The sequence below is a fragment of the Colius striatus genome, chromosome 12, assembly GCF_028858725.1.
Source record: "Colius striatus isolate bColStr4 chromosome 12, bColStr4.1.hap1, whole genome shotgun sequence".
Lineage (NCBI taxonomy): Eukaryota > Metazoa > Chordata > Aves > Coliiformes > Coliidae > Colius > Colius striatus.
In genome coordinates, this window is record NC_084770.1 from 9,095,545 (window position 1) to 9,379,192 (window position 283,648).

A 283,648-nucleotide genomic window follows, 5' to 3' on the forward strand; every position below is an offset into this window, starting at 1 on the left:
AGTTGTAGAGTTAGGTCTACAAGCCTGTGAATGTGTTTGGTCTCCTGGCAATGCTCACACGTGCACACAAAGCATCTTGGTCTTGAAAGGATGTTTTAACACTGCTTATTGCCTCCATTGAAGCTGGCAGAAAAGGGAATGAGCACTGTGATGCCATCAGTGGTGCAATAAATCCCTGGTGATAGCAAGGCTCTGGGATGAAATCAGGCACCTAGCACCTCTGCAGCAAGTGTTAACTGCAGAGCTGCTGGTGGCAAAATCCTTCAGATGCTGCTTAATGAGGAGGCAGAACTCAACCTGTTATAAACACATCCTCCTTTCCTGACTGTGGTTGGTTTTATCTCCAGGTTAAGAGGGTGTTGAGATCCCAGATGGAAGAGGAAGCCTTTTGGCTTTCAGAGCTTTGTTTACTTATATAAGGCCTAACAAACATGGTTGTTAAGGCCCCCCCACAGGAGGTCTTTCTTATGAAGCTGGGGGCTATTGGATTAGGCAAATGAGAGCCAGAGATTTGCCTAATAGCTTGACGGGCCCTGAGGGATTAGACCCTTGTGGGACAGAGGTGCTGTGGCGTGGGTCTCTTCTTAGCCATGGCTAAATGCCTTGTCAATGTGAGTTAATCTTGTTTGCCTTGTCTTCCATAATGCTGCGTTTCCAATTTAATCACTCTTGGAATGGAATTGTAGGCTTTTGTTTCACACACACACCTCCTCCATTTTACAGCACTTTCAGTGTTACAGAAGTCAGTGATTAACAGTAATTTTTAACTCACATTCCTCTAAGCTCCTGAAATAGTTGCTCCTTTGGGACCAAAGGTTCAATTGCAGCTGGCTGAAGGCAGGTCTCTCTGGGGAGACCCCACTGCTGCCCATGCACTGTGGATCCATAGCTCCACGCTCCTGCTTCAAACGCTGGTATTAACCATGTCACTCCCTCCCCAGATGGCCCATTTCCCCTTCCCCTGAGCTGGGAATTTGCCCTGTCCTTATTCTGTGCTCAAGGCAGCATGCCAGCACTGGAGTGGCATGCTCTGAAGTCTGAAGGACACCCTCAGAGAGCACTCACCTCTCCACAGCACACTGTGAGACCTTTAATTTGGTTGAAAGTGGGAGTCAGTGGTGACTGTCCTCAAAGTGCCAGGGCTATTAAGGGATTGGGAAGAAAGTGGGCATGGGACCCCTCTGCTCCTGGGTCCCTCTGCCTTGGTCTGATGGGGATAAGGGCTGTGAGTGAGCAGAGTTTATAGAGCATCATGGCTTTTGCAGCACCTCTTACTTCTGTGCCTGGCACCCCAGAGAGGAATATCCACCTCTCCTGGGCTAGCTTTGCTCCCAGGGCACAGGCCATGCTTGTCTCTTTACAGTCCAGCCCATCCAGCTCCAGGTTTATCAAACTTTCTAGATGTTTTCACATTGCCTCACTCCATCTCTTCCTCTTGTCTTCCCCAGAAGCACACCAAGAGCCCAGCAGTGCTGGGTCCCACACAGGAGCTGGGGTGCAAACATCTGCAGCTACTGGGGACACATAGCTCTGAGTCTTGCTTAATGGATGCTGTCAGAGCTGAGGGAGCCAGGAATTCCCTGGGAACGGAGGCAGCCTCCCCCACAGCCAATTAGCATCTGCAAGGCACTGGAGGGAACAGTGTAGGTGGGAGGAATAGCTCAAGCCAGTCCCTTTTGCCCCACAATGGCCGGCATCTTGCTCAGTTGTGCAAATTGCCCTTGCACTCTGGGGGGCCTTAAGCCCAAATTGCTCCTCAGAAAGCCCAGCCCCTCCTGCCCCCACTCAGCATGGGGCTCAGCCCCAGCACAGCCCCTCAGCCCTGTGCCGAGCTGCTGGCAGAGCCGTGGGGGGCCAGGCAGATGGGACAGCCCGTGTCTGAGTACCAGGTGACAGCTTCCCATCCACAGTGGCCAGGCAAAGGCTGCCTTGTGTGCTCAGGCTAATAGCAGCCACCTGCGCTCAAAAACTGCAGAGGTCGTGGTGTAAAAATGTGCCTCAGGTCTTGCCCCTGACACCTTCTCCTGCCCAGCAAAGAAAAGTTGCAGGTGCGAAAAACGTTGTAAATAGAGACCTTATAGGCTGGTCCTTTACTGACACATCCCCAAGAGAGCATCAAGCCATCATTCCTGGATGGAAAGGGTTGCAGAGCAGTCAGGTGTTGTGGAGGTAACAGCAAGTCCCTCGCCAGCTGCATGCAGCGCGGTCGGTTGTGCCACGCACAGGATGCTGGGTCAGGTCAGGCCTTGGGGCTTTCCCAGCTGCCCCACTACATGAAATGCCATCTACCTCCCATCCACTTCTCTGAGGCTTCCTTACCTCACAGGCAGTGGGAAGTTCAAAGCTGCCATGTGAGCACAGAGGGGAGAAGCTGTTAGGAGGGAGTGTATAATGGGGGATTTCCCCTCTGTTCTGCAGAGCTCTGTTGCCTCCCTGGCTCTCTTTGTTCTACACCACAGCACTCAGGCCTGGGCAACGACAGAGCTGGGAACCAAAAGCTGGCCAGCACAGAGCCCAAAACACACCAGGGCATCCATGATATGATCTCAGAAGCGCCTGTGCCAGCTTATAAATTGTCTGTGGAGCAGCAGCCAGCAGAAGGAAGCACAGCTCACTTCCACAGAGGTAGCAAAGGTTTGGGAGTGAAGCAGTGAGAGGTGAGGCAGGGTTCAGCCTTCACAATCATTGCTGCCTGCACTCCTTTGTGCTTCGGCTTAGGGCTGACCCAGGCAAATAGCTTTGAAGAACAGGGATGTACTTGCTGACATCAGCTCTGCTTAGGGCAGAAAGGCTTCATCTGTGTTGGGCCTCCTCTGCTATCAGGCAAATGCTGTTCTCTGGCTATGGATTTTGATCTGAGCTAAGTGAGACTAAAGCTGGCTTTGCACAGCTCCGGAGGCACAGAGGTGGTCTAATGCATTTTATTACTGCTCTTTATTATCAGACTCCACTAATGAATTCTACTAATGCGCAAAACCCTGCATGACAAAGAAGCCCTTGATCTTCTTCCACACCCTTCCCTTCCTTCTGAGCCTGTAACATTTCCTGGTGTAGCTGAGGAGTCCCACCTGGGATGGACAGCACAACTCAGCAGATGGCAAGAGTTGTACACTCCCGAAGCAAGCTAGCTGCTGTTTCCTGCATGGGGAGGCAACATTGCTCTTCACCAGGCCGGGAGCAACTTTAAATCATGTTTCATAGCCCCAGAAGGTTCCTGGGCTGGGGCAAAGAGGGAAACTGCTCTCTTACTGATGGAGCTCATGGTCCTACAGCCATCATTCTTCATTCTGTCACAGTTCCTTCTCTGGACAGGGGAGCCTCATGAAGCAGCACTGTGAGCTTTTGTACAAAACTGACCCTGCAGTGAAGAGAAGGAAGGAGAAAGCTTCTGCTGCCCTGGGCATGATACTGGGCAGCCCAGGGCACCTATCATTAGGGAAGTCAATGTTTTTTCAACCTGAGTGCTAGGCTTTATAGACAGAATAAAACGCCATGCAGAGGACTGCTTATATTTTGCCTGCGACTTCTGAATGTCTTAATTTAGGAGTTTTCAAATTGCATAGTCCTGGGCTAGCCTTTCTGCCTAGCAGCCAGCTACTGAGCTCCCAGAAGGAAGTTCCTTGGGCACCTCCATCTGTGCTGTCCAAATGTCTGTGGAAGAAATACCCTGGGACTAGAACCTGTCACATTGTCCATCACTGGGCTCTTACCTCTTGCTGTGCCTTTAGAGACCACTTTGTTCTCCAATTCCTTTTCTTTAACTGGCTCTGTCCTTACTTGTTGGAGTCCTTGTACTTAGACAAGATGCAAATTTTGCATAATAAAAGGGCTTCCTATTAGCTGGCAGTGCATCCTGCTGCTCTCTGTCTCTCCTTGCTGAAAATTAAACAGATGTAAAATTAGGAGCTGAATGTCTCTCCATCTGGGGGTCCTTGTGCATAGCTGGAGATGAGTTCAAGATGTGCCCTTTTCCCAGGAACAGCAATAGAAAAGTTTGAGAAATTACAATCCCTAGCAAACCTTTCTCCAAATAATTTTGTTTGAATACTTTCAAATCACACAGGATGTGTACATTTTTGCTCATAGCTTTTCTTGCTTCTCTTAACTGATCTGAAGCCCCAGATCCTTCACTGAGAAATGCTTTTGAATGCTCCATCCCCATCTACACTTTTGGACCCCTCATGGGGATAAGCAAACAGAAGGGAAGGTTCCCAACAAGCAGAAAAGAAATCAGCAATTTTCCTTCACCACAGGAGACTTGATGCAATTCAGCCTCTGCAGGCCCTCGTGCTGCGTGGCCTTGAGTAATTCATGTTCCTTGGCACAGTATCCCAGCAGAACCAAGCCCTGGTCCAAAACAATGCACACCAGTATTTTCTTTTCTTGGCATGCCCTGGTCCATTTCTTTACAACAGGCCTCCAATTGCTTGGCTTCATCTTAGGGTGGCAATCACGTAAAGAGGCTGTCGTAAAGGAGTTTTATTGACCTCCTGGCCTAGCAGCAGACCCTCTTGGGTGCACAGTCAGATCTTGTGTTTAAAAGCTCACTGCAGAAAGTAGTATCCATGGCTGATTGAGCTCATGGTGTATCCCGTAAATCTGCACTTCCTCACTGTATTTGAGAATACTGGATCTTGGGAACTCCTGAGAACTGTAAGTGGAGAAGGAGCCCCATTAATTCCTGTCTAGACTGGCTTCTGAGCCCAGGTTCCAGAGATGAAAGGGCACTTTATTAAGACAGGGCATAAATCCACCCTGCCAACAAGTCCTCAGTCCTCTGGATTATTTACACCTCTCTCACTCTCTCTGGTCTTTGCCTGTCCCTATATAATCTACATTAAATTTCTGACAGGATTAAGCCAATGTATCTTAAGGTTGAAGTATCAAGCTCTGCATTCTTCCATTTCCACAGAGTCACAAAAAAACACTTCACATTTTTGAGGGGAGACTGGGGAAAAAAGTAGGTGTCTAAGGAAAGGAGTGGTTGTTATGACTGAGAGATAAAATGTGTGCTTAGAAGCTTTTGTTGCAAATGTGGCCTTTGCCACACCTACAGCTCCCCTCCCTGATGTGCCTGGCCAGACACATGGGCCAGACAGGGGCTGTATGGAGAGCCATCTGAGCTCTGAGCATCCTGGGCTGTGCTACAACCCCTCTCACGTGGGACTGTCCTCCCTTGCAGTGGTGTCCCCAGCTGCTGGCGATGAGGCCTGAGGGGGTGCAGAGGGCATGGACAGTTTCAAATGAAGGCTCTGAGCAGGACAGGCTTTTTTCCTTCAGAGATCTTGCAACTTTTCATTGGTCTCATAGTTTTGCTCCTTTATTTTCTGTCATTGGAAAGTTTCTAGATATTGTCTGTGAGTTCTTTGGTGCTCACTGAAAGAGCTGCAGCATTGTATGAGGGTAGTAGATCCTGTCACAGAATCACAGACTTTTAAGGGTTGGAAGGGACCTTGAAAGATCATCTAGTCCAACCCCTCTGCCAGAGCAGGACCACCTAGAGCAGGTCACACAGGAATAATCTACCTCACATTTGCATGAACTTCCCCACCTTCCCTTGCAGCCAGGCAACGGGGAGCACACAGTGCTTATGGAAAAGACCCTCAAAAGGACTTTGGCACAAATATATAGTCGGGTTGAAAATGTAAAATGTGCATTCACTGTGTGAGTATCTCTGCAGCCCTCTGATTTGTATCAGAAACAATGTGGCCAGCAGGAATAGGGAAGGGACTGTCCCCCTGTACTGGTGATGCCACAACTCAAGTGCTGTCTTCAGCACACACTCACTATAAGAGGGACATTGAGGTGCTGGAGCATGTCCAGAGATAGGCAACAAAGCTGTGAAGGGTCTGGAGCACAAATCTGATGAGGAGTGGCTGAGGGAATGGAGGGTTTCATCAGCTGTACAGGATGATCCTGGTATTTGTGCTCCTGTGTACATGTGTGTCACCAGAATGTGTATGTCACCAGTAGCAGGGCAGATCAATACCTTGGCAAGAGTGACTAACACTTGGGATTCATTTGTTGGGAAAATAAAGATGAGTTCACAGGCACACTCTGATGCAGCACTGCCTTCCTGTTGCAGGCCTGTGCATTTTCACTGTGACTTGATACATCCAACATGATAACGGTAAGTGATGGTAGAGCTGCACAGTGCTCAGAGATGTGTGACCTAAAGGCACACAGCAAGTTTCAGCACTTTGTAGCAACAATAGGCTAGGAAATGACAACGGCTGTTGAAAGGACCCTGAAGTTTTGTGCAGCCAGAGAGAGATCTTCATAGTGTTAAGGTCTGCTCAGGTCCACACTTGAGCTGACTGCAGCACTTGGCAATGCTTTTGTATTCACATTCTGTTGCATTTTTAGCAAATTAACTTACTGGCATGGTCAATTTGAAGTCATTGAGTTTCAAACCTATAAAAAGGATTGTTTTAAGTGTTTCCAAGATTTGCATTCATTTGGTCAAAGAAATCATGGACACCTGACTTAGGTGTCCAATGCGACATAACCAGGCTGCTCTAATTTTGAGTATCATTTGCACTGAACCTAAAAAACTGTTTCCAAATCAAGGCTGTCAGACTACAGCAACATTTCAAATAGATAACAAAAACAAATCAAAAGCTGTTCACATACCTAAAGAAAAAAAAATCATTGAATATATTATTCAGCAGCTTTCTTACTTATGGAACAAACACTTCTTCCAGCAGCATTGAAGGTCAGCAGCATCTCCTCAAACACTCAGCTTGGCCTCCTTGTGGGCTGGCAGTGCAGGTAGAATACCTTTAGTTTTGCCTTTTTGATGTTACTGTCGAGTTTCTCGTTAGATATTTGGGGCCTCAGTAAACAACAGTTATTAAACAGCTACTGTCTTTTCCTTTCTAGCAGTTTCCTCTGAGCTGGAAGAGCACAGTATAATCCCCACATCCATTCTGCTCATACAGCAAAAAATCCCTGTGCCTTGTCATCTTTTTCATTCCCACATTTGTGTCAGGATAAGCAGAGGGTTCCAGAGCTCCAGGACACAATTCAGTACAAGCTTGAATAAGACAAGAGCCTTATTGAGCCTGTCCCAGCCAGGAGCCTGTCCCCCAGTGCCTGCCGGGCACAAGCCATCGTCCTCTGTGTGGGGAGCGCACGTGGCGGCTGCTGGATGCAGGGATGGGCCCTGCTGCGTTTGTGTTAAGGACAGAGCTGGAGCAATAGGCTTTTGTGTAGCAGACATAGCCCACAGAGTCCCAGAATTACTTCCCACTGGCTTTCCTTTGGTTCATCAGTTTCAGTATCTCAGTGGGCAGAGTCAGCAGCGTGTCTTGGAAGCCATCTGTTAGTCTGGCCTGGGAGAGAGGACCAAAATGCTCAAAAACAGGCAGTGCAGGGAGAAAAATCTCTAGAAAGTGGCACTTGTCGTGTGTGTGTGTGTCCCAGTTTTATGGAGCATATTTCACATTTCCAGTACTCAAAACTCACCAGGAATTTTAGCAGGAAATACTCAGTTTCATGTCGGTCTCCTGCTTTTCCAGCTTTTTATACAGAGACCTTTGCAACAAAATGGAAAGACAGTACCTATGTGTAAGGACTAAGTCACCATTTACCTGCCTGATTTTAACCTGATCAACAGTGCCACTAAATCTCTATGCTCTGTGTTGTAGGCAGTGCCGTGATGGCAGCGTGTGTGAATACCCAAATTGGGAACTTTTGTTAGTGGGCATGTCACCATGGCCTAAAATTAGCAGGAGAGATGGGCCAAGAGGACCTTCTTCTGTCCCTGGTGAGATCGTAGCTATGGAGTTTGACAGCATCATATAGTAGTGTAGCTGGTTTCAGTATAGACATGCTTTGTGCAAACATTTATCACTCTGCTCCCAAGCATGAGGGACAGAGGGTTTATTATCTAAATACTCAAATAAATCCTCACATAAGGGCAGCAGGCAGGTGAGTGTGGATCACAGGAATGAAAAGCTTCCTCCCAACCTCCATCCACTGAACGTTCCACTGGTTTTGCTGCATGTTCCTAGAACCACCCTTCCTTTCTGCCACACACAGCCCTCCAGCTCCTTGCAAACCCAGATGAGTGCTTGGGTACCTCGGTTCTGCAACAGCTGGAGGAATGACAGGCATCTCCCATGGGAAGCTGTCAGGTAATTTTTCAAAGTGAAAATTTCAGCAATAATTTGATAAAAATATAATACTCTCCCATGAAACAAATGTTGCTTTATAACCAAAGAACCTGCTAGCTGGCATGTGCCCCATCTTCATTTCCTCCAGGAAGTGGGGAGAGAGAAGGAAATGGCTGGGATTCTCCAGGAACATGCTGACATGGAAAACCCCATCATCTTTGTACTGGGAAGATGCTGTAATCACCTCTTCTAAAACAACATTAAATAGGAGTTTGGGAGAATTACCCACAGGGCACACAATTCTTCTAAACTTTTGCGATCTGGCCAGGTGGGGAGATATTTTTCTCCACTGTTTAACTTGCCTGTTACTTCCTCCTTCTGGCATTTATTAATCTGACTGGTTAACCATTGAGTCCAGCCTGAAAACAGATCTCATCACAAATCCTATTCTCTACGGTAGACTTGGAAAAGTCTCTGGCTGAACAAACTCACTTGTCCTGTCTTCACTCTGAAGGGCAGAACTAAATGCTGTTTACCAAGAAATTCACCTGAAAGGCTTCCTCTTTGGAGCACTCAGTAATGCTACGGACACTAGGACTTCCATCTCTAGACAAGCTCTGTTTTGACAGAGCCCTTCAGGATTCATCAACAGTTGGGTGCTTCTGGCTATTCATTGCATCCATCCCACTCCTGGTAAACAGATTCAGGAGTCTTAATCACAGGGATAGTATATTCAATAAGCATTGCTCTTTAATGGTTTCTGATCTTTATCTCTCTTTCCCTCAAGGGCTTGTTTTCCTGCAGGAGGATCAGTGTTTCTCTTTGAACTGACTTTTCCTTTCAACATTTCATTCAGGACTGCTCGAGTGCTGTTTCAATGCAGAAGCTGTTTCAACCACCCGCCACTGCCTTTCCTTCTTGTCTGCACACAAGACCCCCGCGACACACAACATGCTTCTGGGAGAGCTGGGGTTGACCCCAGACCTCCTGCCTCAAATTGTTTCTGACCCTGGGAGAGGACTTCCAGCATGCTGCAGGACCCCAAAACCGTAAGCATGATCTGTGGGCAGCGTGCTGTGAGTGCCCAGCGAATGGTGAACTGCAGGCAGGTGTGATGTTCAGGCTGGGGGCTGATACTGGCTCCAGCAGGACCATCTGCACCACTAGAAACTGGTCATTCTGCTTGGGAGTTTTGCAAAGAAAACCTCAGAGTACGTGACAGATGAACATGTGTTTGGGAGAGAGGAATAAGTGAAAAATAGTGTGAGGCAGAAAGGGAAAGTAAAGCTACAGACTGCTTCCATCAGCAGGATTGTCATGTCCCATGGCTTATGTGTGGGGTTTTGTAACTTGGGGTAATTACTGGATGGCTCTTCCCATTTGCATCTGATTATTAAAACCAATAATGCATACATGGGCCTGAAAGTGATTTACATGCACAGCTTGTCCTATATGTTGTTATCCAACAGAACTGGTTGTTATACAACAGAACTGCTTATGCCTGAGGAGCTGTGAAACCCCGTATTGCTGCCACTGCGCCTGTCTAGTGCTCTCTGCACCTCCTGGGTTTCAATCTCTGACAGTCCCCACCTGAGGAGGGGGACAGCCTGAGGAGGCTGCTCTAGGAGACCCTTGCTGCACACCTTGGACTCCTAGCCAGGCAGGATGCGGCCAGGACAGCTCAGTCAATACCAACTTTGCTGCAGGCTTTGGTGCTCGGCAATGCCTAACTTGTTCCATAGGTAAGATTTAGCTCCTTAGCACAAGTGCCTTAGAATCACAGACTCTTAAGGGTTGAAGCCATTATATACACAACAGTGACATAATTGAAAAGAGGAGGATGGAGGACGATAACATTCCTTTCAAATGGAGGGATGTTATCAGCCCTGCAGCTCACACAGACCAGACCAGCATCCTGGGGTGTACTGGGCCACAGCTGTAAATGGGTATTATGCAGGATGATCTCTGCCCACCACGCTTGTTTGCCTCACATATAACCATCTGCTTCTCTCCCCTGCATCGTGGGCTCAGCACTTTCCTGATGTGGCTGTGCAGCCCTTCTCTCCCGGCTCTGGCATTAGACTGGATGAAAACTTTCCATCCATTGATGTTTGCTTTATGGGAAGGAGCTTTTTGCACAGCATGAGACTTTCCATCGTGTTCACAATTGGGTTTGGGCAAACTAATTCAAGGTGAAAAAATCCTGTTTGTGAGAGCTGGCTCCACAGCAACTGGCACCCCCGGGCACAGACAGCCCTGCTCCTCACTAGAGCCAGACCCCAGGGGCAGGAGTGCTGCCAGCAAGGGCTGTCACAGCCTGACCTTGCCAATCTGCCGCACAGATGCTGCTCTGGGGAATGGGACTACACTGGCTCGGGTCGTGTCAGCTGGAAATTCAGAGGAGAGTCCAGTGATGGTCTGGCCCACGGTGTGCAAAGCCCTGGCTGCTTTCCCCATGGGGCAGGGAGTGGAAAGCTCCCAGGCAGCAGGATTTCCTCCCTTGTGCCCAAGCCAGCTGCTTTCCTGGCAACAGAGGGAGTTTGTGCTTGGCAGCCTCTGAGTTGCCAGAGGGATGGATGCTTATTTCACACATGAATCCTGATTCTTTGCAGGGCCCTTTGCTCACCCTGTGCTGTGCATCTACCAGTGCTCCCCAAATTTTCTGCATCATCAGTATTTGTAAGGCTGCTTGCTAAAAGGGCTCTGTATTCATCCTCTGCATGCTGAACTGAAAGGTGGGATCTTTCCAGGAAGTCAATAACAACCTTGTTGTTAGTGCAGAAGAAGTGTCCGCATGGTGTAAGCAGAGTGAGCTCCTGCTTGGTGACTGCTTATAGACATGCAGTGCTCCTGGTTCCCTTGGTTTTGGGAAAGCACAAGATATGGAGATCTTGCTGACCTTCGGCTGTGCCTGATGTGAAAGGCTATGTTTAAACCAAGAGGAGGGGCTGGAGAATTGGAAAACAAGGCCCATTGGTGTGTCATGTTAAGTGCAGTTGAGCTGACATGAGCTGGGTGAGTTACACAGCTGTCCTGGCTAGAGCAGCTAACAGTGGAGCAGCCTGGCTTGCTGCCATGGAGATGGGGATGCTCTGAGGCAGGGAGGCTCTTCTGGAGATAGGAGCTTTCTGTCTTTGGCTGTGGTCCAGGAGCTTCTGTGCTAAAGGAGGAGAAGAAAGGGAGGTGAGAAAAGGGTCTTTGAGATCAGACTTGGAGTGACAGAGAAGTGATGGCCTCTAATGGCAGGGTCCAAATAGAAAATGGAACCACAGTGATGCAGGTGGTGTCTGTCCTGGGACTGACTCATGGGTGTCTCTGGAGATACAGAGCCTCTAGCTCACTGCCCTCTTTTAGTGCAAATAATCTTGTGCTCCTAGGGAAAAGGCTCTGAGGAGAAGGATCTGGGGAAGGGGATATGTTTGGATAAAAAGAGGAGGCAGAAAGCTATCAAAAGCTTTCCTGAGATGAACTCCGTTTTGGTGGGCTCACGCAGTTTCTTTGCATATCTGAGCTGTCCTGCAAGGCAGTGGCATGGTAAATGTGACAGTTTCCATGCTGCCCAATGAAAAGTGAATGCTGATAGCTTTATATTGCTTCCCCATGTTATAAAGAAACATTCCATTCATGTCAACAGCTTTCTACCAGACTTAAACAATCTGAATTAGAACAAAACACCAGTGCCTCTGCTATTAGGAGGTCTTTAGCCACCAGGACAGGTTTAATCATTGAGTGGATAAATCTGCAGTTGGATTAAAGCCTAATTACCTTGTGATGAATCATTCAGTCATATTTCATCTAAAGCACTGGGTTTCCAACCAAGCCTAAGTGAGGAGGGCTGTGCTGTCTGTTGTTGCTCTCAGGGTACTGATACTCGGTCCTATTTTAACTTGATTGTGGTGCCTTTAAAGGAAAGTAGGGACAAGAAACAACTGACCAGTTCTGTCAAAGCAGCACAAAGGTATTTCATTCTGTTGGGGTTTTTTTCCTCAACCATTAAATAAGCCACTGTGTTTTACCTTGTTTGCCTGCTACAAGCCAGAGGCTGTTTCAGGACTTTTCAGCATTTAGGATGCTGCCTGAAGGCTTGGCCTGGAGTCTGGTTGGCTGGGCAAAGACTAGAGGAGTGCCAGGCAAGCCAGCCTACGTGGTGACCTTAGCGCTGCAGCTGCTCTTGCCAGAGGCTGTTAATTTCCCCAAATGCCATTCCTCAAGGTATTTTTGAGGGGCTTGTTGCTGGCTGTGAAGTCCTGCCTCCAGCCACCCGATCAGAGGTTTCTCTGCAATGTCCAAGGGTAAAGCCCAGGGCTGTGTCCTTGTTAAAGCTGGGAAAGGGAAAGGTGGCCCTGAACTTACCCTGTTTGCTAGGGGAGGCAGATTATGTTTTGCTGGGTTTTCCCATTAAATCCCTATCTCCTAATAAAATACTACAAGGAAAAAAAAAAAGCAATGTTCCTGCCAAATTTAACAGGAAATTGAGAATAAATATTTTTACTTCAACAAGCTTGCTTTTTAGCAGGCCAAGCCTTTCCTGGGGGTGGGTAGACGCCTACTTGCTCTATCCTTTAAGCCATCCCTGGCAGAGCAGCTCACTGCAGGGGACTGAGCCCTGCTTCAGACCACACTGGTGCCAGGTTTTCTGAAGGGGATGCAACTCTGACTGCTGTCATGCTTTCCCATTCAACTTCTACAGTCTTTTCTTACAGCTGAGCTTAAATACAGGGAGAGGGATACGAGTTTTGCCTCCAAACATGAAATCAGCTTTGTGTAATAGCAGTTTGAGGGGAAAAGGACAAAAACATAAAATAAGGTTTTAGCCCTAGTAGTATTAGAAGAGATATCAAAGGCACTGCTGTGCTGTAGGAAAGGGGCTGAACACACAAGAGGGGGTAAATGAGCTGACAGAGAGCAGCAATCACAGTGTGGCAGCTATTGATGAGCCCTGGCCTGGGAACAGCTCAGAGAGGAGAGTCTGCTGGTCTGCAGAATTGCTCAGGATATGGCAGTACCCCTCATCTGTCCTGTTGTGCAGAGAGAAAGGAACAGCCATTAAAAGTGATAACAGGCTTAAAGGCAAATGGGAAGCCCAGGTAATGGAGTGGGAACAAAATGCAGGTTTTCTGCATCTGCCAGAAAAACAAATCTTTTTAATCCTCAGGGAGAAAAATTACTAATGCAGCCCAAAAGCAAGGGAGAAGGCAAGTGGTGCATAATAAAGTAAATAAACAGTCCTGTAATAGCCTTATTACAGCAGCAAAGGATGTTTTTTACATGTGGATTATTTTTTTGGCACAGGTGGGGAGGAGGCTGATGTGAGAGAGGCGACTGCTACCTGGGAGAGCATAGTAGGCTGCAGCCTGCTGTTCTCTGTGTGACCCACGTCCCTGGCCAGCCCAGCTGCCTGTACAAAAGCTATCCTTCCCACCTCCTGTACATCTTGAAATGAAGTCTCCAAGACTGGCCCCAACATGTGGGCCCATCCAGGTCCTCCACAAAGGTTGCAAATGGCTGTGGAAACAGCCAGGGGACGGGCCAGCTTGCAGCAAAAGTTTGCCAGCCACTCCCCGCGTGTGGGAGACAGCGAGCTGGAGGAGGGGTGATGATCCTCAGCACCATCTGCACCTTTTTTCAAGGCTGAGTCAGAACTGCAAGAAGTTGTGTTTTTTCTAGCTGAAGGGAAATTTCTGCCATGAATTCACTGGCCTCTCAGTGTCTGCCAGCTCTTAAGCTGGATGTTTGAAAGCCCACACAGTATTTTCACCAGACGAGCAACAGTCTTCTGCAAGTGGGTAGTATTTTGTTGCACAGCATCATTTCAGGTCTTTCTGAGAAGACTTCATCCCAGAGGAAATCTCTTTAGTTTGCCTGTTTGTTTTCCTTCTCTTGCCTGATGGAAGCAGACCTACATCTTCCAGAAGGTACCATCCAGCTCCATAGGCTGAAGTTTGAGGAGGCCTCTCATTTCAGCAGGTCTCCCCAGAGGCTAAAACCAGGGCAGCGTTTGATCTGCAACACCATCCCAGGGTCCTCCAGGGCCATGGGACAAACCCCCAGTGATCAAGCCTGTTTCCTCAAGCTTTGCTGCTGCTCAGATAAATGGATGGCTTGTGCCCTCACTCCATCAAGCCCCAAAAGCCCACCTCTGGCCTGTCTGTGCTCCTGGTCCTTTCCACCAAAGCTTCTGGAGGTTACTTCGGCACCGCAGGTCTGTCTTGTGCAGCCATTCTACCTGAGCTATGCTATAGCATCTTCTCAGCAGATTTTGCAGCAGGCCCAAACCTTAGTCCTGTTGAATACCCCAAACCAAACCAGCCACCCTCCATTTTCACTTCTGTACTGCAACATTTGCTCAATTGTAAGAGAAGTGTTTGTGGTGCGAGTGCTTTCAGTGCCAGGGAGCACTAAGCAAGGAGTGCTTACTTCTCTATAATGTTTTTAAAACAACCTATACATTCATCCATGGAGATGGAACTCCCTGCTAAGGCTGTATGGTTTTTTTGAAAACTTGGTAGAAAAGGCTTTGTTTTCTTTTTAGCTGTTTAGACAGTTAAAATTGATCCTGTACAACCTGCAGGTTTCATCCTGCTATGTTCTAGGGGGACCTTTCACAGGCTACAAATTAGACTAGACCAACAGTCTCATATGGACACCAGAGAGGTAATTACAGCTATAAATGAAACAGTATGTCTGCCGTGCTTGAAAGCAGTAAAATGTAAAAGAAAAGCTGAAAACAAAAGAGGAAGAATATCAGAAAGAATGAAAAGTAAGGGATAGGAAGGATTTAGACAAATGCACTAAAGGAAGCGTCTTCCTCTGAGGGATTTGGAAAGCCAGCTAACAGTTTCATCAGGGGGAAAGAGAAATACTCTTGACTATAAAGACCTGGTCTTTTTTGTTCCCTAACTCCACATCAAGGATGATTCAGACACCCTCCTGGAAGAGAGAAAATCCTTTGTTGAATGTTAGTGAAACCCTGGATTTACGACATGCAGCTCTGCAAAACTCTTTCTTCTGGCCAATCCATCCTTGGGGTTGGTCTGTGTGAAAGAGAGTGGGAATGCTGGGGAAAGTTGCTAGTAGGGTTTTTCATGTGGTTTCCATGGCTGGGAAAACATGGCTGGGTTCTCTGCCTTCTTGTAAGTGGTAGAAACAGCTGTTTCATTTAAAGCATGGCTCAGGTATGTTATGGGAAACCAGCATAGCAGGGAGGGAGACAAGACCACATGCAACGTGTAGCTCCGGGAAATCACTTGCTTTGCTTTGCAGTCCTTGCACTGGGCTGGACTGAGAAATCCTGATGCTGGCATCCCTTTGTACACTGAGGTTCCCAGGATGCAAGTAAAAGACTGTATGAATGCCTCACAGGTGATATGCACATATGCTGTATCAGAATCTGAGCTGCTGCTTTTGTTTGCTCTGGTTGGGTTTCATTGTCAAATGGGAACAGGCACTGATTTGCTTCCAAAGGGCAGAGTCATTCCTAGGGCTCCTTATTAAGGCCCTTATATGCAAGCCCCCACTAACATATCTGGAGATCTGCTCAATGTTTTCTTGGTCCTCAGTGAGCAGTGGCCTCTGCTGCCTGCAACAAATGAAATATATGAGCTGGAACAGCACACGTTGCTAGATGGTGGGGAGAGAGGGAAATGCAGGCGTATGTCAAGTCAGGAAACCCCAGTAGTCCTCCAGAAATGAGAGCAGTACCCTCCAGAGCACAGGGACAGCTTTCCCCAAGGTGCCCCAGCTCAACAGTCACACTCAGTGTCCTGCTGCTGGCCTGCCCCACTCTGCCCAGGCTCCCAGGACCAGCATGGAGACCCCCAGGGCCAGCTCCTGGGCATTGCGCTGTATTGCAGCATTGGGCTGCTGTGCCACGGGACAGAGCCTTCCCAGCACCGCTGTGGCTCCCAGATGCTGATCTCCACAGCTGTGCTTTTTTCCCTGGTCTCTCCCCATGTTCATAGTTGCTCATCCCTGTGGGTGAGCAGGATCTCCCTGCCAGCAGTTTCACTGCTGATCAGTCCCACTGCCTGCCTTTGCTCTTGGCCATAACTCCCCTCACTCTGTTTTCCCTCTCACTCCTGCCAGCTGTGTTTGCAGTCTCATCTGTCTCGCCAAGTCCCTTCCATAAAGAAGTGGGAAAGGAAAAGAGGCAGGAAGATACTTTTTACCCAGCTCTCAGACGTGAAGTCATCAGGTTATTTGGCTGCCTGAGTCCAGCTTTCCTGAACTTGCTGGCAGCACGGGACACAGGCTTGACAGACTGAACTGGACTCGCTACTTCTTAGGCAGAGCAGAATGTCCCTTTGTGTGGGGTTCCTGGACCAGCAAGGTTAGGTTTTGTTTGACAAAGCCTCCTTAAATTTCTTTTTCTTTTTTCCTCCATGGAGTTCTGAAGAAAAATATTTCTTTCTTCTTTCACTCCAACCTCAGCCTTGAGTTTGCACAAAATAGGTCTGTGACCCTAGAGCCAAGTTTCAGGTTTGCAAATAAACCTGTAACCCAGGCAGTCTGGGCATTTTGTAACCAAATTTGAGGACAACAAAAATGCTCTGATTTCAAACCTAGAGAAAAAAGATGAGGTTGGGAAATCAGAGAATTACAATTTGCTCCAGCATCTCCTGCAAGCTCTGTGTAGAAAATTACCCCAGTGCTCTGTGTGCGGTTTCCTGGTGTGTCAAGCGGCACGAAGCAGTTGCGAGATGTCTCTCAGGAATGCCGTAAACCTCTCCCCACGTTTCCAGAGTGCCTGAGGTCCTCTCATAAAGAGGATGAGAGAAGTGAGGGGGATGGAGGGAGTTTCCTCTGAAAAGGGGAATCCAGAATGAGAAACACATTCAGCCACTGCAAACAGCAAAAACACACGCGCTTTGATTCCAGGAGCCAGACCATGCGTGCCTCGCATGTGCAGCTGCCCAGATTTATGGCCTGTTATTCTCTGAGGCAATTACTGGGGTTTGTTGTGGGGATCTGCATGAGCGATGTGCAGGTTGCCCACAGAGCCTGGCCTTCTGAGAAATGACACGGTGCTCGCTCCACCAGCGCTCGCCATGTGCTGCGCCCAGGAGCAGCTGTGCTGGAAAACCACCACGGAGGAAATCACAAGTTAGTGAGTCACTGAGACTGCTGCCAGACTGTCAGGAGTCTCCCTATAACTCAGCTTTCATGTGCCTCTGCTTCTGCTCTGAAGTGGGCTCAGGTGCCACCTTGAAGAGCAGAAAGGTGGCTAGCAAGTGAGGAAGGAGTGAGAGCACATGGGCAGATGAACCTCAGTCTGTGGACCCAAAGGGAGGTGAATGCTATGGACGGGAGAAGTCACCCTGGCAGCCCTGAGGACAACGTCCCACACAGCCTGCCGTACACCCCACTGCACCCATTGAAGCTTGGCAGGAATGTTGCCCCTCACCCCAGCCGTGATGGTGCTGCGTGGGATGTGGCCAGGAGCACACTGTTGCCAAGATACTTTTGGCCCAGCTGCAAGCATCAGTACTGAGATCTTCCCAAAGCTGTTTGATGGCTTTGATCCAACTATGAGGTCCAAGTGGTTCAGGCTTTATCTGCGCATTGGAAGACCACTTGCAGCTGCTCTGGCCTGAGAACATACTCCTCCTGTGCCTTGGGCTGGACTGTGTTCACACCACTTGCATCTATGAGAACCAGGCGAAAGCTGTTGATGTAAGTGTATTATACAGGTCTTCAAGAGAAGCCTTGTATCATGAAATGCTTTAAACCAGCCATCAGAGTAAGGGCTTTCCTTTCCACAGTAAGGGCTGTGCTGCCTGGGGTTCTGGAGACCAGAAGAGAATAATCCCCTGGGAGAAGAAGGTAGTGTTGTGCTGTGGAACACAGAGCTGTCAGGGACAGTGCCAATGTCTCCTTGCTGAGCTGGGTTGCCTCCAGATGCTCCTGCCTGTGCCCCAGAGACAGCCTCCCCTCAGCCCACCAGCCCACAGCTTTAAACACCTCTCTTCCTTAAGCCCTAACAAGTGAGGAGTGAGATGCAGAACAAACTAGTTCCAAATGCTTGGCAGACATGGGCTGGGTCTTTCTTCCCTTAAAGCCAGCAGCAAAATCCCCAGGAGACAGAGGTGCTAAGATAGTCCCTGGCTGAGTATGTGAAGCTGTTTCTAGAAGTGAGAGGGGGTCCATGGGGCGCAGTTCTGTCAGTGAGCAAGAGCAGGTATTTTCAACATCAAACTAGATAAGAAAGCAGGAAGCATTTTCTATGGAAACATAGTTGGATAAAGCCTACACTTGGGATTTGTGCACAGAAATGCTGTTACTGCTTTCCTGTACAAAACCTGAGTAATAATTCTTGTTTCAGGGCTAGAAGCGTTTCAAGCAATGAAACTATTCCCTTAAAATCTCAGTTTTAAAGCAGTCCATTCTGCACTGGGTTTTTGGACCGCATTTTGCAGACAGGTCTGTGTAGCACATGTTCTCCACAGCAGCAAGTGGATGGATTGCTGCTCACACTGCCCAAGAGGTGAGGAGGGCTTGCCTAAAGGTGACCTGCCCAGTGCTGCCCCCAGCCTCCCCTACCCTGACCCTCCCCTGTGCTCATAGCACTGGTGTCTGCTCAACTCACGGTCAGGGGAAGATCCCCTCCACGCTCTGGCTCTCGGCTGGTGACTACAGAGAGATCACAGCGCCTGGGAGGGGTGCTGGGGAGGACACTTGACAGCAGTGGGTAAATTCTTAGCTAGTAGTAATGCTGCCTTGCATTTCTGTTCTTTGATCAACCATGCTTTAAATTGACACTTGGACTTAACTTGCTTTAACTTCCATGTGCAAACGATCTTGAAGTAGACAGGTCCCTTGGACTGCTCCAGGATGCCTCCAGATATGCTCTGGTGAGCCTTGATGAGGCAAACTATTTCCTACCTCTCTGTCCCCTCATGGGAAGCACCCATTGGCAGGAGCAAGGCTGCAGCAGCACATCAGTGCTGGCTCAGCCACCCTTGCTCACCCCAGCTCTAGGACATGCTCTTCAGCTGCCCAAAACTCTACCCAAAAGCACAGTTTAGGACTTTCAAGTTTCCAAAGTGCGGTTTGCATTGGGCCTGGCAGTGGGCAAACTCCCCAGACAGTGTCAGAACTGTTGATGCCATATAAGAAGATGGCTGTTCCCAGCAGCAGCAGTAACGCTGGCCCACACTGCAGTGTGATGCAGTGAAAAGGCAGCGTGGCTGAAGCGTGCAGTGGTTGAAGCCATTTATGAACTGGGATCACATTCAGTGGGCAGTTTGTGAAGAAAAAAAAGATGGAGAATAAATGTAAAATCCAAATATAACAACTGTACTTTGAATTGAGAAAAGTCTGAGTATTGTGTGGAGCTGGTGTTCCACTGAGAAATGTCACATTTACTATTTCTGAATTAATGAATTAGCTTAGTATTTTAAAATAAAACACCATAAGTGAAACATGTGGAAAGGAGACAAAACCTTTTCTCTTGGCTTGAGTTAAATGTTCTGTTTGACCAGGTGTGATTAAGGTCTTCTTACTTTAGTTCTGTTCTGTCTGCTGCCTTGTTTTCAGAAAAGGGAAAAAAAAAACAACACACTCTCCTTCATGCTAGATCCACCACAAGGAAAGCTTTCCAAGCTAAAAAAGTACTGTTTCCCATCTGTCCCTACTCTGACCTTCTGGAGGGGCCCTTTAGACCCCTTGCAAGGGGTGTCTGTATTACCCCAGCCAACTCAGGGCTATAAGACCCTCACAACTGCACCTATCTTCTCCAGGGCACGTGGCTGCAACATGCATTCAGGAGAGAGGGAGCTGGCTGCCAGGTGTCATCCTTCTGAAAGCCCCACCACAGCTCACATCAAGCCTGGAAATGTCTCCTAAGTGATACAGATCTGTGAAGCCATAATTATTTTGTACATCTTTTGTATTATCAGCCTGCTTCTAAGTTCTGCTTGTCCCATTGCCTGTCCCAGTAAATGCAGGCTCCTTTTCCACTTGCTAGCTGCTGCTGCTGTTCATCAAATGCCACTGTCTGCTCTAGGGTGGCTGCATGTCAACAGAGGTGACAGTGAAAACATACCCAAGGACAGTCAGGGCTGTTCCCCGCACAGGGGAGATGAAAGCTGGGTGTTCTGGCACCCCAAGGCTGCCTCCTAAACATCCATATTCAGCAGTCCAGGTGATGCTGGTTAAGCACATGACTTCTTGGTGTGAGTTAGTCTTGATCTTCTTACTGAACACTTACACAGACATCCTCTGGGTCTCGTGAACATGTGTCTTCAATTAATTTTCATCAGCAGGACTAAAGTAAAACACTTCTGCAGTTGGAAAATGAGATGCCTGGTATAGTCCAAGCAGCAGATTTTCAGGCCGGGTCTGCTCCCATTCAGTCTCCTCAGGGCAAATGTTCCAACAGGCAGAGAGGCAGCCACGGCCCGTGGGACAGCTAGTGCAGGGCTGTTAGCATCCAACACCTGATGGCAGAATAGCTTAGGTAACATGGATTCTGCTGGAGGATTACTCCTCTGGAAGCTCTGTAAACACAAGATGAGAATAATTTCTCTCTGGGAGTCCAGCCTGGATGCAGACACCTGTAGCTCTGTCTACAGCCAGCACCCTCAGAGGGCTTCCTGTCAGAAACAAGTTCAGTTGGGTGTTGGTGCCCGAGACTTCCCAGTGTTGTCCCCTGGAGCTGCATCTGCAAAAAGAAGAAATCCACTGTTTTCAGATGTGTAAACAACTGCTTAATCCTAAAAGATGCCAAGTGAAGATGTGTCTCAGAGCTTGAGTGAGTCAGTGCCAGTAATTCAGGTGGGATACATGCAGGACAGATTTCTCCACCTCTGCATTTTGTGGGGCTTCTGTCTCGTTCCAAAACATCTGGGCTCAGCTCTTGGAGAGGGACCTGTGGGCCTGACCCACTTTGGAGATGTCTGCAAACAACAGGTAAAACCCATAGCCCAGGAAGGAGCAGGTGTGATAAGTAAGACTGGGCCACTTTCACTACAGACTCCTCTGGTTATAACTGCTTCTCAAACAAAAACAGGTCCAGGGGATAGTTCCCATTCTGTCTCTCTGGCCAGGATCACTGTGTCTCACTAAGCAAAGGGCTGAAGCGCAATGGTGGTGCTTCGAGGTTGGAGGTGTGAGGGGAACTTGCAATCCAAAACACACCACTTGATATTTTTGTCAGAAAGGACAAACTCTGGCAGGATTTGAGTAACACATCCTGCTCCCAGGCCATCTGTAGGATTTTCCTTTGAGCTAGAAAGCAACTCAAACAGCCTTTGGATACTGTGATTTAAATGGCAAGTCCACAAATGCAAAGCACCAGAGGAGACCTGGTGAAAATGTAAACAGCTGAAATGTCAGTCTCTAACATCCCCAGAGACTGTGCTACCAGCGAGTACGTGAGATGTGACCCTTGTCATTCCCAGCTTACTTGTTACCGTTCAAAGCTCCCAAGAGCAGTGTGAGCAGGTTAGCTTTGCATGCCTGCTAACACTCTGTCCTGCTCTTGCTCTGCTTTCTAATGGCTGTTTCCTCAGCTCCAGATTCCCTGCAGCAGGGCAGACAGGAGAGTATACAAATTAGGAATTAAAAGAGGCAGCCAAGGCTGGCAGCCTGTTAATCAGCCTTCTTCAGCTGAAGGAGACCAGTTGTGTCAAAGTCAAAACAGCATCCCCCAATTTGAGGTTCCCTTCACGCTACACACATTGAATCCGTATTTTCCTTGCTTTCTCATAACCAAAGGATGGAAATCTCACTCAGAGAGACTTATTTGCCTTTGAGCAGATGGTGGAAAGTGTTGTCCCTGTGCTCCCACGAAGCAGTCACACAACAGCCCAGCTTTGCTCAGCAGAGCCCCCCCGGCCCAGCGAAGCTGGTGTGGTGCAGAGATCAAAGCCAAGTCTTCTCCTTCATGACTTTCCTGGCAGAATTTTTTTTCTCTCTTCTATTTTTTTGTTCCCCCCATAATCAGAGTCTTCACTTCTTTTTCTTCCATATTCAGGCCAGAGATCAAACAGGGCAGACATCTGCTTTGGTATTTATGTAATCATTTTAATGATTTAATAATTTCTAGAGGAGAGGGAGAAGAGGGAAATGAAAATAATGACAAAGCCAAAAAAATTACACCGTTTCTTTAATTCAGCCACAGTTGGGAGTGCCTGTTCTTCCCTCTTTTTTTTTTTTTAATCTTGAGGAAGTCACCCTGATGATTGTAGCTGATGGACGCTGGCAAAACATTTAAGTAAGCATGTGCCTGAAAGCATGAACCACAGCTATTTTCTTCTTTTAGGAAATGTGTTATACTGATTAAGGCTTTTTCATCTCAAAATGCAAAAAACCTGTTGCAAGCATCTCGTCCTTGTGAGGCAGGTAGAGCTTGTGTGCTGGATGGGCAAAGGGAGGGGGAGAGTTTGGGCAGCTTTCCCACTGGGATGTGTGGAGTAACAAAAATAAAAGAATCAGTCCACTCTTCAAAGGTGGACCGTATTTTCCATTAAAAAAACCATTAATATCTCCTCAGTGGGGATGCACTGTTGCCACCACCCAAGACATTCAGCAGAGGTATGGTCTCACACCAGGCTCACCCCCAGCTCTGACTTTTGGGAAGCTCTGACCCAGCTATTTGAAGTCCTCCCAGCTGTGATGAGTCACAAGGCTGTAGGAGGAGGAGTGTGGTTGGGGTGGCAGTGGCCAGCTCCCACTCTGGGGAGGGAAACCTTGCTGCTGGCTTTGTTCACAGATGGCCTCCATGTTGCAGGGACCCTTGGCTCAGCAGGAGGGCTCATTTTTCACTCAACATGACACCATTCGTGCTCTAATAGTTACAGGCATCTTTGGATTATGTATCAGCATCAGACCAAAAGATTATGTGCAAACTCACCCATGCTGCTTATTTTCAGAGGGAAAGAACCTGGCCTGCCATTCGCCTCTGGGACGAGGTCCTTTTGCAAAGAGCGATGGATGGTGAGAATCTGGGCTGGCATTCAGTTTCCCTTATTTAAATTTAAATACACACAAAATGTTTTCTGATTATGGAGAGGTCATTTGAATGCACACACCACATACCATCACCTTGCTTCTCATTTTTTTAGTGTAAAAGTTAAAAAACTTAAAGCAGAGAAGCGAGTGCAGACACAAGATCCAAACGCTGTGCGTAATCCTGCTCCTATCTGCATGCCATTGCTCAAAACATGTATTAATGTGGTTCATGTTTCACGGTTATGAGTTGCCCTGAGGATAATCAAATCAAAACCAAATGCACCTGCAGAAGATAAGGTCCCTGATACTATTTCCCACCCTTTCCCACTCTGGCTGCTGGTTTCACTGCACTCCCATTTATTACTCTCTCTTAGTTTCAGCGCTGTTTCTTTAAAAATTACTTTTTCATATGGATAGATTAAGTATTGTTTTTTTAATGCTGTATGCTCTGCAGAAACAGGACTTGCTGACAAAGCTGGCAGTTGTAGATGTATCCTGTGAGTGAGAAATAGTGCAGAGAAGTAGATCACATTCTGCCAAAGGGAGGGGAATTCCTCTGAGCATGCAGTCTATTGAAGTGCCCCTGTCTCCACCTCGCCTGCCCCTTAATCAAGCAATCATATCAGCCCCCTCGCTCCTTTCAATGGCGGAAAATTTGCAGACAAATTCCTGCCAGCAGGATGTTGGAGCTCTCCTGGGTGGTGGGATAAAGATACCTGTCAGCTCTGCGCGGCCTCGCCGCTGCTTCATGCTGGGAGCACGGATGGGGAGCCTGGCGATGCCTGCAGGGCTGCTCACAGCCAAATCCCCGACAGAAAGAGAAAAAAGACCCAGCTCCCCAATGGCTCAGCTGACACATTGACCAAGGAAAACAACTGTGTAAGTGGTCCCATATGCTGTAGGTACGTTAGAGGGACATAAATTGTGCTTCATGCTGCTGGCGGTGGCGGCTCGCCCCTGCCACGGAATTGCTCTCGCCTTTTGTTAATTGGAGGGGCAGCTACTCTTCCCAAAATATGTGTGAGTGGCACCACAGCCCCGAAAACAGGATCTTGCCCAGCCAATTAGCCGGGAGAAATACTTGAAGTGACACAGCCACCAGTGTTTTGGGTGATGGGTGCTGCTGTCGCAGGGTACCTGCCAGGCAACAGCTCTCGCCTCCAGCCTTTGTCCCTCTACCGCTCCCCCATCACCGCAAAAAGATTGTATGGGCAAAGCCAAACAAAGAGCTTGTTCATATGAGGGAAGTTTTGGGGGTAGAAAGGCCTGAAAGGCTCAAGATACGGCAAGGCTTAATGCCGTAAATCTGATTAATTTACCTTGTGACAATCGTAACAAAAAAGTGAAGGCTGGGAGCCGGGGCTGTGGGCTGACCTTTCGCTCGCGCTGAAAGGCAGCACAATAGGGGCTGGGGCTGGTCAGGGGAATGACCCTGCCTTTCACTGCTACCTGCTGCTCCTGACAATGCAATCGGACACAGCTCTTGGGGTGATGAAAAACACCTTCCCGCCAAAGACTCCTTTTTTCCCCCAGCCCTGGATGGGGCCAGCCTGAGGGGGTTTGGCTTGGGCAGAGACGGCTGTGCTCCGTGCGTAAATGGGCATCACTCACTAACATTAATATCCACCAGGCAAAACTCCCCTGGGGACGTTGGGGTTGGATCTGTATGGCACAAACGGCTGCTGTGTGTGCAGGAGGTGTGGGGGGACTCTGGGCTGAGCTGCCAAGCAAATGGCAAAAGGTCTTCGAGGGCTCTCGTCTCACTGCTGCAAGTGCAGAGCTGAAACCTCAGCCTGTGCGGAGGGATGGCCCTATGTGCACAAGAGTTTGCTGCACCAGGGAATGCCTGAGTCACATCTGGAAGCAGGAGCTGTGAGAAAGAGTTTTTCTGTACAGCCCTGGAGAGCATCTTCTTTGAGTGCCTCCTCATTGCCTGACAAGCACAGGATTTATTTCTCACTTGTCCCTTGCTAACTGTGCTCTCAAGCACAAGAAGAGGGCATGCACTACCTTCAGCAACATGTTCCAGTGGGAACATCTGGCCCAGAGGCATCCCAGAATAGGAAACAGGCTTAAGTTCTGCTCAGGAGAAATATATTTATCTGAGGAATTAACCTTTGTGTTCAGTACTTGTTCCCTGGACTTGTCTTTGTCTCCAGCACCTGCTTTGCCCTGAGCAGGAGCCATTCCCACCAGGTACGACTTCTTATTTGATTGAAATGGGGCCAGAGAGACCTTCGAGTGGGGAACAGAAGCTATGTGTCAGGAAAGCAAGATGGAGTGGTCTTGTACACATTTTAAGGTCTATTCTTTGCTCCGTTGACGGTGTAGCTTAAGTTCTTTCCTTCAGAGTTACTATCATGAGGAAAGTTTGGGGTATTTCATAGTTTATTTTAGTTTTGTCAGTATAAAAATAATAAAAACTTTAAAAGTGGGTGGAAAATAATTCTAAATCTTAATGGGACTGTACACCAGTCAGGCAAAACCTATTGTTTGCCTTTAGTGCATTGGCTGGTATTTCCTGATATGCAGCAGAAATAAATAGTTAATAAAAAATGTTTTGAAGGGAACATCTGCTATGATTCTTGGTTGTGGGAGCTTAATTGCAGACTAGAGTATCAAACTTTCAGAAGGTTTGAGACAGAGATTGATTGGGGTCACTGGGTTATTCAGAATAAAATCCCAACCCTTATCTCTCAAATGCAGTGTCCAATTGATTTTCTCTGGACCATTACACAACGTGCACTTCTGCAAAGCCCAGGAGGGGAGTGGCAGAACACCATGCTTCTCAAAATCCTTCCCAAGAAAACTCCTACAGCCCTTTGCACACTCTTCTGGAGGCACAGCTCTCCCCTGCAAGGACCGAAGGACCAGTGATGAAATTGCCATAGCAAAGGCTCAGCCATTTTCCAAACTCAGGCTGTATCCAGAGAGGTGTTGCTCCCCTAGACCTGTGTTTGCAAAGCACCCAGCTGTACAGGGTGGGCCTGAGTGATGAAAAATACCACTTGCTGTTAGACAAATTGGGCATTTCCATACATATTGCTGAGTTCCATTTATTCCAGCATTTCAGCCTGCAAAACTGGTGAGGGTTTCAGTCTGTCTGCAGAGCAGGCAGAGACAGGGATGCGTGTGGTGCAATTTGCTTAACAGGAAAATACTTTCAGCTTAAAGAGAGCTCCTCACACCTAAGCTGTGGCTCATTATCTACCAAGTCCCAGGCAGCTTGGATTTGCCAATCAAATACTTTTTAATCAAATTGCCAACACCAGCGCAGGGCCTTGCTGTCCTGGGGAAAGCAGGCTTTGACATTCCAGCTAACCACATCCCCTCACCACTGAAGCTCAGGCTTCCAACAGGGGTTTTCTGGTATCCTCATGTTGTCAGCAAGTCACCTCCTTTTCCTCCAGTCTCTTGATGGGAGTGGCTGGGGTGCAGCCTTCCCATAGACAGGTTTGTGCAGACCTGGGTGAAGCCCAGGCTGGAAAGGGTGGCAGAGAGGATCTCCTTGCTTGGAGCCCTCCTGGCATGTTTTGTTCCACAGGCCCTAATCCATCCTGGTGTGCTTGCCTTTATGGACTTCAACATACTTCAGGTTTAGGGCAAGCAGCTTTCCCTTGAGTCTCCATTGATTTACCAGCTCCAAGGTCTGGCTGTTGCCCTGGGTAATTGGCAGCAGTGACATATTTGGGCTGAATTTTATTGTATGCATTAGGAAAAGTCAGCAAACAGAGTTGAGTGCCATGTCAAGTATTGCCTTTGACTTTCTATTGCAGCATTTGAGGTCTGTTTTGTCCTTGGACTGAGACAGCCTCTGTTCTGGTTGAGCCTTTGTCTCAGATGTTGGAGGTTAGTCTGAGGAGAGCCGTCTGAGAGACCCCACTAATCCCTTTTTAGTTTTTTAACAAGAAAGTCAAGTGTTTTTAATAATAATAATAATTTGAGCTAATAAGTACCATGCTGGCTGGAGCTGCAGCTGCCTGGGGTGGAGTAGATTTGTTTTCTCCTTCTAATTAGAAAGCTTTGGCTAATGACACACATGTCTTCATTTGCAGGTTTTCTTGAGAGGTCCAGACTCTCACGGTTAAATCAGCACGGGCTCAGAGGCTGGGCCCAGAGTTTAGCCCCCTCCCTTCATTTGTTCTTCCCAGCCCCTGCTCTGCCTTCACCACTGAGCATTTTCAGAAGGGCTGGAGGTTCTGGTGTGGCCCTGAGGCAGGACACCCATCCCTGAACCAGCCCAGAGTGCTTTGTGAGGGGAGGTTCCTCTTTCTGCGGGTAGTAATGTTTATTTTGTTGTTCCTTTAATTCCTTCACGCTGCGTTCCTGCCTCATCAAAATGCATTAGCAAATGAAATCTTTTGTCAGTGAGGGAGGTCTCGTTTCCTTTCAGGGATAACAATTCTGTGAGTCTGTGGGAAGATTAAGTGTGCAGTAGTAAGTAAAATATCATACAGTTGGGGAAGGCAGATGCCTGTAACTGTGTTCATTAACAATATTGTATATCATCTAAATGAAAGAAAGTTTAAAAGGCTTAACGATTTCCTTCTCACTGGTACATGCTGCTCGGTGCCAGCTCAGGCAGCAAAGAAAGACTAACCTGCTCTTCTTCTGCCCTGCTTTCCTGGGTGTTTTGCAAACACTTTACAGAAGTGTTCAAACTCCCATGAAATTGATTTTTTCAGTGGAAGTTGAAGGGGAAAAAAAATATTTTCTGTTGAGTGATTTTTACAATAAGATTAACTTCACAAGACCTCAACTTTGGCCTTAGCTGGCCTTGACAATACCTCCCATTTTAAAAGGTGATGCAGCTATCTATAATTAGCCATGGCTAGTTAATAACTCATCTGTTAATGTCCAGGCCCACAAATGGAAGGTTTCAATGTATAAGGAACCAAGGTTAGGCCAACAAGGATAAAATCATGTCTATTTTAGTTTAATGAATTCCATTGCCATTGTGGCTGCATTTTATTTGGACAGTGAGATGGATAGCTGGGCTTTGGGCCTGCTTTCACAGGGGTTACAGTTCCCTGCAGGGCAGCAGCCCCGGCTCCCTCCACAAGCCTCTCTGGCCAGAACCTCACTGCAGAAAAAGGTAAGAGAAATGTTCTGTGTCCCTCTGTTTGACTTGCATATTGTTCAAACCTTTGGTGCTGGCAGTTTGTCTAAAACTCATGCTGTTGCCCTCTAGTCTCCCCTGAAATAACGGGGATGAGTGGAGTGGTGGCCTCAGACATTGAGATGGGATGTTGCTCCTCGCTGCCTGGTGTGGGTCCTCAGCCTGTAATGCAACTCAGAAGAAAGGGCCCCTCAGTCTGCCTTCCCACTGGAGGCAAGCTGTTGAACACAGTCCTTCACATTCCTCCGAAGCGATGCAGTGGCCCTGCTTAGCACTTACTGCCTTTCAGATCAAAGAGAAAAACAAAGCCTGGCATTACTACATCTCGGCCCTTGACTGGGTGATGATATTCAATCTTCTTTATAGACCCCCAGAGCTTTGAGGCATTTGGTACAGGACAGAGGAACTTCATCTGGCTTTGAATAATTGTGATTATTAGGCCCTTATCTTCATTCATGATGAAAACTGGCACATAAGCCAGATGATGCTGTCAAATACGATCCAAACTGGTGCTAGCACTGGTTGTAGCTAGCAGTGAGAACTGGCAAGGAGCCTTGTCTGGGCACCCAAGACAGTGATATTTGTCTGCATGACAATCACTAAGTACCACAACTGAGCATTTTCTCTTTTTAAAAACAAAAAGAAAAACTGTATCTAAAATTGCACCAAAGCAACCCTTTCCCTGAATCTCTGTGCCCTGCTGTTCTGTTGAAATACACCCACCCAGCTTTAGTCATGGGAAGGAATTTTCTCCTGAGTGTTGTTTTGCTCAGAAAAAAATAAATCTTTGTTTGCATGACTAGATCTCAGTCATGAAAAACTGACCCCAAAACATGCTGCTAAGAGTTTCCTCTGGCTGTAGAGACTCAAAATGGGAGATGTTATTCGAGAAGATGTGTGCTTGAGCAGAGTGGAGACTGTGGGGATTTGGGGAAGACGAAACACATTGGAAGCTCCTTGTTTCTTATTGACTGTTTTGTTTAATGCAGAGCACTTAAACCAAGTGAGACGCTGGAGGCCGGGATCATGTCACGTAAGGCAGCGTGTGCAAGCCTGCCCTTGCAACACTGCCCATGGGGAGCTCTGGAAAACAAACCCTTTTCCAGGCCATGCAGCCCTGGCTGGACTGGAGCTGCTCCTTCTTCTGTGCCTCCAGTGGGAGCCAAGGCCATCTCAGGATAGGCAGTTTCAGGTCTCCTGTAAGGACCAAGCGGTTTGTCATCCTACATCCCAACATCCAGCCTGTCTGTGAGTCAGGCATGCACTTACTGAGGTTTTGGATGGTTCCTTGGTGTTCTTCAGACCTCTTGGACTTGTAAAGCCAGACAGTAAATCTTTTAGAAGTAGTTTTTCCTGTCTGAATCCCAGCCAGGCCTGTTTTGAGGACTACCTGGAACTAGCTGGAAGACAGTCTTGGTGGGAAAGCTTCTCACAGTTTGAGCCCTCACTCGGAACTGGAAGCTGGGAAAAGAGTAAATATGGTTTTCTCAAATCTTAGGAAGTCCTGGGGAATGTAAGAGATCAAGGATGTAAACAGCTAACACTCACCTCTGCTTTAGGCTGGGCTGTCCAAGGTACGTGACAGATGAACCCAGCTCCCCCACATTTCTGGGACATGAGAGCTGAACTCCACACATCTCCTCTGGAAATCCCCCCAACATCCCAGGGCAGAAGTGGGACTTTCAAGAGGTGATTCCCATCCTTCTCCCTCTGGAAACCAGATTAATTTCCTCTTGTAATTGTGCTTCTCCTGTCCTGGCTTCAGGCTTTCCAACACTTAGTTCATCTTCCCCTTTGGCTGCATGGTGAATGCTAAGCATGCTCCATTCTGTGGGAAGGATGGAAAAGTCCATCTTTTTGACCAATAAAACCAGACCAGCTTTCAAAGTTGCTCCCAAAGCTTCTGCCTATAGTCTAACAACAAAAGCTAAGTCGTGTTGTAAGCCTAGTCAGCCCTACGGAAGCTGGTAGTTGTTGCTGGCTTTCCCACTGGAAAATATCACTGATGGACAAAAATCTTAGAGGCTTCAGGCATTTGGCTCTGGTAGGGTACCAAGTACACAAAATCAGTTGCTGTGTTATGTCCAACCTAAGCAAACTAAATTGCAGCTTCCATGATTAATATTCGAAGCCACAGATAGGAAGGAAAAAACAACAGTTCAGACCTAAGCAGTAAGGATCTGAACTTTAAAAACACCCACCATTCAGCCTTCGAGAGCACTTTTGAAGCTGCCTGTAGAGAAAATAATTAAAGAGATGAAAGATACAGTGACTGATAGTAATAAATCACAGGTGGCTGTCTTTGCCCTCTCAGCAAACATAAATCACTTTTGCCTTTAAAATATGGCACAAGCATTCTTCCCAGATTGCTTTGAATTTATTAGACAAGGTCATTAGAAATGTATTAGGGCAAAATCTGAATTTATTAACTGAGTTACTTAATAGCTTAATTGTTCGGTTAGTGATGGGTATAGGCTCTGCCAACTTCTTTGGGTGAGAAGGAAGACAGGCAGGAATGCAGGTTAGTGAGCAGGAGGCTGAGGGCTGGGATCAGCCCTTGGTGCAGCTGGCACGGGAGCAAGGCTGCAGCCATCTGCTGAGTTCTGGGCTCTGTGGTGGGGGCACAGGACATCTGAGGCTGTTTCTAATTGGTATCAGGTGGGTAGGGGTGTGTGTCTCCCTGGTAATTGGCTTAAAATTGGCCAGGGTATTGTTTGAGAAGGAACTTGTGACAGGACTGGGCTGGAGCAGAGCTTCTCTTAGGCTTTTTCAGGCTTGTTCTGCAGCACTGGGGTCTCTGCTGGGACCAGCCAGCAGCACACACATCCCTGCACCAAATAGACTTGTCTTCTACAGGCTGACAGGTTTGAATTCAGATGGATTTGAGTATGTGCATGCAGGTGGGTCTTCTAGCCTTGTGCTTTGAGATGGTGGGGCTGAAACTGCTCTGCAAGACACTCTCCTCCTGTGCTGCCTAGGGACCATCTGCCAAGAGAGGTATTTCTGGAAGCAGCCAAACCCAACAGATTCATTTACACGTGTGCTTCTCTTCCTCTGGAACAGGATGAAGGAGGAAGCACACAGCAGGTCTGAGTCACAGGCATCGACAACACGTCTGAGGTTTTGGTTTCACAGACTACCAAAGGGCAGTGGCTACAGCTGCCACGGGAGCTGAGGCCTGCTCATGTGCTGCTGGGCTTTGGATATGAGGCTCCCATCTGGGGCTGTTCAAAGCAGCACAGAGCTCAGCTCCTGGAAAGAGTCTCCAAGTAGCATATTTGACACAGCTTTCAGCTCACTCAGAAGCTGCTACCGTCCAAGCATCTGTAGCCTCCCAGTGATAAAATCTCATCACCTGCATCTTTTGCTCTCTCTTTTAGCTTAGTGAAACACAGCTTTGAACTTGTTCAGCAAGCAAAGAATCTGCTGAACTTGTCAGCTGGGCCAGTATCCTCCTGTAGGTCATGGGATGCACAGGTGATGACTTCCAGCGAGGACTGGTTCCTCCCGGGATGTTCATTGCCATGAAACAATAGCATTTGCTGAGTTTTTATCCATTTGAAGGGAGAATTCAGAGCCTCTTCTTCCTTTCTCCCCATTCCTGTTTTCCCTGTCCAGGAGAAGCCATGTACTCCAGGAGTTAGTTCACATGAGACAGACTGGTAGACAAGTCTTGTTGAAATCAATGGGTATTTTGCTTTGTGGCAGATTTCATGACTAGACCTCCAAATTTTTCATTGTGGCATGTTTTCTCTTTCCCCTGACAAGGGATAGCTCCAGAGTAAGGAAGGAGGTTAGAGGAGAAAACATGAATTGGGTGACTGCAATGACACAGTTTATTACAGCAAATTTTATGGGGGGAAAATGTGTCCCAATCTTCACTGCATAACAATGTCCCGACAGACATGATGTCATGGCGTCTTAAAAGGTGTTTGAGTTGGAAAATCTTTTCAGCAGTGTTTTAAGGGGCTGTTTAAATGATTAATAAGGTTTACACATATGATTTATTATCCCAGAATAAAAATGTACAGTAGGTATAAAATGTATCTGAAAGGGATGACTGTGTTTATTAATGTTACAGGTGTTATACTGCCAGACGTTATCAAAATAAATATGCTTAACTGTAAGAGGAAAATGGCACATCTGGGCAAGTTTATACATCTGTATATGTGTGCCCTGACAATTTGTGTCTGAAGGAAGAAGTATCTGGGCAGGTTATTATTTTGGACTTTGAATCACAAAATAACACAAACATGAGATTTCACCTTTTTCCCTGTTCATGGGAGATACACCTAGAATATATGTGATGGATATTTTGATTAAGGGCACCCATGAAAGCTATTTGATGGTGTTTATTATTGCACATCTGCAAATATTTAGCATATGGACAATATCTAAATTTCCCCCAAATGAGGCTTGATGAAGTTCAACTTTTACCCCCTGCTCTGCAGGCACAGGGAGGGATGGCTGCTGCGAGTGAGAACAGCACACGACTGGTACCAAAATCAACCACAGTTGGCTCTTTTCAGCCTTCCAGTTGTTTCTCTTTGAAACTCACATGCACAGTGTTTACCTGCAGGCAAAGTTAGAGTTCTGACAAAATCTTTCTGAGCCTGAGTCCTTTTTTTTTTTGTCTTAAAAATCCAAAGACAGCTTGAGAGTGCCTTTATTTCCAGTGGAAGTTTTCAGAGGCAAAATGGATTTGCTCAAAGACTTTTTTTGCAGATCTGTGAATGGCAGAAAATTAGTTAGAAATGAGAAGAGTTGGGACCTTCTCACACACCAGCTGTGAGATGACGCAGTGCCCTCTTACCTTACGAATGCTCTGAAGGTTATAAATGCTCCCATGCTCCTTTCAAACACTGGCTGGTCTTTGCCACCAGCCCAAAGGGCTCTGTAGTGCCATGGTCCTCAATTGATGATGGCTAAGGAGTGCCCAGGTTGGACTGTGGCATCCTAAACCACAGGCTGACTTTAAGAAATTTTAGACTTGACTTCTCCAAAACTCTCTTTTGTCCAGTGTGAAAGAGGGATATCTATTTCCTTGATCTGATGGCTCAGGGATTAGGGTGATTTCCTCCACAAGAAATTTCCTCCCCCAGTCTAGGTGAATTCTTCCCTTTTCCTTCCCAGCACTTATTTTCTTGGCACTCTCTCAGAAGACACCAGGATGCCTCCTGCTTTCCTCACATCTCCATCCCGGGTGCCCTGGAAAGGGCTGCCCCCAGCCCTGCTCTCAGCTCAGAGCACATCACTCAGTATCTCCACGGCATCTGCCTCTGTGCAGAGTCATTCCTAAAAATACAAGCTGATAGAGAAGCAGAGTCTCTAAAGCAGGCTGCATTTCTTTATCTGAAGTGTTCACTTCCAAAACTTTCAGCTTCCACCCCTTGGGAGCAATACCAAGCAGAGAGCTGCCCGTGTCCCAGAGGCCTGCAGTCCCCTCCTGCTGCCCCGTAGCTGCTCTGCCCCACGCCGAGGCCCTGCTCATATTGCCAGCAACGCAATTTTGGCACCTCCTGGCATTTCAAACTTTTATTAAAATAAACCCAAATGGAAATTGCACTCTGCCTGCTCCAGGGTTTCCATGGAGCAGATCTAATTATCTTTCTTTAATAGCACTAATTGGCGGCCTGGCAGCCCTGGCCGGTCAGCCCACTGCCCTTTATCCCCGCGCCGCCCGGCCTCTCGGGCGCGGTGGGATTTACGCATGGTCTGATGGTTTGTGAAACCACTTTGACTTCTTGCCCTCAATTCGCTCGTGCTACCTGAGCTCCTCGACCTGTTGACAGAGGAGCTTTCCTTTGTCTTTGCAAATTGACACAGCTGCACACTTCGCAAATAGACTCAGATGTTGAGCTTTGGGCTGAATGGATCCTCCAGATTAGTGCGGTGGGGAGAATTAGCCTTAAAAACGCTAAGCTGGAGCCAGCAGCAGGAGAATGGAGTGAAGCTCTTTATCAGGATTCACTCCCATAGAAAGGGGCTCCCTGCTCTTGCACTGATATTTACTTCCCTTTGGGGAGGACATTCCTGCAGCCGATAGCTCATCATGACCCTGTACCTCTGCCCGGAGTTAATTAGCCTACTGTATAATGGGGAGATTCGCCCGGAGATTACATGTGGTGATCCCTCACCACACACGCTGTTTGCTGAGTGGTTTGGGGCTCTTGGCAAGCACAAAAGCACACATGCAAGCAGCAGCAGATCTGGTAGGGGGTGGGACTGCTTGGCTCTTGGGTCCCAGCGCCCTGCTCTCCCATCCTTGCCACATGCACGGGCATGAGGTGCCTCAGCCTTCACCACGATCTTTTTGCAAATGGCTTGGAAAGTTGGCCTTAGAGATGAGTTTGCCAAAACTGGAGCAACAAGGTAGAAAAGAAAGGTGACAGTCACTTTTGCCTTGCAGCAAAGCCAGGGTGTGAGCAAGGAGAAAGCGGCTGTCCAGTGCCTGCCCTGCCTTGTCCAGAGGCAAAGGGACAAGATCGGCATTGGAGGCCATTAACGCTGAACAACTCGTTAATGATTTTATAGCAGGTTAAGGAAAATGCCTCAAATAAAACTACAGGAGACCTTCTATAACTCTACTTGGCTGTAAATATGTATTAACTTAATTACCATCTGCAATTACAGCTCAGTTTGGGAACAGTTAAAGTGGGTGCACACAAAAAGGGATTATTATCCCTGGAAAATTAGTGTGAAGATAAAAGGGATTTAATTCACATTAGCTAACGAGCAGAGGCAGAAGTGCAGAAAATGTGCTTGTAAAGGAGACAGGGAGCAGCCAGGCTCTGTGTGCCAGGGCAAGCGAGGGCCATGTGTGTGCCTGGCAAGCCGGAGGGGTGGCACTTCCATTGAGGGTGGAAGAGCCTGGCACCAAGTGAGGGGGCATGTGCTCCTAAGCTGAGACCAGGAAGAGCCAGAAAAGCATCTCTCCTTTGACTGAGCATCTGTATCTCCTTTTCCTGACTTGTTGCAATGGTTTCTAACCCTATCCCTTAAAGATAAATGCCTGATTTTTTATTAAATGTGCCCCAATTCCCTTTTCTGGGTTTGAGTCCTTTTCGAACACTCTCTGCTACACTCAGTATTTGTTCTGTTTCTTCTTCCCATCATGGCTTTTAGACATATGACCAAATCTTCATTTTTCAGGGCTGCACAAAATTGGTTGGGCTCTGCAAGTCTCACTGCAGAACACTCATTTCTGCCTTCAAAGAACTCTTGTGACTCTGCTAGTACTCACCAATGTTTCAGCTTACTGTTTGCAGTGTGAGCACCAGAGGCTGCTAAGTACTTTCCTGTGACTGCTCTCTCTTATCTGTCCCAGGACCTCTCTGGTGTTTAGCCATGCTCTGCTGGAGCCAAATCCTTCCAAGGACCATAAAGTCCTCACTCTGAGCCTTCCATCACCTGTTGGTCTCCTCTCCCTACCTCAGCTCCCCATCTCTCGTCTTAAATATTCATTCCTCACTCACTGGCATGCCTGAAAGATGAATTCTCAATTCAATATTAAGCCTTGTTTAAAGGCCAATTGTTGGGCAGAAGCATTGGAATATTTTGCCATCTGCATCTGTTTCTGGCCAGCTGACTCTGACTAACCCAAGTAGGAGTTGCTAGAGGTGGCCAGTGATGTACAGAGCGTTTCCCAAGCGCATCCCCCTCCCCATGTCTGTCTGCTGCCTGTGGCACATGTGGAACTCCTGCTCCACAACCCAGAGCTGAGTTTCAACTCCTCCAGGACTGTGGGATTGCTGGGGTCTCCAGGGTACCCTGGGCTGAGCCTGAAACTGCTCCTGCTCTTTGAAGATGCAAAGTGCCCTTATTGACAATCCCCAGCCTTTGAGACTGGGGAATAGAGCTGGAAACCTGGTGAGATAAAGCTGCTTTGTGATCACCAGTGCTTTTGTCATGCATGGAGGCTGCTGATACAATTGCAATATCCCTCACCAAGTCCTTAGCCCAACCTGCTTGTTTGGGGCCAGAAGGCAGAAATATTGCCTGGGAAAGCAGGGGGAGGTGGGGGATGGGCTAACAGATCCTTCTGTAGCCCTGAAAATGGAAAACCTAAAACCAGGCAGGCTTCAAGAATGGGGAAAGGACAATGGGTATCTGTGCTCCTGGGGGGTTATCCTGACATTCCTAACTCGGGCAGGCACCCTTTCCAGGCTGGCTGACTAAATGTGGGTGCTGCTCCTCCTGTCTGCCTTTTCGCAGGTCCCCAGCTGACACTCACTGTTCCATGGCCACCAAGGCCCAGCTGACCACACAGATATTTCCACCCTGATTGTGTGAACGTAGTAGAGCCTGGGACAGAAACAGTGCAAGCTCAGGTCCTCTGGTGTGAGATGTTGTCTTAAAAAAACAACACATTTATCACTATAGATTATGACTTTTGCACCTATTGCCTCTTTTTGCTTCCTGACCTATATCTTCTACCCCAAGCTCAATTCCGTTGTGTTCAGCACTTTACTCTTCATTATCCCTGCAAATGACAACCAAAGGCTCCTGCCACTGTAAGAAACCTGTCTGAGGAGGAGCTCAGGTCTAGGTTCTGGAATGACATTTGGAGCACTAGCAACGTTTGAATGCAATGGTATTTCCTTCTGAGTGGGAAAAAAAAAAGGACCCTTCAACTTGTTTTCTCTCCCCCACACCCCCCTCCTGGAGGAGATATTTGCCAAGACTCACAGATGGGATCGTTTACAGTTTCCTTTGCAACTGCCTTGGCCCTTTCAGGTTTTGTTTATTCGAGCTGGACTCTCAAACAAGGGGAGGATGGGATGGGGAAGGCCTCCCTTCCATATTCCAATTTGGATTGAGGTTGCTTGAGTTCCCCATCTGACAGAAGATGATTTATGAGAACGATGCTGGCTGTAAACTTGGGAGGGTTTGGAGGCCGGGCAGCTCTGCTCTTTGTGGGGCCTTAAATCCCCGTTGTCAGAGCAATGTGGGTAATGGCATCCCAGAGCCATCACAAACCCACAGCAGTAAAGGCCCCTGGAAATGGCAGGTGCTCCAGCATTGCAGTAGGATGGCCAGAGGGGCAGTTGATGTGTTTTTTGTTGTGAAGACTGGTCCCAAGCTGAGGTCAACTTGTTCTTACAACAAGCAGGATCTAGAGAGGATGGGGAGATATGCAGCAGAAAATCTCCTGGAAAGCTGCTGGGAGAGCTGGGGAGCAGCCCAGAGAGGAGGAACTAATTGCTATATGAAAAATCTTTGCCAATTATCCTGGCAGCAATGGGATAAATACACACTTGTTAAGGGCACAAAACCAGCCGGTGACAGTGCTGGCCCACTCTGATGGCCAGAGCTTTCTGTAGCCTCTTCTCTTGAGCAGCTCTCATTGCACAAGTGCCAGCCTTAGTTTCTCCAAACCAAAGCTTGGGGGGAAAGGCTGACATCCCCGTTTGATTCATGGACCCAGGCAGCAAGGATAGGAGGCACAGGGGCTGCCATTGCACATGGGTCAGGATGGTGGCCCTGCCCAAGGTGCACAATTTGATCAGCAAAGGTCTTCAGGGGACATTTTCAGTGAAGCCAAACTAATCTGGTCTGACAGATATGCTAGGAGTGGCTTTCAGCAAAAAAGATTCAGCAGCATCCTTTGTCATGCCTGATTTGAGCAGGTCAGAGCTCCCAGGGAGCCACAGAGGGGTGGTGGTACTGATCAGGGCCCACGCGGTAGCTGTTATGTTGGATACTGGTTCAACAGTTTGTCCTTTCCAAACTGGAATGGCCTGGCACTGCTCTTTCTTGCTGCTGTTGAACAGACCTGTCATAGTGTTATCCTTAGTGAATTACAGGGTGTGTGACCTGGGCTGGGCCTCCAAGATATTCAAAGCTGTGAGCACCTCAAAGCCTCTAGACTAGAAATTTAGCAAAACCAGGAGAGCTGAGATAGGGGAAAGCAGCCAGGGGTGAAACAAGGCCTTAAACTAGATGCACTTAGAGTAGCTGCTCCAGTTAGACTGGATGACTCCACAAGGCTGGGATGGGAAGGAGGGGATTTCCCCTCCCTCTGCCTGTGCTGCTGGTTTAAATCCATCCACAGCTGAGCAGTAAATAGGAGTTACCTTATTGACCTGTGTGCCGTGAGTCAGTGAGCTCTGGCGACACAGCCCTGCAGACATCAGCAGCAGTGGAAGCCTGGGCTGAAAAGTGTATTTTCTTTGAGAATGTGCTCTCATTTGGGTGAGTCCTGTCTCCTGGGATGCAGGGATGCTGCGTGCCAGCACTGCAGATGTATCCTGGGATGCAGCTCTGCCATCCCACACAACAGCAACTGTCTGTTCATTGCAGCTCAGCAGTCAGGATACACGGGGCCAGCAGCAGAGCAGCATCAGTGGCACCGTGTAACTGGAACAGCTGTGATTAAAGGGGAACTGGTGCCTTGTAATGCTGCTGAGCAATCTGTAATCAGCAAAAGAGGCTCCTGGTGCTGCTGCCGCTCAGGCAGAGCCTGTAGCAGCTTGGGCATATTCATAACTGCCTTGGTGACAATGGGGTTACTCACGTGGGGCACGGTAAATGTTTGAACACAAGGACAGTTCCCCAGTGTCTCACAGACCTAACAAACAGAGGGGGATTTGAGGAGACATTTGAAGAGCAGAGCAGATTTTTTATCAGGAACTTCCTCTCCTGGGCGGATGAGACAAAAGGGGATAAAGCCAAGCAAGAACACACGGCTGCTTATTGACCACTTATATTCAGGAGAGCTGAGCCATACACACCTCCCACTGTTCAGGGGCTGCACAGACACACCAGGAGATCAGGTCTTGCCCCAGAGTTTCCAGTCTGAGATGTGGAATTAAAAAAACCCCACCAAACTCAGAGGAGTAGCAGCTCTGAAATCTCTCTGCAGATCTCCATCTGGTAAAAGAAGTGCAGACAGGGGCATGTTCTCTCCACATCAGCTGCACAGCAAGAGCGGCTTAGATGAACTCTCCTGGCTGGTAATAAAATGATTTTACATATGTAGGAAGCAGGATGTGCAAAGCCCAGGAGTCTGATCTTGTTTCTGAGATCAAACAGAGTCTTATTGTACAGGGGTGTGGAGCTGATGTAACTGTCTAGTGTGCCGGACACAATCGCCGTGGTTACGCAGCTGGACCGGAATAAAGCAAGTCTGTATCTGAACTCATTAATTTTTACAACTAACTGAACAGCTCTGCCTTTTTCTTTTGCCTTTTCGGTGGCAGAGGCTGATCGGGCTGCAGCACAGGGGCTCCCCTCCTGCCACCAGCCCCTTGTTTGTCGACCCAGCCGCCCGCCGCATCCCCGGGGATGCTCAGCCAGCTGCACGGCTCCGTGGCTGAGACAGGCCAGGAGCTGGGGGGGATTAGGGATGAAAACATGGCCTTAAAGTGAGTGGAGCTGTTGCTCTGTCAGCTACAGGTTATGTCAATGTTTCCATTAGAAACCCTCGTTTGCAAGGTTTATAGCTTGGCTGTGAAAGTGCCCTCCAGGCTGGGCTCTGGCAAGCCAGGGAAGCCCGTGGTTTTCTGCTGAGATATTCGATGCAGCTGCTTCCACATTGCTTTCCACCCATGGCATGCAAATGGAGGAGGTTTATGAGGTAAGCTGTGCGGGCAGCAGGGCTGGGCGGGCTGGGAGTCCCAGCCCCAGGGCAGGCAGGCAGTGCAAGCAGGGCAGGGCTGCCCAGGCAGCACTCGCACCGTGGGATCCCGGGCTCCCAGGCAACGCTGCAATGCAAAACACACAGTGAATTTACCAAGAGGCAAAGCAGAGGGGCAGCACCAGAGTCAGGGACCAAAGCTGCTGGTGAGCTATGGCAGGGTGAGGGACTGGGACTCTTGGTTGCTTCTGGCCACCAGCTCAGGACCAGGAAGCCACCTTATGCTCCTCCACCTGAAATGCTCCGCGTGTTCCCACAGTGACCCTCCACAGGAGGCTGGCTGAGAGCTGGGCACCCTGGGCCAGGTGCCTGAGATGTAGCCGTGGCCTGGGGATGGCACGAGCTCAGCATTTGTCAGAAAGTGTTTATACAGCAGCCGAGCCCTGCAGGAGGCTCCCCTGGCCAGCAGTGTGCTGAGCCTGGCTCTGACCCTGCTTGCTCCTAGGAGGGGCTGGACCAAAGGTGATCCAGGCTTCCTCCCTTTATCCCACTCCTTCCCGCTCCTGGGAGGCTGCTCCTGTCACAAACACATTTGCCTGTTTTAAAGAGTTGCCAAGAGCACTCGCAGGCTGGGATTTTGCTGTGAGCAGCACCTCCTAGGGCAGGCAAGACTGCTTCCTTTCATTGCTCTTTCCACCTGGAAGGCTGGAAAAAACGAGAGAGAGAGAGAGATGCCAGCAAGCCCTTGGGCACAACGTGGGGCCCCTGACAGGGCTTCCCTGACAGGGCAGAGGGTTCCCATACATACCCCTGCCCAGCTGTGGGCAGCCCTGACCCCACGCAGAGGTGCTGCAGGTGGGCAGTTTGCCCCACTCCAGGCTGCCTAGCCCTCCCACCTGCCCATGGCATGGCTGATGGTCAGGACAGCACTCAGGCACTACCAAAATAGGCTGTAAAAACTGCCTCACTTTCCTAATGAGGTAATTGGTGCCATCATCCCATTAAGAAGGCAGTCCCTGCAAACTTTAATTACATCTTTTCCCTGAGGCAGGACCCTGACCCAAATCTACCTAAGCTCCAGAGGCCCTCCTTAGTGGCACAGCCACTGCAGCCTCAGCACCCTGTGCTTTCCCACTATCCTCCAGCTGGGGACAGGGGTGGCCTGTGGCTGGGGGGCCAGGACTCATCATGGCCACACCAGCCTGGCCCAGAGCAGCCATCAGCACTGTTGGGAGTGGTGGTCTATTTGCCCAAAGTCACCCGGCTCTTGCAAATAAGGGCTGAGCCTTTGAGTGGTCCCCGAGATCTGGGGAAGCCCAAAGGGGTGTCATGGCCCCAATCTGTGTGTTGGCGGGATGCTGAAGGGATGCTGCTCCCATGGCAGTTGCCCAGGAAGATTATGAGGGGATGTGGATAGGGCAAAGCTGGTGAAACCAGCAGCACCCATCAGCTTTCTCTTTCCTCTGTCATTGGGCTCAGTGCCAGTCTCCTGCCATTCAGCCCCACATCACCCCCATGGTGACCACCCCACAGCTGCTGCATCCATGTGAGAACTGCTCAGGAGCCATGTCCATGCCGTGGAGCTGTTTCACCCTCCCAGTGTTGGGGGTGGCATGCAGACCCCCATCAACAGCCAGCGGGTGAGAGCCAAGGGCAAAGCCTAGAACAGGCAGTGGGAGGGTGGGGAGTGGGCTCTGGGGGCAAAAGCTGCAGCACCAGCCTGGGGGCAGAAATGCAAAATATTAAGGAATCATTTTCAGCATTTTACCCCCATGAAATCAAAGAGCCACCATTTAGATTTACAGTTAACCCTGAAGCGTACCGTGTGTTTTAGCACACGGTCTCAGGGCATTGCCCACCGCCAGCCAGGCAGCAGGAGTGCAGCTGGGGCAGGCAGTGCTGGGGAGAGGGCATGGAGCAGCTTCTGGTCCCAGCCTGGAAACAGCCCATGCTCCAGGTTCCCATCCCCAGCTATCCCACTGGAGCAGGCTGTTTGCCAAGGCTCTGCTCTGCTGCTCTGCCGTGCCCATGCCTCTCCACTTGCCCAACAGCACACGGAGAAAGGGGAAAAAAAAGGGAGAAGAAAAAAAAAATCAACTCCTTGCTGTTTTTCTGCTGCCTTTCCAGTATAGTTGAGTTACCATGGTTAGTTTTCCACTGTTCTCCTTGACCCCTGCAGCTTTCCCTTATGAGTTAGTGTCCTGGAATGTCTCTTTACGAGGTGCCTAGAGAAGGAAAGCTGACCTGATGCCAGTGCCCCCACACTGAGGACTTTATTAGTTTTTTAATTTTCTGTCTGGGTGCTCTCACTTGCCTCAAACTTTCCACAGCTGCTCAGATTTATTAATGAAGGAGGTTCATTTGTGTCCTGCCTCCCCTCTCCCTCCTCAGCTGAATTGGTGGCGTTGCTTTGCCAGTTGCTATTTTTAATAGCTTTTGGCAGAGGGGTCAGGAGATGTGTGGAATATTTTGTGCAGATTCTGCACAAGCAATATCTTCCACGGGATCTCCTGAAACCCCTCAAAAAGCTCAAAAGAAATGTGAGGACCACAAAGAGGAGCAACTGTGATGGGAGCATCCTGATGGAAACCCAGGACATGGCAATTAGAGGCCAACCCAGGAGCCAACACTGGGACAGGGAAAGCTGAAAGCAGCCACATCACTGCTGCTGGGAGCAAATCCCAACAACCAAGGGGATCAAATTATTTTTGTTCCCTTGAAATGCATAAATGCTTAAATACTGAGGTGAGAGGGAGCTTCCTTGTCTCTCACACTGGAGGGACCCCATGTCACTGAGCTGCAGACTGGTGAGGAAGAGGAGGATGCTGAGGAGTGATGAAGGACACACAGAGATGTGCTGCATGGGGAGAACAGAAGGGTGAGGCTGAAGGAGCAGAGAGACCCTGCAGCATAAACACAGCCAAGAGGACGGGGTGGGAGAAGGGACGGATGTCTAAGGCAAGAAGAAAAAAAAAAAGCCAAATATTTATTTGTCCATACAGAAAGTCTCCATGGCAATGAGACTGGATCATTCCCAAACAAGCCCAGCCACGCAGTGCACAGGCAGAGGTGCCAGAGGGGCCATGAGTGCTCTCTGGGAGGGCCTGTCTCACATGAGGGGCTGCCAGCCTTGCACCCGGCCACTGGCAAGGGACAGGGAGGGGATGCCCCTCGGTGGGCACCGGGCAGCCCCTGCCCATGCCCTGGGGTGGCAGCCAGGTTATTTCAGTGCTGGGGGCAGGTGGTGGAGTTTTACAGCTGTGTCTTGTGTTGGGACATCCCAGAGCGGGGCAAGGGTGAGATTAACACGCCCAGAGTGTTAGATGGGTGAGGGGAAACGGTGATGTGCATCAAAACACTGGGAAGAAAAAGGGGCTGCTGCGGCTGGTGGCTGCCCCGAGCAAGCGGCGTGCAGCAGGACAGAGCCCAACGCGCCTGGGATGTGGCTCTGGGGTTACAGGGCACCTTGAATTGATTACCAGGCATTCAGCATCTCCTGGGCAGCTGCCAGCAATGGCAATGTGTCCATGCTTTACAGCTGTGGCAAGCCCTGCCCAGACCACACAAGCAGAGCAGGGGGTTCCCCACACCACTCTGCCCCAGAGGATGGGAGATGGGCCCGATCCTGGGCCCTGGGCTCTGAGGGCAGCCTTCCCCAGCCGCCTCCTACCTCCCACTCCAACGTGTCAACTTGGCTGCTGCCTGACCCCAACATATCTCAGCAGCAGCGTCAAGCACCTCTCCTGGAGCTCGTGCTCAGACAAATGTCACTGCAAATAATTTGGCTCCAACACATAGAGACATAAATTCCATTATTTTGATGTCAGCTGCACAATTTGTTCTTGTAATAAGGTGTTTTAACCCCGCTTCATATTCATTGTTCTGCCTGCTTTGATTTTACTGTAAATGACTGAACTCGCTTTTGATGTGGTGCCAGTGGCCCATAAATCTCAACACTCACTGCAAGGAAAGAGCCCTCCCCGCTGTTTGGTTTGCAGAGGGTGAGGGATGGGGGGGGACTGCGAGGGAGCTGGGGGGGCTGTGCAGGGATCCTGCACCATTTAAAGCAAGGTGCAGCTCTGAGCACCCACCTGATTTTTTTTCCAGGCAGGGAAACAGTCTGTAAGAAGGGAGAAGGTGGTGAGGAGGAGTTGTGTTTCTCTTGCAAGCCACAAGCTGCAAGCCAGCGTCACTCAGAGATTCACGGCTCCTTTGAGGACCCAGCCTGCGCTTCAAGCTTGCAAGAAAACCCCAGACCAAGCGCCATTTGTGTGGTTTGAGGTTTCATCCCAAGCTGCTTTTAAGTGTTTTGCTTCCCAGCACCTCTTCCAGAGTGTGCTGGAGGTGAAAAGGGGCAATAAAACCACCCCCCACAAAACCCACACTTAACTGAACATTTCCAGGCCCAGCAGCGCTTGGGGGATGGATCCTTCTGTTACTGCCATCACCCAAATTCCTCCTAACCCCAGTGGCAGTCAGATCAGACGCCTATTTTCCAGCTAGTAAAGTTCCTTATCTGCATGAGTGTTTCTGCCCCAGTAACACAGCCCAGTGAGTTCTGGAGGACACTCTGTTCCCTGGAACCCGCCTGCCCTGAAGTGCGAGCCCCCAGCCTGCACTCAGCAGGGATCGAGGCGCTGGCCCCAGTGCTCACGCCAGGGTGAGGGGTGACCTCGTGACCAGGAGGAAGCCATGGCCCTGCCGCCACCAAACAATCAGCGGAAAGGGGCCGTGGCCTTGGCCGGCATCCCGGGAATGGAGAGTGCTGCCCGCTGTGCTGCAGGCCAGCGGCCACGCTGCCTCCACAAGGCACAGCCTGGGTTCTGCTCCAGCTGCATCCTGGCCACATGCTCTCCCTGCTGCTGCTGCCCCACACGCTTGCCCTCTTCAAAGGGAATAGCTGTGGCTGCTTCCCCGGGTGCTAGGACTGTGACAGTGCAGGGAATTGGAGTGCTGCCCACTGTGGGGCACATAGTGTACTGTGCATGGTGCCCAGTGGGCACAGCATGGTGCACGGTGCCTGGTGTGCTTGGCATGATGCACAGCACCATGTGTGGTGCCTGGTCTGCATGGCATGGTGCCCAGTGCATGGTGCCCAGTGCCAGGTAAGCATGATGTGCTGCCTGGTATGTGCTGCTCAGTATGCAGGGCAGGTTGTATGGCACAGAGCCTGATGTGTGGTGCCTGGTGCCCAGCGTGCAGGGCAGCCTGCATGGCATGGTGCCTAATGTGTGGTGCCTGGTGCCCAGCGTGCACGGCAGGTTTTATGGCACGGAGCCTGATGTGTGATGCATGATGCCCAGTGTGCAGGGGAGGCTGCACAGCACAGAGCCTGATGTGTGATGCATGATGCCCAGTGTGCAGGGGCGGCTGCACAGCACGGAGCCTGATGTGTGATGCATGATGCCCAGTGTGCAGGGGAGGCTGCACAGCACAGAGCCTGATGTGTGATGCATGATGCCCAGTGTGCAGGGGAGGCTGCATAGCACGGAGCCTGATGTGTGGTGCATGGTGCCCTGCGTGCAGGCCAAGTTGCATGGCACAGTGCCTGATGCGTGGTGCCCAGCGTGCAGGGCAGGTTGCATGGACGCAGCCCGGCGCGGTGCCCGGAACGCGCTGTGCGAGCCGTGTGGCGTTGCAGCACGCTGACCTGCCACCGCCTGCGGGCTCGCGCGGGGCCCAGGAGGGGCGGCGCTGGCGCGGGCGCTGCTGCCAGGGGCGCTGCGGGGCCCGAAGGCCGCGCCGATGCTATCAGCGTGGGAAGGCGGCGGCGGCCCCGCTCCCGCCCGGGCTGCGGCGCGCGGCGGGCGGCCGGAAGGCGCGTGGCTGCGGGCCAGGGCCGCGCGCCGCCGCGCGCCCGGGGCACGATCCGTCACGCGCCGGCCCCGCAGAGGCCCCGGCCCCGGCTCCACCGCCCGCGCACCGCGGCACCGCCCGCACAACGCGCACCGCCCGCACAACGCGCACCGCCCGCACAACGCGCACCGCTCGCACAACGCGCACCGCTCGCACAACGCGCACCGCCCGCACAACGCGCACCGCTCGCACAACGCGCACCGCTCGCACAACGCGCACCGCGGCACCGCCCGCACAACGCGCACCGCTCGCACAACGCGCACCGCTCGCACAACGCGCACCGCCCGCACAACGCGCACCGCACACCGCCCGCGCACCGCGGCACCGCCCGCACAACGCACACCGCACACCGCCCGCACAACGCGCACCGCCCGCACAACGCACACCGCACACCGCCCGCACAACGCGCACCGCCCGCACAACGCGCACCGCCCGCACAACGCACACCGCACACCGCCCGCACAACGCGCACCGCCCGCACAACGCACACCGCACACCGCCCGCACAACGCGCACCGCCCGCACAACGCGCACCGCCTGCACAACGCACACCGCACACCGCCCGCTGCACACCTCCCGCACACCGCCCCGCTCCCAGCACCCGCCGCCACCCCTTGCAGGCGAGTCGAGAGCCCTTGTCCCTCGCCCGGGGCTTCTCCTGTGTTGAGTTCGAGCATTGATGGGGTTGATGTTTTTTTCCTTCTCTTTTCCTTTTTTTCTCTCTTTCCGATGGGTTTGGGGGTTGTTTGAAAAGGTTTACATTCTTCTGAAAAACAGGAAAACGGGATCTGAGGCGTTGTTTCCACACTGGCTCCACAGAATGACAAAGACAGAAGTTAGCCCTTTTGCACTCTCTGTGGGCTTGCTGTGGGTGAAAGGCATCGCTGCCCAGGCTGGCAGCTGCCCTGCAGCTTTCCATCCATGGGACACCCATCTTTCCTGCAGCCCAATCTCCCCCTCAGCAGCCTCCTCCCCTTGCAAGCAAGGGCTGGGGGAGATGCATTTGCTTGTGTTTCATTTTGCACCGTGACATGGGGCATAAGCCATACCTTACCCCAGCATTTGCAGAAAGCAGCTGGCTGCAGTTGGGTACCAAGTTTTTGCCTCTTTGTGTGCCTTTCCTTGCTGCAGCAGGATGAGCTGCCTGGGACCAGTGCAGGAGCATTTTGGCTACCGCTGGTTCATGCCTCACTCGCACTGCCACTTGTACAGGAGGCCACCCAGCTGGTGCTGACAAGTTCTGCTGTTCAACTGGCAGGATTTAATACAGCAATGGCTCAGACCACAGCGTTGTGAGTTAAAGGTATATGCATTGCACACTACACCATGTACACTAGAGTTTCGGCCAAGCGTAGCCAGGCCAGTGCACTGCAGCCAAGATGCGCTGACTCTCACCCATGTTTGCCCAGGCACCTCTGCAGGGCTGCATGGAAACCTCTTCTGTCTGAGTGTGTCTGACCAGCAGCATCTCCTGGAGCCCCTCCACAGCTCCAGGGCCACAGTGGAGGTGGCAGCAGGCAGCGGCAGGGGGGATATCTTTCCCTGCCCACATCCTTGTCACAGCAGGCCACAGCATGCTCTCCCCATCCTTCAGCTTCCCCCCTCTGCTTTTGATCCCCTTTCCCTAGTTTGCCACAATTCTTTTTCTGTCTGTGGCATGCAAATTCCATAAATACATTCTCTGTTTCTCCACGCTGGCTGTTACTGGGAGTGCTTAATAGCAGCTTTCCAGCCCCACAGTGAGCCATTGAGAGCAATGCCATCCCATGGCACCCTGCCTGGCCCCGCTCCCACTGCCCCACGGGCAGAGCAGCCAGAGCACCCGGCCCACAGCCACTGCTGCCTGTTATACCCTGCTACTGAGGGAAAGTAAATTGGCCTGACATGTCTCATTCTTGACACAGCGTGTCAGATATTGCTCATCTCCATGCAAGCTTCCAGATGCTTACCAAACTGCCTTGTGTTATTCACACCAGCATCAATCTGGGCTGGGAAGCACAATAGCTGGGCCGTAGTCCCTCACTCCTCTTTTGTCCCTCAGAAAGATGGATACTGTCATTGCTGGTCTTGGGGTACGAAGAGAACATTTTCCCAGTGCTCTCACAAGTAACCTCTGAGATGCCAGCAGGCAGTTTGATCCTATTTGAGCCTATGATGGACCAGGCACAGCCATTCTGAAAACATGTCATATTTTATAGTAAGAAATACTGAGGTGCTGTTTTTTCTGCTTCCAGACTATTGCCCTGATAAAGAGGCATATTGTGGAGAGGCTGAATCCTCCAACAAATGAAAACTACTTTATTTTCCAGGCTCACCAGGAGAAAAGTTTGCAAAGACAAATACACTGACTTTCTGCAACTGTTTCCACTCTTGGAAGAACATCCCCTTCTGTCAACAGGAACGCTGCTGGATGTTCCAGTTACGCTCCGTATAATCTTTCAGGCGAGGATCTTTAGATGCTCTCTGCGCCTTCTTGTGAAATGTCTTGGCTCCAGGTCTTGGCTCTGTTGAAAGCAAAGGAGTCTGAGGGCTCCTGGGGGCTTGGAGGGTTGGGCCCATGGGACAGCAGTGGAAAACATCCAGAAGATTGTATTTATACTACTCCTTAGGAGGGACATTCAAAAGCTGCTGGTTTCTCATCCAGGAGTTCTCCTGGGGAGCTGGGCAGCACGAGGTGCTGGTTCCTCTCGCAGTTATGGTATGTGCTGAGGTTATGTCCCCCAGCACAAGCCAGCTCCACGTTCTCAACTAGGATCCCAAGGGACTTGGGCTCCTTCTGGAGGTTTCCAGTCACAAGCCAAGCCAAGGCCCTTCTCCAATGTCCTGTCTGTCTGAGAGCCTCCAGGGCCGTTCCAACAGGATGTGATGTCGGCCACACAACCAAGGAGTGTCCTTGAACATCCCTGCCTGGGATTTTGTTCTTTAAGGTGCTGGCAGTGAGAAAACCCTCTCTATGCCCTTCCCCCATCTCAAGCATCCTTTATAAAAATAAAGTGCCCAAAATAGCCCTAGACAGTGCTTGACATTTGCCAGACAGCTGCTCTCAAGAGAGCTACAAAGGTTATGGATTGCTCTCTGCTTCCCTCCTCCTCCTGCCCCACCACTACCCACGTGAACCTTGGAGTAGGGCCAGGATGCAAGGGAGTCTCGTGGTTTGAAAAAGACAGATTTGAGAGGGAACTGTGATGCAGGGAGGTGTTTGTGGGTCGCTGCCTCCCGTCCTGGCTGGGCAGCTCAGAGCAGAGCCGAGGTGACCTTCGCAAGGGGAGCTGCAAAACCTTGCGTTAGCTCAGGCCGTGCTTGAGCTGGCAGGATGCTGCCACAGAAACCCAGCATCCCCAGGGCAGGGCTGTCCCCACCTGACTGACACTGGGCACCTTTGCCTGGTCCTTCAGGTGTCTGCCTCATGGTGTGCCCCTCACCTCAGGCAGCCAGGAATGGGCTCACATAAGGCTGCAGTGCCCCAACCAGATCTAACAGGTCCCCAACAAGTGCAGGTCAGCCCAGGAGGCCAGAGTTGCCTGGGGAAGTCATGACTCAAAGGAAGACTTGGGAGTCATACTGGATCAAAGACCCAGCTCAGGCATAAGGAGTCCTACAGCCTGGGGAAGGAGCAAGCAGGGCGGGAGAGCTGCAAGGATGCAATGATCCATGCTGGAATCAGCACCTGGAGAAGGATGTGGGGACATGGTAAGAGGCCAAAGGAAGAGCCTGGCCAGGCAAGCCCTGCAATGAGACACAAAAGTGACACACCGTAGTGTAGAGAAAGTTGAAAGGCAATTTAAATACCTACAAGAGTCTGGGGACCTTCCTTCTGAGGTGGCACTGGTCCTGTGTAGCCTGGGATTTTGTCATTTTTTTGGGAGGACCCAAGAAGAGGTGCAGCTGGGGACAGGGAACAGTCTTCCTTCCCATGGAGCTTGGCTGATGCGTCTCACACTCAGACAAGGTCTCATCATGATCATGGAGTGGGAGGAGTCCCACCTTCTATGGGGACAGTGTCCATACAGTGACTAGAAAGTCACAATCTGAAAAGTGAAAGATAAAGGCACGAACTTTTACATGAAATACATAGACAAATACTTGAAATCTATGATCTTAATCAAAATGTCAGCAGCAGCAAGGCATGACACAGGATTTGTATCTAGTAACCAAATAAATATATACATGTATTTATTTTAAACAAAAGAGCCAGCAGTCTTTAAACAAGAAAAAAGCATGCACACAGGTAGGACATACATCACTTAGGACAGAACAGCATCTTTGAAATGTTAAATGCAGTAAAAATGTGGTTTGTGTTATACAGGTTAGGAACAGAGGCCTGAAAGAGCATCTATGTCTCAACAACCTACAGGCTCATGCTGTGTTGAACTGGCAGTAAAGAGGCAACCAGCTGGCCGAGACAAGGGCAGGATCACAGTCAGCTCCATCCATGACCTTACCGAGTTTGAGAGATACCAAATAGCGAGAGGCCTTTGACTCTGGGTTGATTTTCCCATATCACAACTGTGAGGCTCACTCCTGCACGGGGCAGGGTTGTCCCTGCTCTGCTGTAGCTGAGAGATGAGGATGAGGAGATGCCAGAGAAGCTGTCCAAGGGTGCTGGTGGTCTGGCAGAGCTGCATAGCCCAGAGGAGCCTCACAGGCAACCCGACTTGCTTAGCTTTTTTTTATCTTTTTCTGCTTTTTTCCTCCCACTTTTATGTTTAGGCAAGCAAACATTTCTAAGCAAGTGCCGGTACCGGCTGAGGCCGTGCTGCCAGTTTTCTGCAGGATCTGTCTCTTTTCCAGGGACATTAGACTATTTAAAAGACTCTTCAGATATACAAGAAAAGTCACTTTTAAGATGTTTTTCTGTGCCTGTTTCTCCAGCCTGCACCCTGATTTGTCTCTGCAGCTTTACCACTCAACAACTTTGATGTCTACCATGCTCACCTCTGAAGCATTTCCCATCACATGTCTGACTGTTTATCCCTTTGAGGCACACAGCCACCCTTTTCTGCTTAAGGACTGTCTTGACCACATCAGTAGAGTGAGAATTTCTAAAAATAGATGAACTGGCAAACTTCACAATCTGGAAAATGACATGCTTTTGAAATCTCTGCAAAAGAATGGATTCCTTAAAGTATAGTTTACAAATACTGATTTCGTTATTTATGGTAGCTGTAAAGCACAGTGCATTCGGAAAGCATCATCCCATTGAAGAAGTGTGTTACTCATTACCAAGGCTTTAGTGTTCCAGCATGTTCCTCAACAGAAATGTAGCCAAGAGAACAAGCTGGGGGCATACACAGAGGCAGCCTGAGGGGAAGCTGCTTCTCATTTTGTATTGGAAAGGGGTGATGAATAGAAGGGGAGACTTAGGAGGCCCACAGGAGACTCTTGTGGCACCAGATAACATGGGCAATGCAAAGAAACTAAAAAGTAGCAAATTCACAGCTGCAAAGAGAAGGAAATAGATTTTCATGAAGAGACCATTCAGCCCAAGACAGCTGGTACACCCAAAGTTTCACAAATTTTTTGCTGTTCTTCCTTCAAGATTTTGTTCAAGTGCAGCAACATCTGACATTCTTTCCCTTCCATGTTCTAGGCAGAGACTACCTCTCATCCAAGTCTTTTGAAAGTACCTGGTTTGCCCAGGAATCTTTCTCAGGATCCCAGGATATCAATTTCTCTGGGATCAGTATTTTCCCCCTTCCACTATGTTCTCCCTCACCCACTCCACTTTTTTTATTCCTAAAGTCACTGGTAGCCAAGGGAACACACTTCTTTTGATACCAGCTGTCCTGGTCTTATTGTTTCTTTTAAAAGAAGACATACTGCATCATTGCTCTCTGCTCCTCTCACTATTTCCACTAGTGTATTTGTAGAAGCGGGCAAGTATTGCAAGACTGCCTGCACCTGTTCCTCTGAGTCCTCCTTCTCCTCTGCATCTTGCCCTTCTGTGGAACCCTCCTGCAGGAATTCCTCAGCCAGGCTTCTGTTTCACCCTCGAGCCATACCTTTGGAGCTCTGGGACCGTGCTCTGAAGTCTTGGCGCTGCAGAAGCGAGAGGTTCCTCAGGAATGTTCTCTAAGGATATGGGGTCTGCTTCAACTGTTACAGCCATGTATAGATGTATGAGTATACGGATATATATATACTGGGGAAATTTCTGACATCCCACCATCAATGGCAAGTGACTGAAGAGTCACTTCTCAGCACTGAGGGCTATGTTGCCAGCCCCTCTGCAGGAAGCCAGCCCCTGAGCACCCGCATGGCCCCTGGCTTTGGGGACGCTGCCCATGGGTCTTTGTCCAGACAGCTATGCCAGTGCTGCTTGAACAGTGGTGGTTGGAATGCAGATCTTCAGGACTTTTCCTGTTCCTCATGAACACTCTCATCCATTGTACTTCACTGTGCAGCTGAGAGGATGCTGTTTCTCCCACGTGTTGAGAAAACCCCTGGCATTGCTCCCCCTAAAACCTTGTGGGCTGTGTCCTCAGCTGCTGCCTCCCATGGCCAGCACAGCTGGGCACGTCTCTGCCCTTGGCTCTTACCTAGCTAATCACACCACGGGGCACAGACTGTCCTTCAGCGCAGCGCCAGGCTCAGATAACCAGGCCAGGAGATGCAGCCATGCACTGGGCAGGGCTGAGACCCGCTGCGAGCACACAACCCAACTCTATCACTGCAGGTCAGCACTTCCCAGTGAAGAGAGTTTGCACACGTTTGGGTCCTGTCCCCAGGGTGCTGGAGGCTCGTCTCCCCGGCACTCAGGGCTGCTCAGGGAGGTAAGCAGTCCTACTGAAGCAAGACATTCATGCCTCGCTGTAATTATTTGCTGTCTAATGTATTTCTAACTTTTACATCTATCTGACTTCTTATGGCCAGGCAGCACTGCAAAGGACAACTGCTTTCCATTACTCACTGCCATTAGCTCTCTTTCACGGCTTTTTTGCCTCCCTGTGACATCATGTCTGCATGGCACCGGGGGACTGGTGGTGGATCCTGCTGGCACAGCCCAGGATGCCCCAGAAGCTGAGTAAACAGATTGCCACAGGGCAGAGCTGGACCTCACCTCCAGCCAGCCCCCAAGTAAAAGACTGTTGCTTTTCCAGGATAGATTTTCTCAGTAAGCCCCTCTTTAAGATGTTGATCCCATCCCAGAGCGACCCACTGCTGCAATGGTCCCACTTGAGGTTGCATAGAAAGGGAAAAGAAAAATGACTGATGGGAGGGCAAAAGCACCTTCCTTGGCCCATTTTTTAAAAGAAACAACAACGTTTAAAATTTCCCAGGGAAAGGGAATGTGGCAACCCCTGCCTGCACCCCGCTGCCTTCCTGGCCCTCACACGTGGCCCCACGGCTGCCCTGGATTTGGTGTCAGACCCTGAGTTGGCATCCATGTCTCCATGCCTCAGCTGACACGGGAACAGCGAAGACTTTGCACCATCTGGGCATGGAGAAAGCGTGACTGAAGGACAAATGTCACCCGTGTGCTGATGGCATCAGACCCAGAGCACGCAGACGGCTCCTTCGGCAGCCCTGGCGCAGCTGCAGAGGGGAGGTAAGAGGACACCGATCCACTGCTGACAGCCCCTGGCACCAGCCTCCCCTCCTTTCTCCTCCTGACTGAAGTTTTCCAGCCTGCAGATCTGGCTGCAGTCAGGGCCAGGGCAGAGTCTCACTGCAGCTGCAGCCTGCAGAGTGCTGGAGCAGGAGCGTTTCCACTCTGCTTCCAGGCAGCATCACCCCAAAGGCAGACCTGTCAGCCTCCCTCCCGCATGCAGCCTCGCCCCTGCATGCTCCAAGCCTCCCCAAGGTTTTACAGGGGCAGCTGAACACTGTGTGAAGGTGTCCCTGGGGACTGGTGACTTCTCAGGCTGAGAAGTCAGACTGCAGCCACTCTCGCTCAGGCTCCTGTGGACAGATGGGACGTCTGTCCTTTGCCTTTTGCCCGAGCATCCCTGTCCTCCCTCTCCCCTGGTTTCCCCATCTCTGTTGCTTCTCACACATCACCCTCATTCCCAGATGCCTCGCAGATGACATTCCCCGTGCCTGGATTTTATCTGTGCTGATGTTTGAGCTGATTCCCAGCATTTCCCTCCAGTCTGCCACCCTGGGGACACACAGGGACTGTCTGTGACACAGGCAGAGAGGCATCCTTGACCATGACCCTGCCTTTTGGGGCCACCCTGGGGTCTGATATGCCCATATGCATTACAAGAGGATGCATATGCACATATGCATCTGCTCCCTTTGCTCTGAGAAATCTCTTTGCATTAGTCACTCCTCAAGGCTGCAAAGCTGCTCCTGCTCCCATGCCCCACCACCCAGGGCTGCAGGCCTGAGGCACAGCTAACCTGTGAAAGACAGCTTATAAAATGAAAGGGGCTTCCCAGAGCTTGCTTTGCAGAGCCCACTGCCCACCCCCAGCTGCAGACAAGTCTGTGTAGAGGAGGGAGCTGGGGCCAGGGAGGTTGAAGCCGGAGACTGGGATTAGAGAGCACAGGTCAAGGGGGCCCATGGGCCATGGTTTGGGGGGAGAGCTAAACCCACCACCAAACCTGCTCCAGTGTCAGTGATGGGAAGACGCGAGGTGAAGCAGAGGGGATCCATTGGCAAGCCCAGGATGCCCCCTCCTTCTAGCTCAAGGATGGGGCCCAGCAAGTCCCAGGGAGTCTGTCCTTGGCCACTCAGCATGGGTTGCGAGGGGGAGGTGGCTGGTGGGGCTGGGATGGTTTGCCACAGGGCCATCTCCTGTGCCCCCCTGTGAGCCCCCCAGCCTTTGACTGGGTGGAAGTTTATCTTTGCAGCTTTTGGGAGCAGGGCCTGGGGCCAACAGGGAAAAAGAGGGAGCAATAACTTTTCTCTTTGATGGAGAGTTGCTGATGGGTGATTAATGGCCGTGGCAGAACCACTGTGCTTCTGCCATCTGATAAGAGGCCTCCTGACAAAACAGACCTGTTGCTGGGGAATTCATCATGCCTCACTCAGCAGCCATCAGATAAGAGGGGAGCTGGATACTTCCCATTCATCCTCTTCATTCCCACTTCTCCACCCTCTCCTTTCACCCTGTTTGCCAGAGCGTTTCACTCTCAGAAGTGAACTCCAAAGGCACAGGAAAGCTATGCTGTGTGAGGGCAGAAAGAGCCAAAGCTGACTCCTTTTTAGGGTTTAGGGGCAGGGGTTTCCAATCTTGTGCTTTTAATTAGTCCCCTTGTAGGATCTCATCCCTTTTTTTTCTCCCCTTCCATGAAGATCATCCAGCTTTAAACCAGGGGGTAGGGCTCATAAACAAGAGGGCATCTCTTGGGCTCTGAGCCAAAAATCAAGCTTGCCACACTTCAGTTAGGACGACTTTTTCAGCTCCTACGGGAGCAGGGAGGCTTTTGAGACTCTGGGGTGCTGCAGACCCCACTAGCACATTCCTCACTGGCACAAGGTCACTGTGGCAGGGCCCATGTGTGCATGTGTGTCTGTACAAGGCATGCAGGGGATGGATGTGATCCCAGATCAACTGCACTGGAAACCTCCTTCTACCCGGTGGGTCCTGGGAGGGATCCCCAGGGACCATAAATGTCTCTGGGAGGCTTTTAGGATACCCATGGGAAGCAAGGATGGGGCCAGATGGGCTGCTGAGCAGCAGGCTCTGCTGTGGATGCAGCAGGCTTCACTGTGGATGCAGCAGGCTTCACGGTCCTCTCAGCCTCTTCCAGCCCAGAGCAGGCTCAAGCATCCTGCCTGGCTGCACCGGGGCAGGGCAGGCTCCCCAGTCCCACACCCAGCCACCACTGCCCAGGCTGCCAAACACACCCAGACTTCCAGCAAACCTAGCCCTATAGGCATAGCCCCCATATATGCACATATGCATGTCCAGCTGGGGACATGGTGGGCAGGCACCACTCCCCCAGCCTCCCTCCACAGCACTGCAGGGGCTTGTGGATTGGCAGGCGGTGGTGGCCCACTGTGCTGGTCTGGGGCACAATGAGCCCCTTCCCCTGGTGCTGAGCTCACATGGATAGTCCTGTGTGTGCTGGGCAGGATGGGTGGATTGGGCTGTCCCTGAAGGCTGGCAGAGGTGTGGGCATGCAGCAAGGACACGTTTGCATGCTCACTCCTTACACACTCCTCTCCACAATGAGTTAATTCCCTTGGGACTGGATCTGAACCACTCTGAGGCTGTTCTGGTGGGATTTATCCTGCTCCAAGGGCATTTAATGCAATCAGGGATCTCCAGCAGCCCTGAGGTCACGTTTTCCTCCCCTGCAGAATGGGTCCCAGCCAGGGCAGGCACGGCAGGGATGTGCCCCTTGGACCATGCACCAGCCCCACGCTGGGACACTTCCCACTGCTCTTCTTCAAAAAGCCTTTTGTAAGCAGTGCCCCAGAGTGGATTGAATTAGAGCCTAATCAAGCAGTGGTAATTTGCAAACTGGAAATGCTCCAGAGTGCCCAGGACTAATTCATTAAAGTCTTCCTTCTCCCCTCCCTTCCCCTGGAGGTATCTGGTTGAAGGTAGCAGAGCTTTAGCCTTGCTGTCCTGCCTCTCCTTCCACGCCCCAGCTCCTGCTCTCTGTCGCTCTCTCAATTCCAGATTTCTCTCATCTTGGAAGGAGCCATTTGCAAACGATTTGTTGAAACTCTTTTGGATTAAAGATAGGACCAAAGATTGACCAAAATAAGAATTTAGCATCAGAGAACTATTTTTGGTTGAGATTTATTTTTGGTATTAAAAAAGTCGTTACAGAAAGCATCTGGGTGTAGGGCAAAGCTTTCAAGCACCAGTCCCTCCTTTTCCACAGAGGTGAGAGTTCCCAGGGCTTGGCAGGGCTGGGTCCTTGTCACAACATCCTGCCCCTCCCTCGTCACGGTGGGAGAGTGATGGCGACCCCCAGACCTCTCCCAGGGTCAGGGGTGACAGGCGGCTCAAGGTGCTGACACCAGGGAAACCTGGGGCATGGCAGGGGGGGACAGTTCCTTCCTCCCTGGTAGAGGGACAAGACCTGCCCCTTGGGGACAGCAACGTGGTGTGGGGGCTGCAGAGGGAGGTGGCACCTCTGCCCCTGGGTGCAGGACCCATGCTCCCACCCAGGCACTCACGGGTGTCTCACCAGGCAGCTGGTTTTTGCCATTTTGGGGTACCCAAGGGTCTGTGGGACCTTCTGTCCTGCTTACCACCGCTTGCACTCCCCGTACTGCATGTGACAACCCAGGAACCGCTTGCAGGGGAGTTGAGCCCACTGCCAGGGGTGCAAACCACAACAGCCCCTTGGCCAGGTTTCCCGAGCTGCCTTATCACAGCAGGTGCCTTGAATTTGAGCCGTGGGCTGCGCCAGGCGTCGAGAGCTCGTGGTGGCTCTGCCATCCCAGCAATGTACCCGCTAAGCAGGGATCAGCAGCGAGGAGAAACGTTACCCCAGCAGGCCCTGCAAGCGCTCCGCAGCAAAGGTCAGAGCAGAGGGGAAGCTGCTGGAGCCCTCGGCCCGCCGGCAATCCCCTGTCGGCATTTTTGCTGCCCTGCCTGCCAAGACTGCCGCCTCCCAGCTGGGAGGGAGGGGGAGAGGGAGCTATGGGGATGGCCCAGGCCAGCGAGGGGGGAGCCCCGGCCCCACACATGGAGGAGGTGGCCGGGAGCACCCCAGTGTGCACCCCGGCAGTGGGAGATGGAGGAGCCACAGCTGGCAGCCGGCCACAGGAGTCCTTGCCAGCTGCAGGGCACTGCGCAAAGCCAAGCAGGGGACACTGTGGGGATTGGGGCAGGCTGCAGGATTCTGGGGAGATTTAGGGTAAAAAAGGGGCTCACACACACACAGCCAGCAGCTCCATCGTGTATCTGTGCTGTGGCCCAGCCCTTGCATACACACTGCACCCTTTCTTAGTTGGCTGGTAGCAGATGGGTATTTACTTACCGCTAAGAAAACACTTTGATGTCCCCTGGTAAGGAATTTTGAAAAGCAGTTAATTCATCTGTAGAGCTCCTAACAACCCCTAACACCCCAAACCCAGCTCCCTTCTCCTTGCTTCTATTTTCTGAGCCTTCAGTGGCACTGCAGGCTGCACTCTGCAGACACAAGGACATGGCCATTGCCTTTCTTATGGGAGGGCTCTGCACAGTTCAGCTGGGCAGAACGGGTGGCTGGTGGTGTATTGATGACCCTGGGTGCTACCGGGCTCCTCCATGAATGCAGGGGAGGTTTAAGCAAACTAATTCACTCTTCTCAGCTTTGCACCCCATGAAAGTCAAATACACATAAACACAGTCATGATGACTTACATACATATATGCATACATGCTCCAGTGAATCACTGAGGAGGGGCAGAGCAGACAGAGAAGGGGAGCCTGACCTGCCTTTCAAAGGGAGCTGGTCCAGCACTAAAGAGCTGCCATAGCAGAAGGTTGCTTAAACCTCGTGCTCTACGTTTCTTCCTCTTTCCACTGCAATCAAACCTCTGCAGAGTGTCAATAAGGCCAGCACTCATTTGAAACCCTGCTTGCAAGCCTTGGAAAGATTTGGGTGATCCTTTGTGAATATTTGACTGGCATTTTTGGAAAGTGCAACAAAACCCAAATCAGAGAAGGGCTGCAGGAGCTGTTTGCTTTTCTTGCTCAGTTCTGGCTAGGAGACACTGCTGACCGCAAGCTGCCAAGTTCAGTTCCTCCTGTTGCGAGCTGCCCCACTTCAAGGGCTTTCAGGTGAGGACTTCAGGCCTACGCCTAATGCCAACAGCAAACATTTTTTCCACTTGAGAGGCCGTGTGGGGATACTTGCAAGCAAGCAGCAGTGGCAGGCATGACTTGTAAACAGGGTCTGCCTCTGCTTCTAAGAGGGGACAGCTTGCAGGTAGAAAGCCTATGAGCCATCACAGGTCTGGCCAAGCAGTAAAAAAGGTGCCAGTGGGGTGCTAGAGCCCCAGATCTACTCACTGTGCTGGAGCTTGTCCTCAGCCAAAGGCCAGAGAGGCCACACTGCCGTCCTTGGTTTGCAGAGATAAGCCCGAGCTACCCTGTTCTGTCAGTGCCCGGGTCGGAATTTTCCCAGAGCCTGGGAGCATTCATATCCAACATTTATCTTGGCCCATGGTCTCTAACACCCCATGGCCTCTTGTACCTCCTAATATCATCTGTTTGCAGCAGACTCCCAATTTGCACGAATGTGACCCAGGAGTGACTCTCAACTAATTTTATTAGAGCTTTGGTTTGTTTGGCTTTGATCAACAGGTTTAGAAGGGGCTGAAAGCCCAGGCTCTGCTTCTGCCTGACCTTTGGAATTTGTGTAGCTCTGACCAGCTAGTCAGCATCACTCTGCAAAGGTTTCTGAAATAGCAAAGGGTGTACCTCAGACTGACTGGAGTTGTGAAGAAGTCAATGGCAGGGCAGTATCAGAGATACTCCAGCTCTCCACTGACTGACAGGCATCCTGAGATTTTTAGCAGAAAAGGAGTGACTTAGCCTCTTTTCTTACCCTTTAAAGTTCTCGCTGGCAAAAGCTGAGGGTGTCCTGGGCAGCACAGGGTGTGGGGAGCAGGCTCTGTCCCCTGAGCACCGCTCTTACTTCAGGGGAACCATAGGGAAGATGTCATCTGGGGTCTGCAGGGCCAAGCTCAGTGCAAGGAGCACCGTGGCCAGTTGGGCTAGCAGGGGCTGAGAGCGTGTTGGTGTCTGTTGGATGGTGTGTAACATTTGGGAAGGCACCTGGTCACTGGTGCTAACGTTAGCTGGGAGCTACAGCAAAGATGGACCTGGGGCTGGCAGCTGACCTCCAGGACATGCTGCAGGTCGGGGACTGTCACCCTTGTTCTGCCTGGTCTGGGTTGCGGATGGGAGTAGGAGCAGGGCAACATCACAGCAAAGCAGAGGGCAGAGAAGCTAAGAGGCTTTATTTTAATTGATCCAAGTTCACGGAGCCTGCCAAGTTAATCAGTCCCCAGCAAGCAGCTTTAACGAGAGCCTGTGGCAGGCTTAGGAGACTGAGATGAAAATGAGGGCAGAAATAGATGCCTGTCTGCAGAGCCTGATGGGCTGGGGCCAGCACAGCAAGGAGCAGCCGGGGAGGTCTAGCGGCAGGCGTGGGGGGCACCAGCCGGCCGCCAAATGTGCCGCTTCAGCACTTTGCCTTCCTGCCCTCCTGCCAGGCCCCAGCTCCTTTCTCCTGCTCTCCAGGTGGGCAACGAATCCCCTGGCAGGGGGCTGGGGGGTAAAAAGAGGACAGACTGTTCACCAGCCTCTATTCTGCTTGGTCGTGTGTAGCTCCGAGCCGCCGGCGTGGGGCTCGCACAGGCAGGCAGCCAACCCCTCCGCACTGAGCCGAGGGCCACGCTGGGGCTGCAGCACCCAGCCCCTCTGGAGATGCTGTGCTGACAGCTGCTGAGAGGCCCAAAAGGGTCACGGTAGTAAGGAGGATGCTGGAGAGGATGAGGAAGCTGGCTGCTCCCCCAGGAGCTGGGGTGTGGGCTGCAGGAGCATCCCCCCGCAGCACCCAGCGTCTTCAACCTTCCCTCGCAGCAGGGCGGGCATGCCTCCCGGCTGGGGCTGAGGCTGAGCCCCATGCTGGGTGCACTGACCACGGCCAGGGCTGGCCCTGGCCAGCTCCAGGCACCGAAGGCCTGAAAGGGGCCATTGTCTGCCCAGGGCTTTGAAGACAAGAGTCTTGTACAAGTGCCAGGTGGTGCGAGCTCCAGCGCAGGGCAGCTCCCAGCTCCCTGGGCTGCTGCTTCTGCTGTCAACACCACCCACACCCTCCATTGAGGGGAAAAAACCCAAAAACAAACAAAAAAAATAGCTGGGGGAAAGAACTGTTTTCTAAAGGAAAAAAAGTGCATCAGTCCTTCCTTCCCCATCCGTGGTGGCCGTGGCAGGAGCTGGGGGCTCAGATGTTCTTTGTCACCCGCAGGGCTGGGGGTTGGCAGCGGATCCGCACGGAGCCGCAGGAGCAAACCGCCCTTCCAAGGCCGGTGGGCCTCGGCTCCTGTTTCTCCCGCGGTGCGGCCGGGCTGGGGCAGGGCAGCTGCTGTGAGTTCACTGGAGCAGCACTTTCCCACAGTCTGGAGAAGTGACACATGGCTCTCACACATTCCTGCGCCGGCAGGCTCGGCCGCGCTTGGCCGGGAGTCAAGGCAGACGGAGGGCTGCCGCTGCTGGGAGCTGCTGATTAGCAGGTTCCGACTTTGGCACCAGCAGGGCCCTTGGAGGGCGAAGGAGATGGAGGGGGCAGAGCAGATCTGGGCTCCAGGGTGGTTTGTGCAAGTTGCTTAACCCTTTGGAGGCAAGCACTGAATAGAGATTTCCTCCACGGATTTTTCTCCCCTGAGTGATTTTTCTGCCCACAGTGCCTGCCCTGCCTCTGCCCAGCCCTCGGCACGGTGCCACCTGCCTCGCTCCCTGCCTGTACTGTGGGCATCTCCCCATTCTCTCTCACCTCCCACGATGTTCCCCCCCATGCAGACGTTGCTGCTCAGAGGAGGCATGAGCCTGGAGAGCAACAGGGCTGATTCTGCTGGACTCCTGCCTGGCTTCCCACATGGGCTGGCCAGCTTGCTTGCAGAGCCTGGCAGGGGTGAGCAGGGCTGGCAGTATCTCCATGCACCAGTGGGTGCTGGGGCAGCCTGGCAGAGCACTGGGAGAAGTGTCAAAAGAGCTCCTGGTTCAGGAAGGAAAGGGTGTCCACACATCCTCCCTGGGATGACAGCGCAGCAGCAACTGCTCCAGGTCAGAGTCCTCTTTACAGACAACGGTTGCCCTCTCATGAGCTGCCATTCATGTGTGAGGTGTTTTTCCTGGACTTATGCTGAGTTTAGAGCCTCGTCCCATGCATGGGGCAAGGCTTGGGGTCTGAGCTCTCAAGGCTTGCAGGTTCCCAGGAGGGCCAGGTGAGGATCCTCCAGGGCTTTGGCACTGCTCTGAGACCTGCCTGCAGCCAGGAGAACGGGGGGCTTGGGGACAGTCCCCACACAGCCCTCACCTTTGCAGGGGAAAGGTCCCCACATTGCAGGGTGAGACATACCTGGGCGTAGCCGTACCTGCCCGGCTCTTGCTGCTGCGGGGAAGGATCCAGCCAAACTCCGGGGCTGGTGATTCATGGTGTGGTGTGACCGGCATCAGCCCTGTCTGCCAGAGCGGTCCAGGCGGTTCCCAGCCCACAGAGCTGGTGGAGGGCCTGGGGCAGCGGCTAGGAGCTGGCTGGTGGGGGCTGCTCCTCACCTTCTGCTGAGGTGAACACTCCCTTGTGATAACATCAGTTTCCCAACCACATGGAGACTGCAATGCTCATCCTTATGCAGTAACTGTGGCCTCAGCCCCTTTCCTTCAGGAGCCCAAAGCAAGGACACACATTGCCTTGCTCCCTGCCACATCATACCGGGGCCCTGCTGGCTGTGAGGAAAGCAGAGGAGTCTTTGTCACCCACTTCCTATGTCTTGGAGGAAGCTCCCAGGCTCAGGTTTAAGGAGCATTGCATCGTTTCAGACTCAAGTGATTTGGTGGGGCTGCTCACACTGTGCTACCCCACTGTCATGTCTCAAAGCCCAGCCAGGGTCTCACAGAGGTGGCACACTGAAGTCCCAAATGCTCCTCAGGCTGCTCCAGCTCTTGCCCAGGTGTTTATGCAGCTGAGCCCTGACCCAGCTGCCTGGGTGTACAGAGAATGACAGCTCCAGCTCTGCTCCACTCTGCCTGTGGGAAAGTCATTTCTTGGCCATTTCCACTCCTGTTTTGTGTATTCAGGCCATGAGTTCTTCCCTCTAGAGCCTGGAGCAGCTCCAGCCTTAGGTGGGGTCTCCTGGTACTGTCATGCAAAAGCTGTGGCAATCACAGTGCTACACCACCAGCAATTGCATTTACAAGTTCCCCAGTCCTCCCAAAAGTCAAAGGAGCTGGTTTCCTCCCTGCCTGCTCACCTTGTGTTCTAGTCTTGTTTGATTCCAGACTAACCATGACCTCCTCAAAAGGCTGGAAAGAGCTTTTTGCCAAACAGCTGGAGGCAAACCTGGGATGGCTGGGAGGTTCCAGACGATGGATGCAAATGTTCTCTTTTATCTTGCCTGTGTATTTTTACTCCTTGCAATTAGCTGCCTGTTCTGTCTGTTCCCCATTTCCCTGCAGTTCTTCCCAGCAGCCCTGTCCCAGAAAGATTTAGATGTGGAAGCACATTCCCATGCCCTTTAGCTCTTCCGACAGCTCTCGGATGGTTGTGGGCACCGGTCCTGCCTTCACACCCACCGCAGGCACCCCGAGGCTCAGCAGCACCAGCACCGGCGCTGCGGCTCGCGGCAGCCCAAGCTCTTGGCTATCCCTCAGCATCCTTCCCTGCAGGAGCTTCTTCCCCTGCCCTCATTCCAAGTGATGGTCAGGATCCAAACACCCAGGGTGTCTAGATGTTGCTTAGTCATTCCCCAGAGATGAACCAGCTCCCCAGCAGGTTGTCCACAACCGTTTTCTTCCAGAGATTTGTCTCATCTTTCTGCTCATCTTTATGAAGCCTCCAAGAAAAGCTGAGTGGGGGGAAAAAGTGGAGTGAGTTTGTGTGTCGTTGTTGGCTGTAGGTACATCTAGTCTCCAGGACTAAGCTTTGGGGCTGGCAGGCTCCTCCAAGACTTGAGGGACACAGCTTGACTTTCTGCCTTCCTGCTTCAGGAGGAGGCAAGAGCATCCACTTCTTTTATTTTTTCAAAAAGATACATTAAATTAAAGAAAGTAATAAAAACTAAGGCTTCCAGTGGCACTGCTATTGGACTCTCAGAGAGGATTCATTTGCTTGCTACGTGTGATCCCCAGGCCAGGGAAACCGTGGCAAAGGGGACCACAATTTTCAGTCCTCAAAGCAGCGAAGGAAGCAGAACAGCCCAAAACCCTTCAAATCATTTGCTTTTACAAGAAACCAGATAGCTGGACGGCTGCTACACGAGTGCTGCTGATACGTCCTCTCCCTGCACTTGGCTGTTACCTGGCCATTTCAAATATTTTTTTTTGAAAACCACTTCCATAAATCAACAAACACAGCCCAGCAGCAGCAGAACAGCCCCCACGGCTGCAGAGCTGATGGCTGCTGCCACTCACTGAAGTAGAACAAACTCGCAAGTACGCAAAGAAATGTGATTAATGAAAGACAGACCACAAAGCCTATAAAAACACATTTCTTGCTTTTATTAGACCAAAGCCACTGTATAAAAAGAGCACACGAGTCTGAGATGCCCGGACAGAGGAGGGCGAGAGGATTGCCACCGCTTGCCCCTGCTGCTGCCTGTCACCCATGGGCAAGGGGCAGAGGGAACTGCACTGTGCTGTGCCCAGTTGGCAGGGGCAGCATCCCTGCTGGAGCTGGCTGGGGCAGGCAGGAGGGATGGAGGGGAGAGGCACAGAGGGAGGAATGTGGGGTGATCACAGTGGCCATGGGTGCTGCTGGGTGTCTGGCACTGCGGCGATGGCGCTGCGCAGCTGAGGGAAAGATGCAGCAGCATTTCATCCCATGTCTCTCCTTCACTGGGGCCTCCAACCTGCAGAAATGTTATTTTTGCCTCCTCAGGCACTTCTTTTCAAGTTAAAAATAAGATCCCTCAGCAGAGGAAGGGAAATGTTTGTTGTCACCCCCTGCCATTCAGCTTGGTGAGGCAGTAACAACGGTGGGAGATGAAGCAGGGGATCAGCACAGCACCCTCGCTTCCCGGGGAAAATAAAAGCTGCTCCACTTCCCTGCCACCAGCACGGCCTGGGCACAGATAGTAAAAAAAAAAAAAAAGGAAAGAAAAAAAAGAAGAAGGGGGGGGAAAGAAGAAAAAGAAAGCTCCTTTTTCTGCTCTTCGAAGCAAGATCTCCTCAGCAGGCACTGGCAAAGAAAGGCATCTTGTTCAGGGGCTCTGAAAGGCAAGATGAAAGGGGAAACCTACATTTTTCAGCCCAGCCTGTTTCTGACATGGGAAAATAGCGCAGACAAGAATAGATAGCTTGTTGGCTCATTTTTTCCTTGACAGATTATCTGTGTGAATGCACCGTATTAAGCCGGGAGTAAGACGCCAGGAACCCCCTGCCCTCTGCCTCCCCCTTCCCCAGCTACCTTGAGAGCAGCCAGCAGTGAGGAGCTATGATTTGCGAGCGTGCGGGGCACTGGGGGTGCCTGGGGCAACTATCCATCACCGGCCACCTCTTCTTGTCACCTCTCGTGTGCTCAGCAGCCCTCTGCCCCCGCACTCAGGCTCCTGCATGCCTTAAAAATGCAACCATAACCATGCCGAAAGCTAAGCTCAGGTTAGGAGAAGCTGCGCAGAGATTAACTTAGTGATGCTCCCCACAAGACATGTCCCAGCAGCGTGCATGGGTGGTGGTGTCAGAGCAGGACATGCTGTCACGATGGGATGGGAAATGGTGACAGTGGCCATCAGCAGCCCATGGGACCTCGGGATGGTGCCAGTGCTGTTCTTGGGTGGCACCTGGCTCCCCGAGGGAGCCTGTTATGGCTCCAAGTGCTGCTGCTGTCACAACTCCCTCCCATGGTGGCTTTTGCTGTGCTCTTGGTAGCTCAGCAGCCCTCATTTCTAGCCCGGTGCTGCTGGGAGTGTGGGTCATTAGCTGCGGGCAGCTGTGTGACCCACCAGTGCTCTCGCCCGTGACGGCTGCTCTCTGCTGCTGCTGCGGGTCGCCGGGCACCGGCTCGTTAACACAAACGTAGGTGCCACACTTAGGGCTTGAGGGAGCCTCAGACCAAACTCCTGCCCACCTGCACTCCGGCTGCACTCCAATCCAGCTGAATCAGGTTTTCACACTGCAAAGAAGGCAAAAAGGGCTCTGCGGCTCCCTGGGGAGAGGCTGGTGCTGCTCCCGTGGGCAGCAGGGACATGGCACCATCGGTCCCACTGCTCCCATCAGCAGGGTCACACTCTTTGCGTCTGCTTAGAAATCAATCCCTGTCAGAGGGCAGAACTTGTGGCTGCATTGCCTAGGCACATGTGCCAAAAAGCCTCACTTAGGCCAAAAGCAACACACTAGCTTTTAAAAAGTTCAATTAAAAGTCCTGTGGATTTTGGATTGCCTTTGTCCCCTTCTGAGCCATTTGGGTCCTGTTGCCAGGTTTTACTCCACAGTAGGAAGAAAAAACTATCAAAGTGCTTAAGTTATGAGGGTCTGCAAATCACCACCTCCCACCAGCAACAGGAACCTGGGCACCAGCAGCGCAGAAACGCAGTCACTGACTGAGGACAATTAGGGAACGTGCCTGGCCGGACTATGGGTCACTGGGAAGATCTCTCCTCCTCCTTCAGCACCTGGGATACTCACTAGGCTGAGAAAAACCCGTCCTGCATCCCCCTGAACCCTGCCAGCCCCACAGCCCCCAGCACTGGCCCTGCAGCCGTGTGCGGGACCGTCTGCCCGGGCATGCGCGAGGTGCTGCACCCTGCACAGGGAGCTTGTGTGTGCGTGTGTGTGTGTGTGTGTGTGAGAGTTACCAGGAGGCCTGTTTGCATATGAAAGTGGCCGTGTGCTCCGGAGGGCTGTATCATTTATTGTATGATCTTATCTGGCGCGTGCCTCAGCCGCCCTTTCCCACACTCTGCATGCTCTGCTGCCAAGGCCCCGGGCTTAGCCTGTCAGCATTACCCGGGCTCAGCAGGCAGGCAGTAATTCCCTGAATAAAGAAAACATTTTAAGGTTTGACAAGTCCAGCATTTGCATGTCTGTTTTCAGAGAAATAACCATCTCAGGGGATTAAGCCCTTTTTTTTTCCCATCCAGTCCAAAGTATGAAAACATTCTTGACATAGTTGCCTGAAAAAAAAGGATTTCTATAGAGTAAAATACCTTGTGTCCTGTGTGAGTCCAGTGATTTGCTTTGGAGGAAGACAAAAAAAAACCCCAGAAAGGAAAAAGAGAAAGAAAAGAGACGCTCCAGTCCAATAGTTTGTTGGTTTAAAAGTGGGTGAAAGGCGCCAGGAAGCACCACAGATCCCAGACGAGGGCCCAGCACACCAGGAAGGATTTGCATCCCCAGGGGACTGCCCACCTCTTTGTGCCATCTGCATCCCTGGGACAGTGCCCACCTCTTTGTGCCATCTGCATCCCCAGGGCACTGCCCACCCCTCTGTGCTGCCGGCAGAGCCTGTTGGTGGGGCTCCCTGTGGGGCGCAGGCTCACAGCATCGTGTGGGAGCTGAATGCTTCCCGTCCAGCTCAGCAGCCCCGGAGAGGCAGGCAGCTGCCTGGGGAGGAGAAATGGGGGCTCCCAGGGGCTCCAGGACTCAGCTCACTTGAGATGTGCCCCAACACGGGGCCCAGGCATGGCCCAGGGGAGCGCTGGCTCCCTGCAAGCCGGGGGATGTGTGGGTGCAGAAAAGCACCGGTCCTGGGAGGGCCATTTAGTCACACTGTGCACTCATTTACCAGCTTCAATGGGAACAGGTCGTGGTGGTGATAAACACTGATTTTACTTGGAATAATTCAGATTTACAAAGAGCCAGTCACCCCTCTAACTGCAAGGAGGCTGCTTTGCCAAATTCAGGCTCCTGAGGGTTTGGCCTTCTGGTACACTACTTGGGGGGCACTGGGAGAGAGAAGCCAGCCTTTGCCCTGGTGCCGTCTGGCAGCTCCTGCTCTGGCAGCTGCCTTTGGAGCCTTCAAGCAAGAAGGCGCATGTAGGAATTCCCCCCACACGCCGGCCTGGCCCTGGGCTGGTGAGGAGCATCCTTCGCTGCCCCGGGCGCTCTGCTCGGCACACCCGGGATGCTCCCAGTTCCCATCCCACCGGGGCTGACAGCAGTGCCTGCTGTGGCTGTTTGCAATTTGTCAGAGTGCTTTGGCTTCCTTCCCCCCGCCTCCCCCCGTGAGTACACTGGTTTTCTTCACAGCTAAATGAGGCTTTAAACTGGGGGATAATACAGCTTTAACGCGAAGAGGCTTAAAAAGCAAAAGTGAATCATTTCTCAGTTCTCCTTCCCGTAATCTCTCCCGGTAACATTAATTATGAGTTTGCGCAGAGTGCCCCAAGGCAAGCGCTGCTTTCCCAGGACAATTAAAGTTACTTAATTATTAAAAACCGTGTGTGCTGTTCCTGTGCGCTCCCCAAAGCACCGTGAGGCAGGCGGGCCGCCTCGGCTCACACACTTTCTCAGAGCCGCGATTGAAGCGTCTGTGGGAAAGTCTGCTCCTTTGTAATTCCTCCGGCATAATCTCCGCAAATCCCAGCCCTGGCCCGCACCCCGGAGGGCCAGCGATGCCGGCGGCCGGGCCGGGGCGGCGGCGGGGTGCCGGGGCGGGCGCTGGCCAGGCTCCATGCTGCGAGCCTGGGGGCTGCCTGCGGCCGGGCCTGGGGGGTCGGATGCTGCCGGGGAGCTGTGGAGGATGCCCAGCTCTCCTGACAGCAGGCTGGCCAGCCTTATGGGGAGCAAACGGCTTTGCACCACAGGAAAACCAGCTCACCAAAAGCCACACATCCAGCAGCTGAGCTGGTGCCCTGCTGTCCCACAGCCCCGCTCCACTCGCCGCTGCACCAGCCTGTGCACCCAGCACCCGCAGCCCGGGACAGCCCTGGTGCCACACACAACCCTGTGCACCTTCTTTTCCTTCCTGACTCAAGATATTTTTCAATCTGACAGAAAATCTTGGTCAGCCCTTGCTTATAAAAGCCAGGGAGGGGTGAAGACACTGTGGAGCAGAGGCAGCAGTGGCAGGCAGGGGAGGATTTCTGCCTCTGAGCCAGAGCCAGAGCACATGGGATGCAAAGCACTGGGGCACAGCTCCCTGTCTGGCAGCACACCAGGTGCCAAAATGCTCCTGCTCCTGTGGGAGCAGTGCCAGCCCCTAGCCCCCTGCCTGCGGCATTGGCAGGGGGGCCTGGAGGGGAACAAGGCCACAGGGCAGGCATGAGGGAGCTCCATCCCTTCTCAGCAGCTCACAGTTGGTGTTGGCTGACTCAGAGCATCACTGGGTGCAGCTTTCCCCACCTTGTGCACTTCTGGCTGCCACAACCGCCTGTGACAGAGGGATGTGCAGCCAAGCAGTGCCTAGTGAAGGCAAGGCTTTGGCTTTGGACTTGTTTTTGCCATAATTTCACTGTTCCCAGTTTGATGCCAGCTCTCCCACCACCTGCCATTCTGGCTTCTAGGACCTTTATCAACTTCCTTCAGCTTTTCCAAGTTTATATGGCCTGGACACTGATCTTTCTACCATGCCTCCCAACTCTACTCCCAAGCATCCTTAAGGCCTTTCTTCAGAGTGCTTTATTTCACAGAATGACAGAATGGAAGGGGTTGGAAGGAACCTTTCCATTGCATCCTTTTTGAGAAAAAAAAAAAGAGCCAGAAATAATACTCAGGAGGAGGTTCTGTTTAGTGGTTCTCTCTTCCTTTCCTAATCACGTATGACTTGCTGTCCTGGCCCTCTCCCAGCAGAGCTGAGGAGGAGGCCAGCACTTTGCACGGCTGGTCAGGGCTGCTCTTCTGAGGCTCACTGCTTTACCTTCATCACTACTGAATGTCATCAGCCAGTTTACCAGCCTGAAGTTTAATACTGTGTGCTCTTGCTCAGCAGTCAGCTTCACGTTTGGTGACCCCAAGTCTTTTAGCCAGTTGTTCTCTCCCTGCAAGGGGACTGTCCCTCCAGTTCATTGGGCGTTCAGGAGCTTTTGGAGAGGTGCCAAGGGAAAGCTGTTGTGGAAGTGCTGCTGCCCTGTCAGCAGTACATCGCTCTGTTGCTCGTACTGGGTGACCTGGCTGATTTGTGAGGCATAGCTTCCTCCTGCAAGGTGCTGCTGAGTCTTCCCCAAGTGCTGTGTTGACCCAGACTGTTATATAGAGTACTTCTCCCAGATTGCCTGTGACATCCCAAACCCCTCTGGCTCACATCACCTTCCCTACCCTCTGTGCCAGGCTGGCAGGAGCAGCTGGGTACCAATCCCAGCTGGGCTGGCATCACCTCGTCCCAGACACTTGCCGCTTTGCAGCTCCTCACTTTGCTGGAGGACATTTCCAGCAGGTTCCTGCCATGGGACAGCCCACCCCAGCACATTTCTGCTGCAGGGGCACTGCCTGAGCAGCCTGCCCCATCTTCAAAGCACCTCTCAGCTTGTCTGATGAGGCTTTGCCTTCCATGGGTGCCCTGTCTGTGCCTCCATCATCCACAATCAGCACCAGCTCATTGACTGGTTTCCTGCCTGTGGAACATATGCAAAAGTGACTATTTTCAGCTTTTAATACCTTTAGCAAGTTCTTCTCAAAACTTTTAAATCACTTTGTGACTTTTCTTTTAATTTGGCAGGGTTTTCTTTTTTTCTGTTTCTCACTTCAGCACCACAGCACCACAGCACCACAGCACCACATCCACTTTTGAAGGCATTCTCTGCCATTAACTGTCTCATTACCTTCTGCCTACAACCTCTGTATGGCTTTTAGGCCCCTCTGGAGTTACCAAGAGGGCTGGGGGCTGCACAAGCCCCAGCTGCTGCTCAGAGTCACACCAGCAGAACAAGGCAGCTGGCCGGGGGGAGCTCTCCTCCAACCAAACACCCCCTGACTTTTGCCCCATGTGCAGTAGAAGCTCTTTCACCCTCCACTGCACGTCCAGACACTTCTGTTCCTGCCATGACAAAGCCGAACCTGAAACAAAGATTTTCTCCAGCGCTGCTGGCAGCTGGTTTGACTCCTTGAAGTAATCGTTGTAATTGACCCTTGCAGGCGCTGGGTGCCCAGGGAACAGGCTGTTCATCAGGCTGATGGGGTGTGAAAAGCACCAGCTCCCTGGCTGGGCTGGCTCCAGGCTGTGCTGCTTCTGGCAACCCCACAGCTGTCCTCATCCCACAGCTCTGCTCCTGGTTCGGTGGGGTGGGGAGGCTGGATGGGTCACCGTGCTGCAGGTGGGGAGGAGGTGAGTGATGCCCTCGTCCTCACCAGGCACCTTTATCCTTCATGGATAGCCTGCTTTCACCCTAAACCTGCCATACTTAGGTCAGCAGCCATCTGGACCTCCAGGACATGGGGATGGTCCCAGCTCAGTGGCTCTGTGCTATGCAGCTCTGTGGCATGGGGTGGCATCACCATGCACCGTCGCTTCCTTGCAACCCACATCCCAACCCAGGCTCACTGCCGTTCACTATGCAGGGTATGGAGCTTGTATGCAAGGGACATCTTCAAGGCACAGAGCTGATGTCAGAGGTGACAAATTCAACACGTAGTTGGTGCCAAACCCTGCGGGGCTGGCTGCTCCTCACCTCTGGCTTCAGCACCTCGGCTGCAGGCTCACAGCGAGGAGTGAGCTTGTGCTGCTGCTCGAGCTGTGCTGAAGGAGGCTGTGGAGACATGGTGCACAGGCTGCCCAGCTCTCACCAGCCCACACCACCTTGTCCCTCTCACGTGCGGTCAGGCTCCAGCAATCAGTGAGGTTATTCTCTGGCTGCTGCTGTTCCTGCCGGGAGCTGTTCCAGGCCCTCCCAGCCCCAGTGATCTGATTTCAGCCCCATTTGTCTTCCGAGCAGTTTTTCTGTTCCCTTCTGCAGTGTTCTTCCTCTGATTTGGCTGCCCATGTGCAGTGAGAATATTGTTTGCCCTCTCACCCTCGAAGGCAGCCCTGGGGGGCTGGGAAGTGGGTCCTGGCCCCATACTGGCCTCCACATCTCACTCTCCTGACTGGAGAAACACATTTTGCAAGCAAATGCTGCCTTTTTGTGTCCAAGTCACTGGTGAAAGAAGACCAGACCCATCAGTGTCCCCTCCCAGCCCTCCAAGCACAACTGGCCATTGTCCCTCATTCCCGTCCCTCCCCATGCTGCAGCTCCTGGGCTGAATTCTGACTCCTCCTTTTCAAACAGCATCTTCCCACGCTGTGGCCAGAGCTGCCAGGCATTGCAGGGGGCAGCAACCAACTAGCATTGCCAGGTCTGAAAATGGTATCTTAAAAAAGCAGATCTCAGATTAGCATAGAACTCTCCAGCCCCCTCTGCCCTTCAGTCTTGTGTTCCATTTACATCTCATCCTTTAATTACCTCTCTTTCAAAAGGCATTGAACATGTGGCACATGAGTGAGAGTAATTTAAAGGACCAGCACACCCTGGGGTGGGATTTAATGGGATTATGACCTTCTCCATGCCTTGTATCTCCCAGAGACACAACGTTTGGGATCCCTGGCTGCCATGTGACCACGGAAAGGCTGTGGGAGGAAGGCTCCAGGTGTGACCTGCCTTTGCTGACTGTGAGTGTGCCTCCTCCCAGGACAGCACCACCAAACCCAGTTAGTAGGGCCAGCCCAGGGACTTTGGTGCCTGCTTCCCGCTGCTGCAAGTAGCCTCTGCTTGTGGCTGTTATCCTTCTGCAGATGTCCAAGGTGGAGGGCACAGACCTCTGCAAACCTCAGTGTGTCCCAGATTCCCATGTAGGCAGCAGCCAGCTGTGCTGCCAGGTTTGGTACCCAGCATCCAAAAGCAGAAGTGTGTGTCCTTTCTCTATCTGCCAGACACTGAGGAGAGGCTGTCGTGCAGCGAGGGTGCCAGGCCAGTCCTCTGCTGTGACCCTGGGACAGATCTGCTCTCCCTGTCCTCCAGAGACCATTTGCTTTACGATCTGTGAACATCAGGAAGAAATGAAATAGCAGTGGAGAATTCCCTTCAGCAAAGCTTTGATGGTGAAGAATGTGCTGTTGGGTTGTCTGTTCCACAGAATTCAGGGGGGAAAAAAAAAGGGCAAGGAAAAGAAGGAGGACGGAAAGAGAGAAACCATCTGCTTTTTTCAGAAGTTCCTCACCCACACACTCCATCACCACTGCTGGGAAAGGCCTTTTCTCCTCTCCCTGCTGCTGCTGGGCAATCAGATAGACCCCAAACTGCTGCTGGGTTAATTGAAACCAGAAGCCGCTGTCACTTCCAAGTGTTATGAGTGCAGGGACCACGAGGAGCTCAGGTGTTTTGGAAGGGAGGATGTCAGGAGGGTCTGTGATGAAAGGCTTGCTGACAGCCTGCAAGGCAATGCCACAGGGGTGGCTGCAGGTGGGGGCTCAGCCCCTCCATCAGCCCCTGTCACCAGAGCCATCCCACACCAAGGCTGGACACGAGCTTAGGGACTTTGTCCCATCTGCTCCACATGCTCACCCTCACGCTGTTGTTTTTAGGGGGGAAAAAGTAGATCTTTGTAAAGATAAAAAAAATCCCAGAATGAAAAGAGGCTCTGGAGGCAGGGGACAGCTGGTGACGGTGTGTGCCTGGCCTCCCTTCAAAGTGTGAGTGGCTAATCTTGGCTCAATAAAACCAGCGTTGTGTCAGTGCAATCAGCGGATGTCAACACTTTAATGGCCCTGGCAGAGCCCCAGCGAGGTCCAGGGGTTATCCTGACTGCATCATATTCCCACGGGAAAGGTAGATAGCAAGCTCCCTCCTTCAGGTACACATCCAAGGGCTGTCAGGTGCTGCAGTGCACACGCAGCACTGCTGGCACCTCTGCCTGGTATATTAATGGCCTCTGTCTTGCCTGCAGCCATCCCTCTGGGCATCCCACCTGCCCACACCAGGAGGGGATGGGATGGGATGGGATGGGATGGGATGGGATGGGATGGGATGGGATGGGGATGCTTCACTCACCAGTGGACAATGTAAATCTCAGCTTCCCAGGCAGGGCAGCTCTGTAAACCACAGCAGCTTCAGCACTGATTTTATACACTTAACATTTACAACAGGCAAATTGACAGATGAGGCTGTGTACACAGATTGTGTAAACGGCCGTCGGGTGCTGCCCCGTGCCCCTGGCTGGGCGCCAGCGGGTTCCTGAGCCTCTCTGTGGGGACAGGAGGGAGATGGGGGGACCAGCCCGTGACACAGCCCTGCACACTCCCACATGCCCATCCCCTCAGCCTCAAGGGCAGGCCTGAAGGAGAGTGAAGGCGGGGAGCACATTGATTTAAGATGTGAGAAGGTCAAAAGTTTTCTCAAGCAGAGTTGCTATCATGAGGCCGAACACTTCATCCCCCTTTTTATCTGCCCCAGTATTTATTGTCCATGAGCAAATACTTGTGTTTTTATAAATTCCTTTAGAGTGAATCACCCTCCTCCTGTTTAAACCAGCGAAGACCACATCAAACAGTATCACTCCATCTAGAATTAATCATTAATTTGAAGTATTTGACAATATTTTGCCAGCATTATTTTTTCCTCTCCCCAATTAATAAAGGTTAAGCCTTGATGCTAGCACTTTTGCAGGACACTTGACGCACAGTGGTGTCCCTGGGAGCTCACAGTGTCCCCAGAGCTGCCCCAGGAAGCACAGGCACAGAGGTGCAGGTCCAGAGATGGCTATCAGGCAGGTGGAAGTGGCCTTGCTGCTGCCTGCCTATGGTGTGGAGTGGACAGCTGAGCTGCTGCGCTGCCCGCTGCAGCCCCAGGACTCTCCATCCTGCAGCTGGGAAGCTAAAGCCCATGGGGGCTGGTGCCAGAAGCATTTGTGTTCTCAGGGAAAGGCTCGTCTGGCCCAGAGGATCGTAAAAAGATATGGGGCCTTGCCCCGCCTGCTCTTGCTGCAGCCTCCTTGAGAAGTTTTAAACCAGGCCAAAATCTGATCTCAGATACATGCATGTGGCTTCTATTCACTCGAGACAGAACCCAGCCTTTCAATGCCACATTTTGTGCTTTGGATTTGTTTTATGTCTGGGGCATGTGTTTTGCTAGGACACTGCTTTTCATTCCTAAATTGTTCTTGACAAGGCCTTATGGTTCATGGATTTCCACACACCAGACCCTGCAGCACACACCCCAGATCTGCTGGCCTCTTCAGAGGCACCAAATCAGGGTGGGCTTGCTTCCCACTCACAGACAAGCCATGAAATGACCTTTATTTTTCCAATGTCTTTGTGGCAAGGCATTTTCCTGACACTTTTCTGCCACTCTATTGCAGCCTTTGGGTGGCTTGCAATCTAGCTTGCTTGGATGGTTTTCAGACATGTGGCACTGCCTCTTGCTTTCAGACAGATGGACAAAATGTATAAACACACAAGGGCACACAATGAAGGCAGAATATAGCTGCTGTTCACAAATAACTCAAGGGAGAAGGAAAGATCAGGCACGGTAAGCTGGCTGTGCCAACACCACCCAAGCAGGCTGAAGGAGCTCTGGGCAGGCAATTCATGAGTACATTTGGCTAGTAATCTGATACTTAAGGGAGCTAAATAGGTGCAGTGGGGGACCTTTTGGCACAGTTTCCACACTGCAGAACTCCACAAGGTTCCCTCCAGCTTCCCATACTGAAAAAAAAGCTGTTCTCTGGGTGCCTACAGCAGACACCCTCCAAATCCACAGGTGCCTTTGGCTCCAAGGAGAAAGCAGGGACAAGCTCCTAGGCATGCAGCACAAGCAACCTCTTGTAGCTCTTTCCTCATCCTTTCCTGCCTGTGACATCCAGGGTGCTTCTGTCACAGGGGACTGGGAAGCCGCCACCGCGTGACTTTCTTGCCTCTCTCCGGCAGCAGGATAGCAAAGTCTGGCTCACCAATGGTAAAGCCAGTGGCAAGGGTTGCTGCTCACCTGGCAGATCATCACCTGCCCAGCTCTCCCCAGATTTACCCCAGAAGAACCCTGTTTTATTGCGAGGTAGCAGGAGAGAGAGAAGGACAAGGCAGACAACAGACTGGGCCGCTGTAAAATCACTGCAGCAAGCATCCCTGCCCACCACGCTGCTGGCATTTCTCCACAGCCTTTATCACTGACCAGCCCTGTGAAAACACCTTTTTTTACAGCATAAGCCTTTGAGTGGGCTCTCTGAAGACAACGATGAGTCTTTGAAGGTTTGGCTGATCCTGTTTCCTGTATGCTCCTGAGCCTCGTATGCATTTAAATTTGACTTGTTAACTTTATAAGGATACTTCAGACTTGTATTGTACTGAAATTGGCTGGGATCTCTGTATCTCCCTTATTCCCACGTACTTTTTTCCTACAAATGCTTTGTAGTCATGTTATTGCTGTTGGGAGGTTTGGCTTTAACAGCCTCCAATAAAGATATGAGCCTGCGAAAAGGCACCAGTAGCCCAAGATTATTCAATAGCAGCAACCAAAGTGCAGGTGCCTGCTGTTTGCAGGGCCTTTTATTCGGGGCTCTGGCAGCAGGCAGGGCCATCAGCTAATGCTGATGTGAAGCCTCCCAGGCCATCAGAGACATCCCAGATTTTTGCCTCTATATTTTCTCTTCTTGTAGCACTAAAAAAAACCTGTATCTGTGTGAAGCTGGGTTTGCTGCTCTGCTCTGTGTCACTCCTGGAGGATTCTGGCCTTCCCCTGTGCTCTCAGGCGGCCTGAACGCATCTCTAAGGCAGCTGATGGCAACATTGCCCTTCATTGCAGGGGAGGAAGGACACAGCCCTTGAAATCTCATTTCATCATTTGGATTACATGTGAAAACAAGTGTCGGTTCATACGACTTTCCAGATTACTTATCAAACAGCAATCTGCCTCCCAATGCCCAGACTGATGGAATCTCTGCAAATTAAATGTTCTACTTGCCAATGTATTTATTCATTATGTTTAGCAATTAACTCATGATTCCAGTAATTGAGCTGTAAATTATCCCCTTGTTTATAAAATAATAGCATCCTCTGAGGGGTAACACTTTCTATTACAGCAATTAGTAACACATCAATTCTTGACTAGCATGTAAAAGATCTCCATCTTTTCTCCTCTGGTATTAGCTTCTATGAGAAAACGATTCTGTGGGGTGATCTCCAGCACCAGGGCATGCACACAACTCTGGACAAGCACACCTGGGGCTATGTGTAACCAAAGCAAACAGGGAATGCACAGGAGTTTCCCCCAAATCTCACTTGCAGGTCAGTGGCCAAGGGGCTAATGGAGGGGCTTGGCTGCAAATCCGTGACAAAGGGAAGGAAAACAAGGGAGAAAAATCACTCCATCCTAGCACACACCCTGCTCTGCTGTCAAAATGTGTTAATTGAGGATCTAAGATCACGACCTCCCACATCAGGTCTGACTGCCCTGGGCAGGAAAATAAACCACAATGCCCCATCCCTGGGTGGGCCTGGCACACTGCCCCGGATCGCCTCGCCTGCCCCATGGCTTCACTCTGGCCTAGGTCAGGTGTCTGCCCAGGACTGCCATGGGCAGGAGGCAGGGCAGGCTCTGGCTTTGGAGAGGCAGCAAGGGGGATGCTGAGGGTGCACTGCCACACAGCTCAGCACCGTGGCCCCTGCTCTACCCATGCATGTGGAGCCATGTGTCTTCGCCAGGTCACTAATCCTAGTAACATATGATCATCCTGATAGTCTCGATGGAGTTAAAGGACTAATTTTAGCTCTTCTATCACCTTGAATAATGAATATTGATTTTAGGAGTGCAGCATTCAAATTACACATACATTAAAATATTAGTGAGATAGGCTAATTCTTTCCATAACGCTGCCAAGCTAAAACAAATCTGAAGACACTGGGGGGATCAGGTGCCAAATGATTCATCATTCCATGGATTTATCAGTTCATCTACTTACTACTTCAGGAAAGACACTGGCTGTGCAAAGGTTCTATTCTGCAGTAGCAAAGCACTCTGAAGTATCCCATGTTTCTTTGAATAAATGGATACAGGAATCGTGGAAATGAAAGGGATTGCAATGACAAGGACAGCAATGAGATGGATGGCCATCTGTCAAAGCGAAATGCCTGATGTCCCAAGGGCTCTAGGACCAGGTTGGAGCAGGGGTGCTGAGCCCTCTATCCCTGACCTCAGTGGGGCACACAGCCCTGCACCAGCCATTCTGCTCACACTGCCCTCAGCCGAGCTGCCCAGCCTGAGGCAGGGCTGCCTGTCAAAGGACCCAAATATCTTCTGGTGACATCACCATGGTTGCCAGGGTTCTGAGGATAATGTGTAGTTTACACATTGCTCTCCCCACGGCCAATTCATGGCCCCAGGAATAAGAGATGATGATCAGCTGATGAATTTAACAGAAAGCTCTGAGGCAGTGATCAGTCCAGGCTGCTTGCTTGAACCGACGAATGCTGAGGAGAAGGAATCACACTGGAAAATGTGACTGATGACTCTGCAGAGGAGCACAGATGCTGTGGCCAAGGGCTGGCCCCATGGGATTTATGAGCTTGCAGCCGGTGAAGGTTGAGTCGCCAGTGAGCTGCATGCCATGACCCTCACCTGCCCTCAGCAGCAGGTGCCAGCGGGGCACGGGAAGAGTGCAGAGGGGGCACAGGCAGGAGCTCGTGTGGCAGGACTGTGAGGGCACGCCGACGCTCCCCAGCACGGTTTCCCTACACTGGGGATGGCTGGCACAGCTCCCGCTCCGCCACGCTTCCGCCCCCGGCTGCGCCGATCCAGCTGTGCGCAGCTGGGCTGCAAACCGCACTGCTGCTCTGAGCCGACTTAAAAGCCGAGTTCTGCAAAAGCCTGTGGGGTTTCCTCCAGCCACGGCATGCCAGGGATCACACACGGCTCAGCACGAGTGCTGCAGCAACACAGCTGTGGGCTGGGCTCGGTGGACATGGAACTGATGCACATCCACCGTCTTTCGCCTGGAGGCTCTCAAAAGGGTGCCTTCTGCTTGCTGTTTGAGACAGGGGCATTTTCTGCACCATTGAGCCCTGCATGCCTCCTCCAGCCCCACCACTGCCAAACTCATGGCATTTTCATATGTGTACCTGAGCTCCATGGCTTGCTGGGCCCCCCTGTGACATGCAAGCACACAAGCACTACAGCTCCAGAACAGAGACAGCAGCCTCAGGCAGCAATACAAGTGGGATCTTAATAAATAAGTAACTCAGCTCTTGCTGCCAACACCTCCCACCACACAGTGAGAGGATGACAGCCCAGAGACGCTCCTTCGCCTCTCCGGAGCACAGCAGTGACTGCACATTTATTTCTGGTTCTCAGCGGGATGCAGGCTCAGCTGTACGTCCCTCTGCCCGGAGCTGCTGTACCTTGCCAAAGACGCTGGCTGTTGTGCTGGAGCTGGACTGCCCTGCCACAGCCAGCAGGCTGGAAATTTGTGGTCCAGTGAACTCTGGCCATGTCACACAGAGAGAACATCTGTAAGAGAATGGTATAAGGCAGCTCCCAGATGCTGGCTGCCAATGACAGTGGCAGATTCAGGTCCAAGACCTGCAATTTGGGGATGATCCCAGTACTTGTTCCCAGCTGTGGTGCCTGCCAGCACGCAGCCCTTGCTGCCTGGGAGGACCAGGCTGGGGCAGAGTCTGTGGGGATGCAAAGGGGAAAGCTGGGGCTGCACCACCTTCTGCCCATCAGCACATGTGGCTGCTTCAGCCCAGACAACAGTCTCTGAAGTGAAGCCATGGGTATCTGGGCAGGAAGGGAATTCCCATCCACATGGGTGGCATTTCACAGCTGCCAAAATGCCCTCTCCACCAGCTCCCCGGCAGCATTTCCTTGGTTCAGCAGGATAGGAGCCTGCCAAGAGGAATCAGCAAGAGATCCAGGTACCCTGGCTCTTGTCCCAGAGCCCTCCTCGGTGCAGAGCTGTGCTCCAGCCTGTGCTGGGGCTGGGTGGGGAGATGACAACAGTTCTTCAATGCCTGTCCTTAGTGGAGCCAGAGTCTCTCAGAGTGGTACTTTGCTACTCCAGCAAAGCCTTGGCTGCTTCATTCAACAGCTTCTTGCACCATTCCTGGGGACACCTGCCTGGCCATGTGGGCAACAAAAGGATGAGTCCCTAGAGCCCTCAGATGTCTCCCTCACAACAGAGGAGGTGTCACTGCAGAATGGCCAGAGCTCTCCTACACCCAGACTGACTCACACAGTGAGGAATAAAACAAACACTTCAGCCTCTCCTCCGCAGCAGTAGTCAGGGAAGCACGGCTCCTGCATGGCACGTGTTCACCAGGGAAGCAGCCTCCATGTGAGCCCCCTGAGGCTTGTCTGCTGGCACTGGGATCTGTGGTCTCAGCAGGCCCTTAGGAAATGGGTCCCCAGTGGAAGGGAGAGAGCAGAGCCTGCCATAAAACAGGGCTGCTGTCCTGCCCGAGGAGCTGCTCCTGCCAGACAGGGACACTGCTCCACCAAAATGCACTCTCTACCACAGAGACCTGGAATGCAGGTGAACAACGTCCCTGAAAGCTTTGCTTCATCTAGGGAGCTTTGTCAGGAAGCCAGTCTGAAAGTGACCTTGTCCCAAAGATCTGGCAAATGTTTATGGAGGGGAAATAAACTCTGAAACCTGCGCCCAAAGCTTCTGAGATCACACCTCCCAGGGGAGCCGGCTGGGTATGGATTGCACAACAGCTTCTAGGATGGGAACCACAAGTGGAAGTATGTGTGCAGGGCTGCCCAGGAGAGACATCTGAGCCAGGGACATGTCCCTGAGATACTGCACTTGTTTTCCAGCCTTCAGGGTGGTGACGACTTTGAGCTGTGGCCAGGCTAGGTTTTCAGTCCGTGACCCAGAGAGTAAAGGCTTAGTGTGCAATTCCTGGGCTCCAGCCTGTGCCCCAGCTCTTACAAACAACTTGGTTTCTATTTTCTGTGTTTCAAAAGATCCTGCCAGCTTTGGATATTAAGGGTCTGGGATCTCTAGAAGCACAATTTTGCTCATCTTGGCTGCTTCCTAAAGGACAGGAGATCAGGCACAGGCACCTCCTCACCTCTTGCCTGCTACACCAGCAGCAGCATCCTATTTTATTCCACCTTCCCACCCCTGGGCCCGTGCCCAGGACTAGTCTAAATTTTCTTGCCAGCACATTTTTCCTCCAAGATGTTCTGCCAGTCAGTAATGCCCTAATGCACTGTCTAAAGGTTCTTCCCAAAACTGTTTTGGACAATTCCCAATTTGTAACCGAAAACGACTGCTCCAGCAAAGGAAAAACAAACCATTGCCAGGGGACTGCAGGACAAGGAGCATCCCAGTCCCTGGGGCAGTCCCTTATCTCCAGGGTTTCATCACCCCCTTGACACCTCTTTCACAAGCAAAGGCAGGGCTGGAGAAGCCCGGGGGATCCAGTCCAAGTCCCCTCAACTGATACAAACCTCTTCACCACCTCCTTCCAGCTGAAACTTCACCTTGGCCACTTCATTCCCAGCGACATCCTTCCATGCAATCCTCCCCTTCCTCTCCTGATCCCCGGGGAATTCACACGTACACATGCTTGGCCTCACCACCCTCACATGTACAGCCTGTCATGGCAGCGGCAGGAGATGTGTGGCAGGGATACCAGTGCCATGGCCTCCCTGCTGCCCCACACAGCGCTCAGCCCACTGATGCAGGCAGCTTCCGTGGAGGCAGATGCTTCTGGAGGCCCAGTGCCCCACAGCTTGGCTCCCCACACACCCTAAAACTAAAACCTCCCCCCGTGGGCTGTGCAGCCCCCGGCCGTGGGCGAGCACTGGCAGCCCCCAATGACATCCCGCTCTAGCTGCCTGCCTTGCTCCCACCCTCCTGAGACACCGACCTGCTGCTGGCAATTAGAGGCAGTTGGCAGCTCCTTGGCCACCATAAACATGGACACAATTGCATCCTGTTCCCACTCCCAACCGGGAGGGACCTGGCTGCCCAGCTCTGCATTTCCTGAGCCCTTTGCAAATCCCAGCAGGAGGGAGAACACCAGCTCAGCAATTGCAACTTTCCTTTTTGTTTTCCCCCAAATATCAGCAATAGAAAAAATACCAGTTCACCAGAGAACTTTTTAGGCTCTCCAGAAATGTATTGACATTTTCTTGCTAATCATTTGCCTCTGATTTCCCCATAAAAATAACTGCAAAAACTCTTTTCAGTAGCAACTTCCCCAGTGCAGTCTTGCCCGAGTCTGTCCAAATGTCCAGCTCATTGAAGCTTACGTCAAGTGTTGCTCATCCGAAGTTAAATCTTAGATGCTGAAGGCTGCTCTTTGTTTTTAAATCAAAAGGCTTGTGGCTCCAAGGAACTGAAAGAAAGCCTGGATTTGTACTTTTCTGCAGTTTTAAACACGACACTCTCCCTTTTATTTATTTTCCTTTATTTTTAAACTCTGAAGGCTGAGCAGACAAGCCTCTGCAGAGACAAGGGCTTTGCACCGGTGAGATCTGCAAACATGTCTCTTCTTTCTTGAACTTTATTTTTCTCACGGTCTCTGAAAAGCCAAGATCAGGTGATACGTGTGGGATTGGCCCTGTACAGGTGCAGATCAGGTACTGGAGGAGGTGGAAAAACATTGCTGTGTATACTCAAAAAAAATAAAAGGGGGAAAGAAAAGAAAGAGAGACAAGAGAGAAAGAAAGAGCGAGTGAGCACATTTGTGAATAGGCCAGGTCTAGTTCTTGGCAGGATGACTCAGGCTTAGCTGGCAGGCTCTGGGAATAGGAGTGTGAGAAAGTCAGTCAAGCAGAGGGAGGAAAAAAAAAAGATTCAAGTCCTCAGGGCAAAACACTTCTGTTTTTTTTTGAAGGAACCCACAAACTGTCCGACCCAGCTGGAGGTGGCAGAAGCACAGCCAAGCCAGGGCCGAGAGACGGGCACCACACTGCGGTTTCGCCTTCACCCACCAATGAGCACACGCAGCACCGCATCTGCCGCCAGCGCCGCCTGCAAGTGCCAGGACACAGAACCCACACACGGCTGCCCTCGAGCCATGTGTGCCACCATGTACCCCTGTCCTTGGGCTCACATGTGCCTTTGTGTACCCCTGCCCTCTGCCCTGCATGTGCCACCATGTACCCCTGGGCTCTGCCCCACATGTGCTATCGTGTAACCCTGCCCTCAGCCTCACAAGTGCCACCATGTACCCCTGCCGTCGGCCACCCACTCCTCTGCAGCCCGGCAGGCAGTGGCCGTGCCTGGCCTTGGTGACACCTGCCATCGTGGCGAGGCCCAGGCCGCCGTGGCCATGCTGCAGGCAGGGTGGGAGGGCGCCGGGCGCCGTAGCGAGAGCTGTGCCGGCGGCCGGCCCCGCACACACGGTAGCTGCACTCGGCCCCGGCCATCACCTCGGCGGGCCGCGGCCCCCCCCGCAGCTCAGCTCACGCACAGCTCAAGCGCAGCACAGCCCGCCCCGGGGCCAGCGGCCGGCGCCCCCCGAGGGGCACGGGCGGAGCCGCGGCTGCCACGGGCGCCAATTAACCCGGTAATTAGCGCGGCGCTCCCCGGGGGACGTGTCCGCCTCCCCCTCCCCGCGCGGGGGCGGCGCCCAAGGGGTTAACCGCGGCCGCCCGGCCGCCCGCCCCGCGCCATTGGCCGCCGGCCGCCGCGCGGCGCCCAGCCAATGGGCGGGCGCCGTCCACGAGCGGGGCCGCGTGCGGGCGGCGCCCATTGGCTGGGCGCGAGTGTGGGAACGGCGGCGGGGGACGTTTCACACGAGCCGCGCGCGTGCGGCGCGCGCTATAAGTAGGGGCGGCCAAGGGCGCGCGGCACCCGCGCCCCGCCGCCCGCCGGCCCGCAGCGCGCGCCCGCCCCCCCCCGGGCCGCCCCCGCCCCCGGTGCTGCCGCGGCGCCTCTCCCGCCGCGGCGGGCGCTGCCGGCGCGCGCAGGATGCCGGCCGACCTGATGGAGAAGAGCAGCGCCTCGCCCGTGGCCGCCACCCCCGCCAGCGTTAACGCGACGCCCGACAAGCCCAAGACGGCGGCGGAGCACCGGAAGGTAAGGGCGGCCGGGCCGGGCGGCGCCGGGCCGTATCGGAGCAGCGCCGGGCGCTGACCGCCGCCGCGTCTCTTGCAGTCCTCCAAGCCTATAATGGAGAAGCGGCGGCGGGCGCGCATCAACGAGAGCCTGGGGCAGCTGAAGACGCTCATCCTGGACGCGCTGAAGAAGGATGTAAGTGGGGGGGGGCCGGGGCGGGGGGGACCGGCGCCGCCGCCGCCGTCGGGCCGGTCTGAGCCCCGCCTGTGCCCGCAGAGCTCGCGGCACTCCAAGCTGGAGAAGGCTGACATCCTGGAGATGACCGTCAAGCACCTGCGGAGCCTCCAGCGAGCGCAGATGACCGGTGAGTACCAGGGGGAACCGCGGCGGGATGGGTGCTGGTGGCGGCCCTGGCTTTATCCCCAGGGCGCTGAGGGCATCGCGTTCGGCGCCTGTATCCGCTGCGCTGAGATTAATGGGGGCACTCGTCTCTGTACCTGCATCCCCGGTATTGAGGATAGTTGTATCCCCAGTACGGGCGGTCAGTGGCCTCCCCACCTGCATCCTGGCTGCTGCGGGGAGTTGGGGGCACCATCTGTAGCCTTGGTACGGGGTGTGATGGGGAGTACTGTGCTCTGTACCTATATACCCCGGTGCAGGGGGACCATGAGGAGCACTGTACTCTCCATCCACTCCTTAGTACTGGAGCGATGCTGTCCCGGTTTGAGTCCCCTCTACCAGCAGAGCCGTGTTCCCCATCTTTCGGAGGGGGGTGCAGTAAAGGGACTGTGCTCCCAACCCGGATCTTCAATACTTTGGGACATAGGAGGGTGCTTGGGGGATTATCTGTTCCTCACCTGGGACCCTGATGCCGGTGGACTTGGTAGCATAGGGGCTGTGCTCTCATCTGGATCCTCAGTACCCCGGAGCCCAGGACACACTGATAAATGGGCTGTACTCCCCTCCTGGACTGGCTCAGAGGGGCTGCAGGATACAGTGGCCGGTTGTGTCCATCTCCTGTGGAGCCTCCTGACTCTGTACCTCTCCCCTCCCTGCAGCTGCACTGAGCACAGACCCCACGGTCCTGGGCAAGTACCGTGCTGGCTTCAGCGAGTGCATGAATGAGGTGACACGGTTCCTCTCCACCTGCGAGGGAGTCAACACTGAGGTGCGCACCCGGCTCCTGGGCCACCTGGCCAGCTGCATGACCCAGATCAACGCCATGAACTACCCCGTGCCCCCACCACCGCCCCCGCTACCCCCAGCCGCAGCCTTTGGGCCACCGCTAGTGCCGCCGGGCAGTGGCGCAGGGCCGCTCCCGGGCATGCCCTGTAAGCCGGGTGCTGACGCGGCCAAAGTGTACGGTGGCTTCCAGCTGCTGCCGGCCTCCGATGGGCAATTTGCCTTCCTCATCCCCAGCACCGCCTTTGCTCCCGGTGGTGCTGTGCTGCCACTGTACGGTGGCCCTCCCACAGCCGCCACCGCCGCCTCACCGCCTGGCCCGCCACCCGGCACAGCCGACTCTGTCTGGAGACCCTGGTGAGGGTGGCGGGCACCGGACTGGACTGAGCACCGCACCCCCGTGCTGCTGGCACGGCTGTACATAGGTTATATGTTCATATTGGATTGTGCCTTTGTACCATAGCACTCCCTTGACAGTGTTTCGTGTTTTACACGAGATCTTTTTTTCTCCCATCCCTCCCCTTCCTTATGTGACACCAAAGATTGGGGGGTTTTTTGGAATGCTCATAAAATAAAAAGTGTCCCTTCCATTTTGGAAGGCCTTTGGAGATAAGTTGGGAGTGTGGGTTTGTGTGCATAGGAGGGAGCCCTGCTCCTGTCTTGCTCCTGTGGATCCTGCTGCTCCGGGGCTGCCTTGTCTTGCTCTCCAGGCTGGAGCTGTGGCTCAGATCCTCTGTCCCCTCTCCCTGCCCCAGGGCAGATGCTTCCTTGGGAGCAGCTCAACTGATCAGACTTGTTAAAAAGAGCTTATGTTTGCAGAGCTGGTGAATGTGCTGAGAGAGGCACCTCTGCTGTGTTCCTGGCTCAGACTGATGGGAGTGGAGTAGCCCAGGTAATGCAAGACAGGTTTCAGCAGAGAGCCTATGAGCCCGGCTCCAGCCGAGGCTGCCCGGGTGAGCCTCCTGCCCTGGACTCGGAGGGGCCCGCTCCCTGCTGTGGTGTAAATCGCCAGTGACTTCAGTCGGTTGATTTAGAGAGCAGTGCCTGACAGCTTCTTGTGTTACAAAAGCAGAGACTCTCTGCGGGACAAGCCTGACACGAGTGCTCCTGTCTCCAGGCTGACAGGCTGCAGCAGGCGCTGGGCACCACCTCCACCTGGACTTAAAAGAACAGAGCTGTTTTCTGGCCCTGAGCACCAGCCAGGCTTGGCTTGATTAATCCTCTGCATGTGTTTTTGATAGAGTTGGGCATTTCCTCTGCTGTTATATGAAAACCATGTGTCTGGGCGAGTGATGTGGAGTTGTGTGGACTATCTCCTTAGAACTGAGTGGCAGCTGACCCTTTTGACTTGGGGATGCCCCATTTCCAGGCAAGGGGCAAGCCCTAGGTAGGAGTGAGCAGTTGCCTCAGAGAGTGTCAGGTTATAGCTTGCATTGCCCTTCTTAACAAGTCCTAACTCGGAGCAGACCACTTTAAAACATGCCAGGATCCACTGGGGATTCCTTCCAAATCCTGCTGCAAAAGCTTGTTGGATTTTGCCTGGATCAGCCAGGTGTTTGACTGTAGCCAGGTGGTGGTGAAATGAAAGCTGGGGAGAGTGAGACCAGACAGCTCAAACCTGCTGGGGTTTGAATCCCTCCCCAGCTTTCCCCTCTTGCCTTCTCCCAGTGTGCAAACACATTCCCCTGGCCTGAAAACTCTTGGGGTGGATTTTTTGGGGGAGTGGGGTGGGGCAGGGGAGGGACAATGACACCAGGATCTCTCTACAGGGTGTACTGATGAGACTGGGGCTTCCAACCCCTTGCTGACTTGGCTGCATTGCCACTCTCATGGTGGTAAGGTGTGTGTTTTGTGTGCCAGGCTTGGGAATATCGGATTTGCTGTTCACAGGGAGGTGTGTAGCCATATGGGATAAGTCTGCCTTCGCTTCCACCAGCCATAGTGTCACCTTTCTGCCCTGGAGGTACTGAGGGCAGGACCAAGCCCACCTCATGTTCGGAGAAGCGCTGGCAGGACCTGTCTGTCTGGGAATCACATCAGACCAACTCCCACTGCTGGAGGGCCTGTGTAGAGCTGTAACCCATCACCTGTAGGAGCTGAGGCTGTTCCAGCTTAGCAGAGTCTTCCTTTTCTGCTGAAGCACTTGGTTTGGAAAGTGCATTAGAAAAGAGAGGGGAAAAAAAAACAGCCTAGCTTTGCTGTAGGTTAATGGAGAACACATAGCAGATCCAGGAGTGAAAGACAAGATGAACCTATTTGCTAATGGAGTTTAAATAGCCTAGTATAAAGCAGATAGGCCATGCTTGGACCAGTTTCTCCAAAGCTTTCTGTGTTTACTCTATCCCACAGCCTGTTGACATGAGAGATCTGCTGGAGTTTGAGAGCTTTGGGGGATCAGAGCAATTCCCAGGAGCTGTGCTCTTGATACCAATTCACTGAGCCCATGACAAATTGGGATGACAAATGCAGGCTGTGGGTCTGTGGATCATTATGTGCTGGAGCTGCCCTTCAGCTGCATCAAGTGCCTTCAAACTGGTGCCAGTGGGATGTGCAGGCAAGGTTAAGGGAGGTATGGGGAGAACAGGGCTGAGCTGCTGGATGGTGGCCTCTCCTTTGGCTGTGACCCTGCACAGGGTGCTGCAGGACAGACAGGAAAAGGGACACCCTGGTGAACCCTGCCTGCCAGCAGAAAGAGCCTGCTGGAGGATCTGGAGTCAGGTCCATCCCTCTCAGAATAATCCCTTTTGAGCTTTTAAGCAGTTTGCCACAACCTGCTGTGTGCGTTTGCAACCTGGAGAGCACTGAGCTGGAGGGGAGCAGCATTCCATGGCTGCCTGCAGCACACGTGCACTGGGGGTCCGTGGGCAGGGGACTTGCCTCCCACAGCACCCTGCCGTGCTTCCCCCTACCTCCGGGCTTGCAGCCCCAGCTGCACCTCACATCCCCGCAGCTCCCTTCCATCGGCCGCTGCCGCTGCTGTCCCGGGAAACCTGTCATTAAAGTCAAATAACTTTTCCCACACTCCTCGGGAGCGGTGCAAAAACCCCTCCTCGCTTCCTCCTTGGCTCTTAAGTGCTACCATATGGCACGGGCCCCCGCGCCCCCCCTACGCCCGCCCTGCCTTTGATTCCAGCCAGACAGCCGGAGCTTTATGATTTAAGCCGGGAGAGCCCTCGTACCAAGCCCTGGGCCGCTCTGCGGCCAAGGTGGTTTTTTTAGCAGGCAAGGCTGTTTTCTGGCAGGAAATGAATAGCTCCCAGATGAGCTCAGGAACCTGAGAGGTCGTGAGAAAGGAGCGAACCCCTGGCGCGGTGGCGGGCTGCCAGGCGGCGTGGGGAGCGCCGGAGGGAGCGCGGGAGGGAGGGCAGGAGCGGCGGCCGGCACACGAGCGGCTCCGGCCCCCGCTGGCAGGCGGCGCGGCCCGCCGCCGGCAGCCCGCGGCCCCACGCAGCCGCACGCCCCGGCCCGGGCCCGGCCCCGCCGCCCGTCCCAAACCGGCCGCCTCGCTCGTGCCAAGGGCCCGCGCCCGCCGGCCGACCTTGGGCTGGGAGCCAGGCATCGGGCCCGCGGGGAGCATGGGAACGGGGAACGGGCGGCCCGGCGGCTGCGCTGGGGGTCGGGGGGGGCGAGGCAAGATCCGCGAACGGGGCCGCGGCGGGGCTGAGCAAGCCGGGGGTGGCCGCTTGCCGCCGGGACCGGACTGCCCCAGCCCCATGGCTGCTGGCCAGGGCACGCAGCCCGACGGCGGGGGCAGATCCTGCCACAACCTGGGCAGCCCGTGACTAAGGCTTGCACCGACGGCTTGGGGCCAGCACCCGCCCGTGCTGCGCCGCTGCCCCTGGGGCAGGGCAGGGGACCTGTGATTTACAGGAGTGCCATGTGCTTTACTTGAAACAAGTCAAACAAAAGCCCGGCTTGTTTTGTGGAGTGCAGACTTCCTGGGGGGCGTCAGCCCAGACAAACGAGACCACTCCCGTTCATTAAACGCCACCGTGCTGGGGCTGGCGTTCCCAGATGAGCTGCGACAAACTCTTCTCCCCAGCCTCTGCAGCAGGAGTGTCCGATGTCCTCTGCCCTGGCAGAGCTGTGCCCCACACACAGCCATGCCAGACCCGTGTCCTCCCCTAGGGCACGCTCCTCATTACGGTGCCTTGCAAGATTCCGAGGACAGAGATTTGACCCATGCAGGCTGTGGTCTGCTCTTCTCATGCACAGCTGCGGCTGAGCCGTGGGCCAGCACCTACAGTGAGCACTGGGAGCAGGCTGCGGGCACACATCTGTGCCCGCACAGCAGCAAGGTGTCACAGGGCTGCATGGCACTGGAGGGGAGGGGGCTGCGGGGGTGACAGGGCAGAGGTGCTGTTGCTGAAGGACATGGAGGTAGGGCTACTTGCAATCTGCAATGATTAGGAAGCTGTTTCCAGCCGGGGTTTATTGCCAATAAAGCCAGCTCAGCACAACTGCTGGGACATTAACTCTTATCTACCCGGCAGGGTAAGAACCCTGTGCTTTGCCTTTGGGCCTGAGGAGAGCAAACACCCGCAGCAAGGCATGGCACAGCCTGCTCTGTGCCCTGTCATCCTGTGGGCATCCCACTCAGGTGGGACGTGCCACCCTGGCACATGCTCCCAAAGCCCCCAGCCCCCTTCGCTGGCCAGCAGCCACAGAGGGGAGGGCAGCAGGAGTCCAGCTGCAAGGCTGAGGTCTCTGAACCCAAACTCCTGAGGGTTTCAGCTGTGCAAAAGCAGCATCCCGCTTAATTAAAAGCAGAGCCTCTGTCATGAGCCTGCCAGCACACCAGTGTGGCTGTGCTGGAGAAGAGGCTGGGACTCAGCCTCACCATGGGACTGAGACATGCGGAGGCCACAAGACTGGGAGCACAGCTGGGTCACCCCGTGACTCCCTGCAAAGCCACATCTCCCTTTGTGTCCTCCCAGCCTCCAGAAGCAGCATGTCCTGTCCCCAATCCAGCCCACCACTGCTTAGTCTCTCTCCAAAAATCATCCCTAAAACCACAGGGCTCAGGGTCTCCGCTGGATCCTTCCTCTCGAGAAGGGTCCCATGGCATCCCCGTGCTGTTGGCTCTGTCACAGTGGCACTGGGACCACCACCCAGAGTGCCTGCCCTGCGAGGCAGCTGTCTGCCCAGGCAGCACCTGGAGGAGGCTGCACTCTGCCTTGGTGATCAGGTACGGGAACGGCACACACCACCCTGGATGTGGGTGCACCGGGGTGCCTCGTGTGAGCCTTTCCAACGGTCTCCTGCATTTTCCTTGCTTTTTTTTTGCCAGCCAAGGAGGTCAGAGAACTGTTAGGAGTGACTAGAAGCTGCCACAGCTCTTCCTGCTGCAGATGATGGGCTGCAGCTCTATTCTCTGGAAAACATTATGAGTTCTTGAAACCGTAAAACTATCTGGCTGGCGACTCTCCCTCTGACGTTGGAAATCTGGACGGCGTTTGTACCAAGAGAGGGAGCAGGATGTAGGGACACACGCTGAACCTCGGCAGTTGCGTCTCTTGCCTGGCGCTCACTCCCACAGCCCTGCTGCAGCCCAGGCACATCTGTTAGGCAGTGCTGACACACAGAGGGCATCTGCCAAACAAGGGAGACAGTCCTGGGCCCGAGCCCACGAGAGCCCAGCAGCATCCTCACTGAGGCTAACAACTAATATAAAGCAGGACCAATATAGTCTGATCCTGCCGAGCTCAGGAGACATTTGGCTTTGTTTGCAGCTCCAGCATCAGGCTGAGCCCCATCCCTGCTTCCATCAGCAACAGGCTCAGCTCCAGATCTGGAAGACAACCTGCCTTTGTCCCAGCAGTGAAATGAATCCAGTTTATGGCAGGGGAGAGTGGACGGCCCATTGCACACAGGCATTCAACTGCAACATGTAAATGCAGATCCATAGTGGAGCCCTTGCTGGCTACAGAGGAGCACCTTTAAGGCCTGCACCATGGTGGGTGCTGGAGAAGGTGATGAACCTGGAAGGGGATGGAGGAATGTTGGGATGACAGTGCATTGGGACAAACTTCTTCCACTAGGCACTGTTACCTGTTGAACCAGTCCCATATACTGGATAGAAACCACCATAAATAGGGACTTGTATGAATGGCTAAACGAGGCCCTAACTGTCTCCTACAGACAATCAGTGAAATTGATCTCCCTGTGCAAGAGCAGGAATAATAGCATAAGACGAGAAGACCCTGTGGAACTTAAAAATCATTAGCCACCCCAAACATCTCAATCTCCCCACCGGGACTACAGATTAACCTAAACTTGGCTAACATTTTTTGGTTGGGGCGACCTTGGAGAAAAACCAATCCTCCAAAAACAAGACCTTACCTCTTGATCAAGAGCAACCACTCAACATACCAACAGTAACCACCAGCCCACTGCCCTTGCCAAAAGTCATCCCTAAAACCACCTCCAGAGTGGGGCCTCTGCTGGGTCCTTCCTTCCAAGTGGGGTCCCACGGCACCTCCAGGCTATCAGCTTCCATCGCACCAGCCAGCCATACTGGCACCGAGACCACCACCAAACCTGCCACTACATGCTGGTGGGACTGGTGAATGGGACTGGTAAATTGGAGCCCTCATCTCCAGCTCTGCATCTGGGAAGGCTCCAGATGGTCAGCAGCCACATGAGGGTTCAATGGCAAAGACCTCGGTGGGCCCAATGGACACTTCCTCTCTTCCTGCAGCCAAGCCCCGACTCCTCGCCGTGGAGTGGGCACTGGCTTGTCCCACAGCACAGAGCTCCACACTCCCTTTCCCCCGGGGCAGCTTGCTTTCAGCAGTCCTTCGGCATTCATTGTGCTGTGAAACGGGGGCTGGCAGCTGGACAGCCTGGGCTGGTGTTTCTGAGCAAGCTCCAAGCAGCTGTTTGTGCTCACAGCCGGCACTGGCGCTCACTGCCTTTCCTGCTGGGCTCAGCTGCGTGCAGGCAGGCAGCAGGCAGCAGCCGTGGGCACTGCCTCTTTGGGTCAGTCAGCCCTGGAGATCTGAGAGCGTGTTTGGGCACTGGGCACTGAGTGAGTGGGGTCATATCTCCCCAAAGGGGTGAGGAGATGGACTGCCACGGCCACCCACTGCTGGACAGACAGACAAGGGCAGTGGGATGGGAGCAGGCAAATGGACAGAGGAGAGAGGGGCAAGGCCATGTGCTGCTTTGTAGTGGCTCAGCCAGTGTCACAGTGAGCACAGGGATCACGAGGTGCCTCTCAGGGAGCTCCTCCCATGCCAGGACAGCCCATGTGTCCCCCCTCCCACCCATGCCCCCACAGCAGACCTTTCAGGAGGCAAGGGCTCCCTTATCGCCCAGTGTTTGCCTGTCTGGGGGAGCACGCTGCAGACAGGCCTGGTTAACCATCACCTATGGGAAACAGGACAGGAAAAGGGCAGATGGGATGAGCTGCCCATGCTCCCTGTCCTTCATGGAGGAGGCTCTGACACTGGACAACTCCCGCAACTGCTGGCTGTGGGCTGCTCCAGTGATGGCTCCAATGTCAGCCACATTTCACAACTCAGAGCTGTCTTTCCTATGTTAAAGCCCACTGGGACCCCTCCCTCCCAAAGTAAATAGGAGCCACTTTATTGCTCACTGGAGCTGTTTCCCATGGAGGTCAGGAGGGCTCCCCTTGGGGTTTGTGACAGCCTGCTAAGCTCTGCTGAGCCAAAGTGTTACTTTGCTGGGAAGAACAGCATTTAACACTCAGGATGACTGCAGCCTGCCCTAAACCTTGGGACAAAGTCCTATTTGTCTTCCCTTGCTCTTCAGGGTGCTGTGCTCCAGGCTCCCTTGCCCACTTGTTTATGGCACTGATGCAGAAAATTGCACTGTCTGTAATTGCCATCAGTTTGCTGATTGCGCGCCCGCCCGGTGTGCAGGGCTACAGACAAAAGCCCTACATCCCCTTCCAAGGTTTGAAGCCATGTTGGGGTCCTGGTGGGCAAGAAGGGGAAGGGGTTTATTCATACATTTGCTTAAAGAGTGCCTGGACACACCTCAAAGCAGGAGCAACACAGCATCCCTGTGTGGGGGATGGCGGATGGACAACCCCACACCCACTCCTGGCTTTGTGTGTGGGAGACCAACCCCCACAGAGGCTGCCAGTTCTTCTCCTGGCACCCATCCCTCTACAGCTTGGGCAAATTGGCAGAAAGCTTTCCCCAGGGGCCAAAGCACCACAGACACAGGCTCTGTGTGCCTGAGACAGCCCAGCATGCCTGGGGCACTGCTCCCGCCAGGGTCCCTGCCTCCAGCCAGATGCTGCCAGGAGGGTCTGCAGGTTTTTAACAGGACAGGGAGTGGGGAGGGAGCCTCATCCTGCCCGTGAGACCGCAGCAGGAGCTCGGCAGCAGCTGCAGCGGGACTGAGCAGAGCGATGCAAGCTGTTTGGAGCCAGGCAGGAGCTGGGCAGCTACCAGGAGGAGCATGGGGGAGAGGAGCGGCTGCCGCGGGGCTCGGCCTGCGCGTGGCCGGGACCACACAGGCGCTGAGCCGCCCGGCCCTCTGCAGCCTCAGCACCTGGAAAAGGCAGCGCACATTTTCCATCCGCCCACGGCCTGGGTCCCCCCTTCCAGAGCTGCTTCATCTGCCCCAAAAACATGGGGGAGGGTGGTGCAGCCCCTGTCAGGGTGCTGGAGAAGCAGTGCTCGTGCTGCTGGGTGTTGGGGGTGGGTCAGGAATCGGTCTGGGGCCTGAAAGGGGTCACTATGGAGAGGGCTTTGTACGGGCCCTGGGGAGGAGGGGCTGAGGATTTGGCTGGGCAGAGCCCCAGAGGTCATCCTGGGGAGAAGGGCAGCAGGGCTGAAGCTGGTGTCAGCACAGCAAAGTGACAGGCATCGGGACACCCCAACATGTCGTGCAGCCACAGCCTTGGGCTGTGCGAGCCAGGAAGCACCAGCAGCTTGGCTACAGCCTTGCCAAGCCCACAGGGAAGGACCCTGTGCGCAGCCACGTCAGAGCACATGTGCACAGAGAGAGTAAAACTTCAGACTGCCGGGTGTTTTTTCAACCCCGGAGCCTCCTCAATAGTGAGCTGCCCTCCAGAGACCTCCCCTCCGGCCGCAGAATGGAAGTAGCAGCCTCAGCACTTTGGCAAGAGCAGTGAGCTTTCTGCCTCCCAGCCCTGCTGAATAGCAGCAGAATTCATTATAGCCCCAGTTCACTTCTCCCTCCAATTATCCCCTGGGACAATGGGCCGGGGCTGTGGCGGAAGGTGCCTTTCAGGAGGTGCCGGTGGCATGATGTGCTGCTGGGGCTGGCTGAGAACCCCTTTGCTGGAGGGCAGTGACCTGAGTCCAGCAAATGGCACTTTTGGGCGCGGGCAGTGAGCATGGCCGGGTGACAGTGCCAGCTCGGCACCAGGGATGCTCCCTGCACCATGGGAAGCACTCATTGACAAGATCTAGCCTGCACTATAGGGGTATTTTGGTCAAAAGTAAGATATCAGTGATTAATTAAGTACTGGTGTGTTCTTTTATCTTTACAATCAGGGTGGTGATTGTGCATTTCTCTCTGCCTGGCGACTGTGGAGCCAGCAAAGACCAGAGGCACTGCTCACACTATGGCTCTGACTCAAGGGTTGAGCTCCCACAGGTGATACCTTGGACTAAGGACCCAGGTGTCTTCCTTGCTGCATTGTGGCCACCCAGATCACGCTCTCCAGCCAGCCACATGTAGGCCATTAGCTGTTAAGGGAGATAAAGTGCCAAAGACTACCAGGGCTCTCTGAGGTCCTGGAGCGGGGATTTGAAGGTCAGAAGATGGACCTGACAGCAAGGTAAGGGCTGGTCTTCACCTGTCCCTCCCTGGCTGCTTGGAGAGTCCCCTCTCTTAAAGAGATACTCTGCCCCATCCCCACTCATCACTGCACAGCTCCTCAGAGCCTTGTTCTTGCCCAGAGGGAGATCTGAGAGTGGCTGGTGCTCAGAGCAAACTTTGGTGGGAGACACAGAGAGGGAGCAGGCACCCAAAGCCTGTGGACTTTGCAGGAAGATTTGAAGCCATGCAGGCAGGGAGAGCCTGGAGGTTTGTGCAGCCACCACATGCCTTCCACTGCTGGCTTTGCAAGTTGTAAGGGCTGTGTTGGAGGAGCTGTCACAGAGAAGTGACTTTGTACCAGCAAGTCCAACCCTGGCACACTTGAGGCTGTGCCCCAAGCTGGAGATCCTGCAGAGAAACCCCAGGAGAGCAGGACAAGGGCCAGGATGCTTCCGATGGAGGCAGACAGGACACTCAGCCTACTTAGTTTATCAGGAAGATCAAGAGGCTGCTTGATTACAGTCACAAGGACCTTGGCCATAAGTACCTTGGCAGAAATAACAAGCCAGGTACTTAAGAGCTCTTTAGTCTACCAGGGAAAAGCAAAACAAGGGCCAATTGCTCCACATTTCTAGCAGTCCCGGTGATTAACTGCAGAAGGAGAGGCAGGAACCCAGGCTGCCTTCCCCTGGGTTGCTGCAGGGCTGGTTGGGGGCTCGCAATCCATCACCTGAAGCAGCATACTTTACCTTAACAAAAGGTACAAAAAACTTTCCGGTATGGCACAGGGCCCGTGGGGCTGGGACATCCAGGAGTGACTCTTTAAATGCTGCTGAGGCTGCGGAGGGCACAACTCCTTGGCAGGGGAGGTGGCCACCACCGGCCCTTCAGACAAGGCAGTGTACAGGTGGCATGGGGCACGTGGCTCTGGCCAAGGAAACTGCCAAATGGCATTTATGATGAGATTGCAGATGAAAGTTCTTTGTGCCAGCAGGATCTCCAGCTACTGAGGTTGCTCTCCCAAGCAGAGTTGATTCACCCTCAAGCTCATGAACCCGAGCAAAACTCCTGAGGCCACAGAGAAGCTGGATCACCCAACAACACAGAGCTGATCCTGGTAACCTGCCCCTGGTAACCCTCCTGACATTCATATTTCCATCCAAGTCCTGATTTCCCCCTTGTTTTTACAGTTTGTTGTTTGTTTGGGTTTTTTTTTTTGTTAAAACTCGTCAGCCTGGCCGAGGGCTCGTTGCAAAGCACAGGGAAGAGCCCTGGGCGGGGGGTGGCGCGGAGTGCCCCTGCAGCCGTGCTGCCCAGCGTGCTGCCAGCGGGGCTAACAAAAGGGCAGCAGCGGGGCCGGCCCGTGCTGGGAGCGCCGCGGTGCTGCTGCTCAATAGCCCTTCCCGCACAGGGGAAGGCATGAAGAGGCGTAATCAAATAAGGGTATCAGCATGGTGCTCCTTGAACGGAGCTCGCAGCGTGAGCGGCGGCGGGGCCGCGCGGAGGTGACAGGTATCTTTATCCCGCCGCGCAGGAGAGCTCCAGCGTCCCGCTGGCAGGAATTTGTCTGCAAATTTCTCCCCATTGAAAGGAGCGAGGGGGCTTGCGAGGCGCAGGCTGAGATGATCGCTTGATTAAGGCCAGGGCAGGCGAGGTGGAGAGATGGGGCAGCTCCCGGGGAGCCGTGCTCCCAGCCCTTAACCTCTCCTCGGGAGACCGCAAATTATATCTGTTAATGTATCAGCCCCCTGGTATCCTACAAGTAAGTCGTCTGGCTAAGTGCGTGTCAGGCGTTCGCAGGAGGAGTTGTTACCTTTTCATCACTTCATCATTTTCATCATCATTATTTAATTTATCTCGCAACAAGCTTTAACCCGGTGAGTCCCGGGGAAGGCAGGTAGCGAGGCTTGCCAGCCCAGCTGGACTCTACACACGAGCAGGAGGCACCGCCTGCAGAAGGACTTTGAAGAGCAGGGGGAAACAGTTTTCCCTGCTCCCCGATGGAAATGGGAGGACAGGAAATAGGAGTATTCCCAGTGCCACTTCCCATCCCACTCCCTCACCAGCCTGGGACGAGGGGGTGTGCAGAGCTGGGGTCCCCCTCCACCGAGGACCGGGAGCAGACAGAGGGGAGGATGCTCCGGGGCCGGGGAGGGGGAGTCACGTCACGCACTCCTCCTGAGTGCCAGAAGTGATTTACACAGTGCACCCGAGAGCAGAGTCAATTAAGGTCACATTTCTGTGTTGCTAAACAACAGGCGGCTCTGGGTTCAGGCCCGCTGAAAAGAAAACAAAAGCCACCCCTTGAAACGGGGGCTTTGAGAGGGTTCAAAGGAGCAGGAAACAAAAGGCGGGCTTTGTGGGCTGCCCTCGCCCGCGCCTTCCCGGGCCCTTCCGCCACCAGAGACACCGTTAATGTGGCAAGGGGGAGTTTTTAATTGTCCGGCACAAACAATGCTGGCATATTTAGGCCGGCCTCATTACAGAGCCATCCGAAATGCTTGAGAAGCATTCCCACCGCTTAGCATAAATAGCAGAAACGCTCTTTCACCAGGAGAGCAGGTCCCATCTGCTCCCAGCCCGTCCTCACCTTGACTCGCAATGGCAAGTGGGGTTGCCTGCTCCACCCCGCTGCTCCCAAAACCCAGCGCGGGAAGCTGCCTCCCTGCCCTCAGCTCGCCCTGCCGCATGGGAGCAGAGGGCAGGAGCTGTGGGCATTTACAGCAAGGGCTAATCAACCAAATTGGCTAGTGGACAGCTCTGGCTGGGGTTTGCTCTGCTCATCTGGCTCCACTGGCTCAGGCCTCAGTGATGGGGGTCTCAAGGGGCACCACTGGTCAGGAAAGGCAACTCACACACAGCCTGGCTATGTCCTGGCTGATGTCCCCTGGCTTCTGTGAAATGAGATAGAGAAGGTCACAGAGACCTTCTTCACACAGACTGAGCCTGAATCAGGAATAACACTGACATTTCCCAGAGGGAACCAAACCCAACTGGGAACTGGGGCTGGGATCTTGACAACTGTGGCTGTTTCAGGTTTACAGCCTAGTGCACTTGTTGGAGCTCCCTAACAGCATCCCAACTGGTGCACAGGTGCCCTTGATCCCAGCAGCCTGTCCCACCATCTCCTCATGCAGAGCCAGCAGGCCATGTCTCAGGCTGGGCAGAGGAGCACATGGCTGGGAGAGGGCTGGGAAATTGCATGGCCACGGACACTGCTGGGTCAGCTGCATCTGCCAAGCCCTGCCATGCCCCTGGCATTTCCCAGGCAAGCCGTGCTGACAGGTTGCAGCCCAGCAGCCAAGGCAAAGGCAGAGCGAGGGTGGGAGGATTCCAGCACGGGGAGCAGGAGAGCGCAGGGACGAGCCAGCCCCAACACCTGGGCATGGGGGCCCTGAAGGGGCTGAGCTCCTCTCTACACTTGGGTGGCTGGGGGCAGTGAAAGCACTGTGGCTGCTCACTCTGTATGTCTCACACATTCGAGGAGCACAGGGAGCCCTTTGCAGCCCACTATGTGCACCCCACCCTACCTGGCTCCCTGCTTTCCCCTGGGAAGTGCAGCTCCAGGCCCTGGAGCGAGCTGCCCCAGCCATGGGCAGCCCGGGGCAAGGCAGCCAGGGCGGGCAGCCCGTGTTCACGGTGTGGGTCCTGGCAAAGAGCCTCGTCATCCCACAGGGATCAAAGTGAGCAGCGTTTCCCGACCGATACCTGATCTGGGAGCTGGAAGGGAGCCGGGAGGCTGCCGAGTGCCTCCTGCACCGCTCCCAGCACCACGCAGCGCCGAGCGTGCCGAGGGCCCCGTGCTGCCGGGCTGTGTTTTATGGTGCTGTGGTTTCTGCCAGTTCCCTCTTCCCCAGCTTTGCCTCCTCTTTCTTGGAGGCAACCAGCTCCCTACACCCCACAGTTTATTAAAAATCCCGGGTACCTTGGAAGAGACAACACAATAGTGTACTTGTTACAGCTGCCTTGTATTAATGGGCTGCCCCTTTTGATTTTAGAGTGGAACTTTTGGCAGAAAACCAGAATCCAAAAGGGAAAATAGCTGTAAAACTTGGCAAAAAGGTGGGGGGAGGTGCAGGGAAAGCCCCCAGCTTTGATCAGAAAAGCTTGAAGATGAATGGTAGTGATGCCCAGGCAGATTTGCTAGAGGTGAAGCTCAGTTGCAAAGACGGGAGCCAGGGCTGGTGTGGAGAGGGCTGGCCAGGGCAGCAATAGGGCTGGGGTGGAAAGGAGCCGTGGCAGCCAGAGGTTCAAAGGCCTCTGCAACAAGGAGCAGAATTGGAGGATTATTCACTTTCTATATTTTCACTCCTGCAACACACATGGGAATCTAATTGGCCAGGATGAGAAATACAGCCAGACAGCTTACAAGTGGGCTTGAGAAGACAGAAAAATATTTGCAGCTGCAAGCCGTTAAAGGCAAACCTAGCCTCACTCTTACAGTTTAATTACCCTGCTTTACACTCCCCTCCATGTACCAGAGCTAACGTCAGTTCAAAAAGCCTTTCTGATCTTAAAAGGCCAAGCTCAACGGCTGGCTGCACCGGGGCAACAGTGCTGCAGCACAGCCAGGGCTGCACACCTCCCAGGGCCTCCAGGCATCCCCAGCACCCCACCGCAGACCCAGCACTGCTCCTGCAAGGCTGACAGCAGCCCTGAGCCCCCAAAAGGGGTTAGTTTGGCTTTTTATGGTGGGAGAGAGTCCAGACTCATTGGGCCGGGGCTTCCTGCGCAGCCCGTGCTCTGTAGGATCTGGCCAAGCTCATCCCAGCATCTACCTGCAGTGGTGGCGTGTGGCAAAGCCCTTTGCAGGCTGATGTGCATGGGTACATCCTCCCACAGCCTCCCCAGCCATCGCTGCTGCTGCATTTCAGCTGAGTCACTTATTCCCCAGGATCCAAAAGCACTTGCCCAGGAGATTTCCTGCTTCTTGGCACCTGGACCCACCTCCATGGCTGGAGACAAAGGTGATGGAGGGACCACATCTCCCCATCTCCACCACAGTGGCCACAGATCCTGGTCACTCTTCCCAGTGCTGTGAGCCCTGCAGACTGCTGCGGGGGCCACACTGCCCACAGCCACAGCACAGCCCCCCAGGGTACCCTCAGCACAGCACTACTGCCCATGGAGGGGTCTGCATTTTGCCAGGGATGACAGGGCAGCAGTGGCAGCCCAGCCCACCCAGCCACCACAGTGCTGCTCCCCGCTCCTTGACTGCTCATTTCCTTTTCCACTCCTGCAGTGACACCAAAGATGTTATTGCAGGTGCTGGCCCTGGCCTGGCTCACTCCCCCACATGGCTCACCCTGCTTCTGAAACCTGAGGAGAACTGAACTCATTTTATGCCATTTTATTTCAATGCTCTGAGGGTTAACCTTGTGCCAGGCATTTTTCACGGAGAGGAGAGGGACTGCAACTTTGCTTAACAGGGCAATTTTTAATTGTGTTTTTTGAAGCCTTGATGCAATCTCCTTCCAAACACATCAGGGGGGGAAAGAGGAGGTTTGGGTCTGGGCTCATTTTAAAGTGAGCTTAAAGTTGCATGGTTGCACCCAAAGAGCATTGCAGGACATAGGCAAAGACCCCAAATGATGGGGAAAGACCCTCAGGTGGAAGTTCTGAAATGAAGTTTGCACTAGTTTGAGACATTAAACCCAGGAACACATGTAGGACAAGAGGAAGACCCACCTGGAGGTGCTGGAGGTGAGACTGTGCCCCAGGGTATAGGCAGGAAGCTCTCTGGTTCTGCATCCCCACGGTGCTGGCCCTGGGTGTGCTGAGCCACCCTGCCTCTGGGGGAAATGCCTCAAGTCCAGCAAGGAAACACAGGGAGAGGTGAGTTCAGGAGCCCTGGGAACATCTCTGCAGGAACCAGCGTGCTGGGAGGTGTCACAGCACTGCCTGGGGCCAAGTGACACAGCTCAGCAGAGCCTCACAGGCAGGAAGGGGCAGGGGCAGCATGGTGCCCCACAGCCCCACTGGCAGCCTGGCAGGGCCTCTGTGCATGGAGCACAGTGAGCAGGGCCCAGCTTCTCCTGCCCTAAACGTTACCAGCCCAGAAGGAGCTGGCAAGGAGTGCAGAGGAGGTGCCGTGGCCCAGGAGCCCACCTGTGCCCGAGGATGGGGAGGAGGTGGCTGCAGCCCCAGGCGGCATCTGGGGAGGGTGAAGAGAAGCCTAAATAAGGATATTGGGCCCACCTGGCTACCACTGCCAACCCCACAAATCACCCAGTGGCAGGTGCAAATCAAACCACGATGCAGAGATGATGCCCAGGGCTGGGCTAAGTGCCAAAGGAGTGATATTAGCCCCACCACGGGGCATGGGCCAGAGGGGAACTTTCTGGGCATTGTGTCCCCAGCAGGAATTTGTGTCTCAACCCTTGGCAGGGGGTGGAGGTTCCCTGTGCCCTTCAGGAGAGGACTGTCCAGGGGACATGTGTCAGGGTCAGGGAGCAGGGTGGCTGCCGTGTGCCCAGGCCAGCACCGAGGCTGCTCTTGGCCCCTGCAGAGCCCCAGCGGGCAGCACGGGGGGGAGCAGGGACTCCAGATTGGAACCACATGGAAGCACATTTGCAACGAATTAGGCCGGGAGCCAGCAGCTCTTGCTTGGCTGGGTGTGCAGCCAATCTTTGGGGATTGTCAGCTCCTCCCAGGTTTCCACAGCGGATGTTCCCCGGCCAGAGCGCAGCTGGGCTCTGTGCGAAGCCACAGCCAAGGCAACACAGAAGGAGATGAGCACACGCATGGGCCCGGACCCCCACCCACATGCATGGCCCCAATGTGTCCAGCAGGCCCCCCGTGCGCTCCCCACCTCAGCCAAGGATGCTTCTGGGGGTGAGGATGCCCCAGTGCAGAGGAGGCAGAGGAGGTGGTACATGGGAGTGGTTATTTGGCCAGGAGGGAGCAGCTGTGGTGGGCATCATGTCTCCCTGCGTGCCCCCATCACCAACCTCTCAAGCTGAACTGAAAACTCGACATCTGGGAAGCCTTGGTTCAGGTGCTGGTGTAAAATCACATCTTGGGGATACCTGAGAAAAGAGATGACCCAAGAGGAGGGGATGAAAAGCTCTGCCTGGCAGCCCTCACAGGCGGTGAGAGGGTTAAATGAGTGGTACAGAAAGGCTTTGAGTGTGTATGTCAAAGAATGACACTAACAACTCATGTGACAACCTGCCAGGAAAAGTTTTCAGATCATAATTCGCATAGCGTTTGTATCATGTTCCCTTCCTGTTTAAAAAGGCAGTATGGAAACCGTGCGAGGGGTTATGTGCTGGTCAGGCCGCTTTGCTGCTTACACTCCCTGTCACGCGCGTCCCGTTAGGAAGTGATGCCACAGACATCGTTTCTAAAAATAACACCATCCCATGCATTACTCTCCAGTGCCATTTGTTCTAATAATTCAGTCACAGTTAAAGAATAAAGGCTAATGATTAGCTGTGGGTGCATACAAAGCGAGAAATTGAGCTCCCTCCCCACAAGCCACCTGAGCATCTTCTTGTGTGCTGTGTCCTACCGGCAGCGGAGGACAGAGACAGGCCGCTGCCTTCCTCTGCCCAGCTGGGCTGCTTCAGCCCCCGCAAACCCCTCAAGAGTATTGCTCTAATCCCACCTTACCTCTAAAGGAAAACCCTGGGCACTCAGAGCCCCCATGCAGCTGCAGAGTCGTGGCACAGGTGCTCGTCTGGATGCTTGGAGGCCCCGGCGGCACCGCAGCTCCCCGATAAGGCCGTGTCTGCTGTAAAACAACCTCTGGTGTTGCGAGAAAGGGTATTTCTGAAATGACAGGCTGTGGTGTTAATCTCTAGTTGGCAAGCGAGCATGCCAGTAGTGCAGCAGCTGGGCACAGCCTGCCAAAGCCTTTTGCCCCAGTCTGGGCAAGGAGGTGCTTAAGGAGGTCCTGGAGCGCAGCCTGTGGGTTTCAACTCTGTCACTTTGCCTGGCCCCTGCTCCCTGACGCCCCCACTGCCAGTGCAGAGGGACTGGGGCAGGAGCTGCCAAGCGTGGGCAGCCCCAGCTGGGATGACTGACCCATGAGCCCTCCCCGTTCTCCTGCTAACAGCTCTGCAGCAACAGCGGCCCAAACATGACTCCCCCTTGGATTTGTTTTATCGCCCGCATCGCACTGGCTCAGGAAGGGAGGCCACCGCCGGGGAACATCTGGGCTCCATTGCTCATTGTCTGGCAATTAATGTCAGCGCTGAAGACAGAAGGGACGTCAGATATTAAATAAACACGACCGCACTCTGCAGACCCAAACAGCCCCCCTGGGGAAGGGCGCACATGGCCCCGCACCCCCGGCACGGCCCGGCTGGGGCGCGGGACACAGCGGCTCACGTGTGAGCACAGCCACATGCACTCCCAGGCTCCCACACGGCTTGGGTTTCACCTCAGCTGAAGCAGAGCAGGGCAAAAAATAGAGGTCTTTTTTGTTTTGGCTTGTTTTCCAGCAGGCAGAGTACATCTGCAAGTGCAGAAACCGCTGAAAACTCTACCCTGTGAAACAGGGTGATGCAGGCAAGGCAGTCTGAGCTCCCCAAGGATCTGGGCTGGCCAGTACCCTCATAGCCAAGGCTGCTGCTGGGGGCCTTGCCCCTGGGCAAGAAGCAGCCCACATGCCCATACCGGGGTTGCACACATCCCAGAGGCAAGGCCATGGGGACTGTGCCCTGACTCTACTCACACACCTGGCCCTTCCTGCAGCCCCCATGTCCCAGCACAGCCCTACACGCTGTGGGCGCCGAAGGCAAATTGGCACAAGGCCCTGCCCCATGCAATACTGTGCATCCTGCCAGACAAACAGCAGGGATGGTCAGTCCCACCTTCCCTTCCACAGGGATGATTAAGAGCTGTATTTCTCCTCTCCAAACTCGGTGGACACCAAGAGCCTTTCCCTGCCTGTGCTCAGGGGCAGAACAAGCATAAGAGCAGCCAGACCCCAGAGAGCAGGGCAGCTTCCCAGGCACAGATGTGTGCCCCGGTGCTGCTCCTGTGGACTGCCAGTCCCTGGCCTGAGCCACCTGGACCACAATCGAGTTCATCAGCCGAGAGCCATTTCCCACAGGCTGCAGCTCTGGTGTGGCATGGACTGACATTTGCCATATGTGAGATGTTCCTCACCCCTGCCTGCTGCTGCACTGCTGGAGCAGTTTCCTGCATCCTGACATCTTCCATCAAGCAGGAGGCATTTAAGTGAGGCACATTCACCCTGCACAAGTGCAGGGGAAAAAGCAAATCACAAGCAGGCTGGTAGGTGCCCAGGCTCAGCCTGGGTGGTCTCCCATCCCTTCTGGCCTTAAACTTGTGGGTCCTGTCAAGGGCGGCAAGGAAAGGGACAGGCAGTGAGACATGAACAGGAGAGCTGCACCAGCCAAGGGCAGCACACGGGGTTTTCTGCTCCTGTGTGCAGCAGGGACTCATTAGCTCAGGGCTGGCTGTGCCTACTTTATTCTCGAGAAGCTTTTGTTCCCTGCAGAAATGTAGTCTCTTTCTCCCTCACCCTCAGCCCCTTTTAATATTAAGGTCAATAGGTTGACGATTAAGCAGGAAAAGGGCATGAAGAATCAACCAAATTAAATCTTGTGTGCAAACAGGTGGGTATGAAATTTCAATCAATGGCTGGTGTTAGCAGAGACCCCCGGGATCCCGATTTCCCAAGGGAAGACTAGGCAGCCCCAGGGAGATTTGGGTACAAAAACTCCAGACATGGGAGAATAGAAAAAAGTCTTCTCAAAAACCAATATTGACAAGGTCCCTGTGTTTGCACCTCGGCTTTCCTCGGCAGCACAAAGGGAGATGATTATCCCGGGTCCGGTGGGGAGGAGATGACGGGAGCTCAAAGGTGAGCCGGGCCCCCCCTGGCTCCCCTGGCCCCAGCCCCTCCGCTTAATCCCCCTTTCGCCCGAGCTTTGAAGTCGCCAGAGGTCGAATATGGGATGTAAATCACGTTAGCGGCAGCGTGTGATAGCAACGCGGCTGCGAGACAATGTCGTGCTTCCCCCGGCGCGCCGGGCATCCCGCCGAGCCGCGGCCGGCAGCGGGCTGCGAACAGCCCCGAGCTGGGCACGACGGGCACGGGCCGGGCTGCGAACAGCCCCGAGCTGGGCACGACGGGCACGGGCCGGGCTGCGAACAGCCCCGAGCTTGGCACGACGGGCACGGGCCGGGCTGCGAACAGCCCCGAGCTGGGCACGACGGGCACGGGCCGGGCTGCGAACAGCCCCGAGCTGGGCACGACGGGCACGGGGCGGGCTGCGAACAGCCCCGAGCTTGGCACGACGGGCACGGGCCGGGCTGCGAACAGCCCCGAGCTGGGCACGACGGGCACGGGGCGGGCTGCGCCGGGGGTACGCATCGCAGCCGGGAGCGAGCCTCCGGAGCTGCCGACAGCAGGAGGCTCATCCCTGCGAGCAATTAGCGCAGGCTGTGGCCGCAGAGCAATGTAAAACACGAGCCATTTGCTGGGGCATCGGTTAGCGGGGCTGGCCCGCAGCGTTGCACATCTTGTAAGCATTAGCATCACGTAAGAGGAGCCTGCACAGAAGGACATGGGGTTTATTGGGTTGTAAACTGCGTTGTTCCCGTTACAGTAACGACATTGCTGGTGAGGAAATGTGCCTTTCGCACACGAGGCTGGGGAACCAGGTGTGCCGGGAGGAGGAAACACGGGGCTTGGAGGCTTTGCTGTCACCCTTGGGATAACAGAGAGAGAAAAAAAGCAGGCCTGGGAGAAGGCAGGAGGAGGCACCAAAGAGGTGCCGCTACCCCCAGGGTTGCTGTGCCTTTCAGCCCGTTGCACTCACCTTTCCCTGAGCCGATTCCCCTCCGATTTCTCCCCAGAGCTGTCACCTGCCTCAGTGACCCTGGCAGATCTTCCTGAGCAGGTGCCTGGTGGGAAACATAGGACTTATCATCTTCCCTGCCCTGTGCTGAACGAGAGAGGAGCTGAGTGATGCCAGAGATCTTGAGCCACATGGCATCAATGATTGCACCTATCCACTGACAGGAGCCAGGTGTGGGTACCAGCTGCCCTTCATTCCTCTGTGGCTGGAGGGGCTGCTCCATCCCTGCCTGTTGCTGCAGTGCCTGAGCACAGGCCTCTGGCAGGCAGAAAATATCTGCTTTCAAAGCTTTTTTTTCTTGCTTCTTAATTGTGAGACCAGATGATTTTTTTAAAAAGAAAATCTGTTGTTATTGTGGAAAATCTCTGCACTCTACAGCAAATGCTTTGCGTTCGCTGTGCACATTGTGGGCCACACCAGAAAGCATCTGATGTGCTTCCAAAACCACCGGGGCATTTCTTTCCTATTAGAGTGGAAATTTTCTTCAGGAAACAAGTTTTACCTAGGTTGCACTGACTGCCACAGCAGGAAGCAAGCAGCCCTGTCCCCATGCCACCCCTATGTCTCGTAGGGCCCCCCCTGGCAGGACAAGACACCCAAACCTGCAGCATAGACCCTGGCTTCCACCCAAGCTTTGGCTTGAGTTCCATGGTTCACCAAGCACCAACTGCTGGCACCTACCCCAAATGGCCCAGGAGAAACCACAGCTTCTTGGAGCAAGATAATATCTCTCTAAAAAACCAAGAGGAAAAGACATCATTTAAGTCCTACCACTAGCTCCCCTGCACCATGTGAGAGCCAAGGCTCCCAAGGTCATGCTGGCCCAGGGAACTTATGGAGATACCCTCCTCTGCCCCACTAAGTGAGCTGCCCGGTACTGTGGCACTGCTCTTTGTCTCAGGTCAGAAGAAAGGTCTGAAATTCACTGTGGAATAACAATGTTTGACTAATCGATCTGGAAAAGCGACCTGATTTTATCACTGTATCTTCTGCCTGTAATGCTGGTGTTTCACAGAGTGAAGTACCAAGACTTCCCAAGACAAACATCTAATATATTTAACATTAGCCAGTACAGCTGCACAGCATCAACGCTAATTGAGAGTTTAGAAGGCGACGTCAAAACCAAGCAGTGCCATTTCAATTTCACATTTTCCATGATTATTCTATAGAAACAAAAGAAAAAAAATAGAGAAAAAAAGAGCAATGAAAAAACCTGCAACATTTCACTCTTGTCTCTAAAATTCATCTGTGATCAGCACAGATGTCAGGAGGACCATTACACCAGCAATACCCATCAGTTTTCCTGTTTCCATGGCACAAGGTAGGAAGCACTCAGGGAGGACTGTTCTGGTCCGTCCCTGAATCTGACAACCTGGGAATTACACTCTGCTTGGCTCTGGAGGAGCTGCTGGAGCTGCCTCTTTCCAGCTGGGGACTGCTCCTTAACACCGTTTCCCCCAGCAAAGCCCCCGGGGACAGTAAACAAAATCACCTGTACCTTCCCACCTGAAACAGGCCTTGTTTGCTAACTTTTTTCTAGGTTCAAACCCACAGTTTCTGGCCCTGCCCTGGGCCAGGGCTGCCTTGGCTGCCCACGGGGCTGGGGGAGATGCCACGGTGCCTGCCATGCGGCACAGCCGGATGGGACACAGCCAGAGCCTGAAGTTCCTTCTGTTTTGGTTTGGGGCTTTTTTTTTTCCATGCAGACTTCTGAGAAAACATCTGCTGTGCCCCAAGCCTGCACTGGAGCTGAAGATCAAAATAAAGGACTTTTGTCTTTTTATTAAGCATTTTAGCAAACGTGACTATTACATTCATATTATATTTCCCTGTTTTGTACAAACACGTTTAAGTCAGCACTAAGAGGATTACGTTTATGGCGCTCCAGTCTCTGCTCAAATGGGCTGACTAAAGAAACTCTTGTTAAACAGTATTTTCTCTAATGCCTGTTGCTTTTCTTCCTTGCTTTAGTGCTCAGACATCTATCCAGGCTGCCTAAATCCACCCTCCTCATAAGCTTTCAGATCAAGACTCTTCCCCCCTCTGCCCCCCTCTGTACCCTTTAATACAGCTGAAGATGAACATTAGCGCTTGGTTCAACTGCACTGGAAAGGGAAAGGGCAGATTCATCAAAATCTTTATACCTCCATAGAAAAATGTAGCCTTTTGCCTTTCCTTCAGTGAATGCCTTTTCTAGAGGGTATTCATTAGGGGTTTGGTCTGTTTTTGCAGACAGCTCCACAGATGTTGACATTTTTTTTCTTCGCTGGGTTAAGACGCCTTCTATAGGCTTTCAGTCTTCATTTGTTACTTCTTTATTATCCAAGAGGGGGGTTCTTTCTCTTTTTTTTTTCCCTTCTTTTTTTTTCTCCTTTCCTCTTTCTTCCCAAGGAGTTGACTTGGTTCTCTGAAGAGAGCAGTGGTAGTCAGGCTCATTATTATCTCGGGCCCTTTTTCATCGCGCCGGCAGGCCGGCCGGGGCCGGGGCCATTGTGGCGGAGCAGCAGGTAGCCGTGAGGCTGCGGGGTCAGCGCTGCGGCTGGCGCGGCGCCGGGCCTTTGTGCGCCCGCCTCGTGCTGCCAGCTCCGTTGGTGCGGCGGTGGGAAAGGTCAGGAGCACGCCGCCGCTCCGTACCTGAGCCTTTGTCTCCGGCTGCTGCCAAGAGCTCGTGGAAATAATTTGTTGGAAAGTAATCACCAGACTTGGTGCAGGGGGAGAAGAAGAGAGAAGGGACGGAGGTGTGCCGGCGGTACTGGAGCTGCGTCTTGGCCGGAGCCACTGTGTGCTGCTCGGCAGGGCACGGGCTTGCCATGGGCTGCAGGGCTCGATATCACCACCTTCACACATCAGGACATCTGGTTTCCCATGGTGAGCTTTCCAAAGACAGCAATTTGTCTTAGTGTGGAGGCTTAAAGCATGATGCAGGCAGCACACCGCACTCGTGTCCCCACCCCTGAAACCAAACCCACTACACTTTGCCAAGGACCTTTGCCTGCAGACTTCCACCAGTCAAATACTCCATTCCAGTGCCTGCAGGTATCCAAATACCTCTATCCCAGCTCCCATAGAAAATTTACTAGAGATTTTTCCCCCAAAAAAGATTGCTGAGACAGACACGGGGCAAATGCATCACAATTCAAGCACTGTTTCAGGACATGCTGTAACAGAACCCAGAGGTAAGGGCTCCAGCCCATTCACAGCTGAGCTGTCATGTCACCCCACACTGCGAGCCACACGTTGTATCAGGGAAAAGGCAAGTCCCCGGCTCCTGCTGAGAGCCCTCCCACCCCTTCCCACACTGCCCAGAGCCACCAGCCCCACAGCCAGCACCAGGATCCCAGTGTGAGCTGGTGGCCAAGCCACCCAGAGCTGACAGGTATCTTTATCCCACTACCCAGGAGAGCTCCAACATCCCGCTGGCAGGAATTTGTCTGCAAATCTTCCCCCATTGAATGGAGTAAGGAGACCAAGATGATTGTTTGATTGCAGCCAGAAAGATGGGGCAGCTCCCAGACAGCTGTGCTCCCAGCCCTTAACCTCTCCCGCTCAACTTGATGATTTAATGTCTTGGTGGGGCACATCAGCTCCAGCCATGGGGCAGCAGGTGTGCATTAAGGGTGACATGATGATCCCAACTAGCTCTTGCTGTCTAAATAGTGCTGGTGGTGGTTGAGAGGAAGGTGCCTGGCCAGCAGGTCCAGCACCTCCTGCCTTCCCATCACCACCAGTCCATGTGGGTGCCTGAGATGGGTGCCCATGGGGTGCCTAGCCAAGTAATGGGGACACTGGAAACCATCACGTTCAGCCCCAACCAGTATGCTAAAAGCTCCTGCTATTTTCCCTCTTTATCACAACTTTAGCTTTACACATCATCCTTGGGGAACTAGCTCTGAGATCAGGCAGGCAGATTCTCTTTTCATCACTTAAGCCGGAGAAGCCTTCCACTTCTACAAGCCAGAGGAGAATGAGCCAGCTCTTGCAGCCTGACAGTGACCCACCCAGAGGGTCATGGCTGGATTTCACACACTCTGCTCCACGCTGGTGTCTGGGGCACTGCCTGGCCCTAGCAGGAGGGCAGGATGTGGCTTGGAACAGCCCTGACTCATCAGCACTGTCCTTGAGGCCGGGCTCCCCATTCCCCCCTGCAGAGGCATCGATCCTCCTCCCAGCACAGCATTCCACCTCAGCAAACCCCTGGCATGACCATGGGCCAAAAGCAGCTTTTGTGTGAAAGCAGAGCGTGGTATCCCTCACTGTGCCGCCCTTTCTCGCCCGGTGTGTGGTGGCCGTGTTTCCCCCTGAGCTGCTGGTGCAAGCTGGCTGCTGCACCCCCCGGCATCAGGGATGGGAAGGAGCCCTGGGCAGGGATCACGGGAGCCTTCACACAAACATTGCGAGCGCTGAGGTTTATAACCCAGAAAATCTGGGCTCTGAGGGGCTCTATGTGGCGGGGCAGGAGGCGTGCCGTCCTGCCCAGAGCCACTTTTATGCCATTGTGCCTTTTCAGCATTGCATTAAGGCAGCCAAAGAAGGGGGATTTTTAATGGTTCCAAGGGAACAAAGCGGGAACATTGGGCCCAACTTCATTACAGAATCATCTGAAACGCTTGAGGAACGTTTCCCACTAATTATCATAAATAGCAGAAAAAAATCTTTCCCTCCCAAAGCAGGTTCCAGCTGCCTCTCTGTGTTTTCTCACCTCCACTTCCAACACTTCCAATAGCCTGACCCTGCCCCCGCACAAAGGGGAGACCCCATCTCCTCTCCCCCGCCTTGCACTCGGGGGCTTTAAAGAAATACAAACAGGCAGCAGATTAACAACACTTGTTTGCACCTTAAACAAACAGGCGACTTCCGCCCCGCGGGCGCTCCCACTGCCCGAGGGAGGATGTGCCTGCGGGTTCCCCTTGCCTTTGCTCTCCTGCCCTGCCCAAATCCCGGATAAAAGCGTGGGCAGCACAAGGCGTGAAGCGGTCACACCAAGGATGGGAACGCCGGAGGGTGCTGCCCTGCACCCTCTTGAGCCGTCCCCCATGCCTGGGTATCCTCTGGCTGCCCCAGCTGCCCTGGGGGAGAGAGGTCAGGCTCCCACAGACCTTTTGTGGGAAAGCCGGGAGATGCCAAAGGCTAAAGCAGACAAATGAACATCCAGGTTTAGCTCCTGCCCTGTGTGTCTCACTTGGCTTCTCAGCAAGGAGCCATTGATGCAGTGGGATGGGGTGCCGTGGGGGAGGGATGCTGCAGGTGAAGGATGGGGAAGAAGAGACCGACCATCTAGAAGACACACAGAGAAGCAGTGCTGGTGTTCAGAGTCACAAGCATTGAGAGGGCACAGGGCAACATGGAGAAACAACTGCTAGCCCATGGCCATCTCTGCTGGATGCACTGGGGGATAGATGTGTGCCAGCCATGCCTGCCCAGCTGGTCCTTAGACTGATCCCAACAGCTGCCTCTGCCAGGGTCCTCACCCTGAAAGTCCCATGTTGCCAGTCCCACCTCTCCAGACAGCACTGCCAAGCACCTCCTTGCTCCTATGGGACCCAGTGCCAAGCCAACGCCGCCTCTTCCTGCCCACAGAGGGGACTGGAGGCAGGTGGCAGGGACAGGCCAGTACACCCACAGTGTATGGGGCTCTCGGGGGACTGACAGGCAGAGAGGTTATGGGTTGGTACTGCAGCATGAGTGACAAGGCTGTGAGAACCACATCTCAGCTGCACAGGACAGGAAGAGAGCCAGCAGTGGCTGGGAAGTTCCCAGGCCATGCTGGAGACCCCTAGTCCCAATGTCACTGGAGGACATGCACATACAGTGTCCTGTCTCTGCTTCTAGCTGGTTGTCACCTGAGGGCCTCAGGCAGTCACAGCAACTGGGAAGAAATGGTTTACAGTGTCACAAGCAGCCTGGAGATGCCACATAGAGATGCTCAACATTTTTCTTTCTAAGCCAATGCAAGAACCAGGGGCATGCTATGCAAGGGGCAGCAAGCAGGTGGACAGCAAAGCAGGTTGCTGCCTCGTTCTCTGCATGGGCAATCAGGGACATTCCTTGCCACAGAGTCCTGCAGATCCTAAAATCTTACCTGCATTCAGAGAAACCAGAGAAATTCACAGATGAAAAAATCACCAAGCACTACCCAGTGCAATGGTTGTCCTGCACAGGGCTGCCCGCAGCAGAGCAGGCAGGTGTGCTGGGGCTGGGCTCTCCCTGAGTGCCTGCCCTGGCCTCACACCTCCCCCTGGCAGGATGGCCTCTGCTGGGCATGGCAGCAAGTGCAGCTCCAAAGCAGCATCCCTATCCACTGGTGTCCCCATTGCAGAGCTCCCATTCTCTGCCCCATCCCCTCATGCTCTCTTTCTGCTCTTGCTCAGCAATCAGGAGACACAAGCATGTCTTCCCTCAAGGCTACCCAGGCACATCACCCCCAGGATAGCCTGCATTCCCCTGCCTCTCAGCCCCTTCACTCCTGGGGGACATCAGTGAGCAGGGGCAAATGGGACTGCTAATTCCTCCCAGCTAAGCTGTAAGCCTCCAGGGATGGGTCCCACAGCAGCAGAGGGAGCTGACTGCTGCCTGTGACCCAGCTGCACCAGCCTGGCCCTGGGAACATGGGTGGCTCTATTTTCACTGCCAATTAGAAATCAATCATACCAGGAAATTCCTGTGCTGAGAACACCATGGCTATTATTATTTTACAGCACTTTGAGGTGTTCTGGGCACTTAGAAAGATGTTGCCCTTTCTAGGTATTATGGGGCAAATTAGTTTTAAGGGCAGCTGTAGGAATGTTGGCCATTTGGTTTCCGGAGCAGACCGGGTACAGGTGGAGGCTATGGGGCCTTGTGCTGCTTTCAGGTACATCACCCCCCTGCAAAGAGGGAATCAGCACACTCCAGAGCCAGCACTTCTAACCTGACCTCAGCTTTATTAATAACAGTTAATTAATATGAGAGCGGACGTGCCTTGTGTCTCTGAAGACCTTTTAAGATGTGATTATGTTGTGCTAATCTCACCCCGAAGTACTTCCCTGTTTAGACTGCGCTGGACCATTAAATATCTGAAAAGCCAGTGGAGACCCCCCCTCGCTGCCCCGGGAAGTGCACGGGGTCTGTTCCCTGGCAGCCAGGCCCCACTTTCAAACCCTCTAAATCAAGTATTAAGTCGAGTCCATCTGGACAGCCAGGAAAAACACTCCCTCCCCCACATCTGCATCCCATTGCTGGCCGTGCCAGCCCCGGCCCTGAGCCGCTCGCTCCATCGCACCCAGATGTGCTGCCCCGCGCTCCCCTCACGTATTTCACGGCCGTCAGCAGGACTTCAAGGAGCAGCTGAAAGGCCTCTAACACTGCACAGACTCTTAGCAAAGACGTATATCCAAGTATCTAAAGCATAGCCACAGACACACATGCTAACTGGAAGCCCCTTTCATCCTCTCTTGGCCTTGCTTTAGGCAGAGGAGTTGGGGCTCTGGGGGCTCCCTGAAGAGGAGGTTTCCGAGCTGTTTCCCCATGGCTCTTTGCTCATCACACCTCCAGAGGTTCCCCCCTCTGCGACTCCCCCAAAGCCAGGCAGCCCCTACACCCCACAGGTGGGGAAAGGCACCCAGAGGCAGGGCAGGACAGAGCAGGTGGCAGGAGTGAGGACTTGAAGATGGACACTTGCAACCCTGTGGCAACCGGAGTGATTACATTTGGGAGCAGTTTGCCTAGCACAGGACAAAGTCAATTCTGAGCCTAGAGCAAAATAAGGTACCCAGGGACCCAAAACAAGCAATAGCACCTGTGTTCATCAGCTCAAAAATCTCCTGGGTTAAAGGTTTCCAGTGAAGGTTTCAGCAGTTTCTGTGATGGCAGAAAACCTACAGAATCAGCCTTTTGGGTTTAAGTTTGGCACTTTTCTGGCCCTGGTGACAGCCCAGGACTGCAGAAGTGAAGGTGCAATCCACTCTCCAGTTAGGAGGAGAGTTAGCGCCTTCCTCAGAGTTCACACCAAGCCTGCAGCTGGGACTCAGCATCAGGTCAAGTTATGGTATGAGAACCATGTGGCTGGTCATGCTCAAACATTACTCTTCCAGAGAGGACTGGGCAGGCAGCATCACAAAAGAGGGTTTGGGGGCATGAGACTGAAGAGGGGGAAGAAAAGCATTTGTATTGTCTCACAGTGCCGCTGCCTGCAGGAGGGCGTGCAACCCTGCTCCCAGGCTGCTCTGTGATGGTCAGCACCGACTGCAACCCCACGCTCCAGCAAGTACCAGGAATCCCCCACAGCAGGCCAGGGATGCAAACACTCCTCCTGCCAGTGCTTTAGTGCATGGCAGAGATGCAGGAGAGGCTTTACTACCAATGAGGAAGAAAGGGAGACAGAGAGGGGCAGAGGTCAGCGTTGTGATGGACAGACGGGCACCGGTACAGCCCGGAGGGAGAAGCAGGAGTGCAGGGCAGGAAGCCTCGGGCTGCTCCTGCCCAAGGACTGCTTGCACTCTGCCAGGGATGGGGAGGAGATGCTGGCGGAAGCCCCGACCAACCCCTGCAAGCCAGAACAGGCAGAGCCCGAAGTGCAGCGAAGGCTCCAGCTGGCCGGGTGCGAGGTCTCCGGCACTTCGGTGCCGTGCCCGCAGGGCCACTCGCTGCTCGGCCTCTCCGCCGCCGGCGGCCCCGGGCGAGCAGCCGTAGCCTCTGCCTGTGTCGGGATGCCATCTAGTGTCGCTCGGCAGAATGGCAGCGGCAGGGCGCGCAGGCTGCCAGCAAGGGCAGGGCGGGAGGCGCGGCAGCAGCCACAGCTCCCGGCCGCACGGGAGGCCGACGGGCACTGCCGGGCCGGCCAAGCTCAAAGCGGTGCCCGGGGCAGCTCGGGGGTCCCCGGGGCAGCCAGGGCTTGGAGACTCAGCAGCCTGACCGGAGGCCCAGGGTGGCCCCGGTGGCCCGTAGCTTGGCGAAGGAGATGCGCGAGCAGGGCCCAGAGCAGCGTGCAGCCGGCCTGCAGGGCCAGCGCGGGCAGCGCCAGCAACAGCGCCAGCCGGCAGTGCCGCGGGCCGGGCCGCGGGGACAGCCGCCGGGAGCCGCGGCCGCCGGGGGGCGCGCCTGCAGAGCTGGCCCGGGGGCTCGTATGGGCCGGCGGCGAGGAGCCGGGAGCGGCCGGGGGCACGACGGTGCCCGCGGGGGTGGGAGCCTGGTGGGAAGCGGGCTGGGTGCCAGGCTCGGGCGAGCCGCCGGCGCCGGCACGGTCCGGCTCCCCGCCACGGTGCGACGGGCAGCGCGAGCACAGCGGGACCCTGCCCGGCGCAGCAGTCCTGGGCAACGGCCGGAGTGCCGTGGTGGGCACTGAGACACGAGAGCTGCTGCGTGTCTCATGTGGCATGGTGTCTGGCCTCTTTGTGGGCACTAGAAGAGAAGGAAGCACTTGTCTGGTGCTGGCTTCCAGGTGGCCAGTTGCCACCAATGTGGTGGCAGAAGCTAGAGCGGACAGGGCAGGCTTTGGGCTGGTGGCCCCAGGAGGCTGTCGGCTTATGCTGGCTGGAGTCGGATGCAGGCTGAAGGCCTCACATGGCACAGCTGGTGATGAAGTGGTGATGGAAGTCTTGGGCAGCATGGCTGATGATGGGGCGGAGATGGAAGTCTTGGGCAGCACAGCTGATGATGATGTGGTAACGGAGGTCTTGGGCAGCATGGTTGGTGGTGGTGTGGTGATGGAGGTCTTGGGCAGCATGGCTGATGATGGGGTGGAGATGAAGGTCTTAAGCAGCATGGTTGGTGGTGGTGTGGTGATGGAGGTCTTGGGCAGCATGGCTGATGATGGGGTGGAGATGAAGGTCTTAAGCAGCATGGTTGGTGGTGGTGTGGTGATGGAGGTCTTGGGCAGCATGGCTGATGATGGGGTGGAGATGGAAGCCTTGGGCAGCACAGCTGCTGCTGATGTGGTAGCGGAGGTCTTGGGAAGCATGGTTGATGGTGTGGTGACGGAGATCTCAGGCACACTGGTTGATGATGGGGTGGAGAAGGAAGTCTTGGGCAGCATGTCTGATGATGGTGTGATAACAGAGGTTTTGGACAGCATGGTTGAGGATAAGGTAGTGATGGAGACCCTCAGCAACACAGCTGATGATGGTGTGGTGATGGAAGTCTTGGGCGGCACAGCTGGTGAAGGGGTGGTGACAAAAGCCTTAGATGGCATGGTTGTTGATGGAGTGGTGAAGAAGGCCTCTGTTGGCAAGGCTGGCGACATGATAGAGGTGGCCACTGGGGACAACATGGTTGGTGGTGCCATAATGGGAAGGGCTGTCAATGATGGTGTGGTTGGTGCTGCAGTGGGCAAAGCTCCAGGTGACAGCAAGGTTGACATGCCTTGTGATGATATGGAGTAGAACTGCAGAGATGGGGTAAAAGAGGCTGAAACAGGCAGAGTAGCTGCGCAAATTAGGTGGTCATCTCTCAGTGATGTCACTGCTTGTCCTGCCAGGTGGGGTGGACTCTTGCATGATACTTGGTTGGACAATTTGACCTTCTCACTGTTGTCCAGCATCCAGCTGTGCAGGTAGCAGAGCTTGCAGTCACATCTCCATGGGTTCCCACTCAGATACACTGAGTTGAGCTTCTTCAAGGGGTCAAGGAGCCCTTGGGGGAGACTCTCCAATTGGTTCTTTCGCAGGTTGAGGGTTTTCAGATTTGGGAGAGAAGCAAAGACCTCATCATCCAGAGCAGAGAGGTGATTTGTGTCCAGCTGGAGGTCCAAGAGCTTGCTCAGCCCAGTGAAGGCTCCTCTTGGCAGTGCTGCTAGGTGATTGTGGGACAAAGTGAGTTTACCAAGAGACGTAAGGTTGACGAAGAGGCCATCTGGAAGTGTGTCCAAATTGTTCCTGCTCAGGTCCAGCTCCCGCAGGTGTGGCATGGTGTCAAAAAGGCAGCAGGGGAGCTCCCTCATGAGGTTTGAATCCAGAGTCAGCAGCTTCAATTTGTTTAAACCAAAAAAGCCCTGAGGTGGGAGAACCCTGATGAGGTTGTTGTCCAAGAGGAGTTTCTCCAGGTGAGTCAGGCTCCTCAGGAGCATGGGTGGCAGCGCCCTGAGCCTGTTGCTCTGGAGGCTGAGCTCCAGCAGCCCCGGCTGTCTGTCCAGCAGCCCCTCTGGGAGGTCCTGCAACTCATTCTCGTACAGCCGGAGGACCTGCAGCTGGGCAAGGTTCCTAAAAGCATCCCCAGGAAGAGCTGTGATCTTGTTTCTAGCCAGGTCCAAAAAAGTCAGATTGATGAGAGAATCAAAAATGCCTTCTGGAAGAGAAGAGATTGCATTGCTGTGCAGGGAGAGCTCTCCCAAATTTTCCAGCCCATCAAACAGGCCTTTGGGGATGTACCTGAGCTGGCTATCTCTCAGCTCCAGCCTCTGCAAGCTTGGGAGGCTTTGGAAAGTGCCCACAGATAGTTCTTCTAACGAGGCACCAGAGATGTCCAAGTCCCTCAGCTTGTCCAAATTATCAAAGGCTCCGGGTTCAACTGTCTTGATCTTGTTGCCAATAAACAAAATCTTGATCAGGTTGGGCATGTAACTGAAGGCACCTTTCCTTATAGCAGTGATGCTGGTTTGCACAAAAATCATCTCAGAAATGAAGGGCTTTGCAATCTTGGGGATTTCTTTGACATCATTTCTTGTCCCTCTGTAGACCTCCTGGTAGTCTTTGGGCATTTCATATGGATCTTCACCCAGGATTTGATCTTGGCATTGATGGGGATGGAAGGAAAGGAAGAACAGGAAAAGGAAGTACTGGTACATTGTCCTGAAAAAAAGGGTTTGAAAATCATGAAGAACAACAAAAAAATCCCTGTCCACAGCTCATGAGCTGTGGTACTCTGCTCCTGTTCAGCTCTCAGGACTCCTCTATTCACATATCATAACTCATTTATGAGAGAGACTGTACAAGTCAACACAAGTCAATACAAGAGTTCACTGCTGGTGGTACTGAGAGATGGAGAGGGAGAACGAGCCAGCACATGGCGTGGCACTGGGAGATGCTCCAGGAGGGACAAGGCGTGGATAGTCTGTCCTCTGGCCCTCCTCCCACACTTGGGCTGTAGGCTGGATGTCTGTCTGGGAAGGAGGCAAAGTGCTGCTGCCCACGAGCACTGCTCCAGCAGCTCTGGGTACTCATCAGGGCCCAGCCCATTCATGCAACAATGGAAGCAGTCAGCCCTGTGCTTGCTAACGAGGGATCAGCAAGGGGGCAGGAGCCAGCCAAGACCTGTTTACTCAGAATTTTCACACTGTGCTGGATGGACTGGCTGTTTCACTGATGTTTCTTTCAGCTCAGGAGAGCCATTTAAAACACTGCGAATCCTTTTCAGGATTCTCGCTAATTGCGTCGTATTTTGGCCTCAATTTTGCAGCTCTATCAGACAGAAATGGTTAACTTGTGAGCAGCAAGCAAGCTGCAAGGCTCATTAAAAGGCTATGGAAAGTCTACAGATGAACTCTTTAACACCTACCATTTAGGGCTCTGACATGCAGTTAGGAAATGAAGTCACCCACACACACCCACCAGCAGCCACCTAAAGCCCACCACCTCCATCAAGTCATTTGGCAACAGCCAACACATTACCTGGGGTGTAACAGCCCTGAGCAGTGTACTGGGACCATAGTTCCCAGCTTGTGATTCACAGCCCTGTGTGGGAGCAGGAGAAATGGCTGTGGGTTGCTTCTTGGGTGTCCATCACAGCCCTGGGTGGGAGCAGGAGAAAGGGCTGTGGGTTGCTTCTTGGGTGTCCATCACAGCCCTGGGTGGGAGCAGGAGAAAGGGCTGTGAGTTGCTTCTTGGGTGTCCATCAAAGCTGACCATGCAAAAGTAAAAAATCTGGGAGGGTAAATTTGCTATGAGAAGTTTCAGGGTTTTTAAAAAACATATTGCAAATGCAGGAAGCTGAAAGGCATCAGGTTTTAAGGGAAACTGATGGGAGGTGAGGCACATGCTGGTGCCCCGTGGGGCTCCCCAGACCAGGGGCTGCTGCTACTCCCTGCCTGTCCTCTCCCCTGAGAGATTCAGGGGCAGGGGACAGGGCTGTGGGTGCACAAGTGCCTTCTTCCTGCCCTGGGTTAAATGCACAGGTGGGACCAGCTGGACTGAGTGATGGGAATGAAAATTACCAGTTTTCAACCACAAAGCTCCTTTAAAACCCTCCCTCACCCTGCATGGCTGCAGTGGATCTCAGTGTGGTCCCTTGCTTGTCCCAGCCCACCAGAGCCACCCCTCCTGGGGCCCAAAGCACCATTTTGTGTCACTTACTTGGCTAAGTGTTCACGAAGGAGTAAAGTCACCGGAGCGAGCCGAGCCGTGCCGTGCCATGTGAGGAGAGGCCCCCGGAGCAGGGTCCCCTCACCTGGCTGGCTCCTTATCCAGGGCCCAGGCGCCGGGCTCAGCCTGGTGTGAGGTCAGGGCACAGCTCTGCGTGCGGAGATAAGGGCCAGGAGCCCCTGGGGTGGGAGGCCACTGCAGAAACCCTTTGGAAAGGACACAGACACGTGCTCCCCAGGCATTATCTGCTCATGCCACTTGACTTGTCACATCCAGAGAAACCTGAAGATCTGCAGGACAGCCTGTTTTGTAGCAAATGGTCTCTGCAGTCCCGTATCTTCACCGGCATACCCTGCCAGCTTCACAGGCACCACCCCCACTGACACAACAGAAAGCAGTTAGTTCCTGTTTAAAGCTTTTCCTATTAAAAATATCCAGCTGTTTCCTTCCTCAGGAACTGGCTTGTGTAGCTGAAGGTGCTGTTCTGAAGCCATTTGTTTAAGCTTGTAAGAGGGTAAGGTCTGTGGCCAGACAGATACACTGACACATGGGCTCTGTGCTCAGCCCCACAGCTCTACGCTTGGCCATTGTTGCCCCCCTTCCACCCTTGCACAAGCCAAGGAATCTCCCACAGTGACACCCAGGGCTCCCAACTGTTACAGGGCATCTTGTGGAAAGAAACACCTTGTTTGATGCAAAGGCTTAAAATGACGAGGCACACCTTGCTTCCCAATGGATAACTGCACTAACTGCACTTAAACATTTCTTCTTTTTTTCACTTGCTCTCATTAAGGCTCAGGTTGAGCTTGCTGGGCTTCATTTTACCTTCCCTGGCCAATTCAAAACCACTCAGATGATTGTGGATTTTCATCAGCCTTACCTCTTTCCATTGCCAATGCCATCTGTGTTCAGGTACCTGCTCAGTGCCAGGCTGCTCCAGAGGCTGCAGAGTGGCCAGAGCCAGGCTGCATGAAGGAACAGAGCTCACAGGAGTGTCACCAGCCTCCCCAGGCTGTGGTGTGACAGCTGTGCCATGATTTGGGGGGCCACAGCATCCCAGGTCCAGGCTTGGAGGCAGCCAGCATCACCTGGGAGATAGCTGCAGCACGGTGGCAGCCTCCTGTGTGGGAAAGATGGATGAGTGGCTGTGCAGGACCCTGTCTGGGGGTGCAGCATTGCCCACCTGCCTCCTGGGAGCATGGGGCCAGCAGTCCAGAGCGTGGCTGGGATCACGGCCCACTGCCAGGGCAGGCTGGGATAATGTGACACGAAGCCTTCACTCTCAGCCTTTTGGGGGCAGGCAGAGACCCACAGCACAGCCCCAGGCAAGGACTGCAGCTCCCCTCTAGCTGAGGGCAGGGCTGGGAAGGCTGGCTCTGAGGAGAGCCTGTACCTGCCACCACAAGATGGTGCAGCAGCACTGCACCCTAACCCACACCCCAACCCACACCAGGACTCCTACCACAACTTGCACCACAAACCACACCTCAACCCACATCGCAGCCTGCACCCCAATCCACACCCCAAGGGAAGAAAGGTTCAGCAGACCCGCAGCTCACTGCATCCTGCTGGGTACATGCCTTGCACACGTGCACACACATGTGGAGTCACACACATGCACACACTCATACATGTGCAGGTGCTCACACATGCATATGCACTCATGCACACCCATGCTCTCACACATCCATGCTCTCACACACCTATGCACTCTTGTGCACACACTCCCACACGTGTGCAGGCACTCACATGTGCTCTCACTGAGATGCACCCCCTTTTCTGCCTCCCCCGAGTGGGCAAAGCTGCTGGCACTTTGTGCCAGTGCCCGTGGGTCCCCACATTTCTAGGGCAGTGTAGGGTTGAAGCCAGGCTCGGCAGAGCACTGGGCTGGAGCTCACCTGCAGCCAGGCAGCCGGTGCCCCATGCTGGGCACTCCGCAGCACTCTCCCATGCCTCCTGTGGACACCCCGCAGCAGCCCCATGTCCCGGCAGCTAGTGTCAGGCTGTGGCTGGGTCTCAGCGCTGCCAATGGAAGTGGGGCAGGAGGTGGAGCTGGAGAGCTGCAGAGAGGAGGCTGCAGAGTGGCACCTGCACCCATGCCACACCACACACAGCCCCAGCCTTCCCCGCTTCCCCCGGTAAATGGCCAGAGGCAGGGAACAGTGCTCCCTCTCTTCACCTTGAGAACTGCTTGCACAGAAATTACATAGACATTTTAATTAGATTTGAAATATAGAGGGAATACGGAGCTGGGAGAATAAATACCACAGGGCAGCTCCTGCGGAGAGCTCGGTGACAGCTGGTGATCTTGGTGGGGGTAGTGGAGAGGAAGAGGTGCTGCTTCTCAGGCTGGCTCAGAGGTTAGCAGTGCAAGAGCAGAGCAGAAGCTGGCACCTGCCCGAGCTCTAGGGCTCAGTGAGGGAAGCTGGCATCGTGGTCACAACCTCACTCTGCGCGGTGATGGAGACACTGACCTGCAGTGTGCCGCAGCGGGAGCGCAGCACCCAGCTGCCCTGGTACGCCGGCCCCGGCCCGGCCACCTGCCCGGGAGGAGGAGGAGAAGGGGGAGGAGGGAGGCGAAGGCTGAGCTGCTGGCAGCTTGTGGCATCACAGGCCACGCTTACCGTGCCCTCGGGGTTGCTGTAGGTGCATCCCCCCGGAGCATCCTCCCGCCGCTGGCCGTCCCAGCCCTCGGCCGCTGCCGGGCACTCCAGCTGCCCCTGCGGCACCTCCAGCAGCGGCCGGCCCTCCAGAGCGGCCGGGCTGGCGCAGGAGGCTCGCGCGTGGGTCAGGGGCTCGGCGAAGCTCTGCAGCCAGCCCAGGAGATAGGCCAGGTGGCAGTCACAGGCCCAGGGGTTGTCAGCCAGCTCCACACGCACCAGCTCCTCGTTGGCATCGAAGAGCCCGGGGGGCAGACGGGCCAGGAGGTTGTTGTCCAGCAGCAGGGCGGTGAGGAGGGGCAGCTCAGCCAGCAGCTCGGCTCCCAGCCTGGAGAGGTTGTTGTGGCTCAGCTGCAGCACAGTCAGCCCCGCCAGCCCCTGGAAGACCCCAGCGGGGAGGTGGCCCATGGCGTTGTGCGACAGCTCCAGCGTCTGCAGCGCTGACAAGTTGGCAAAGAGCCCCTGGGGCAGCGTCTCCAGGAGGTTGCGAGCCAGCGAGAGGTGGAGGAGGCGAGGGGTGCCCGAGAAGAGGGCGGCAGGCAGGGCCGCCAGGCGGTTGCCCTCCAGGCTGAGGATGGTGAGGTTGGGGAGACCGGCAAAGACGTCTGGGGCCAGGCTGGCCAGGGCATTGTGCTGCAGCTGCAGCTGCCGCAGCCCCCCCAGCCCGGCCAAGGCGCCGGCCGGCAGCTCCTCCAGCCGGTTGCCATCCAGGTGCAGCTCAGCCAGCCGGCCCAGCGCCCCGAAAGCGCCGGGGGGCACCCGCGCCAGCATGTTGTCACTGAGCTTGAGCAGGCGGAGGGCGGCCAGGGGAGCCAGCAGCCCGGGCGGCAGCTCGGACAGTAAGTTCTGCGAGAGGTCCAGGCTGTGGAGCCGCCGCAGCGGGCGGAAGATGCCGTGGGGCAGCGCGTCGATCCTGTTCCCCGGCAGGCGCAGGTCCTGCAGGCGGCAGGCGCTGCCGAAGAGCCCCGGCTGCAGGGCGCGGATGGCGTTGGCACGCAGCGAGAGCTTGCTGAGGCCGGGCAGCCCCTGCAGTACCCCGGGGCTGACTGCTGCCAAGGGGCTGCCCGACACCTCCAGCTCGGCCAGGCTGGGCAGCCCCTGAAAGGCGCCGGCCTCCAGCAACTGGATGTCGTTGTTGAGGAAGACCAGCTTGGTGAGGGCGGCGCTGGAGCCCAGGGCCCCGCTGCGGACGCTGCTCAGGGCTGTCTCCACGAAGAAGAGCTGAGTGGCGTTCCCTGGCAGCCCCGCTGGGATCTCCCGCATCCTCTCATCCGAGCAGAAGATTTTGGACGTGTCGTAGCACTGGCAGGTGGGGGGACAGGGTGGGGACAGCCCCCCCACCAACAGGGACCCTAACCCCAGCAGCACGTAGATCACCAGCCTGCACTGGAGAAGAAGCCAAGCCTCATTCTCTGCCTCAATGAGGCAGAAATCTGCACCCACAGGTGGGGAAGCGGCTTCTGCAGCCTGAAATGCAGCAGGAGGAATGTCTGGGGCACTGCCAGCACAGGCAGCTGCCCCGGCCAGGGGGCATCCCTCCAGCCCCAGCTGCCCACACCACCCCAATGTTCTGCTTGCGGGAACAGTGAGAACCTCCCTCCTAAACCTCTCCCTACCTGCCCTGTGAGGTGGGTTGGGGATCTTCCCCTGCACTGCAGCCCCACTCCAGCCCACCCTGTGACAACCAGAGTGGTGTCACCCTCACCGAAGGTCCCCATGTCCTGCAGAGCAGTGGCTGAGGTGGAACCTGCGGGAACCCATGGCCTTGTGAGATGTCTCCACAGGCACAAAGCTGAGCTGTGGGGTAGGGGAGCACGCGATGCATGGGGATGGGGATGTGCTGCACAGGCTGGGTGATGGGAACAATGTTGCAGGGCTGCTCTGTGCTCAGTGACAAAAGCAGTGGACTCCACAGGCTGTGTTTGTGATTGCCCATCCAGTACGTCTTTCTCTGCAAGCAACCAGAGCAGCACCAGACCTGCCCAAGGGATATGTGCCAGCGCTGCTGCGTGACAGGGACAGTGCCCACCCCACCGCAGTGCCCACCTGCAGGCACCCCGCACAGCTGGGGCCACCCTGGACTTAGGCTGCTGCTCGAGCATAGTGCTGGGCTTGGCTTTTCTTTTCCACCACCTCGCTTGTTTTCACCAGAGCAGCTCCTGCCCTTCCCAGCCCCCCCAGACTACCGGCCAGTGTGGCCACCACTTACCGAGTGTGGCATGGCGGGACTGCCGGCGAGCCCGCGGCAGCTTTGCACGAACGCTGCTCACCGAGCCGGGATGGTGCTTTCTGGGGCGGAGGGGAAGCGGCTGAGGAGCCGTTCCTGCGGGGGCGGAGCTGCCCCTCGCTGCTTATCGGTAACAACAACCCGTGTCCTTGCAACGCTTCGACAAATAGCCCGTCCCCAGAGGGACGCAGAGGCGGCTGCCAGCGAGCATCCTGGCAGGGAGGCGCGGCCCCGCACGTCCGCTGCCCCGGGGCTGGCACCAGTCCCACGCCGAGGGCATCGCACTTGCCTCCAGCAGCCCCCCGAGACACCCCTGGAGTTTCTTCAACCTCACTAGGAACTGGTGCAAGCAAACACCGTGAGACAGGGGATCAGGCCCAGCAATGCCATGAGAAGGGGATCACCATGGGACTGTCACGTTGAGAGGCACCAGGTGTTGTGCAGCCCCTGACACGCACCCAGCCGGTGGTGGGATGGCCAGAGGGACCCGTGGGCCAGCTGCAGTCCCCGAGAGCTCGTGACCTGCTCGGGGCAGGAGCACACACCACCTTAAGGGCTGCTTCGCTGGAGCCTGTGTTGGAAGGAGCTGGGGTGGCAGTGGCTGCAGAGGCACTCACAGAGGCAGGCGGAGGGACGCAGGTGCAGCTGGTGCTGGAGCAGATGGTGAGGCATGGACAAACACAGTTGGCACACAGCAGCAGCAGCTGCCTCTGAAGGGAGCCAAGCGAGCTCCCCACTGCCCTGGGATGGGGTTGGGTGAACCCTCAGTGCCCTCCCCAGCGTGTGGACAGCACAGGAGGCAGTCAGTGTCTCCACTGAGAAGCTCAGCAACTTCTCGGGTCACTCCCCAAGAGCTGTCCCACTTCTATTGGGTGGCAGAGCCCTCCTTGGTCCCTCACCCCAGGTTACAGCTCAGTTATCACAGCCCACTAATCCTGTTCCAGCCCGAATGGGCTTTACCTCAGCATGAAAGAGATCTCTTAGGAGTGGAATCCAAGCACAGCCCCTGTCCCTGCTGGGTCATTCCCTGGCTGTGCACTGCAAAGGAGAGAATAATCAGCCTGTGGCACTAGGGGTGGACAACTGCACTTTAATGGAGGTCACAGAGCAGCACCCACCAGCCCCACAGCACAGTCCCGTGTCTCCTGCCTCTGTGCAGGTCCCAGCCCCAAGCAGCATCCCATCATATGCAGGGGCTGGGACCCTGGGCACTGTGAGCAGGCAGCACTCCGGGGTGCACCCCGAGTGTGACCCTCATCCCATGGCTGTGATCCCCAGGCAGCCTGGCACTGCTGCTCTGCACAGGGGTGGGATGGACCCCTCTGTGGCCGTGCCACAGCTGGAGGAGGGAGGCTGGCAGTAGGATGCAGGTGCTGTGGGGGGGATGGCACAGCACCCACCACTGCAGAGGTGCCAGCGCTTGCTGACCCCCTCATCGCGTGCTGCCAGCATCTCCTCTGAGCACCAATGGGAGGGCACTCAAGAGAGGAGGAGGAAGAAGCTTTGCCCAGCAGAGCAGGACTGGGCTGCTCAGCACCTGGTATTGAGGCAGAGAGGAGCAGGGATGGGGTGCAGGAGGAGCAGCCCCAGCATGCTTCAGCAGCCCTGGGGCACAAGCACAGGAGCCTCACCCATCCTCTGGCAGACGATTCACACCCATCCTCCCACTGCTGTAATTCCCCCATAGTGGGGGCTGGTGCAAGCCCCCAGCTGGGCTGGGGCAGAAGCAGGGCCAGGGGAGAGTTGGCAGCAGTCCACAGCTGGGGCTGGGGGGCTGATACTGCTCCCCATCACCCGCCTTCCACCCCATGGCTCTCCTGGCAGGAACTGAGCAGTGAGGAGAGGAGCAGAGGGGTGGTGGCTGTGCTGGGGCCTGCCCTGCCTGAGGGCAGGGAGGGCAGCTCCGAGGGCCCCCCCCCCCCCCCCCCCCCCCCGTCATGAAAGATGTGCCAGCTGAGCCAGCCCAGCCCCGCAGGATCCCCGGCCCACAGAGCAGCACCAGGACTCGCAGGAAGGTGCTCGCTCGTCTATGGCCCTGCCAAGGACTCACACCCAGGCAGCAGCAGAGGCTGAAGGCATGGCAGGGCTGGAGGTGGGGAAGGGGGCTGGGGGGCCAGCAGACAGCACAGGACGGGATGATGCAAGGTGAAGGATAGGGAAGGGTTGTTGTTTCAGGTAAGCACCATCATGGCCAAGCTGGGGGTCCCTGCCCAGGGGTCCCCTCTCAGCACCCCACACCCCAGGTACTGGTGCCGGGCAAGGGCACAGAGGCTGCACTGGAGGCAGGAGGGGGCTGGGGACAGAGGGCAGACATGAGAAGGCAGCTGGGGGACAGATGGAGGGCAGAGCAGGACAGGGGCATGCTGCCCGCAGGGTGACACTGGCCCATCCCCATCAGCTGGGGCAGCTGCTGAGCCCTGTCACATCCTTTGGCCCCATGGGGAGGGGACATCCTGCCAGCACCGCTCCCCCTCTGGCTCTGCCAGCCACTCAGGCTTCATTGGGCGCCTTCATCCTCATGAGCACCACGTGGCTCTTCTTCCTACAGCCGTAGACCACCAGGGCCACCAGAGCGGCGAGCAGGGCCACGCACACCAGCACAATGACGGCCACCACCACCCCGCTCTGCACGCGTGTCAGCCCCCAGCGCCCCCGCTCCTCTTCCTCCACTTCCTCAACCTCCTCCACCTCCTGCTGTGGGGAAACCGGCAGTCCCGTGGAGGGCTCCGTCCAGGCACCCTCCGGCCGCGGCACCTCAGAGGGGCGATGGGGGAGCGGGGTGCTGGGATGAGGGGAGGCCGCGGAGGGGAGGAGCTGATCCCGTGGCAGCCCAGCGATGGGGAGGCCCTGCAGGGCAGGGGGCTGGGAGCAGAGCGGGGGTGTGTCGCCCACCTTGTGCGGGTTGTCCTGCAGCCACCCCCGCAGGGGCAGGATGCCCTGGTCACAGCGCCAGGAGTTGTTGTGCAGCTTCACCTCTCGCAGAGCGGCCAGCGGGGAGAAGATGCCAGCGGGCAGGTATTCCAGGGCGTTGGAGTGCAGCTGCAGGTGCTGCAGCCCTGGGGTGGCTCCAAAGAGGCCCCGTGGCAGTACCTGCAGCTGGTTGTGGTGCAGGGAGATGTTCTGCAGCTTGGGCAGGCCCTCCAGGGCCTGGGCATCCAGGCGACGCAGGGCATTGGAGTGCAGCGACAGCTCCAGCAGCTCCCCCAAGCCCCAGAAAGCCCCTGGTGCCAGTGAGCGCAGCCGGTTCTTGCTGAGCACCAGGAGTTGCAGCTGGGTGAGGTTGGCAAAGACGGCAGCGGGCAGGCTGGAAAGCTCATTCTCATAGAGCCACAGCTCCCGCAGGTTGGGCATGGGCCCAAAGGCGCCGGGGGAGATGTCCCGCAGGCGGTTGACATGCAGGGTGATCTTGGTGAGGGCCCGCAGAGGCAGGAAGATGCCACTCGGCAGGGTAGCGAGGAGGTTGTTGGACAGGTAGAGCTTCTGCAGGTTCCCGTTGTGTATGAAGAGCTCTGGGGACAGAGTCTCCAGCTGGTTCTGGTGCAGCCCCAGCTCCTGCAGCTCCGGCAGCCCATCGAAGGCACCCGCTGGGATGTGCTGGAGCCGGTTCTCATAGAGTCGCAGCACCTGCAGCCGCGCCAGCCGCTCAAAGGCCCGGGGCGGCAGGTGGTCGATGTTGTTCCTGGCCAGGTTGAGCTTGGTGAGGCTGGTAAGCTGGTCAAACACCCCCTCCTTCACTTCCTGCAGGTTGTTCCCGTGCAGCTGCAGCTCCTTGAGGTTGCTCAGGTGAGTGAAGTGTGCAGGCTCGACCTGGAGGATCTGGTTGCTGGAGAGGAGCAGAGACTCTAGCTTGCCCAGAGGCTCAAAGACCTGCACGGGGAGCTCGCGCAGCTTGTTGCTGGCCAGGCTGAGGTAGCGCAGGTCGGGCAGGTGCTGGAAGGCACCGGGGCTGATGTGTGACAGGTTGTTCTTCTCGATGCGCAGCCCGATCAGCAGGGAGGCGTTGCCAAAGGACGCGTCGCCCAGCGCAGCGATGCGTGTGTTGATGATCTGGAGGGTCATGGCGTTGGCAGGGATGGGGCTGGGGACTGCGGTGATACCGGGGCCAGAGCACTCCACCTGGGCTGTGCGGACGCACTGGCACTGCTCCGGGCACTGGCCACCAGCCAGCTGGATGCCCAGCAGCAGCAGCAGCCACCGCTGCCAGCCTCTCTGCTCCATCAGGCCTGCAGCAAAAACAAAGGAGAGAGGCTCAGCCCCTGTGATTTCCCAGCTCCCAGGGCCACTGCCAGGGATGGGTGCTGCTTTCTCCCTGGAAAAGGCCAGCAAGGCTGAGCCATCCTGCATGAGGGCAGAGGGCAGGTGAGGAAGGCTGGGGGCAGGCAGGGCTGTGCACAGCGGAGCACAGACAGAGCCAGGGGCAGTGGTGCCTGGCTGCCATACCACAGCTATTAGTGGCATCCCTGGCGTCCCCCTCTCCGGGCTTCTCAGCGGCCAAGAGCGCGGTTTCCTGTTTTGCAGTCAGTGTGGGCGAGCTGCAACCAGCAACACTGGCCCCCCAGCACCACCACATGGCCAAGGCCCTCACCAGAGCTGGCTCAGGGCACCCGCAACCCAGGGGGTCCCAGGGATGCTGGGGAGGGGGGAGGACAGCAGGAACAGTGCTCCCCCCGGCAAAGTCCAGGCTCTGCTTGGCAGTGAGCAGCTCCGAGCTCCTGTCGTGGAACAAAAGCAGCATCAACAGCTACTGCCCAAGTGTGCTTTGGCTGTAATCCTGCAGGAGTCTGGGTCAGTGGGACCCTTTGCCAGCTGCCCAGCCCAGGCTGGATACGGGGTGGCCCTGTCCACATCCCATCCCCAGCAAAAAGTCTCAGCCCTGGCTGATTTTGGCAGTGAGAGCAGAGTATCTGGTGTGGGCACCTGTATGCAGGCTGGTCGCAGGGGAGCGCTGGAGCTAGGGGGAACAAGGGCTTTAGAGAAAGGTCCTCCCTTGTCCCACAAGCATGGACACCATGGACACCTTCTCCCCCATCCTCTGGCTTGGGAACTTCCGCCTCCCCTAGACTAACGCAGCAGCCTCATGCCAGGCTGGCATGGAGAAGCTCCCTGCTGACAGCTTCAAGTGGCACAAGAGAAGGAAGAAACCCCCAGCTCCTCCATCCCTGAGTACAGCTCAGTCAGAGGAGCAGGTCTGTCAGCTGGGGGAGGTGAGCACAATGCTGTGGGGCTGGGGGGCACAGCCCTGCACCCTGGCTGCCCAGGGATCACGCTCGTTCTCGGCGGGGAGGGAGGAACCCTCCACAAGCCAGCACAGTTTATGTTTCCCATATGGAAACAATCTGCATCTAAGAACAGCTTTGTTTATAGTGAGCCATTTATAAACTTCCCCAAACACTCTGCACATCAAAAGCCCCACTCCTGTCACTCCCTGTAAAGCAGCTGGGAGAGCATCCACGCTGGAGCACCCTTCAGCAAAGGCAGCTGAAAACGATTTATCTTCTTTTTTCTTCTAGGGACAAAGAGCTCACAGACCAAAGCTGAACATTCCTTACTGCTCAGCCTCTCAGCATCTCATTGCTCCTAACCTCAGCCCCTCTAAATGTTACTTTGCCCCCCCTAATTTTCTCTCCTGGTCATTATTTAAGGTATGTTGCCTATGTAATTATTTCAGCTCCCACAGTGTCTGAGTGGTCTCGCTTTTCTGGAGAACCCTTGTGAGACAAACGTCTCTATCAAATCAAAAGACGCTGAACATGCAGATCCCACCACCCCACCATCCCCCTGAGAGCTGCCCTGGCAGTGCCGGGCCTGGGGCTGCTCACCAGGGCAGCACTGGAGAGGAGACTTACCCGAGGGTCCTGCTCACGGAGGGTCCTGCTCACGGAGTGTCCTGCAGCCGCGAGCGCCGAGCAAGCACAGCTCCGTGCTGGCAAGAGAGCAGAATGTGGTTCATGCTTCCCCTCCCAGTATATAACCCGTCCAAATCAATGAATCAGCACAGGGGCAGTGGCGGGGTTAGGGAGAGCGCTGGAGCAGAGCTGCCTCCAACTTCTGTTTCCTCTGCAAACAGCAAGCAGCTCGAGGAGAGAGGTTTGGGTTTCCCTCTCTTGAACTTCAGTGCTCTTGTTTAAAGACTGGCAGAGGGTCCTGTGGACATGCTGCTCACATCAGTCAGTGCCCAGGCAGCAGCTCGGCCCTGGGAGACCCCCAGGTCCCCAGTGGGACACAGCTGGGTGCCCTGGCCCGTGGGAGCAGGTGACGCAAAGCCCAGCCTCTGCACACGGTGCTGCCCGTCACTGGCACACGTTCACCCCAGGGCTGCTCTGCAGCATCACCTCGGCACATGCACGGCCCCTGCCTCCCCCGCCACAGCTGCTGCACGTGGCATGGTCCCCTGGCACACTGACCCTGCCCAGGGTCATGGCCCTTGGTTACTCCCTCCAACCACAGAGGCAAAGGGACCAGGAACCCACAGGCAGCTGCTCCAGGGCTCTGCCCTGCCCCCAGCCCAGAGAGCAGCCAGGGAGCAGGGCTCAGTGGCACTGCTGCTGCCAGCCACAGGCCAGGCTAGTTTAGTGAGCTCTTGGCAAGCCCGAGTGTCCCTCACCAGCATTGAGAAGCCCCCTGGGTGCCAATCTCAGGCAGCCTTGCAACTCCGAAGTGGCATCTCAGAGGGGCTGCAGCAGCCGCACTGCAGCCTGTACACAATCGACAGCCCTGCATGGGGGTGATGGAGTCCAGCACCCAGGGGCTTGGGGAAGCAGGGCACAAGCTTGTCACATCCACTTGTTCAGGAGTGCCTGCTGTCAGCCCTCCTCTACCTTCTCTAGCCTACCTTGGTCTCCTTGGTACCCACCACCCAGCCCAGCTCCCCCCCTCGCCCACCTCTCCTGGGCAGCCCCAGTCCAGCAGCCACTGGGAACGGATACTCAGGAGGAGGCAGCTAAGGAAAGGCAGCACACGTGTCCCCGTTGGGCTTCCTGGAGGCAGAGCAGCCCCGTGCTAACCACGGGGAGCTGGAATTTCCCTGACCATGTCTAATCCCGTCTCAGCCCACCCATGTTTCCGCCAGCGTCTGCTCAGGTCCCTGCCAGCACTAATGAGCTGCTCGAGCTGGGAACAGCAATGGGGCTGCTGCCAGAGAGGGGGAGGAAGGCTATCTCCATCCATCTCCCTGGTGCAGTGAGGGGTGGGAGGGCGTGTGGAAGGGCAGGGGACAGGGACTCTGTTCAGAGGGAGGACGAGACCAGGATAAACAAACTGCAGGGATGGAGAAGGGAGCTTCCATCCAGTTGTGGAGGAAGGTGATAGGGTTGGTGGGAAGAGGGTTGGGAATGGGGCCTCAGCCGGAGGCCACTGCTGCTGCTATGTCAGATTGCAGGGGGGACCCGGCTGCTGTGGGATGTGCTGGATGGCCACGGAGCCCTCCCCAGCCAGGGAGAAAGCACTGAGGCTGGGGCTAGACCCCAGCAACATCCCCTGTCTGTTTCTGGGGCAAAGCCCAGGCATTTGGGCATGCAGGGAGACACCCACAAGTGCTTCAGCTCACACTCTATTGACACAGCAGAATTTCCCAACACCGTGGTTCCCAAAATAACATCCCCACGTCCTGACAGTAGTGCAGCTGGAGGTCAGGCAGTGGGCTTGGGAGCTGCCCGCTCTCTGCAGCCCTGGCACAAGACCAGGGCTCTCACGGCCTTATCACAGCCTTATCGCCGGCTCTGTCTGCCTGCCGCCAGCGTGCTGGGCTCCTGCCTGCTCTGACTCATCCCAGAAGCACATAGCTTTTCAGTAAGGCAACACAGAAATGAAACCCCAGCACTTCCGAAAAACCACCAGCCCAAGCCCAGTCCAACAGAGGAATGTCAGACTCAGCTTCTCCCAAGCAGCACTGCCCCAGGGGGGACGGGGACACAGCGATGGGGACCCTCAAACCCCCTGCCCCAGGAGAAGGGGGAATCAGGTGATTGTCCCTACAGCCACACAGGACACTCAAAGTTTCAGAGGAGCCCAGGTTACAGGCCTGCCAAAAACCCCGTTGCCTCTACCCGGGCCTTGGGAACTTGAGGCTCCTGGCTAGGAAGCAGAAATCTGTTTTCAAGACATTCCTAAAAATAAAGTAAGGCTGAGCAATGGCAGAAGCCCGTGCACTGCCCCTGCAGCAGAGAGAGAGCTGCTCCAGCCCAGGCTCAGAGGGTGTAACAGCACCAGTACACTCCACACAGCTGGAGGGGAGAGGCACCTCCCGAGACAACACGGATGCAACTGAGGGTGAGATAAGCATTTTGCAGAGGGAGGCTGCTCCACAGAGCTGTGAGCTCACACGGCGCTGGAGGGAGGAAGCCCCACGCTGCAGGGAAGCGCCAGTGTCCAGCAGTGCTCAGGGGATCCTCCCCACCTCTAGCTGCATGAGGCAGAGAATGGCTGAACCCCCAGACCCAGCTCAGGATGGCAGGAAAACTCAGCAACCATGAAATTATTGTTCTCTCTTCATAGAGATGTTAGGAGGAAAGCAGAGCAGTCAAATGACACTTTGGACTTTTGAAGGGCAGATTTCAATCTCTTTAGGAGGTTACTTAATAGAATCCCTTGGGAGTCAGTTTTGAAGGGTACAGGAGTCCAGGAAGGCTGGATACTTTTTAAGAAGGAAAACTTAAAGGCCATCCCCATGTGCAATGAGCCGGAGGCAAAGACCAGCCTGGCTGAATAGGGAGCTCTGGATTAAAATCAGGGAGCAAAAGTGAGTTTACGGCCTGTAGAAGAAGGGGTAGGTTGCTTTACAACGAGTACAAGAATGTTTTTAGGTTATATAGGGAGATAATTAGAAGGTCAAAAGTCCAGCTAGAAGTAAAATTGGTTTTAGAGGTGAAGAGTAATAAGAAAAGTTTCTATAAATACATTAACAATAAAAGAAAGCCCAGGGAGAGCCTCCATCCCCTATTAGATGCAGAAGGAAATTTGGTATTAAAAGATGAGGATTAGGCTGAGGTGCTTAATGCCTTCTTTGCCTCAGTCTTTAGTAACAGCAGCATTTCCACTGAGGAAAGTCAGCCCCCCAAGCCAAGAAACAGGGGCAAGGAGCAAAATGTCCCCCTCCAATTGAGGAGCTAGGAAAGGATTTGGAGCACATGTATGAGGAACGGCTGAGGGATCTGGGGCTGTTCAGCCTGGAGAAAAGAAGGCCCAGGGGAGACCTTCTCACTCTCCACAACCACCTACAAGGAAGCTGCAGTGAGGTGAGGGTCAGTCTGTTCTCCCTAGTGACAGGCAATAGAACAAGAGGAAATGGCCTCAGGTTGTGCCAGGGGAGGTTGAGGCTGGATATGAGGAGGAATTTCTTTCCTGACAGGGTTGTCAGGCATTGAACAGGCTGCACAGGGAGGCGCTGGACTAACCATCCCTGGAGGTGTTTAAGAGACAGGTGGATGTTGCACTTAGGGAAATGGTCTAGTGATAGGGCTGGGACAAAGGCTGGGCTCAATGATCTTAAAGGTCTCTTCCAGCTGGAATGATTCTAAGAGCACAGGGAGCTGGCCCACAGCCACAGCCCAGCGTGGCAGGGCCCTGACACCCAGGGCCCCCAGAACTGCCCGCAGGCACTTCCCCACATGCTGCTGAGCCCACAGGAGGGCTAGAGGCCCTGTGGCAAGTGATCCCAGCTAGTCCTGACCCTGGAGCTTTGACTCTTGACCCTGGGGCACCCTGAGGGTGGCAGGGCCAGGAGCAGGCACCCCTTAGCCATGGTCTCTGAGCATTTAATGCAGTCTGGGCTCCCAGCCCTGTCAGGGCTCCCCCCTGTCCTGTGACAGCTCTTGTGCTCCCCCCTGCTGAGCTCAGCTCTGAAATGTCACTAGCAATGAAGGTTGCAAGAGCCTCAAAAGAGCTCCCTTAGCTTTGGGAGGTCTGCCTCACCCGCAGCCAGCAGGACAGCCCCGGGTCTGTGGGTGCCCGCCACACCTCCAGCGAGCCCCAGGGCCACAGGAGTGGGCGCAGCAAATCCCACGGCCCTCAGTCACCAAGGGACTTGAGACTGCTTGGAAAAACTCACGTCATGGCTAAAATTAGCAGCTTGTGGGCTTGGCCGCGGAGTGTGTGGCTCATCTGCCAAACAGCTGAGCAGGCTCAGCCCCGCCACGCTGCTGCACAGCCCCTCATCCCTGCTCTGCTCCAGCCTCTAGCTCCATCGCTGTCTGCAGGAGGAATGGGATGTCCCCAGGCCCTGCTGCTCCCCTCGGTGCAAGGCTGGGACACTCTCCTCAAGTTATTGTGCACTGCTGCAAAGTACCCACCATGCTGTAAGAAACCCCACGCTGGCCTCTGGTGCTCGCAGGGAGAGGCTGGTCCCGGGGCTTGAGGCCAAACCCTGTGCTGCTGAAGCAGAGGAGGAGGTCAGAGAGCTGGGTTAGGGGCCAGAGCAGGGGTTCGCTCTAGGCTGGGGGACAGCTCCAGGTCAGAGCTCTGCAGCAAGACATACAGGCTCCAGCCACAGCTGAGTCAGGGAGAAGGCACATTACTCTCAGGGCCCAATGCTGGAGCCCCACCATCCATCAGACACACACCAGCAGCCTCTTCCCTATCACACACCCACCCTTTGAGGAGCCCAAGCCAGAGAGCTCCTCCAGTGGTACCCAGCCCTTATGGTGTTTTCAGCTCCCCACTTGAGGAATGCAGGGCCAGGGCTGCCTCGCTGCTCACAGCTACAGGATGCCCCATCTGCATCTGCCCCAAGGGCTGGGGACATGTCCAGCCTTCCCCAGAGAAGTGCATGTGCAGGGTGGAAGCTTTAGGAAGGAGCAGCAACCCTGGTCCCTCCAGCATGGGCAGCAGGCCTGGCCCTGGGACTAACTGCCATTGAAGCAGCAGCACATAACCCACCACAACCCTCCCAGAGCTCAAGGGAAAACAGCATTTAAGATTTCAAGCCCCTCTGGAGCTCAGCTGGTCAGCAGAACCCTCTCCTCCAGGCTCAGCCCTGGCCTGAGAGAGCAGCAGCACACAGGGCTTGGCCCGGGCCCAAGGGCAGTGCTAGGCTGGAAGGAACGCGGGGCTGGTGGCCAAGTCCGCCTGGAGAGATAATCCGAAGCGGAAGAGTTTGTCAGATGGGCGCTGCAAGAGGGGGATGGATGGGCTGGAGCAGGAGCTGATGGCAGGGGCTGTCCCTGCTGCTCATGCACTGCCAGGTGTTTGCTGGACTAGGTTGAACCTGTTCTCCATCTCCATAAAGCCATCCCTGCCACCAGAGAGGGACGTAGAGGCTGTGAAAGAGCACCCCAAGGGGGAAGGGGCCCCATCTCTCCCTAAGCCATGAGTGCACAGCGGGCTGCAGAGCTGCTGCCAGCCAACCCTGGCTCCCTGCCCTGGGCTTTTTTCATCTAGAGATTCACAAAGGCACAGCTGGAAGCCTGGCAAGCTGCAGAGAACCACAGTCCTGCAGCAGCAATTGCAAAAGAGGGCTTGAGCCCGGTGAGATGTCTCTGTGTACCATTAGGGCAGCAGCCCCTTACCCCTCTAATGAAGGGGGACTCACCCAGCATGGCCAAAGCAAGAGGCCTGCCCAGTGCTTACCCACCCATGAACACCCAGGAGGGATGGGGATGGAGCCCAGACTGTGGCAAGCTAGCTTGCCCATCTCTGCAGGGAGCAGGGGGCAAAGCAGGAGCTTCACTCTGAGAGGCTGTAAACACTCCCAACTCCCAGCAGTATCCTGTGGGTATGTGCCTTTGGCTGCATCCCCTCCAGTTCTGTCATCCCTGGGAAACACCGTGCTCTGCTACCACAGCTGCTGAGTCAGCAGTCCCAGGCAAGATGTGCTGGTCCAAGGCCTGGAGGAGACCTGGCCAAAGAGGCTCCCAGAGCTCCTGCCTCACAGCCAGCAGCTACACACACCCCTGAGCCATGGAGCACTGCCAGTTGTCTTCCCTGAGCACATCAGCCATCATCCAGCTTCTCTTTGGCACTGGGTGAGGGAAGATGTGAGGAGCAGGCTGTGCTGCTGCATGCTGGAGGAAGGCGCTGCAGCAGTTACTGGCCTCATATGACAGACACACCAGTGACCACAGGACATGCATGCTGGTGGCTTGCAAGGGTCCTGCAGCAGCTGGGAAACGGGCAGAGAGCTGCAGGCACTTAAGGCAGCGATTAATACCCGCGTCACCACTCTGAGGATCTTCTGCAGTCCACTGTCTCCCCCAAGCCCAGCTTGGTGGTAAAGACTGGGCAGCAGACCATGGAGGTGTGGACTGCAGGGACTGGGAAAAACCTTGCCAATACATTAGTGATGGCATGTCATTGGTGGCTTGAGATGGCAGCGAGGCAATGCTCCCCAGAGAGAGGAGCTGAGGGGCAGCTGCACTTCCCCTGGGGAGCCCTCCCCACTGCCTCCTGGCTGCCACAGCCACCAGCACACTGATCTGGAAGACCATTCCTTTTCCAGGCAAAACCAAGATGGGATATAAACAGGCATATCCCTGGATTTCCCAGGCCAGGGAGTTTTGCAGGAAGGGCTGAGCTCTGCTGGGCAACAAGCGATGAATCACAGGCTGCTCAGAAGAGGACACCTCAGAGGAAGAGTCAGTGAAACACCCCAGGCACTCATTGCTCCAGCCTTTTGTTGTCTGCTGACTTCACTTCCCCGTCTGGCTGAAGCCTGGGGAAAGCCCGATGACAGCATGTAGAGATGGATCATCCTCCTCTTAGCACTCGTCTGTCCGCAGCCACGTGCCAAAGCCCCGATGTGCCAGAGATCAGCAACTGCAAAGTGGGAGCCCAAGGAGCAGCAGGAGACCCAGCCAGCCCCGCTGCCAGGCTGAAGAGCACAAAGGAGGGCTGGGAGCGCTGGCAGCTGCTGCTGAGAGAGCTCAGAGCTCACAGAGCTCAGGCATTAGGCTGTCCTGCGCCCAGTCGGCAGCTGAAGGGATCAGCCATCGACAGCCATGAGCGCTCTGGTGCCTGACTGAGGCAGAGCACCATCAGCACCGTCTGTACAACAGTTTATCCCTTAGTGCAGATGAATCTCCTGCCTGCTGCAGGCAGATGCTGGCGTGGCAACAGTACTGCAGCTCTGGAGCACACCACCAAGCAGTCATTACAGCTGACAACCAACAACCCAGATCTGTAACAACTGCCTCCTTTTAAGCACTAGCAGGGAACCACCCACAACCACCACCAGGAAAGCTTCAGGTTGCCTTTGTGCTTCTTTCAAATATATTGCAACAAATGTTCTGGAGCTTCTGTTTATCAATCCAGTCCCACTTTGCTTTGCACTAGCTGCAGTGACTTGTACTCCTCCTTCGTTAGAGATGGCTCTTCCTACCATTTAGCCAGCCTTGCTAAAGTTTATGAAACCTCACCAGCAAGACAATGGTTATTTACCACCACAGAAGCACATCACTTCTTTTCACAGCCTAGAAGAGGAATGCAAGTCCAGAAGCAGAGGACCCTGAAACAAAGCGGTCTGTAGTTTATTCTCATTGCCCAGAGTAACACGCAGCAGGGAATAAGCCAGAAACCTGCAGCAAATGCAAGCTCTCTTTACCTCAGGCGTGTAACATGCCATTTCAAGGGCATCCAGAAAGACCTCAATGGTTAGAAAGTCAGTAAGGCTACAAAAAAAACCAAACTCCTACTACAGTACAGTGTCTCCTGCCCAAAGAGAAAGGGAAATGCATCCAGAGGCTTTTAAGCACAACATCAGAGCTTTTAAAAACAAGCTAAGTCACATAATTAAGACAAAAGCTAATAGTTAAATCCAGGAGCTGCCAAAGCACATGCAGTCTGGCAGCTACCAGTCTACTTAAATGAAAAGATTCCTAGTTCAAGCTATGAATAAACATTTCAGTAGGAAGACCAAAACCCACGCTACTGCCTCACCATTGCCTTTGCACGTCAACACTTGAAAGGGCTGGAAGTCAGGGAGTAACGCTGTGTAATAAGACAAGGTAAAAAGCACTGAGACAATATGCCACTGCACGCTGCAATTTGGTGGGGCTGCAGATGTTCCCCAGCCAACTTCAAAAAAGGAGGCAATACTTGAGGGCCTCAGTTCCAGCAGGCTCTCTGCCACTTCGTTGCAGGCCTATGTTTTGCTAGCCAAGCCCTTCCTCTCCCAGCTCAGTCAAGAGCTCTGAAGCCAACTCCACTGCTGTGGGACCAAGGCTCGGTCCTGGGCATCGCCCCATCCTCTGCTTTGCAGACTCCCCACATCACGCAGCGAGTACCACCTTGTTTTTCAGACCACCGACCAAAGTTTAAGGATTAAAGCATTTACTTAAAAGTCAGAGTTGTAGCAACATTACAAAGTTTCAAAAAAACCAACCAAACAACAAAATACACTAAGATTATACTTCCTAGCACAGCACCTTCCCCTGGTTGAGCTAGGGGAAAGCACTGCTGGCTTCAAACGGTGCCCCTTCCTCCTGCCATGTCCTGGAAAGGGGCTGAGGATAGAATGTAATGACACTCGTTCCATACCATCCTGGTGCTCTTTACAAGGTCTTCTTCAGCATCTCCTCCCAAAAATACTGTTTACTTTCTCAATAAGGAGACAAAACACCGCAGGCAGTGGAAGGCACAACAGCATTTGCAGTCCTACATGCAACCTTTAAAGGGCAGTTAAAGCTGTGTTCCTACGCCGCTGCCCTACGTTGATGCCCCGATGTTCTGAGCAGCACGAGCACAGCAGCAGGCAGTGGGGCAGGACAGGGCTGCAGCCCATGCAGGGAACCAGCAGTACATGTGCAGCAGTGACCAGAGATTTTCTTTCAGCTCTCCCTCTGGGTTCATGTACCAAGTGCTGCAGCAATACACAATGACTACAAACGCTTCTGGCAAACTCTGCAAGGTGTTTTCATTATGCTGTAAGACAAGGCCTCTATGGCTCTTGCTATGAAGATTTGTAATCCATAGCTGAATCAAGTGTCAACTGCCCAAATGCTCAAAGTCCATCCAAAATCAATGCTTCCAATCCTCTCCTTGGCTAGTATTCTTTAGCTTCTTAAAAATCTTACCAGAACTACAGGCTGAGCAAGAGTATTTCTGGAATGCAAGAGTTGCCTGGTTGTACCCATCACATACAAACTGAGCACAATGATTCCAGTCTGGAGTACTACAATCAAACTGTGAAGGCACAAGAATAGCTGACAATAAGCAAGTTGGGTATTAAAATAGGGTTTAGGACTCCTGAGGGCTGGCAGCTCATCCCACCAGGCAAGAGCACTTAAATCTGTTCCTCTGACACTGTTGGTTTGTACTACGATGCTGGGAGAAGTTTGGCTTGGAATGTCTGAGAAACAAAACCTAGGCTGTGCGACATCTGCAATGCCTGAGTTGGCAAAAGCTGGAGCTGCAGGAGGAACTGACATGGGTGTGCTGGTATCCACATCAGGCACTGCTGTTACAGTACTCTCCCAAGTAGTTAAGGGCTCCATAACAAGAGAAGTAGGGGTCTGGGGATAAATTGAGCTGAGCATCTTGTATGTAGTGGCAGTGGTTAGGAGGCACTTAAGCTGATCCACTCTTAGAGCCATAAGAGAAACATTCTGCAGTGCCAGTGGGCTGTGACAGGTTAGAGAGGGCACATCTTTAACTATTCCCATGCTCTTCTGAAGCCACTCTCGGAAGCCAAGAATCTGGCAATCACATTTCCAAGGGTTGTTGTCAAGGACAACTTCTTGCAGCTCAGGTAAAGCAGCAAAGATGTCTCCAGGGAGAGACTGCAGCTTAGTACTATTCAAGTAAACTCTCTGAAGGTGCTTGAGGTTGTGAAAAAGGTTCCTAGGAAGAACCTCAAGCCTCTTATCAAACAGGGAAACATTCTGCAGTTTCTGAAGGCTCAGGAAGATGCCCTCTGGCAAACTGGAAATATTGTTTGTATGCAGAGAAAGGCTCCGCAGTTCATCCAGCCCACTGAACACGTTCTTAGGAAGCACACTAAGCTCTGGGTTAAAACTCAGCACAAGAAGCTCTAAATTTGTCAAGTTACTGAACACAAAATCTGGTATTGTTGAGAGCTTTGTGTGATACAGCCACAGGCTACCAAGATTCCTCATTTCTCCAAACAATACTTCTGGAAGAGCCTTGAGAGGGTTGCTGTACAAGGTCAATTTAGACAGGTCATGCAAGTGCAGAAACAGTCCAGAAGGTAAAACTTGAAGCTTGTTTCTGGAGAGAGTGAGACTTCTTAGTTTATGAAGACAATGAAAAGCATCAGGGGCGACGGACTGGATGTTATTGGAATGCAGGAAGAGTTCCAGCAGCTCCTTCAGGCTATCAAAGGTACCAGACTCTATTGAAGGCAGTCTGTTAAAATACAGCATCAGCTTCTCAAGCTTGGTTAACGCACTAAATATATTTCTAGGCAGCGCTGCCAAATAATTTCTTGACAAGTTCAGTACTCTGAGTTTGGCAAGTTTCTTCAGCATGCCACTGGGAAGCGCTGTGAGGTGGTTTTTGTTCAAGAAAAGCTCCTCCAAACTAACCAATTTGTTAAACAGATTTTCTTCGATGGCTTTCAACCTGTTATTTTCAATGATCAATTGCTGAAGCTGTACCATGTCACCAAACACTTCTGGAGGTAGTTCAACCAGCTTATTTTCTACCAGTTTGAGGGCTTTTAGCCTTCTCAAGCCTTTAAAAGCCACTGGGGCAATCAGAGAGATGTTGTTTGAAGACAAGATGAGATGTTGCAGTCCCACCATCCCAGCAAAAACATCCTGCAAGTAGGTGACCTTTGTGTCCGTTATGTGTATTTCTGTCACGTTGCAAGGCAGATTTAAGGATTCCAGGTCTTTAATGTGGGGACCAGAACAATGAACTGCATTTTCTGAAGAGCAGTGGCACTTCTCAGGACAAGCAGATGCATCCAACTGGAAGAAAAGCTTGATCATCACAGACAAACAAAACACCAACATCCTTGTTGAAGTGCCAGAAACATTAGCTGTTACAAAAGATAAGAGAGAGTCAGAATTTGATCACAGGTGCTTAATAACTTAGTAGCTGACAAAGTTGTGTGAATATACCTTAAACCTGCAAATGTGTGTGGAATTTGTCTTTGCTGAAAGCAAACTTCAAAATCTCTGCTGCCAATACTTCTAGGGTGCTGCCAGCTTACACTGAGAAGTATAGAGACAGCTCTTTGGTAAATCAAATATTCCTTGTTTAGATTTGTACTAGTCAAGTATATAAAAGCATATGAAAACCAGGATGAAGCCCTAAGTAGTCATAAGGCATGTATTTGTTTGAGTAGAACAGCATTACACCAATTCGCACACACAAAGCCTTAAAATTATCAAAAAGTCCTGCAACCACAACATTTTTTTATTGTGGGTTGCCTGAGGTTTAAAAATAAAGTTTAGCCTGCAAAAACAGACAATGGCGGTAAAAAGGGTGTCTTCTATTTTAAATGGCCAAAAGCAAACCAGCACACAGTTCTGTTAAATCGTCTCTCAGCATTTGCAAGCGATCGCTTCTTGGAACAGCCCAAGAACACACAAGAAGCAACAGGCTATTTTTGACATAGCCTGAAATAAACACACAAAAGCTCATGTAAGCACAGGACAGTAGAGAGTCTCTGATAATCAACCACTCGTTTCAACAGCTTAACACAATGCTTAGATATCAGCTGTACTAAAAATATGAAGAAACGAGAGGAAAGAAGTGTCACAAAGTGGAAAGAAGCCCCAAGAAAGCTGTAGTAATAAAGGTGGGTCTGCATGAAACACACCACAGAGCTGGAAAGTCATATAGATTCCAAAACTAAAAAAAAGGGATCAGGAAAGTAATCCCCATAGCTATAATGATAATATTTAAAAGAGCAAGTCAAACAAATGCACAGTTTAGAAATACTTCCTCAGTGAAATCAGCAAGTCCAAGTGTCAGAAACCTGACGTCAAGCACCTGGCTCATCAGCAGGAGAAGCAGCAGCTGGGACTGCTACAACAGCTGCCCAGATGTAACTGGAATGGCCAACACCATGTCCATCTTCAGCATCGAGACTCCTGGGCAGAGGAGGGCTCTGTCCAACATGGGGCTTGCCAGGGGCAAGGGCAAAGCTCTCCTAGACCATTCCCACACACAGACCAGAGTACACACCCCAGCACTTTAAAAAGGAGTCGGGTGGGACAGCAGAGCTTCTCACGTGCCTGAACTGCTACCAAGAACATACCTCTGTGGATCAAAACCAGCTGCTGCATTACAAAAAATGCAAGAGGGAGTACTTAATTTTCTTTTCTTCTAGTTCTTGTTTAGGTTTGGCGTGCTGAGGATTGCTAACATCTGCACTCCCCCCTTGGGAAGGACATGGCAATCAGCTACCAGCAACGTGGTGCTGCAAAACAAGCTCTCACTGGCCTCTCTACAACTCTGAGACTGCAAGTAATCAAAAAAAAACCAAAAGCTGTGAGATTTCACACTTCCAAAGGGCTCTTCTGTGTCAAACAAGAATCCTTCAGAGAATCTCACCCTCCTAATAACCTTTCCCCACCACAAAGCCGATCATCTCTCATAAACCAGTGATGCCTTCACCTCAGACTCATACGCCCAGTCTGTTCCTGCCCCTGAGCACACACCCAGGACATGAAGCTCAGCCCTCAGCACGCAGAGCAGGCAGTCAGGTGCTTGCTGCTTCTGGGGGCTGAAAGAGCACAGCCCTCCACACAGCACAGAAACACACCAGGAAATCTGTTTCAAGCCCTGACTGGCATCTCAACCTGCATCAACTCAAGATCACAGCAAAAGTGTGGGACTCTGAGATATGAGAAACAAGAGTCTACTGAACAAAATGAGGACCTCACACTCTCCCCACACTGCTGGGCTACAGACTGCAGGCCAGCCTCTGTAAAAGAAGAAACAGGCTAATGCTACACTGTAGACTGGGAGTGTCCCCTGATCTCACAAAGCAAGTTAAGAGAGCATTCAAATAAGAGAAGATTAAACACTCAGAAGTGCAAAAAGACACACCTTTTCACAAACAATGGAAGTCACAAATGAGTTTGAACTTCTTTTCGCAGAATACCAAGTATACATACCATGGTGCTTCACTCTTTCTTGCAAGTTTCTCAGCTCAGGTAAGCATGAAAAGGGATTTTGAACCATACCTTTGAAACTTATCATCTGCTTTTTAGAGGAGCTTAGTGGGAGCATAGCAGGCAATCAGGCTTCACCATGATTCTGCACTTTCAGTGGGAAGTACAGCAGCAAAACGCATCCTCTAGATAATACTTTCACCCATATTTGTGTAACTACTGTGAAAGGCCAAAGAGTATTTTAAGCTTCAGAGCAGATTTTGCCTACATTTAGTTGCATAAGTAACCAGCTTCCATAGGTTTTATGCAACTCCAAAAGCAGAACTTGAAGCCACTCACAGAACAGGAGAAAGTCTGAAATCCCACATGGTGTCTATGCAGAGCAGACTCCTCTACTTTAAACAACCAAGTGATTGATTTGTACCTTCACGAAGCTGCTCTGACTTTTCCTTTCTTGCAGGACTGAAGTAAAAGCAATTTGAGTATGGAATGAACAGTTTTTTACTTAACATTCTGGCTAAGCACTCCAGGGTTGACTCATTCAGCTTCTGTTTTTCCTGCAAGTCTTCTGGAGTCACAGGCCAACAAAAGCCTGAAAGATTCTGCAGACAGAAAAGCTTTAAGTTATCAAAATATTACCTTGATTTTGGTTTTTTAGTAATAAGTAACCAGGTATTTCAAGCGTCTTCAAGTTTAAAACGTGTTCTGCCAATGAAGGTTTAAGCAGGTGGTGAGCTACAGGATGGTGAAGATGTCTTCATTTCTGTGTGCTTTTTCTGAAGACGACTGCGACAACAGTGACAGCTCACAGCCAGGAACATTTGCCCAAGACTTTTTTCAAGATAATGCTCCCCACCCATCAAAAACAGAAGGAATATCCGGATAACAGAAGGTGGAAACAAGTTGCTATCGCATTTACAAGGTCTGGCTTTAGAATGGCTCGTGAGCCACCAGGTAAAAGCCCAGTCAACTGTGCTGCCATATGCACTGCTGCACACACACACACACCCCATCTCCAAAAACACACTGAACAAGATACTCACGGCATCAGTGGGAGTAAGCCTGCATTCTTCAACTAGCTTTGGATATAATTACATAAAGAATAATTAAAAACAATTTCATGAAACTAATGAAGAGAGTTAAAATATCTGTTCATTTTAATTTTATTTTCAAAGAGCTTCAGTCACAAAATTGATTTACAAGTCTATTTACAGTTCTATTGTACAGTTATTTATGTATGCCTCTTGACAACAGGGTACCATTCTAGAGCAGCAATACATATTTTAAATACAAAGATGTAGTATCATTTCAGATCTAAAAATAAAAAGGAAGCTGAGCTTCTAGAGAGCGCTGTAATGATGAACCTTTTCATCTGTGTTAGGCTTGAGGAACTCATGACAAACTGAGTAGTTTCTGGTTCACATAATTATCAAACAGGCTGCAGTTTGTTGAAAATAGCTTTAAAAACCTGAAGCTTTACTGTATAAAATCAACATTTTCAAGACTCTAAAAATTGTCAAAAACCCACAGCTTTCCCTTAGACATACAAAAACCTAAGTTTACAATTCAGAATTTCATGGGAGAAATCCTACAGAACTCGAGCTCTCTCATTTGGTGATGACCAACACAAGCATCAAAAATGTGCAGCATAAAAAGGACTCCACATCTGCTGAGTATTATACTGTATATACATATACAGTACAGGGTTATGTACCCAGTTTGGGATGACTGTTCAGCACAACCTTCATGAAGAAACAAAAAAGAAAAATAAATAGAATTCAAAATCCAACAACTTTTCAAAAGTGCAGCAGCAAGTTTCCAATTTAAAGTTATGGTGACTATGGACAGTCAGTTCTGTGGGTGTTTCAGCCGCTTCTACTCAAGCATTACTCGCAGCATTTTCTTTTTACAGTAGATATAGTTCTATAGTACATGAAACTAGAGTTACTGCTAAGCCCATCTGAAGGGAAGAGGAAAAAAAAAAACATCTTTAAAAAGAACCCTGAGGGATATACAATTTCATGAGCTTGCAATTTATTTCTAAAAAGTAACATTTATTATTTAGCAATTGCTTTTCTGGATAAACCAGTCTAAGTGTGTGCATAAATAATATTTAAAAATCAGTAATATTTACAAATCCTAATACATCAAAGTAACATACGTACAGATTAAAGTCTGCAGACACAAATAATTTAATAATAAATCAAACTCCTCAATGTAAGGCCAAAATATACAGCAGGAAGAAAGTGTCTACCAAGTATCTAGTGGAGCTCACTGAATTGGTCTGTTCACCTGACTTTAGACTTCCAAGGTGAACATTAGAAGAGGTTCTTTTCACTACAAACTGAATTTCATCTTTACTTCAAAGCAGAATCACTAGTGTAGATCTAGTTTGCTGCATTTCTGAAAATCAGAAAAACTAAACTGCTCAAAATGAGAAAAATCATAGGTGGCCAAACTTGGCTCTTGGGCAGGAAGGCATCAATCCCAGTAACTGCAGAAGATGCAAAAGCTTAATTTGTGGCTGAACTTACAATAAGAAAGATTCTCAGAAAAGCTGTTTTGTTATTCTTGACTAAGGGTCAGAAGAAACTAAGTCAGAGCTCAAGCATGCAACCTCAAGAACATTTGCTAACTCCAAACACATACCTTTAGGAAACTAGCTCCCATCTGCAAAATATTCCAGTTTAATAGGCTCATGACCCATTAGTCACCCAGTCAAGTGGAGACACTTGGCCATTTCAGGTTTGGTAAGAGTTCCCTAAAACTTTCTCCAAAGGCAAGCCCGCCTTAATAAGCTGTCTCCTCCTCACTTTCTAAATAAGTCTAATAAACTAAAATAAGACGGCAAGACTAGCTCCAGAAACTCAACAATCCCAGAGAAATTACCAGTTTAGAGAAGGTATTAAGCAAAAGCATATAAAAGGGAAAGACAAATGCTCCCTTTCACTTCTGATGGAACAACCAAGCTAAAACAGTCAATGTAATGAGAAGCGAACACTGACACGCTTAAGGGTAAGTCACAGCTCCCAGGTCCAAGATGCATAGCTTCACAACAGTTTTCAGCTCAAATATTACTTTTCTTTAAATGTGAATACTACTTACACAGCTAAGAATTATTCTTCATCAATGATTCCATGCTACAAAGGTTTTGTAAAATCAACACTGACAAATTTGCCAGCTGACTCAAGCTCATGACTAATAAATGTATCCCAGTCCACAATCGGATTAAGCAGAGCTCTGAAAGCTACTAATGCTGTTCTACAGTGATGACCTTAAGAAGCCTGGATAGTAAGACTTTTAAATTGCTCTGTTGAATGAATGCTAACAAAACCACTTCCCCCTTCCTCGTGCTCCATCTCTCAAAACCAAAAAACAACGGCAACAAAAAAAATCAGGAAGAGGGTTGACAGCTGTACCGGAGGATAGTACACTAAACACATACTATTTATGAGGAGCAAGTGCTAACAACTGCATCCTCAAATTCTAGGAAAAGGTCTTCCAAACCATTTAACACCACTTTGAATTTCCCCATTGGCACAGTATGTTCAACACTGCAGAAACCATCACGAGAGCAGTGGGGGACGGTGTCCACAGTGCCTTACAGAACAGAACTGCACAAGAGAACTAGGCCCGACCTGAAAAATTCCTCTTACCAAAACGCTGCTGGAATGGAATTGTCTCCACAGGAATTTAAAACAAAAATAAAATAATTGAACCACCAAAACCTCAGATTCCATCATCAGAATACACACACTTCAAAATGATCCCAGCCAGCCAGGAGTTTGTGGTCTTTCTTCCACAACTACTCTAAAGGACTTGGTTTCCTTCTCTAAAGGATCTCCACAGATCGGACTTCTCCAGATTCCAGATCCCCTCCCAAAGCTCAGAGGTGTCTGAACCAGTCAGATCAAAACAGACAAAACAGACTGATCCAGAGTCGATATTTTGTCATCTTCACAAAGACACCACAGAAGACTTTTCTGAAAGCTTAGCAAGTTGAAGATGGTTTGGAGATAAGTCATTTGTGGCTTAAGAAAATAAAAAGGCAGTTTTAAACTTTGCAGGTGAAGTCAATGCCTGCCTCTACATCTTTGCAGATCTATTTTTCTAGTGGTCTTGTGTTTTGCCACCGCCTAATGGCAAAATGATGTATCGCTACCCCAAGTGCTCAAGCACCAATATTGGCAATGCAAGCTTCTCTTTTTTCTTAAAATAAAATCCACATAAACTTCATAGTTCTGCAGCATGAGAGATTTTTAGCTCATCTACTTTCTCTTGTTTTATACAGCTACATATAGTGCTTAAGAAACTGGCAGACTCTGTGAAATGCATATGTTCTTAACATGCACAAATCCCAAGCGTGGGCACGTGAAAATATCCCTCCCTCCCACTCCCATTTTCCTTGGGGTAGTAACTCTGGCCTTACTACTTCAAGGTATATAGGAAAATGATCTTAAGATTTACAAACAAAACATGGTCCACAAAGGGATAATCCAACCCTTCTGCTGGAAAAAGCAAGGTCTGTGGAGAAATGCATAGCTAACTGTAATAAAACGTGAATGAATGAGACAGAAGAAAGGGTTAAGATTCTCCAGCCTTCCTTCAGTGTAGCCAAATGTCTCCATCTCTGGAGGCCACTTAAGCCCTTCCTTGGGGTTAGGTAGAACAGAAGCTTAGAACCCACCTGAAAGCAATATGCTTTCTTAAGGACAGAGCACATTGCTTCCATAGCATTCCAAATTCCTGCAGTGGCAGACTGAAGAATTCAATTTAAACCCCAAATATTACACCTGGAAACACTCTGTAATAGTAGAGACAAACCTAGAGGTACACACACTGAAACTTGAGAACCATTCTGAGGCACAAAGCTTTTCAACAGTGAATATCAGAAGAATAAAAGGCATAACAAGGTTGTGTGCCTCCAGCACTCCCATGAAACCATTCCATCACTGGGTGCACACCAACACGTGCCCGGGGAAGCAGGTTACATCTGTTTAGATACTCCAGGCAAATAAAGGGAACCTGTTTTAATTGCCCTACTGTTTAAACCTTCAAATACATTTAGGAACACAGAAATGTGAAAGAAGGTGGAAGGAAACAATCATTTCTGTTCTGCCTAAGATAACCCACATTTTTAAAATGTATAGCCATGAGATGTCTGGCTCTGAACTTTGTATTCAGAGAGACAAAACAGTTGGAAGTAACTGTATTAGACTTTGACATTTAGTATACTGCAATTTCAAATAAAGCCTTAAAATTATATTCTTCTGAATACTACTAAAGACACATGCCAGCAAGGTCCAGTGTTACGTTACAGTGATGATTTGATATGAACCATTTTCTTGGGATGGTACTTTCGCTTCTGTCGTTGTTCTGGGTTTTGGTGGCCATTCTGGATCGACCAGCAGTTCCTGAGCTAGGTGCATATACTTGGCTTTCGGTGCCTTCTTTCTACAACCAAACAAGGAAGAAAGGAAACAGACTCCACAGCGATCCACAGCCTCCTGCAGAAGTGAACAGATTTGAAAATGGGATTACTGTAAGAAAAGATTCACGTGACTGACAAGACAGTAAATGACTAGAAGAAAAATGACTATATTTGTTTCTAATCTACTGCCTCATTGTCACATTGGACTTAGAAAACGTACTACAGAAACACTTCAGTCATGTCACCTATATTATGGTAGCAATGACATTTAGAAAACATTAAAAACCCTCAAGTATTCTGTGTTATCATAACATCTGAGGTCACCAACAGTTTTGGTGGATATTTTAGAGCAGTTTCCATGTACACAGGCATATCAGGCACCATTAAATGATGTTACTACTGAAGAATAAAATCCCAGTTTAAAAAAGCAGTCAAACTCCCAGAGTCCCAAAATACTTAAGCAATGAATTGCTTAACTTAAGGCAGCCAGTCAGTCGAAAGTGGCAGAATTTAACTTGCTGACATTGTGAAACCCAAGTCCTACAGGTATGAATAGTTATTAAAACAGACACAGATTACTGAACTTGAGTCTTCCTTCTCATTTTTCCTCTCTGAGTCCTAAATGCATGCAACTTAACTAGCTGGAGAAGAGAAATACCCTTCCTCATTCTCAAGACTGGATCCCTTTCACATCTCAGAGAGCACCTGAGACATGGTCTGCACGGATGACACTGTAATGGCAATATGTTCTATGGCTTCCTTCACGCTCTGAATTTCTACCAACTTGTGAATAGTACTAAACATAAGCCTTAAGCATTCCATTCTTCAGTGAAAAGAGACATTTGAAGTGAGTACATTTAATAGAAATTAGTGCTGAGAAATAAAGCATTTTAACTGTAGCAAGAACAAATGCACAACCAGCTAACAGTAATAGGCCAAGAGGCTTAAAGACAAAGCGAGTTTACAGGATACACAGATTTTTTTCATGTATTAATGACAAAGAGGCAAATCAGGCCAAGATTCATGGTGACTTGATAAGCAGAGGCTCAATCCTCCAGTCTCCTAAGTCACTTTAAGTACATTCATTTGCCATTTTGCTTCAGTTCATTTGTACATGCTATAAATTAGTGCTCTAATGATCTAAAATTCTAAAGCAAATTCATTTAGTAAAGAACTGGATTAGATCCAGTGACAGCAATTCTGCTTCCAAGCAAATCAAGATGTTCCCAGCTAATATGACAACACAATAAAATTTGCTAACGTGCAAACTGAAGACAAAGCCAGAAAAGACTCAAATCCTCTGGGTTTGCCTCACAGTTCTTATACACAGAGCTAAATCCTTTAGGTATCAACAAGGAGAAAAACAGAAAATAGAAGCCTTTGTTACAGAAACCTAATTTAAGCAGTCTTAAGATAAGGCAACAGACACTTATAGATCCTAAAACAACAAAATAGAGTTAATCTGCATGCACTGAAATGATGACAGCAAAATACTAGTCTCCAACCTGAGGCGGCTGGGGTATGGTGAGGCGATATTCTCCTTGTTTGTCTCGATTGAACACAACCTTCCAAAGGATCATATCAAGGAGGACATTCTGTGAGATATTGCAGTGAGCAGGAAGAATTAGAGAAACTAATGATCATTTGTTGTTAGTGTGCACATTACAAACAAAATCCGAAATAGTGTGTTAGACATAACTAACCCAATGCCAGGCAAAACAGAGAGTTTACGCCACCTGTCAGTACTTTAAGTGATAAACATTTTCATTCTTAAAGCACTCACATGAGATTTAAGAATATGAACACATACATAAATCAACAGCAACAATGACCAAGATTGCAACCACCGATACAGGTTAAATTCATAAATGCACATTCTTAATGTGTTTCTTTGCTCTAAAAAACCCTGTGAAGCACCACAGACATGAGCACTTAATGCAGCTGCCTCTCAAATCATCTTTGACATCACAGTGTACTTCATGCTGGAGCTATGCTTTGTTCATAATTTGGTTTAAACCAGTGACATTCCCAGAAAAGCGTCAGTGGGGTGGCAAAGCTGAGCTACCAGCAGGAAGTCTGAAGGAATTCTGTAGGAACCATTCCAGATTTTGGGAAAGAGGGCAGAAGTTGAACAGTATATTCAGTACATCTGGTTATCATCATACAGCTGTGTGGGTGGACTCAAGAGCCTCAAAAATGCAGAATCACAGGTGTCAACCTGGATCTTCCATGGCCTTGAGCCTACAATTCTGATATTTGGATTCTAGCATCTCACTAGTGTCTGCCACTGAGAAAGGGAGATGATTAGCCAGACTTTTATAATAGATTTTATAATGGTTATGATTTTGTAATATAGCAAAACTTTATAGTGCTCTTATAAAGTATTTGCCAACAAATCTTCAGCTTGTTAGATGTTCATTTTTGAAGCCTATACCAGGCATGAAGGGCAAGGAGGAACATCTGCTGGGATCTGCCTTTGTTGTGCAATATTTTCTATCATCTGGTAGAAAGATTATGCATGCTTTATGAACTCAGTCTGGCACCCACATGGAAGGAGCAAAAGCTTTACACAACCTTCCAGAAAACATCTTTGGGACAAACACAGTCGGAAACCATTCCCGTTGCAGAAGCAATGAATATGATTGCAGCGTTACACAAAAGTCTCAAATTGGTATGTGTGACAAAAGAAGACAGATCCAAGCCTTTATGCATCTCATCATAAAGAAATACTTATAGGTAATCACTGAGGGATTAGTCTCAGCAGAACAAACTCTAGGTGATATACACTTTTCCTAGAATAGGACCTACAATGCCCAGCTTTTCACTTTTAACTGTAGTGAAAAGTATACTGAGCAGAAAATCCAGCCAGGCATGCAAGGACAGAAAGGCAAGGAGCTATACTAGAAGTGAAGGAATAAAATAGCCTGTGATTTCTACACAGCACACTGCACCCAATGAGCTGGCACCACATAAAGAAGCTTTGGGGATCCTTGAGTAACACTGGCGAAACTGGACAAATACAGTTCCAAAGGTGGAAAAAAAGCAGGTTGAAATTACAGAAGGTGAAGCGTGTACCATAAAATAAGGTTTAGGGTTTGAGGATCACTAGACAATGCTTCTGTGGGGACACTTGCTGTACAGTAAGACAACTTATTGTTCTGTGCAAACAAAGCATTCAGTCAACACTGGAAGCAGAAGAAATAGGTTTTAAGTCAAAGCAGAATGCCCCAAATAACTAACATCAAGAAGATTAAGTTCTATAGGTACTTCTATTCCACTACTGAAGTCTGTGCAACAAGACAAATAGGAAAGTCTGTTTAAAGGGAATGTGACAAACCACTCTACCAGTTTTGGTAATGACAATTAACTGAAGTGTTGAAACATGAGGCTGCAAAGAGAACTCTACAACTATCTGAAAGGAGGTTGTAGCGAGGTGGGGGTCAATCCCTTCTCTCCAGTAATGAATGACAGGACACGAGGAAATGGGCTCCAGCTGTGCCAGGGGAAGTTTAGATTGGACATCAGGAAGAACTTTTTCACTGAGAGAGTTATTAAGCATTGGAACAGGCTGCCCAGGGAGGTGAGGGAGTCACCATCCCTGGGGATATTCAAGAGATGCAGAGATGAGGCGCTGAGGGACATGGTTCAGTGATGGGCCTGGCAGTGTGAGGTTAGCAGTTGGACACAATGATCTTAAAAGGTCTTTTCCAACTGTAATGATTCCAGGATACTGTGCTAACTCAAACCTGAATAGGTAAAAAGTGGAGTGGAGTTTGAAATACTGTGTGAAAGCAAATGATCTACAGTAACCACACTGCTTAGATTATGCTTCGTAGAAATTCAGAGGTTTACAACTGATGTGTCAACCAACAAGGCTCGGGAATGGAGCCTTATGAAGATTTAAGCCAGAGGAGAACCATTTTTGTCCTTGAGAGGCACATGCTGATACAGGGATTGACACACCTTACAGACTTCCTATGGCAGTCTTTACAGTCCCGGAACAGAAACATCAGGAGATTGCATTAGAGTTTAGAAAGATTGACTGCAAAACAAGTAAATTTTTCAGCAGCGGGTTAAGTTTCCTCTCAGTGACATTTATCACTGAACTGAAAGTTGTCAGCACCACCTATTTATATTCAGTGTATCAACACAAAGCTCAGTTCCCAGGAGGCAACCTTAGTGCTTCGAAGAAGCTGATTTCCCAGAGATGGTACTAAAAGCATCAACAATGAGTAGTAAAAGTAAACAGGAACAAAAAAAAAAAAATCTAAGAGGTTTGTTTTGAATATATCAGAACACAAAAAGCCATGGCAGTTTCAGAATGGCTACTTTAAGAAGCAAAGACAGCCATATATATAAAATTTAACTTTTAACAAATAAAAAGGAGGCAAAAAAGAAAACTATGAAGAACTTAGAAGTACCAGAACTGAAAGAATTAAAAGGCAAAGAAAAACATCCCAAGCAGGATTAGAGTAAATATAGGACAATGTAAGAAAGGTACAGGATCTTTAGGAGAGGATAAACCTGTTAACAACAAGGCAAAGGCCAAGAAAATTAGTAGCCATTGCCATGTTTTGGAAAAGACAAGTTACAACCAACCTATCATGTGAAAACACTGAAAACCACATTCCAACAGCCAGCAACATAATAGCATATATTGCAAATTCTATTTAGAACAACATTTTGAACACAAAGCCTTGATAAATTTGAATAAAGTATCCAAAAAACTTCAGATGATTGTGTTTTTACTGAGTCACAAATAAAAGGGAAAAAAAATAGTCAACTAGAAAGAACATTCATGCTGTAGTAATCTTCAAAGGCCAAAACAATGCAGGCAAACATTATGCTGGCTACCTGGACAGCAATCCCTCACATACTAATGGAACCATATACTAATAGAATCTGCAGAAAATGTTATACAGTGAAAACAGATAATTGTAGTGTGCAAGGACTAGATAATGTTGAAAGGCTTTTGCATCTTGCAGGGAAAAAAATAAGTTACTAATGGCTGCAACCAAAACACAAGCATGTTCAAGTTGGAAATAAGGCATCAATTTAACAGGGAGAACAACTAACCACAGGAATAAATGACTGACTTTGAATCCAGACTCCTTCTGTAAGATATATCTGTCATACCTCAATCCTTGGAAACAACCTAGGGGTACCTGGATGAAAGGCAAGGCATGTTTCTTGCATTGCAGCAGAGGTCAATATGCAGAGTGACTGACTTTGGACAAGCTCAGAGCTGGAAAGAGCAGATCTGCACAAACATCCCTTCTTCTGGACTTGGATCAGATTAGACTAACAAGTTATATGAACCTGCATTCTTCTGAACAATAAGTTAAGCATATGAGCCAACTGAATGAATGCAGAGTCCCCCGAGGATTTTATATGGTTGTTTACTAGGTTATGTTATTCTGAACTGAACTAACACAGCAAATCAATACAGAAAGTACTGTCTTAAGAAATAGCTGAAATAATTTATAAGTCTTTCAACTTGTCCCCTATCTTTTTATTAATAAAAAAGGTTTAAAAATTACGCTTTAAACAGAAAAATCTCAATGTCTAGAATCAAGCCTACCAGGACATTTTTAGTAACACAAACTTAACAAGAAAATAGTGGCCATTTACAATGGCATGTTGTGAAGACAGACTTTATAAACAAAAGACAAACATGTACCCTGAAAAAAATCTTGACAGACAATAATTTTTTCCATTGGAATTTCTTACCTCCGTCAGCACGGACACAATTGCATTAACAACAACAATGATGAGAATTCTTAGGCGCCACTCATATGGCACACACACGAGCTGAGAGAAAAAGTTGCCAGAGGTTAGGAACATGCATATGAAGCAAATGCACAGTCAAAACAGACTCAAGAGTTATAAATTCTCCCTTCCACCCACAGAGATGCGAAGTTAAAGCACTAAAGGAGTCAACTTTGTCCAAAAGGCAGCCAATCAGTTATCCTAGGACGTACAGACTCCCACACATTTGCTGAACCTTACCTCGAGAAATGTGTCAATAGATTCAACAGGATGCAACATGATGAAAAATATGAAGACATAAAGAACTATGACAGATAGAACAAACAGAACTGTAAAAGAAGAAAAAATATTTTAATTGGACCATCTGGCAATCAGAGTTTCAGACAGTTTTTCCATGTATCACGGGTTCATTCCTCTCTTTAAACCCCTTCCAGGTGGATTTTGGCAATACAAGTTGTGTTGATAGCCATAGAGACACAAAGCCAGGCTCAATTTCTCACTGGCTCATTTGTGGAGCCAAAATGTATGTACACATATACTTCTACAAACAAAGCAACTAGCAACACAAATTCCTCCATACAGTTTCATATTTCCCTACTTCTGTGTCTGATTACCTGAGGGTAACTGTACTATGTTCTCCCAGCAACACTACTACTGCCAAAGTGGCACAACACAATTGTAAGCAAGCCACAGATAAACAAGTGCACAGACTTACAGTTTTTGTAGCATGGTTGTCTAAAGGGCTTTCCTTTAGAGAAGACAATAGCCACTATGAGGTACTGAAAGCTGGATATAAAAAACAAAGTTGTGTTTTCATAATTTTTAATGTTATGTTCGTCGTGAAGAGTCTCATTCGCCTCGTGTGCAGAGCTGGCGTTGGCATCCAATACATTACATGCACTAGAACATAAATATTTAACACTGAGTTAAGGAGAAGACGTAAACAAGGCCTACATGTTAACGAAAGTAATGACAGAACAAATTGCTACGGTACAAATAAGAGCTTATCCTTGAAAACCTAGTACAAGTAGTAAGTAGTAAAACTGTGGCAAGGAGGTAGCAACTTTTGTGAATTCAGAGCTTTGAGTTCTTTTATCCTTCCAGCTTGTAAGGTGAACTGTTTAGAAGACAGTCACTGTCGATGCACTTTGAAGACAGGCAAGAAAACACTGTAATCTATTAAAACATCTCTTCATTTTCAGAAATAGAATTTTATTTACTTGGACTCCAACAGGAGAAAAAACAACTTTATACTATACAAGAGTTAAAAGAGCTCTGAATCTATTTCAAAATTTGGTCTCAGCTGTCCCAAGGATGAGTAGTCTCCAGACCCTTCCGTCTGGCTCTGACCTGCTTTCGCATTTCAGCCACTGGGTAACTCCTACACATTAGTACCTTTTTGACGAAAAACTCAGAGGAAGCTGCCACACAGAAGTTTGGTAATAAAGAAATGAGTAATTATTGCCTATAGCTTTTCAATCATTACTGCACGGAGCCTCCGAAACACTTACTCAGAATCCGTTGTCCAAGGCTCATACCAGGACTGCTGTTTGACCCAAAAAAACCCAAGTGTTTGGAAAGCAAGGGAGATGATGATCTGAGACAAAACAGAACACAGAAGTGGACCCGAGATAAGACCTGATGGAGGCCTTCGTGCAACAAGCTCTTTCCAAGCAGGGTTCAGACTCACTGCAAAGAGAAATAAAAATACATTACACGTTACATCATTATGGTTTTCAAGAGTTATTCTGTCCACATTCTGTGGAATTGGAATGGCTTGCTCATGACATCACTCTAAAAATTAGTCCAGAACTGAAATTGTGAAACTACCCTGAAAATATTATAGTGCACTAGAATAAGGCCACAGTGCCTTCTACAGGCTGGTTACCCTCAACAGCACGGGACAGACAGGGACAATAATAGAAGCCATGAGACTTAAGGAATTAGTAGTGTCTGGCCAAATTCCCTTTGTCTAGCACAAGGACTTAAAATTTGCCCCTTCAGTTTTGGTCTGCAAAAGCAGCTTAAAATTGTTTACTGGTAACAACAGAATTCCAAGTGCTAGGTTCACATGTGGAATCAAACTCTTCACTAGATAATAGGATTTGAGTATAACATTTTGTGGACAGAAGTTTAACTAAAAAGGCAAGAAATCAAAACATTTCAGACAGATTACATTGGAACAACTCCTGGTTTGATTCCAAAAACAGTTTCCTTATGTCAGTAGAGATTTATGACTTCCTGTCTTGTGAAAAAATAATTTTCTAAAATCATGCCCACAACCTATTTTTGTATGAGAATATTTCACAAACTTCAGATTAATCAAAAGTACAGAGTGGTTTGGGACTTTTTAATGTATATACTGGAGTAATTCTAACATCTTAACTGTATGTCACAGTACTTATTTGAAATAACATGTAATTCGATTTCAAGAAAACCTGACCAAGCAAAAACAGCTTTGTAGAAGCCAGCAGCACTAATTCAGCACAATACTTACTAGTGAAGACAACTACCAAAATGATTGCCAAATCAATGAAGAGAAACTGGAAGTCTCCCAGATTGCTCAGGATCTAGACAGAAGTCACAATTGAAACATTTCTAATTTCTTCACATCAAAGGACATATTACAGTGACACTCCTACAGCATTAATTCTTTAAACTTCACTCTATAAATAAGACAGTCTCTTATCAAATGGCTTTCCTTTATCTGCAGGGGTCTTGCGTACTATAGAATTCACAGATCAATTCCTGAAGTTTCAAGGTATGAAGCAATTTCAGTTTCCAGATCCATAAGCTATTTGTAACTGAAATTTTCTGTAATCAGACTTACATTAGTGAATCTTACAAACCAATGAAAGTATAGATTAGGTCCACAGTTCTACACATTATAACCTTACTATGCTGTAGTTGTCAAAAGGTCCTTGGACTTTGCCTGTTTAACGAACTCAGAATACATATGCAGGGTTTCTACCATGTGCCATACTGTGAATCTAATCATATTATCAGGAGATACTCCACTTTGCTTTCTCCCTGCATGTAACTCAATCATTGCAAGCTGCTCTCCTCCTGTCCTTACACAAAAGGAAGGCATTGCCCTTTATTTAAAGTTAGGTTATTTTTAAATGCTGACAGTTTTTAAACAATTAAAAACTGCACAATTTTTTGTTCCATTTATATGTTTATTTGGACTTCCCACATGTAGAGACTTTCTATTCACAGGTATCAGTTACTTACTTTTCAATAAATACTACCATGTTTTTCATATAGTTAATTTTAAAACTGCAAAAAATACTAACAGTGCTTGTAGTTCAGAGGCAGTTTTTAGAACACAGATGTCATGTACTTAAAGAGACTTGTAACAATTTACATTAGATATCTATCAATTTCAAATCCCAGATTACATCCACACAGTTCAAGCACTTAAAAATACTTACAGAATATAGCAGGGTAACACTGATGTACTGGATAATACTGTATAATGCCATGAACTTAAATACACAGAAGGAAGTTATTAAAGCGGCACGGCCTTCCCTGTCAAAACAAATGCAATCACATCATCAGAAAGCCTTCTGTTTAGGCAATTAAATTATGCCTAGCAAATGCTAGATGCAATTAAACACTTCAGCAAATCCTTTGAGGGACATCAGGCTGAAGACTTACAAAGAAAAAGGGGTCAGAATGGTACACTTTCAAGTACAAAGTTGCGAGCATGTCTCCTGAACTGAGTCACCACCTTAATTTGGTGTTCTTTGGATTTTATGTGGTTTTCCAACAGAGGTTTTAAAATGAAATGTCTGCTTGCAAAAGCATCTACGAAGCATCAGTTTACAGAACAGACTGAATAAATATGCAGTCAGCTGACTTCAGAGTTGCTGACTTCAGAATGTTTCTCATCACAACATTACTTCATTAGTTCCACACAGATTTAACTAGATTCTTCTCTGTCTGACCTTTACCCAAAACCTATTCCCTCACTTCCAACTTGAGAATCAAAAATTGGTCAAATTTAGAAGACTGTTTTTTACTTTGTATGGGGCTGAGCAAGTTATCTGAAGAACTTTACTGCCTGCAATTACATACAGTCTTTATGGAAAACAGCACAGTCACTAAGACAACAAACTAAACACCAACGTATAGAAGCTTGCTTACTCTAAAAAAATTAACTTTACGTGGACAAAAGGGTTTATAACAAAATCCTAAATCATGTTATGGCAAGCCTTTGCTCAGAGAGCCTTCAGTAAACAAACAGAACTACTAAAAATGTATGGTTTGTTCTTTAATTCAAACTGGCCTCCTATAGCATCAAACATATACAGGGTATACAAAACAAGTTACACAGACACATTTAAGTTCAGAGGAAGTGGCGTTACCTGATCAGCTTTGGCACGCAGGAAATACTGGGTGTCCTGGAAGTGAATGGTGATGCCACAGAAGCCTCAAGTTCTGACAAAGATATACCACCATGTGCCCTCTTTAGTGCCTGTTAGTTACCATTGAAATAGAGAACACTTTAAAACTTGCTTTCAGATGTAAAATTTAATGAAACAGTTCTTTATGAAAACAAAAATGTACTTACGCCACAGTCATTGGCTCCGTCTCCACACATGCCCACATAGTAACTATAGAAACCAAACAGATGTCAGCATTCTAGACCATTCCCTAATCATAGTCTATTTAGATTATTTCATTAAATACTTCTGATTATTGAGTTACTCAGGTTTTGCATAATAATGAGTGATTGTTAATGCTGAAAGCAATTACTGTTGCCATTATACATACAAGGAAGTAGACAGAAAACTAACATGGCTTAGCTGGATCAATTAAAGCAAGAATGGTTATCAGCCCTCTATCGTTCCAAGGTGGTCTAAAGCATCTTTGCTTTAAGCAAAGAGATTTTTGTCATATTTTGTATAGCTGCAAGGCCTGACACCAGCAGAGTGTAGTATATTGACCATATGTGAACAGAAGTCATCCCATTATTACTTCTTTAATACACAGAAGCCATTTGATAGATTTATTAAGCCAAGTAACAAGATTTTGAAATTTGATTGTTGTTGTTATTATTATTATCATTAATTTGTAACTTCATGAAAAGCCTGAAACTTTCACAACTAGCCAGCAGATGGTACTACTCTCCTTCCTGCTCAGCTAACCAGCTGACTTACCAACTCCCAAGTCGTGTTAGTCCAGCCTTTTTCATTTGGCCAAACACCTAACAGCATATATTCTTTTTTAACCCCCATCACAGCAAACACTGGGGACCCTCCCACTTTCTGTGTTTAAGCAAATACTTACTCTACATTTTGCAAAGCTTCCACCAGCTGTGTTTTCTGATCAGGCGCCATGCGAGCAAACACAGTGCCATGTAACACAAGCTGCAAGACAGAAGACTTCTTAATGCTCACGGGGCAAAGTCTGATCACCATCAGAAGGGCTCATACTCGAGTAAAACACTCACCTTGGGTACCAGGTCCTGAAAATGCTCCAAAATCACTGCAAATGACTTCCCATTCATTGCAAAATGGTATTTGGTCATCTGGAGATCCTCAAGGCTTTCATGGACCAATTTAACGGGAATATCCTATCAAAAGTAGTTTAATCCACTAGCTATAGTGTATTTACACAGATATGTTGTAATTTCAAGGTAATACTCAGTGGGGTATTCCTAGAGATTCCACACTAGAGGAGGTTTCTAAGAATGTTACTTGAAAGAAAGCCTCCTGGAATGAAAACACTTATTTAGTAATAAGAAAATGTCATCTAACGTCTCAACTACAAGCAGCTAGAGCAGTCTTAACAGATTGAAATAAGACAAAAAACCCCATTTCCTGCACTACAAAGATGTCAAATGTCATATCACAGTTGAAAAACTAGCTCCCTCAGCTGTTTTACTGCTCTTTGGTATTTTAAATCTGAATGTTAACTAGTACATTAATTTTGATTTGACACTTATCAGCAGACATGCTATTTAACAGAATAAGATAAAAAGAAAGAAACACAACAGTAAAACTAACTGCTTAGACTCTAAGGGCATAATAATGCTCATATTACCTCTGAGTTTATGGCTGGTGATGAACTAGTGCATTTAGCGAGGGTATCTGCATAATGCCAGTTGATCCTGGCAGCCTGCCCATCCTTTGGAGGTAGTGCTTCAGCAATAATGACCTTATCCTGAGGTAGAATCATTCCACAGTCTCTGGCCACAGAGATAGCAGTTAACATATTATCCCCTGTTAAACAATTGCATTTAAAAAAAATACAGTCAGAAAAAGATCAACAACATATACTGATATTCCACATAAGTGAAAAGCTGACAAAATCAGTTTTAAACTAGGAGAAGCTGCATAATCTAACAGTGACAACTTTAGGGCAAGCCAAGCCTACAGACAAAATTTGAAGCCTAGCTTGTTAAACTCCTCCCCTGCACTAATGTCACCAGAAACCCTGTGCTTCTTTCAGCCATAAAGATCTCTTATAGACCAAATATTAGCACATATTGAAAATGAGGCAGAAAACATGTGGCCATTTAAAATGCTGCTTTGTAAACACAGTCAAAGCATGTGCAAAAGCTGAAAACACTGAGCACAGACATCTAAGCCCACTATGGGGGGACAAGTCATTCTTACAAAAAAAATCCTCCACACAAGGTGGCTTATAATGTGCTCCAAAATGGTAGGGACCATCAGGAGGCCATCTAGTCTAACTTCCTGCTCAAAGTAGGGTCACCCATAAGATTAGACCAAGACTTTCACCAGCCTCATCTGGAAGACCTATAAGGTTTTTCAACCTTAAATTCAGTATAAAGTAATTTGTTCATGGAGCTAGGGACAGGAAGCCATGAGGCAGAATTAAATCCCCATACAGGTTGCTGATGTCCAACTTACCAAAGCAGCTTTCACTCAAAAAGAAACAAATGGTGGTGTTTCAGGAATTTCTGAACTGCCCTCTTGCTATAAATACAGAGTAATCCCAGACTACAGACACCAAATTTTGACTTCAGACACTATAATTCAAGACCAGAGAGAGATGGATTTTTCTCTTTTGGGTGTGCTAACCTGTAACCATGACGGTGCGAATGTTGGCTTTATGCAAATCTTCAAGTACAGCAGGGGTTTCTTGCTTTAGCTTGTTTTGCATTATAATCAACCCCATAAAATCCATGTTGCTTTCAATTGCATCTCTGTAGAAAAGGAAGCAAGGAAGAGAACAACAGAACTATTACTATTAGATGTATCTTAAAGAGCTTGATTTTCTGGTTATCAAAATAAAGGGTTGTGTTTAGTTTTAAGTATGAAAGTGAAGAATTTGCTTTATAAAAAGTGACCTGAGAGATACCATCATTCACAATCATTTATATATTTCCCTTGTTTTAGTTGAGAAGCAGGATTTTTAGTTTCTTCCATGAGAACTCTTTCTAAAATAAATTACATTCTCAAAAAGGTCACTGCTAGAAAAATGTTCTAATGCTAGCTGCAATCCCAGCCAAGTGTTCTGATTTGTTTAGAATGTACATCTCTTTCCAAACAAGCCAAACCTTAACATACAATCTACAAAATTATGTTACAAAAGCTAGTAATGATTAATAGACATTAACTAAAATTAAGTGCAATTGCATGAAAGTCAGTGTATTTACAGGTCTTGGGTATTTTACCACTACTGTAGATTTTCACACCTGCTTTGTACTGCTTTGCAAAAAGTTTAACTTGTACAAAGAGCTGATACAAAAGAACAGAGTCAAAGCTGCCATTTCCACAGCAATTCTACACTGGCAAACACTATGGAAAACATAGCATTATACACAAAATTAGGAACAGATGAAAGAGTTTACAGGAAGTTCTACTCTTTGAGAAGAAAGAAACACTTTTACCTTCCAAACCTTAATGGCAAGCTTTGCAATGAGAAAATGGACATGTTGCCTATAGCAGATGAAGAAATTAAATAAAACATGTCCAAGAGGATTTCCACTACATGCCATTATCTTCAGTATACTCAGATGATATAAGTATGCTCAAGTAGCAAAGATGAGGTTTTCTGCTATGCTAGTATAAATTGAACACCACAGGCAAAATAAAATTACAGTTAATTGCAAGCTTAAAGATGTTCCTCAGAATTCAAGTTATTGCAGAAAAATGTCATCTTAATTTCTATGTCTTGTCCAGGGTACAAATAAAGAATGCACAGAACTAACTACAATGAGACACAAGAAAGCTAAAGAAGAGCAGTAATTGTTTTAAACATGTATGTAGCCTCTAAAGTCTGTTACTTGTTTAAAAAGTGAAGTCATTCTTACCTATTAATAGTCTGGACTTTGTGCCATGTGAGCTTAGACTCCAATTTTCTGTGAGCAAGAGCAATAACTCGGAAGCCCTGCTTAGTGTATTCCTCCAGGACACGTTCGAAGTCAACAGGAACTTTGAAAAGGTGAAGTTCAGAGTTATTAAAATTACTTGTCTTACAGTTGAGCTACACATGAGATATAAATAGCTTGTTTCTTTACCTGTTTCCTGCTTACACAAGCTGGCAATCACTTCAGGGGCACCCTTCATGTAAGCATCCATTCTCTTCTCCCCCAGAACTCTCGCAATTACACACATACGCTGCAAAACTGAGGAAAATGGAAACTGGCGCACAATTCCAATCTCATAACTGGTCTGTGTCATACAGGAAGGAAGGAAGAAAAAGGTTACAGCCACATACATTCTAAGAAGAGACACATGCTTTAATTGAAAAAGCATACTTACCGAAAGCTCAAACAATTCCTAAAAAAAGAAAAAAGAACTTTACTGTAAATATTATTTGTCAGTTACAAACTATTCCAACGTAAACCAGAAAATCAACCTACACAGCAATCTCAATATAAAGTCACATAGTATTTGCAGCTGATCTCATAAAAGCTGAGTATGAATATACTGCATCTGTTTAGCATCCTTTAAGTGAGACTCAGCAGAATTTTAACGTTTGATTTCTTGATTAGAATTTGGAAGGGCTTTCACAGGACAACTTGTGTCTGTTTAGCCTGTGTAACTGATTAAAGTATTGTGGTATTTCAGAATGAGGCCATGGTTATTAAATATATTCCAAAAAAGTAAGGTTTTTAAGTGTTCACATGTCAACAACTGCACAGTAATTACTGCTGTGCATGTACACTGAGTTTTGTACACAGAAGAAAAAAGACACTTCTTATCTACTATAGAGTAAGACTGATACAGAGGAACCAACTTGCTATATCCTCCCACTACCCTGCTCTGTGATAATCTGGATACACAGACATATGCTTAAATTTCCCCTCATGAAGTATTAAAGATACTCCTCAAAATGCAGATAAAAGCTAGTTTTAAATCTGCCAAGTTGTAGTTGTAACTTAGCACTTAAAGAAAAATGGTACAATGGTACAACATGGGGAAGAATTCTGTGCCACGCAGTGACAAGAACAATTCTTTTAAGTGAAACGGCAAGGCGAGCACACATGAGCACTTCATTAGCACAAGAATTTGCTAATGACACTAATATTACACTGTGTAAGCTCAAAAAGCATTACAGCATTTTATAACCAGTTTGTAAGGGCAACAATGCTGACAATCACACTGCTCACCTTCAAAGTGCCATACACTGAACTGCTACTTTCAACTACAGTTTAAAACACGTCTTCTCTATCTTTGCCATCAAAACCCAAATAGATTTCATCCTATTTGAATTCTATCAGTCAGAACCACAACATACAGGAAAATATATTTAACATGAACTATTACTTTAACTCAAAGAATGACTTTAAATTTTTATACCATTTCTTGATTTGTTTCTTGCTTGGATTCTGGGAAGAGTTGTTTTGAAGGTCGAACCACTGTTGGCATGATTCGATTATGAAGAGCTGTTTCCTCTTCAGTTGCTTCTTCTAAAATCTGTATTAAAAATAATCAACTAATTTATACATTCATTAACTTTTATTTTCTCATAATGTAATTTTCTGTGGGGGAAAAGACCTGAACTACAGGCTTGGAAGTTGGCCTAAGGTGCAATGATCTTTCCAAACAAGACTTCCTGTGAGAATCAAGTGTCTTAATTTAGCAGTTAACTTAAGATCCACTTAACTACTTCACATGTTCATTATATGCATTGAAACCTTGCCAGACACACAACATCAGAAAGCAGTAAATCAGCCCTTTAGATTCTTTCAGTTCTATGAATTGCTGCACAGAACACATTTTGGGAAGATTTTCATATTAAGACTTCCTTTGACACAGAGGCTTTGTCAAAAGCCTGCCATTTTACAGTTACAGCTTGAAACAGCACATAAAGGCTTACCTTCGATGCAACCGTGGAGGAAATTTTAGATTAGTGATCTTAAAAACATCGCTTCTTTTGAAACAAGCAAACACTTACCCATCCTATGGCTTCAAACATCTTCAAATCAAGCGGATCCCCAGAAAGCACCCCTTCAATTTTTGTAAGGGAATGACAAGTTGCCATGCAAGCAACAAACTCAGACTTCAGCAAGCTCTCACTGCAAGCCCTCTCTTCCGGCAAAAGGAAACTAAAACAATGAAGTAATAACATACTTAGCACTATAATTATTTATTATGAGCCAATTCAAAAAGTTTGTTTAGATTAACAGAAGAAAATTGACTGTAGAAGTCTCTTCGCTTGTCTTTTCACACATCACAGAAAATAGCTTAAGACTCTGGGCTGGAATCTTCAGAAACAGTCACAACTTAATACAAGAGTTTTTAAGTTTGATTCTTCCTAGAAAGGCCTTACCAAGCGTTTTCCACCCGTTGAATTCCCCAGAGATCCAAGCCATCCTCAGTGAGTGTGCCAGTCTGCAATATAAACCAAGGGTCATGAAGAGACTTCAGAAACAAGTTATCTTCACGTAAAGCAAAAATTAACAACTTATTAACCAAATTAGATCTGAACAATATATTTTATTTCATTTTCACTTCAAGACAGGAAATACGGCATGTCTCTTGATTTTTGCTAGCAACTAATTTAACTTAGTTAAATTAACTCTGTTAAATAATCTAGAAAAACATTCAAAGCAATCATGTCTCTACCTGGAAACAGGACAAACAAAACAAACCTCTAAAATCCAAATATGATAGCTCAACGTCACTATATTCAGGGGTTGGGGGCAACAGAAAATATGTACTAAACTGTTAGTAATTACAAGGGAAACCCTTAGTGTATTTACAAGAGAAATAATAAATTTTGCATTTATTAGATCTTAGATAAAAATCTAAGGAGGAAAATTAATTTTATTTATTTTATTAACAGACTCCAATTCTCACAATTCTAGTGCCAGTAGAAAGTTAGGACTTGGGAGTCTTGAGATAAGAAAGCAGCTCTGTATTATAACAGCTTCCTAGAGTAGAATAAATTGAGTTAACAGGTGGTAAACTTGGTCTTTTGGGAATATGAATTACCATCTTGGAACAGGTGGTAATACTTAGAAGCTTACAGGACAAAAATAATGACAAGAACAAAAATGTAACAAAAATCTAACTGTACAAAAGGAATTATTTTTCCTGTAGTTGCTAGTCTATGTATCCCATTTACAATACAATGTCTCTCCAGTTGGCAACACAAAGTTTGAAAATTCACCTAACCTTATCAAAACACACAAGATTCAGCTGGCCACAAATATTTATCCTTTGTGGGCTGATGCAGAAGATGCCAATTTTTTTCAGCCTTCTTTGTGCATAAACGATGCCAGCAGTCATGGCAGCAGGGAGTGCTGGAGGCACCGTGATAGTGATAATGTCAAGAGACTCGATGATGATGGTATGAGCTGGAACCTGCAATAAGGGTCAGAGTTAATGATCAAGAATTCAAGATTCACTATCCCACTGAAGTGTTAATCACTATTACCAAAAGCAAAACCCACACATTGCTTTTCCCAGTACAGCGTGTTCTAGATTGCCCAGAAACCTCACACAATCTTCATCCACCATTAGCAACCATGATACTCCAGCCCTGATTAAATACAACTCTCAACTTCAAGTTTTCACTTTTCCCCCTGCAAATATTTAACTTTAAAGCAGTAATGGAATAATGCTAAATTTTTGGAGAGAAAGAAGAATTAGTTATCAGGTTATCAGTCATCAGTTCCTTGGTAAGGATTTTTTTGCCTACAGCATGCTTTAGATGTGCTGTATCCCATTTCAGATGGTAATCTTACATACAATAGAGATAAAAGTCTAGTAATTGTGTCAGCAGAAATTGAGGTAAACTCACACTTCACTGTAATACATTCAAATTCTTCTTTGCTGAATTTTGTTTTCCAGCAAGTCAAGCCTTTCTCATCCCATTGACACAAAATAAAGCAAAGAAAACTTCACTTAAAATCCAATTGTTTCCCATCATCTGAAGGGTGTTGGAAATTATTACCAATTCTTTTCTAAAACAAGACTGTTCTGGACCAGAAATGAAAACACACCTCATTTAAGATGCTATTGACAACAGTGTAAAGAAACCCAATGCCGGCCACCACTACCAGAGACAGGAGAAACAAATAGGCATCTCTGTAGAGTTTAAAGTCAGTTGGCTTTGGATATAGTATGGAACGAACAAGTTGTCCTTTAGCAGTACTGAAGCCTAGAAATAAAAAGGAGTGAGTTATTAAGAAGTACAAACAAGAGTAAAACTACCCAAATACATTAAAAACCACAATGAAACCCTTAAGGTACTAATTTCCTCCAGACTGTTTCTCAATATATACTAACAGATGTTTTGCAACACTATAATTAAGGTGGTTCGAAAAATGTACGTGCACATCATACTAAGTGTTTCTGTCCTATGGCAAGGACATGCAGCTGATGCAAACAAATCTCCTCTTCTACAGCAGCACTAAACCCTCACACTGGAAGAGTTGTTGTACTGCATCTTGTCCCTCAGTGCAGAGGTAGACAGTGTATTTATTAGCTGTCTAACTAAGGCAGTTATTGCAAAAAAAATAAAGTCAAGTTATTCAGAGAGATCAACCTTCAGTACTTAAATGGCAAATCTCTGTAAGCTCCCTTGACAGTCATAAAGATTCAGAAAACAACCTGCAGTGCACAGAGTCATCTTTCAGAGAAGCTCACCTTTTGATCACATTTTGACATTGAAACTAAGAGACTAGACTAAGGGTCTAGGAGTTTGAGAACCAGTAGAAACCCTGGGATCCTCCCTGAACTTTTGCCTGAACACCTGAAGAGGCTGACACTAGTGCCCAATTTTGTATGCCAGAAACACTTTGGATCTGCTTAGACTGCACAGCCTGTTACTACCTCAATATCACTGTCAGGTTTGCTGGCATTAGCAACAGCTCCTTGACAGCTTCTCAGTCTGCAAGCCACCACAGCAAAGCCTAAGCCCTCCATGCTGATACTTGACATACGAGATTCTATCCGAACCAAGCAGTTATTGCATCAGTCCTAAAGAAAATGAGTTCATCAGAAGAGGAACAAGGTGTGAAGCCTCCAGGCTTTGAATTTGCTACTGCAGAATACAAAGCATGGGCCTGTTCAGAGTAGTTCAGCATGTCAGTATGTACCTGAGTACTTAGTCATGAATGCTTTGTAGTTCAACACAGCAGTCAAAATCACGTTGTGAATTCTTTACAATTACAATAGGAGCCACAAGGACATTCCCAGTAACATATCCACAAACTGAATTGCAGAAGTTAAAAAAAGGAATACGTTTAGTACATTGGTATTTTATGTATATTTCAGTTGGAACATCAAACATTTCAGGTCAAAGGCTTAACTCTGAAGAGTACTGCAAATACAGTCCCAGAAGATCAATCTTATATCCTGACAAATTAAGACTACACACCTTTGTGCACAACCATATGGGGTTCTGTTCTCCTAGAATTCTTTTAAGGACTACAAATTCTCTATTATCTTCAGTTTTGTGGCAGCCCTCTCCCTCAGCTAAAGGAACTTTCACTTGTATCTCACCATGTAAGAGTTACATCAGTTCTTACTATCAGATATCTTGGGAGTGAGAAGCTCCAAGAACTGTGACATAAATTCCAGTTCTGCGGAGCAAGAAATCCCCTACGTGCCTAAAAGCTGTCCCTGTAAACCAAACAGCAGAACAAAGAGGATTTTATATCCCCTTGCTCCTCTCTCTATATTTAGTCATAGCAGGAAGAGTGTACTTGTCCATACATAAATCTCAACAAGGTCCACAGAGGTAAGTTCGTGTTGTTTACAACATAGGAGCTAACTCTGTTCTGTCATGGGCAAAGAACAGATTAAAAAAACTACTTCAGATGTCAGGGCAGTAAGACTCAGTGTGTTGAAAGCAATTACAGTTCTCTCACAATTTTAAGAATTTCAGACCATGGTTTCAGAGTTTAAAAAAAAAGCACTACCCTTCCCACAAAGCAAAAGAAAGAAGTCTTCAGCAGTTCCTTTCTGTTGCTAATTTGGACCACCTAACCATATATACACATCAAGCTGTGTACATAACAGTTATTTAAGAAACAAAATAAGTTGAGATGGATATTATTAAAGAGGAGATGTGTTCAAGGGAAGAGAAATATTTTTATCTGAAAAAAGACATTAAAGCTTCTAGAAGTACTGTCATGAACTTAATTAAAAAATGAGAACATTTACTGCTGAAACAGACTAACAGAAGGTAAAGACACTAGAGAAACTTGTTGGAAAACTTGCTTTAAAGTAGTATTCCAGTCAATGTAGACAAATTTATTCTATCCAATTCTATTGTAGCTTGGATTACAGTTTATGTTCATCTATGGTGATTTTCTTATGATACCTTTGTAAAGCAGAATCCCACATCTAATTAGTCTGAGCAACTGTTTTTGATAGAACACCTGTATTATCTAAACCAAACCTTTAACATACCAGTATGAATAAGCAATTTTGGAGAAAGGGCTAGATGGAACACTTCTTATACAAATATCATATGCTTTGACAAAACTATGGACAAAGACAGACATTTGACACTGCCAATGACTTCACTACAATAAGCCACTCCCCAGGACCTTCCCAATCCAATGTTACGCCAAACTTCCTCAAAGAGGTTTGTGTAGTTCAATCAACACACCATAAAAGACATCTAAACAATCTGAAAATGCATTCAGGTAAGTTTTAAATGGATGCTAAAAACTGATTCATTTTCTTGCTTGCTAACTGATACTCTCCAGGCCATTATCAAGTTCTATTGCTGCAAATTATTTAGAGCACATTCATTTATCCAACTTTAGCAACAAGTCAGACAATATCGCAAAATGCATCAGTTGACATACATCTACAGAAGTGAGTAGCAAGGTAACAAGTGATAAATTTAACAATCAATACCTGTTCTCACTACTAGAGCTTTGACCAATTCTCCAGTATAAAACCGTGTTTGAATGACATTGGTTCCACAGAACAAAGTGTGCCGTTTGTGCACTTCCAGGCTGTACGTTTCATCTCCCATTGCTTTTGGATATTCGGAAGGATTTGGTAGATTGATCTTTGTGACAGGAACACTTTCACCTTAAATGGAAAGAGAACCTCTAAGAAAGCAGAGACTTTTTTCCTTCACAACTCCAAGTAGAAAAAGATAATCATAAACATGGGATGAAGCTGGAACACAAAAAGTTCCACTTAAACATAAGAAAAAACTATTTCACTGTGAGGGTGAGGGAGCCCTGGCACAGGCTGCCCAGAGGGGTTGTGGAGTCTCCTTCCTTGAGGTCTAGGTGAATCTGCCTCTGCAGGGAGGTTGCATTAGATGATCTCTAAAGGTCCCTTCAACCCTACCATTCTTTGATTCTATGATAATCTCACTTTGTCAAGCACAGAAGCAAACTCATGGAAGAAGTCATCTTTCAGCACATTGTTAGGTGGTCGCTAACCTATTAGCCCCGCCTCAATAGATTCTTTTAAGTCCTACTTATCTATTTGTTATTCACCAATACAGCTTTTGTGCCTCTTCAAAACTTGCTGCAGGACTTGATCAGCACTGAGGGCACCAAGTCAAGTGGCAGAAAGAGAAACTATCAAGAAGAAAGTATTTCAAGAAAAAAAAACCATTCTGGAGTTGCCAAGCAGTACTGGGCAGCTGTTGCAGACAAGCAGAACACAAGTACATACAAGTACTTACAAGTATATATAGTTGGAAGAATATACACATTTCAAACAAAATAAACATAGCACTTCTGCTAGAACATCCTGCAAGTTAAGCCATGCACACATGCATTAACTAACACATTTAGTCATGCAAAACTGTATCAAGTTTACTTTACCTGTTAACATACTTTCATTTACAATGCAAGTTCCACTCAGAAGTACTGCATCACAGGGCATAATTGTCCCACTAGATGGAATCAACATGATATCTCCAGGCACGAGATCGGTGGAAAGGATTTCTTCTATCTCTGAGTGTTAAAACACAAACAAGTTTACCTGGAAATAGCCATCATCTACAAAAGCTGATAAAGATCCTCATGACTGAGATCCATGTGGTGACAATTAAGATTGTACTCCATTTTATTACAAGGCATTATGAAAAAATTCTGAAAAATTTAGGAAAAGTCATTGATAAATCATCACAGACTGAACTCTAGAGCACATGGACACAAGTCCAACACAAATGCATGTATTAATAGCAGTATCACACAGCACAATCTAACCATCTTCAACTACTCTGGTATCCAAATAAGCAAGAGTCCAGAAATCCATCTGCAGCCCCTGACAGGTAATAAATTGTAATGAACACCCAACATGTGCACATCTAAGTCAAGAAAGAAACTGCAATGGCAGTTATGTACATGCAGTAGTAGATAAGGCATCACGGTAAATGAATAGGACAAGCACCTAATCCAGAACAAACCTGATACTCTCCAAGAGGATCTATCTCAAGGATAATCCTGAACAAACAATTATACTATCTAAATTGCACTTTGCAACTATTTCTTTTCCCCTGTGATTTTGCTAAGAAATGTGAGCATTTCAAGTTATCAAAGGAAGAGCAGTGCATATCAACTTTACACTCACACTTGATGAACAACTGAAACTCAACCTTCCAAGTTACCCATGACATTTACCTTGGTTTCTTCTGCAGACAGAAACCCTGACAATGCTGTGAGCTGCTACCATGTCATGTAACATAACATATTGCTGCAAGGGAGAGAAAACAGTCTGTTATTTAAAAGCACAGCTTGTCTTCTTCTAGATGCACTTTCTATCTCTACAAGTAATGAGATTTTTTACTAACATTCTTCCACAACAAAATGTTACTCACAATATTCTCTTGAACATAATCTAAGAAATTTAAGAGGAAATAAAGCTTGAGTGCATCAGCCTGTAGAGATTCCTACTTTTAACAGCATTCTGGAAGCAAATATACACTGCCACACAAAACACTATAAAAATGTTTGGTCATCAGTATAGATCAGTGAAACTGCAGTGGTTGTATGAACTTGGATCAAAGTAAGAGGGAGTTTTTTTGTCTCTAGTCTGAATTCAGAGTCTGCAATTTAAGTATAACTACTACTTTGATTTCTGTCAACTACAACTAAGTCTACAGAGAAAAATGCATGACCAATTTAACAATCCACACCACTTGGCTGGTGCTCAGTTTCATTGGGCTTTTTCAAACAGAAGGAAACAATGCAGAATAGATTCACTACTGTCAATACAACTTGGTACACAAACCTGTGTCCAGGTTTTATTTAAGTGAGGTAGTGTTTCTGTTATCTGAGGTCAACCTACTGATTCAACAGAACAGAATATCAGCAGAGAAAGGTCTCAAAGAGAACTGTCAATCCAAATTATCTCAGCTCAAATAGAAGAAACCCATAACAATATTTTACCTGTATACCTCTGCAAAATTCTAGGAGATTTACAGACAACTTCACATAAAAATAAACCTGTCGGTAAAAAGCTTAAAAGATGTACCTGTTTTCCTTGAACTTACCTTTCTAATGGTGTAAAGTGAGCTAACAATGGATATTACAGACATGATCACAATTGCTAATGCATAGTAGTGATACTCATCAGTGATCCACAATATCACACTGAACAACTGAAAAATGTAAAAAGGGTTGAGAACCTAGAAAAGTAACAGAACATTAAAGTTATACCAAAAGGTCACATGCATTGTCTGTCAGAAGACAGTCAGAATCATCCTCCTCCTCCATGAAGGAGATAAACTTATCAGTCCTTTATACATGATTTCTTTGTTTTGCCCAATTGACTACTCTTTTTCAGTACTTCCTCAACCCCTCAAAAGTACAGCTCTCACTAAAATAATACATGAATACATACTTTTAAGACTACATGCATTTTCTCCTACACCTCAAAGAACAATGATAGGAACACCTGATGCACCTTAAGTTACAATTCTTAAATTCATTTGGGTCTTATCACCTCTTTCATATTGATAAATGAACTGAAACCTCAAGTTCTTACTCTGTTAGGTCAGCTTGGAGAGTTTCTTTGGTTAAAAGTTTATCATGCATTATTATAGCACATGGATGACAAGTCAACTCAGATCCATCCGATACAAGAAAAATAGAAGAAATCCAAAAAAAAAGTATATGCAAGAATACATTTGATTTGATGTGTGTATTGCCATGTACAATCCCTGGGCTGATCATATAGAACACAATCAGTTGTTTTGTTTGAAATTAACAACAAAAAATAAGATGCATACTCTTTCAAAGAATTCTGACATTTTTAACATCCTTGCAAAGGCACCAGGTTGTGAACTCTGGAGAGCTTATTATAGCTAAGGCCTTGTGAATTTGGAGAGCTCAAAAATAAAGGTCCATATATAATTTCTGCACCAGTGCTGAGCTCCAGAGAAATGTTTCTGTCTTACGTTATTATTTCAAGGCTAGTTCAATAGTCATTGTACTTAAAGTAACTTATAATTATGTACTTTCACTTTTAATTATATACTTTTGGTTTTTTAAAATTTATTAAAGATCTTACCTCCTTAATCAGAAGCTTAAAAATGGAAGGCACTTTCACAGCAATTTCATTTACTCCATAGAATGCTTTTCTGCATTAAAAAAAATGCATCAGAAGACAGTTAAAGTATGTATTAGAAATATTATTCACTTCCTAAGTAATTTAACATATTGTTTCAAAAGGTGTTTATTAGAAGACATTTACCCAGTGAGAATTTCCAATATAAATATAATTACTTTATACTTAAATTTAAGCTCTAACTTAATTTTTAGGTTCTTTCATAACAAGATTCCCCTGTAAACTGTGTATAGGTCCAATATTATTAGATATGTCATTCTGAAAGTCAATATGAGGTTGGCAACTAATATTCATTATGAGCCCCCTCTCTCACAATAACCACTAGCCAAGGATGGGAAAGAAAGTAAGCAGCAGAGTTATTTCCCTCAGCATTGTCTTCAAGCCTTTGACAATTGGCAGCTTGAGACAAATGAGCATCTTTCCACCTAAATAAATAACTGAATGGACCAGTGGCAATAAGCCTATTTGCCTCTGAACCCATACATGCCCTTCAACAATGACAGTGTACTATGTTAACATTTATGTCACTTAAAGGGAAGGTATACAGAAAAAAATAACTACTTTGCTTTACATCAGCTTCCAAATTTCACTGTATTCATGCCAAAGTGGTTGAAAACTTAATTGCTTGCTGTTCTTTTTGTACACTCATTTTATTTCAAAATGTTAACAGCTTCAGAAATACATTCTGAATTACTCTAAGCAATAGTTTCAATTCCCACAGTCAGTATAGTTTGAGAAAAGTAAGTCAACACAGTATCAAGAGTGTAATTCCTACTCAGTATATAGGTAGGAAAACCAGGAACTTCACACATCCAAAAGCCTTATTTAGAGGAAGGGTAAAAGTCTGTCCATAAGCACTAATCACTCATTTGTCTCGTAGTTTTGTTAACACTTTCATCAAGGTAATGGAACAAAAATTATTTCCTCCAATATTGTAATATTACCTGAAATCATGCATTCCCTTTGTCAGTCCTATGCTGTGTTCATTATGAATTGAAGAACAGGATGCAGATTCATCTAGACCTCTAAAGGAAAAAGTCAATGAGTTATTTAAGAAACAAAGTATTTAACATGAAGTTTTCACTAACTCAAACAAAAGGTACGTCTTTGCCAAGAGTTACACTGTATTATAAAAAAGGTCTAAAGATTAACGTTTTTCCATCTATATTTGTCACAACTGCAGACACCAATGAGATGTTAAAAGCAGCCCTCTTGTCTACACATCTTACTCTCTAGTACAGTCATACATATTCCGATTGAAACTGAGATAAAATGAAGTAAAATACAAGCATAACTACTGTTCAGAGGCCTCTAAAAAGAAAAAATGAGCAAGCTTTAGAAAACATTTTACAAAATAAATTTCAATTAATAGTTCTTAAAATTATTTTTGTCTAAGTAACAGTGGAAGCTTTTTAGAAAGTTATTAATCAATTCATCAAATAAATCTATACTGCAGTTATTTCGGAGAATCTTGCTGTTAAAATTTTATCCATGACTAGGTAAAGTACAGTCTACATTTTAAATACATCCTTATCCCTGGAGGACTCATCATCACAGGAGTTTTCTATATACTGTGAAAGAAAACACTATAATTAAGAAGACTTGCAGATAAGCAAGCACATCTGGCATACCATTACATTTACAGCTACAGAATCATTTCAACTCCCCAACTCAGATATATCATGGCCAACAAACAGGCATTTTGTAGCACATACTTTGGATGCACAGGAAGACATCATTACGTCCTACAAGGCTGTCACAGGTGACATGGCAAAACAAGCACTATTCAATATGTATTTTTTCTATTGGGTATCTATTATCTACTAAAAAGTACTCAGAGTTGTCCCAGTGAAGAAGACACTCTTTATACATAGTAAGCATTCACAGTAATAATTATTTCCATTCTCTAGAACATAGGGAAAGCTTTCAACATCCCGGCTATTGCAAAGGCTAGATCAAGTTTCCACTGGCTCCTCAGAAAAAAAACAGGTGAAAATATCAATACGTTAATCTGGTCATATGTTTACAAGGTTTCACTAAAATTTCCCCAAGTTCAAGGATTTTTAAACTGCTATATTTAGATTAACAAAGACACAATTCTCTGTTAATAACTGTGCCTTTCCTCCCATGCTGTTCCAAAAGATTCCGTTTTACTTTGCCTGCACAAAAAGGAATGTAATATTTGGTTTAAGAAGGGTCCTTAATATCAAGCACTTTGTATGCAAATATGCATACCTGAGCATGTTATATTCACAAAAGCTTCTAGGAGGACGTTATCAGCCTTTTACAGTATTGTTACAGTACTGAATTCCCAGGGCATTTAAAAAAAAGTCCCTGTGTCCACAGTGTTTATTACACAAAGCGCTCATCAGCTCACTCAGAGATTCAATTGACACTAGCTAAAACAAAACAGACAAGTCAAGGTCAAAGTTGCATCCTCTTTGGCTATGTATCCAAGTCTAATTTAGTTTAAGAACAATTACACTTGTATTTCCTGTGTTTAAACAGTGATCCTAATATTACATTATTATAAAAAGAAAAATTATATTAAAGTCAAGCTCTCAGAACCAAACTGATTGCCCCACAAATCTTAATTTGCCTCCTTTCTGTATTGCCTAAAGTTTTTAATTATGTGATCAAGCTGTTCTGTCTCTGGATACTTGCACAATTAACTGCACAGAGGGAATCTATCCTCATGAAGTAGTACTGTGCTTAAATTACAACTGCAACTGTGCTGCTTGCCTTACGGGTTTTACTATGAAGCCCTCAGTCTCATCTATCTTCTCTTTACACATATTAACTTGATTCTCAACCATGTTATTGGGTAAAACCAATTTCTGCTTTTTACATTAACAAAGAGCAGACTAAAAAAATATCCAGATGAAGGACATGTTTTTAAGAATTCTTTTCAGATTTTTTATTATTAATAAGTTCAACTATTATTTTGCAGGTGGTATCTAGTACCTTACTACATGATCACACCTCACTTCATAGAAAACTTACAGCAAACTCCCATTCTTATTTGACCTTGTGCAAAACTGGCTCAGTACTCCACCAGTACTGGGGATGTCTCAGATCCAACCGTTTCTCCTCGTTATTGTCCAGTTGCTAAATAACAATGTCCAGCTCAGCTACAGTACCTGACTAAACAAGTGGTTGGGCTCAGTCCTTGCTAATACATAAAACAAATGAAAGTTTGGCATATCAGCAAGAATGTGATTGAATAAATGCTCCCGTAACTTCACAGGCATATCTGAGATTTTTCCAGGGCTTATAAATGAGCGGCTGAGTTACCACAAGAACATCACACAGCACAGTCAGCCAACAAATGCCAAGTTTCAAGTCACTGCTTTAATGCCAAGGAACACATTTTTTTCTAAACCTATGGAATCGTATGATTTTTTTCCCCATATGTGTTCTTAGCCTAAAAGTATAGTTTCAAGGGGGGTTTAATATCCTCTGTGGGAAATATTCCCTTGGAACAATTTAAACTAGCAACACTATAGGCATGAAAACGAGACCTCATAATGCAAAATGACAAGCATCACTACCTGCACCATTGTAATTCATGGGAGGCTTAACATAAAAATGCATACAAAGCTTTTAATTATTTACACACCGAGTCATTTTCACTCTCCCAGAGAAGTGCTCAGTTTTGTAACTGCTTGTATCACGATCATGTCACAAATTTGTTCTATATGTAATGCATGGACTTTTCCACATGATGGTTCAATGCAGTGAATGTTGGTTTATGTTAAAAAGAGGTCACATTTCTGATATGAACTTATTTAACAAGTAGTTGTCAAAACCAGAGAAGCCTGCGTTCATTTCACTTGATAGCATTATGAGAAGAACTTATTAGTAGCAAAGAACTTTCTTCTTTAACTCTAAGATCATGCAACAGTGCTGCTGGATAAATATCACATTCGGTGAGCGCAGCTAGCACTGCCCACTAAAAGATGCTTTCTATCAATGGGAGAGACACTTTTTTGTTATTAAAGAGTAGAAATGAGGGATTAAATTCAGTTCAACTGGACTAAAATGGAGCAGATCTACACAAAGGTGAATTCCTCTCTTCCTAGGTACTTGTCTGGGTCTAGTTCTGCAGCAATGCAAAAAATGTAAGTTATTCCATCAGAAGGAAAGTTTAAAAGTTTGTAGATGGAAAATTACTGTCTACAAACAGGTGCTCTGATTCTCAAATAACACTTCAAGAACGGGCAAAAAGCCTGCAGAAGCATGCAGTCTGTCACTCTATATGAATCATGCTTGATAAAGGTAAACAAATACCTTCCTTCCAAAGTCACGTCGAGTTAAAACGTCCCTGCTCTCACTATGGTTCAAACACTGACTCAATGAGCTAGAACAGCTGGTCAGAATATGATACAAATTTTCAGCACATTCTTAGGCATGCTATTGTATTTTTTTTTAAATGCAGTTTGAAGCTCAACATAAAAGAAAAAAGTATTCTTACCGTACAACATCAAAACTTTGAACTAAATCATTCCAGAAATACTTCACGCTGTGATGTGTAAAATAACGCATCTGCAAGGGCAACAGACACGGATATTAAAGTAGCAGCACTCAATACCTTTCTTCTGACTGACTTTACTCTGAACACTGACTGAAAATGAATTTGGAAAAACTTCATTGAAAAGTGATTTCTTTTCCAAATAAGCTTTCAAGCATTCCATAATTTCCAGTAACAGGTTACTGAGGAAAAGATTTGTGCTCCACCCAAAAAATGAGTTAGCCTTTTAGACAGAAGCTCATGTGTACTGTATTGGGTGTGTTTACTCTAGACATTACTTGAGAAAAAAAAAATCAGCAAATGTAGTATTGCAGGTTTACTTACTGGCAAGTACTTTTTCAAATCATTTTTATTGTCTTCCACAGCAGATTCACAGAAACGAACAGCATGGCCATTTGAAACCTTGTGTACAATAGGGTTAGGATTCTGTAAAGGATGGGCTCCCACAGAAGGTAAAATGCGAACCTTTGCACAAAACCATATCTTGAACTCATCCTTAAAGAGAAAGGAAAAAATAAGTTGGTTGAAATAGCATTTAAGTAGCATTTTACTACAATAGCTGTAGCAAAATGTATCAACAGCAGATGACAGATTTGCAGAGCACATACATAAGTGCAGAAGATTTCCCCAAGTTTGTTTCAGTTATCTTAAGAATACACTTTCTTTCCACAATTGTAAAAGAGGTTTGGTTGGTTGGGTTTGTTGGTTTTTTTTTTTTTTTTTAAGCAGTGAGTCTTGCTACTTGAATTTTGACATCTTTAGCCCTTCACAATTTAATACAGTTGTTCGCTAGGAGGAGGAACAATGGGATTCCTATGCATTCACTTGCACTCACTTTGCAACTTCAAGTAACTGAGGACTCAATATAAGATCATAGCCAGAGACTGTAGACAGCTATTGCAGAGGAAGAAAATCACATGAAATCAAACCACACTACACTTTCATTTGACAAATGTATTTTTGCTGAACAAGGGAGGGGAAAACCCAGGTTATAAGAACATAGTATCTGTTCTGTAACTTTTGCTGAAAACAATATTCATATATTTAATTGTTAAAATCCACAAGCAAAGCCTTTCTTTTTGCTGTGTCCTCTGCAAACAGCTGTCAAGTCTTCCAATATAGACAGCAGGGCTATATATAGTACCAAGGAGCACGGTTCTGCAGTGCTGTTAAACAAAATCATGTGTATATTTCAGGCAAGGGGTTGAGCATATTTTAGCAAGCAGCAAGGGGGATGTGAAACAACTGCCAAGTGGGAGAAGTACACTCTGCTACAGACTTACAGTTGTTCTCAGCAGAACCACTTCACAGTCTTTAAGCGCAGTCCTTTTGCACGTTGCTTTCACACGCCACTGAGGCATCCAGTAGAGGAGGAGGAGGAGAAAGCCACCAGAACAGATCACTCCTACAGCAACTAGCACCAGCTTCCAACGACACAGATCATAGCCATAGATCTCCTGCATGGAAACAGAGAAACAAATAACAAACAATGACCTCCTTAATTACTCTGGCTCAGGAAGTCAACATTAATTTTTCATCAAGTGCATTACTACAAGCAAATCAAATTTCAAACCATTTTTCTCCTCTTTCTTTTCTGGGGGAAGGAAAGACTTAAAAAACTTAACACATGATGGAGTGGCAACAAGAAGAAAGATTGTTTTGCTTGGTCAGAAATATAAACATCAGTAAAAGTCTGAAAAAGGTAGAACATACACATTAAAACTTTTCACTCTAAGACCTGTTCCCTCTCTGTACTGCTTCCTAAGGACTGAGGTTGCAACATAACCTGCCTTAACTCTCAGTGAATAACCAAATTTCTGATCATGACATGGGGCAAGTCAGGAAAGTATTTTGAGAGCCAAAGCATATGTGTTTTTGTCAAATGCTGATTTTATCACAATAGCATTTGATCAACTAACATAAATTACTGGAGCCCGCTGATTTCATACTTTTTACATAGCCCTGTAAATACATTTATCAAACACTACTTTTTAATAGTGTTTTGGCTTGTTCTGCCCACCATTTAACAAGAAATGATACTGTGAAACATTAGAAAATTCAGGTCATGCTGTCAAAGGTTCTGTGACTTGCAGCAGCTGGAAAGACCCTCTCTTCTACTTAAGAAAAAAACAAAACACCACAAAGTATTAAGTGCGCCTTGGTCAAAGGGAAGTACCAACTTAACCTGATGACAGTCAGGAACAGAAAATAATTCAGTGACTTACTAGATGCGGTTTTACATTCCCGAGTTTCACATTACATCATTAGATGATATTTCCTGCTGTAAAAGGGCAATGAAGTTTCCCATTGAGTCCCACCCACATTGTTCCTACTGACACCAACTTATTGCAAATTTTTTTTGTACTTTCATTAAACATTATTAGAAAATGTTTAAACTCCTTTCCTAAGAAAAGGCTTTTCAACAAGTTTGTTTTGCAGCCTTTTCAGCCTACAAAAAACAGAGATAAGACTCACTCTCTGTTCCCTCAAAACACTGCAGCCAGTATTCACTCCCTACCAATAATAAGTGGGTGAAAGATAGTGGGAGAGGTTAATGCATATCTTGAGGAAAAACAAAACAATTTCCACTGAAAAGCAATCAGCCTATAAGCATTCCAGTTTAATTTTCCATTGTAAGGTGTATTTTGCCTACTTCCCAGATTAGGGCTGGTCTAGTGAAGAGCACCTTTTCCTAGCAGCTTGCACAGTGATGGAACAAGAACTTCAATTCATAGGAATCTAACATTTTTTTAAAACAAAAATCCCCATCTACCCTTAACAGTTTTTGCTGTCTCTAGAATGGGCCAGAAACTTAAAGATCAGCTGCCACCCATATTTTCCTGTCAAAGCTAACTCATCTTCCAGGACAAACGATTAGAGGTATCATTGCTACAGTAGGAAGCAAAGTTTGTGCTACCGAACATCCATAAAACTGTTTGCTGTGCTTTAGGAAGTGGGTCTTATCTGCATAAATATGAATATGCGGGAGTATATAGCGTACAGTCAGATTATGGAGCACTAATTTGATTTAAGTGGCAAGAAAAAAGCTCCAGGATTTGAAGAAAAAAAAACACAAAAAAACCCACCAAACCAACTTAACCTTTGTTTTTAAAAGGAAAATGGAAGTCAAGTACCTAAATCTGTTACCTGTCGGATTACTGACCTCAATGTTGACAACCTAGCACTTCTGCAAAGGCTCTCAACAAAAACATTCCTTATGTCAGCACTAGATTTCTTAATACAAAACAATATGTTATATGTATATAGGATACATATTACAATGTTATAACATTGCTAAACTGATTTAAACTGAGACAGTACACCTCCTGCTGTAAATCATGAAAATATGTTTCTTTCACTGTATAAAAATATACAAACAGATTTCATTACCATCTCATCTTCCTCTGCTTTATTGACAAATTTCTTTTCTTCTTTCTCCATGTTTAGTATGATATGGAACTTCTCAACTTGAGATATGGAAGACCTTTAAAAACAAAAGAATTATAAACTGAAGTAAAATTACTGATTTTATATATAAGTATTAGGTTGTTTTGAGTCCTTTTGTGTAAGTGCACACAAATAAAACATATAACATATTAATACAGAACATAAATTTGGACCATTACTAGTTTCCAGTAGTAATGTCCCAAGGAGTTCTAGTAAAGCTTTAAGATTGAACAGCAGATGAATGAAAGTGAAATATTACAGAAACAGCAGGCTTTGAAGGAGGGAAAAGAGATTATACCAATTTAACTTGGTTACACTCTACATGCAGCAAGCAGTTTTTGGCAAATTCTTCAAGCCTCACAATGGAAATGTAAATTAAATCTGTAAAAAAAAAGCTTAAAAAGTCAAGATTACACATTGCTATCATTCTATATCTAACAGAACCAATGACATGCTTTCAGAAACAAGGCTGCCCTTCAAGAGGAAAGGCATTGTACCTCCAAGATGAGTATTTCTCATCTGAGTAGAAAAATAATTAGAGTGCTTAAAAAAATATTATAGCCCCCTAGTTTAATATTTCTAAACCAAGACATGCTTGGTCAATCTCTTCCTTTCTTTACAATTCTTTTACCACTCAATTTTTGTGAATGGATTCATTCTTATTGTAAATCTCTTAGTTCTAAATCTTGAGAAGTGCTTTGAGGATAGATTATGATCACGGTTTCAGGGAAAGACATGAAAAAATACGAAGCTGTCTATGAGATGAACATAGTACACACATATCCCTGTTCCAACAGGGAAGAACTACAAACAAAAGGCTATAACATATTATGTTATACCTCACTACAAAACCTTGCCACACAAACCCAATACCAAGGCTCATCGCGTAAATAAAATTAAAGATAAGTAAAAAAGCTAAATTTTCTTAATTAAGCTACATCTAACCTTCATTTGGACAGCCCTGTACATACTAATGTATATATTTTATAATTAACCCACCCATATCACATTTCCATAGCACCAGTTACCACAGCTAAAACGACTGAAGAGCCATTGCTCATCTGCCAAGACACAGGTTAACTATCATTCTCTGCGCTGACATTCAGCAGCCTTCAATTTTATTTATGCACATATATATAAACCTCAGAAGACAGCACTTACTATCACAGCATATAAGCAATCTTCAAGCATTAAGGATTCACTGTCACAGCAAAGGTTTATTTCAATTGGCATTTTCCAAACGGAAGGCTGTTACCAAACAAAATGAAATTGAGGTGAAAACCATCCACTTAACTTCATCTCAGTTGTCCACTGAAGACTAAGATGCCACTATTCATAATCCTTTCTATCAAGTAGTATTACAATAAAAGCAGAACCATTACCAAGTTCTTTGCTGTCATTGTCTCTCCAACGTTTTCACAAATCAAATGCTCAGGCTACAAGTCAGATCCTCTCAAAGCCAGCCCCTGGACTCATGCACTTACATTCATGAGCAATGCCAACTTCAAAAGCTCCTTCCTCCTAATTCCTGCAGTTTATTAACATCATCACATCCTCACGTGTTTCCTGCAAGCTAACACCTCCTTCCCAATTAAGCCAACAAATGAAGGAGGAACCCAACAAAAAAGGTTTCTTTTCCTGTCCAGATCTGGGTCTCCTCAGAAATTTATTCCCACTGCTGAGTAAGGGCCTAGTGAAAGAAATACTCCAAGCAAAGAACTGCATCACAACACAAGGTTCAGTCACAGGTGAAAAACAACTTGACAACTGATAAACTGAGTTTGATGCAGTTTGTATTTTCTTCTGTAGAGAAGGAAGCTAATTTGGTAACAATTGTCTCCTTTGATAGAAACACCAGCTCACACACTCCGTGCTTTAAGGTGAATATCTTCAATCCAACACTGAGGTATGAATACTCTTCTTATTGCAGATTAAATTGCAAAGTAAGCCAAAAGATGTACACCTCTGATACTTCCTTATCTGTTATGCAAGTCCTAAAATACATTTTTGTTTAAATTGCCACTTTTCTTCCCTAAACAGCTTTTTATCCTGGGAAAGAGATACAGATATGTGAAAGCAGAAAATCTTCCCTGAACCTACACAGAATTGCTAAGACAGCTCCCAAGAACAATCTTGAAATTAATAACACCAAACAACTTTATGCACATGGTACAAACCACATTTTCAATCAAGAAGCCATGCAGACACAAAGTTTTGCATATTTACAGAAAAATACTTCTAATAGAATTCACAGGTCAATGAACGACATATCGTACAGTCTTTTCTTAAACAATACACGTTTCCCCGTTACAGTGTACTACAACACCATGATGAACATATCTAGTAACAACTGTGCTAGATGTAGGAAAGCACCAGGAAGCAAAATAAATGCAAACAGCTTCAAAATTAATAAATCTCAACTGAGATTTCCATATGGCCAACATGTCAAAACAGGCTCCTTATGGGACATCGCAGCACTGGGAGACAGAAGTGCAGTTGATTTAATTTAGGGCTGTTCCACAGCCAGGTAGGAGTCTGCAGTTGTCAGTCTCAAGCAACCTAAAGGGAAATCTCGGCACTGAGAGCAACAGCAGTGATTCAATGAGCTCTTTGAACAACTGGGTAGAATCACACAGGGAATACACAAGGAGCATTAGGAAGCTATTTCTGACTCACATCATTACCTCCATCTGCATTATTTTATACAAACTCATTTACTGAGTAACCTTCAACTAACACATATATTCTCAGTATTTCACAAACTCAAAATCAAATCTCTAAACTTAAAGATCTTTTCTTAGCTGATGGGTCACAAAAACCATTACTATTCAGTAATGAAGAACAGTACTCTTTCTCCAGTCTTATCTCTGGTCACATTATTAGCCCAACCTCATCAAGAGTTCAAGTATGTAACTCTTAGGGTTTGTTTCTCACTGCCGCACTGAAACCTCGGGTTGAACCCCACCACCACAGGCTCCACATGGTTACTTTCTTTCAAGGTTACTTCTTTAGGCTTCCAGATCAGACTGAAGAGAAAAGTAGCAGCACCTCACCCATTCAGAAGAGACCTTAGCAATCTGCCTTTGGTCTTCTTTCTATTAAATGGTGGGAAATTAATTTTTTTCAGGCTACAAAGGACTATGACATTTTACTAGCACTCAAAGTGAGGTTGAAATCCACTCAAAAGCAGTAACTTGTACTCAGTAATGTTCAAATATAAAGTGTCTCTGATGCAAAGGCTGCCACTCAGCCTCTCTGGCATATGTTCCCTGGAGTGAATAGCTAGGTAAGTCCTTTCCCCCTTTAATAAACTCTAAGTAGTATTTAAGATGTATAATTAATTATATATTAATACTCTTTATTCTCTTTAAACAGAGGCCGAAAATAATGGAAATGGTGAAAGTTACTGTGACTCTACTTACACAATTTTTACTTGTTAAGCTACTGTTGCATAGCTAAGCATACACTAGAAACAGAAGGGTAAGAAATATCAAAAAGGTATGTAAAAGAAATCCTGTTTGCCCCTGAGACTAAGAGAATGAAATCACTTGCAATATTTTAGAACAACGTAGGTATAAATTTAACAAAGAGTAGAGCCATGAGCTGAACAGTGTGTGAACTCCAAGTACTTCTAAAAGCATATATTTGAATCACAAGCTTAAATAGTAAAGCTGCAACTTTGTAAAAAAACAGATGAAAACAAAGTTAAATTGCATTTGCCTGTCTTGAAGAGTATGTAGCTATGGGTAGGACAGCCCCGGTAGTTTCAGATTTAAGATGGTATTATTTTCGACCTAAAATAGATCACAGATTGGATCATTGGAGAAATTACAGCAGTGTACAGACCTGAAAACTGCGTGCATCCCCCTCTCACCCTCAGTGAAAAAAATGTTGCACTTTCTCTAAATTACTACATCAATATCTATTTTTTGATCTATCCTGACTAAACAACCAGAATGCTAAGCAGTTCTACTAAAATATTTATAGGCAATAAACATTGTAGCAACAGTATGAAAGGTGCAACTGAACTCATGGCATACTTTTTAAGGAAAATGTTGTTAAAGAACTAAGTCTCAATCAGTATGCCTGAGTTCAGTAAGTCACATTTTCCAAGGACTACTAGGTTATCTGAAGCCAGTTTTCTAATACTTGGCATAATTAATTACTTCTGTGAAGTTTGGGAAGCAAAAGGATCTTATCTCCTTCACATTTGTCCCAAGTCTACACTCCTTAAAACCTAATTCTGCTTTAGCATATACACATTGCTGCCATCAGTTTATTCTGGCAGTTTAACTGGAAGCTTCACAATTTCAAGAGAAAAAAATCCAAGATCTGGAAAGACTAGAGCTACAAAAGAAGAAACTGCTGAGATCTCCTGCAGTCACTTGGTAATTCAAATACCAAGTTTCTCATCTGAAAATGGAATTTTGAGAGCTCAATTCTTTAGTATAATCCCTGTATGAATATTCATTAAAAATGTATCAAGTTGTTATATATACTTATGGTCTGCTGTCATTTGTCAGCTTATAATACGCAAGTAAACTTACAAACTTGTGTCTTAAATCTTCCCTATTTTATTCTTTTCAGATACTCATAAAAATCCTGAAATAACTAAAAGAGTTTCTCTTACCAACAGGCAGTCCAGCAGCTGTCCTCTGCACTTGCTTTTGTTATCATGAGTTAGTGAGGCAGTTCTTAATAACTGAGACCCTATCTACAAGGGAAGTCCTGACAAATGAACTATTTTGTCTAAAATCTAAAAAAAGTCTCCAAGGGCTTTTCAAACTGTTATCAAAAGATTAACATATCAAAGAAAATTTGGCACTGCTTAGAATGCCTTTTTTTTTCCCTCTTCCCTCCAGTGTGGCTGAACAATTGCAGGACTGTGGCCGGGCTGGCGCGGAGGCTGCATGGCCAGGCATCAGCCGCCCGGTCCAGCTCCTGCTATTCAAACCACAAATGCCTCACCAGGAGCCTGCAGGCAGTTTCAGGTCTGTGCACGAGTCCTGATATTATCTGCCCAGCTAAAAGCATATATGCTTCTGACCAAACCCTTCCTTGTATTTACAGCTGTGATGAGCAAAGACAACATTCATTTGGAAGAGCTGATCGATGTTAAAGGCAGCAGTTAAAAATTACATTTCTCACTCTCAGCATTTTTCAGTTTATCACAGACCATAATGAAGCAATCATATACACCAAATTAGACTCCCTTTGAGATCAAGTGCTATAAAGCTGAAACAGGTAACTGGGTCACAACTCGACTGTTGCAGAAATTTCTTTTCTGTACAAGGACCAGCACTGCTTTGCTAAGAACACAAAGGGATAACGAAAAGATCTAGCAAAGCAGACAGGAAGAGCAAGACACACACATGAAAAAGGCCAAATCACCATTAATACAAGTCAATTTTCCTCAGCTTTCTACATAATGACTGTCATTAAATAAACCAAGCACCATAAATTTCTACAGGAAGAAAATTAAGACTGAAAAAAAGCAGACTTGTCCAGAAAAAAATCATTATGTAGTTCAAACATGAATCATACTCCTGAAATCCTATCTAGGGTCTCTCCTGGGTCCAAAAGGATTCATTACAGTATCTTTAAGAGCTACTGAAAGACTAAAAATCCTTTTCCAGAACTTCTTTACAAGTATATCCGCTATTAAGAGACACTTCACAGCTCTGGAGTTGAACATTAAGCTTCTAAACAGCCTGACGTCACGATCAGTCTTTCAAATTTCTGAATTAAAAAATCTCAAGTGTGTTCTTAACTGTAGATGGTTCTTGTTGCACAGCAGACACCTTATTCGACTCTATCCTGACTAGCTGCCAAAACAGAGAAACCCTGTTTTCTTCCAAAAATATAAAGTCAAATATTATTTCAACCACTTAAATGTTTCTGCACCTTAGAACTATACTGCCGATCCTTTATCATGAGAAGGAATCAACCTAGCAAGGTAACAGACCCTACAAAGGCAATGTTTACCACCAGGATTTATTCCTGTTCCAGGAACATGCCATTCCCACATACTGAGAGCAGTTACCAAACTGAGTCCATTCTTTCCACACATTGTGGTAAAGGTTTTCAGTGTTCATGCAACTGATTTACATTTACAGAACACCAACCAATGCTCTACCTCTGCCATACTGGCAGTTATGAAATTAAAAATTGAAGTAGTACTTATATCAGAAAAGTAGTAACAGGCCAGGAAGAGGTATAAACATATCTTCTGAGAACACGTTCTGCTTCAAATACACCACATTTCCTAGGAAATACAAAAACAGTCTGGGCTATAGTTGATCATTAGAAGAAGAGAAGAGCAGTAAACTTTACAAAGTGATTGCCAAAGTGTATTGCCCCTCCATAGAAGCTGGCTTTGCACATCACCCTACAAGGGCTGTGGATTGCGTGCTGCACGGGAGCACTTGGCACACTGTTGGTAAACAGTGCTTTGGAAGACAGTCCTGTACTCTTACCTCAGGCCAAATGCTTAATGCTGCTCTGAATATGAAGTTATTACAAAATTTGAATGTTATAACATGTCCATATTCACATAAAACCAAGTACTTATCTAGGTACTAGCAGTAAAAAATAATGAAAAATGCTTCTTCAAAATTATTCCATAAAGGTGAGACATGCTTTTCCCCTGCAGCACAGAAAGATTTCTCAGCAGGGAAAAACAACGTTTCAAAAATCTGTTCGTAGCCTAAGACCTTCTTTGCCATCCTGCTAATGAAATCCTGTGCTCTAAACACTTGGCAGCACCAACGATGCAAATTTGCGTTCAATCCATGGCTTTCAATGCCCATGTAATATTTAATCTGATGTCAGAACTGCCAGTAGATAAGGAAATAAGTTCCAGGTATAGCTTAACGGACGGCACTCTAGAAAAAGCACACTTTTAAATGGAGCTATAAAAATAGAAGGAAAAGTCTTATCAGCTATTACTACTTAATACACCTCCTGCTCATGCCAACTGCCAATGAGTTCCACACACAATACCTGAAAAGTTGAATCTGACATGCTGACTTCATTTAAAATGTGCTTTACCAAGAATAAATGGGCTAGGATACACAGCTAAGAAAACGTAAGGATCAGAAAAAAAGATTAAAAAATATTTAGGAGCACATTCTTCCAAAACATAGCACATAACATGATCACAATTTAAACATCAATCACTAAAGAAAAATCAAACTTGAAGGGAACATTTCAGGCTCTCAAGAGCTGAAACCAAAGCTACTGCCCACAGTGTCTTGGACCTAAGTCTCACATTTACTTTCCAGTTGTTCTCTTTCACAGAAGAGGTCCTATTTCACACAATGTACTACCATACTATTTCCAAAAATTTTTCCTGTGGCTGCTTTTGAGAAGATTGGCAGAACCTGCAGCCACTGAGAGTAAGAAATGCTAGCAGTTGATTTTAAATTAAGAGTGTAAGAATGCCTTGACAAAATACACATTATGACGCTGTCTCCAAAGTCTTTTTATCAGGATGCATCCATCCCCCACCCATTCCTCCAAGTAATCGCCCCAAAAGGAAAGTTTCCAACATTTCTTTTTATGGATTCTTAAAGCCCTCAAAGAACTCTGAGACACAGGTGTGCCTGTACTAGGCACTTTTGCACCTCATGTGCACAACTGTGGTCCCATCAACAGCGAGAACTTCCACCTAGTATCAAGGACCACAGCCATGCCCTTGGGGCAGATGTGATTACAGTACATCCTGGACTAGAGTGATCCATACACAGCACTAGAGACTTCTTGCACCACATTGCAATCCTGACACCATGGGACAGCCTGTCTTTGCCTGCCCTCACGTCACCCAAAGACCACTTTAAAACTGAAATAGATCATTTCATAAGCAATACACAGCTTGGCCAAAAGTCTGTGGATATCACAATTTTGTGACCATAAAAAACAAAGGTTATCACATTTCACTTCAATGGATATTATGACAAGTTTACTCATGCAATTCAATTGATTTGTAAAGCTTTCAGTATTAACATATCAATATTTTTACAAGTTTGTAGTCAACATTACAAATGCAAAAGACACCCTCCTTGAGAAAGACTCTCTGAGAGATGCACCTTACATGGATGGAAGTCAAATTAATGTACAGTTCTGTAGTAGCTTGTGGCTGAACCCTTAAATACCACGTCATCCACATAATGTACAATAAATGTTTGGGTAAGACATACAAGCTAAGAGAACTATGGAAGATATAAAATCCTCCAGATATATTTTGAAAGGAGTTCAGGTTATAATTTGTACTAAAAACAAAGCTTAACACTTTAGTCAACTAACCAAGCTCTAACAATAAGAATGACATAATAGTTTAATGAATACATGGAAATTTTACAAGTACACGAGCTAAATTTTAACAAAGCCCTCCACTCAATACCTATTTTATCACTTCCCATCTTGGGCCTTCTGTTAGAATACAAGCTTTTGTTTCTGTGTTTAGGCTTAAGGAAGGCCATTGTATCCAACAATCACCAAACCAAAATTGTATTTACATTTGTAGAGTGTATTCTTTGTAAAGTATACTTTTTGCAGGCTGCAATAGCAATTGCAATGTTTATAGTAGAATACATGTTACATTAATGAAAGATAATTCTACATCTAACAATAAACTCAGTCCCACAATTCTTCACGATAACAAAATACTACAGTCAATGCTATACCCAAAACTCACTTTCTAACTAGTCTTCAGATTGCTATTTTCAGACCACTTAAAAAATTATTAATGTAACAGCACATGCACAAGTTGAAGACATGTTAAAAGAGAATTTAGGAAAAGCACTCAGTCATATCAAGAACAATTTGTCAAGAACTCCACTACCTAACCTTCCCAACATCTCATTTATCTTACTTCAAGCTACAGCTTATTTACATCACTGAAAACTTTCAACTGATAAATCAAGCACAAAAAGTCAAAATTGCCCAAAGCTTGTTCTCATTCTCAGGCACACAGAAATACAGCCTTCCCTTGTTTCCTTTTTAGATTTCTGGATCTCTTGCCTCGCTGCCATGAGGGAAAGACGACTTGTTAGAGAATCCAAAGTATACATTTATTTTAGATGCACACTGTTTCTTTCCTCTCTTGGAAGAGTATCCCAGACACTTGGGTTAGAATTCACAGACTTTGACAACTGGGACAATGAAATGTTTTATTTATTCTTGGAGAGAAGTTAAATAGTTTCAAATACCTTGGGTAAGGCATGGAGCCATCACACCCAGCATGAGTTTTCAATAGCTAAGCACTGAAGCTGTTTCCAAAAAGATGTTCCTTTCTTGCATGGGGCGTGAACTTTACTCAGTCCTTCTATTTGATTAAATAACTAAGACTATTATGGTTAGATAATGGAGATGGCAAAGATGCCCCATTCCAGCACCAGGAGAACCACAAGTATTCTAGGGGAGAACTGGGAGTCTGAAGACCCAGATCCAGCAACAATGGGTCCTTTCAAGGAAGCATTTCCCCTCAGGGGCTGTGCCAAGAGCCCAACCTTTCCTGTGTGGCTGCCGCCTTATTGTGCAATGTAGAGTATCTGCTTCCTGGGATATATTTGCTTTTGTAGTATGGATGCTCAGTAAAAGGAGGCAATGACTTTTTTTCCTCTTCCTCTAAATTCTTGGAAAATATTTTTGAGGTTAACGTAAGAACATTTGAATCAAATTTCTGTTTGCCTATGTCATGGTTTAGCCAGGAGTCGCTTTTGCTTGGTAACAGGGACGGGACTGCAGTGCAGGCCCAGTGAAGAGTTCTCGGACTTTCCCTTGGCTCTGAGGTTCAGACCAATCTGGCACCTCTGCCCTCACTATTTAAGGACAGGAATTTTACATGTGTAGGAGGAGGTGGAGGAGTGGTACAAGATGGAGGCGACCATGCAGACCCCTCGGTCAGAGAAGGAGGAGCACCGGACCAGAGACCCCTCTGCAACCCATAGCGAGAACATAGGTTGTACCCCTGTAACCCATGGAGGGCAATGGTAGGACTGAGAGCCACCAGCAGCTCCAGGTGAGTGCATCTGGACAAGCAGGAGACTGTGTGAGGAGGCAGCCATGGCGCAGGCCATGCTGGAGCCTGCAGGCCACAGAGTAGACCCATACGAGAGGCAGAGAGGAGCTGCAGCCTTTGGGATGAACGGACTTTGAAGTAGTCCATGCAGGGCTGCCAGGTATGTGAGGTACCCCATGGTGGAGCAAGGAAAACCTGCGAGGAGCCCGTCTGCCCTGAGGAGAGATAAACAAGTGAAACCCCATTCCCTGCCCTCCCTGAGCTGTTCACTGGGGTAAGAGGCAAAGAAAGCAGGATCACAGCTCTGACCCCCCCGGGAAGAGGAGAGGGGAGGGGTGGGGAGAAGATGGTCTTAAAGGGCTGGTTGTGCTCTTCATCATTGTACCACTCTGTGTTGTTTTGTGTTTGCTATGTTTTGGGGTTTTATTGTTATGTTTTGGTTGGTGGTGGATTAAATTATTTTCTGTTATCTTCCCCAAGCTGAGTAGCCTGGTCTGTTTTGTCCAGGATCATCAGTGGCAACTAAGTTCCCTGTCCTTTGGAGTTCTAGGGTCTGTCGTACTTAAGTCTAATTGTGGTCTTTTTGTCTCTGGATGGGCCTAAACAACAACAGCCTACAAAAAGATCATCAAACACAACCCAACTATCACAACATATGAACTTTCCTCTAATGTTTAGACATTTACCATCTACTTCCTCTAAAGTGTATATAGTTGGCATATAGCTTTGACTGTATCATAGTTGGAGAACCAGTAACACTCGTCAGCCAGCAATCTTTGTCTTTCTTTCCAGTCCTAGCGTGACTTCGTACCTTTTGTTGCTTTCAGGCCAAGCATTCTGAGACAAAGCAGCAGTATTTCTTCACTTTCCTGAAGTCATGACATAAAAAATATTCTTAAAGTTTAACTATGTGATTGCTAAATACACACAGAGTACCTTCAAGATTGACAGAAATCACACCAAATTGTAATTTGTTTCTAAAATTTTATCCTGTAAGATCTATTCATGCTAACAGATTCAATTTCTGCACTTAAATCTGTTGTGTATAAATGGTTACTGAAGGTATATTTTTTTTAAAAACAGTCATAATTAATTGACACAAAGCCTGAAGTATGTGGCATTTCACTTAGATCAGAACCACTTCAAGGAAAAAGCTTGTGTGCAACCAGCTCAAGGATCAACAGAAATATTATGTATGACAAATTGCTAAAACTCTAAATACCATACAATACTAAAAATTAAAACTGGAAAGTCACATCAAAGACTTTAACACCATTTAAGATGTCAAGTAGTACAATTTATTTGCCTTGATCAAATTCTAATAAATTACACAAGTAACAGAGAAGTCTGCACTAAGTTCCATTAGATCAGACTGCTATAGAAGATGATTTTCTTATGCACAGGAATTTATACAACCTGACAGCTTAGCTCCTGAAAATTATTCATTTACTCTCAGAACTACCATATGAGGTAAGATGATAAAACCAAGGGGGAAAAGTTCCACTATCTATGGCCATGAAGAGAAGTTTGACAAAGACAAGAACATAACAGATATACAAGACTGTAACATTTAACTCTGCCTCTATGCCTGTAATGTAAACTTTGGCCCACATCCACCTAGCTACAATGTCCCAGTCATTCAGAACAGTCCTGCAAACCCAGAAGAGCTTTGGTAATTTAGTAAACAGTTAATCCCTCAGAAAAGGACCCTACAATCTACAAAATCAAATGAACTTACAGCAGCCTACTACAATACGTTTCATCATTGCCTAAATAGTTCCATCTAAATGATACTTTGCAGGGCTTGTGTACCTCCTGGGAATGATTTCTACAGCATGAGCAGTGGGAGACATCTTTGTATAATGGAAGCACTCTGCAAAAATCTGACATGTGATCTCCCTTTAACTGCTGTAATCTTCTCAGCACTGGTGACGGTCAGTGAAGGTCTTCAGACTTGCTTTTCCCAGTAAGCAATAGCTTTTGGTTATTACTCCATTTATAGGTAACTTTTTCTCCTTTAATGTATTATGTCTAGAACAATATTTACATCCACCTCCGAGCTACCTTTTTTAGAATTTTCTTTCACAGCCTGTAAACATTTTTGTAACAGTACTAAGAGATGTAACTGTAACCATCCTCTCTGCTGTATGGAGGAAAGATAGCTGTCTTAAAACTAAGACTGAAATGTTGTAAATACATTAAATGTATCAAAGAGCATTCTTTCCTCAAGCAGTGACCTCACTAACTGAAATACCACAACTGTCTAGTCAAATATTCAGAAGCAGCCTCTTCTCAGATTCTTCTGGTCAGATTTTCTCCATCAGTCTTGTTTTTTCATAAATGTTAGGTGAAAAGAGAGGTCGGCTTCCTAAAGCACAGTTAAGAACCGCCACAATTCTTCACCTACATTAAATATACAAATAGCTTTTATTCTACACTTTCAAATTATCCTTGGAATCTAAGTAACTGGAGAATAGAAAGCCTGGATGAAGGCCAAGAGAGTAACAAAATAACAGTCCCAAAAAAGCGGGATCAAATATGCACTTAGTCCAGCATCTTGAACAGCAGTCAAGGAGACACCACAGGCAGAGTCAAATAATGATACTGCCTTTTAGACTCTCCAATCCCAGTGACTTGTAGTTCAAGAGCTTCCATCAGTCAAAGCATTGAATAAGATGATATGATATGATATGAGTGGATTTTTCTTTTTTCTGATTATTCTGGGGCACATTTTCAGCTTGCCAGCACCCTGCAAAGAACTCCTGAGCTCATGAGGAAAGTCTGAAGTTTTTTCCTTATTTTGATCCTCCATCTACTAGTTTCAGAAGCCTCCCACTTCTGTACTTGAAGCAGCCATACACCTCATTCACTCTCCCTGACACTTGTGATTCTTTTATAAATTGTTTTCTCCCTCACTTTTCAGTTCCCATCTCTCCATGCAGAAATGGCAAACAGCTTCCATTACAGAGGTCCTTCCATATTCCTGATTACCCTAAAGCTCTTCTGGGTTTCTAGGACTGTTCTGAGTGACTGAAGCATAGTAGCTAGACATCTGTGGGCCAAAGCATACATGACAGGCATGGAGGCATTGAGTTAAATGTCAGTCCTGCATATGTTCTATTCTTGTCTTTCTCCTTTCACAGTTCTACTTTTTATCTTTCTTACAAGGTCTCATCATCCATAAGAATTTGCATGTGGCAAATAACACACTCATGCTACAAATAAATTAGAAAATAGTATGCCCTACAAATAGCTAATTAAGATCAGTTTAAAACCATTGCTCAAGAGCAGAAGTGTCTGTTTGCCCATACATACTCAGTCTTTGCAGGTAAGCAGAAGTCACACATTCCTGGAAGCACCTGATGGTTACATTAATTGCTGATGTTACAAAACAATCTGTGAAACAGAAGCATTGAATATCATTACACACAGTACAAAAAAAGGTATATTCCATGTGGACATGGTTCTGGGCAACTGGCTCTAGGTGGCTCTGCTAGACAGGGGGTTGGACAAGACGTTCAGAGAGCCCTTCCAACTTCAACTATTCTGCAAGTCTGTAATTCCACTTATCATACCCAGTACATTTTCATAAAAGAACATTCAAACAATGGTGGCTCACAAGATTAGAGATTCAAAACAAACATTTCAATGACTTTTCGTAAGTCACCAAAGAATTAAACTGGCAATTATGTAAGTACTAAATTCCTCCTCATCAAGTCCCAGATCCCTGAAATATTTCTACAACATGAGAAGCTCTGATCAGGACTATCTCTGCATGCCATTTCTGATAAGCACAAGTCATTCTGGACTCCAAGTTTACAGGATGAAGTTAACGCTTCTATTCCAGATGATGCCACAGCATCCAAACCCCAATCCTCATTTTACACAAAGGGATCAAGCATAGAGCACAGACTAAAAAGACTTCCAACACCAAGTAAGCAATGTTTTGTTCGCCTGACTTTGTACATGTCACGGTTTAAGCCCAGTTGGCAACAAATCAACAAAGAACCATGCAGCTACTCGCTCACTCCTCCTCCCCAAGGTGAGACAGGGAAGACAACCAGAAGAAAAAGGTAAAACCTCATGGGTTGAGACAAGGACATTTTAATACAAAACAAGGGGAGAAAAAACAGCTGTAACAAGAGCAAAAGAATACACAAAGAGAAGGATGCTCACTGCCTGATGCTCAGTCCTGACTGAGCAGTCCCTCATACACCAAGTGTGACGTCACCACGGCATCCCACCATGGCGTCCCACCGCCTAGCCATGCTACTCCCATGCTCCAGCTTCTGATGAAAAACATCCCTATCCAAGCCAAACTCAGGACACTACACAAAGGAAGAGGGGGTGGACATTCATGGTTTACATCAAAGTGACCACAGGGCAGCTCTGTCATTGTTGACACTTCATTCAAAGTTTCAACTGAATGGTAAGGCCTAAGCATCACTAAACATCTTGCAGAGGCTCTGCAGACCCTCAAATTAATATGCTCCTTACACAAATTACAGCAGAGTAGCCCATTTCCCAGTGCAGTAGGCTTTATCCAACATATTCAGCAAAGCAGTGCAATTAATAGTTAGAAATCCACATGTGCAACTTTGATAGACATTAACTCCCATCTTACCTGCAAACGTACCAACCACCTCTCAGTTTTAAAAAAATGCCCTCATTTCTCAAGGTAGAAAAGAACTTAGGAAAGACTCAACTTCAACACCACCACAACTCTCTGTGTGAATATCCAACTTTGGTTTCTCCTTGACCACAGCATTCAGCAAGGGAAATTCACAAGCAACTACTTTATCTGAATGAAATCAAAACAATCACGAAGGTTTTGAAAAAGACTAAAGCTCTGAATGTTACCTTATTTCCAAGGAACATTAAGCAGGGAAGCAGTCATGGGTCACGGTATTTTTACTGTCTTTCAAGTTGATGTTATTAACCCATTTTTATAGTTGTGTTTTCAAAATTAAGAAATACTAACTTAGCTAAAATCAAAATTACCATCCAAAGAATGAAGATGATCCCTTATAGAGGAAAGCACAGATGTAAAACACACAATTCAGAAATCTAGCAAAGATGCAATGGGAAGTGAAAAACACCGAGCAGGTGATTCACCAAGAAATATTGGGCCATAAACTTGGCAAACTCAGCTGCCTAGCTCAATGTCCACAACATAAAAAATTAGCCTCCAAGGAAAATGAGCTTTACAAAAGTGAACTACTTCAATTTAGCAATAAGTTATCAGAACGCACCTTGTCAAGGTGCACACCAAAATATTCTCAGCATGATACAGATTCTGTCGACAGTAGCTAATCAACTAGCAGCTACTGTCTGACTACAGTCTGTGTAAGTTCTCCTGCCGCCTCCCTCAATGTTACAAATAACAAGTGTTATGCGACTTCAGCTGGACAGACAACTACAGCACTTCAGGTACCACCGCTTCCCAGACAATGCCATTTGAGTATAACAGCAAGCAGAGGAAATTGAGGCACTCCATGTTTATTCCACATGCAAGATACAGACTAGGCAAATTCAAAATACTGGGAAATCTGAACAAATATTCAGATGATACATGCTACCAATGGGACTTATGTGGACCAGAAATTTCCAGCACAGAGACAGCGACAGTTAAACACACCAGATTATCACTACCGAAATGACCACAGGCTGAGAACTGGTGCTAAAAAGGCTACTGGCATACCAATGCCAGCCTGAGGCATAGAAGTCCCTTGCAATGCATGCTCCAAATGCAGTGATGCCAACAGCTCCTGACAGAAGCTGTCTCTCTGGCAAAGGGAAGTTGTTGGATAAAGAAAAGGGTGGCAGAGGGAAGAGCACTAATACAGAGTAATGGCTCTGTCAAGCTGACAAGACCTTAATTTACTACTCATTGTGCTCTCTCCCTACATATGATACACAACTTGTATGGGGAAACATTATGTGTGTTCCTATATTTTTGCCTATTTATTAGTATAATTAAGCTATTTCTGCTGAAACAGATACGGTAACAAGAAAATGAAATTTATATTGCCAATGAAAAATAAAACTTGCAGAAGGACTAAATCAGTAGCCAGAGTACACTCCCATGATCCATTCTACCCATGGAGTTATGTACGTAGACCAGCAGAGACAATACAGACTGCAGTGTTTCTATTCACTCAGACACCTTACATCTGCCTCTGCTCCAGACATATGCCTTTCACCATGGGTGAAACTCGAGCCCTAGGTAACTGTCGCAGCTGTACAATTGTAGATAACAACACATGGGGACAAGCTGTGTTTCATCCACATGCTGCTGGTGTTTAAAGCCTGACTGTCTGAACTGGAGTCAAAAGCCTTACTTACTCCTTTTCACACCACCGGTCTTCAGTTTTGCCAATATAAAAGCCCAATATGTTGCCCCTAGCAATAATGCATGGCTATAATGCAGGAAAGTAATGTCAAGACCCTCTCTTGCAACACCACTTTTTTGTGGTCCTTGCCAAAAGGTCCAGCTGAAGATAGGGTTAACCCAAAGAATGCACTCTGCAAGACTGCACATTTGACAGTCCTTTTATGTTTCTGTTTGAATTATCAGTTGGTCTGAAAAGAACTTTTTGCTGGCTTGTCAGATCTGACTACTGCTCTAGTGACAGAAGCACCAGTTTTAGACAGCAGCACCCTCAGCCAAAGACTCCTCAAGCCAATGGAACAACCTTTTGAATGCACTGGGCTTTGGATCAAGCTTTCACAACTTAGTGACAATGACAGAGATGTTCAGATTCCTCCACTCCTCTATGATAAAGACAATTCCTCTGTTTGAGAAACAGAGGTTAAGAAAAACTATCCCTCTGCTCAGAGAAAAAATTCTCTAGCAATTCAACAGTAACAGGACCTTCTAGGAAATTCATCTGTACCCAAAAGTGACGACAGTTTGGTAACCATTACAGGGTGAAGGCAAAGTCAGGCAGGTCATCCAACGTAACTGCCAACACACCAAGCAATCTCCACGTTGGAGGCCAATCTTTATCTACATCACAGAACTCTCAGCTCCTGCCATCTACTGCATTAAACGCAGACTGCAGAAGATAAGGTTATGCTATTGTTGACATCAAATATTGTGGCAGATCTAAAGGCCACAGTTCACAAGGGTAACTGTACTTTTTGTCATCAATTTGGAGATATGGTATGATGGCAGAATGCATAGGATTAATTTAAATGTTTCCACACCTTCCAGTTGCCTTACAAATCAATCACTGAAATAAAAGGAATAGTTGGATCCTTTGTTTTGTCATGCAGTCTATTGCAGACAATCAAGCAATTTTAAGAAAGAATGAAAATAATTACATAAAAAATAGCATAGCTAAACTCACAGTGGGACTTTCCACTTTGAAATCTGTCTGGCCTCACTTAGGCTCCCTGAACTGGTGAATATACCAAAGTATGTGTCCTTCAGAAAGATGTTCAAAGCCAAAAGTGGACCTTTCTAAGTACAGATCAGAAGCATTAGGATTACCATCTGAGTCTAAACAAAGTAACCCGATGCAACTAAAATGACTAAAATGATGTAAAATTCCTCAGTGCTCTGCTATGCTGAAGTTACACACACACACACTGACATCCTGCACGACTTCCACCATGGATGTTCAGAAGGTCCTGACAATACAAGAAAACTTGTCCCATTTGCAAGAGGTAGCATCTAAGAGAAGGGAGTAACATCCACAACACTGTATGTTTCCAAAACCAAAAAAATCACAGTCATTCAAACTTGTACATGGTCAAAACTCTCAAAGTATGACCACACAATGGACAAAAATAATCCTGAGTATTTTTCTCTTCTTGGCACAAACTTGACACGAACTGAAACTAGAATCCCATCAAATAAGATGAAAATGACATCAACAGGAAGTTTAGTCTAAATTAAACCAACTACACCAGTCTTTCTCAACATATGCACTTATCATAGAATCATACTTGTTCTTAATGACTACCAATAAAAGATTTCTTAAAGTATAATTTTTACTTTGAGAAAGTTAAAAGATTAATCAGTGTTTTTCTTGACAAACTTAATGCCATTCCAACCTGCCCATAATGGTCACTGCAAATCCCATTTCCTTCTCAAATATCTTTTAAACATTGGAAATCTCTCACATTCTTTTTTACCTCCTCATCTCCTGCCAAAATACTTAGGCTTTTTTCTTTATGAAGCTGTTTCCCCAAACTCTGATCACTTGCATTTCTCTCCTCTGAACTCTTTCCAAGTGGTCCAAATTCTTCTTCAGTGTTGGCACCCAATAAAGATGCTGTCTGCACATTGAAAGTATACCAACAGCAAGTAACATCAATAGATTTAAACTTCACAGCTCACAGACAATGCTCCTGTTTAAACATCCCAGAAAGATATTTGCCTTTTCTGCAAACAGCATGACACTGACTCATGTTCAACTTGTGATCCAGTACACCCCCAGGTCCTTTTTCTACTACTTAAGCAGTTATTCCTCACCCTGCATTTGCACAGCTAATAATTCTTGTCTAAGTGCAGCATTCTGCATTTGTCTCTACTGAACATCATCCTGTTTTTCAGGTCATTTTGAACTCATCATGTCCTCCAACACAGTCCCTGAGAATTTAATAAGCACATTTAATCAGTCAGTTGACTGATGCTTTCATTAAAGGTACCCAAGACAGAACCCTTCAACATAACCTCTCATTTCAACACGGAATCATTAATTACTGTTCTCTGAATAGGATCAACTACCCAATTTTGCACGTTTCCTAGACTACTTTCCCCAGATCATGTCTCCATTTACTTATGAGGCCATTAAAATGTGGAAGGCCTTATTAAACAAATAAATCAGTCAACCAGGAGACAAAACCTCCACTGCTTCTGCCATAGCCACAAAGCCTTCTGCTCTGGAGTAAAAAGGCATTAGACTTTGGACACAGTTGGCTTTCCCACAAATTAGTTCCTGCTGATATCCCTCTTGCAGCTATTTTCCAGGCACTTGAAAATAGAACGTTTACTTATTAATCTCAACTGATTGGGGGGGAAAAAACCAAAGAGATAAAGTAAACACTTTCCTCATCAATCTTCCATTATAACTCTAAAGATTCATCCTTTGCTTATCTTCCAGTACTTCTGAATATTTCTAGATAGTATTTTTGCATTTTTGAGCTGTTGTGAGAATCATCCAGTGAGGCTTATAAGGGCCAGCTGACACAGAAACATATAGCTGAAATGCAGTCCAGTGTAAAATACTACCTCATGACAAGTACTAGTAAGATTAAGCACCTGCATGACACTATGTTAGGAGAAGACGAGCAAAACAGGCACTGAGCACTTTAAATGCTGTGCGCCTTCTCTAGATACACATGTTCTCTACTGAATCAAGAGACATTTCCCAGCCTTCCTCCTGCTATTAACATACTTCTTCGGGAACTTTGTTAGCTTTTATGTCTCTTGTTAGTTTCAATTCCATTTGCACTTTGGCCTTTCCAGTATCTACCTCTACTACTCTTTTCTACATGTTTGTCATATGACTTACTTTCACGGTCTACTTTACATTTTTTGCTTGCGTCCATAGTCAGTAAAATGTAAGCTGGCCTTACTAGTTTCTATATTTCTCAAAAGCCTTCCTGTTTTGCTGCTCTGCCTCCTACCTTTTATAAGGATCAAGAGCTCTGATTTCATAGCCATTGCCATTTACCACCTTTCATTTTTATATCCTTCAGCTAGAACAAAATCTAAAGGAGTTGTCATTTTTTGTTACTGTATGTACCCTCTAAACTGCAAATGTCACCATCACATAACTTTGATAAAGGTCAAAAAAGAGTTAGGTACTTTGATTTTGAAAGATGGTCTTTTGCTCTTAAATACCACATAAAATTTCAATCCACCTAAGAAGTAATGGACTTGCTACCACTTCCAGTACCTGCTCCTCTTCCAAAGAGCTGCTTTAAGATGGACAGTGCAATGCCACAACTCTAATAAACCAGAGCCACAAAAAAAAAAAATCAAACTAAATTCTTTCAAGTGAAAATACAGAACTGTAAAATGCAGCTGATTCTGGTAGGACTGAGAGGATTACAAAGATGATTGACACTGTGCCACTTCAGAGCAAGCAGCTAGACCCCATCGCCACAGAGATCTCTTCCCAATCCCAGCCTGTGCACAGTGCCTCATGCAGATGGTGCTGAAGTTACACATTTTATAAAAGGAGTAGCAGATTTTGGATCTGACCTACTTCAGATTTTTGCGTAGATCACACTCATAACACCTGAACTGTAACTGTGAGTCACTCCTCCTTTTTTAAGTCTGCCTTTCAGCTACCAAAGATTATAGTCTTAATTCAATCAGGAATAAAAGTGTCAGACTTGAGGCTATAATACAACTACAGTTTACTACAAACTGAACTTTTGTTCTCTGCTAAGCAGATTATTTAACAAAGGAAGCAGCATTTTTATGAATGAAAACTATTTTTAGCTCATTGTGTAACAGTGAAAGGGAAACACTTGAGCATTACTGTTATTTGAAGTATTTTTTTTAAAGTCTAATTGGGAAATTAGGATTTTTGAACTAGAATTTGTTTTGCACGAGTTCTCCCATGCTAAACAGAACAAGATCCAAGCACTAGTGCAAGTGTTGGGTTTTTTTCGCCACTGAAAGAACACCGTGCCTATAGACCCAAAATACGCTTGGCCATAATAAATGCCATTCTGTGAAGACCAGTAATCCCTGTCCAGAAAAAAATACACTTAAATATACACTCAGTTCTGCACTGAAAGTCTTAAAGCCTTTCAAAAGGTGAGTCTACACTGCAGATGCATGATTTTATACTATGCTGATAGCCATTGGGCATTAATACAATAAAAATCTAAGGAGGTCCTTTTTTTCAATTTCCAAAACTCAGACTTTTAGAAGAATTAACTGAAGTAGTTTGTTTCACAAAATATTAAAGGAATGAAACTTCTTCCCCTCCATGTCAGCTGCCACCAGATTCATACCAGACAGATGTTTCGCAAGGAAAGTTGTTAGAACAGCTCTCCCTGGCCTGCTGTTAAAAGATGCTTAAGCAAACCACTCAACTCAGGCATTTTTCACATAAGTAACAACTCCTTCAACAGATCTTGGACAAGCTAAATTAAAGCAGCCCATTGTTGCTACTTCACAGAAATAAAGCAAACTGTACCTGAAGGTTTTCAGAAAAAGGAACAAGGGTGCAGTGGTCAGGATGAAAACCTGACTTCTCCCTGTCAGTTTCCAGTTCCTGTATGACCTGGGCAGCACATCTAGACCTGCCTTTAACAATAAAAAAGTATTTTATTCTTTCACAATGAATGAGATTTGTCTCCATACCACTGAAAATCTGTGTCCCGTTGACGGGTTTATATTCCACACAGAAGTCAGTGAGGATATTACTTCAAGGCAAATAAAAACTTCCCTGAGGGCTCCATGTCAGTATAGGTTTTTGTTATTTCTTTTTCTAAATAGTTTACTTGGACGATGGCAAAACATCTTGTCTGAGATGCACCATGCCTGTCACATGGCACACTGGCAGAAGAGGACTGAATCACAAAGTTTCTCAATCATACTCAGTCACCATGATGCAACTTCCCTCCCTGCTGGGCAGCCCCCACACTCCCTTGACAGGCATTGCATGCTCCCTGACCAGGCAGCTAGAACCTTTTACCCCCTCTCTCTTCAGGTTAGGGATGAATTAGAGCCAGAGTTCTCAGGCCCTCCCTAGAGGGAAAAAGAAATACAGGAATAGACATGACTCTAGAACACAACTAACAAAGAACAAAAATCAGAGGTGAGAGTATAACGAGCTCCAAGTCTGCACAGCACTACTGGAAGGCACCAAGCAGAGCACCCTCAATGGCACCACTGCTCCCAGGAGGTGTCCAGGACATCAGCAGCTGCTGGAGACAGCATCTGCAGAACTGCTCAGATCCCTTCTGCTGCTTTCTCCTCCTTGTGGCACAGAGTTAACAAGAAGATCTCTCTAACCCATTTTCTGAAGACCTTTAAAAGCTGAGCACTTTGGAGCACATCAGTCTTTCCTGGAACATTCCAGACGCCAGTGTTCCTTCTCACAGGTGACTACACCAACAATATGCACATTTTTATGTTGTCAAGCCATGGTAACGATACTCAGAAGAGTTAAGCCAGTACCAATAAACTTCCAAGTCAGTTATACAATTCAAAGTTTATCTAGCAAATCTTCTTCAAACTGTGTGAAGTTGTATTAGTAATTAGCCAACAAGAAAGAGCAGTTTACAAAACCAGCAGTACATGGCCCTCACTGTCATGCTGCGTACCAAGACAAACATTTCCCCAGTGTAAATGCAGTCAAGACATATTGCTGTTACTCATGACACTGTTACATAGACACCAAGCTCACGAGGGCCTGACTTATATCATTGAGCAAACTTAAACAATGCAAGAAACTCCACAGGTTCAAGAAAGTCAGCATTGTACAGGACATACCAGTGCCGTGCAAACGTCGGTTTCACTTTAGTACAAGACAGAAGTAGCAACTCCTTCAGATGTAATGGAACTGACGGCAGAAAAATATAGCTAACCTGTCTGAAGAGCCAGTGTGTGGACAAATCTCATGCATACAATGGCTGAGTCACCTACAATTAAAAAAAAAAATACAGTCAGAGGAAGGAACAGGCTGAATTCAACTTAAATTGCCCTAGTTAAGCAAATACTGCACAGCTCTAAGGAGTGTATACAGCAAAGAAAACCCATAAACTAATTTGAAAACTGTAACCAAACCCTGAGCAAGCTCAGATGAAGAGGAAGCAGTCAGTCTGTGCTCCCAGCTACCAGCACTCATGTTAGAACAGTTTGGCTAACCACCTTCCATTGCTGGAGACTACACTATCTTAGTTGCATCTTCTCCAAGGGCTCCAAAAGCTTCCTCCAATCACAGCAGGGATCAGAGGTACACAGACCCCATTGAAACACCAGAGCACTACTGGCAGCAGCCAGTACTGCAGATACTCAAGTTCTTCCTCATCTGTACTTCATCAATTCTGTTTTGAGTCTCGGCACCTAATTCATCCATTAGTTGTTTAATCCTGAAAAAAAAAAACAAACGGCCCCACTCCTTGGGTGAGACAGCATGTAAGCGGTGCTTAACAGTGCAAGACAATATCTCCACAGCACGGCTAATAGAAAAGTACTCTGTAACCTTTGTCACAGCAGGATAATGCACTGACTCATCTGCTGAAAAACGGATGAGACGCATGGATTCTTCCTCCCATACTTTGCCGGGAAAGTTACTCTTTGGTACCTGATCCCTGATATTTCCCACCGGCCCCACCACTACAACACCCGAGGACACGTGCCCAGATACCGACGTGCTTTGTGCACCGCAGCTGGGGAGCGAGCAGAACTGGAGCCCGGGCAGAGCGGACAGAAGAAACGCGACTGGACTTCTGCCCGACCTGCCGAAGGTGCCACTGAGAGCCCGGGGCTGCCGTCCCCGAGCGGACCGGCGCAGCGGGCGCGAAGCCGCGTGGCGGGAGGGACAGGGGAAGCACCGAGCCGCGCGCCGCACGTGTCCGGGCACCGGCGGCCAGGAGACCCCGGGCAGCTATGCACGCGTTCCCGGCCGCGCGCCCGCCCCTTTCCCGGGCGGCGGGTCTCGCTCCGAGCGGCGCGGGGGTCGCCGCTGACGGCAGCGGCCCCACCACCACCTCCGCGCCCGAGCCGGGCCGCCTCACGGGGAGCTGCGACGGGCACAAGAGAGGCCGGCGCGGCTGAAGGGTGGCTGCAGGCGGGCAGCCGCGCCGGGCCACGGACGGCGGGCGTGAGGGGCCGCCGCTGGAGGCCCGGCCCGGCCCGGCCCAGCGCGGGCCCGCGGACCCTCCCTCACCTGCCGGGCCGGGCCCGCCGCCCCGCGGCCCCACTCACCGGCGGCGGCCTCAGCTGAGCCCCATGCCGGCGGGGCGGGCGCGGGACCGGGACCGGAGCCGGAGCGGGACCGGCTCTCTCCCGCCCCCCCCGCCCGCCCGGCGGCGCGCCCGCGGCTGCCTCGCGAGGCGCGACCCGAGCCGCCGCCAACCGGCTCCACGCGCCGGCCGCGCTGGGCGGGGCAGGGAGGGGCGCGGAAGTGACGTCGGCGCGACACGCCCCTCTCCCCTCCGCCCCGCGCGTCACGCGCCGGAAGACCGGGATGCCGCGCGGCGGGGGGCGGGGCCTGGGCAGGGGGCGGGGCCGCGCGGCGGACACGTGGCCGCGGGGTGCGGGCGCGGGGCGGCCGCGGCCTCGTGGGAGCTGCGGGCCTGGGGCTCCCGGGTGTGGGCCGCAGGGCCTCACTCCGGGTCCCTCAGGCAGCCGGGGGTCCCTCAGGCCTCGAGCGCTGGCTGCGGTGTCCCGCGGGCGCGGGGGGCTGGCCGTTGCCCCTGAAAAACGCAGGGCAGACATCGCCGCCGGGCCAGGGGTCAGGGCCTCGAGTCGCTCTCCTGAGGTATCCCTGGGGCTCAGCACCACAGGGGACACTGGGCTGAGACTGGTTAAGGCTCAGTTGGAGGAGTAAAGGCCCATCCAGGGCAGGCCTTCGTGCCGTGGCACACCAGACAGGCAACCACAGTGCCCAGGAGAGCAGGCTGATGTATAAATGTATATGGTCACTATATATGTTACATGGTGAGAGAGGGTAAGAGCCTGTGAGACCTCCCCTCAGGGAGCCTCCACATGCCCTAGGACACCCCAGCAGAGACACCACGCAATGCTGTCCCCTCAGGCTAGAAAAGCAAGTAGATCGCTCAGCTCCTCTTCCCCTGAGCCTGGCAGGAGCACTAAGGGGTCTTTCTACACCCCTTGCCCCAATATATGCCTGCTTTTAGTAACCCATCTCTGCCTCTGTCAACTGCCTTTGCCATTCATGTGCTACCGATAAGCTTATCTGGAAGTGCAATGGTGTCTGAGGAACATGCCTAGCGTGCAGCTGCGCGATATTTGCCTCAGCCACAGCCCTCTCCCGTGTCACTGCTCTCCATGGCATGCTTGGCTGGGACGTGTCAGCTCTGCTCTGGGTGCCTAGAAGCTAGTGTTTCATATTATAAAACTTGCCTTGCTCAGAAATGCCCAGCCAAGAAATCCAGCCAGGGCAGCGTGTCTGACTGCCCACTCCATCACTGCCCCACCATCTTCGGCATCTCTCCAGCCACTGTGTCAGAAACTACTCTTACTACTTCCAGGCAGCATACAAAGGTAATCAGCATTGTACAGGCAAGAAGGGACACCTGAGTGACTTCATTAAACATACCCTCAGATGGCTGATGGGTTAAGTTTTCAGATGCATCAAGTAAAGGTTTTGAAGAGCACTGCAAAACATCTAGAGCTCTATACCACAACAGGGGCTGTATTTTCACGTAGCACTTTTTTTTCCCGCCACTGCTTCTCCATTGCAGACTAAAGGAGCTGTTGACCATTACATCTCATCACACATGACCCCAGCAGTGACTGAACAGGGGCTACATCCATCTGCCAGAGCATCCCATCACCCCAGCAGTGCTCTCAGCTTCCCACAGCACCTCCAGTGACCCCAGCACCCCGAGGTCCGTCAGCCCAGCGTGGGGATCCAGCAGGAAACTCTGCCAATAATAAATAATTTTAAAAACTCAAAAGGCATGATTTTCAGTTGGCCAGTGAGCTGAACCGATTCACCAGGCAGGCATGTGACTACTATTTAAGGGAATAAGAAAAGGAGAAACAAAAGTGTCCTTTTTGGCAGCCGCCCACACATCCGGCATAATATCTGAGCTGCTCGGACTCCAATCAGAATGGTCACTGCCTTCTACTCAGAAAAAAAACCCATGAAAACCATCTATTTTTTATTAATGTGTTAACTCTAGTCCTGTCACAGTTCAATTCTGTGTAGACTGCATGCTTCAGTGACCCTCTTACCACTCCAACCAAAGGCTGGTGTCAGGTTAGACAAGTTTTGGTTCCTGCTCTCCTAGGACACATCAGTTACTGGGGTTTATATAGTGACTCAGTCATTACTTCCCTGATTTTCTGGAAATTCAGTGATGCAGTATTTGCTGAGAAATCAGCACTAAGGGACTGGTGCACCTCTCAGGCAATTTCAAAATTACCTTTGCTTTCAGATTTTAAAGATGAGTGATAACCAGTGGTTTTCATTCACTTTGGTTATCTGTGAAAGACAAAAATCCCTCCAATCAAGTATTGGGACATCACATAAAATTTTACTAAGTAATATCAGCCTTTTTTCACTGGATGGTTACCATCTTTGTCTAACACAAATTCACTGCTAGGATTTCCTTTGTACCTCAAGCAAATGTCACTGGGTGGTCATCAGTGGCTTTGGCCATATGTATTTTCACTGAATTTCCCTAATTCATTACCCCTGTTTGCAAAGTGACACCTCTCCTTTTGAGCAGGGTGCTGTGTTTCATTTAAAACCAGAAAAGCTTCCGTTGGTGACGTTGCAACTGTGAGCATTTGAGCCACCTAATAACACATCGGTGAAGAACTCTGTCAATTTCCAGTCGGATCGCTCTGAAGTATTTCCTCGGGCACACTTTTGCTCATAGTTTGCCTTTAGCCATGCAAACCCAGCAGCATTGTCCCCAGGAGAGTCAGACAAAGACAGAGAGATTGAGATGGGATATTGATGGAAAGACAGAGGCAAAACACATAAGCAGAAGTAGCAAACACCCATACAGACCTAGCAACGTGACTGCAATGAGGAAAAGCCAAGGAGGAGGGACTAGGTATTGACTGATCCAAAGAACCTACCATATGACTCAAAGGAAAGCTATTATTAAGTTATTAGTGCTATTAAACATAAGCTCTTACTCTGTCATTCCCTGTTAATAATAAGGGTAAAAATATTTCCTTTGATACATACATTTCTATGTTCTTCATTAAATTTCCTTTAGTCATTTCCAATTAAAGATTAATTTCTCATCCCGTTTTTCAGCCCATCGCGTGCTCCAATGCATTATCTTTATCCCCATTAGAAGCTTTCCCTTAACACCTAATTGCTTTTCTTCTTCAGGCGTTGGCAAATTCGAACTCGTTTGTTACTTCACAAACCTCAAGCCATGCAAGCTTTTATTAATTCAGAGATTAATTTTGTGGTTGGCACGTTCCTTCCACCCATCCCCTCAAGCTGTTTCTCTGCTGCTTTCCAGCTCTCTGGGCGTCGCTCTGGTTCCTGTTGCTGGACATGCCTGACACTCTCTGCTCTCCTGCAGCATTGTGGGCTGCAGCTTCTCTAGGGAAGAGACAAGTCACGGGACATCACAAACTGTTTCTAGGTAGACACCTAGATATCATGGCATTTGGTGCTTTTAAAGCATCAGGTGTTCAACCTGGTGCAAACAAGTTCTTTTAAAAAATGAAGAGAAGCAACAGTTTTTCTCTGTTCATTTCACCTTAGTGAGCCTGGTTAACAGGAGGAAAGAAGCCAGAGCACACAGTCCAGCACTGTCACTGCTTCTGGAAGTGTTACAGCCATTCACTAGTTCCTTCAGACTTTGCTCAGGAATGTGGGAGTAGGCAAGCAGCTTAGGGCTTGAGGACAGAAGGAGCAGGAAGTACTGTAGCCTTTCTTAATGGACTTCCCATAACTACATTGATTTCATAGTTCCATATATTCCACCTGAACTGGGTCCAGGTCCCGCAATAAAACTTATCAGCTCCTTGACAGCTCTCTGTGACTAGAACATTGTTCACATGTGACCTTTCTCAATGGCACCTTCCCACCACCTTTCCCTAGTGTCAAGGGCATATGCTGTTTTCAGTGCCCAGCCTTGCCCTTCTAAACCCTGCACTCTCCCAGGGGAGACACAGATGTGCTGAACTGCACTCATTAGGTGTATGACCTTCAGTGAGTCTCAGGCTGACTAATCACATTTTAGGTGCTTTCCCAGTCTGACAGTACCCACTGTTATCTCTCATCATAATCTGTAAATCCTTCAGGGCAAAGACTGGTTTTGTTACCTGTTTTATATTACCTAGCTGACTGGGAGAGGGGGGAAGCCAAGGTTCTTTAAGGAAATGTACAAAGTTTTTTTCCTTCGCACGTGATTTCTAAATCAGCCAGGACAAGAACCTATCTGGAGGAAATCTATCTTGTGCCAAAACTAAGATATCCAAGTAGCAGAGAAAATAAATCAAAACCTGCTGTTTATTTATCCAGGCTCTTTAATGTGTCTATATGAGCATGTTCCACCCTGCCTTTTCTGGTAGGGCTGCACAAATCCGTGCCTTAGCTCAGCAGAGGTTATGGGATCCAACTCCACAGTGCACAGGTACCCAGCTGGCCACATCTGGTCCCAGATGTTGCATGCATACCTCTGCTAGCCCTGGACCACCAAGCCCTCCCTGGGGACAGCCTCTTGTGGGAGGCCTCAGGCCCTGTTTTTTTTACTTTCCTAGAAAGGGTGTTTTATGCTTAGGAGATAAAATCTCCCAGCCCACTTTCTAATCCCTATACATCCTTCAGCAAATAAAAAGAGCCTCATAAGAAAGGAGCTGAGTGGATAAGGCTCCATGCCTTCCCCAAGTCACAGAAGGGAAGCAATTGGCTGTGGGTGGACATGACATTCTTCCTCCTCCCTTTATTAGTTTTCACTGACCTCAGTTGCTTGCAGGCTCCACCAGCTGAGATTTCCACATTCAATATTGCCATTGGCACCACCACGGTTCTGGGTGTGCAGGGATCTGCACATGGGACCTGCACAGGAACATCTGACTCCTGAACTAAGGGCCAGAGCTCCTGAGCACACAGACAGGTATATGGCAGCCCATGAAATGCTGGTGAGAAATCTGCAATTACTGTTTCACTCTTCAAGAGATGATTCACACGCAGTTGAAAGCCACAAGTCTTCAAAAGTCTCCTTTGAAAGCTCCTTAAAACTACTCTGGCAAGTCTGAGTTGTTAAACAATTTATTATCACTTCTCTGCCAGAAGAGCTTGTGAAACAGTTTAAAGAGCAAATTGTACAAAGTGCCCAAGACTGGCACAGATGAAACATCTCTTTTCTCTTGTGCCACCCAATCTTTTTTCCCTCTTTCCCCAGACATCCAGTTCTTGGTTTAAAATAGCCTGGCTAGTTATTTCCATTACAACAGCAGCATATCTAGTAAGTCAAATGCCTTCAGCAGCAGTCAGAGTGAAAGGGGAATTCATTGCTCCATTTACTCGAACAAGATCTTAAATAGCCACTTTTTTCAGTAGATGGAATGAGTAACACTGTGCTTTCCTGTTCCTCTCACTAGCCCCCAACTGCCATGGGAAGCAGTAAAGGAGGTCATGCCTGTCTCCAGGTTACTTTCCAGGTCTATTGAAGCCTATTCCTTGCCCAGAAGCTACCATCTCCTCTCCTGTCTCCCTGCTGCCACAAAGCCATAACCAAATCACTGTGCAGCTATTTGGCGTGTCCTTTTTTGTTGGTACTTGTCCCTTTCCCCCCTCCTATCTTTAGTTTAAATAATGCAGAAGTCTGTCAGTCAATAGGACTGTCAGACTTTGCCTAGTCATACCATACCTAAAGACAAGTGGGATCTGAGAGTCTTTACCTGCTTTCACACATCTCCACCATATTATTTCCTAATGCTGCCATGCAGATCACCGTCAGATGGTCTCCACCGAGGACATTGGTCTCTTGATGGCTTGCACAGGGCTCAGCACATCCAGTTGCTGGGCCAGTCTGAAATCCTTGGGCACTACATCAGCACTAGCGATGGTAATGGGAGCAAAGGCTGTCACACTAAGAAGGAGAATTAACTTTGGTAGCAGTTGTCTCAGCCAGAGGGAAAAATTGCCAAGGGGACCCAGCAGGTACCTGCAAAGCTACTGACTTCACTGGAAAGTATTCCAGTGAGTGGTGGGAGCTCCATCCACACCAATGGGTGCCATAAATGCAATACTAGGTAACCTGTTTACTACCCCAGGACAGCTATAGAAAAATAAAGCAACCATCTAAACATATCTTTAAAAATATGCAAACCTCAAACTCCAGACTCTTGAGAAAGCATCACTTCTACCCAGCAGAGCAGAGTTGGCAAAGGGCAAGTGCTTGTGCATTTATTATTTGGCTGCAAGTAAGAAGACTGTGAAATGAATGTGCCTCTCCCTGCCCACCCAGCCCAGCAGAGAGAGTGAGGCTCTGTGGCAGCTCTCCTGGCTGGGTGAGGAGCTCCTCTCCAGCTGAAGGATGCACATACACTCCTAAGGGACCTGGCCATCAAACAGCACGTGTTTTGATTTCATATGAGAATTGCTTGAAAATAGGGCCTTTAATACCTCTATTGTTGTACATGTCTCCCTCAAAGCATGTTTAAAGGACTTAATCAGACTCATTTCCTTATTTTCAAGCATATCTCTGAAAGTGTATTATCCCAGGCTGATGGCATCAAAGAGTGAATTAGGAATAAAGCCAAGTGAATAAAAACAAAGATATTTCCTTTCAGTTACTGTGCAGCCTTCACAGGCTGCAGAGCATTAGAGCTGCTGAAATACCACTGGCACATTCTTCAAGATCTGCAAATTAGTGCCTTGCTTTTCTCCAGTCGGAAGGCGGCGAGGCGGCCGGCCCCGACACACTCACCCGACACGGCTGCGCTGCCCTGGGTGCCTTTACATTTGCAGCACTGGAAAAATGGCTTTGAACTCTTGCTCTTTGGGTTCCTGGTTTCTGAGATGGATTTATGCTACAAAGTTTCCCTGTTGAATCACAAAAAAACCACTCTGATTTGACTTTTAAAGCATATGCAATGCTTTGCTTTCACCTTCTGTCCTTCAATAACCGTTGCAGAGAATTAGCAGCTCTGGCAGCAGTCCTGGGCCAGGATGAAGGTCCATGGACACCACCATCCTGGCCACCTCTGATGGGAGCAGGCCCAGAGCAAGCAAGCATGCAGGAAGGAGCTGAAGTGCACTGAACCCCAGGGTGAGGAGGCAGCCCACATACCCTCCTTCAGGGAACTGATCCCAGTCGCCCTTTTATGGCCTCACCACTGGGGACCACGATGCAGGCAGGACATGGGGCATTTGGCATCCTCAGCTTCTGCAGGGGCTCTTCACAGGTCCCAAATGAAGACGTCTCTGTCCTGCCAGGTTAAGCAACAACTCCTAACCCCTGCTGTGCCTGGAGACAGGACACATTTTCAACAGGGCAGAGCAAGTAGAGTTACTGCTGAAGTGACTTACGCAACCTTGTTCTCACAGCAGCTCCTGGGAAAGCTCTCTGCAGACTGGATGTCGCTGCTGTTACAACAAAGTGGAGAGATGGGAAACTTTTCTTCTGCTTTGTGCTCTCCAGAGTAAGGCTGGGCTGTGCTTGCCCTCAGACAGCACGGGGGCCAGAGCCTGTGTACGTCTCCTCTCCTTGGCACAGCGCCTTGGAGGAGGCTGAGCAGGTTACGCTGTCTGGTCATTTGGCCCACTGTCAGTCATTCTCATTAATAACTTTTTCATCTCTGTTATTTCAACTGAACAGGCAAAGTCCACAAGTTTATTATGATCTGAGAAGCTATGCCACTGCAATGCTTCTGCCCCCCTGGAACAGAGCGGGAGCTAAATGTGCTGATGGGCAAAAACATCTTGTGCCTGGGCCAGAGAAGATCGGCTCACCCATGGGACACTGAAATGCAGCTCCTAGGATGGGCAGAAAGCCTTAGGAACACAAACATGTAATGTTTGTGCAGTCAGGTAACTACAGAGAGACAAGAGACATGCAGTTCTGCACAAGAGATGCCTGCTGTTGGCCTTGGTGAGATGTCCCTGCGCACTGGCTGTTGGGCACACCAGCATCCAAAGGCTCCTGCTTGTGAGAGGCTTGGAGTGACCCCAGGCTACCTGGCACACAGCCCAGGCCTAGGAGTCCTGCTTCCAGCTCTCATCCCTTCCTGATCTCCCTGAGCAAGGCAGGAAAACATCCCCAGTGTGGGAGCCCAGTTCCCTCACACTGGGGAGACCGTTTGCTGATGGGGAGCAGCTGGGCAGGGTGGGCAGCAGGCAGAGCTGCATCACCAGGGAGCCCCCAGGCTACAGCCAACCACACACACATGTGCATGACCAGCTTTACAGTACACAAGGTGAGATCACATTTGAGACTCATTTTGCTTTTCTTAAACCACAGACTTCAGAAGTTACCTTCTTTTCCTTTGCCCCCTGCTTTCCCAGCACACCGCTCAGGCTTTCTCCATCTTCCCAGCCTTTCCTCAGCAACAGCCAAGCCTGGAGACAGTGCTGGGAAGAAGCTGGGGAGGATGGTCACTTACTGACAAGAGCCATGATTTTCCATGCCTGGCCATGCTACAGCCCTGGCAGAGCTCAGCAGTGCTGCATCCTGATAGAAATGGGCAGCTCTGGGCTTTCTGCTTCCCCCAGACCACACCAGCTGGTTTCCCCATGCACAGCAGGGTGGCAGCTCCAAAGCTACCACTTCTAAACAGCAGCTGAAGGAGAAACTGCTAGATTCTGTCCACCTTTCCCTGGCCTCTGGGGTCCTTTATTTTGCATCTGTAAGGGGTTAGCATAAGAAATGAGCAATTCCTTTTGCAGCTCCACCCTAAGGAAGCAAGCCCCTCTGCCTCCCCAGGACAGGTCATGCCCTGACAACCACCTGGCTGCTTGTTTGCTCCAGACACCTCCAGGCTCTGCAGACAGTGCAGGCTCCAGGGCATGAGGAGACAAGTGATTGCTGAGCAGCTGTGGGGTGAAACAGCTTTCAACCCCCTGCTGCAGGCTGAGCGAGTAGCAGCACGTTCTGGATTGCTTCGAAACCCGAAGGGAAGGCTGTGCGAGGAGAGGGGTGCTGCTGTGAGGGCTGTGTGAGGAAAGGGGTGCTGGTGTGCCAGCACAGCCCACCTGCCCACACAAGTCTGCGCAGGGATGCAGTGTGCTGAGAGGCTCCCTGCCAGGCAGCACGAGGCCATGTCTGTGGAAAGGGTGCTCTGGAGGCCCTCAAGGGCTTTGGCCAAGACATGTGGCTATGCTGCTCCAGCAGCTGTGCCTGACCCCAGGGGCTTGGCTGGGCCCTCCTCACCTCCTGTCCATGGCTACAAAACAGCAGAGATGAATGTCGTCCTTCAAGGCCAAAGTGGGTGAGCTCAAGTCACTCCATGGAGCAGAGGACACTCAGCAAACACTGAAACCACAAGTTCTGCCCAATACTGCCCTGGTGCCTGCCAGGCTGCCGGCCTGGGCTGAGCATGGCATCCCCCACACACCCCCCGGGGAGGGGGAGCCGAGCAGATGGAGCTACAGCCCCTCAGGAAAAGGCTCCTCCAAAGCTGCACCCGCTCAGAGCATTCCCACCCTGGCCATTGTTTTGGGAATGGCTGGAAAATGTCAGCAGGGCGCTGGGTGCGGGTGGGGGGTCAGGAAAAAGGAAAAACAGACGATTAGATTTTTTTTAAAATCAGCCAATAAATTATATTAACTTTTCCATTGACCTTTTGTCGGGTCCCATTATCAGACTGGAGCTTGTGGTCCATGAAGATAGTATTATCCTCAGATTTCATACCGTGCAGAAAGTGCATCCCAAGCAATATGCCAAACTGGAAACGGCGGCTGTGCCAGAGGGGTGTGCTGCTCATTGCCCTCCCGAGGAAGGCCACATCCAGCACCTACAAATGTTATATATAGTATGGAAAGTTCTGCTTCCCAGGGAGGCTGGGGACTTCATGAGGCCTGGCTTTGTCAGTGGTACCATTGACTCCTATCTTCTTGATAGCGTGGCGCTGCCTGTGAGGGACAGGCTTGCAGCGGGCGGCTAAGATGTCCTTCCTGCCCATGCCTGGCCAGAGAGCCACAGTGCATGGCTGGCCACCGGCACTGCTCCTCAGCCAGGGCACCAACACCAGTCTTGCACCACAGTGAGGATGGGGTAATGTTCAAAGCACGGGTGGGACGAGGGTGTGAAGGTGCAGCTACATGCGCTGCCTGCAAGGGTAAGGGGGAGCACTGCTGACCCCCGCTGCCTCAGCTTCAGGCTGGGCTTACCAGGTAAGCTGCTAGCACTGCTGCAGCATTCTGCCACATTGTATTGGCTTTGTGTCATGAAACCAGCAGCAACAGCTCCTTCTGCAGCCCTGGCACCTCCTCAGAGTGCTGGTGGACAACAGGGAGTGTGCCAGCCCATGGAAGACAGCGTGCCCCCGCTGCTCCTGGGCTGTCCTGGTCCTCTGAGTGGGCTCAGAGACACACTCTACCCCTTGGACTGCAGCCCCGACACAGGCAGAGGCCACCTCTCACCCCCTGCCAGCCCAGCAAGGCCAAAATTAGCCTCTCCCGCGTGTGTGCCGGGTAGAAGAGCCACAATTGTATCTCAGGAAAGCATTATTGTGCTCCGGGAGCCCTATCTTATCAGGGAAAGGAAAATGGGACTTTGACAAATTGCCTCTGTCACAGCCCGGGTGAGCACATGACTTTGGGTAATCGCCCACCCCGAGTGCAGAGCTGCCATGGCCGTTATTGTTCCCAGCCTGGTGCTGTGCCATGGAGGTCTGGTGGCTGCTGCCTCCTGAAGGTGGAGAGCACGTAGGCCCAGCCACGCTCAGTCAGGCTGAGCCCCCACATTGTGTTTACACACAATGTGGAGATGCAGTTGAAGGTAGGTTGATGACTTTATCAGAAGCCTTCAGGTGACATCACCCAGGAGCAGGGACTTGAACTCTTCAGCGAGGGCAAATGGTTATCAGCAGGCTCTGGCAGGAGCAGCCCAGCAGCTGGAAGCAGCCACCTTCTGAGCCTCTGACACAATAGACAGGGCTTGTTTTCCTTTGCACAATGACTGCTCTGATCCTGCCCAACAGCAGTGCAGAGTGGTTACAGCGCACTTTGAAGGCATTCAGCTTCACACTGCCTTGGCATGAGGGTCCAGCGTGGCCAAGGGCCATCCTGCCCCTGGGATCCTCAGCCTGACCCCAGGGTCAGCTCAGTTCCTGAAATACCAGTTGCAACAGGAGACATGTTGTTCCCAGTTCCCGGGCAAAGAGGATCATTGCCTGAGAACTGGTGCCATCTCACCAGGAAGCCCAAGAGCAGCCCACAAATCTATCTCTGCCTGCAGAACACTGCCACAGGGAGGAGAGCAGGTGGTTCCTACCATCTCTCCCCTTCTCACTGCTGCAAGGCCACCCAAGGGCTCTCCCCAGCAGGGCCAGGAGGGACAAAAGAACCTCTTTAGTAGGTGCAGATATCCCACAAGTCATGTTCCCTGGTGCAGCAGGGGCAGTGGGTGCTTGGCTCACCCCTGCTGCAAGTCACAGGGCAGGAGAAGATCCGAGAAGCAACTGTGACAGCCACTGGGACAGGCCCCACAAGCCCACAGCAGTGTCCCCCAGGGGACAGATATCTGCCTGGCTCACTTGGTTCAGTTGCCTGGGAGGAGGAACAGCACAGGGGATGCAATGGGCACATGCAGCCACACACACGGTGCCACAGCTGTGCCACACGTGGCTGCAGCAGGTCCAGCCTGGCAGCAGCGTGGGCAACGCTCCTGTACATCCTGCACTGGGAAGGGCTTTTCACCCCCCAGGTGTGATTGTGGTTGCTGGTGGGGTGATCTCCATCAGAGGGGCTGGTGCCAGGTGTGGATCCCCAAATCCTCCAGCAGAAGCAGTCACTGAGGGATACAGGGAGTGGACAGAGAGGTTAGAGCAAACTGTTAGAGCATGATGTGCAACATCTGCCCAGCATGATGGTGCTTTGTGCCCTTTCTGCTGCTGGGTCCTGCTTCCCAAGGCAGGCCAAAGGGACAGACTGCCTGGTGCTGCAAGCATCACAACCAGAGCTGCTGCTTTCCTGGCTACTGCACATCTCCCTATGCCTACAGCTCATCCCTCTGCCATCCACAGCTGAGCAGAGGAAAAAAACCCAGATGGACTGAACACAAGATCTGAAACGGCTAAGGCCGTTGATCTGCCCTTGCTGCATCCCAGGGCAGGCAGCAAGTGCAGACACTACAGAGCTGCAAACCAGAGTAATGTGTGATATGTGCCTGAGCCCCAGGACCCTCCCATGCAGCTCCTCCTTTCTCCTGGGTTCCTGCAGCCTGCAACATCCCTTCCCACAGCCTCAACAAACACCATTGCACCCTTCACAGCTCCCACCCCGAGACACCTCATAAGAAGGGAGCAAGTGCTGCCATGCCAGGCACAGCACCCATCTCTCTGCTGTCTGAAGCTCAGCTGGTAATGATGAAGCTCCAACGCAGCCCCTGGGGCAGCCTGAGGCAGCACCTCTGAGGCCACAGCAGAGCCGGGCAGCACAGGGTGACCTGCAGCCACCCTGCCACTCCCAGCAGCTACAGCCCTGGGCTTCCTGGGCCAGAGGGGCAGCCCTGCCTGGCTCCCTGCACTCTACTCATCATTCAGCCCCGTCTCACTGCCCAAAATAGCCCACAACGATTTCCACAGTTAATTTGGGCCTGCTCTGAGCCTGCAGACTGTAATCTAAACTTGTCTCTAGTCAGCTTTATTTCAGATCTCCTTGTGCTCTGAGACACAGAAGAGGCATGTCCTTTCCTGTGCTACCCCACTCCATCACATACCCTCTCTGGAGCAGGACACCTCTTCAGAGGCTCACCTCCATCCTTAATCAGATGCCATCCATGACCCTTGCTCAACTTCTTGCGGCCTATGTAGCTCCAGGTGCTTTGGGAGATGCCAGCGCTGTGCACGCACCAGTGTGGCAGATTCACTTGCAGCTCCCGCATGGCACCAAGCTCCCACGACCTCCACAGCAGCAGCTAGTCCTGCTCTCAGCTCTGCCTGTGTGGACACCGCTGTCTGTCCCAGTCCCCATCACTCTCACATGCACTAGAACCTGTCACTGTCCCCCAGGCACCCAGCAGTACAAGACGCTTTCAACATATCCTGCCACCGGCTTTGGGATGTTCATACACCCAGTAATTATGTGTCACTATCAAATGTTGTGGTCTCACTTTCCTTAGCTCTCCCAGCAGATTTAGAGTAAGATTTCTCTTGCCAGGACAGGGATGGTTCCGTGGGATGGAGCAGGAGCAGCCCAGCTTACCTGTTGCTTCATGACTCATCACAGAGCACAGCAGCAGCCAGGAACACAGGGAGATCCCGGCTCACACAGACATCCTCCTGAGCTTCACAAAGCAGCCGAGGTGCCCACCCCCCTGTCTGCAGCGGAGGCTTGTTTCACTTTAGGTTATCTTATCGCCATAGGAAAGGCAATACAGCAGAAGAATTTCCTTTCCTTTCTGTTTCCAGCTTTCCCATTGTCTGGCGTCTGGATTTCTGAGCCTTGCCACTCAGCATTTCACTCTGGCCTTTGGAAACACAAATGCAGGCACTTCTTATCAGCAGGAGCTCTGCAAAGGCTCCTGGTGCCGCTGTGGGCAAACCTGTCCCAAACCCCAGCCCACCCTGCTCCTGAGCTGAGGCAGGTGCCAGGCAACAAGGCTTGAAACACCATGGCCTCCTGTTTATTTCTTCCTTTCAGTCCATTTAACCAGAGCAGGAACCAGAAGCCAGGGCAGGCTGTGTGCCATGGGGAAGGAGGGACAGCTGCAAGACCCTAGCATCTCAGAAAAAAACACACAGGGTCACCATCAGCCCAGAGCAAAGGCTCTTTCCCCAATGTACTCATTGTAGGAGCCACAACCATTCATCCTAGAGCAAAGAGCTAAGCTCTGGCTGCAGGGAGCAAAGTGGTGCTCTGTAAAAAGAGCAGCCAGGAAGGCCCCCAAGCTCTCATATCCTGGACCTTCTTGCTTGAGTGCCCAGGCCATGCAGGGCTTCTCCTGCAGCATCCCAGGGCTGGGGGAGCAGGGTCCAGCCCATGGATTTGAAAGATACAGGTAAAAGTTTGAGACAAATCAACACTATGTGTAACAAATCCTGGGGATCCCTATGCTGTAGCTGCAGCCTCACCAGTGCACACGGCGCCCAAGGCACAGGCCCAGCATTGTGAATGCAAACTGGCTGCTTCCTCCTGATCTTTGTGTGTGCTGCTCCATTTCTGCAGCTTCTTCTAGTCTGCACCACACATATTTTGAGGCACAAAATCATCCCAGGGAAAGAAATTAGCCTTCCTAGCACAGGAACTGGCAGCTTTCTCCTTCAGGGCAGTGGGCACCTACCAGGCAGACCATGAGTGATGGGTCAGTCCCCCACACATAGACATATACAAGTGAGAGGTGGAATGTGTCACAAGAGGGATGCTCCCTTTTTTGTGGGACCCCCACAATCCTCCTGAGCTGCCAAGAAGAGACAACTCTTGCTAAAAACATTGTGAAGCCCCAGATGAAGCTCAGGCTGGTTTACCAACACAAAGGGGCTCTGCTCCAGCTTCCCTTTGCTCTGTGCAGCCAGCAAAACACCGTCTGGACTCTGGAAACTTCCCCTCAGGGACACAACGATGTTTCTTTGCCTCAAGTGTCATGACTCCCACGTGACAAGGGGTTGGAGATCAGAGGGGGACATCTCTAGGAGGGCAAACTAAAGACTGGTCCACCCAGCAAGCACAGCCCTCCCGCCCTGACACCACCCACGGGACAGACCCTTTTCCCACAGCAAGAAAAAACACTGAGGCAGGGCTCCTCTGACTCAGGAATGATTTCTTTTCCTCTTGTCCTCATCATGACCTCTCTCTATGTCCCAAGATGTCTTGGGTACCTTGGGTATTTAGCCCTGAGGGGTTAAGTTTACAGAGGTATTTATACTCTGAATGGCCCAGGGGAGCTGCCCCCTGCCTCTCTCCCAGCAGCCCAGAGATATTTCCCCCCCCATATTTCTGCTGCAAAGGGGGAAAAGAAGAAAAAAAGGTAAAAATTAAAAAACTTCAGGGAAAAAAGCTGGAGAGGATGTGTGACAGAGCACAGCATTGCTGCTCTCACATGCAGGCACTGTGGAACTGCTGCAGCCAGGCTCTGACTTACAGCTCTGAGGAGCAGGGAAAACCTTTGAGCAGAGGATAAAACAAAAAGGCTGCTGCTTTGTACTTGAAGGTAACTGGGTTTCAGAACAAGCAAGAAAGAACTGCTTAGTTTCAGATGCAGCCTGGAAGGCCCTGGAAGCAGTTGCCCACTGTGGTCCTCTTGACCAGCTTCTTGCCCAGGCTAACCGGGAACGGTTCCTGAGTCTGTCTGGAGGGGGTGTGGGTGCATGCCCTGGGGACCTGCACCTCTGCCGGGTCCCTGCTTGAACGGGGCCCAGCACTGCTGTGCTGAAGCCAGGGCCACGGCCACTCTCCTCTGCCTTGGAAAGGCCGGCCCCTAATGGCCGCAGAGGAGGATTTCAGCCTCCTCCAGCGACCCAGCAAAGTATTTTTGGACCAAGCAGTGACTGCAGAAAGCTGGCGAGATGCACACAGGGCAGCCCCTTGCTGTAGGACTCCCTGAGGCAAGAGTCATCATCCCACAGATCACTGAGCTGAGCTGTCAGAAGAAAGATCAGAGCCACCCGTCCCTGACAGCCATCCAGCCTGCCCTATGGTCGGGCGACAGGCAAAGGATGTGTTTGGGTGGTGCTGGCGCTGCAGTGAGGCTGCACATGCCCAGGGCTGCAGCATTAGGAGAGCCACAGCACTGCACAGCAGAGTGGCCAGACCTGCATGGGCCATGGGCTCACTTCCAGGGCATCATCCCTCAGGGGCTGTGCGGAGTCACCTGTCCTGGGGGCCACCCAGCTCATCCAGGATGCCACATCACTACCCTCCAGGGCACTGCTGTCCCCAAGGTGCCTGCAGCTGGCTGCCCAGGCAGGGGCATGAGGTGCTCCTCAGAGCCCTCGGCAGCGTTTCTGCTGCAGGTGTCAGTGCAGCAGGTAATGACATCATCCAGGAAAATGAACTGCTTGCATGATAAACAAAATCTTTTAAAATGAGGGAGATCACTGGGGTGCTGAAAGTGCTGCAGATCCCAAAGAACGGCCTGGAGCTAGTTGCAGCCCACACATTCCCTCTAAACACACAGGGCGTATCAAGAAGACAGCACTCGAAAATGGAGACTTGGCTTCTGCAGAAAGCAAGAGGAGCAGCCAAGAGGTTCCTTCAGCAGGTGGCTGGGGAGAAGCACAACATCTCCTTTGTGCAGGCTCCTGACAACAGAGCAGTCCCCACACAGCCTCACTCATGACTGCCAGCTGCTCCTCTGCACTGCAGAGCTGCCAGCACGGCTGGCTGGTATTCCCCACAGGATCCAGGGCAGCCACAGACCAAACCACCACAGCAAAGCACTCATTTACCCACCCTCACTGCCTATTCCCTAGCTTGCCCCTTGCCTATTCCCTAGCTTGTTCACTGCTCAATAGCAGCATAAAATATTAACACGCCCTTGGGTCCACAACTCATGTTTATGGTCCTTCTTCTATGGAGGCAAGAGTCCTTTAGCACAGCAAGCACCAGTTTGCACTTACCAAGCCCGAGTGAGCATTATTTGCTCAGTCATATTTACATTATCCTCCCTTCACTCACACAAACACTGCAGGTGATTTGACAGGTTTTGTGGACAAAGGTTCCTGTGAACAACAACCAGTTGTCCCAAGCCTCAGGGTTGCTGATATTCACTAGATTTGGAAAAGTTCTATACCAGGACACAGCCTGTCCAGCAAGGAGGCTCATGGAGACTCAGTTGGTAGGAAAGGGCAGAGGATGCAAAAGAAGGAAACTCAGGTACATGCAATATAAGCTAAGCATTCCAAATGCTTTGAAAGGAGAGAAACAGAATAGAAAAAGTCCTATAAAAATTCAATAGAGGATATCCCAGCTTGAATTTGACAGGTAACTTGACAAATAACAGCTTCACACAAAGCAGGACAAAATGAAATGGGTATTTCTCAGCAATCAGGTCCCTGAAGTACTAGCAGAGACAAAGGTAGAAACCATCTCTCCAAGGAGGGCAGGGAAGTGTGATCAGAAACTAATTTGGCTAGGGCACAACCTCCTCAGGAAACAGAGGCAAAAGTTGCCTTCGCCAGGGGAATCAGATTAAAAAGTCTCTCTCCTGAGAAACCACTTTCTGCTACAGAACACTGACTTAAAATACCATTGACCATATTCATGCAGTATAATTATGCTTTAGAGGTGGCAGGGAAATTACATCACCAGAGGGGAGGCATTAAGAACCCAAGAGCTCCTGCTTCCCCTGGAGGGAATCCCTGCTGAGGCAAGAGCTCTGCTGTGGAGGGCTCTGTGGTGAGGCCAGACAGGCACACCAAGGGTCACAAAGTCAAAGCCAGCTTGGTTGCATGCCCACATCTGCTGTGGCTTTGTTAAGCAGCTGCTTTCATCTCTCCATCCATTCTCAAGGTCTGGAAAGTACAAAATTACAAGACAATCCCTTTTTTAGCATCAGAGACCCGCATCATCTGTCAACTCTGTTTTACCATCTACAAAAGCAAAGCTCAACCTGTCTTTGTGATCCTTCACAGTCCTATCATTACTCCCTCTGCTGGACTAGGAATAAAGAGCATTGACCAAGTGCACAAATATTTTCTCAGCAGGGCAACCAAGGAGTAAATCTCACTTAAGTTTGACTCCCACTAAGTACAGTCTTTTTACCATCAAGTACAAACATGCTCATTAAAACCTGCTAATGCCTGACAGGCCAGTGAGGCAGAACATGACACCATGTCGGAAGTAAAATCTCAAATATATTTAAGGACAAATTAGCACCAGATTTTTGGCCAGTCACACAGAGCTAATGTTTTAAAATGCCAACAGGAGGTCACAGAAACAACTGGTACCAGCTCAGGGTGAAGGACATAAAAGCAGCACTTTCATTGCACTGTGTGCCGTGCTCTGCTCTGCCTTCAGCTAGGAAACAGGGAGTGGTTTCAGTATCAGATTCTCTAGAATAGGGCTGGTATAGCAGAGGAGGAAGAGGGCAATAAAGATCCTTTTACCTCATTTTTCAACACACCGAAGAGTTGTCAAACCAACAAACAAGCTTAAAAAACAGAGCAAATGTCTTAAAATGTAAACAAACATTACTCATTGAAACTCAACTGTTAAAGATTTTAGTCAGTTTTACAGGGCTTGCTTTGATCCCAACAGCCATAAAATACATCCTTTATGGAAGGAAAACACATTCCTGCACGGCTCTATCTGCTCCCATTGAATGGATATTTCAGCAGTAGTCAAATATCTGGGCTGGCTTCCAGATAACACAAACAGCCAGGTCTCTTGTTCTCAGAAGGGATGAGCTTCAACTATCAGAGCCCACTCTTCTCCCCTGCCCAGGCCAATCCATAGCACGGAGCTCCCAAGTGAGCTACTGATGGCCATGTATCCCTTTTTTCCCCCCTCAGTTCAGGCCTGCAGGACAGTGCAGATGCTGCCCTGGAATGGCCACATTGTCACCTCTAAGCCTCCAAGTGCTTGGTGATCCTGCGAATTTTCTCCTTCTTGTTCCTGTTTCCATGTTTTTTCCAGGGTTTTCCTACCACAGTGCCAGGAGTAGGTGCAGGCACAGGCAGAAGGCCACTGCTGGGCCGATATCCCATTGCAGCCCGGACCCCCTTCATCAGGGCACGGACATTCTCCTGGAAAGGGACATAACCACCAGTGACTGACAAGAATATTTTTAACTATAAGGAACTGTTGTCATGTTAATAAAACCAGACACGGTCAGCTCAAACCAGTCAAGACTTGCTCAGGGCCCAGCTCCAGAGCTACAGGAAAGGTCAGCGTCACACAGCTGGGTCAAAGCCTGCCAGCACACTCTGGTTCTGCCTGGAGCCCTGCAACAGGTCCTCAGCATCTGCCCCTGCATGCAGAGGGAGAGCATTGCCGAGACACTGAGCTCTGACAGACATTAGCTACAGTGCCAGGACTGATTCTCACAGTCTCTGCTTTGCACACAACAACTTGGCTTTGCAAATAAATCTGTGTCTGTGAAGGCCAGAGACTAAAATAACTTGCTCAAGTCTGGAGCGTGGGTAACACTGCTGGGGCTCACAGCTTGTGCCAGCACTTTGGGCAGACAGAGGAAGAGTCTGGTAATCCCAAACCTTTTTAGGTTGCAGTTTTCCAAAACAGCTCACTGTTTTCTGAAAAGAGCCTGAGTTCCTCTTCTCCTGATGCAGGACTATCTTTAGCTGTGCTGAAACAAATCCTGCTCGTAGCCAGTGAGCCAAACAGAATGGATCATGTTATCCATGACCCATCCTCCTCACTGCTAAACTCCCTGTTTAATCTTTTTAGGTATGCAGACCCAATCAGTTATGGATTTGACATATAGTCATTAATAAATCTCTTTGGTAGTGTAGGGACAAACCAGATCCCTGTGGCACCTAACGAGAAGCACATAAATTAATAAAAATACCTATTTTCCATTTCATTTTGACATTTCTCAATCAGATTTTATAAGTTTGGGTTCTTTTCTTCTGATTTCAGGTACTGAGTCAAAGCAATTGTGTAGTACTACATCAGTTGTTCAAAGCAGATTAGCATGTTGTCAAAATAAGTCACCCCAAGGTAGCAGTTAGTTTGAAGGATCTGTTAGTCCAAAACCATATGGTTGGTGGGTTGCTGTGTCAGGCCACTCCCCTTTCTTGTCCGTCTTCCCAGTTATTCTCCCAGTTGCTCAAGGCTGATGTTAGGCCCCCACTGCCAAGGGGCACCTTGTTGGCCTTTTACATATAAACTATGTGCAGCTCATTAGCTATCTTTCAGTCAACCAGAGCATTCCCAGTGATTTAGGGGACAATAAAAGGAACATAGAGCTCTTGGGTAGAAATTACATGCAGATCCCACAGTATCTAACACCATTAACTCAACCTAGCATCCCTCCATCCTCAAAGCTGTTTTTTCCAGTAACTATGACATATCAGTGCTGCAATAAAACCTATAATCAACTTCCTCCAGAACTTACCTGGTGGAAAAATGTTTTGTCCACCACATTTTCAATTTGTTTTGCTTTGGTATTCTTCTCAGGCTTCACCTGTCCACTGGCTTGCACAGCTCTTCTCTCTGGGCATCTCTTATGCTGGTGCTGAAAACCAGTTGGGTCAATGCCAGGAGGCGGATGGCAATATAACAGTTTCCCCTGTGAAAGCAATGGGATACAGTTTACTACCAAAAAAATCTCAGAGACTCAGAGAGGAAAGAAAACAACTCTCAAACAATGAAGGGCCCTGGAAATCCAGGGGCTCACACTGGCAGGCTATCAGTACACATTATTTATTCTCCTGGGCAACATCTGGCTCAACTCCTAACTTAAACTACCATTCCACCTCTACTTAAAAGCACCATTTCCAGCTGCAGTTTCCAGCTGTAAACTATACAGGGCAAAACTCACAAGTACTGGAGAATCCTATTAAGAAATACTCAACAATATGTTGCCAAGAGGTGCTGTGGAAGCATGCAGAGGTACCTGCAGCCCTTAGCACCAAACACTGGTCCAACTATACAATACACATCCATTTCCTGAAAATCTGCTGCCTAATTTAGAGATCTGATCATTTGTTTCGCACCAGATTTTTCAGCAAATTGTATTTTTAAGATTAAGCAGCTTGAGAAATTCCATTTCTTCTTCTCAAACAACAACAAAAAAGCACCTGACTTAAGACTATTTTGATATATGTCACTTTTATCCACAGAAATACAATTCACTTTATTGTGCTACTTCATTCTCCAGTGAAACCTCCAATTCACCTCCCAGCAGGAAAGAGAGCCCAAATGTAGGAAACACTTACACTGACATAGTCTTTTAACACATATCGAGCTGACCTTGGCTGGTCTGGCTGTCCATGAGATGTCATAAACCCTCTCATATCTGGAAGACAAATCCAAAGCACATTCTGTGTCAGTAGAACAAGAGAATGAACCCACCCTCCTCTGCTGTCTAACTGCACATTTGTATCCTTTCTCAAAAAAAATCTCCCTTAGAAAAAGACTTAGGTAGGGGAAAGCAGGGAAAAGAGTAAACATTGTTGACTATAGTGGCACTGCAGAGGCAACACAACCTGAAAAGAATGAGAGCTGATACCTCCTTACCACCAAAAAAACTGATGGTTTTTAATATATTTTTTTCCAAGGCTACAGAAGGTTAATTGCATCAGAGAATCAGACAAGGGAGATAAACCTTCACTGCATTCTTCAAAGTCTAATCTAAGACATGGTAGTTGGAGATATCTAAAAGGATGAGAGCATCACAGACAGACTGGCAAGGCATTTCACCAACATCCTCAACACAATCACTGCATTTGTTGGACCAAAATGGCAAAGCACTCCTGCAACACACACAAGGCTGGCTGTTAACACAGATCCTTCCTGAGAGGAGTGCAAGTTCTAAGGAGGAAGTTTGATGCATGACAAGCCTGAGTTTGGCCCCAACTTTAAACAAAGTTTTCCTAAGGCCGTGTTCAGGACCACACACACAGCACAGACTATAGGCTTTAATGAGATTGCCACTCACATCCGTATGCTGTTAGCAGCTCTTCAGCTGTTGGCTTTCGATCTGGATCCTCATCTTCCCTTGGCCTTATGATATTTATTCCATAGGTTGCTTCCAAAATGTTTCGTGGAATATGCTGGCAAACGTGAGCTAGTGAAGGAAAGCACCCATTGATCTTCAGCTACATAAGCAGTCTCACCCTAGTCACTCCCAAGAATACACATTAAGAATGACTCTTGCATTTTGTTGCCTACCAGACAAATGCTGCAAGTCTGACACCAAGACAAATTTGAGATGAGAAGGGAGAAAACCATCCCAGCAGGGCTGTTTTATCCATGTATGCCCCTCCCCTGCCCCCAGCACGTGTGCCCCAGCAGGGCTGGAACATGTTGCATTGCAGACTCCCTATCCAATGCCTGCAGGCAATCTCATAGACCCCATGCAAAGGATATTAGAGAAATGGGTGGGACATGGTCCCTCATCTGGTCTATAGGCAGAATTCCAGAACAAATCATTTCTGCTTTGGTAGAGATGAAAGATGGCATCACCAGACCAGGGCAATCACACAGGCACAGGCCAGGCTCCACATACAAGGTCTATGCAACAAACAGCCGATGAGATCACCAAGGCAAGTCAGTCCATAAGAGGAAAAAAATGAAATCAAATGCACAGATGGAACAAGGATGCAAATGAGAATAAGCAGAAATTCTACTAACACAGACATCTGCTCTGCTGGCTCCAGCCACAGCATTAAGTGGAAGACAGCAGCACTTCCAAGGTTCATAAATAAGGTGCCCAGATGAGGGCAGCAGGATCTTCAGCTCTCAAGCCTGGTCGGAGTGGAGAAAACATCCCAGAAACCTTTAACTAAGTTGGACTTCTTGAAATAGGTAGGAGATGGCAAAAAGACAAATCCCACAATGATCATTATACCATTGAAGTTCCTACCACAAAATTAGGAGCTCAATCAGTATGAAAACAGCAGCATAATTAGACTTATTCACAGCAACAACTGCATACAAGACGGATGGTTTGAAAGCTTGACCTTAAGCTATTTAGAGGAGCATTCACTTGTCAGATTCTCTCCTCATGACCAGTACTGAAAAAAGAAGGTCCAAGCTACTCAAATAAAATCAGGAGAGAGAAAACATCTCCTGCTGCACAGCAGCACTCACAAGTGACTCAAACTGTAGCAAGGGTTTGGAAGCAAGAACTATAGTTCCAAAGTTATTTATATCAAGCCCACTCCTCTGCAACCTCAAGTCTGCAGGGCAGAGTTCAGATTGGCAGAGTTCTCAGTCAGTCCACTTCTTTACAACTACTTTATAGTGAAGCACTCTTCCACTGGGCAGAGTGAAACCAAACACATCAGTGCTTTTTGTTGGCAATACCTGGAAGTGTTTCGTATGGCCTGGTGTAGCAGACACCGACACCTTCTTATTTCCAAGGATTGTGTTGATGGTTGAACTTTTGCCAACATTAGGGTAACCCACCTAGGGGACAAAGAAGGGGATTGGTATCAGTGGTATCAGCCAGAAGACTGGTAATGCTCTGATACAAAAACACTTCAATAAAATGTATTAAAACAAATGAAGGCAAGCGATGGGGATCACTCAGCTCCAGGAACTTCAGAATTAATCTTTGCACAAAACCCCCAGTTACCTGTGCTTGTTAGGTTTTTTTCACCCTTACAAGAAGCCATGTTGCAGGGAATTATTAGATTAAGCAAGTTCCACTGAAGCACAAAGTCTAACTCACCAGCCCAACATTTACTTCCCCATCCTTCACCCTTGGTCCATTGTGCATGGTTTTGAATATCTCCAGCAGCTCACTTCTCTGTACTAGATGGCTGAAGTTCCTGATGTTCCTGTTCTGCTCCTGCACTGCAGCATCACTAGTCCTGCTTTCCATCCTCTCTGGGGCAATAGCATTTACTGTGTCTCCACCTTCATCTTCAGAACAGGTTTGCCAGTCCTCCTCTTCATCATCCTCACAGTCTTCATATTCATCACTACTGTCATCATCACTAACCAAAACTGGATTGACAGTTTGCAAGGCATTGCCTGTGGATGTGCTTTCTGCACTATCTTGTGCTGTAACGTCATCTTCTTGACTGGAGCTTTCATCCTCAGAATCACTTGGATCCTCTGCTCCACCTTCAGTGCCTAGTTCCTGTGTGAACAGGATTTCAGAGGTGAAACACAAAACCAACACTAAGTCTTGCTGTTGACCACAGTCACCACAGCACAGTCAACTGTGTTGTCATCAGCCAGATCGCAAGAACTGACAATTCACTGCTTAGAACACATAGGATTTTTCAGGGCTCTTAAGTAGGATACACAAACAACTAGCCCATTTTGAACAACTAGCCTGTTTTAGAAGAATGACAAAAGCATTCCAAGAGGGACTGTTAGCTTTATTGTGAAGCTGCTTGAGGTTTTGCTCCAGAAGCACAACTCTGAATGCATCCTTCCACACAGCATCAGCACAGCCCAGCAAATACTTTTTAAAAAGAAGAAAAAAAATGTTCCCAGTAACAAGCATGAATGTAGAAAGAAAGAAAAGTTCTGAGGTACTAAAAGTTGTCTAAGAAGCACCTCCTCTCCCTGGGAGAGAAAAGTCTTCTGTACAGATAACCACGTCCCTCACAGAATCCCTCTTGGAAAGGACTCCAATTCTGTCAACAAGTTAAGAGTCTGCAAACAGACCTACAAGGGCTCTTTCTGTAGCCACTCATCAGTAGTCTTAAGGACCAAATTTACATTCTACTTCAGTATTATTTCTTATGTCATTAACCTTGAAATAGAAATTACAAGCGCTATAAATAGTGACTGAACAACGGATTGCTTTGTTCAGCATTTTACTCTCCTCATTTTTGCCTCTGAATCAACCATTAAAATGCTGGTTTACAGCCATATAGGTCCTTAAAATAATCCTCCTTTGAGACAAGGACTTTGCCTTTCTAGAAAGGTACTCAGGTGTATCACAAGATTAATTACAAAGCAAGCTGTCAGAGGCAGTCAGCCATACCCAGCTGTAAATGGTAATCCACAGTACCTTCGCTTCTCCAGACAGCCGTTTGCACTCTGCCAAAGCCGACCAGAACACCACCTTAACACCCTCTTTCTCAAAGAACTGTGCCCAAGCAACTCGCTGCTCCTCACTCAGCAGATCTGCTTTGTTTATCAGGATCATGTTCTCCTTGTCATTGCTGACTTCCTTAACATAACTTTCCTGAAGAAAACAAGAGAAGGATCAGTTCACACTCTGATTTGGACAACTCCTCCCCTCAGGGTGATGCAAGAGCAGTGAGCCAAGTTCCTCCATCAGCTGTGCACCAACTAGGCTTACCATCCCCTGGGCTAGAGGGAGGCCGTGTTTAGCACAAAGCTACAAGAACAAACCAGAGCATGCAACTACTGCAGCACAGGTGGCTTCTGGCCTTGTGTGCAAACACCTTGTCTGGTTAAAGCTATGGCAAGGTATTAACCAGCAACTAACAGCAGGAACTCTGAATATCAACTACTTGAGCAATTTCTTGTCTCCCTGATGCATTGTTCTATAGCTTATCATTACAAATCTGTCACTTCGGTAATTCTTAGTCCTTTACTTCCATCACAGTAATGCTCAACCATTTTTATTCCACTATGCTTTTAAACAAAGCAATTCCTCTAAGTGCAGACACTTCTCATGGATAATGAGGACAATATAACATCTGCAACATAATGCCTGTAGAACTGCCTCTAAATCCACAATACTGTGTGAAATATCAAAAACCATTGAGGAAAAATAATTTGATGCCAGAATACTTGCATAAATAAGATATCCAGTTAGGCATAACAGCAGAACAGCTTCAAGGTGGCTGAACATGTTAAATAGAAAAGAAATCTAAGAAACAGAATAAAGACAAAATTGAATAAAGTGGTTTACTTACCAGATCTTGGCATCTAAACAGAAGGGGATTTCTAGCATCTACTATCTGGACTACGATATCACTGCAAAAATAAAAGAAAGCCCCATAAGGTACCTTCTCATCTTGCCTCAAAGAAAGCAGCAGGACACAGCATGTTACTTGCTTTTAGGTTCTGCTTGCAATTTTAATGGTTTTAACTATACTCTCCTACTAAATGCCTTTACTGAATTAACATCCCACACGCCCCAAGAGAGCCACACTTGTGCTACAAGCCAGTACTGCTGTACAGTATTTCTACTCCACGTGGCTAATTCTCCTGTACAACCAGCAAGGGGAATGGAGGTATGTGAGTTTTGCCAATCCAGTTGCCCGTCAGAAACGCTCAACAGGCAAGAAGCAGAGTGGTGGAACTGTGTCTGTTCTGTCTATTCTCACCTGCAAACTGTGGTGGAGTGGCCACAGAGAGGAAAAAGAGGTCATTTTCCTACATAGCAAGGTGTTCTGGAAGATTGCTGTCCTCTCTGCATGAAGCAAGTCTCCCAGAAATGACCTGCAGATCTAAGCATTTGCTAACATGCCCTTTCAGAACTTTCTTTATGTTCTTCTCATCACAACAAGCACAGAACAGTGAAAGAACAGTTTTAGACTCCAATAAAGCATATTGCTCCCCCATGCAAACAAGGCCTTGCAAGTGTGGTTTTAGGAAATGTCTTCCAAATCCAGACACCAGGTTGCCACCACATGTATGAGCCAGACTCATCAGCTCTACACTAAATTAATCACACTGGCTTCAGATACTAGATGCAATCTTTTCGGAAGGAGAGGGAAAACTGAATTACAGGCTCTTCCACTAGAGCTTCTCCAGGCAGGCAATTTAAAATACCAGTTGCTACATGCTGGCAATATTTGTTTGACAGGGATTTCTGTTAACTTGGGACAGCTGCAGAACAGCACGGGCTGAATGGAAGTTTCAAGCCTCACTAGGCAGTTGGTTACATATAAAACAAATAAAATAAATCAATAAACCCCCCAAGGGAGTAATTTAATAAGGCATGTGGGTACAGAGAGATGCTGAACAGTTAGAGATATTCAAAGATCAATACGGGAGAAAGCTGACACCATGGTCCTGACATGGGTTATAGAGAAGCTACTGAATCACACTGCTGGGAGCTAGTTTGAAGCAAGCACATGAAAAGGTCGACAACAGATCAAGTTATCTGTAAAGGTAAGGGACTGGACAACTTTTCTGTTCGACTCTGAGACAGTATCCACACTCTACACAAAACAACAAGAGCAGAATGCCATTATCGACACATTCTACACTCAAGTTGAGCATCATGATACCCTACAGTGGATGCTCCCAGCCCAGCTCTCTCCCAGCCAAAGGCCCAGCAGCACCCAGCACAAAGCCACTTCTGTGAAAGGACCAGCTCACCATGACCTCACTGGTGAAGTATTTTTCAATTTTAGGAAAATCAGATGAGATGATCTCAAACTTAATTATTAGTGAAATTAAATGCCACAGTCAGATTAACATAGGAGATAGCCCTCCTATTGTATTACAGCTCAGCAGAGCAAACAAAGCCATTTCTGTGATATGACAGGCTGCTGTCCTTTGGGCACTCCTGCAATTTCTCTGCATGGCATGGGAACAAGGACCAAAAGGCTCTTTCTTTCCCAAGATTATCGAGTTGGTCTTTGCCTGCTGCGCTCTGAATCTCAGGCCACAGCTGCATGGTTGAGAAAGAAGGGAAAAGGTTAACCTTGGCAAAAGACCTGAAAGACACATTCTTAAAAAGAAGCCTCTCAGAGTTACTGGAGAAGGCCAAAAACAGCAGCATCTGAAGAATCATCCAGCAGAACTGAAGTGCTGTGAGCTTGTGTGCACCACTAAGCAGTTGCCCTTCATGTCACATTTTGATCACTTCAAAACAAAACCACTTCAGTGACGACAATAAAACATTACTGTCATTGTTTTTCTTGTGTTCAGATTCTTGAGGCTTCACTTGAAAGCCTCAACTCAGGAAAACACTTTAAATGTTGCTTTTTAAAAGCAGGCAGTGACACACTTTACCTTCTTTCGATGACTCTCCAAAGCTGACGCCAAAACTCCAAGTTGCGTTCAAATGGGGTTAGAATTAACTTTTTTTCTTCCTCAAGGCTAAGGAAAAACAGGAAAAAAAAGACATCATATGTGGCACATGCCAGGCAATAATCAATCATCAGTTCTTTAGATCCAGGAAGCTTTGGTTTCAGAAAGAGCTATTATCAGACACATACAGTAGGTACTATTTCTGCTAGCATTGCAAACAGATCAAGCGTCTGGGTAAACCGTTGTCAGTGACACTGTTCAGCAGTAACATGACTCCTGATCATGCCAATGGAGAAGTGGTAAAGTACAGAAGGAGCAAAAGCTCATTCAAAGTGTATCCTTGAAATTTCAGGACCACAGTAACAAACCAGAGGACTTATTCCAAATGCCAGCATTTATTACTCAATTGAGCATCACCTGGAAAAGGTAACAAATGTGGGAATGGTACCTGAAACAGTTCTATACCATCCTTGATTTGCTGTTTCCACTGTCCAAATGACTCAGGGCATGTGTGGGTTTGCAGATCCCGGCAGCTGCCATACGCAGGCTGGCTGCATTGGCAGCACTGCACTCTGGTCAGAGCAGCACTATTGCTCTGAGACATTCACCACTCCTACAGTCCATAGGCAATAGCAAAATGTAGCACTCAGTCCTATGGAATTTTAACTGTAAATAGTACAAGAGTATGTATACACCACACAGGTTTGCAAACCCCATCACAAAGACACGTCTGGACTCTGGCTGGGATGTCCGGTCTTCCAGAACAAGCACAGAGAGCTACTGAGAAGATGTTCATTGTATTGGTCCAGCACGGATAAACACAATCTGCTGCTTCCTGTGTCTCCAAATGCCACCAGCTACGTGCCCAGGCAGAAGCGCCATACTCACTGGGCAAGCTGCCTCCTCCATTCCAGAAAACTGTCCCTCTCAGCTTGCTGCAGGTGCTCAGCGCTGGTTGTCCTATCCCAATGTGGCCTGTAACAAGCACATTTTGGAGTGAGAAGCAGCGGTCAGGCCAGTTACCCTACTGCAATAAACACTCATAAAGAACAGAGACACCAGACAATCAGTTACACTGAAATGGTTATAGTTCAGACATACATGTGCTTGTTTTCAGCAGCAGTATGTCTTTTTGCCTTGTTCTTTCGAAACTCCACAAGCTCCACTCACTACATCTTGCGGATCTGGTTTTTCAAGCTGAGATTTGTATGGCATTTAAACAGCAGATTAACCTCTGGCCACCATGCACAGAGTTCTGGTAAGGCTTCCCAAGTGGCCTAGATACATCAGCTGCAGCAGTATCAGGCTTTGAGCAGGAAACACATACAATCAGGAAAAATGGGCTGGCACTGGCAGCACCTGTGTGCTGATGACTGAATCATGCTCATGTAAGCCAGGTAGTGGCTTTCCCAAAAACAGGGCCCTGACAAAAGGCTGTGCCCAGACTTGCAGCCACCCAGGGGCTGAGCCCACTCGGCAGAGGGGATCTAAGCCCAGCCCTGCAGGACTCACCGCCGTGGGATGCGCAAGAACTGCCGGTTCTCCTCGTGCAGCTGCTGGACACGCTGTGCCTCCTGGGCCGTGAGCAGGCCAGTGCGGCTCTGGGCAGACACGATCTGGATGTTCAGACGCTCTGCAGGAAGGGAGAGACAGTCGCTCTGACAGCCAGTTGACCCCAGCCCTGTCGACCCGGCTGGGCCGACCCACAGCCCTACCTCAGAACTCCAGTCCCTGCCCTCCAACCCTATTACCAACCCCAGACTTATTCCCACTGCCCCATCCCAGAACCGGCCCTGGCCACTGCCCGAGCCCGAACCGCTCCCCGGACCTGTCCCCGTCCCTTACCAGCCACGAAGCGGGTGCCGGCCAGCTCGGCCGTAGCCAGGAACTCCTCCAGCGGGCTCTGCTCGGGCGCCGACCGCAGGTCCGGGCCGCGCTCGTCGCCCACCTCGCTGGCGTGCAGCTGCCGGGACAAGAGCCACCGTCAGCCCGGGCCGCCCCGGCCTCCCGCCGCGCCCGCGCCCGCCCCGCCGCCCTACCCATGAGGAGGTGCCGCGGCGCTGCGGGCCGCGCTGCCGCTGCAGGGACCGGCCGAGCCCCGCGCCGCGCCGCTTGCCCATGCCGCCGCCGGAGCCGGAACGGGCGGGGCAGCCGCCGCGCTTCCGCCGCCCGTCCGGGCGCCTCCGCCGCGCCCCGCAGCGTTCCGGGCACCGGCGTTCCGGGGCGGCCCCGCCACCGCCGCCGGGCGGCGCCACCGCCCCGAACTGGCACTCGGCATGAACACACAGCCGTCCAACACTTCCCTGCGCAAACCCAGCTCTAACCCTCCCACTCCCACTGTAGCCACCAGTCCCATCATTGACACACGGTGCTAATAAGACCTGGGCTACCCCTAAGCATGAAGCCCTGGGGCCTGTGCTGCTGCAGGAGGCCCTGTCAGAGGGATGACGCGCGGGCTGCAAGCTCAGCAGAGCCCACGGCAGTGTCGACAGCCGCAGGGGCCGGTTCCACTCGTGGGTTGGGCCTGGCGCAGATCCTATCTCAGAGAAGCAAACGACGCTGACAGCGAGACGTGCGAAGCCCTGTCGCGGCCGACGGCAATGAGAGCAGAGGATTTGTACATCCCTCCAGGGAAAGCTGCAAGCTCCCATGGCTAAGGCTGCCCCTGTGCCCTGTCACACACCCAGCCCAATGCAGCACCCCCATTCTCAATCTCCATCATCCCAGCACAGCAAATAGCGCATACAAGGAACAGCAGCTACAAAGAGGGATCATGGATACAGCAGCGGAAGGTGTGCTACGAGGTAGCTTCCGAAGTCCAGCCAGAGACTGGGCATCTCTGCAGGACAGTAGATACTGCCCTTCCAGCCAGGGAACCACTATCAAACGGGTTTCAGCAGCAGCCGTTACAGACAGTCCAGGTCAAGTTGGAAGACAAGGTTAAATTAATAAACAACTCAACCTGTTCTTGCACAGTGAACTGATTTATGACCCATTTCTTGTTTATGGGTGTTGGGTTGAGGCCAGACATTTTTTACTATAACTGTAGTGTGTATTGGTTCTAATTGGAGAATAACTTGTCTAATCTCTGGAAAACACAGGTACTGCCTACACAGGCAGGCAAAGCTTAACTTCAGGTGCTAGCCACCAGCAGCACAGCAGTGTGTAAAACCCCATGGGCAGAAGTGGTCTTTTCTCATGCTCAGCACTATGTTCTGCCTCCCCATGGCAGACACTCGTTAGGGAAATGCCGTTCTTCCTTTCTTGTCCTTTTCAAAGCCAGCAACCACATGGCATACATTTCCCAAGTACGTCTGAACCCTTGCCATGCTCATCCCAGGCTCTGCCACTACCTCCAGCCTGGCCTGGCCCCTCCTTTGCTTCCTGAAGGCAGATAAGATGTGCAGATAAAAGGGACTCAGCATTTGCCTTCTCATTTACGTGAGGTGCTTCAGTGAAAGGCTGGTGGGCTGCAGAGAGCATGCAGCAATTTAGTAAATTCAGTTTAAATCAAGTCATCTTTAATAAAACCATCTCTGGTCTTTGTGTGGACTCCGAGGCAGTAATATAAATGCTCATTAATGTATTTCTTTTGTACTTCAGTTAAAAGTTACCTTCCTTCTACACTGCATAATCATCAACCAGAGCAGCCGGCCAGCCCGGCCTTTCCCCATGCCGTGGGTCTGGCAGCACTCCTAACCCCATAGCTGAGGCAGGCACAGTGCCATTCTCAGGCTGCCCAACCAGGGGCAAAATGCTTTCATATCCCCAACAGCGCATCCCCAGCCACACAACCTGGGCATTGCAGGGGCCTTTGGCTGGTGACAGTCACTGGCACAGAGAGCAGAGCTCAATGGCCCTCCATGGAACATGGGCAGCTGCAGCCGGTAGCATGAACTCAAAACAGAGACACTCAGGGATGGGCAGAGGTGCTGGCACAGTGGGAAAAAGCAGCTCAGGCTTGTCTCACTGCCTGCAACCCTCTCTGCATCCTGAGGGCAGTGAGGTTTGAGGGCAGCCTGAAGACCAAAGATCTGTGTGTTTTGACTGGAGTGGTTTTCCCACATGTTGCCCTTTTTTCCCCCCACAATTCCCCATTTTCCAGACTGAGGTGCTTCAGGGACAGTCAGGGCAGATATTTTCTGCCATCTCTGTAGGAGCTGCTGAAGGAATGCCCTAATTTCCCTCATTCTCATACAAGAGATGAATTTCTGGCACCTCATAAACACTGGGGAATTATTTCTGCCTGGTGAAGCCAGCAGCACAGTGAGGATCACTTTGAGCAGAGCAAGCCTGAAGGAGATACAGATTGGGTGATCTAAGTGAGAGATCAGAATCTCAGCTGGAGTCTTAAGGGCCTATTTAATTGCAGTGTTTCTCATCTCACTCCTCTTGCTCTGCTGCATCTACTTGAGCAAGATAGGCTTCTGGGTTTACCTAAACACAACCACCTGCTTTTCCTAGAAAACATTTATGTGTGGATTAACTGCACACAGTGAAAAGAGCCACCAAGGAAGAGATGCTGTCACAAGAGCTGTACAGGGTCAGCTTGGCACCTGTGTGTGCATGCCAAGGAAAGTGTGGAGGAGAAGGGCATGCTTCTGCTAAGTCAAATAAACCTGTTGATTTGTAGCCCACTCCCACAGCAGCTACCACAGCATGCAAAACGAACAAGACTTTTGCTGCTGGGCCTGGTTTTTAGAACTCTGCTCTTTGGCAGCAGTGCTCAGGCTGGAGTACAATGCTGCCCCCGGAGAAAAAGCACCCCCACTGCATCACCAAACCTCTCACCACTGCTTTGGAATGCATGAATGGAGTGGCCAGCACTGCCAGCTCTTTGGAGGGTGGCCATAGCATTGAGACTTCTTGCAAAACCATTGCATCAACAAAGTAAAAACTGCAGTCCTTCTAGCACACTGTAATCATCAACTTGTGTCAAAAGGGCTGGCTTCCCTCCCAACTTCTTCTGCCTTGGAGACAAACCACTGCTCCAGTTTTTGATGCAATCCCTGAGAATTCCTTAGCAGCAGCAGCAGCTCTTTTTCAAAAGCCAACACCAGTGCATTTTTGCCTAAAGGAAACATTGTTCTTTCTGGACAACTTTTCCCCCATTTTCCTCTAAGGCAGCACTGGGAGATCTCAGGACCGTGTCTCTAAAATATTCATGTGATGGCTATTCATTATTCATGTAGGCTCACAATGCTTGTTTCAGTGGCACTGCCAGCCTCAGCCTGACAAGCAGACCCATTAAGAAAGCCCCCCCAAAGCACTCTTCCAAGAACACCCAGACAATTTCGCTCTGTGCATAACTAACTGCAGCTGCTTGAACCCCTTCTTTCCAGCCATACTCAGAAGCATGATGGCACTACAGGAAAAAGGGGAGCTTCATCTTTTGATGAAGGTCTCAGTCTCCTCTAGGAAGAGCAGCACCCCAGGGAGGCTCTGCAGCAGGGCTGTCTGGCTGAGGCTGAGCCCCGAGAAGGCACCCACCAACTCTGATGGAGCCCTTGGGCGAGTTTTTTATTCTGCTTCTTCCACCAGCCCTATGAAGATAAAATCACTTCCCCACCTGCCAGGGTGGGGGAAGGTTAATTAGAGAGAGCTGCCTACACCTTTGAAGGTGTAAAGCGCAGGTTGGGAAGCTGGCAGAGGATTTCTCCAACTCCCACTGTATGGGCTCTGCCTGGGCAGGCTCATCCCTGCTGCCCCCTGCCTCCACATGGCAGGGATGGCCCATGGCAGCAGCCCGTTGGATGCGGCGTCGAGCAGAGGATGCTGCCCTGACATCACTTCTGCACCCCTTGGCTGGTAGGAGGATGGGTGCCCAGTACTGTCCCACTGGCCCAGCAAGCCCTGACTCCGAGGGTGCTGTGACCCCCCCCAGTGAGGGTTCTGCACCCCAGTCCACCAGTTGCCCTTCTAATTACAGCTGTGGGTGCCGGAAGTGCCGGGGCCGCCTGTACAGGAAGTGGGGTGTGCCGCGCTCTGACTGAAAAACAACCGCGGCGGAGGTGTGCCATCACCGCCACAGCTCCACGAACAGCACGGCCCCAGACAGTGTGGGCCCTGTTCCCCTTTGGAGAGGCAGGAGGGCAGCGGGGGGGGCATGAGGCATCCATTCAAGGCTGTTAGGGACCCTTTTCCCTGAACAGGAGGTGCTGTCCCCTGCCCCACCTGCAGCCACTGTGGGTGAGACCCGGATGATGGCCAGCAGGGACGTGGGCTGTGGCACTCCAGCTGCCCCAGTGGTGGCCTGCAGGCCTGAGTGCTGCTCAGCCTTTCCTTTCCATGGAAAATCCTGACAGTTCGGCATTTCCTTTGTCTTGGTTCAGAACAAAAAGTCAAAACTTTGACATTTCACGTAGTTACAGAGCCCCTGAAATACTTTGTTTTGGAAAATACTGAAATGCCGGTTTGAAGTATTTCACTTTGACTGTATCACTTTGGCTGCTGCAGCACAGTGAGCTCTGTTGCTGAGAGGAGAAAGCTCGAGATGTTTTCATACACTGACACAATCAACACATTCCCACAAATTAATTTGGTCTTGTAGCAACTTTTCCCGGCACCTTTTCCTGCAACTATTCCCAACCACAGACCTCCATCAGCTCCAGTTCCAGCTGCTGGGCATAAAAGTCACCCTCAAACAGGGCTGCTCTCTGTAGGGTTTTACTCTCTCCTATCTCCCCACCCTGTGGCAGGGGATCCTACAATGGCAGCCTGACAGCCCCTTTGATGAGGTGGTGGGTAGATGCTGCCTGCGCACACCCCAGCAGGGCAGCCTGCACCCTGGAACCCACAGGCTCACGGTAGTGTGCAGCCAGAGGCTCCGGGGCAGACTGAAGTTGCCAGGGCAGGAGGAGGAGAATGGAGCAGGGCAAGGAGGGGATCTGCCAAGGGCCAAGTGCAGTATCCACCATTCTTGCTGGCACGGGGCAGGCTGGGCTGTGGGGGAGAGATGGTATCTTAGAGACTTTCCCACGTCTCGCACAAGCTCTCCAGGCGGGTGCATGCAGGCAGGTGATGCTTGGTAGCTGTTGGCATATTGCATAAATAAAGAGCAGGCTGCTGTGCTTCCCCAGGGCTACAGGGCTGTGCAGATAAGTCCCCAGCGTGCATGTCCTCCACAGCAATCCTCCACAGCATGGTTGCTGCTGGCCTCGCAGGCAGGGAGAGAGCCTCTGGCTCGCTGTGAACCAGGCAGCATGCCCTAGCCCCACAGGGCAGGCTCCTCTCTGATTGTGCCTCAGCTCCTCCTCCTGGCAGTGAAATATGGACATCCAACGTCACAGGAATAGCCTCATGCTTAGGGCAGGTGCCCCAAGCTTAATTGGGCTGCTCCTGCCCTCCACATCAACAGCACCATGGGGGCTCCCTGTGGGTGCCCAGCACTCCACCTGCATCGGGCCAAGCAGGGCTGAACGCAGAGACCTCCCTGCTGGTACAGGTGAGCACTGCCAGCTGAGACGGACCTCAGTCACTCACCTACCCTCACATAGAGACCCAGTGGGACTTTCATACAAGCATAGAACAGTTTGGGTTGGAAAGGACCTTAGAGATCATCTAGTTCCAATCCCCTGACATGGGCAGGGACACATTCTGCTACACCAGGTTGCTCAATGTCTCACGTAGCCTGGCCTTGAACACTCCCAGGGATGGAGCGGCAACCTGTGCTGGTGCCTCACCATCCTCACAGTGAAGAACTTCTTCCTATTATCTAACCTCATTCTACCCTCTTTCAGTTTGAAGCCATGACTCCTTGCCCTATCAGTTCATGTCCCTGTCAGAAGTCCCTCTCCAGCTTTCCGACAGACCCCTTTAGGTACTGAAAGGTTGCTGTAAGGTCTTACTGGAGCCTTCTCTTCTCTAGGCTGAACAACTCTAACACACCAGCCCGTGTTCACAGGAGAGGTTCTCCAGCCCTCAGATCATCTCCATAGCCCTCCCCTGGACTTACTCCAACAAGTCCATGTTCCTCTTCTGTTGAGGACCCCACAGCTGAAGGCAGTATTGCAGGTGGGGTCTCATGAGAGCTGAGTAGCATGGGAGAATCACTTCACTCAACCTGGCCATGCTTGTTTTGGTGCAGCCCAGGATGCAGTTGGTCTTGTGGGCTGCAAGTGTCTATTGTTGGCTCATACTCGGTTTTTCATCCATCAGCACCCCTATGTCCTTCTCCACAAGTCTACTCTCAATCCACTCTTGGCAGAGTCTGTGTTTGTGCTTGGGATTGCCCCAGTCTACGGGCAGGACCTTGCCCTTGAACTCCATGAAGTTTGCATGGGCACACTTCTCAAGCCTGTCCAGGTCCCTCTGGATGGCATTCCTTCCCTTCACGCCAACCTCACCACACATCTCGGTGTCATCGGCAAACATGGTGAGGCTGCACCCAGTCCCACTGCCCATGTCGCCGACAGAGACGTTAAACAGCGCCGGGCCCGGTGCCGACCCTGAGGAATGGCACTCGCCACTGCTCTCCACTTGGACATAGAGCTGTTGGCTGCAAAGCTTGGAAGTGCAACCATCCAGCCAGCTTGCCCTGGCTGTGCAACAGCTCGTGTGTGCTGACCGGTGCACGCCCAGCCCATGTAGCTCTCCGACTGCAGTTTTCCCATAGGAAAATGGGCATGCAAACACGTTCACTTCTCAGGGCCAGCAACAGCCTTCCTAACGCCGCAAAAGTGCTGTGCAAGAGCTGCTGACGGCAGGAAACACAGCAAGTTACAGATCCACACCCACCACCGGTCTCTGGAACACACAGATGCGGTCAGGCATCCCCTGGTACCAGCTGTGGCTGAGCAGCCTCAGGGGACTGCGTCGAGGAAGCTGCTCTCCAATGAGGGGCTGTTTCTGAAATGTAAGCAAATGGGCAAGTGCTTTTAATAATTTGACGCCAGTCACTGTGGTTACTTGCAGTTCCCAAGTAATCTGCTAGGTGGCAGAATGTAATAATAATAATAATAATAATAATGATAATAACGATAACGGGTTTGTTTTAACTGCTCCAAACTCTAGAAATAATTTGTCAAAGAATTTAAGCAGATGTTTACACATTTTACTGCACAAGCATGTACTACTCCCTGTTTGTCGCACATTTACCCAAACCTCAATGAAGAGCCGCTCTCCACAACCCTGGAATTGCTTTCTGGCAGATGATCCAATACACGACAAGGGAAGCTACAGCAACAACACAGAGAACAACTTTCACATTACGTCTGTGACCGTATTCGAGCAACCCAACAAGAAATTACAAGACAGCTTCTTGTTGTTCGGCTGCTGCGTATAAAGAGCAAAGTATTACTCATACATAATAGCTTTTGTTTGCTGCAGGCTCTTCGGCTCTCAAGAGCCGGACTAACCAAATCAAAGGGAAGATTATGTCGAAAGAGTGGGGCTCCACCACGGCACGCCCCGGCCGGGAAGGCTGCTGGGCTCTGCGTTCTGCCGGGCGCAGGGCCCCGCGGTGTCCTTGGGATTTCTATCCAATTCGGAGCTTCCGAGCTGCCAGTTCCCGGCCCGGCAGCCCTCGCCATCCTCCCTGCCGCCGCTGCTGGACAGCGCTGTGGCACCCACCGTCCGTGGCCGCGGGGACGGCTCCGGCGTGAGCACCCAGGGCAGGCGGGCGGGCGGGCGGACCGGGACGCTGCGGGGGCGCGCACCGCGGGCCGGGCCTCCGCGCCCGTGTAGCCACGCGGCCGGTGCGAGTGGCGGGGCCGCTCCGAGGGCCGGGGCGACCGGGGGGGATTGCGGGGGGAGGCGGGAGCGGGGCCGCCCGGCACCGCCCCGCGCCCGCCCCCTGCCCGCCCCGCGGCGCGGCGGGGCCGGGGCCGGGGCGCCGCGGCGGGCGGCGCAGAGCGGCGGCGGCGGGCGGGTGGCGAGCAGCGAGCCGCCGGCGCGGCGGGCCGCGGGCAGCGGGCGCTCCGCCCTCGGAGCGCGGGGCCTCCCCTCGTCCGCGCCCGCGGAGCGCCGGCGCCCGCCTATATCTACAGCCGCGGCGGCCCGGCGCCCGCAAGGATGTGAGGCGGCCGGGCAGCCCAGCCGCCGCCGTGGCATGTCCCACCGCGCCCGGAGCCGTCGGCGCGGCGCGTAGCCGCGGCTCCGCGGGGCGATGCTGCCCTGGAAGCGGAGCAAAGTGGAGCTGGTGGCGGGCGAGGCGCGGCGGCAGAGCAAGCCCAAGGGGTACGCCGTGAGCGTGCACTACTCGGCCCTCACCTCACTGGCCCGCGCCTGTCCCGAGAGCGCCCTGCACCGTGTGGGCAGCATGTTCCGCTCCAAGCGGCGGAAATTTCGCGTGACCAACGAGGATCCCACGTACACCGTGCTCTACTTGGGCAATGCCACCACCATCCAGTCCAAGGGAGAGGGCTGCACCGATCTGGCCGTCTGCAAGATCTGGAGCAAGAGCGAGGCGGGCCGGCAGGGTACCAAGATGAAGCTGACCATCAGCGCGCAGGGCATCCGCATGGCCCATGCGGAGGACAAGGGGCTGCGCCGGCCCGGCCACCTCTACCTGCTGCACCGGGTCACCTATTGCGTGGCTGACCCGCGCCTGCCGCGCGTCTTCGCCTGGATCTACCGCCACGAGCTGAAGCACAAGGCGGTGATGCTGCGCTGCCACGCCGTGCTGGTGTCCAAGCCCGAGAAGGCGAAGGCCATGGCCTTGCTGCTCTACCAGACCTCGGCCACGGCGCTGGCCGAGTTCCGGCGGCTGAAGAAGCGGGACGACGCGCGGCACCAGCAGCAGCAGCTGGTAGGCGAGCAGAGCATCCCGCTGGTGCCTCTGCGCAAGCTGCTCAATGGGCAGTGCTGCTACAAGCCGCCGGTGGAGCGGAGCCGCAGCGCGCCCAAGCTAGGCTCCATCACGGAGGACCTGCTGGGCGAGGAGCAGGAGGAACGGGCCATGCTCTGCGACTGCGAGGACATCCTGGAGGCGCTGGGCGAGCCCGAGGGCGAGCTGCTGCGCGCCGGCGCCGCCCGCGGAGAGGGCCCGGAGCTGGGCCAGCTCCTCCGCGACCTGGGCGAGCTCAGCTTGGGCAACGACCTGCGCTCCCTGCGCGCTGACCTCCGCGTCCGCCGCCTGCTCTCCGGCGAGAGCACGGGCAGCGAGTCCTCTCTGGAGAGCAACGGCCCGGACGGCGCCGCCCCGCCCTGCAACGGCGCCGAGCAGCCGCCGCCCGGCGACCCCGAGACCGGCTGAACGCTCATCGGGGCTGCGCCGTGCCTCCGGGGCGCGCCGGGGCCCCTCCGGGACCTCACCGGGTCCCTTCCGGAGCGCACGGCCCCTCTGGGAGCTCACCGGGTCCCTGCCGGAGCGCACGGCCCCTCCGGGAGCGCGCTGGGTCTCCTCCTCCCCGCAGAGGGTGCAGCGGCTCCCTGGGAGCGCACCGCCTCCCCTCCGCCGCGCACGGCCTCTCCGGGAGCACACCGGGTCCCGTCCGGGCGCCCTGGATCCCTGCGTGGTCCCCACGCCTCGCAGCATCCCGGGGAGCGACCGGTCCTGCCGGAGCCGGGCCCCAGCCCGCCGTGGCCCGAGGAGGGGAGGCGGCCGCGGGCTGTTTACCTCTGGCTCAGCCCTTGAAGATCTGCCAAATTCCTGGAATAGCTTTCCCCGGGGAGGGCGGCGGGAGGGAGGTGTTGCGCCTTGTTTACAGTCAGAAATCACACCGAGAGGGCCCCCCCCCAGCCCTTTTCTCCATTAAAGTCACTTCATCGTGCTGTCATGTCAGAGGTTTGCACTGTTGTGAAGTTGGGGGGTTTTTGTTTGTTTTGGCTTTCGATTTTTTTTTTTAATTATTATTATTTTTAAGTTAGACCCTTTTTTTGGGCCCCGGTCCTGTCCCAGGTCTCAATGCTCTAGATCTTTTGCTATGCAAAAGAAAACTCTACTTGTGGCTGTTCACCTGTACATAGGGAAATGTATGCAAATACATTTTGTTATTTTTAAGAACACCACCATTGCAATCTCCTCTGTTTGCACATCCGTGAAGAAAATAAAGATGACAGTAATTTAAAAGAAACTTGGGGTCCCTGTGATGATTTGGCCTTTCTATGTGTGCATTCCTGTAAGGAGACGGCAGAGGGGAGAGATCCCTTGGGATGTGTTGTAGCTGCAGGAGGGCACCACACAGAAAGCTCGAAAGCACTGACTGATGCCTGAGCCAGCTGGAAATCTTACACTGCGGGAAGTGCAGCGGCTGCTTAAGGTCTCTTACAAGAGGGAAGGATGAGGTTTCTTCTCTGCAGCCTCTAATGACAGGGGCAGGAATACATGACAAGTCTCGTGTCAGGCCTTGGGCTGGATTGTAAGCTCGAGGAACCCAACTGTACTGCTCTGAGGCGGCTGCGGGGCTGATGCCTGGGGCTTGCTGGCCCTTGCTGGGCTGTGTGCTCCTGGGCACCAGGAGCAGCCCTTGTAGGGTTGGCATTTGGGCACCAGCACTGCAGCTGGTCCCTCACCATGCACAGCACCAGCCTCAGACAATTTCATAACCTTACCCGGGGTAAGCAGTGAAGTTGATTAGCCACGGGACTGCCACGGTATTTTTAGCTGTAAATCTGTAAGTGGCAGGCTCCCAGGGCAGTAGGGATGTTCTGGTTTCATTTGTCCCCAAGTGGAGGTATCAATTATGAGATAATGAATCTGGCATTTCTGATGTCTAAATGTTTTTCCACTGTGCCTGTGCTGCAATTGGGCGAGTTGCAGGAATGTCAATGAAAAGCCCAAGCAGCTGCCGGGCCAGGCTGTGCTGCTTGTGCAAGGAGGCAGCCTGCGAACTTGTAAATACCTCATTAGAGCTGATTGCAAAATCTGCCTTGCGCGGGCCAGAAGCTTCTCCCATTGCCTTGGTCTGAGTCAGTCTGAGGAAGGTGGCACACTGGTGTGGCTAGCACAGGAAGGGGTGATGGCAGGAGGCACTCAGGTGACATTTGCCCAGTGCTGGGCCGGCCACTGCTGCCTTTGCACATACTCAGGCAGGCACTGCTGAGACACACCTCGCAAAAGAAACGGCACATCTTGCTGCTCTCAAGCAAAGCACCTCTTGCTTTTTTTGCTGGGAGGGAAGGGGCAGGGAATGAGGGGGAAAGAGACACCAAGGAAAGCTTATCGTGCAGTGCTTTCCCGGGAGTGGGGGCTGTGAGGCTGCCTTGCTCGCCGTGGGGGACCTTCAGCACCCCACAGATCAGGACCGCCCCAGGTCTATGCTCGGGGCTCTCCATCACTGCCTGCTCTCTCCCGGGGTGCAGGGAGCAGGGCAGTGACATGGCATTCTAAGAGCAGGGCATGTCTGGGCATTCACAGCCTGCTTTGAGCTAACCCCAGTTGCTGAATGACAGCTGTGTTTGCTTTACATCTTCTGTGTGTGCTTAAAGGCAGTTAATGGCATTAGCTCAGTCCATGCCTTTCCTCTCTCCAGAAGAGCCATCATGTCTGCAACAGTAAGGAAAGGTTTTTATCACATGCCGGAGCTTGAAAGCACCATTCTCTGAGCAGCACCAGTAGCAGCCAGGGCCTGAAGCATTTCCCATTGAAGCCATTAGCAGGGCTACTATGCAATTTCCTTAGAGGCCTGCACAGATAATTAGTTGTAAATGCAGGGTCCAAATCCCTTTGTGCCTGGGATATTTCGGTACTAGAACCATTGAAGAAAAACATCTTATGGATGGATGTCTGTAGTGCTAGTGTGAGGTTATTCATGTGTGCTTAACTGCTGTGCTCTCCACATAGCAGTGTGCACGGGCCTGCAAATGAGAACAAGTGCATGTGAGGAGAAAAAGGTCATTATATTTTCTGCACAGCAAGTTTGAAGGCACATCTCCCCAGAATAAGGAAAGGAGGAGAGAGCAAGACCTTCTCTGTGATAGGTTCGAGTAAAGGGCTGAACTGCTGCTGATTTTGCTCTCAGTATCTGTCACTGGTGCAATTCACGGCCGTGCTCACCGACATATCAGCTGGGGCTCCGTGGGCCACGCTCCTGTCTGGGCTCAGGCAGTCCTTGGAGGTTTCCTGCACAGCAAGAGCTCCACACAGCTCTGGCCTAGCAGACAGCGTGTGATGAATTGGCCAGGAAATACCCACAACAAATGATACAACACCAGGAAAGGCAACGATCCTGCTTCACAGACCCCAGCTGCTGGTCTGAATCCGGCACATGGGGCTGATGCTTTGGTAAGTCAGCTTTGGTACCATACCAGGCGCCTCAGATTTCCAGAGTGTGTTATGGATAAACAGAGTATGTGATTATCCCAGGCAACAGCGCTGGTTCCCTGAATATGAAGAGATTAAGGGTAAAAGAGCACTCGTTGCTAACACTATTTGTTGACTTTGTGTATTTGCTGGCATACTATAGACTTGCTTCTGCACATAGGTAATGAGGCTGAGGAGGGCCACACGAATGTGGAAGTGTTTGCAGGATCCCATGTGCAACTTCTTGTTTTTCTCTGCCCTTGGCATGCCCTTCTCCTGTCCTTAGCTCTTCCTCATCCACAACAGGAAAAAATATCATTTACAATCAGAAAAATTAGCCAGTGGTTGAGTGAGCTAGGTCATGAAGTGACTTTTAGCCCAGACTGCAGCACTGGTTTAGAACCACTTAGGATTATTTGCAGTTCAGTTTGGTGACACGCCCTGTGTTCAGCACATCTAGTTTGCCTAGCCAGGGCAATGCTGTGAGAGCTGCTGGCTGAGGGGCTGCTTTGGACTCCTAGGTGTGAGGTCTGGTTGTATGTCACCAGGTCAGCCGTGAAAACTTCTTGCTTTTTGCTGTCTATGGGCAATACCATGTACTGAGCTCCATCCCCTGGGGTGGTTCCGAGTCACCTTCAGCACACATGCTGCAACTCTCATGGGGAAGCAGGAAGGTGTCAGGTTTTCCTCCTCCGCAGTGTGTTGTGGAAGAGCAGCTGACCTGTCCCACTGCTGTTAGTCATGCCCAAGACATAACAACTGTCCCATTGCCCAATTCTTGGACTTCACACCAATCCTCCCAAATACTTAATGGGGGGAAACCCCAAATTTAAGCCTGTAAAGAAGGTACAAGGCAGGTCTCCTGTGTGACAGCACAGTACAGCCCCTTGACTTTCTTGATTGAGTGTGACCAAGGTCCCATCAGTGACAGAAAAACCTGCAGTGCTGCAAGTGGAATGCTGTACCTCACCTCCTGTTCCTCCTTGAGTCAGGAGGAAAAAAACCCCACATTTCCAAGGGCAGCAGCAGCCCCAGCTCCCACAGAGCTCACGTGTGGCCAAGGCAGCTCCCCCTCCTCAGCCCAGCACTGGGATCAGTGGGGGCTGTTTTCCCCAGCAGCTGGAGGGAGGTGATGTGCAGGGACAGGAATGCAAAGGCAGGCAGCCAGGACAGGGCATGGACAGCGTGGGGTCCCGAAGGCCATGTCAGGTCAGTTCATCTGTGGGGCCCTCTGGGGTTCTGCTTCTCCTCACAGCTCTATCACCCACCCTAGGCAAGGTGACACCTCCAGCTTGATGGCTGGTGGCTTGCAGGGGGCTGCATCTTAGTTAATGTCCAGCGAGGTACATGAGCTGGGGGCTGGGATGGGGACTGGGGAGGGGAATTGGCTGCTGCTACAACCCAATGTGGAATCAAAGCTATGTGTTCAAAAAAACATGACATTCCCCCTTGCCAGTGGGGGCTCTGCTCGGTGGGAGGGCTGAGTGCTACAAAAACACTCAGAGAAACAGTTATATAATGAAGGACATGGGCCTGATCTGGCCCTCAGCTTGATACGGCAGCACTGCGAGGAGCAGAGCTCCAGGCTGCAGCTCTCAGCACCTTCCAGGATCTGGCCTCTGTCACTGTGCTCCATACCACTGTGCTGCTGAGAGTGGAGGCTTTGTCCCAGGCTGGGAGATGCTCTGTGTGCTCAGTCTCAGTAAGCCAGAGCTCAGCTCCCATCTGTGAGCTTAAACCAAGCCCCATTGATGGCAGGAGTTGGGACAGGATAGCCCAGACTACTGAAGCGCAGGGGCTGCTTTCTGTTAGGCATCTGGGCTTTCATGCTACTTCCCTTCAGCTCTCACTCAGGTGCCTCAGTGTCTCATCATGGTATCTTCATCTGTCACCATGCCCCAGACATGTCGTCTGCTCTATGGGAAGGATGTGAGCACTGGCCCCAGCAATAGGCTGTGCTTCCAGAGCTCCTCCATGCTCTCCTGCTCCGAAATGGAGGGCAGCTGGGCAGCTTGCCTCTTGCAGCTGGTCCTGCTGCCACCCCACAGAGAGGGGTGACATGCTCCACATCATGTCCAGATCTGGAAGTCCCTGCTGCTCTGGCATGGGCACTCCGCAGACCTCAAGGGACATAAGGAAGAGGCTCTGAGATGGGATTCATCACTCTTCCCATGACACCGTGAAGTTGCACACAGTCTGCTTGGATGCATGAGCAAGCTAAACTGTGACATTAATTAGAGCTGACAGCATTCTTGGAGGGAGCTGGCAGAGTGACAGCACCGAAGCTGCTGCTGCCAGGCCTGTGCGCAGAGCTGGGTCTGCAGCAGGCTGGCCTGGGCATGCCATGGCCCTCAAGTCCTGCTACACTGAGCTCTGTGCTCATTCCAGCTCCAAAAATCATGGTGGCAGGTACACCCTCAGCCCCAAGGAACAGGAGATGCAGTGCTTGAATCCATCCCTGGCAGCCACCTCCTGCTAAGCATCTGCCCAGCCATGCTCTGCCCTTTCCAGCCAGCCCTGCCTGCAACTGGGCACTGCCTTTCCCAGCCCTGCATGCTCCCCTCCAGCTCTCCCCTCTTGCTGTGGCTGCTGGCCCCCAGAGCACTCCAGCCTCAGGGCCACTGTCTCTTACACAGCTCTTTTCCCACCCTGATTTCATGCTGAGTAAGAGCTGCCACTCGCTTGCTGCTGTTTCAGCAAGTGCCTTTGAGGATTGTCTGTGCTGGCACACTGTGAGGGCAGCTGGGAGCCCTGAGGGCTCCTCCTCTGGGCAGGGAACAGTTAAGGGAATTAGGATGAAAAGTTGATATAAATAAGTTGGTAGCTCCTGTAGGAAGATTGCGATTTAGCTTAATTATCATAATTACATTTTCAGTCTCTCTGCTAATAATTATGGAACAATAGAGCCAAATGTGAATGCAGCTGCCTGCTTTCCCTACCAACGTCTTCTCATTCTGCTGCTTGAAACAGGTCTGTGGAGACAGCAGGTATTTCCCCAGTGCCTTGCTCTGGGCTTTGGGAAGCCTCACACCCCTTTGTCTGACACAGGGATTTTAACTTCAGCTCCAGGATCAGCATTTGGGTTGGCTGAGAGCAGTCTGCTTTGGTGCAAAAACATCTCCTCTCCTGAAAGTGGAAGAGAATAATCTGGAAACATTTGTTTCGGAGCAGGGAGACCTGTGTTTTCTCTGCACATTTTGTGAGCTGGCCCCATGCAGCTACTGTCAGGAACATTGATTGGCCATGGCTAATGAAAGCTGAGTGTTAGCAATGATGACATGGACAAGATTGTGCCTTGCAGCCTGCTTCTGCCTTTGCTGACCTGGGAGGAATGGGAGGCTTCACAGCAGCCTTGGCATGTCTTGGCAGCCTTGGGGCATGTCTTGGGGTCTATGCCCTGCCCACTACCTTCTCTGGGGAGCCTTCCCAGGAGAGCCTGAACCAAAGTCAGCTTGCCAGGGCCCCAGCAGGGACAAGCACCATAGCCAGGAGGCAAATGAGCACAGAGAGGATGCAACTGCAGAGAACAGGGTATGTGCCATGTCTCCACCATGCACAGACCCCTGAGGAGCAGCTAGGGCCACGGGAACTTCTTCACCATCTCACCTTGCACCTTCATCTGGGAAGAAAGTCTGATATGCCTGGAGGGATCCCCAGTGCAGCAGCAACACACAAGTCCCTGCCCTGCTTTGCCCTGGCTCAGCAGCAGCCACACCTCCTCATGTCCATGTCCTACATCTCCCCAGCATCCCCAATACCTCTGCTCATCCAGCTCTGAGCAATGCGGGGCTGGGGCAGCTCTATGAGCTCAGGCTCCCCCAGGGCAGTCTGCTGCTGTCCCTGCAGGTGACACTGTGGCCCATCCTACCTCCCACCTGCCACACTGCTCTGGCAAGTTGTGGGATGAGAACTGAGCTGCTTATCTTTAGTGCTGCTCTGATCTAATTTTACTTTCTTAAGCAATGTCCAGGCTTTAGAGCGTCTCATAATGCAAAGGCTCTGCATGGCAAGGAGGGGAATCCCTGCACCAGTACAGCAGCTATCCCACACAGACCAGTAGAGCAGTTATTCCACACACACCAGTACCACACACCAGTACAGCACTTACCCCCTACTCATGACTTTGCTGCAGAAATCCTGTCTCCATCACTGGCTGGAATGAGGTCTCAGTAGATTCCTAGCAGAGCATACAGGATGGTGCAGGAGACCCGACGGTCCACCGGGATCTGCTGGAGCTGGCAGCCAGCAGGTACACAGCTGCTGCTGTGAAAGGCCACTGAGAGATTTGCCTTCTCCCTGTTTGGACTCCCAGCCCAATCCCATAGACATCTTTGGAATACTGCTGCTTTGAAATGAGCTGAACCCTCTGCCTGTGCCTGGCTTTCACTGCTGTTGCTGAAGAGAGATCAGCCTCTCCAGGCTGCTGCCGGTAAGTGAGGCGGTAGAGCTGACCCAGACTTGGGGTTCCATCAGCCAGGCCACAGATAGTCAGTAGTTCTGCTCCCCAGTTTGGGCTATCAGGAGTCGAGACATGACGTTCCTGTGTGACCTGATCTATGTGAACCTGCTTCAGCAGGGGGTTGGACTGGATGATCTCTAGAGGTCCCTTCCAACCTCCACCATTCCATGACCTGAGCTCAGGTGTGCTCCATTGCTGTGCAGCAGCCCAGCGTATGTGAAGGTAGCTCCTTGGACACTTACATTCCCCCATGGCACCTTTGCGAGTAACACTCTGCAGAAAGCTATTTCAGGACTCAACATGACTCTCCCTGATGTCAGGTCCAATTACTTATATCCTGCAAGGGAAAAATTCCTCTAAAGCCAGCTCTAATAGAACAATGACATTAAGACGTCCCAGGTGCTGTTCTGGGTTCCCTGAGCAAACCAGGAGCTAAACATAGCCTTGGGAAAGTGGCTGGAGGGGGTGGCTGCTGTTCTCTGCACTGAGGTCTCTACTCTTGGGCTGTCCATCTCTTCTCTTTTGTAACCTTGCCTTCCTCCGATCTGCCCTTGAACAGACAGCAGGCAGGAACCACCTGCCTGCAGTAGGACTAAAGCGGGGATCAGTCAGGGCTCATCTTGGAGGGCTTGACTCATGCTTTAACCTGTGCACCGGAGCCCATCAGATCTCACTGTAGTGTTCCAAGGAGATACTCATGAGGGAAAAAAGAAAAAGAAGAAATTAGTCAAAACAGTGAGAGACAGAGAATTTTAGGCATTTAATATTCTCATTGTCCTCACCCACAATAGCGTTATCCTTCTCTAAATAGACGCTGAGCTGAAGACATAACAACACCCTACTTCCCCCAAATAGCTCAAGCAAAACAAATGCAGGAAGTTTGGAGGGGTTGGAGCGGAGCTGGGCCGGCTGGGAGCCTGGGTATCCCTCTGGGCTCCTCGGGGCTGCTGGGGCTTCAAGGGGCTGGCAACTGAGCTGTAGTGAGCTGAGACTCAGGGCCTGCCCTCTGTGAAATGACAGCACTGCAAAAGAGCTGACAGGGGGGTCACAACCCTCAGTCCCCATGCCTGGCCCCAGTGCTGCCCTCATCCCTGTGGAAAGCACCAGTAGGGCAGCCCTGGAGCATGGGAAAGGGTAGTGAAGACACAGAGCGCACACCCTGGCATGGTCTGGCTCTAAGAGCTGGTGGCGGTGGGCTGGCAGTGGTGGGCTGGCCAGCCTGCTCCCAGGGCAGTGTCACCCACCTGGCAGCACCCGCTGGCCTACGCAGGCCCGGTGCCAGCTCCTGCTATGGGGCTCTGGGGAGGCAGGCGGCGTGCCCTGGCTGGTGTTGTGGGGCTCTGGGGAGGCAGGCGGCGTGCCCTGGCTGGTGCAGGGTGCAGGGAGCCATGCTGCTCCCACTGCGCTGAGCACAGCATGGCTGGGCCACCCCAGGCCATCAGTAGCCACCACAGGCAGTTGCTTCATACGGAGGCTTGTGGTTCCCCCATAACGGCTGTGTGTCATGGGGCAGCCCCCTCCCTGCCCTCCACTCTGATGCAGGGGTGACATTCCCCCTCCTGGGCTGGTGCCAAGCCCCTGACAAGCATCTGGGGCTGTGTTGAGCCCCTTGGCTGGAACCAGAGCAGTTTCATCAGGCATCAGGGCTTTTGCATGAGAGAGCAGAGCCCCAGAGAGAGTCACGTTGAGACAGGAGATGGGGTTTGACCCAGGGAGAGGAGCAGGAGAGCTGGCGCCCAAGGTCAGGCTGTGTGTGCCCCTCCAGCCAGTGCCTGCCTGCAGTCCCAGGCAGCCTCCTCCGGGTTTGGCTCTAGTGTAAGGCACAAAAAAGCTGCTCCAGGCAGTTATGGCACTTGAGTAACTTTTCACAGTCGTCTGTAAAGGCAGCACCAGCAGCAAGTCACGTGGAGGTACAGCTGAGGTTTTCATAGAATCATAGAACCATTTAGATTAGAAAACACTTTTAAGATCATTGAGTCCAACTGTTAACCCAGCACTGCCAGTCCCTCCCTGAAGAATACAGTTAACTGAAACTGAAGTGAAGAGGCAGGGAAATTGCTCGATGAAATGGTTTGGTAATTGTGAAAAAAGAGAAGAACTTGTTTTCTTTGTCTTGCAACAGCAAATTGCACAACGTAACCTGCAGCGGCTTCAGCTCGGCAGGTTTTCAGGAGAAGGCCAAGAGGTGATTTAAAATTCAGACTGTAAGCAGGGAAATTATTCCAGGGCTGTTACAGACTGTATGGTATCCATAGGGAGCATGGGGGTGGGTGGTTGAGGTGGCAGTGACTGTGCTTGCTTTGTCACTTAGGTGTCCTCCACGGGGAAGGGGGAGCCCTCCTCTCTTGTTTGAGGGGCCAGCTTGGAGAGGAGCTGCCTCAGTCCGGGGCTTGCTCATGTTCCCAGGGGCAAAGTAAGAGTAACAGCCCACGTAAGAGAGATGCATTAAGCAAGAGGAGCTGTTAAGAGCTCGTTTTGCTGGGTTGCCATAAGAACCATTGCGGTGATGATGACTTTTAGCTGTTTAAAATAAAAATACTCTTTGGGAAGGTGAAGAGATGTTCTGCAGGTCAGCCCAGTGTAGAACAAAACCCATCACACCGGCTCAATTAGGATTAATTGCTTGTCTTGGTGCCATTGGTATGTACCCCAGGCTCAGACATGATGTGCTAGGTGTGGAACAAAAAAAAGAAGAAAAAAAATAGAAGTGTTGAGAGAATCTGTCAGCAGAGACCAGGACAAGCCCTCGCCAGGAAAGCAAGCCCAAGCTGAGCTCCTTCTCCTTCCTTTCTGCTTTCTTCTCACCTCAGGTGCTGCTCCCACATCCTGGGTTTGCCATTCGCATGCAAACAGGAATGTTCCAGCTTGAGGCAAAGGCCACAGACACTGTAGATCTAATTCAACTCAAAAAAAGGCTACTGGGCGTTAAAAGGAAAATGAAAAAAAGAATAACCCCCCCCAAAAACCTTCCAGCTCTGTTTTGTCCCACTTTTACTTGGTAAAATCTGTACTTTGTTCTCAGCTATTGTTGCAAAATTGAACCATTTTCAGCCTCTCACCTTACTTAACCGCAGGCTACCCTCATGCAGAGCTGCTGAGTGCAGCATGGAATCAAAGCCCTCACTTGGCCTAGAAACCTGAAGCGTGTTGCTAAAATGCACAAAGGGAACCCAGGCTCTCAAGTGCAGTGAAGTCCAAAGCCAGTGAGCTCCCGAAGGACAGCTGGTGTATGCTGCTCCCAAGCTGACAAGCACACCTCCAGCTGAGAGACATGCTGTACCTCACAGCCCTGTAATGCCTTCCCAATAACTGCCTGGCCTAGAAATTATCCTGTGCTACAGGGTGCTCTTAGGAGGCTGATGGATATTGCTGATTGTAGCAGCTCAGGAGCTGTCTCCCACTCAGCTCACAGGCACCAAGGTGCTGGCTGAAGGACCTGCAGTACTCATGGCTGATGAGCATAGAGCTCGGTTCTGCTGGCCAGGCAAGCAGCTCCTCTCCTGGGGTGGAGGGAAAACACCTCTGGTCCTGCAATCATTGCAGGTGTGTTGGCCTCCCCAGAGGCTCTGCCTCCATGAGCAAGCCCAGCATGCAGAGCTGCTGGGATGGTGTTTCCATTTCTCTTTGGAGCTGTGACCCTGGGAGGGGACTGAGCTCCACCAACTTCAGCAGCTGGGAAAAACACCGGTGCAGGGCAGGAGCGTCCCAGCAGTGCTGGCTGCTGCCCTCCCACTGTCACTGAGGCACACACAACCCCATCTGTGCAGGGGCCAGGGATGCTCCAGCACTGAGACCTGAGCCTGCTCCAGCCCTATTCCCAGCTGTCTCTTTGCTGCTGCTGCTCCCCTGAGCTGGCTGTGGGGCGACTGTGCCCCAAGCCTTTCCCCCCTTCTGTCCTCCTTGCCCCTCTGCCAGGAGAGGGATGGTTTCTGGGTCCTGGACAGAGGACAGAAATCCTAGCCTGTCACTGAGTTCCTCCTGTCACCCCAGCTAGCTCCATGCTTCCAGGTGCTGTGCAGGATTGCTGTGCAAAGCCAAGTGGCTGCTGCACTTCATTTCCCAAGATGACCCTATCTATCCAAGAACAAAGTGAGTCCTCTCTGAGAGCACCTTTGGCAAATGTTTCTTCATGGAGCAAGCAACCAGCAGTTGTGGAGGTCAGTCAGGCAAGCTGTGCTCCCACCCATCCATCCTCTCTGCAGACAAGGCAGGGATGCTCCTGCTGTCAGCAGGTATTGTAGGAAGGATAATTCACTTACCAAGTCATTTAGTGCAATTCTTAGTTATCAATACTGTGCATTCTGTTTCTTTTAGGTCTTGTGTAATCTCTCCCCTGCTCTGACTCACGCCATCCCATAGACCTAGAGCTGTGCACTGTGTTAGCACTACTTAGGAGCCACGTGAGCTCCTTAGCCACTATGTGCTGTTGCCCAGGGGCTCCTCTCCCCTTCTTCTGTCAGCCCAGACCCTAACCTGTCCCCTGCAGTGCAGCAGGAACAGCCTGACCTCTGTAACCTGCCCCAGCTCATGGCCCTGGGCTCCTGGAGCAGCACTGATTTATCTGCACTCTACAGGGAAGCTAAAAGCTTCCTGGTGTCTGTTTTATCTGTGTGCTTCTTAAGCACTGGAGAAAGGTGTTATTCAAGCTCAGCAGAAGGGTAATTTTTCCATTTTACATGATTGCAACTAGCATTATATGTGCAAAGCCATAAATTGTGTCTGACACCTGTCTGCTCTTGTTCACCCACAGGATCTTTCAAATAAAGCATCCCAGATCAGCACCATGGGGCTCAGTTTGTACCTACAGATCCCCAGAGACCCCAGAATGGGCTCTATGTGCTTTCCCCCTCCCTGGCTCACTGTCCACGAGGCCTATTGCATTGCTTCCAGACGCTGCGGGGGGAAGGTTGCGTGTGAGCAGCCTGGCTTCTGTGCCAGGCTCAGCCCCATGGCAGGACTCCCTGCTCAGCCCCCTAATCAGGGAGCTAAGCTGCCACTATCCAATCCCTCCTTCACAGACAGCGTGTCTGGTGCTGTCCTAATGAAGCTCTCCTAGTTTCATTGTAGTTCACGTACCCCATTTGGGGGGATGCTATTGACACAACAGCTCTCATCATCTGACATCTACAGTGAGATGACAGCATTTCCAGAGCCCAGCACAGAGTGTTTGACTCATCGCTGGTGCTGCCTCAGCTTCCCTTCTTGGTGGTTGAGGCAGATGCCAGCACCTCTCTCTCTCCATGCTCCCTCCACAGGAGCCCAGCAAAGCCCCTGCCCCTTGTGCACTTTCCCTTTGGGTTCTGGGTCCTGTCACCTGTGGGTAGGGAACCATGATCCGCAGCAGCCCCCAAGAGCAGAGCCAACAGGACTTGCAGGATTTGTGCAGAGGCATCTGACAGTGCCATCCTGCATTGCCACCCTCCCTCAGTCCTCTCCTGGGCAGGGCCAGGAGGCAGGGGATGCTCTGCCTGGCATGAGATGCCCGGAGCTGGCATGCAGCGGCAGCTGGAGCTGCTTTAGGTAGCTGGCCATGGGCTGTGCTGGGCAACCAGGCTTCATGAGATATTTATAAGCTCTGGGAGGGAAGCTGTCATAAATAATGCATTGGCACTCTCACATTCTGCACGCCTGTGTCTGGATAAATATTTCATTCTCCAGGAATACACGGAGATGCTTGTTGATAAATAAAAATTGGAAAATGTTCTATTGGATGGTTTTACATGTGATTCTCAACTTGCATCCAAAGAACAGAGTGTACCTTGTGTACAGCACAAAGATGCTAATTTCCCTCAGCAGAGGCTGCCTTAAATGTATCACTGCAGCGTGCTGGGCACAGTGCCTAGTGTAGTATGCACACCCCAGAAACATATGGCCTTAGCTTTTCCTTCCACACCATTATTTTAACATCACTTTTACAACAACGCTATTCAAGCAGTTTTCTAATTATACCTTGTACCGACTTGGCTCAGGACACAGCTGTCAGCCTTCTAAATATTAGCAGAGAAACCCAGAAGGCGGCACATTTCCTCTTCTGTCACTAGCGTTTGCAGCGTGCTCAGGCACGGCTGGCGATGCCAGGCTCATGGCTGCTGTTTCGTTAGGCAGGTGGCTTCTGCCACTGGCAAAGCATGACATACTGAGAGGTGAGCAAATCTATAGGTCCCACCCGTCCTGCTACAGGCATGGAGCTGCCAGGTGCTGCTCCCTATGCCAGCCTTAGGGATCCCTGGGGACCCGGGGACCTCCTGGGCTTGGAAGCTGCCTGCAGGGCCATGCAGGCTTCTCCCTGGGGAGCACAGGGAGAGCCTGCTCTTGGTTCTTGCTGCTGGGGAAGCCCCAGAGCCCACACGCCAGGGCTAGCACCCATGCTGCAGCATCGGCCTCTGCCAGCCCAGCACCAGCAGCAAGGTGCCAGAACCATGGAAGGATTTGGTTTCTAGAGCAGGTCGCTCTCGGCTGGCTGCGAATGCAGTGCTGGAAGCAGAACAATGTTGCGGGGTCATTGTTTAACTTGGCCTTCCCCAAAAAGGCTGCAGCCTGCAGGGTGCTGATGCCCTTGCAGCTAACAGCCTGCAGCATGGCCTCAGTGAGCAGCCCAGGGCAGCACCTGGCCACTGTGCCCGGTAGACACCAGTGTAACATACTGACATATTTGGACTGTTCCCAGTGGCTGAGTTTGGCTGCACTGGCTTCTTCTATTTTTGAGTAACCCTTTTTGTGTTGCATGCCCGTTTATCAGTAGCTGTGTGCTGTGCCACGCTGGAGCTGGTCCCAATGGCACACAGGCTGCTCCCAGAGCACACCACACCGTGCTTCGTCCCAACACCCACAGCAACACTGAGGGATTTCCCACCTGGAAATCTCAGGGAGTGTGGCAGGCTGCAGCAGCAGAGCTCGGCAAAGAGACTTTGGCTATCAGCTAGGGCTCATCGCCATCAGCAGTCTCAGGCAGCTGAGTGCCACACATCAAAGGGCAAAGAGGAGTAACTCCTGCTGAGCCCAGCAAGGCTGAGTGCCACGAGAGACTGCAACCGGCCCCCAGGAAGGGCAAGGCACAGGTTGCTGCTGTGCTGAGGAGGGGAGGCTCTGAGGAGCTGTGGGGCAGATCCAGGCTCAAGGAGAAAAAACAAGGAAGAAGGTCAGGGGAGGGGAGCGGAGCAAGGAGCCAGTGGTGGGAAAGCCAGGCAGGAGGCTGGCAGTGTGCCTCCAAGAGCAAGACTTACGCTTCTGCAGCCACAAGACACCAAACCACTGAGGTTTGTCTTTAGCAGCCCTTCTCATCCTCTGCTTGCTGCCCTTACCAATAACGTTCCCATCCAGTTGGGGATGAAACTGTAGCCATGTTTCTCCTTCAGCATGTCCTGCTAGGCATTTTACCCAGGGCCTTCATCTAGAGGTAGAAAACATAAGGCTCCACGAGGAGCTGGGATGCCCTGAGGGGAGCACTACTATTCCATGGGGTGCTGAAAGCCCCAGATTTTGGAAACTGAACCATTGAGGGGACATGCCTGACAGCATGCTGGGGGATGCACAAAGTACCTCAGAACCTGCCCAGAACATGTGAATGTGGTGGTACAGGATTACATCAGGCAGAACATGACTTGGCAGGCAGTGGGGAAGAAGTGCTTTGATGTCGTGTCAGCCAGCTGGAATTACAGCCTCAAAGGCTCTTCCCTGGGGGGAGATCTGCGTGCTGGGAGGAAGCCCCACGATATGAGGGCACCACATCGATGCTGTCTGCCCACACTCATGCTGCACCTTCATCCCCAGCACCTTCTCCCACTGACTGTGCAGCATCATTGCTATCTGCTAGGAATACTTCATTTTCCCAGTCTTCCTCCTTAGTAAAATTATTTGGGCACTTTTTGCTTTTCCCTCACCTGGCACTTGCATGAAGCACACAGGGGAAGGTATTTAAGCCTAAGAAGTCTGAAACCACAGTACACACACCTCTAACATCAGAAGAGCGGGGATTTCATTTGGAGCCTGATCTAATCCATATGCTGCAGATCCCCACTTCTTCCAGCCCCATTAGGAAATGTCCAGTCTCTGTTATATGGCAAGAAATAGGTTCAGAAGGCAGATACATCACTGCCATGCATCACCTCCTCCTTCTTTAATACTAGTTTATCAGTCTGAATAAACTGGAGTAATTGTGCAGAAAATTGCTCCATCCACATCACACCCAGGAGGAATTTGTGCTCTGAGTAACTGGCTGTGGCCAGACCCACCACTGCCAGCAATTTCCTGGAAAGATCAGGCAGCACTGGGGTGTTGTGCAGGTCAGGGCTTTACCCCTGGGGCAGCAGGGCAGCCCCTCACAGTGAACCTTTCCCACTACCCTGGAGCAGGGCACTGGGGGCAGCTCCAGCCCCAGGCAGCCCCACGGTTGAGGTCAAGGTGGGAGGCCCACGGCCAGGCAGCATCCTGGGGCTCTCCTGCTCCCTGCTGCTCTGGGGAGCAATGCCATTGCGGGAGTGAGGAAGGGGCAGAAGCATTATCTCTCCAGAAACCCATGTCTCCTCAGGCTGCTGGCTGAGCAGGCAGGGCAGGCTCTGAGCAGTGCTCAAGCCCAGAGCATTGCTCCCCAAAGGACAGTGACTCCATGTCCTGTCCCTGCTGGTCCCGTTGTGCTGGGCTGGCAGGGACAGGCACAAGCAGGGCACAAGGACAAGTGGCTGAAATGTCCTACATAACAGCATGAGGTAGGAGAGCCTCCACCCCAAGGACTTTTGTGCTGCCTGTGACAACAAGAAAAGCAACAAAAATAGTGCTATTGTGGTGTGCAGGTAGCAGGCTGCAGCAGGGTTGCATAACTGTACCAGCCAGCATGGGCTGGCTCTCCCAGGGATGTGGGTCACTTGGGCTCAGCCTGACATGAGACGACATGGCAGCAGGTCCTGGGGAAGAGCAGGGGTGTCCCAGCCACTGTCCTGATGCCCAGCTGGACCCCCCCCAAGGCCTAGTCTGGGGCTGTTGCACCTTGCTGTCCAATCACTGGGAGCAGCCAGCTCCATCCTCTGCCAGCTGCCTGCAGTGAGAAGTAGTGGCTGCCCCACTTCCCCGCAGCCTGCACTTCCCAGGGCAGCCCAGCTCTCACAGCCTCTCCTCCCTGTGCTCTAGCCCTGACCAGTATGCCAGCCCTCCTCTGGACACTCTCCAGTTCCCCTGCCTCCTCCTGAGCTGGAGAGCCCCAAACTGTCCAAGAGCAGCTTCCCCACTGCTCAGGAGAGGGGACATTCACTCCCCATTGTGCCCTGCTCCACACGGGGACACTTTCTCCTAACGCCTGTCCACAAAACTGGGAGATTAAGAAAGCAAAGAGCATTGACCATTCTGTAGCAGCCAGCATGGCATTGGCAGGAGCTGGGGGGGCTGGACCTGCAGTTGTGCCAGGGCAGCTGTGTTTTTGTCCTTGCCCTGTGAGCTGTCAACGTGCCTGAGTTTGCAGCTGGTGTGATGCCGTGATTTGCCAATTGGCTTGCAAATTACTTTCTGATACCTTGGTCCCATCAAGTGCTTCAGAGAAATCTGTATTCTGCTTTTTTTTAATGGATTAAACACAGCACCAGCAGAAGCTGGTCTCTGGTGAGATGTGCAGCTGCCGTGTAAGTGGGTCAGGGAAGCGGCTTTTGCAGCCACCAGCCAGAGCTGGGAGGTGTGTGCCTGGGAGAGATCGTGCCCAGCCCACTGCTTTCCTTGCAGAGACACTCAGAAATCACTTGCAGATGTGGCACAGTACAGGAAAGTGTCAGTCATTCAAATATTTGTGGGTTTTGATTTAATATTCTGTCTTAAGCTGACCACAAACCCACTGGTGTTAGTAGGTCTTGGTGGGAGCGAGGCAAGGGTCCCAAGAAGGGTGCAGAGAGGGTTGGTGTGACTGTCACATCCAGCAGGACCCAACGTGACCTACACCAGGGACACAGTAGGAGTGAAGACACACATCTGCAAGGCAATGGAGGTGCTCCTCCCAGCCCTGGGCAGCTTAGTTTGATCTGACCCCTTATCTGGCTCCTCTGTTCTCCTTGGTGTTGGCAGAAAGCACAGAGTGCAGGTAATAAAAGCAGAAATACTGGTACCTGCCTCTTCAGAGCACGTGAACCATACCCTGACCTGCAGGAAAGCATCTGTCAAGGGCAAGTGTCAGTGGGGTCAGTGCTTTGCTCACGTTCATTTCTAAACCTACCCAGGTTGTCAGTGGGAAACAGGGATTGTGTCAAGAAAAAAGAAAAAACACCCAGAACATGCCATGTTTTTCATTGTCTCATCCCACCCTTGGGTGCAGGCGGGAGCAGACCCAGCCAGAGGAGAACCGGTGCCAAAAGGTGTGGCTCAGGCCAGTATTTAGGAAATTTACCCCAGCAGCAGACCCCATCTTGCTGCTCTGTGACAGACCTGGACGTAACTTCTTTTACACAGCACCAGGAGAAGGTCTTGCTGTAAATCTTCACTGTCCTCCCTGGCACTTGTCTCCACTTAAATCCCAATGTGGCTCTTTCTCCTGTTCTGGGGAGCGTGCAAATGCCTTTAGAGCTGATAAGTCCTTTCTGTGTCAACTTTCAGGTTTATTTGTACAGTAAAATATCACTTCATTATAATGCAAATGGAAGAATCCCTGGGAAGCAGTCAAAGCAAGCAGGGAGGCTTGCTCGAACCATTTAATGTCAGACAAGCCCAGACGAAAGGACCATCTGTCAGGAGCCACAGCCTACAAACACCACCGTGTGTCTGCTGTTCCCTTGCTGACTGTGGGCACAGGGCTGCAGCCAGCCAGGGCTCGTCTCCATACTGGCTCTGGCAGATAACCTGCCCAGCCCTCTGCCTGGCTCCCAGCTGCCAGCTCTGCCGGTGCCACCAGCACAGATTCCATTGGTGGCAGCACCTGGGCACTGCACAACCCTGCACCCAGCAGCACCCGGACTATTGCCCAGCGCCTAAGCCTGCCCCACAGCATCACTCTCAGTCCTGCCTCCTCATCCTGCTCAGAATCATGGAAGAGCAGAGCCTGGAAGGGACCTCTAGAGATCATCCAGTCCAAGTCCCTGCTAAAGCAGGTTCCCCTCCATTAGGTCACACAGGAACACATGCAGGCAGGTTTGGAAACCTCCAGAGGAGGAGACTCCACACCCTCCCTGGGCAGCCTGTGCCAGGGCTCCTGCACCTCAACAGCAAAGAAGTTTCTCCTCATGTTCAAGTGGAACTTCCTATGTTCCAGCTTGTGTCTGTTATACCTTGTCCTGTTACTGGGAGCTACAAAAAAAAAAGACACTCCATCCTCTCAACATCTGCCCTTTAGGTACTTAAAAGCATTGATAAGGTCCCTCTCAGCCTTCTCTTCTCCAGGCTGAACAGCCCCAGGCCTTGCAGCCTTTCCTCATAAGAGAGATGTTTCAGTGACCTGATCATTACTGTGGCCTTCCACCACATCTCTGCTGCCACTGAAAGAGCAAAGCCAGCCAAGTAGATCACTGTACTCCCAGCAGATGAACAAATAGGAGCAGCTGGAGAACAGATCCTGGGGAGGGGGAGGGCTGGGGTTGTTGCAGCAGGGCAGTGGGCAGGAGAGGGACAGCAGGAGCAGCACTGTCAGTGGAAGGGCTGGCACAGGAGGGCATGGTGTGTGCCAAGTGGCCACCACAAGCACTAGGCTACTGCCTGTCCCCAGGTAAGAGATGGGGACCAAGGTCACCACTGCCCAGTGTGGGAGTGCCCAGTTCCCTTCTGGGTTGCCCCAAATAGCAGTGCTGGGGCATGGGGACAGCATCCCCTCCCAAAAGACACCGTCACCCTGAGGACACCCTGTGGGGCCAGGGTTGTTAGCTGGCGTTGGGAAAGCAGGTTAGTTGGTTCCAGCTGGAAAAGCAGGGTGCTGTCCTGTAGCCAGGGCTGTGCCCTCAGCCTCTGGCCAGGCACACACAGAGCACTGGGGAAAGAGGCTTTGCCCCCACACAGCCACCCTCTTCATGAGCAGAGAGATGGGCAGGATCTACTAGGGAGGAGAGGCTGATGGAGGCTCACAAGCCACAGATCTCATATGCCATTTCAGGGCTGGATATTTGCAGTCTAAGAGGAAAACCTCTGTCACAGCTTAATCCAGCTGAAGCAATTGTGCTTAGATAAAGCCAGTAGCTACAAATGGCTCGTAATGAGGGAGTTTAGCTGGATGAATATTTTTGTAGTAATTGTAGCTTTGCCTGATAACACAGGCAGCCTAAATGGGTTTGTGCTATCTCATTTATTCAGGGACCAAAGAGCTGAGTGCTGGTGCTCCTGGCCCAGCTCTCAAGGGGTGCTCAGTTTCCACAAAAAGTGATGATTTCCCTGGGATGATGCTTTTCCCCAGGATCCAGCTGCCTGTGCTAGGGTGCTTGCCACAGGAGTATCAGCCAGGTCATCCAGCATGGGCAAGGCTCCTACCTGGGCAGCATCAAATATTCATCTAGAAAGGATCCTGGGCCACTGGGCCACGTGTCCCCCTTGCCCAAAGGAGGCTGCACTCCCTGCACAGCCCCAGTATGAGCCTGACCTGCTCCAAGGGCCTCCCCACAAGAAGATACTGACAACACAGAAATAATCAACCCATTCCTAAAGATTATGAAGGCTCCCTGCAAATCCTCTCCTGGATCTCTTTCCCCCCAAGCTTTTTCTCACTCTCTGCCTCTCCCCAGAGATAGCAATCAGTGATACCACAGGTTTAATTAATGTTTTTGACTTCTAGCACAGGGTTGTGATTTCTCTTCTGTGCTTCTGCCAGAAGTTCTCTTATCTTGCCAAGTGGGCAGACAAGACTGGCTTCATACCTGCAGCTGCTAATGAGGCAAGGGGTTGTGCCTTCAGGATCCATGGCAGTGCTGATGAGGCAGCAGATTCCCTGTGCTTGTGCCAGGCATTGCCTCCTGTTGCTGGAAATGCTACAAGCTGAGGCAGAGCAATGCCAGGACCTGTGTGGGGAGGGGAGGAAGAGGAAGGACCCCTGGACAGGGGAAGCCAGGCTGGGTTTCTCCCAGAGGATGCCTTGATGCAGGGAGGACAGCAGGCAAGACACTGGCCTTGGGAAGGGGTGCAGGAACCAGTAAGTTTAACCAGATAATCCTCATTTTCAAGCACCAGCACTGATCCTGGCTGCTGCACTACAAACCTCAAGTTTGGAAAGCCTTGGGAGTGACTTTGCTCAACAGCAAAGAGAGATCAGCTGCTCCCATGAGCCCCCATCCCACGTGCCCTGCAGCCCCTCAGCCTCTGCAGCACAGGGTCACCCAAATAGCCCCAACAACAGCTGGCACATTACTGTCACCCAGGGCTGTTTCTAGTTTTGTCCAAGATACTCAGACAATGTAACATGAAGTTCAGCCTTACTGCTAAAAAGAAACGCTAATAACATTCAGCCTGAAGGCTAAAGACAGAGCCACATCTATTAATACACTGTCATCTTTGCCCTCCGGAGTGGCATTTCCAAGGCAGCCTGCTTCAGTACAGCTGAGGACTCAGTGTTGCTCAAGAGCCAACTTTAGCTATGGCAAGAGCACACAGTGCAGTGCTACTTATAGGTAGGGCCTTTTCCCCAGGTTAATTACTGTTAATCATCAGAGATGTGCCACTAGAGCCAAGGCAATCTCTGTAGGTCAGCGTGGCCTGGAAGATAGTCAGGCAGCCCTGGGGACAAGGCAGCTGTGGAGGTAGAAGTGGGGAGCTCACTGCATTGGGTGCATTCATCAAGCACAGGGTGGTCCAGGGGCAATGAGGGCTTCAGGTCCTCAGACATATCAGTGCCAAGCTGGGAATGCAGGCAGTGCTGAGGGTGGCAGGGAAGGAAAACAGGGCCTGGACAATGCATCGTGCCATAGGCACCCCTGTCCTGGGTAGAGCAGGGAGACATGGGATAAGAGGAGGGGGTGATCCTGTTTTGCCCAGTCCTGCCTGTGTTACTGCACTTCTGAGAGCCCCAGGAAACTCTCACATAGATCACAGGATGTTAAATCTATTAATCAGTAAAACTAGATTTGGGAGTTAAAAGGAGGGCACAGCATTAGCAGGGGCACTGCTGGAGCCATGGGCAGCAGAGAGAGTGAGGGGCACTGGGGGACATGCAGTCTCCACAATGGGTTTCTGCTGCACTGCAGCCAAAGCTGCCACATTGGGCCAATACAAACCTTCAGGAGCATCCTTAGCCTGTGCTTCTGCTGGTATCTGGCTATTCTTGGACACCTTCATGCACCCCAAAGGCAAGCTGACAGGCAGTGTCATCCACCTGTTTGCTCTCCAGCCATCACAGAGTAGCCATGCCAGAGATGTCCAGGGGTACCTCCCAGGCTGGGCAGGGAGGCAGCGGAGCTGTGTCATTGTGCATAAATCCCATTAAACACTCCACAGCTCTGAGCCCTGAGTCTCCCAAAGGATATAAGGCTGCTTAGGACACCCTAAGCTCTTCACAAAGATGAACGCTTGAGGCCATCAAAGGGATGTTAAAAGCTTAAGGCATGTAAGTGTTTAAACTGCTCTAAGCCCTCACCACATTGCAGTGGGGTCAGAGGGAAGTCTCCAGCACAAAGCTATCCCTGGGGTGGTCACTCTCTGCCCTGGCAGAGCAGCCCTTCAGGGCCATCAAGCTCCCACATCCTCAGCTTCATTTCCTCCCTCAGCCCATCCCTCTGTCCTCACCATCCTCCCCAGATCACATCCACACTGCAAAGGGTCCGGCTGCCTCATCCCTCCCAGTGCTGTATTTATTTTCTGTCTAGACGCTGGTGGATTTGATATGCAGCCCTCCAAACCTCAGCTGTGGCTTCTGCTCCCTTCTCATCAGGAGAGCAATAAAATGAATGGTTTTCTGTGGGCAGCTATACATTTAATTCAAGCTCTACTCACTGAAAAGCCTGAATGAAATTGCACAGAGTGCAGTTGGTGCCCCAGGAGTGTTTTCATGAATCTGGAGGTTTCAGTGGGATCTTTAATACACACTAAACAGGAGCCTGTCACAAACGTGTTCTCTTGCCAAGAGGCAGCAGATCAGCTGCAGCAGAGGATCAATCCACACAGATTTTCTTCAGGGGGTTTCTCAGTGTCACTGACAACTCATTCTGTCTGGTTGCAAAGAACCGTATTTGCAGTAACAGGATACCACAAAATACTTCACTTGCTTCCAAGATGTTGAAGTTGCCCTTAATCTTAATACTGCAAGTTACTACAGGTATCTGCTCTCCTTTCCTCTAAGGTACCATGAGAAAAGCCTTGCTGCCTGTCTCCCTCCCAAGTCTTGTCTTCCTACATGTTTATTTTTGGTGTGGGAACAAACTGAGCTCTCCAGTTGGGCTGTGCATCTGCCCCAGAGGCCCCTGGGTGCGGGATGCTCACCTGCACCCACAGTCCTTTCCCTCCCCAGACTCCGTTAACTCAGCGAGAGCTGCCAGCATAGTGTTTCCAAACATGCTCCCATGGGGAAGGAACATCATGTCCCTTCCCAAGCTGCCTGCCTGGGAGCAGGGCTGGCTTTCAAGGCTCCTTCTTTTACTTTTAGGAATATGTATTCCTACAGCATCAACCTTCAGTTTGCTACTTAACTTTGCTGGGATACACACTACCTGAGGCACACAGGCGTTGCAGTCAAAGGAAAGCACATTAAAGTTTTATTTTGACACCAGAAAAGACACATCCTGCCAAGTGATTAGACACCTGCATGCATCCTTTTCAGTATCCTCCCTCAGCCAAGCCACCTTCCCATCACAGCATCCCGTCCAGTATGCAGCACTGCTGCCACTCCTGCTGCAGCCAGTCTGGTCCTGGGCGAAAATGACCCCATAAAAGACCTCTTGTGACCTTCCCAGCTTTCATGAGGAGACAACACAACGACCAGTTGTGAGCAGTGCTCACTTAGCATGCTGCTCCCTCTGAAGTCCATTCCTGCAAGTGCCCGGCAGCCGTGCCCCCAGTGCTGCGCCATGGGCGAGGGATGGCTGGCATGTGATGGATCACCACTTATTAGCCCCGTGACATGCATGAGAATCTACCGTTGGGTCTTTCAGAGGTTTTATCTCAATGTGGAGCTATAAAGAAAGTGGCAAAAGCAGCTAAGCACTTTGATGTGGATCAGCACAGAGAGTTCTCAGTGTTCAGGTGGCCACTTCAGACTCCCCAGGTCACCAGAGGACGTTTGCTTCTTCCAGCTAAAGGCCCAGACCTCTGAGAAAACCCTGCTCCAGCCCCGGGAACCTGGCATGAGTGAAAATATATTTGGAGGGAGGGAAAGATTTCCATATGAAAGAAGGAATTGACTTGGAAAGAAAAGGAGGGACTGCAGCTTGAAACTAACATGAAAAGTACAGTCATGAATATGGACTTGGTAGGAGAGCCTAGAAACACCCTTTTCCACACTTAGCAAATGCATATAGGACAAATGTTTGCATGTCCCAGCTCAGTACTCAGTACCACACTGCCAGAGGGGCTCCAGGTCCTTCCAGCAGAAACCTGCAGCAGCATGCTCAGGATGCTCCTGCACTCCTGACACCAGATTCAGGTCCTGCAGGCAGCAACACACCTGAAGATCTCATCCACAAAAGCACTGTTTCCCATGATTTTCACTGCTGGAAGAAGAACAAGAGGTCTGCAGCATACTGTTCACACCACTGCATAATTCACAGAATCTTCAGGTTTGGAAGGGACCCTGTAAATTCTTCCTCTTCCCCTGTATGCAATCCCACTCCCTAACTCAGCCACAGGCTAGGAGACCCTGGGACTCCAGTACAGCAAATACTGAGAGATACAGGCTGAGGTACCTTCTGTGTTGAAGGATTCTCACATAATTTCACAATTTCTTAAAAAAAACCCCCAAACAAACAAAAACCCAAGCCCAGACCAGCAAATTGAGTCCTTTACTGTAGTGCTAAATTTCATAGACATTTCTAAACCTAACCCCCCAGTTGCTTATGATGCTATAACCATGCAATTACATCATGAGAGGCAGGGAAACGGCAAGAGAATTTATAAAGAAAGTCAGGCTTACTCATCTTTTAATGTAGCACAAGTGTTCACTCAGGCATCCTTGGAATGTGGGTTTTGAATCAAGGTTGATGATAGACTGAACTAATAAGCTCTGTACTGTCTACAAGGCTTTTATTCTATTAACTCCTGCATCTGAGCAGGATGATGAATTCACTCACTAGTGGTCAATTAGCGCTTTTTCTTCCAGTTTGCATTTTCTGCAGATTCTGTCTCTGCAATCCACTGTCTCGCTGGTGCCAAGAGCACTTGCAAAAAGCCTTTCTATTCAACTGACTTTTAATGACTGAGGAGCTTTGCTGCTGGGGTAGTTTTGGTCCCTGGGATGAAAATAAATGGGACATGCCTTTATGTCTTGCTACTCTCTTTGCCAGTCCTTTTGTATAAAAATATCACCAGAGTCCCCAGGACATGGACCAGCACATTAATAAACCCATCCCTCTGATCTCTGTGACCTGGTTCAACTTCATCTCTTCTCTGTATGTTAAGACTCCCTCCCATTTTTTAGGAATATCTTGAACCCTCTGACTGTTGTTTATATCCCACACCTGGTCTGTCACCAAGTTTGAGCCAGGATCACTGCAAGGGTGATAGGGGTACACGGTGATGAGGCCAGTGAGAGCAGGCACCACAAGACCTTACTTCATTGCACAACCACCAGCATCCTGAGGATCCTCTCCTGTCTAGGACTTTTGGAAGCTACTGTGAAAAAAGAACACAAAAAGAGAGAGAGACTCACTGTTGTGAGCTACAATGATATAAAAAAATACCTAGCAGAGGAGCAGCTGTTTTGGGGATTGGTTCTCAGGATCCCATCTCATCCAGCACTGCTGCAGGAATGCAGAGATGACTCAAATCCTCGTCTAAACACTGTGTTTTGTCTATGCACAAGGAAGGCAACAGCAAAGAGCTTTTCTGATTGATACTCAGGACACAGGTACAATAAGAAATTCAGTGCATAAAATGAAATACCATCTTGGAAGGGCTCAGGCTCCCAGGGAAGTTTCCCCTTTGGAAATGATGATTCTTCAACAATCTGACATTCAAAGTGTCCTAAATGCCTTAAACTGGACTCATAACTAGAAAACTCAATGGTGGCTATCACTGCTGCAGCAACAAAGAGGAAAACTCAAGTCCTGATTCCCCAGGCCCCTTCCCCTGCCTGGTATTTTTCCATGGCCTGGTTACCTTTGGACACATCCCAAGTTCCTTCCTGTGGTGGTCTCTCAAATTCATTTAAATCAGGAAATTACCCTGCCTGTTTTTCTCCATAGACTACACTTGTCCAGGCTGACAAATCACAGCAGGATTGGATGTCAACCATGATTTAACTCTTCAAATCCAGGGCCAGGCTCTTTTGAAGGGCTCCTGCCTTTGCAGCTCTGCAGCACAAAGTGTGCCAGGACTGTAACTTCTAGAAGAGGTTCATCTTAGCTTCTCTTTGCTAGATCCTCCCTGATTCTAGTTCACTCTCCTTGGGGCTGCTCACAGCACTCAGGTGGTGGTCACATGCTGGTTTTGTGCAGGTATATGCCCTACCACATGCTGGTAACCAACGTACAAAGTGGTATGTGGATGCCATGGGCTTCCAGGGTGCTGCACATAAGTCCAGGACACATAGCAGTGGGACCAGAAATGCCACTGGCACAGGGCAGAACCTCTGCCAGCATGAGAGAAGGGGCCTCAAGGAACAGAGCCACAGGGCTGTTTAGAGAACAAGTCTATTTCTCAAAGAGACCAGACATATTGCAGGTGTTGCTACAAGATGAGACATGGCAAAGGTTGTTCTACAGCCTGAAAGCTTGTGGGAGCTGAACAGGTCTCATCTCCCCATGGTACAGCTGAGCCACAAAGTACCTTTGGTGCTTAACATCAGTTTCTTCCAGATACATCAGCCTTTTTGCACCAGCTCCAGGAGAAGACTTTTCTGAGTCTGGAGCCCTCCTGGCACAGATGCATTGACCACATCCAAGCAGAGATGCTACAGGAGCTCTTGTTGTGGGGCCCACTCCTAAAAGACTTTGTAAATCTCTATGTGGGAGCAGATCACACTGATGATGGGGCATGGCAGCTGTGGCAGAGAGCCAGGTACAGATTTAGGGCTGACTATAGACTTCAGATTCACACTGGGAATGATTTGGAGAGACCTCAGGTCCTTCTGGGATGATGTTTCACTGGGTAACCTTTTGACCCAGAAGCATATTCCAAGCAGAGCAAGTGACCAGTGCCCACTCCTACCACCAAACTGCCCAGACTAGTGCGACCCATCCTGCCTCGCAGGGTTTTCTGCAGAGGACCAGGGTCAAGAGCAGGACTAGACCAAGGCTAATCCTCACTAAAGCCCCATACCCTCCAGCTGAAACAGCCAAGCAGAGCCTGCTTTGAGAAGACAAGAAGAGTTGGAAAAGATGATTAATAAAGGCTTGGAAACAAAGCTGGCTTGATTTCTTTTGAAATGGAGAGCAGCTCCTCAGACAGCAGTCAGCTTGAGCCTGCACGGCTTCCAGTGGGAAGGAAGATAAGCGTTTGCCTGGATACAGTCCAACCCAGTCCAAAGGGATATGCATTAAGGAAGTGAGTGGTTCACAAACAAACCCATGGCTCTCAGTCCCAAGGTGTGAGACGGGCTCATAGGACTCCAGCTTGAGCAAGGGCCACCCTGGAGCATTCTGTCCCTTGCCTTTAGGCATGGAGGCAGTGCCAGGCAGCACAGCATGGCCACAGCCACATCCTCACTGCTGCATGAGGCAGAGCAGAGGCCAACAGGAGAGGTCCAGCAAAGCCATGAGATGAGGAGAGCTGGCAGAAGCTCCTGGAGCCAGCTAGGATGGAGGGGAGAGCTGCTGGTCATTTCAAAGCCTACATTGCACTGACCCGATAAATCAGATGAGGAAATGTAGTAAACTCATCACAGTGGAATTAAATGGATTTCTCACTGGTATTATGCCAGTGCCATGAAGCCTTGCTCCATCTCACTCTCATTTCCAGGGGCTTTAAATAAAAGCTTCTTCCCTGCAGTGATTGTGATGTGGATAAACAAAGCATCAATCCTGGCTGGAGGGATAGAGAGGGTGGTACCAAGCATCTGTGCTGCACATCACCTTCTGCAAAACAGGGAAGGAATCAGAGTGATCTGCTCCAAACCAACATGGGAGAGGAGCACTGCCTCCCATTGCCCAGCAGGGCTGCATAAGACCCAGTGGCCTCCACTGGACTGCTCCAGCTTGCAGCTGTGGCAGGTAGCTTGTGAGGTTTGTGGCTGACTGAGGAGATGATTCTTTTAATTAGAAACAAGTCCAATCTACTCAATAGCTTGCAACACTTAAAGGGCTGATTGTAAAGAAAATGTTTTATTTCCAGGGAGATGGCTCACTTATGACAGCTGTAAAGCCCCATTAATGAGAGGATAAGGGCTCTAGAGCTGTTACAAAATCCACCGGCTCATTTCATGCATTTAGCCTTGCTTACAATCCAATTTGCACTCAGGATCATTTGTTTAGCAGACATTAGTACAGCAAAGTTGATTTAACCGCATCTAGCACTCCTTCAGTCCCAAGGCACAGCCATGTGCTCCCCAAAGCCTGACTGTGGGACCTCCAGGGCACAGTTGTGACCACCCAGGCAGGACAAGGCCAGCACACAGCCTCTCCTCACCACAGACACACATGGTCCCAGTCACAGCAGGCTGCTCCCTGGGCAGTAACCCTGGGTTGCACCAGGCAGCTCTCTTTCCTCAGCCCACCTCCACCTGGGGTACTCATAGATACCTGAGGCAGTCCTTCAGAGTGCAGGCATCATATTTGGGGCTTTACTTCACCCATCTCCACAGTGCCCGGAGCACCTGGCAACACCCAGCCCATGAGGGCAGGTCCCTTCTTTGCAGTTCCTCTGCTGTGTGGGGCAACAGCCCAGACTATGGCATGACAGCACTGGGGATGTATGGGTTTGATGGCTTCACCCCCTCATCTTTAACAAAGAGGCAGGAAAACCCCACTGCAAAAGCTTCAGCACAAAGTTACACTGAGGTAGAGATGCAGACCCAAGCAGGTGGGTGTTTGGGGCAGGGGGCTGCTGACACTGCCAGTCCCAGTCAGCTCCTGTCACTGATGCCTCTGTGCTGCCAAGGCAGAAGTGCAGCTCGTGTTGACTGTTGCACTGAATTGCAGTCTGCTGTCTCCATTTATTTGATTTGTATCGCCTGAAGGAAAATGCTTTTGCTGTCTTCATGCACTCTAAGCATTTGGCTTCAAAATAAAAGCTCTGGGGACCTGTCATCACATGTTTTCCTTCCCATAAAGGACAAATCCAGCCTTTTTGAGTTGAATTGCAGAAAAGTGCTCAAGTCCTCTGCAGCTGCTTGGTCTTGCTCAGAGGTGACCTTGCAAAGGTGGTTTTTGAAAGCCAGCTGTCTCCTCCTGCTGCAGTTTTACAGGAGAGCCTGACTTCCCTGCTTTACCTGGATGACTTTGATAGCCTTTGGAGGAGTCAGAAAAGTAGCTCAAGCTCTTCCACCCTGAACAGATGCTCTCAGGACTTGATCTGATGTACCTACTTGCACGGGTGCCTCTGCTCTGCCCCAGGCATCACCCTGGGTGCCTGGGTGGGATGAGAACCCAGCGTGGCTGGGTCATTCCCCTCTGCGTCCGGTGAGCTCTGGCAGGATTTCCTCCTCTCTGGGTGTGCAGAGGGCTGTGGGGGAGGTTTGTGATAGTGTATGTTTGCTGTGCTCAGCCCTGCTCCTCCAGCCCCATGCCTGTATGTACAACCCAGCCTGCAGCTCCTGGGGACGGTACCATGGGTGAGCCCAAAGGAAAAGCATAAAGCAGAGGTGCTGGGAAAGTTTGCCTCTGCTCTTAGGCACTGAATTTCCACTCCTTATTCCCCAGTTTCTCCCACTGCAGGTGCAAGTTTCTTTTTCATCTCAGGTACCTCACTTCTGCTCAGTGCACTTTCTGTGGTCCATAACCCAGATGCCCATCCCAAAGCTCATTGTGGAGGATGTCACTGCCTACAAAGACATCAGCCAGATGCAGTGTGCCTTGGGCTCCCCTTGCTTCCAGATACCTTCACACAGCTATCTGGCATCTGTACAGCCCTGCAGACACAGGCACGCACCTCCAGGAGTAGTATCTCAGTCAGTGCCAACCCCAGAGAGCTCCTTCCTGACTGTCAGAGAGGAAAATAAATATTTATTTACTTTCCAATTGACTCCAGTCCCTCAGATCAAGGCAGAACAACAAATCCAAAAAAATACTTCTCTAATTCTGCATTACTCCAAGGCATTGCTTCAATTAAAAGTGTTTAGCATTCTCCAACAATACTGTTAGTGTTGCACCAGATCTCTCTCCTCCTGTCTCTTACTTTCTCTTTGTCTGTCCTCCCTCCCCCTCCTGTTTTTTCCATCTGTGTTTAGGGTAGAGGAAGTGGAGGTGAAGCACAGGCTGCTGACTCTTCCTGCAGGCTCCAGATCACCCAAAGCAGTCGGCTCCGTTCAATGTCTGCATTTCTTTGCTCACTTCTGACAAGCTCTGCAAAGATCACGTCTTCACACTTCTCCCAGTGCAGTGAGGGAGATGAAAACAAGTGCTCAGTGTATTCATATAAAAACTGTGAACAGAGGCTCTGCAAATGCGATGGTTGCAGGATCCAGAAAACCTGTGACCTGACCCAGCACAGGGCCCTGGTTAAACCATTTACCAAGGGCTGCCAAGGGGCTGTACGAGCATCACACAAGGCAGCCTGCTGCTGGCTGTAGAAATTACCTGCTTATTCTCTTTGTTAAGGTTCAGGGTTGTTTTCCTTCCACTACCAATGAATAAAAAAAAAATGGGTCTTGAAATCTCCCACCAATTCTGCAGTGAACTGTGGCATTAAGGATGCAGGGAGAGGTGACCCCACCACATTACGGTTCATTCAGTAGATGCCCGTGGCTGTTGCTCACCCAGAGAGCAAAGCTGTCTCTGGCAGCTCCCTGCCCTACTTCTCTTTCAGAGATGCATAACTGTGACATTATGTTACATAATTTATCATGTTACATCGAGATTGGGGCCGTCCTTGTGCAGTTTATTCCTCTGAGTGTCTGAGCTGCCAGGGAGGAGAAACAAGAAATGCTTGCAAGGGGTTTTCTCAAGTGGAAGATTGATTTTTAGGAGGCCTCAGAAACAGACACTACTTTAGAAAAAGCTAATAAATTCAGAACAGAGTCTGAGAAGCTCTATTCCATACCACACAGACACCAAGAGACCAAGGTCTAAGTACAGAGCAGGCCTTGGTCTGGCACGAGATTGCAGGGATGGCATCTCCTGTGTGCACCATCCCCAGCTCCCTAGCGCACTGCTTTAACCACAGGATGCTGGAAAGGACCTCAGTACATCAGCAGAGACTTCCCAAACAGCCTACTGCCTTTCCAGTGCTCACTTACATGCTGACCAAGGACACAAGGGGCAGTCAGCAACAGCTGAAACCCTCTGCACTGCCACCTGCAGTGCCCATGGCCGAGCAGCATGGCCAAGCCGGCCAGTGCCTGCTGGGCTGGCAATCTCCTTGAGGAGGGCTACACAACCAGAGCCAGGCAGCGAGCATCCATGCAGGGCAGTGGGGTCACAGGGCAAGCACACGCTTCCCAGAATGTGCCAGTGCAGGCAGGGGCCAGGGCTGCCTCCACACCTCCCATGGGACAGGCTCACCCTTCCCACCCCCTCTGCTGGCCCAAGACGATGGGCTCAGCTGTCTCAGGACACTGCTACCAGCTCAGCCCCAGCCCAGAGCCCTGCCCTGCTCCCCTGGAGCAGGCAGCACAGTCTTGGCACACAGGTTGTCACTTGGTATCCAATAACTCGAGAGCCAGTGGCAGGATGGCCGGCTGCAGGCACCTCTGGTCTCTTCTCCATCTCACTGGTCAATGGGCTCTGCAGGCACAGCAGGGCTTCCTGCAGCAGCCTGCTCGGCTCCTGGGCTAGAGATGAGTCTGTGACCCAGAATGACAATGGTGTCCCAGCCCAGGAGCCCCCCACCCTCAAGCTCATCCAGCTGCAAGACCTACTCATCAAGGACAGGAGGCACAGCCGTGCCTGGGGCAGGCAGAGGCCTGGTGCTGCTGACCATCACTGCTCATGCCATTGCTGCAACACCACAGCAGTGGCCCTACGTGCTCATGCCTCTCCCCAGCACAGCCTCACAACCACCACCTACCTTAGACCTCCTCATGAGACAGGGGTGCTCAGCAAGGCACCACCAGGAACCTATGGCAGACAGCTGTCCCCAGAGGGGACTTGCACCTCTCATTAATATTATTATTTGATTTCCACTGATTTTTCTGTATTGAAGCCTGTGCAATGGAGGAGCAGAAGCAGCGTGGTACCCAGGAGCTGTGGGAAGTAAGGCTGCAAACCCAGTGCCCAGCAGAGCCTGGGACCTCAGCTCAGACAGGGCAAGGAACAGCCCAGAGCCTCCAATTCCCACATCTCTCCCCAGCCAAACGGCCAAGGCAAAATGGTACAAGGTGGTACAATATCTAAACACAGTGAGGCACCTTACACTCTCTGCCAGCATGGTTCTTGACAGAGACTTGCAAAACAGAGCTGTTGCCCCCCTTGTTTTGTTTTACAGAAGAGTACTGCCCTGCCTGACAAACTGGGCTGCTGCCTCACCATCCAGTTTCCTTGAGGTTGTTAATGCCACCTGACATCCTGAGCAAAAACACTGCATGCAAACAGATGCTCTGACCAAGTCTGTAGTGCAAGAGCAAATCAGAGATGCCATTTGACTGTCACAAGCAGCTCCTAGGGGATCAGCTCCTGGTGTTGCATAATTTAATACTTTAACCAATTAACTAAATGACTAGAAAAGTCTTTCCTGGTAAGACAAGCAGATGACACAGGCTGATGGTGCCATAAACAGCAAGGAGCACATGCTGCTAGTGCCAGTGATCTGAATCACCCCAGGAACAGCCACAGCCCCAAATACACCTTGAAACTATGAATATGAGGTTAGGCTAGGACCTGAGGGCACACGTGCTACCGAGGTTGAGACACCCACAACAGGAAAGCAACGGCCAAGGACGTGACCTATGGACCACAGCTGATGAGAACAACCAGGCTGCCCTGTGATGGGGAGACCATTGATGAATCACTGTCCTGTGCTGGACACAGCACCCAGAGGAAAATAAAGCTCAAGTTAGGAAGGATCTCTGAAAGCCTGTGGTTCAGCTTTCTCCTCTCAGCAGAACTAGTGCAAACAGTGCATGAAGATGTTTGAACTTTGGAGACCTCCAAGAACAGAGACCCCACTCAAGCACTTCTCTAGTGACCCATCCAACCCTACATCAGCCTCTTATAAGAAAAAGAAGGAGGAAAGCTGCCTGACCAGCAAAATAAGCCTTCAAAGTTAATGGTGTGCACAGTAATACATTGCAGATACAGTTGATGAACACACAGGAAGTGGAACTGAGCCCTCCATCACTGCAAGAAAAGGCCAAACAGCACCTCAAGGCTTAAATGTGACATTTGACAAAAACTACCTCCAAATTGCTGGTCCTTTTTCTACAAGAAGTTAGAAAAAACACTGAGCAGCTTACCAGGAGCTGAGGGAACCAACTGCTACTGCAGATCTTGCCCACGAGGCTCAAGAGTGTTACACAGTGCCTGTGTCTGCCTATATCAACTGTTTAACCTGATCAGGACCAGCTGGGGTGCAGGAAGCCAGAGGATGGCCAATAAAACAAGCAAGTGAGGGCAACACACAGGTGTGTTGTGTTATGGGACTGGGTGAGGTGCCAGGAGAGCTGGCAATCTTACTCAGCTGTCAATGGGAGACTTTCCAAGGTAGCTGCTGACATGCAGCTGTGAAAAGGCCATGTACCAGCTAAATCAGTCTTCTATCACACTTCTGTTAGTCTTTTTGTCCTGCACATACCTACAGGCACCTGTCATTGCAGCTTCCTAGGGTGTGGGTGTGCAGGGCCGTGACTGGGGAGCTGCACCCTGTGCTCTGGGATGCTGCCCTTCCTGTGGGCATCTTCCTCTTTCCTTCCCCCATCTCACGCCTGAGTCAATGCCCGTGCGAGCCTGGTGTGATGGCAGCAAACCAGGCACATGAGCTCCTGCACAGGGTCTGCAGCCCCATGGGAAGGGCCTCGGGGCCGGGGTGGATGGCAAGCCTTTCCAGGGTGTGGGGGAGCCATCTGAGAAACAAGTGATGCTGGATGCACAGCCTGGGGGCTGCCATGCAATTTGGTCAGCCCATGGGTTGCACCAGGCTCTGATTCTGCATGGGGCTCAGTGTGGGAAGAGGTGTTTGGGATGCACACCAACTCATGCATTTGCATGAGTGAAGGTGGCCAAGTCAGGTGCAAGGGGCTGGAGCAGGATGGGAGCCTGGGGATGCTGCCATTGAGCTTGGCTGGAGACCTTGCCATTTCCCACCCACCAAAAATAGCTGCCACATGTCTCTCGATGATCCACAGGCAGAAATATGTCCCAGCCATGCCATGGCCTCCTTCAAGGAGCACATAATTAAAAAGCAAACTTGCAATTTAGTAATTTGTAGAGAAAAAATTAATTACTAGCTGTAGCTTGCCTTGGTCTGCCTGCTGTGATGGCTGATGCTCCCAGGAAGGGGGATCCCAGGAAGGGGGATCCTCAGGAGCCCAGCACAGCAACAAGAGGTGCTGCTTGCCCCACAGAGTCAGCCAAAGGACACGTGTGCATTGGGCACACCAGTTAGGCATAATGAGGTTACAGTGCCTGTTCCCTGCAGTGGGGTTGGGATCCTTCCTAGATGCCCCTCCCCTGCCATAGGGAACAGCCAGCCCACTCTGGCCGTGCTCTCTTTTGGGGCAGGAGGGAACAGGGACAGGTCGCAGCTTGAGACCATGCTGAGGTGTCAGCTCTTCAGGCTTTGAATCACATTTGAATACAGATTTCTTTGTATTTTCTCATTACTGGTGGAACCAAAACATGCTTTCTGTACATAGTCTTGGCAGAACAGCAGCCATGCTCCTCAAGGGATGGGTATGCAGGGGCCTCAGCCCAGCCTAGCACAGTATCAAGGAGCTGCTTGCCTGCCCCATGGGCTGCTCCTTTGGAGCATCACCTCGCAGGTGATTCCCACATCCAGGGAAGCCCCCTCCCTGTTCTTTGCATGGAGACAGCTTTTGGGTGTTGGCTTTTATGCTTTCAAGCCCGTGTGGGGGTTGCATGAAAGGCTTATCTGCCTCTCTTGCGGATGAAAGGCAGCCATCACACCCACCCAGCAGGAACCTGCCCTACTGCCCACCTCCACCTTTGCTCTGCCCGCCCACTGCCTTGGTGCTGTGACTGGAGAGCCAGAGGGAAGCAGCACCAGCAAGTTGGTGCTCACACAGAGGAGATGAGAGCAGTTAGGGGGTTAGAAAGCCCCCCACCTTGAAATCTGGGAATGATTGGTCAAGAATGGGGCGTGCAAATAGAAACCCTGGAGTGGTGGCCGAAAAGTGTCCCAGCAAGTGTCAGCCAGCTCCCCAAAACTGCAGCTGGGAGAGGGCACAGGTCTGCATGTCACAAGCTTCACAAGAGGAGAAGGCAGCTGCAAAAATGAAAACCAGAATAAAAAGCATAAGTTTGTGACAAAGTGTGTCTACATCAGGAGCCCACAAGACTGATGAAAGAAGCAGAGAGCACAAGGAGAAATCAGACCAAAAAGGCAGAGGGTGACAAATCATGTAGGCAGCAACCCAGAAAAGGAGAGGTACTTGATAAATGTCTCTGTTGGCATTTGGGAGGCAAAAGCCAAACAATACAGCATGCTATAAAATAAAATAGAATCACTTTCCATCCTATGAGGGCTTCAGGAATATATTAAACAATAGCTACTGAGGTTAGATTTTTAAATCAGCAGGTCTGACACATCGGTGAGCGTAAAGGAGCCGGGGAAGGAGCCATCTAATTAGTGCCTGTGGGTCCCTGGGACTTCCCCCGGGGTCCTCCATGGAGTAAACAGGATGTCCCAGGCCAGGCCAGCTGACATCAGTCCTGTGCTGAGGGTGAAACAGCCGCCAGCACGTTGGATTGATACAGGTTGGAAGAGAGGAAACATCATTAGTGTCAATTAGCACCATTTTATGGAAAAGAGATCTTGGCACGCTTATGCTCTTGAGATTGCCCCGATCAGTCAAAGTGGGGCTGAGGTAAGAGGCTTGCGTAAGGCGTTTGGCAGTTGCAGCTGCTTGGAGCAGGCAGCAAGAGCTGGTGCCTGGGATCCAGGCGCTGCCGAGCGCCCAGCGCCTTCTGCAAACACCGCACCGCTCGGCCGGGCGTTCCCAGGGGCCTCTGCCAGGGATGGATTCTCAACCCTGCATTGTTTAACACCTTACTGCTTTCTCAGCAAAGGCAGATGTCCAGGCTCTGGTGAAGGTCTCCTGGCACAGCACCTGACACCCAGGCGATGGGAGGCTGCACCCAGGGAGCCTGAGGACACTCCACTCCTCTAAAAGAAGAGGCTGGAGGACCAGGAGGGGTTTGCAGCCTCCCTGCAGCGCTGTGCCTAGCATGGGTCAGCATTCCAAGAGAAGGCAGGGAAGCTGGAGACAGCCCAAAGAGGAAGCTGAGGAGTGACAGAGGGATGGGAAGACTTTTCATGGAGAGAAATTCCCAGGACACCATCCCTATGGGACAGAAAAGGAGGTTAAAAAGGGCTAACTTGATCCCAGCTTATTAAAGCTCCTTCTGATGTGATTAAGTCCTTGGCAGAGAAGGATGAAAGGGGACTGTTGTTGGGAATAAGGCACGGATTTTAATGTATGAGGGTAGCTGCCCCCTGGAATGCTCTTTCAGAGCCTGCGGTGGGTTCTCCATCCCTGGCAATAGTGTAACTGAGGTTTGGGTTAGCTCAGCCTGCATGCTGACCTGCAGGATTGGCTTCAAAGCTGCACCAAGTCCCTGTGCATGAGATAGGTCTTCATCAGAAATGTGTTACAGAGACGTGGGGAGTGGGCCTGTTTCCAGCCCCACGGGAGCCTGCAGTGCCTGTGCAGCTCCAGCCCTCAGGGAAGTCCCACCCTCAGGCACTGCAGCTTGGATGGAAACTCTGGCCTATAGTGATTCCCCTAGAGAGGCAGCCATCCCCTTATGGATGCACACATGTCTCCTCCACATGCCAGAGATGGAGGGCACGGGCTGGAGGGCAGGACTGGGGCCGAACTGTGTCCAGCCACCACCTCCAGGTACCCCAGGAAGGTGACAGGGAGTTAACCAGATGAGCACAGCGATGAGCTCCCAGGAGACACGGGTCCCTCATCCCTGCACAACAGTGGCCTTTGGCATGGCCACCCTCACTAGTCTGAGCTGAGACTAAACTGGGACAAACATGTTTCGGGTGTGGCAAGGAGTGTGACACAGCCTTGCAGCTCCACTGTCATCCCCATGGGCTTGTCTCTTAGGTTGCGATGGATGCCTCTCCTAGGCTAATCCAGGTGAAGGTACCAGGTTGCTCCTCCTTAGAAGACAGCTTGCTGCTGACAAGAAGCAATAAAGAAAACTTGGCTGCTTATTATACCATCTTCTTTGACATGCATGCTTCAAGTAGAGGAGTGGATAAAGAGGTGATGATAAGCAGCATGATGAGAGACCCACAAGGGGAAATGAACATGTACTTCAAATTGGAGGCAGCAGAGCACAACACCTGAGCAGTGATTAAAGATGGATCCTGCAATCTGTCCTTGTGTGGAGGCCACTGGCTTCTCTGTAATTCAGCATGTAATTGGAGTAATTACTCAGAGCTCACCCGAAGGAGCATGGTGGAACATCACGTTGGCTTGTTTCTCTCTGGTGATGTGGCAGCTCCTTGTAAATCTCTCTGAAGTACATGGGTGTGATGCTGAAGGAGGTGGCCACAGGCAGGGCAGCTCCGTGCCACTGTCATTGTGTGCCAGGGCCGTGCTGGCCCCTGCATCCAGCCTGTGTGAATGGAGCAAGAATCCCTCAGCCCAGCATGCTTGGCAGCAGGAGGAGTGCCTAGAAATTAATTACCCGGCAATCATTCAATTCATGCTCCTCTTTTTTTTCCTCATTCCTCCACATCATCACCACTTGGCAAGCTGGGCTGCCTGGGATGACTGCTCTGCATTCAGAGATGCCTCTTCTAGCAGGCAGCTGCCCTTCCTGGTAGTTTCCCCTGCTGCAGCCTTGGCACATCTCTCGTAAGCAGCCCTTTGCCACCAGCTTCTTCCCTGCGGCTCAGCAGTGTGCCACAGCAACACGCTGCCAGCCAGCGGCCAAACCTCTGTTGGTGCTCTGATGATGCTCACTGTTTTAGTGAAGGCATAACTAGTCTGCCATGGTGTGCTCATTATGGCAATCCCAGCTATTGGGCTGTGGGCTGCTTCCCTGTGGTTCCCAGCCATGGCCAGGCCCCAGGTGAGCTCCATGGGTGCAGTGAGCCTGCAGCAACCTCTGTCTCCAGGCTGGCAAACCTCCCTGACATCCCTTTGAGTGTGCCAACTGCTGGAGGCAGCTCCAGGGCACCAGCCACAGGCCACAGCCCCCATGCCCCCAGCATAGCATTGCAGGGGGAGCCACGCACCAGCCAAGGGAACACAAGGACATTTATTTGTCACCTTGTGAAGGTGAGCTGAGGAGCACGTCTTGCAGGGAACACCAGGCAGCTCGTGGCTCTGCCCACCAGCAGCATGGGGGACATGGCAGCTGGAAGGGATATCTAGACCCTACACACAGCAGCTGTGGCCTCAGTTTTGCCCATACCACAAAGCTGGTGGGACAGAGAAGCAGGGGCAGAGGGACTTGGCCTGCATTTGCTCATCCCCGCTCTGGCAGAAACCAAGCATAGCACCGTGATGGTGTGGGAGATGGCAGAGGGACATGAGGGTGCTGGGTGTATTTGGAAACTGGAAGGGTGGAAGACTTTGCATTCCACGAGCAACAGGGTGCAGACTGGCCCATAGCCCAGTTTCGGTGGCTCCTGTTCCCAAAAGAGGAGCTCAGTGGTGCTGGAAATCAGACTGTGACATTATGCAAGACCTGTACGTGGCTGCTTATCGCCTCTCAGAAGGCACGTAACCATCCTACTCCCTGAGCCCTGGAGCCTGACCTGCCAAAAAGCACAAGTGCTGCAAACCACGAGGGCTCTGCTCCCCACAGCCACGGCTCTGCCAGCTGCCAGCTTGGCCAGAGCTCATGGTGCTTCCCAGCACCGGATCAAGCGCACAGGCCGTTTTCCTGGCTGCGGCCGCGCTCTGCCGGGAGGTGTTGATTAGCTTGGCTGGTTGCTAATTGCCAGGAAGGGCCTGGTGTGGAGGTCAGAGCGGCTGCTCCGGGAAGAGGGAGGTCAAGGACCAGCTAGGTTAAGCACCAGGGGGCTCAGGCCCTGCCTGGGGAGAAGGGGTCTCACTAATGCCAGGGCTGGAAAAGCCCTCCTGCTGGAAGGTGATTCCCTTCTAAACTCTGTGGATTGACACTGGTTTTGAAAAAACACAGCCAAATCCTTTAAAATTTCCAGCTGTGTGTCAGCTCACATCTGCATCTCACACAGGGGAACACAAAAGACCACAGTATCCAAAACATTCCTCCAAGGTGCATCGAGCCAGCAGGGACACACTGCATGCTGACCTGCTGCTTGCCGCTGTGTTTAACAGCAACTGACACCTCTCTCATCAGCTTTAGTTATTTTTCAGCATTCTTTCCCCCCTAAATCCCCTTCAGCAGCCCTGTCCTGGGGCTCCTGCCTCAGCTTCCCCCAGCCAAACGCCTGTGTGCCCGTGCAGACAACCCCGCTGCTGTTCGGCAGCACGGGCAGGCGGGCCCCTGTGCCACCGAAAGCACCGACCCAGCTCCAGCACGACCCTGCTGTGCTCAGAAGGCTGGAGGGAACACGGGAAACAGGGCCCATGGCCAATGCCCAAACACACCCCCAGGGGTGCTGCCCTCCCTGCGGCACCCGGCACCCGGGCCGAACATCCCACGGTGCAGACACCCTTCATTTTGGACTGGGTGTGGGATGAAGCCTGTCTATGAGAGACAGACTCTAATAAAGATAAGCTTCCTCAAAAGATGAAAGATACCCTTTGGTGCACTTTGGAGGCAAGAACAAGGTAGGAAGGAACGGCAGCCTTAAATTACTGTGAAAGCTGACACTGCCTGTTAACATTCCATGTGCAAAAAGCCCGTGTCACACCACATCTTGAAAGAAGCCTCTTGCATTATAAGTGTGACTGGTAGTGACTGGCGGTAATTCATGCCTCCTCCTGGCAGGTGCAAAAGCTGCCAGCACATATTGCCTTTCATGCTATCGTTTTTCTCTCTGGAGGCAGAGGTTTGCAAGGAGTGAACATAAATCCATGCAGAAAGCCTGGCTGATGTTCTCCTCATGCAGAATATACAGCTCAGAACAGGAGCCCTGGCTACAGCACGGCCTGGGAGCAGGAAACGGCCATGTCTGGGGCTTTCACCGCACCAGGCAGAGCAAAGCACCACATCTCGATTTGCTTTGCTTTTTGATTTATAGCCAAAGTGTCTCGATGCAAAGCCTCCCGTGCAACACACACAGGAAGCGTTTCTTCAGGGCTGAAATTGTTTACTGGACTTAATAGAACCAGCATCAGGTTTTCAGTTTCTTTTCAAGCTCTCAAGGCTTTAAAGACAACACTGTTGGCAGGTATTTTCACCTAGCATTGTTCTGAAAGAAGAAAAATAGCTGAGGCCTCGGGGATTAACCGCCCTTTCTGTGAGAAACATTTATCACTGTTCTTACAGCTCTCCTCAATCTTTATTTCTATCAAATGCCTGTGACCAAAGCTCTTTGCCCTCTCTGAAAGCATTTCTTCCCCATCAAACACGGATTGTGTGACACTCCCCTGTGCATACAAATTCCATGGTGCTAGAAAATGACACTTTCCAGATAAACTGGGCAAGGAGTTTTTCTGGTCCAGTGTGAGGCACGATGTGCTGTTCCCAGAGAGGAGGCTGAAGCAAGGGCAGGACAGAGTGAGGGCTGATGCCTCTGTCCTCCTCCACAGAGCCTTGAGGACCCAGGGGAAGGGTCATGAGGCCTGGGGACCTCCCTGACACGCTCTGAGTCTGGGTCTGCAGTGAGAGACACCCCACAGACCTTCCCACAAAGTGTTCTCAGGGACCAGGAGTTTAGCTGCTTCCTTCTTTAGCAGTGGTGCTCAGAAGAAGTCCCACAGGCTTGGCACTGGCACCGGGGCTTTGGAAAGGAGTTGAAAATGCTAAGGTCAAATTTTCTCCTAAAACAGTAAAATACCCACTGTCTGTGTGCAAGGGATAAGGGACAGCCCTGATCCATATGTCTGCCTCATGGTAGGATGCTGCAGAGAGAAGGGATGCAGCCCCACAGCCTTCCCCACACCGTGCTGGCCACGGGCAGCAGGCTGCAAAGCAGAGGGCACTTTCCTGTAAATAC

General features: G+C 49.9%; 8 protein-coding genes across 24 annotated transcripts; 2 read left to right on the forward strand and 6 right to left on the reverse strand.

Moving 5' to 3' along the window:
• Positions 1 to 82,956: 82,956 nt before the first annotated feature.
• On the forward strand, positions 82,957 to 84,896 carry HES1 (hes family bHLH transcription factor 1). The gene is made up of 4 exons (XM_062005629.1): positions 82,957 to 83,122; positions 83,201 to 83,296; positions 83,378 to 83,465; positions 84,160 to 84,896. Exons 1-4 carry the CDS (start codon positions 83,015 to 83,017, stop codon positions 84,642 to 84,644), a joined length of 777 nt encoding a protein of 258 aa, XP_061861613.1. The 5' UTR covers positions 82,957 to 83,014; the 3' UTR covers positions 84,645 to 84,896.
• A 19,689-nt stretch (positions 84,897 to 104,585) lies between these two features.
• Positions 104,586 to 120,263, reverse strand: LOC104556848 (platelet glycoprotein Ib alpha chain-like). Of its 10 annotated transcripts, XR_009819563.1 has the most exons (7): positions 120,053 to 120,263; positions 119,035 to 119,274; positions 118,146 to 118,533; positions 117,465 to 117,639; positions 107,031 to 116,645; positions 105,568 to 105,618; positions 104,586 to 104,932 (listed from the first exon to the last, which is right to left on the reverse strand). XR_009819563.1 is itself a non-coding variant. In XM_062006191.1 (5 exons), exons 4-5 carry the CDS (start codon positions 117,500 to 117,502, stop codon positions 113,708 to 113,710), a joined length of 2,976 nt encoding a protein of 991 aa, XP_061862175.1. In that variant the 5' UTR covers positions 117,503 to 117,639; positions 118,146 to 118,444; positions 119,035 to 119,274; positions 120,053 to 120,263; the 3' UTR covers positions 106,649 to 113,707. The 10 variants fall into 10 exon arrangements, 6 of the variants coding, with proteins under 6 accessions (XP_061862175.1, XP_061862177.1, XP_061862172.1 ...); XR_009819564.1 differs by lacking the exon at positions 105,568 to 105,618; XR_009819561.1 differs by having other exon boundaries at positions 104,586 to 105,618.
• An 82-nt stretch (positions 120,264 to 120,345) lies between these two features.
• Positions 120,346 to 123,114, reverse strand: LOC133626491 (carboxypeptidase N subunit 2-like). The gene is made up of 2 exons (XM_062006195.1): positions 123,024 to 123,114; positions 120,346 to 122,200 (listed from the first exon to the last, which is right to left on the reverse strand). Exons 1-2 carry the CDS (start codon positions 123,033 to 123,035, stop codon positions 120,560 to 120,562), a joined length of 1,653 nt encoding a protein of 550 aa, XP_061862179.1. The 5' UTR covers positions 123,036 to 123,114; the 3' UTR covers positions 120,346 to 120,559.
• Positions 123,115 to 124,976: 1,862 nt separating this feature from the next.
• On the reverse strand, positions 124,977 to 129,078 carry LRRC15 (leucine rich repeat containing 15). The gene is made up of 2 exons (XM_062005673.1): positions 128,888 to 129,078; positions 124,977 to 127,264 (listed from the first exon to the last, which is right to left on the reverse strand). Exon 2 carries the CDS (start codon positions 127,257 to 127,259, stop codon positions 125,532 to 125,534), a length of 1,728 nt encoding a protein of 575 aa, XP_061861657.1. The 5' UTR covers positions 127,260 to 127,264; positions 128,888 to 129,078; the 3' UTR covers positions 124,977 to 125,531.
• Positions 129,079 to 137,315: 8,237 nt separating this feature from the next.
• On the reverse strand, positions 137,316 to 142,960 carry GP5 (glycoprotein V platelet). Of its 4 annotated transcripts, none has more exons than XM_062005333.1 (2): positions 142,061 to 142,960; positions 137,316 to 139,971 (listed from the first exon to the last, which is right to left on the reverse strand). In XM_062005333.1, the coding sequence occupies exons 1-2, from the start codon at positions 142,173 to 142,175 to the stop codon at positions 138,023 to 138,025; spliced, it is 2,064 nt and encodes a 687-aa protein (XP_061861317.1). In that variant the 5' UTR covers positions 142,176 to 142,960; the 3' UTR covers positions 137,316 to 138,022. The 4 variants fall into 4 exon arrangements, with proteins under 4 accessions (XP_061861317.1, XP_061861318.1, XP_061861319.1 ...); XM_062005334.1 differs by having other exon boundaries at positions 142,130 to 142,959; XM_062005335.1 differs by having other exon boundaries at positions 141,199 to 142,959.
• Positions 142,961 to 143,211: 251 nt separating this feature from the next.
• ATP13A3 (ATPase 13A3) lies at positions 143,212 to 204,231 on the reverse strand. Of its 5 annotated transcripts, none has more exons than XM_062005330.1 (35): positions 204,149 to 204,231; positions 202,712 to 202,860; positions 193,558 to 193,638; positions 180,165 to 180,258; positions 178,058 to 178,231; positions 177,099 to 177,269; positions 176,718 to 176,788; positions 173,188 to 173,268; positions 172,187 to 172,256; positions 171,168 to 171,275; positions 170,296 to 170,368; positions 169,495 to 169,626; positions 168,563 to 168,742; positions 165,691 to 165,848; positions 164,861 to 165,049; positions 164,013 to 164,074; positions 163,638 to 163,788; positions 163,040 to 163,156; positions 161,999 to 162,016; positions 161,755 to 161,908; positions 161,548 to 161,668; positions 160,313 to 160,437; positions 159,309 to 159,487; positions 158,716 to 158,838; positions 158,553 to 158,632; positions 157,834 to 157,876; positions 157,628 to 157,737; positions 156,692 to 156,788; positions 155,755 to 155,827; positions 154,769 to 154,946; positions 153,973 to 154,157; positions 153,498 to 153,586; positions 153,219 to 153,299; positions 148,994 to 149,083; positions 143,212 to 147,564 (listed from the first exon to the last, which is right to left on the reverse strand). In XM_062005330.1, exons 3-35 carry the CDS (start codon positions 193,587 to 193,589, stop codon positions 147,367 to 147,369), a joined length of 3,807 nt encoding a protein of 1,268 aa, XP_061861314.1. In that variant the 5' UTR covers positions 193,590 to 193,638; positions 202,712 to 202,860; positions 204,149 to 204,231; the 3' UTR covers positions 143,212 to 147,366. The 5 variants fall into 5 exon arrangements, with proteins under 5 accessions (XP_061861314.1, XP_061861313.1, XP_061861312.1 ...); XM_062005329.1 differs by having other exon boundaries at positions 169,507 to 169,626; positions 171,168 to 171,302; XM_062005328.1 differs by having other exon boundaries at positions 171,168 to 171,302.
• Positions 204,232 to 221,828: 17,597 nt separating this feature from the next.
• Positions 221,829 to 233,733, reverse strand: LSG1 (large 60S subunit nuclear export GTPase 1). Its single transcript, XM_062005670.1, has 14 exons — positions 233,639 to 233,733; positions 233,445 to 233,562; positions 233,112 to 233,232; positions 232,488 to 232,574; positions 231,582 to 231,668; positions 229,529 to 229,589; positions 228,652 to 228,828; positions 227,353 to 227,766; positions 226,986 to 227,087; positions 226,047 to 226,190; positions 225,616 to 225,739; positions 224,894 to 224,973; positions 224,071 to 224,244; positions 221,829 to 222,739 (listed from the first exon to the last, which is right to left on the reverse strand). The coding sequence occupies exons 1-14, from the start codon at positions 233,717 to 233,719 to the stop codon at positions 222,560 to 222,562; spliced, it is 1,950 nt and encodes a 649-aa protein (XP_061861654.1). The 5' UTR covers positions 233,720 to 233,733; the 3' UTR covers positions 221,829 to 222,559.
• Positions 233,734 to 241,504: 7,771 nt separating this feature from the next.
• On the forward strand, positions 241,505 to 243,613 carry FAM43A (family with sequence similarity 43 member A). Its single transcript, XM_062006063.1, has one exon. The coding sequence runs from the start codon at positions 241,705 to 241,707 to the stop codon at positions 242,791 to 242,793; it is 1,089 nt and encodes a 362-aa protein (XP_061862047.1). The 5' UTR covers positions 241,505 to 241,704; the 3' UTR covers positions 242,794 to 243,613.
• Positions 243,614 to 283,648: the final 40,035 nt, after the last annotated feature.

Coding starts and splice junctions, on each gene's coding strand:
- HES1 (XM_062005629.1), top strand. CDS start 83,015: ATGCCGGCCGACCTGATGGAGAAGAGCAGCGCCTCGCCCGTGGCCGCC. Junction 83,297..83,377: donor TGGACGCGCTGAAGAAGGAT/GTAAGTGGGGGG, acceptor CTGTGCCCGCAG/AGCTCGCGGCACTCCAAGCT. Junction 83,466..84,159: donor CCAGCGAGCGCAGATGACCG/GTGAGTACCAGG, acceptor CCCTCCCTGCAG/CTGCACTGAGCACAGACCCC.
- LOC104556848 (XM_062006191.1), bottom strand. CDS start 117,502: ATGGTCCCAGTACACTGCTCAGGGCTGTTACACCCCAG. Junction 116,646..117,464: donor TCAGGGCTGTTACACCCCAG/GTAATGTGTTGG, acceptor CCTTTTTTTCAG/GACAATGTACCAGTACTTCC.
- LRRC15 (XM_062005673.1), bottom strand. CDS start 127,259: ATGGAGCAGAGAGGCTGGCAGCGGTGGCTGCTGCTGCTGCTGGGCATC.
- GP5 (XM_062005333.1), bottom strand. CDS start 142,175: ATGCTCCCACTAAGCTCCTCTAAAAAGCAGATGATAAGTTTCAAAGGT. Junction 139,972..142,060: donor AGAAAGAGTGAAGCACCATG/GTATGTATACTT, acceptor CTTTTGTAACAG/CTAATGTTTCTGGCACTTCA.
- ATP13A3 (XM_062005328.1), bottom strand. CDS start 193,589: ATGTGTGACTTCTGCTTACCTGCAAAGACTGA. Junction 165,050..165,690: donor TCAATAGCATCTTAAATGAG/GTGTGTTTTCAT, acceptor CCCTTATTGCAG/GTTCCAGCTCATACCATCAT. Junction 155,828..156,691: donor GTGTTACCCTGCTATATTCT/GTAAGTATTTTT, acceptor ACTTCTGTCTAG/ATCCTGAGCAATCTGGGAGA.
- LSG1 (XM_062005670.1), bottom strand. CDS start 233,719: ATGGGCAAGCGGCGCGGCGCGGGGCTCGGCCGGTCCCTGCAGCGGCAG. Junction 228,829..229,528: donor TGTTTAGATGCCAAGATCTG/GTAAGTAAACCA, acceptor TGTTTTCTTCAG/GAAAGTTATGTTAAGGAAGT. Junction 225,740..226,046: donor ATGTCCCACCCATTTCTCTA/ATATCCTTTGCA, acceptor TCACTAGCTCAC/GTTTGCCAGCATATTCCACG.
- FAM43A (XM_062006063.1), top strand. CDS start 241,705: ATGCTGCCCTGGAAGCGGAGCAAAGTGGAGCTGGTGGCGGGCGAGGCG.